This window comes from Chaetomium strumarium (genome assembly GCF_033439665.1).
Source record: "Chaetomium strumarium strain CBS 333.67 chromosome Unknown B0T15scaffold_4, whole genome shotgun sequence".
In the NCBI taxonomy this organism is placed as follows: domain Eukaryota; kingdom Fungi; phylum Ascomycota; class Sordariomycetes; order Sordariales; family Chaetomiaceae; genus Chaetomium; species Chaetomium strumarium.
In genome coordinates, this window is record NW_026944432.1 from 3,667,837 (window position 1) to 3,919,062 (window position 251,226).

Consider the following 251,226-nt stretch of genomic DNA (forward strand, 5'->3'; position numbering starts at 1 on the left):
CTGTAACTGCGGTCGGTATTTGTCGTCAAGGTTCAGGAACCAAGGTAAGTCGATCCTACCAGTGTAATAGAACGACACACAGACCTAGTACCATCCGTTCAACAGCTCTGCAGGCTTTGAGCGCGCCATTAATCTGAAGCACTTCTGATACGATACGTATTTACGAAGTACGGGCCGGAACTGAATACTTTCCAGTCCGATGCGGTCCGTGCAGTCCTCGTCGCATGATGCGGGAGCCACGCTGCCACATACCATAATTGCGTCATCGGCTTGAACGCGCGGCTGCCACAGCTAAGCCACGGCATGACGTCGCAACTAAAACACCATGCCCCTCATTTGCGAGAGTTGGTCCCTGATCTCCACATTGAGCACCATGCCGGGAGGCCTCTACCTTGCGGCACCGTGATGGCTTAAGTTGATTGAGCTTCAGCCAGACTTGAACACAGTTAAAGCCAGCCATACACCCGTGACCCGAGTCAAACAAGCCGCGTGTTGACCTCAGAACTCCCCTACATAATTCACTCATCACCACCACACTCAGCTGTCAGTCTTTTGGGAGCATCAACTGACCAATTCCGCGACCACCAAACAAAGTATATCCCGAGACACAACAAAGCATCGACGATGAGTACAAACGAGAAGCAGCAGCATTCGGCAAACCCGGCCGTCCAGCACGGGCAGCAGTATGTTCCGCCTCCTCCACCAGGCCCTCCGCCCATCCAAACGTCGCAAGCCCCGCCGCCGAAGCATCCCGATGAGACACCCATTCCGGATTACGAGATTCCAGGCTACAATCCCGCGCAACCGCAGTTTGCGCCACCTCCAACGGCGGACGACGAAGACATCTACAACGCGTCGCCGACAGACCAACGTCCGCCCGAATGGGGCCATAGCCATCACCAGCATCACGAGGGCGATAGCGAAGGTGCGAAGAAAAAGTCGAACAGGCTTTCCGCATTCGGCGCGGCATTCAGCAGCAAAGTAGCCGGGCCAGTCAACGCCTTAGCCCACAAGTTCGGCGCCGAGGGCTTCCTGCCCGAGTCGCTTGACAAGGAGTGCGAGAAGGCCGCCAGGATCCTCAGGGGCTTCTGCAGTATGTCCAATCCAACCATCACACCCACACACACACATGTCCAATGCTAATGACTATTCTCAGAGGACGGCATCTACAGCGACACTGTCCCGCCCACTGTCGCTGCCACAACCACAGGCCCCGCAACAACAACGGCCACCGGCGTCCCACCCGGCGAAAAGCCGCCCTCCTCCCCGTCCAACAAAACCAAGAAAGGCCGGGTCCTCCTGACGATCCCCTCCAAAGTCATCGCCCGCGCACAAGGCCTCGCAATCTTCACTGCCGTCCGCCTCGGCTTTCAGGCCACCGGCTCCAGCGGCAGCGGCATCCTGCTCGCTCGGCTCCCCGACGGCAGCTGGTCGCCGCCCAGCGGGATCCAGATCACCAGCATCGGCGCCGGGTTCGTGGCCGGCGTGGACATCTACGACTGCGTGATTGTCATCAACACGCGAGAGGCCCTCGACATGTTCACCAAAACGCGGTTGAGCCTGGGTTCTGACTTGGCAGTAACCGCGGGGCCGTTCGGGGCCGGCGGCGCGCTGGACTGGGGCGTCCCAGCCGGTCAGCGGGACGCGGAGAGAAGGGAACAAGAAAAGGGGAAAGGGAAAGCAGGAGAGCAATACCCGGCAACGACACTGTCCCCGCCCGCACTGTCGGCTGATAACACGCGCTTCCAGACGGGGCCGGTCCCCGAGGAGAAGCAGGGTATGGGCGAGGAAGACGCCAAGGAGAAGGCGAAGAGGGAGAGGCGGCCCAGCCCGTTCCGGGAGGCGATCAAGAGGCCTGTGTACAGCTACGTCAAGTCGAGGGGTCTGTTTGCGGGTGTGCAGATCGACGGAACAGTCATTGCGGAGCGCGAGGGGGCGAATGCCAAGTTCTATGGCCAGGCTGTGCCGGTGGGCAGGATCTTAAAGGGAGAGGTTCCGGCGCGGGGCCCGCCTGGTATGTGGCCTGATGCTGCGAGAGGTTTGTTTGAGGTGTTGAGGGGCGCAGAAGGGTGGAGGGGACAGCAGCAGCAGAGACCCGGTAGTCCCGTGAGTCCCGGCGTCGGCGGCCCCACCGGGACGGGACCCGTTCCGGCCCCTGGTCCCGCGGCCGCGCCGGGACCCGCTCCTAGCTATGGTCCTCCGCCAGGCACCGGCGCTCCTCCCAGCACCTGGGTTCCTCCACCCTCGAGCGGGGTCCCCGGCGTCACAGCCGGGATGCAGAATTTGAATGTCGGGAACAGCAGCGCTGGCGCCGGCCCGTCAACCGGCTCTTCATACCCACCACCTCCGACCGCGGCGGCATCTGCCAAGGCGGCCGAAGCTGCTGCTGAGGCGGCACACTCGGAGCATGCTCCTCCACCTCCGCCGGTGTATTCAGAGGTGCATGGTGACCAGGACCTGCCACCTGCTTACGTCGAGGACGAGAGGTATCCGCATGCGGGGCGGGATAGCAAGACCGGACAGCATTAGGTGGCGCTGTCATGGCAGATCACTTACGATTTTGGCTTCCCATTTTTTTCGGTGCGTTCAATCGCGGTGGAGAGGTATTGAAGTGGTAGTTGATGAAGTGATGATTATGATGTCTTGTTGTGATCATTTCAAGAGCAGAGCCGAAGCGTTATTGAATGAAGGGCTGACATATGACAAGTGACTTACCATTCTCAACCCACAAAGGAACCATGCTCAGTGTAACTCATCCGAAGCAGAACCCATTCGTCGGAATGGGAGGGCATTTTTCTATTGGTGGAGGCGAATGCCCGTCGTACATATTGAGCTCCGGTCGTCGAGTAAGGTACGCTCGGAATCTGTCGTATCGGGGACTTATGGGCCGTTAAGCCTTTGAATGTCAGTCACTCAAGTAGAACAGTCCCGCGTGTTTCGTCTAATACTTAGCGTACGAGGCATAAGGACCGAAAGATGCGGCCTGCTGTTTACCATCCGCTGCCCTTTACAGGCTTATGGGATTCGGAGCAGGGCCCCGGAGCCCGTCAGACGATCAGTATATGACTGTGGCTGACACGAGGATGGGATTGGCCGCATGGATGATCTCCAGCTTTACCGTGTTTTATATTGAGTACCCTGTCCCCGCCCTCTCCGCACAGCTCCCTGTAAAGCAGCGCTCGGTTGGCGGGCCGAGATATACCGTCTAACAAGCACTACAGGCCTAATTAATATGAGGGCCGTCATATCAGCCGGATACCATACCTACATTGGAGCTTTATATCAGTTAGGAATTAGGATCTGGGCTGGGATAGGCACAGACTAGCATATAAAGCCCTGTCTGTTATCCCACCGCATCAGCCCGACGCTATACAGGATGCGTTGTCTCAAGCATACAAGATGTCTCTGGGACGTTCTCTCATCATACTCACGGCCTCGCTGCTGACAGGCCTCCCTGCCGTACAAGCAGCCGAGCAGCACCCCCTGCTGCCAACATGGAAATGCACCACCTCGGGAGGCTGCGTACAGCAAAACACATCGGTCGTGCTCGACCGGGTCGCCAAATACGCCCAGGGCGCCGCCGGCTCCAGGACACTGGCCGACTATGCGGCGATGGGAGTCTCGACGTCGGGCAACGCGCTCACCATGTACCACTACGTCCGGACAAACGGCAACCTCAACCCGGCGTCCCCGCGCGTCTACCTGCTGGGCGAGGACGGCAAGTACGCGATGATGAAGCTGCTCAACCAGGAGCTGACGGTCGACGTGGACTACTCGACGCTCCCCTGCGGCGAGAACGGGGCGCTGTACCTGTCCGAGATGGCGGCGGACGGGCGCGGCAACGCGGCGGCGGGCGACGGGTACTGCGACGCGCAGTGCCAGGGCTACTGCTGCAGCGAGATGGACATCCTCGAGGCCAACGCCATGGCCACGGCCATGACGCCGCACCCGTGCAGGGCAAACACCTGCGACAAGCCCGGCTGCGGCTACAACCCCTACGCCAGCGGCAACCGCAACTTCTGGGGCCCCGGCAAGACCGTCGACACTAGCAAGCCGTTCACGGTTGTCACGCAGTTTGCGGCCAGTGGCGGCCGGCTGACGCAGATCACGCGCAAGTATATCCAGAACGGCCGCGAGATTGCCGGCGGCGGCACGATTACCAGCTGCGGCTCTGAGGGGTCGACCGGCGGCTTCACTGGCATGGGCGAGGCGCTGGATCGCGGGAGTAAGTACTGGTGCTTTCAAAACCTATCCTACTACCAACCTACGATTGTGCATGGGATATTGTAATGGTTAACATCATCTTTTACCATCATAGTGGTGCTGGCCATGAGCATCTGGAACGATGCTGCCCAGCAGATGTCCTGGCTCGACTCCGGCAACAACGGACCCTGCGCCAGCGGCCAGGGAAGCCCGTCCAATATTCAGTCTCAGCACCCGGACACTCATGTCGTGTTTTCTAACATCCGATGGGGAGACATTGGCTCCACGACGAAGGGTTAAGCTACCTACCTAGGTAGTGTTGGGCAGCGCTTCTCCCTTGAACATATGTATTGTATTGTACAATACAACGACGGGGGCACCTGGCTCACACAGTGCGGAAAGCTACTACTGCTGATGGTAAACACATGGCGATTCTAATGGCTAAGAAAACACCCAGCCCCTTATTAACCATGCCAGTGACGTGCCTCCTACCAACCGCGCAGGCTCTTGGTGTGTAATGACTGTTGGTGTTGTTGGTGTATGTGGTTGGTCACAAGCCTGCCCGCCTCAGGGTCAGCGTGATGTCATGTCTCTGTGGCCGTGTCGTGGTCCAACCTTTGAACAGGGGGGAAGAGCGGCGGTCAAAAAACATAGCGGTTGATGCATGTCGGAAGTCGATGTAGGGAGGCTGCTCTACTGGGCTCCTACCAGAGAGTAGACCCAGACTCGGTTTGAGTCGACAGGAGCCAGATTTTTTGACTTCTACCCACTCGCCGTCTCCTTGATCTTGCTCCAGGTAGAAGCGCAGCTTGAACCTTTTGAGCCACTCGTTTGGCGTTACTGCCAGGTCCGGCCAGTGCCATTCCACCCCCGCCTCACAACCGGGCATAAACGCGTCGTACCAGCATAACCTACCACACCCGGTGCCAGTGCGGTATTCATCGGCCGGCGACCCCGCTCCGTCGCCGTGTCGCAGCTCGGCTCGGACTCGGAGCCGGTTACGCGCAAGGCTTTCGTGGAGCCCAGCGTCTGCGGAGTCGATGAGCAGAGCAACCTTGAGTGGCGGGCGTATTATTCTTCCTGCGGCGACTGACGCTAAACCAGACTGTTCACTGACCCAAAACCATGAGTGGGTCGCCATGGCGCAGTGAGACAAGTAGGCGGTAGTCTAGTTGGAGAGTCGAGCTCTGGGATCTTCTGGCCGAGCATGCGCTTGCAGGATGATGATAAGGTTCTTAGAAAGGTAGGCCCGTTTTCCACAACCAAACACTTCCGGATGATAGAATAAACGCCTTATGGGTCGATGAGATGTCTGGAGAAGTTTACTTTTGGAAATTCATGACTCGTTTTGCAAGAGCAGCTAGCTACCCACGAAGGTTCAAGCCGGAATGAGGCAGTCGCGAGGCGGTCCTCCTACCACTTAAGCCGGCCCAACTGCTTGTAAGATTCGCGGCTGTCTAAGAACAAAACAGCAGAAGAGGTACCCAGTCACTTGAAAGCCACTACCGTATTGCTTTAGTCGTGACCTTTTCAACCCGTATGACCACACCTTGCAAAGACGAGCTGACACCCCAAAGTATTGTCCTATAAGAGCTGGGTAAGAGCCTCTGGAGAACGTGATTAGGGTACAGCACTGCTTAAAATATAAGGCTACTACTAGGTGGCCGGACACGTTTCCTAAAGTTCCGTCAGCTACATGAGATGATCTCTTAGTACTTAAGGCGCCATGCTTACCTCTTTATGTTACCGTATCATCGAGCCCTATTTTCTTCGTATTTTACAAAATCACAGACGGTTCACAAAGTGGATCAAGGTTAATACTGGTGACGAAAAAGAAGTTGCAACTCTGATCACGAAGGAAAGCCCAGTCAGTCCACTAGTCCTGCTAGTTGCGTGCCTCCTTCCTCATCTCTGCCAACCCTCTTCCTATATGATGATCATGGTGTTGTGGTGGATGGTTAGTCCTGGGCCTGCCCGCCTCACGCTCAACGTGATATTAGTACCTCAATGTCTCTCTGGGCTTGTCGTAGTCCAGCCTTGCACAGAAGAAAGCCGCTGTCCAGAGTTGGGGGGGATTATGTAGGCCGGAGGGCAATATCAGGAAGTCGTTCTAGCGGAGAACGTGGAATCTGTCTGACTCGGCGGGTCCTGCAGTTCGGGCCACGGTGCCATCTGGTCTGCGCTGCTCCAGGTGGAAGCGCAATATGAAACACCCGGCCTCTTCTACAGAGAGGTCGTTTCATATCCACTTCAGCGAGACCCTCCCTCTTGCCGCTTCGTAGCCGTACTCATAAAGCCTGCCGTACCGTTCACCCACGAGCCATCGTGCGCGGTCAGGGGTTGGGCCGCCGTAAACCGAGAATAGTTCGGCCCGAACTTGGAGATTACCATTGACACATCTCTGGTATACGGCCGGCCAATCTGCTTCCGGGAGCGGGAGGACGTACAAGGTGACTGTAGGTGCCGGTGTCAGGAACCGCCCAACATAGGTGTCGGCAGGAGTTCGAGCTACGTGAAACCACCATCGGGCTTGCCCGGGGGCCGACATGGAGACGGTTGGTAGGGTGGGTGGGGCGTTACACCATGGGCAGGACGCCAGCTTGTCCGTCTAGTGATAGACATTGAATTGCATAGTGCTAACATAGTTCAACACAACTACCTCCGCCCGCTCGAGCATTCCCGCAGCGCCGTTAACTGCCATGATCATGACCAAAAATAAATAGGTAGAACGCCATCTATATGAATGTCCGCAGAACTCCCTCACCCCTGGCCGCTTCGCCAGGCAACCCCGAAAGCGAAACAAAAAGCAATGACCCATCGACTTGAGAGAACCCGACCCGAAGCCTTGATTAAGAAGCAAAACGAAGGAGACCAATCTTCCTGGATCAGTTCTCCGGCAGCCACACCAGTTCGATGATGCCATCCAGGTCGATCATGGGTGTGCCATCAGGGTTCTTCCACCTCCAGTCGTCGTGCTTACACACATAGATCTGGCTCACGCTACCGTCCTCGTTCACGGTGGCGTCCTGGAGATCCCACGAAATCTTCCGTCCCGTCTTGTGCAGTGACGGTCGCTGGGGCCCCATCCTGAAGTCAAGATTCCACCCTTTGTTCTCGGGCGCAGGGTGGAAGGTCGCCTCGAACTGCCCCAGGTCGAAGTCAATACCATTGGGGTAGTAGGCGACGCTGAAACCGTTGGAGATGATGAAATTATCAGCGGTCTGGAAGCGTTGCAGCGTGCAGTCCTCGCCGCAGACGTGCGCCACCTTCGTGTAGTGCCAAGGGTGCGCGATGTGCCAGATGCCGCCGCGGTAGTGGTGCAATGACAGTGGCTTGATGCCTGACTCGTAGAAGCCCGAGGGATCACCGAACAAGTCGAGTTGCCACAGGTCATTGAGCAGGGTGAGCTTCACCTCCGAGTTTTCGTAGATGCACTTTCGTAGGAGGATGTCCCCCTGCGGACCCCAGCCGGTGTTGGCCTCTTGGATCTTTTCCTCCGTCTTGCACGTCTCGTACCTCTCGGTGATGATCTTGGCCATGGGGACGCTCAGGAACACGCCGGCACCGCCAAATGCTTGGGAGCCGTGGCGTTGGATGTTGTTAACGTCCTCCGAGAAGGTGCCGATGTACATGGGGTATTCATGGTCGTATTCAGCGAGTTTATCCGAGAGTGCGTGGAAGGAGGGGAAGAAGGTGTCGTCGTCGCAGACGACAAGCCATTTCTTATTGATGCGGTCCGGATGGTTGTACATCTGCGGTGCAAGGGCCAGGTAGCGAACTGCCATGATCAGGCTGGGATCGGAGCGATAGACGTCCACATCAATGCCGATCTTAGCGAGCTTGTTGTGGGCGTCTGCGAGCTCGTCATCCGAGGCGTCTAGCAGCATTAGCACCAGCTTTCCGCCGTTCGAGTTCCCCTTGCTATCGGTGAGCCAGTAAGACCATTCGTTGATGGGGCTCGTCCGCGGGTCCGTAAACCGCTTGTAGGTGGTGGAGACGCCGAACATGAAGTCGGAGGCGTTGGCTGTCGAGGGGAGAGGTGATTTCGTAACAGGGATCAGGAGGGGCTCCGGGCACTGCTCGCCCTGGTATTGCTTGTTCACGTCCACCACCTTGACGGCATCGACGAGGAAGTCCTGGTCCAGCTTCGTCACGGACTTCCTGGGTATGTCTTGCCGAGTCACTTGGATGTACCGCTTCGCATACTCGAAGGTGTCCTGGAGATGGTAGAGGTCGCGCCACTTCTTGAACCGCTCCATGTCGTAGTCGCAGGTCATGAGGCGGGAAGAGTTGGAGAGTGTTGTCGGCGCCTCCTCTGTCGTGTTGCTACCATCCTGCTCAAGCGGGGCCTCCACCCTCCCTTCCCAAGCCAGCGGTTTCTGCAGTGACATGGCCTCCCTGGCCGATGCGGCCGTCTTGAGCAGCGCCGACCGCACATCCATATCAGACCGAAGGAGTATCCCGCCGATGGCAAACATGAGGAGCGTCAACAGCAGCGCCCTTGCGATGGGATTCCGCATGCTGCAACATCGGTGCGACCTGGTTATTGAGACACCCATAGTCGAGACTGCCACTGACGTCGAGCTGAAAGGTTGGGTGCTGGGTCAGACGGTCTCGAGGAAGCGGCCTTGGCGAGAAAGGGAAAAGCTTCCAATTGTCACTGTTGGCAGTGCCTGCTGACGCACTGCAGTGAAGTTCGAAGCTGGGCGGTGGTGCTAGGACCGTCCGTTGATCAGGTGGTGCCCAAACAGATAGGGAAGGCGCGACAGGCTGATGTGGCACCTCCCCCGGAACGGCGAAGAGGGCAGGCACGTCGTAAGCGGGTAGTGGCGATGGGAACCGATGCCCTGCGTCCACACATCCAAGAATCAACTGCAATGGAGAGACAATGGGGGCCTCAAGTAGTAGTGGGCTGAAGGCAAGCGGAAGAGTTCAAAAAGGACAGCAGCAGTGGCACGGAGCACAGCATGGGCGGGTGTTACAAAGTTGGTGACTTATCCACGGATAGCCCAGGGCGAGGACAGGACACAGCCAGGGTGCATAGACGATCGACAGGGGAAACATGGTTGCTGAGGAACGTGGATATCCAATGAGGCGGGATGGTGAACGCGTACACATCGTGGGTAACGTGTATCGAAGATCCACCAAGACCTAAGCTAAAACGGCCTTTCTTACCTATCATGCTGCACGCACACAGTAAGTGCACGGGAAGCGAATCAGCTCATGGGGTGATTCGGATGGCTTCCAGCGGCACCTTCCGTGTCTCAGGTTGCTTCTATGTAGGAACAGGCCGTGCAGGCCTCAGGCTGCTGCGTCCTGTCCCTGGGTACTTGCAGCGAGAGGTACAATGCATAGCGAGCGGAAGAGATTTTGATAACCTGGAGCAGCAAACAGTCCGACGGCCCGGAGGTTTGCACGTTTGACTGTGGCTACCCGCCCGGGTCGGAGGCGCGCTGCCATGTCACAACCCGGAATGTGATCGGCGGATCTTCAACTGCGTCCCTGATTTCGAGACCGGGCCTCTGTGTCGAGAAAACAGAGATTTGCACGAATAGTCTCCTCCAATTTGCTGGACCGAAACCTCGTCTGGCGGTTGCGAGATCCAGTCACCATGCCGCAGGTTGATTGTTCGCTCGCGGCTGCTCGTCGGATGTGGTTTCATCGAACGGAGGGCGGCCGGACCTCGGGCTTCCATATCCTCGGCCTGGTAGTGTATACACACTATGGCACTTCATTTATCTGTGGCCGTTCGCTGCTTGAGCATTCCAACCTCTGACCCTAGTTCCACCGATGAAGTCATTGGCGGGGTTGCTCTGGAACCCTTCTCCAGCTGTTTCAGATGAGAGGGGCAAATCCCCTGTGTCTTGCAGCAATGGCATTTTCACTCGAGCCCCCACAACTCGGTAGAGTATTAGAAGTGTGTCGGGTGCAGGCCGGTCACAATTTGATCTGATCAAAGTGTCCAGTAAGGTGTCAAGGTTGAGGTGCTGGATGCCGATCTGGATCACGGAGAATCCGATCACACACCACTCAGCAGTTGATATAAATTATACACTACATGTTCTTCGGCTGAAAAGGAGGATGGCGTGGACGGGAAGCTTTTCTCGGTGGGAATATAACACAGACGGGCTAAAGTTACAGAACCCTGACGGAGGACCAAGTTGCCCAATGCCCGTCATGTGATGCGTACGCAATGCGTGGCGCAATTCCCATCGTCATCCACCCAAAGTACCTTCCTGCGGGTACACGCAGGTTGATAGACCGCGGAATCATTCGGTTCCCGCACCTCAGTACCCCGAGCTTGAAATAACACCGATACTAGTACTCGGGGGTTGACTCCGCCGAACAACGATTATGCCCATTTCCGGCTCTCCCATGGCTTTTCACCCAGTACCGCAGCGTCGCCCCATCAAGCGACCACTTGGCCTGCTCTAGAATCACCACGAATCCGGCAGTCATCTTGAGATATAACCAGCAAGGCCTATTCATAACGCCCTAACCTCGCACTTCCACACCTCCCTGCCAGAATCTACACGTCACCAGCTTAGCAACTCCTGCCCATTACCAGCCACGTACTCAGCGCAACTAGTATCCCCTCCTTTGTTGACGCAGACTCAATCAGATACTCTTTATCTCTCAGCCCACTTTGAATTCAGCGCGCGTCGGAGGGGAGGTTGATACTGTGGGGTTCACGGAGACGGTGTACTGATCTAGTCGGAACCTCCCCGAGTTCATCCTAATGTATCTACTAACTATAATCGCGACCAGAACAGGGAACGGATCAAGTACACTGGATGGTCTCTAGTTAACCCGCATTACATATTACTCATACATAAACATAGCACTGCGGACCACCGCCGATCCCGACCGTCGAGACGACGTCCCTGATCTTCAGCGGCGCGGCGTTGACCTCGAGGTCGATGATGTCGTCGAGCGTGCCGTTGCGGCTCGGCGGGGAGTTGTTGACGGTCAGCGTGCCGGCAATGACGTGGGTCCGCCTGGCCGGGTCCAGGTTCTGCCAGATCCACCAGACGCGGTCGATCTGGCCGTGGTGCAGCCAGAAGGCCGGGTCGCCGGGGCTGGTGAAGAGATCGCCGCCCGGGTCGCCGGCGAAGGTGAAGTGGCCGCCCACGTGGACGCCGTAGAAGCCGCGCGGGAAGTCGCCCTGCATGGTGGTCTGGAAGGCGCCGATGTCGCCGCTCTGCACGATCAGGTCGGTCGTGTTCTGCTCGGTCGTCCACCGCGTGCTGACCCAGTCGGTGATGTCGCGCCGCACGCAGCGCGGGTTGTAGGCGAGCAGCGACGGCGCGGGCACGGTGCCAGCCACCTGCAGCGTCGGCGCCACGGGCCCCAGGTTGACCGACATGTTGGCGAACGGGCCCGAGAAGATGCAGCCGCCGCCGCTGCCGGGCGGGATGCAGTTGAGCCCCGTCGGCAGGGCGGGCGTGCAGTTGTGGGCCGCGTAGGCGCCGTTGCCGCTCATGGACGTGTCGCTGCCGTCGAAGATGGGCGAGCGGAGCGGGTCGTTGGCCCAGCGCCCCCAGTTCCAGTACGGCTGCCAGCCCTTGTAGCCGCACTCGTTGCGCAGCGCCTGCTCAAACGTGTGCACGAACCAGCGGTGCCACGACAGGAAGTTGGCCGTGCCGTGGATCGACAGCGTCTGGTTGATGTGCACGGCCACGAAGTCGTCGTACCGCGTCTTGGCCCCCGGAGCCGCCGCCGGATCGTACTTGGACGGCTTCTGCATCAGGCACTTGACCGCCCGGATGTAGTCCTTGCGCTCGGCCTTGCTCAGCGAGCCCCTGTGGCATCGCCACCATTCATTAGCAAGAACTGCGGTGTTGGGGACTCAGGGAGAGGTGGCTGATGTGTGCGAACCATTCCTTGCGCCGTGCAGCCTTGGCTACCGTGCATGTGCCCTTGGGATTTATTGACTTCTGGTAGCGGCTCAGGTTGTCTAGGGCCAAGGCGGCGAGCCGATCCGTGTCCTTGGTGGGCGCCGGACACGGCTTGACGGGCTTGTAGGCTTCCGCGGCCGAGAAGACGGCGAGGAGACCGACGAGGTGCGTGGCCAGATGCATCTCGACCACGGGCTTCCTGAGTGAGACTGCGGACGGTCTGGACGGGGAAGGTTGGGGGCGAAAGAAGCGACAGCAACTGCTGCTTGGGTACAAGATACATATAGCTTCGCCTAACCCACGTGGCGAATCCAAAAGTCTGACATGGTATATATTGGCATTGCAACGCAATCACCGACCATGTTGGTGGAATCGACCCACGGCTCCATGTTACTATCCGACATTTACCTGAGGGCTAGCCGCATGGCCGGACACCTGATCTCGTCCGACAGCTGCCGGCTGCACCCCAGGCCTCTGTTATCGGGCGAGTACCTAACGGAAGCGACAGAGACGAAGGAATAACTGATGGAGTCACTCAATTTTCATAGGGCCTCTGCCGCGGCTCGAAGAGAGATAGGTAGAGTCCAGACCGAAGCGTCGAACGTCAGGGCAAAGCTTCCATATTATTCCGCCCCTCATTAGTCCAGGTAGGTATTCCGGATAACCGAGCCACCATTGATGTCCAGACTCTCGCCCGTCTCACATGCATCGGTCCAACGTCCCGAGCTGGCTTAGTGTATGTCCCTGCATGACCATTGCATTGTCTGTTGGTGGTTGCTGTCGTTCTCTGTGGGGCAGTTGCTCCCAAGGGGCCAAGACCGGGGGATTCGCTGTGCCGTACAGATGCATGCGGATATTGATACGGACCGCATACCGACTTACCGAATGTATGTAGTGTACAGTTTTTGAGGGTCTAGAATCTGGACGCAACGAGGGATCTCAGACGGGGTCACTGGCCAGGCGAACTGCGGAGAAACTGTGTTGATGTGTGTATTTTCATGGGGCTGTGATGCCATGGAATCTGAAGAATCTAAACCTTGTCTTGTTGTACTACTACTAGGATGATACATGGCCATTTTGGGGTACAGTCCGCGCCTATGGAGTACACAGGAGAGATACCCGGAAAGATGTTTTGAGATGAGATTGAGAAGAACAGTGAACGAACAAACAAATAAGTAAGATTCTTCTACACTTTGTTCATTGATGCACTCTTATCCTCACACTATGTAGGTATCCTGGTTGTCATTAGCCTAAATCGTGATGCCCGGTACTGTACACACCCGTCCCGCAATTTGATAGTCCAATGTGCAGCAGTTACCCTCGAAGGAAACACAGGCCGGGATGACAACGAGGGGAACTTTTCTGGAACGGTGGACGGTGTCCGAGTGGATACCATGGTGTTGGACGTTTCCGTGCAACCAACGAAATGAATCTCATGCAGGAGGCTGAGTACAGTTTAGTGTTTTGTGCCCCGCGGTAGCGAGGGAGATACGGATAATAGGTTCGAAATTTGAGCGAAGTCTCTCATCACGGGAAGCCTGTGACTCGTGAGCTTGCCTAGTCCACCGTATTACGTCCGCTACCGTATATCTAGGTTGTTCAATGCAAGGGAAGAATGGCAGACAAATTACATATATCTAGTGCACAGGGCCGTTCATTCTTAGGAGGCCTGTCATTCCTCGGTAACAGACCTACTCCCTTCGGAATCTCTTCCGAGGGGTGGGTTGTTTTCGCTTAGGCTTTACCTATTGGGGGCCTGTGCGAGCAGGCGGCTGTTCCGGAAGATCCCCTAAACAATCCGGGCCGATCCTCCTCCGTCGGGTGCTTACGACGCCCAGCTTCCAGTTCTAGCGTGGCCGCCACTAGCGCGATGCGAATCGGCATCGGATGACCCGGAAGTTGTTCCATGGTAACATCGGCTAGTGGCCGGTCTGCTAGTGGCACGCTAGAACCTTGTCACAGCTAAGGCTAATCTGCCAGCTCTTCATCTGTTTGGGCCTTCGGGACGGCTCCGAAGCGTTCACTTGGTTTTGCGAGTTCGGAGAAAGATGTCTCGTTCCTGAACTGTATTGCCTTATACGGGCAGTACATACCTTACAAAACTTACCTGCTAGTGATGACCACTGTGCTGAAGCATCTCGGCATCATCCGCTGGCATGACTCGGAAGTCGGGAGCATGTAAACTGTACAGCATGTCAAGCAACCCGGAGGCAGTAGTTCTCCCCCATAGACCCCTTGAGGAAGCCTTCACTGACTCCATGCTACCTATTTGGTAGGGAGCAGAAGAATAGTCGGAAGGGAAATTACCCCCAAACGGTCCATACCTTGCTATGGCGATGGCCCGGCGCCCAGGGACACGTGCTGAGTTGCCAATGTGCCCAGCGGGACAACCAACCCGGTTGAATTCGCAGCCGAGTAGGTGGTATGTACAGTAAATGTAAGGTACATATCTTCACACCGGTCAAATAACGCAGGCACGGGCAAGACTCCCACTCTGTTCTCATTCAGCAAGCACGCAATAATGCTCAAGGCACCGGTCTCTACGGTCCACGAGATGCAAAACAAGTGGAAAGTTCCGAAGGACCATAGTACGACGCAGGGTACATGAATATACCATATGGGCTGGCGTCGTTTACACGCTCAAACAGCTACCACGAGCCGTCCGTCCATGTACGTAAAGATTACCTAGGTATCTACTGTGTAGGTAAAGAGCATTTACACAGTAAGAGAGAGGAGAGGGAAAATCCTGTGCGAAAAGCCCAGCGGAAAAGTTCCCGGTGCGAGGGGACGCAGGTCACGCAACGACCCCTGCATGGCCTGCACCCCATCACACACATGCATGTATCGTACCTGCTTCACGTTATTAGCCAACCAGTCGGTACGGGCAGGTAATGTAGTATCACCCGAAGCTCTGCAGAAGCGAAGCAACGGGGAGGGTCTCGGGTCCGTGTCCTTTCTAGCGTTGTCGGCCGTGTCTGCTACCTGAGCTTGGGCACACAAAACCTTTTAGCTAATGCACAATCCGTCCGAGCGACGCTAGTCTGTTGGAGTTTGAGGGAGGGAGGGAAGACTCGGTGAAACACAGCTCGGAGAGATGGCCTACGGCATTTTCAGAGAGATGGATAATAAGGGTCCCTGGCCCGTTCCTTTCTGGTGTTGACTTGGTGGACTGGAACGAACTCCTGCCCATCCATTTCTTCCTCTGTTTCCGCTCGCCTCATACTACTCGTCTACGTGCCATGTAAATCCGGGGAAGCCCCCTTCTGAAGATCCACGGACCTGCGGCCAACCCTGTGCACATCCGGTCGATCCCATGCTTTTTCTTTTCTGTCAACGTCGATCGCTCCCGGCTCCTCACAGCGGCCTTCTTGGCTCTCCACCGTCTCGCAACCTTCGCCATGGCATCGCCGTCGACGGGCGGTATACCACCAGCGCCCACGTACACGGCCGAGTATGCGGCTGAGAGCAATGTGGCAAAACTCATGACGGTCCTTACCCTATTTCAGGCCATCTCTCTTATATTTGTGGCCCTGCGCATCTACTGCCGCGTTCTTCTGGTCAAGTCTCCGGGCACCGATGACATTGTCATGGCACTTGGCTTTGTAAGTGCACGGCGCATGGATATTCAGAGAGAACCACCATACCCCTTACTCTCAGATGATTTATCTGACTTCTTTTAGCTCTTCACAATAGGAGGAGGATGGATACCTCTGGTGATCATGTCATTCCACGGGCTGGGCAAACACGACATCACGGTGCAACTCGACGACCAACTCATTTTCGGCCAGGCGAACTTCTGGCTGTCCATCTTCGCCCTGCTCATCGGCCTGGGACTTGTCAAGGTGGCGATCGGCTTGAACCTGCTCCGGCTGAGCACCAACAAGTGGTACAAGTGGTCGGTCTGGGCAACGATCGCCTTCGTCATCGCCTACACGTTCATGGCCTGCATGACCATGTTTCTACACTGCGACACGGTGGCCGGGAACTGGGACTTCGCGAACGCCCGCGGGTGCTACTCCCTAGATCTCTACGTCAAGTTCGGTCTGATCAACACAAGCTTCAACATCTTCACCGATGTCCTGTTTGCCGTGTTTCCCATTCCCATCATCTGGACACTGCAGATGAAGCGGAAGCTCCGCATCTACCTCGTCGTTATCCTGAGTCTCGGTTACTTGTATGTTTGGTCTCACTATCCCTTCAACCATGTTCTCCCCGGACTGAATTGACCCGTTTCACACAGTGCCGTGGCCATGGGCATCGTCAAGGCCTACTACCAGTTCAACTTCCTCAAAATGACAGACCTAATGTGGGCCATGGACGTCCAGTTCTGGGGCTTGTAAGTCATGGCCTCCCCCTTATTTACCTATGTTTATTACCCCCCTTTTAAAAATGCCATCGGCGAGCTAATCACTGTGACAACCACCAACCACAACAACAGCCTCCAGCTCAACGTAGCCATCATCGCCGCATGCGCCCCGTCTCTCAAGCCCCTCTTCACACGCCTCCTCGGGCTCGGCAGCACCAGGGACTACTACTACAACAACAACACGCCCGGCGTCGGCAGCGGATACGGATCACGGTACGGACGCGGCACGCGCCGGGGTACACGGAGGCTGGGCGACGACGACGAAAACGACGGAACGGGCTCGGGCACACGTACCGGCGGCAACAACAACAACAAGAAGGGCGGCGTGAACGTGGACGAGTTCGAGTTGGAGGAGAACCGGAAGCGGGGGAGCAAGCGTCGCACTGGCATCCAGGGCGGAGGAGATGGCAGCCCGGGCTCGACGAACACTACCTTTTACAAACACTCGGGCGAAGGGTCGGGGTCGGGGTCCGAGGAGAGGATTCTGGGCGTGAACACGCCGTCTCACGCCGTGGCTATGGGGCCCAGCAAGAGCGAGTCTGGTCAGGCGGTCGGTGCTGGCAGGAGTCCGGGGATATTGAAGACGACCGAGGTGCAGGTCTTTGTCAAATAGACAGGATACCCGCGTTTGTACGGTCCCTTACTAATAATGAATCTGACTGGCAGGGCCAGCCACTGCTCTCCATGCGGGACCAGATCCATCATCCCACCGCCCATCCTAGGTAACTATCGCCTTTTTTGAGTCCAAAAGTGCAAAAAGAAAAAAGAAAGTGGTAGCCTCAACTAAACCTCTCAACCCTCGCATTCCGAAAAAAAAAGAAAGAAAAAAAAGAAAAAAAGAAAAAAACACAAAACACGCTCAGATCAACCGGTAGCCCTCTAGCCGCCCGCTCCTCCACGTCTCCCACATCCCCACCGGCCTGGCCGGCCCAACACGCCGCATCACAACCGGGCCTGGCTCAAACCGCACTTTCCTCTTACTTCTGCTCCCTTCCTCACCTTCACCATCACCAGGGCCACTACCCGTAGGGCCCGTGTCTTGACCGATCCGGCCACAGAGAACATCAAAAAACCCCTTTATCATTTCAACTATTACCACCCTGGTCTCGCCAGCAGTGATATCCACCATGACCTTCATCATCATCATGCCCGGCACCTCCCCTTCTCCTTGCCGCCCCCTGAGTTCGGATTGTGACCGGTCTCCCACAGCACTGGTAGTACTACTACTAGTAGTAGGCCCAATCCCGCTACCACTACCACTACCACCGACACTAGACCCAGAACCCCGATTAGAAAAAGGAAAAGGAAACGCAAAAGGAAAAATAACAGTCCGAGTCCGCACCCTCCTCCCCCCCGACTCGGCCGCCTCCACAAAGGCAACAAACTCGTCCACCGACCTCACGCGGCGTGCGGCAGCCTCCCGATCGAGGTGGAACGTCCACATCAGCGGCTTGATCCACGGCTTGCCTCCCCCTCCTTCGCCGTCGTTGTCGTCGTCGTCGTCGTATGTGGCAGAGTAAGGGCGGCACCGGCGGTAGTGGTGGAAGGCGAGGGATTCGGCGCAGTTCTGGCAGGGGAGGTGAAGGAGAGGTTTGTTGTTGCTGCTTTTCTTCGTCTCTTCTCCCTTCCCCTTCTCGCTTTCAACTCTTTTGGTGGGTCGAGCAGGTACTAGTAGTGGTACCTCCTGAGAGGGGAACGGCGCGTTGCGGGGTTGGGGAGTTGCTGCTGTTCTTGCAGCCCCAGAAGAAGAAGAAGAGTGATTGTTGGGTTTGAGACGTTTGCGGCGTGGAAGGTGGGATGCGTCTTGGTTTTCCGGAGGGCTAGGGCGCTTGTTGTTGTTGTTGTTGTTGTTGTTGTTGTTGTTGTTGTTGTTGTTGTTGTTGTTGCTTTTATTGTCAATGGTGGTTGTTTGGATGCTGTTCTCTATGTCCGATTTGGCTTGCGCGATTCGGTCGCCGATGGATTTCAGGAAGAGCTTGTCCGGCATAGCCATCCCAAGCGTCTTCTGGAGTTGAGCGAGACGCTCGGTTCCGTGTTGTAGTGGTGCGCCGTCACGAGCCGTGGCAGCCTCCCTTGCGGTCGGTCTGGCGATGGCGGCGTCTCCAGCCTTCCTCGCCAAGGCTTCCGCGAAGAAGGATGGCGATTGCGGCGCGGTTGGGAGCCCTTGGTAGGCAAGCTGCAGTGTGTCGTCAAACTCCCACCACCATCGATGAGGGTCCGATTGCCCCGAGATATCAGCTTTCGGCTGTGTCGTTCTCCCGTGCACGAGTACCCATTTACAGTACGACGTCAGGTTGTCGAAGAGCTTGACATCCATCCCGATCTCTTCCCGCGAATTAGCCAGGAGATCCTTTACCTCCTTCCTCTGCGCCTCGTTGAGGTTCGACCTGGGCCGCTCAGTCAAGACGCGAAGCAGCACAAGTCCAACAACATCAGACGGGTACTCGTAGAAATGGGGAGCTGCCGTGGGCGGGGCATGATCGGACACAATGATGAATTTCTTGGCCGATATCCTGCCCCCTTCTGGCTGAGCTTGTTTGCCAACTGGGCGGTCGCCCTCGTCAGACGTAACACCAGCAGCCGGCACGCGCTCTGGAGGTGGCGGCGGGCTCCTTAGCCTTCTTCTTGAACCGTTTTCGGTCTGCCGCACCACCTCCTCGTGGATCACACCTTTCTCAGCGTCTTTAACTTCCTGCCACAGGTCACACATCTCCTGTAGCGCGGAGTCACCTCCCAACAAGTGCAGGATCTTGACTATGTTGTCTCGGAACCTGACCCACCGAGCAACCTCGTCCCGGAAGCAGACTTCGCAGTAGACGCTGCCTGGGCGAGCGGGAAATGCGCGTCTCCCGCGTATGGCTATGCTTTGCGGGTCGATGTTCCAGATATCTGGGTTCGCTTCCGCGACAGGCCTTGACGGTCGAGCAGCCGGTGGTAGAGGAGCTGGTACCAGCTCTTTCCGGGGCGTGGAGCGCGTGGGGAATGGGGTATCTTCGGCATCTGAGATGACCGAAGTCTCTGCCGCATCCCCGGGGACAGGTTGTGATGGACGCCGCTTGGCGGGCCGTTTCCGGGGACCTTTGAGAAGCTTTGGCACTCGCGGCATTGGTCCAGGACCGACGGGGATGTAGTCCTTGTCCATTTCCCTGTCATGAGGGTCTGCCTCTTCCTCCCCATCGAGACCCTTATATTCCGCCGTCAACGGTGGTGAAACATCCTGCTCAAGGGACACGGATGCAGAATTTCTTAGCCAAGGGCTCGGGACATGCTGCCGTGAAATGCCTCGAGTAGGCTTTACAGGTAGCTTCCCTTTTCTCGTCGATTTGTCCTTGCCTTCCTGCCCCGATTTCCCGGCCATGGTCTTCCGCTTGCTATCAGGGGTCTGATGCACGGGTTTGTCGGAGATACCGTAATGGTCCCAGCGGAATGGCGGAGTTTTGAGCCGAGTGGTATATGGTCCAGACACAATCTGCTCTTGGTGTTCTTGCGTTATGGGAACGGCTACATCTAGTCCTCCACCGTCAGTTGCCGGAGTATCAGGAGTGCCATAAAAGTCGCTGGCCTTGGGGCGACGGATGCCGGAAGCAGATTTGTTTGCTCGCGGCGGAATGCGACCTGTGGCTGGGGCGCCGGTGGCTGCCGCGTCCGACTTGGCTGCAGGCCCTGCTGATGGCTCCTTTGCTGCCTCTTCATCTTCTTGCTCTTTTTGAGCGTTTCCCTTTCGCTTCCGTATGGGTCCATTGGCGCCCTTTACCGGAGAACGGGGGTTTCCATCAGAGACTTCAGAACCTATCTTCTTCTTGCCTCTGGCGGCGCGCCTGGGTGGTGCTCCTGGACCTAGCACGACCTTTTGGGAAGAGTCGCCCGTAGGTTGAGATTGTTGCGGCTTGGAGTCAGCCATGGGCGGTTGCGAGGGCGGATCAAGTGCAGATTGCCCAGCTGCTGGCGCAGCTCTCGACCTAGTCACTCGTCCGGTATATGCTGGCCGCTTGCTCTCCATTGCGTTGATGTTGGCGGAAGACCTCGCCTTTGCTCTCGACCTTGTTGGCTCGGTACGGGCAAGTCTCGCGGGTTTGGGGATGGCTGAGGGGTGAGAGCGGGGCTCGTCTGATGTCTGCTCCAGATTACTCATGAGCTTTACCGCTGATATCATTGAATGGGGTAAGTTGTACTGGTGGCTGTAAGCGTTTTAATTAGAACAGGATAAGTCGGAGCTGCCATTTTAGGTGCTTTAGTTATGGCTAAGCAGTAGTCTTCTGTCTGGTTTGCCTTTGTGGTATTCTTTGTTTGAAGGATGCGGAGTGGATGGAGGAGGATTGTGCTCGTTTCCGGCCGGTGCCAGTCACGACTAGCGGAACTGGACAAAGGATGTCGACCGAGGCAAGGAGCACCCCGACGCTAATTGTAGACAGCTATTAGAGATGCAGACCAAAGGCCTTGATGACAGCTTGATCACATTTCTGAGATAATACCAGTGATCTGTGCGATTCGAAACATGTCGATAGGGAATTCAAACATGGGATAAAGTAAGGTAATGGTGTCCAGTGCCTTTTGACCCACCCTTGTGCTTTTGCTAACAATGCTGTCATGATGGTTATTAGCTAAGGTGTCACATCGGTGCGGAAGCATGGAGAAAGTCTTGGCAAGGAAAGGGCGTTATTAAGGTTCCGAAGTAGGTATCGAGGTGGTATAAGCAGTATGTAATGTACAAGTACAGAGTATGAGCAGGTGCTCGGTTCCCGCGGTATCCCACACTGTCTAGGTATGCAGCTTCGAAGGCATACCATCTCACGAGCTACCGCCGTTGTCCAAAAGCCTGACAATCGCGTAGCTCGTACCAGCGGCCAGAGCGCCAACAATCAGCGTCTGCGCCGCGCCCCAGAACCCAGCCTTCCGAGTGCGGATCGCAACCCAATTCTTCAGGAATCCAAACACCAGCAAGATCACCACGGTGATAACGACCGACGCCAGCAGCGCCCGTTGCGCACTGTCCATAAAGAAGTAAGGCAGCATCGGGATCAGCCCGCCCACGAAGTAGCTCAGCCCCATGGTGGCCGCCGAGATCCAGGCGCGGCCCACGTCGGGCTCCGGCAGGCGCAGCTCAAAGTCCATCATGAAGCGCACCCAGCGGTCCTTGGACGCGGTGAGCTCCCGGACAAGCGGCTCGGCTGCCGCGTGGGAGACGCCGTAGTCAGCGAGGATGTCGTAGATCTCGGCCCGCTCCAGCTCGGGCATGTTGTCCACTTCCGAACACTCGCGGGCGAATTCCGCGTCCCTGCAAGAAGAGGGTTAATTACTGTCAAGTTGGAGTGGCAGTGTTCCCTTCCACTTGTTAGGGAAGTCGTAACAGTACATACCAATGCTGCCGCTCGGTGTCGGCGGCTAGGTAGGCGCCGAGGCCCATGCTGATCATGCCGCTACAGAGCTCGGCCAGGCCGCCCATGATGACGATCTTGGTGTTGCCGAGGGAGGACAGACCGGCGGTGAGGGCGAACGGGACGGTCAAGCCGTCTGAGAAGCCGATGATGACGTCGCGCATGATGGAGTCGTACTGTCCCATGTGCTTCTCGACATGGGGACGCTCCGGGTCCGGCGCACTGGACGAGAGGCGGTTGGCCATCTTAGGGCGGAGCCGCGTCGGCGATGGTCGGTCCGGCGATTGCAGACCCCGAGACAGAAGCGGCGTAAGATCTGATTGTTGAGCCATGGCCACAGAAGAGCTCAAGAAGGGTGGGTTGGTGAGTGGTTGTGATTGAAGATGGGGAGGGTAAGAGTGAGAAGGATGCGGAACTCAGATTCAGAATTCCGCACCGAGTAACTGTGTTGTTAAGGTTCCGGTCGGTTGGCGGGCTGCGAGGTGCAAAGGTTCTTTCTGTTTTTGAAGATATACCGCCTAAGATCCGCATCGCTTACTCATCGGCATCCCTGATGATGTCGTCGTTGTCTGGTGATGCCGTGCTAATGCTCCCTGTAATGCTCCCTGTGTGGCGGATGGCCTGACACAACAAAACGAGCCAGGCACGAAGGGTTAGGGTCTGCTTGATTGGTACTCCTCCCCTGATCTGCTGCTGAGTATTTCTTTCGCAAAATGCGCCCGGGATGTTACACAGATGTCTCAAAAATAAGCCTTGATATTCCGTGGGTTGTCTTCCCTAAGCTAGGTACGGTAGACGTACCTTATATACACGTGTAAGTCCACTGGCTGGACGATCCACAGCTCGCGTTAATATTTCCTGCCAGAATTACAAGGTTTCGAATTGGCCAATCACACGCTGTGTATTACAAAGCTGGACCGTCAAAGCTGTTAGCTTCTTGTGGTATAGTACTTGAAAGGATTGGTATTCACCGACAGACTCAGAGATGTAGCAATGAATGGTGGTCAGGATTATCACGCATGGCCTGCATTCTGAACTCTTCTTGTTTCAAGACCTTGAAGGTTCTACTGTGCAACAAGAGACACTTACAAGTTACAGTACAAATACATACATGTTACGCTAGTGACAAAACTTAACATTGACGTCATCGAATCCTGTCTCCGGACGTCTGAAGGTGATGTTGAGGATACCAATGCTGATTCACTCTCTCTCACCATGAAAACATGTTAAGACTGTTACTACGCCGCACTGCCAGGATGACGACCGCCACGCTTGCTGCTTCGCAGGGGCAGAGCCTGAGCGAATCTAACAAGGTCCATTTCCCAACCGATCCCAAGCTACCGGGCAAGTGCTTTGAGCCGCGCCAGAATGACCCAACGGGCGACTACACCCCCAATCCGAGCAAATCGCTCCCTTTGGCACCAGCTCGTAAGGCGCTGGTCGACGACATCATCTCGCTCTACGAGATCGGGGCCACGGTGGAGTGCATGCAGAGATACACGCCCGATGCCGTGTACAACGACGAGCTGGGCTACGCGGACGACCGCTACAAGATCGCCGGCCAGTGGTTCGGCCTGCCTTACATCTTCCGCGAAGCCAAGAGCCGCGGCCATGAGGTGGTCACTAACGACAGGGACCTCATCCAGTTCTTGCACGAGGTGGAGTGGCACCCGAAGCTCGTGCCCAAGACCCTGACTCTCAGGTCACTTGTCTCTCTCGCGCTGGACCCGGCTACCGTGGATAGCGAGTTCATCCGCGTCAAGTACCACAAGGATCAGGCCAGTGCAAAGGACTACAGCAACGAAGGGCCAGGGGCGATGCTGAAGAAGTGGCAAGCCGAGGCTACGGCGGCGATGTTAAGCGCCGTGGATTCGAATCTCAAGGCGTTTGAGTCTGACAAGGGGGCGGGCAGCAAGCAAGACGAGCCTTAAGATACGTTCAGCGCAAAGGCAGCTAAAGCTCCTTGGTTCAGCACGGAGATGTAATACACCTTCTTGGAGGGCTATTTCCTTTACACTTCATAATAAAATGCCCAGCTTTGCTTGTTCCTTGTTCAGTCCGAGATCCAATATGCGCACCACGAGGATGGTCCCCGTTTTCTTGAGGATCATGCCACAAGACATTATGGTGCCGTACTCAAGCCGAGTAGGTAGCAAGTGCAGATGAGTAGAGCTATTATTTGCGTCCGGGTAGGTATCTACTAGTACGCCTCTATCATACTGTTTCTAAGTTGACAGCCCCGGGCTTCTCCCCATCTGGGACCGTGACCCCACCCCCAACACTGTCCCGGGCACCGTCCTTGACCGGCCTCTCCTCCGTCGGTCTGACGCCCACATCAGTGGCCGAGAATGCATCGACGGTATTCCTATACCACGGCCAGAAGTTCACCGCCAGCGCATACGACCAGGCCGCCACAAAGAAGCAGAAGGGCACCACCATGGAGAGGCCGGTCCCATGCCGATCCGCCGCGGCGCCCATCAGGGGCGGCACACAAGCGCCACCAAACACGCCGGCCACGATCCACCCGGACCCGCGCTTGGTGTGCCGGCCCAGGCCGCGCATGCCCAGCGCGACAATGGTTGGGAAGCAGATCGACTCGGACAGCATGACGACAAACAGCATGCTCATGCCGGCATCGCCGCGCTGCGTGATGGCCGGCGCCGAGAAGACGATGCACGCGGTCAGGAAGACGAGGAACACCTTGCGCGGCTTGACAAAGTGCATCAGCGCGGCGCCGCCGAAGCGGCCGACGGCGAAGCCGGCCTGTGAGCCGGCGAGGAACTTGCTCCCCAGCGAGGGGGACGTGCCGGCGCGCGTCTCGGTCACGTAGTTGATGAAGTAGCTCGCGATGGCCACCTGCGCGCCCGTGTAGCAGAACTGGGCGAAGGCGGCGTGGAAGAGGCGGTACTGCTTGCGGAAGGGCAGGACGTCAGCGTCGTTGGCGTGCGTCTCGGACGCCTGGAAGGCCATGTCCGCGTCGGTGATCTCGGGGATGACCGAGAGGTAGAAGACGCCGGCCAGCAGGAAGACGAAGCACGCGATGGCCAGGTACACCCACTGCACGTTGCGCAGCGCGGTGATCTCGTCGAAGGTGAAGAACACGTAGGAGCCCAGCACGGGCGCGACCACGGTGCCAATGCCGTTGAAGGCTTGCGCGATGTTGATGCGGATTTCGGAGTACTTAGGAGGACCGCAGACTGTAGAGACGTTTACCTAGGTAGTTAACATCCAAGTCACGATAAGGCGTAAGTAGGTACCATGGAAGGTAACACAAGCGTACCCGTGATGTACGGGTTGGCTGCCGTCTCCAGCGAGCCGAGCCCGTTGCCAATGACGAAGATGCAGACGCAGAAGCCGGCAAACGAGTGGTTAATCACGGCGGGGATGGCGAGCAGCGCCCCGAGTCCGTAGAGAAACAGGCCCCAAATGAAGACGGCGCGGTAACCAAAGCGTCGGAGGATCCATGCTGCGTGGCCGAGTGAGGCAAGAGGATAAGCCCTGAGTTGCCCGGAAGTCAGCTTCGCTTCGCATCCCTCACTCTCAGTTGGGGGGCCCATAAACCCACCCAAAGTAGGCCACCTGCAGGCCCGACGACCGGGCTCGCGTGATGTCCAGCGTGATCTGGAAGTGCTTGTTGAGCGTATCGAGCAGGCCGTAGCTGAAGCCCCAGAGGAAGAAGAGGATGGTGACCAGTGTGAGGGGCCACAGCGACTCTCGAACTGTCAGCTCGGCCGCCTTCGTCCGCTGATCATCGCGCACGCGCAGTGAGCGCCTCTTCCAGAAGTCGCCCATGCTCACACTAACTGTAGGTTCTGGGTATGTTGGGGGTATCTGGTGGGAAGATGGATGGCTTATCGGAGGGAGATAGGTATACGGCTGCATTTATGTCGGACGCATGGTTCATCCGTTGATAAAAGCATCACAGAAGGCGGCCCCGGTCCATGCAACGGTTCTATTCTCGGTGCCATGGCATGCAAGTTCAGGGGGGCAACAACAAGCTCAAGTCGCACGGTGATGCCGAGTCGTGATCTTCTGGGGCTTCTGGAGCCGAAGCTCGGGTCAAGTCTGTCCGATCCCACCAATCACCGCATGATTGTGACTGCCAACGTCGCCTTGGTGGACCGCCCTGTTCGAGTGCTTCCCCCGCAGTGTGTTGGGCATGTTGAAGATGCCTGGCTGCAATCCTAGAACAGGGGTCCTCGCGAGAAAACCTGGGGTTGAACTTAGCGCCGATGGCGGGTCTGGGGTTGTGCCAAGTGATCGGATCGGTGCTACGGCAATCAACGCGGGGAAGGAATCGAAAGGATGGAAGCTAACGAGTTTCAACCACCACGCGGGGTAGGATAATATTACCTACCTCATATGTGTTTCCACGGCGCTTCCTAGCTAAAGCTGGTCCATCCGTGTTGAAATCTTAGTCTTTTCTCAGCACCACCATCCGTGATTCCGTGTTAAGAAGATAGCCGAGCGAAGTATAGTCTGAATATACAGTTCAACCCTTGAATGAATGTTAGCGCCTGACTTGAGCGACCAGGGGTCAGCCCTAGCATTTCAGCCCCTGTCGCTTGTTCCGCGCTAACAATCATTCAGGGGTTGAACTGTAAGCTATGGCATGTTCCCTCGCCTGAAGCCGAGCGCTACAGCCTATGAATGCCTCAACTTGAACTACCAGATATTCAAGCACCTGACCGAGAGACCTTTGCTCGTCTCAAGGTTGCTCCGGTATCTGCGCTTTGTATGACAAGTTAGTAAACACTCGGCCGCCGTGAAGCCACCTAAAAAGGCTCGGCGGGAAATCTTAACCGAGGACGAAGACTGACGACGCTTTTGGCCAGCCACACGAAAATATTTCGCTGGCAACTAACCACCTTGGGTAGATTCTCCGCATCGCGAATACTACACGGCAAATGCGGAGGTCGCTCTGGGTTTTCTCGCATTATCAAGGGTTTCTCAGCCAATTCTAGCCGTTCTAACAGTGATCTGGCGGACTCGAATCTCCTCCAGCTAGGATTCGAACGCATCCCTCCATCCCATCAAGCCACGCTGTTCGAAATATCTTTGGGAGACGAATATTACACCATGCCTATGGTATGTGGTTCTTGTATATCAGTATTTACAGCTATCGCGATAGCTAACTTCAAAAGGGGGACATCGCGGAACGCCGTGAATACAAAGCCATTCCATTCAAGGCTTTTCCGGCAGTAGAGGCGGACAGAAGGATAGGATGGAAACTGCAGAACTCTTTCGGCAGAGGGTTGATCCAGATTGGGGAGCAGAAACTTTCTGCAGAAGTGTTAATGAAAGAGGACTCCAGGCCTGTCCCAGCAGGGCAAACTGTTTTCGTGGGTTCGATGGACGTTAAGCTTTTTTGAAAGCCGCTATATATGCGGCTGAAGACACTAGCTACCCAACATCGAACAAAAAGGAGCAGAGTTTTATGATAGCGTATTTCTATCTTCGTTTGGCGAACTTGCCAGTCTGGTATTCTGTTCGATCTCCGAGTTGCGCCTTATGTTTTGGCTACCTGGTAGTCCAACGGCCTTGTTTTTATGAAACACACCCGAATCCCTAATTAGATATCCCGAAGCTCTAACCACGAATACTAACCTAAGTTACCCATACCAAAGCGCGTCTGTTCGACGCGCCGGAACGGACCTTACTAGCTGGTATCCGGGCTTTGTATTGTGCATGTACTGTACCTAGGAAAATGAAGACCCACTGGACCTCGATACCGTCCACTCAAAATTTAGAAAATATCACTCTTAGCTGAGCGTTTGCCCAGCAATCGACGCGAAAACATGTATGTAGACTTGGATTGTGAAGCTAAGCGACTCTGTGATGCAAAGTGCCCAGTGGGTGCCATCATCCAGATCACATGGAACTTACCTACCATAGATACCGTAGGTAGGTACATGACTTTTACAGTATGCACCTAATGATACCCGAATCTCTGAGAGAGCGGGGTTCCGATTGTTTCTCCGGTTGAAGCTCAAAACACCAACCCACGGAGAACTTCTTCCTCAGGCTCCCGAGTGAGGGCATAATGGCATAAGTTACTTAAGGCACAATACCTTACCTTCCAACTCGTACGAGAACCAGTTGTCGTCAAACCAAACCATCGACCTACCTTGCACTTCCGCAAATCATTCAAAACCATCGCTCCGAATTATCCAATTCACAAAATCCACCAATCCCGAGTCAAAATGCAACTCCCACTCAAGACCGAAGCCTTGGTGGTGAACAAACCCGGGGGCGAGTTCGAAATGACTCCGATTGTCATCCAAGACCTGAGACCAGACGAGCTGTTGGTGGAGATGCGATACTCGGGTGTTTGCCACACGGCAAGTCAAGCCCTGCTATCTTTATTCAGATCAGCAGCCAGCCTAACCAAGCCACATGACTACAGGATTTCTACCTGCAGGAGGGCTCCCTCGGCGCACTCCTCGAATTCCCAGCCATTGCGGGACACGAGGGCGCAGGTATCATCCGTGCAATCGGGTCCCAAGTCACGGACAAATCCCTCCAAGTCGGCGATCCGGTACTGCTCTCCTTCACGGCCTGCGGGGAGTGCGGACACTGCGTGAAAGACAGGAACTTCAGCAGGTGCAGTGCGTTCCCGGCGCTCAACCTGACCGCCACGCCACGCCCGGACAGGAGCAGCCCCGCCAAACTGCTGTTGGACGGCCAGCCGGTACGGAGTCAGTTCTTCGGGCAGTCCTCCTTCTCCCGCTTCTCCGCGGTCCGCGAGAACTGCGTGGTCAAGTGCCCCTACCCGGACGACATGGCGCTCTACGCCCCGATGGGCTGCGGCTATCAGACCGGCGCCGGGACCATCCTCAACGTCCTCAAGCCGAAGCCGGATCAGACGGTAGCGGTCTTCGGGGCCGGAAGCGTGGGGTTCGCGGCCATCATGGCTGCTGCGAGCATCCCGGTCAAGCAGATCATCGCCATCGACATTGTGGAGCAGAAGTTGGCACTCGCGAAGGAGCTTGGGGCCACGCAAACGATCAACTCTTCCAAGCTACAAGGCGGCGGCGTGGTCGCGGCGATCAAGTCCGTGACAGGAGGTCAAGGAGTGGATTTTGCGGTTGACACTACCGGAGTGGCGGCCGTTATCGAGAAGATGCTGATGTGTTTGTCCTTTGGAGGAACGGCGGCGTCGGTGGGTGCGCCGCCGAGGGAAGCGAATATCAACGTGAACCCCGGGGCCTTTTTTGCCGGCATGAACAAATGGGTGACCGTCTCAGAGGGCGACTCACATCCACCAGAGGTCAGGATAAATCCGTCCCTGGTTCTACCTTCCATGCTGGTTTCTGGGTGTTCATGTGCTGACCAGCAACAGTTCATCCCTCAGCTTATCGACCTTCACAGACAAGGGAAGTTTCCGGTGGACAGAATTAGCAAGGTCTATCCAGTGGCTGGGCTCAAGAAGGCTGTCTCGGATATGCATGCCGGAACGGTGAGAGGGAACCTTTGAATGTCTTCACGGAGGTTCTTCGCTAACAGATGCAGGTCATTAAACCGATCATCGAGTTTTGATTCTTGACAGGAAGAGAGCATAGAGCGTAGAATTGGTTAGCAAGCCATCATTTTTTGCCAGGCTGAATGCTTAAGGACTTGGACATATACATTTATATGCTGTATCCCGAGTTCTTCCTCCGCATCTCTCTCATCCCTCCCACCCATTCTCCACAAGTACACGACTACCCTTCTAGCGTGTAACAGTGGCGCTGGGATACTATTAGAGGGCTGTGTGGCCGAATGTAAGGCGGCCTTTCTTGGGAATCATGGGTGCCAAACAGGTGAACCTCAAGGCCGAAACGCCTTGGTTCTATCTTTGGATTTCTAAGTACTACCTACCTCATAGCTTCCCTTGCAGCAGCTGTTCTCTCCAGCGGCTTCCGTTGGCATCGGAAGCGGCCCCGATGCCGTCCTACGGTTCCTGTGTTGGGTCCAGCCGTGGCCCTGACGGCCCGGTCAAGTCATGGGTGTGCCGGATTCGAGCCATAATAACATTGAATTGTTTGTTGGTTGGGCTGCTTCAGGGTCCGAGAGTGGTTCCCAAGCTTAGCAGCCCTCTCCACCGAGAGCGCCGGTGGATTCTGACTCCTGATTCCGAGGCCTAACCCTTGATCCGAGTTCCCAAGCTCAGCAGCCCTCTTCACTGACAGTGCTGGTGGGTTCGAACTTCCAAGTCCGAGGCCTACGTTAACCTTGGCCTGAGACATGCTAGCCTAAGAGATTGGACTGTACCTTACTACAATGGGCCAACGAGGCAGAGTTTGATTACCTTGAAGTAGTAAGAGAACTAGTATAAAAGCCCTGACTTCCCCCTGGGTATTCCCATCTCTCATATCGGCATCAAACATCAACATCAAATATCAACATCCAGCTACATCCTTCCAAATCACGGAGCCGCTTTCCATACAATTCACGCCGCCCTGTCCTTCAAAATGCGCCATTTCGCTCTCATCCTCCTCCCCGCCTTCATTGCCTTGGCTCAAGCTGAACTGCCAAAGGCTAACGAGTACAAGTCCGGCGACTGGTATGTGCAACTAAATCCAATTCTACTTACTATCTCTGATCTCATGACCGGATAATAATTCTCGGGACGAAAACATCGCTGACCATGGGATCTCACGCCGCTTCTGCAGCAACCCGGACAGCCTCAACTTCGGCCATCACTCGTCCTCGCTGAAGGAGGTCACCATGGACGACACTTCCCACTCAGTCTTCCTGGCCGGAGGCGAGTGGGCCGGCTTCTCGCAGAAGGGCTCCGAGGGCTGCTCCGGCGAGCTCCTGGGCACCATGAAGAGCGGTTGCAACAATCTGGATACGGACAAGGCGAAGCGTGTGGCCTGCGTCAAGTTCAATGTCTTTTCGGGCTGAGGACTGCCTCGCTGTGACGGTCTGCTGCCTAGTTTAGCGGGTTCTGTGAATGTGTTGTAAGGGGGAAGAGGATGGTCCAGAAGGGGTGGAAAGTAGAAGGAGAGAAAGTGGTTGCTGCAATATCGGTAGGGCTGGTCTTGTTCCTCATTGCTTGGGATACATTTTACGTGCAGGCTCTTGTACACCTCGGTAGTTTAGAACAGTTCGGGTCATAAAGCTGTGGATTTATAGGAGCGATGTATCACTGAATCATGGGATTTAGCATCATTGGGCTTTAAGGTGCTATTTTCGGCTTTGAATCTCACTGACTTCCCGACTCATGCACCATCTCACGTGAACGTACCGGCAGGAGACTCAGGTCATTTAGATGCCGCTGGGTCTTAGTAAGGTATTGTTCGTATAAGCCGAAGTTCTCTAGGGAACTGCACCCAGTTTCGTAGAGACCAAATGCCTTCCCCTTTCCCCTCCCAATCAAGCATAGACCCCCTGCTGAATCTTCTTAGACAGCTCAGTATCGGGGGTGATGTAAGCGGACAGCGCCAGCCTCCAGCCCACAATGAGGTCAGCGACCATGCGGCCAAAGACGATGGTGCCATGTTCGTTGAGGTGGGTGCGGTCGCCCTGTGCTAGGTTGTACTTGTCGGCGTTGGAGGAGCCGATGGCCTGAATATACTTCCTCGATGCAGCGTTGAGGTCGAGCAGAGTGGCACCGACAGCTGTGGCCGCCTTCTTGGCTGCTTCGGCCACGTTGGCTAGGCTGTCGTCTAGAATGCCACTGGTGAAGGTGCGCCGCGTGAGCGATGTCAAGATGATGGGCGTTCCACCGGCTGACTTGACTTCGTTGGCCATGTTCTGGAGGTTGGTCTGGAACTGCGTTATGCTGACGCCCGAGGTGGATTTCTACATCAGGGCACGAAATCGAACGTCAGTAATAATGTGATCTCGGGGACTGAGGTTCCATTCACGAGACCGCACCTGGTCGTTATGCCCGAACTGGATAGTTACGTAGCAGTCGTACTTGGCCTTGTTGTCGTTAACCAGGCTCAGCACTGTCGTCCAGTTGCGGCCGGCCACAAAGGACGCTGTTGTGGCACCACTGTGTCCCTTGTTCCGTCCCATGGCGCCATTTCGAAGAGTGGCGACGAGACCGTCGCCCCAGCCACCGTTGACGGCCGTGGTGGAATCCCCGGTGAGGAAGAAGGCTGGTGGCTTTGCTTCACTAACGACGAGGAGTGTTGCCGTAGCAAGAGAGACTGCTCCAAAGAGGGCAAGGAGTGAGAACTTCATGGTGACACAGATCGCCAACCGTTTCGGCTTGCATTGTAACGAGCGAGGCCCCGAGCAGCACTGGTAGTTCGGTGCCTTATTATACTGGTGGTATAAGACTAGACGTCTCTCGTACCGGATGGCCACCCTTCGCCAATTCCCGTTCCCTGTAGACTGTAGTCGCTTACACGGACTGTCAGACTTCGGCGGACGTGTAGATCGCACTCGGGTGGGCTGGTAGCGTGGGATGCAGGACCGTGTGTGGGCACAAGTGGTGTCGGAATCGCATAGGTCGACGGTGATTGATGGAATAAAACACCGGCTTTTCATTGTTTCCCTTATCCAGGGTATCCCGTGGATGTAACGTCGGCAGACCCGTGCTTGGCTGGTAATTACGACATATCCCAGTCCAGCCGGTTGCTTGACGACCTATTCTACTCTGTGTTCTCTACTCCGTGGATGCTCATGTCGCCTCCAAGCGCTGCCAACTTCAAAGGGGCACCACCAGGTCAAAAGAAGTCGTACATCTTACTTCGTTAATAAGAGGAAGAAAGGACGGGGGGAAAGAACGAAAGAAAGAAAGAAAGAAGCAAGGAAAGAAAAAAAAGGAAAAGCAAAAGAGAAAGGGATGAGAAGATGGCAGCCGTGCCATTCCATCTAGTGGCGATGCTGGTATACGGGCTATTCTTGCCAGAGGGAGGGGTTTAGGTGTGATCTTTGTTTGTTATTGCGCAGCCAACCGCTCCTGAATACCACCTTCGAACTCAACATGTCTCTCACCCAAGAAACTATTACCACACAACCTCGGCTAGTCATCGCCGTGATTTGGGCTAGATTCATCAGTTGCTGAAGTGATACGGTCTCGGGTCCGAGCTTAATGCAAACAAGGGCTGGTGTCACCTCCGCATACTCTTAGGAAGAAAGCCCTGAACCTTGTTATCGGTTAAGCCGGAGCGTAACGAGGTGTCTTGTTTCGGGGATATCCGCGTCAAATGATCTCTCTGTCGATGTCCGCATCACGGGCCGAACTTGACATTCCGTCAGCTGGCCGTTCACGGAGCAATCTGCATGCATGTCCCCGCGGTATAGCTGAAGCTGCTAACGGCTACCCGCATTATGCCGGGTTCTTTTGTTAGTACACTTCATTGACGAAGTTTGAGCAGATTGATTGCTCAAAACAAACCCTCCCCTTAGGCATACAACAGGGCGAAAGCGGCTAACCCCTTCTGCTCGGTGGGCACCTGCAGACTAGAGCCGTTCATCCCGTGTGCTCCCGGGCGATACAAGGGGAACTTTTGCCGATATTAGTCTTTGTGGACTGGGTCGTGAGTTACCAAACGAGAAGGGCTGTTCGATGGGTCTGTTGCCGAATCTGCAGAGGAAGCCTTTTAAGCACAGGATACTTCGTAGAGCTGATCGAAACTGGATGAGACCAATGCCAGAATGTGGCGAAGATAGCGCTTCATCAGCCCAGGAGGGATGACTTGGAGATACCTCAAACTAAGCAAGAGGATAACAGATGGAAAGAACGACTTGATCAGATAGATGGACTCGATGCCTCCTGGACAAGTTAAACTTAGCGGGACCCTTGGTAAGTTAACTGCATCCCAATCGACTTGCGGGTTGTGATCGCCCGACTTGGACAGCTGATTTAGTTTTTGCTCGCCCGGTAAATCCCGTTTTCCCTGTCACCATTGTGTACTGGGTCGCTAACAGAAATCTAACAGCACCACAGTACGCCTGAACGGTGGCACATCCCTGGGTCAGGACAAGAAATGACTCGCATCATAAGTAGGTTTCGTCGAGCGTTTAACTAGATCTTCTTTAAGCTCTCGAAGACGCTAGATGTATGGTAGCCACGGCATGATATGCCGGAAACTGGAAGAGATTGGAGCAAGATGTGAAAAGAGAGAGAGCCTCCACGATGCCCACAATATTTCCCTGTCCGCCGGGCCAACTAAAGCTTGGAGCAAAATGACACCCAGGCCAAATACTCTGCCACCGGTATCGCACATCTTCTCCTCCTCTTCAGATCTTCAACTCCCCCATAACCGCATGGTACCCCTCCAGAATCTGCCTTCCCCTCTCCTCGCCTCGGGCCTTGATACTCAACTGATACGGCTCCGGTTCAAGGATGACGTGGCTGTTGGTCGCCTGGCTGTCAATCGGCACTTGCTTTCCAGTGCGCGGGCATATCTTCGGCGCCAGAGTAAATCCCCACAAAGTGGCCGCTGCGAACACGAATGTCTCGTCATCGACAATGTTCTGACCCAGGCAGGTGCGGCGGCCCCAACCAAAGCTGTGCATCGCCTGGCCTTCACGGAAGTTGGGATAACGCGAGAGAGGCTCCTGGTAGGTTGGCCAGCCAGGTTCGAGCCAGCGCTCGGGCCGATAGTTGTCGCCGTCGGGGTACTTCGAAGGTACGCGATTGATAGTCCTTGGTCGACGGTTGAGCATCGCAAGTGATCCATGGGGGGTAAAAGGAAAAATACTGAACTTACCATTCACAAGCGAGGATAATAGTCCCCTTCTTGATCTTGACCCCGCGATATTCGTCGTCGCACTCTGCTTGATGAGGGACACCTGACAAATCATGATGAGTCGGAAGCAGTGAGAGAATCAACAAGAGCTCACTCACCCAGCGGCACACCCGATCTCCATCTAACGGTCTCCTTCAAACAGGCCCGGACTGTGGGGAGATGGGCAAAGTCCTGCATAGTCGGCATGCGATCACCGCAGACCCGGTCAATCTCGGCCTGCGCCTTCTGCTGCCACTCCGGGTGCAGCGCCATGGCCATGAGGAAGAACTTGAGCGGCCCGCTGATGGTAACCACACCGACCAGGTTCAGGAAGCCGATCATGCAGCTTGCGAACCCCTCTTGATCCTCCGTCTGGTCGAGACTCTCATTGCCCTCCTTCTTCAGCTGCTCGAAGTACCGGTATGCCCACGTATCATCTGGGAGATCACCCCTCTTCATCCTGTCCTTGGCTAGCCGGAAGTTATTCATCCACCACGCGCGCAGCTCCCGCTCTCGTTTGACTTCGTAATTGTACCACGGATTCACGAGCGCGGGCAGGTGCCACAGCGGCGTCATCGTGTTAGTGATAGGGCCCGACACGCTCATGCAGTGCAGGGTCCGGTCGGCGTTGTCGCCATTGGCGCGACCCTGCGTGGCGTCATCCCAGGCCAAGCGCGACATGACACGGCCACAATACTCGCGCGTGTAGTCGAGAAAGCGAGCCGGGTCGAGTAGTAGCAATCCCAAGTAGCGCTTCATCTCCTTTTCGCAGTGCCCGTAGAAGTGGTGTTTGTACGCTTCCGCCATGGCCGCATGGGTCCACTTTCGTTGCGTCTTCCAGATGTCTGGGACGGTTATCAGCGAATGGTGTCCTGCAGTGCGAGTTGTGGTTCTCTGTCTTACCATGGCGGTCCATCAAGGCCGAGTACACAGGACCCTCCTTATGCCTAATAAGCGACCGGATTTGTGGTCGTCCTGAGTAAATATGACCCCTCTTAACGAGCAACTCCTCGGCGATCTGCTCGTCCGACACGATAATGAACCGTGAGTTTAGCGCTCTGGTGTAGTAGATCGGTCCATACTCGTCTGCCCACTCCTTGAATTTCAACCAGAGAGAAAATCTCGGCAAATCATGGACACGGCCCACGATGGGGAACTGCCGAGGGCCAGGGAACCTGGGTTGGGACTCGAGACTCTTCTGCCATGACAGAACCTGCCTGACGGCAGAGAACAGAAGGCTCGGGATGGCGAGATAGAGCAGAAGGAGCGTAAGGCCTTCCATCTTCAGAGAGAGGGAGCCTGGCGCCCACGAAAAATGGCCTGATGTTCGACGGATGGTCTGATAATGATGATGAGAGAAGTCGGTAGATTGGTAAGGTGTGCTCTTGCCTGAGAAACCTCCACGATACTAATGGAAACCACCCACGGGTCGGACCTGCCCCAATATCATAAATAGGCAAGAGCGGACCACACCTGTCTTAATAGGTCGAGCTGCTCGTTCCGGAACCCGGGGCGAGCCTTGGTTGGACTCAGAGAGAAGCCTTTGCCCAAATAAGCAAAGTTAGGTTGTCATCTGGGAACATGTTGTACAATACATACAGGGTCAAGGACTTCAGAGAGATGGGCAGCACTCTCCGGCCAGCTGGTAGCCATCCTGCAAGCCATGCTCGTCGCCAGGACCTTAGTGTGGCGAGAATCCGGAAGGGCGAGGTCTTCAGGAAGCTACTGAGAGTCTGAGGTTGTCAAAATAGTGGGTATGCGCAAGGTCCCAGGTACCTCCGCATCCCGGTCTGCGGGGTCCCGTCAGAGGAGAAAAGATTGATGTGCTGCTTCATCCTGTTCTTACCATCCATCATGATGTGCGACACGAGAAACGAGTCGTTCGTCGCATTGCCTAGGACATGCGATGTGACCATCCATTGCTGGGGACCCGGGAGCCCTTGTTTGGAGTGAGCAACATGGGTCAAGACGGGGCCGAGCTCCAAACCTCCAACCCGAGGATTCAAGATACAGTAGTTATCAAGCTCACTTTAGGATGGTCCATTTGAGCGGATTAGGATGGTAAGGCTGTCGATTTCATAGTGTGACATTTGTTTAATGCTCTGATTAGGTCCCTTCAGTCCTGTCCAAGATGTTGCCCCCCGACGCCAGCAGGTGAAAGCGAAGCTGCACCGTCCGAATAGCCGTGGCTGAGAGCGGTGCCCTTATTCGACGATATCGTCCCCCAAGCGCGACGCCACCACCGCGTGTCAGAAGCTGCAGTGGTTCTGTCTGACGCTACTGGCCGATATCAGCCGGTACGACAAGAGCGCGGCGGCAGAATGCCGTGACATATCCCGTTTCCGGACAACACATGTCTCACAGCGGTGACGACGAGCGACAACGTACCTCTGTGCAAGGCAGCTTTGGACATTGGGTTGGGGATGTCCGGACCCGGTTGCCTGACGAGCGAATGAAAACCCGCAGTATTTCAGCCCCTCCGGGACATATGGAGGCTTGCGTGACTGGCACTAAGGCTCAAGCCTGCATGTCCAGGATGGACATCCACAACCACGGTCGTGGGATAGACAAACCTCCGGACCAGTATATTCTGCGGGTTGTGTGCTAAGGACATGTTGGGTCGAAGGGCCTGACGAATGAATCGAGGTTGTGAAAGTCGGGATTGGCGATGAGGGTGCCGGGCCCGAGGGGAAACGAGGAGTGCCTCGGTATGAAAGAGCGTCATCTTTTGCGGCCGGTCTAGCCGATCATCAAACAGCAGGCATGCCCCATGGCTCTAGCGAGAAGGACGAGGTGTGAGGTCCTACATACAAACCAGCATTCCGTGTTGGACGGAACACCACAGAGATCCATGGCATGGGTCCCAAATTACTGGCAGTCCAGTGAATCAGGATTGGGGGCTGCAGGTTGTTCAACCTCAGCCTTCATCCATCTTAGGGGCGTCACACTACCAAGAGGGTCCCTGTTGTTAAATCGAATACAAGACAGCAACACAAAGCGTATAAGTTTTTAGCATGCGCTGCTTGCCCTCCCCAGATTGCATGAACAGGATTATCGGACACGAAGACGAGGCTATAGGCATCCAGCGGACAAGACAAGCGGTTTCGATGCTGTGCTCAGACAGTGGGCTCTGATGGCGTAACCAGGCACGCTTGTCAGGACCTCAGAAAGCAATTACCGCAGCAGCAGCAGGGTTATCAGGGCCACACTTGAGCTTCCTTCCCCTGACCGCCCGGTAACGGTCGGCATGCCCAGTCGAAAAGAGCGGGGGCAGTGGTGACACAACAGGGCTTCGGCAGTCGGGACCGAACAGAAGCACCAACCGAGACCCCCTATGTGCGTCCTCGCGAGCATGAATAATGTTGGTTCGTCCGCATTCTTCGAGCTTCCGAGAACGAGCGCTGAGAACAGCGAGAGGCTGGCGGTCAAGTCAACCCGTGGTGTTTTAGCTCCAGGGGCTCTGCTTCTTCGCGCTTTTGAGGGTTGAGGCTTTGGGGAGATGCCACGCCCAAGCTCTTCGAGTAATTGGGCCACTCCGACGCGGGCCAATCGCTGCCGAACAACTCAGACATTTTCTGGCCGGATGTCGGCTTCGGTGGCTGCAAAGCCGGTCCTGGAGCCTGGGTCGCCGCATCAGTCGATGTTTCACGACCGACGGACTAGTCACGGTAGCTCAGGGATTAATGATATTGACGATGTCGGCGACCGCGTCTCGCCTCCGTCCGAGCTGAAACATGCAGCCCGCACAAGGAGGTGATTTGTGCCTAAAGCGTTCAGCCGTCATGAGACTTCAGGGGAGCTTGAAGTTGGCAATGGGCAGTCGATATCTGCTGCGCTGCACTCCGGAAGCTTTTGCTTGTCCGGTCGGTCATTCCTCCCCCGCAGGACTGGAGATGAGTACGGAGTACATTGAGGTCGGCTCTGTCGGATTCACCACCAAAGTTCCAACCTGCTCGGCTTCAATCTGTCGGGGAGCAACAGAGATCCAACGTTAAAGCAAGGTGGACAACGACGATTACGCGGTGGTCGCGGTGCCTGCTTGACGTCGAGAGAGCATTTAAGGCTGGATCGCCTCTCACGATGATCGAAGTAGGGAAGGTGACGGAAATGGGTAGCGCGAAGAGAAAGGGGGTTAATAACATGAAACCAAATGGTAAGCTAATAAACTGACCAAGATCCGCTCAGTAAGAGAAGGGGTTTTGACGCCTGGTATTCAAGGCACTAACTAGAGGCAAGGCAAGCGCTCGAGCCTGCCTTGATCAGCCAAAAAACGCTAACTACAGTATCAGCAGCGATTGTGATGGCATCAGGACCGGACGGAATTCCCGTCACTAAACCCATGAGTGGAACACGCACTATGATTAACCCTCATCTTTTGATTCTTCTCTGCTTTCCCTTCCCTTTCCCTTACTGTTTTAGAATTGATCTGCTTTTCTGATCCCTTATAGCTTAACACTTTCAAGGTGGGATTGTTGTAGGTATGTCCAGTATTGTAGGTGTTGTACACTAGGGAGGTACGATCTTTTATGTCGATGGAGAGTTGGAGCAACCCCCCGCGCGGCCCCACTCCTTGGCTGTGGAGCTCCCTCTGAAACTGCCCCGCCAAACAACCGAACAACAACTTCCCACGGCCCGGCCCGGGTGCCAAATGACATCAGACGCAATAGTTGAGGGTTCGAAACACCACACGATCGGCGCACTACAAGCAACAAGGGCACGAGGTGCATACTTGAGGATGACGACGTGAGTAGGGCGACGAACGTGATAGCATTTCAAGACTGACGATTGTGGCTGCCTGCAGGTCCAATGTCTTGTCGCTTCCGTTTCGGAAGTCGACGCAGATATCGCTCGCGTCGTCGATCCGTCAGTACATCTCCAAGAAGTACGACCAACACCCTGGCATGTTCCGTCACGACCTCGATGTCATCGATTCCCTCCGCCGCGATGCTGTAAACGTGCGCGAACCCCACCCCAGCGGCATCAAGAAGCTTCAAACATACGCGGGCCAGCTAGTGTGGATGAGCGGGAAATTTCCCATAGATGTGAGTGAGGACGCTGCCGATGTTGTCGTAGCGAGGCGCAGACAGCTGACCCGTCCTCGGTACCAACAGATCGGGATCGACTTCACATGGTATCCTGCCCTCGGTTACCACACCGAACATCCCCTTGTCCAAAACAACCTTAAGTACGAACTCATGAACGTCCTGTTCAACCTGGCCGCCCTATATTCCCAGCTAGCCTTTTCGTCGAATCGGAGTTCCACCGAAGGTCTGAAAACGGCAGCGAGCTACTTCTCCCAAGCAGCGGGAGTCCTGAGCCATATGAAGACCGAAGTTCTCCCCGAGCTGCGCATGGCCAACCCGCCTGATGACATGGACGAGGCCACATTGGAGTGTCTGACTCAGTTGCTCCTGGCCCAGAGCCAGGAATGCTTTTGGCAGAAGGCGGTCATGGACGGATACAAGGATGCCTCAATCGCCAAGTTGGCAGCTCGAGTGTCGGATCTCTACAATCTCGCTGGAGAGGCAGCCATGCGCAGCGAGGCCGTCAGCTCCGCCTGGATCCACCACATGAGCGCTAAGCATCACCACTTCGCCGCCGCTGCCCAATATCGCGCTGCTTGCGACTGCTTGGAGAAGAAGAGGTACGGTGAGGAGGTGGCGCGTCTGGCTGATGCTGTGGCATGTGTCAACGAAGGACTGAAAGAGTGCAAAGGAGGCTACATCAACAAGGCTGTCGTCGATGACCTCCAGGGGCTCAAGAGGCGAGTGGAGGAGGACTTGAAGCGAGCCGAGAAGGACAACGATGTCATCTATCTTCGTGAGTCCCATGCCTTTCCGCCTCTTGGCCAGTAATATCATTGACACTTAGCCAGAGATCGTTCCACCAAAATCCGAGTTGAAGATTCTGGAGCGCGCCAACATGGCTGTCGCCAGAGTTCCGCCCCAGGTTGCTAAGCCGTATGAGTATTTTGGCGACCACGCCGAATTCGGTCCCGCGCTGTTCACCAAGCTAGTCCCTTTCTCCGTTCATCTCGCAGTCTCCATTTACGAGGAGCGGCGAGACCGTCTTGTCAGCAACAACATCGTCGCCGAGTTGGAAACATTGACAGATCAGCTTCATGGCGTTTTGTCAAGTCTGAACCTTCCGGGCTCGCTTCAGGCTCTAGAAAAGCCACTAGGGCTCCCAGGCACACTAGTCCAACGCGCCGACGAGATTCGTCAGGCCGACGCCATCAATAGGCTTCAGCGAGGACTCGCAGACATCGAGAAGCTTTGCGCTAGTGATCGGACCATATTTGAAGAAGGCAAGGCGCTGCTGGCTGCTGAAGAGGAAGAGGACAAGAATATGCGGCGGAAACATGGAATACAGCGCTGGACTCGGTCTGAGTCTCGAGCTGAGCCGAGTCCCAATGGCGGAGCCAGGTTGTGGAACCAAGCAGCTGAAATCGAGGGTTACTTCGCATCTAGTACCTCCAGTGATGCGGTGGTGCGCGAGAAGTTTGCTGCGGTCAAGGACACGCTGGCCGTACTCGCGGGACCTGACAGGTCGATTATGGACTACATCCCCAATAGCCGGAAAACCGAGGTTCCCGAGCTGCTGAAGCCAGCAATTGGCCGGCTACGAACGGCCTACAACGACGTCTTACGGCTTGAGTCGAGGAGGAGGAAACGCGTCGAGTCACTCAAAGCCAGAAGTCGCGCCGACGACGTAAAGGGAGATATCCTAGCCGAAGCGGCACGACTCGAGAGGACGTACCCCAACACGGCCATCGTCCCAGCACATTTTGAGGAGTTCTTCGATAAGCGGCTGGACAGGCTGTACGAGTCCGAGCTTGAGATCGTTGACAAGGAACGTGCAGATCAAGAAAAGGCGGTTGCGGACCTTCAGCGAGTCAACCGGGAGTTTGAGGCGCAAAAAAGGAGCATAGGGGAACGAGGGAGCCACGACAGGGAGAAGGCACTGCAGCGATTGGACAACGCCTACTACAAATACAAGGAGATAGTGAGCAACGTCGAGGTTGGCAGAAAGTTCTACAACGACCTCAACCGGATCGTCGAGCAGTTCCGAAACCAGGCGCGCCAGTGGGTCAACGAAAGACGAAAGGAAGCTCGGGCGCTCGAAGAGTGAGTTCATGTTACACCGATGCCTAGTTATGCCAATCCCCTGCTAACATCTCGCAGCGAGATCTCCATGCCTTCTCTCTCCTCCTTATCGCTTAACCCAGCACCCCCATCAGCGTCAACGTCTTATTACGCCCAACCACCGCGACAACAAGAACAACAACAACAACAACAACAAGTTTCTCGACAAAGTGTGCATGCACCACCGCCGCCGGCCGAGGCGCAGATCCAGAGCTGGGCGGATCATGTGCCGCCGCAACAACCCCGGCCAATGCCACCTCCCATCTCCAACAACGCTACTTCCAGTATGCAAGGCGCCTGGAGACCAGACATGGGCATCAGGTTTGCCGGGCAACCTAGTCCTCCTGCCGGGCCTGGAAGTACCAATAGCAATAATGCGCAGGCTGGAACAGGGAGGCAGGGAAGGACATGGGAGCCTAGTGCCGGGATTCGCTTTGGCTAGTTTAGCTCTTGTGATAAAGCTCTTGGTAAATATACGGAATGAGATGGAACTAATTTTGTTCATTTGCGAACAGATTGCTCACACTTTCTCTCCTCTTCCACCCTCTCCTGCCCTTCCGCCTCCTCGCCCCCCTTCGAGGAGAGTTACGAGAGAGATTGAAGCCTAGAGAATGCTAATGGACATTGGGTTAGACGGGAAGAAGGAAAGACAAGGAAAGGATAAGCATTGCTGCTAGTGAAGGGCATTAACAGTGGAATGGCCATTATTCTGTCTCTGAGCTTTTGTTATAGGTAAGTATTCTTAACTTGAGTCTAGGACCATCCCCTCCTGATCTGTGACCGGAGCAGAGCATGCAGGGGTAGTACTGCCGGGGATAATATCTCCGCTCCGCGCTAATAAGGCCGATTATACTATTATGCCCTATCACAACGCCCTACTCAAGGCGATGATGGTTGCTGACACTGTGGACGTTGAATCCATCGCTACAGAGACTTGCCGTCTTCCCTCTTCGTCTTTTCGTTTCCACCTTGAACACCATTCCCGGGAGAGTCGAGAAACGCAACAGGCCACGGTTGTCGTGTGAGCCATGTCGCAACCGGAAGTGAGTGGCGGGGGTTACTATTCATTAGCATTAAAATGACGTTTATTGAGTCGGTCGTATGTAAGCAACTCTGTGGCTATGTTAGGTGGGCTGTTTAGGTATGGACTGCATTCTCGTGCCTCTCTCAAAGGTGTAGCTACATACTTCGTGAACACCACTAAGCTTACTAGCACAAGTTTAATTTGAGGTTGAGAAGATGATTGATTTGCTATTCAACTTCAAGTTTTCAATTTAGATTAAAGGGGTAATTGGGCTTCGGTGTGAGCAGACTGGCTAGGGAGAGGAAGATAGAATAGATAGATACAGGTACAATACATTGTCCGGTATCAATATCTCAACTGCTCAATCACTTCGGGCGAGTTGATGAAAGCACACCTTTCCCTCAGCTTCTGCACGCGCATGGGACCTTTGGAACGTGCTCCGTCAATGGCAGAGAGCCCTTCAGAGGGGCCCCCAGCCCCAAAAATATACACGTCATGCCCACCAGCAGGAAAGGCCTGCTTGAATCCCTGGAAGGTGTCGTGGCCAGGTAGGCTAGGTCGACCCGTGGCAGCAAACGTAGACCAGGACCTCGAGCCCCGCTCCGCCAGTCTGTAATCGTCTGGTGTCGGATGGAACGGTTGGCCGCTGGTGTTATAGTGAGAGAGGTTTCCAAAGATGTAGGCGAATTCGGAGGTGTGCACTGGACCAAAGCCGGTGCGGCCAGCTGCCTCGTCTATGATGGGCTCCAGAATTGTCTGGTTCCAGTCGTACAGGTAAACGTCATTTCCGGCCTTGGCGATGTGTTGTCCGTACCATATCGGCTGGCAGGTCATGATGATGTCCCGGAAGATCCGGGCAGCGCGGAAGAATTCGCTGGAGAGCGTGCTTGTTGCCTCGGCCACGAAGTCGGAGACCGGATAGAGGGACAACAGCTTGTCCACGTTGGAGCTGGTCAGATCAGGAACGTAAGAAGATATGAACTTGCGCGTGTCTTCCGGGGTCTCGATCGTAGGGTCAGTAAAGAAGGTGACGTCGTTTTGGCACCAGCCGATCATGGTGGTGACATTGGCAAAGCGGCCCTGCCGGATAAGTATCGAGGGAGCAGCCGGAAGAAAGTCGCCGTCGACAACAGGAAGCCAGATATCGCCGATGTTGCTAGAAATGACGGATGAGAATGTGGCGAGCGAGGCATTGAGGAGAGTCTCCATATCCAGATTCCTCAGACAAGCCACCGTTTCCTTCGAATGCAGATCGCCGCTTGCGTCACCACAGTCAACGTAGTCCACCACGGCCTGCATAGCATCGATAGTGAAGTTGCCGGTGATTCCGGGTTCGAGTGCCTGGCTTTGACAGATAGCCCGCTGAAAAGGAACCGGCTTGCTGGCGCCATAGGCCATGAGCTGCATGCCCACCGCAAGACCTAGCGGCCACCAACTCAGTCAGGAATGAGGCCCGGAAACTTCGTTGTACAGCTCAACTCACCGCCAGAGGACTGTCCAAATATCGTGATCTTGTGCGGATCACCTCCGAAATGCTCAATGTTGTCGCGAACCCACTCGATGCCGAGTCGCTGGTCTCGGAGGCCGGCGTTTTCGGAGCCTTCAGACTTTAGGGCTTCGGACTGTGCGAACCCAAAGACTTAGATTGAAGTATCGTGATGATTAGTCGGTGCAAATACTGAGGTAGCTGGTAGACAGGGACAAATCGGGATCGCCTTACCACCCAGACGGTAGTTCAGGGCAACATGCACGACCGGCCAGCCGTTGCGCACAGACTCGAGGATCATGCCGTCGGGCAAGATGCTGGGATCGTGGTTATCGCCCGCTATGAAGCTGCCGCCGTGAATGTACACCATCACGGGCAGTCGGTCCGTGGCTCGCGTTTCCCTTGGCCGCGCCAGATTCAGGTTCAGGCAGTCCTCCGAGATGTCGGTGATATTGCCCAGCGAAATGGGCGGTGCCCATTCTCCGAGCTGCTGAGGACATGACGGACCGTAGGCTGTCGCGTTGACGGTGCTCCCACGGTGGGGAACGTGCCGCTTGGGGGGCTTGAATCTGTTTTCGCCGCCCGTGTCCTCGCCGTAGGGAATGCCGAGGAAAACTTCAATTCCGTTACGCTCTAGTCCATCATATGTCACGCCGTTCCTTCTGTCCGTAACGTGCACTTGCGCGTTCGCAGTTGCGGCTCCTGTGCATAAAAGCGCAGAGCTGACGAGATACAACAACTCCATGTTGAATGCGTGAAGTCAGCCATGGTCCAGTCACTTGGGATGGGCCAGACTTCTCTTTAAATAACCGTATGTACATAAGATAGTCACTGCTGTGCAGGACTGCAGGTCTGCAGGATGCCAATTGCAACCCGATCAAGTTGACCGCTGCGCGGCGATGACTAACATTGACACCGTTAAGGTAGCTGACGTGAGGACCACCGTACCATCAGGTATGCTCGCCAAGGATAATATACTAGTACCTGATGGAGAGACGATCGGAACCGCATCCACGACGCCCGACGCATGTTGTTGCACCCGCGTAAAAAAGAGAGGGATAAATCATAGAACCACCTAGTCCTGTGGATAAATCAACAGTCTTCAATTCCGTAGTAATGCCCGAAGCGGTGAGACACCGACACTCTACACTGATTTATTCCCAGCGAGAACCAGAACGGTAAGGCCGGTCTCGGACCAAGTCTGACCGTCTCTTTAGCTCCGAAACATAAGGATACTCGAGCCGGGCAAATGGTCAGCCGGATTCAGCGTGATAGTTAAACGCACCAAACCTCTCTGTTCGAGCTAACGTCAGTTATCCATCTTAGGCAGGTCCTGGCTGGTCGGAGATTGCTGTGTGGGGCACTGCCCCGTCATCCCGCGAGAACAAGCTTTGGGCCCCTGCACGTGTAAGGTCTTGGCGGATGATTGGTACTCGTGTGAAAAGCAATCAAGCCGTTGCCACCGATGAGAAGTTGAGAACTGCTCGGACGCAATGCAACACACAGCATGGACGGCCGGGAGGTTCCCCTTTGCACGATCTGCAAGATGCGTGGGTCAAGCCGGAGCATACCGAGAATCCGGTTGTATAAAATGGTATCCTGCTACCCTTGACGTGTGTTGACAACTTGACTGAGACGTCCGCGGCCACCAAACCCACAACTTACCTTGGGTTGCGCCTTTCACTGCGAGTTGCGATGAGGCCGACCGTTGCCTCGGTCGCAGTGCCGTTCTTGGCCCTTTCAGCCAACCTCGGGGCTGCGGCATCCACTGTCGACACGGCATATCCCTACACCGGCCCCGACGTTCCCGTCGGGGACTGGGTCGACCAAACTGTCAACGGGACTGGGAAGGGTTTCCCGCGGCTAGTTGAGCCTCCGGCGGTGACACCAGCAACGGCGAACCCAACGAACAGCATCAACGTCATCTCCCTGTCGTACCTCCCCAAGGGAATCAACGTCCACTTTCAGACTCCGTTCGGCCTGGGCACAGCTCCGAGTGTCCATTTCGGCACCCGTCCCTCCAGGCTGAACAAGAAGGCCACCGGCACCACTCATACGTACGAATTTAATTTTCGCTCAAGTCAAAAGTGTATGTTTGCGTTCTTCTGACATGAACCATCCAGCTATGACCGCACGCCTCCGTGCTCTGAGGTCGTGGTCACGCAGTGCAGCCAGTTCTTTCACGAGGTCCAACTGCATGACTTGAAACCCGGCACCACGTACTACTACAAGATCCAGGCCGCCAATGGCACAACCGCGTCGGACATACTGAGTTTCAAGACAGCCCGTGCGGCCGGCGACTCGACTCCCTTCACCATGGCCGTGCTGGCCGACATGGGCTATACAAACGCCGGCGGCACGTACAAGCAGCTCCTCCAGGCCGTCGATCAGGATGTGGCCTTCGCCTGGCACGGCGGGGACATTTCCTATGCCGATGATTGGTATTCGGGCATTCTTCCCTGCGAGGACGACTGGCCCGTTTGCTACAACGGTACGTCCACCCGGCTGTCCGGGGATGCGCCCGTCCCCGACGAATACAATGCTCCGCTCCCGGCCGGCGAGGTTGCCAACCAGGGCGGGCCGCACGGAGGTGACATGAGCGTGCTCTACGAGTCCAACTGGGACTTGTGGCAGCAATGGCTCAACAACGTTACTAAGCAAGTGCCCTACATGGTCCTGCCCGGCAACCACGAGGCGTCCTGCGCTGAGTTTGACGGCCCAGGTAACATCTTAACTGCATACCTCAACAATGACGAGAAGAACGCAACGGCGGCTAAGTCGAACCTGACATACTACAGCTGTCCACCGTCCCAGCGGTGTGTTATTCTCCCCCAACAGATCAATGCTGTGGTTGCGCTGACCGCGAAGCTGCTAGCAACTACACCGCCTTCCAGCACCGGTTCCGCATGCCCGGCGCCGAGACGGGGGGCGTCGGGAACTTCTGGTACTCGTTCGATTACGGGCTGGCGCACTTTGTCGCCATCGACGGCGAGACAGACTACGCGGGGAGCCCGGAGCGGCCGTTCGCGCGCGACCTGAAGCCGGGCGAGACTCGCCCAACTGCCGACGAGACCTTCTCGACCGACAGCGGACCCTTCGGCACCGTCGAGAGCAGCTACGACGACAACAAGGCCTACCAGCAGTACAAGTGGCTGGCCGCCGACCTGGCCAAGGTCGACCGCACCAAGACCCCCTGGATCATCGCCATGAGCCACCGGCCCATGTACAGCTCCGAGGTGTCGAGCTACCAGGCCAAGGTCCGCGCCGCCTTCGAGGGCCTGCTGCTCCAGCACGGCGTGGACGCCTACCTGTCGGGCCACATCCACTGGTACGAGCGGCTGTGGCCGCTGGGCGCCAACGGCACCATCGACCGCGCCTCTGTCGTCGACAACCACACCTACCTCGCCAACCCGGGCAGGTCGATGGCCCACATCATCAACGGCATGGCCGGCAACATCGAGAGCCACAGCACGCTGGCCCGGGACAAGATCCTGGACATCTCTGCCGTGGTGGACCAGGAGCATTACGGCTTCATGAAGCTGGCTGTGCACAACGCCACGGCGCTCACCTGGACTTTTGTCCGTGGAGACGGCGGCATTGGGGACGAGCTGACCCTGCTCAAGAAGAAAACGAAGCCTGGTTGCGGGGGGAAGGGCAAATCCCATAGCAAGTAAGGGGCCCGGGACTATGCTACCCGTGGAGTATCAATGCTGCATGGAGCAGCGTGACTGAAAGTTCAATCCTGCCAAAAGGAGCTAGCAAACCATCTAGCACCAGTCCCATAGTGAGATGGTCTTCTGGACGGCCCCCAGCACATCGTGGTAGACGCTTTTGTCGGCAGTAATAATCCCCTAGTGGCTCTTGAGGCCCTCGTCGTGCTTGATCGGGTTACCCTTGAAAGCCGGTCACCCTACCCGGCCCGGACTCGGTGTAGACCAGGGTCGCGCCCACATGGTCCCAGATAGGCCATGTCGAATCATGACCTTCGGACACTGAGTCTATCGCGTGGTCAGGCATAGACCTATTTGGCCGTAGCTTGGACCATTGCCTTGTGAAGCCTCATTAATCAACGCTAGCACAGCGGCCTTCGTGGTCTTCCGACGGGAACAGACGCAGTGGACCACGCAATGACAGACATCACAGTTTTTTGTGTGCTCGGAGCGCGCTACACCGGCTTGAGTCAGGAAGTTCCGAGAGAGGTAGGAGGAACACTATCGGGAGGCGGAGGGTGGTGGCTGGTCACGGTTCACTCCATCCCCGCCTGCTTGGCGGCCCTGGACATCGAAATTATTCTGTATGCAAGTACCAATGTTCCCGAAAATGCCGTGCTTGGAAGCTGGCTCTGTGTGACGTTCATGTGGGTGTCTGTCCACTATGCGACCCTCTATGACGAGTCGTGTTGTCGGTGGCAAACTCGCCTATCTTCTCCACGTTGATTGTATATACGTTGGCCAAATTCCTACCATGTCAGTGCCGCTCCGCCCCTTCCGCTTTTCAGCATGGTATCCCGACGAACAAGAGTCTGATGCAGCTGCTGATCTGAGCTCACCGGAACCCAGGATGCGTATTCATGGCTACCTTCCTGTCCTGCAGGTTAGTTTCAATGGATCTCAGCGCCTTTCCCTTCTAATCAATCTCACACTTTTGGCGTTCCCTGGCAGAAAAGCCAGGCCTATAGAGCTAGCGAGGTCAGTACCAGGACGTCACCAGAGACCGTGAGAGAGGGCGAAGATGCCGACATATGCTCTTAACATAAGATAGGCGGCTAGGAGGCCGCAAAATGATTTGCTAGCCAACTGAAATCAACGTAAGGTAGCACTAACTTAAGATGCCTAAGTGTTTCTTTCATTGTGAGCAGGCGTGTACAATACCTGGTAACTAGGTAACCGATATCATGCCTTTACCTTCACAGTCACCACAATCCCCCACCCGGTCCTGGTTTCCCAAATTCCAAACTCGTTCTCCTTCCGGAAGGTGACTTCCTCAGCACGCACCGTCATCTTGATTGAATCATCCTCATCGCCCGCCCGGGGGCTCGGCAGTGTCGGTGACGCAGGCGAAGGCGCAGCCGGCGACAGAGTCTGCTCCACGTTCTTCTTCCTCCCTCCTCCCAAGCCCAAACGGCCCAACAAGCCCGTCTTCGCCTTCTCCTCCGCTTTCTTCTCCACGACGGCGGCTTGCACATGTTTCCGCTCAAGATTCGCCTCCGGCCTAAGATACGCCGCCAGCCGGCGAGCCATATCCTCGTCGCGGAACCACCACTCGTTCGCTCTGCCGCTGCTGGCAGCAGCATCGCTCGAGTCAAAGCGGCCCCATTCATCAAACCCTGGTTCTCCCTTTCCGCGGGAGGTTGCCCATCCATCACGGCCATCATCATCATCATCATCGTCCCCGTGCTCCCGGCCGTCAGTGCGCCTCCCACCCTTTTCCCCACCGCCCACCTTCCCGACATCCACCCTCCGAACCCTAACCATCTCGCCTTCGCGCCGTCTCTCCACCGCCCCGCTCATCGCCCATCCATCGGGTATGGCTGTCGACGGCACCAGGGTAAGTTCCGCGACGGGGCGGACGCGCGACGCGGAGGTGAGGTCAGTGAGGAAAGATTCAACGTGCGGGATGAGGAGGGTGGTGAGATCGAGGTCGTGCGAGGCTTGGGCGGTGCGAAGCGCCAGCTGTGTGGCGCGCAACCGGGCGGGGAGCGTGCGGAGGTGGGTTGTCAGCGGGGAGGGGAGCGGCAGGCCGGTTGGTGTTGCTGGACTTGTGCTTGCGGTTGCGGCGGTGGTGGTGGCTTCGGTATAGGATGGGGGAAGGTCTTCATTGGATGGCAAACCCATGGTGGGTGATTGGTGATTTGGCTGTGTGATGTCCGTCCGGTGAGAAGGCGTTGTCGTCTGGCTCATCAGTGCTAACGCGCTGCAAGCGCCGGACTGATGATACGCCGATCACCTTTACGGCGCCCGGCTCTGCTCGTGAGGTAGGAACCTAGAGTTTCAATACTAAGCCTGGTTGGATGATCGATTTGGCGTCCCAGATGGTAGTTCTAGTGGAGAGGCGCTGGGTAGGTGTGAAACCATCGATGACCATCACTGTGTTGCCAAACTCAGGTGATATCGCAGCTCGTAAGCCAGACGGGAGCCCCGTAGGCTGTAGGCATCAAGGTGACAGGAATCGGCCTATCTGTGTTGCTAAGGATGACAGACTCCAGGCAAAGTTGAAGCAGCAAGGCGCTGTCTAGACTCCGAGAACAGTCCCAAGCAACGCAGTGTTGCGGCGATGAAAATGGCGTGAAGCTAGACTTTGTTCCTCGCGAGTGGCTTGTGGTTCGCCTTGAGTGATACTGCCGAAAAGCTGAGAACGACCAGGACCCCGCAATCAAATGACTGGCTGATGCGCCTTGCATATAGTAAGAGTTCTTGGTTCAGATCGTGGGGGCTGTGTTCACTGGCTCAAGGCACCCGGTCAAGTTTGTCCCTGTGACGGCCTGCGTCGCTGTCAGATTAGCGGAAGAGTGGGGTCAGTAGCTCCCCCCTGAATTCGTCGGATCCGGAGAGCCGGACCGATCCAAGCATCTCGGAACTTCGGAAGGCATAGAAGGCGTTCTTCACCACAATCATTGTAAGTACTTGCAATCTGTAATCTGCATCCTGCCAGTGTCACTTCCCTATTTGGAACAACTTTGGAAGGTGGCCAGCCGCACATAGCTCAAAATCCATTGACTCCAGCTACCTAACATGCCACGTCGCATTCCTCCACGGCACGCATCTTCTGGGCCACCGATTGCGCCGCATGCCATTCACGTTGAAGCTGTGACGAGCAGATTTGAACAACGTGCGGCAGGAAACTGCCTGTGGCTCGCCCCGTAATGCGAGATACCTATCTAACTTTACCTAATTCGATACCGGACAAACACTGAAACTTACCTCTGGGAAGGTGAGGGGCTAACACGGAAACCGGCACCGAGCTGCCCATTTGTCGTTGGGTGGGGCCAAACTGCTTAGCAAACCTCAAGGTAGGTAGGCTCACTGCAACGTTCTCGGTCACTCGATTGAGACTTGAGAGTCCGCTGCGGTGAAAGTTGAGTGCGGCTCTTCTTTTGACCGTCTCATCCATGACCATAGATCCTTGGCTACCTATCTTAGGTAGATAGCTACCAATCGCTGCTTTTCGCGACATTCGCCGAATGATGGATGCCGCGGTGGGTTAGGCACGAATGGGGTGACTGGCAACTGCACGTTGTGGCCACGATGTGCTCAGCCACGGTCGCGACTGCCCATCCCGACCACAAGGCAGACCCCATTTGCCGAGAACTTCCGTTCTAGCCGTGTCACAGGTCAGATGATGAGCGGCTGAGGCTCTGCTTCTATTGTTTGCATGCAGCCGAGAAATGAGCCAAGTGAGGCTCTGTCGTGGACACTAATGTTATCGCAAAGGGGTTTGTCCATATAACATCAACCCAGGCCCCTGAGAAGACTCCTTTCCATCGAGGTGGGACAGCAGACTACTACGAACCTATTGGCTCGTCCTTTTTCGCATAGTAAAGCGCCTTGTGTATGTCATTACTTTTCGCGCCCGCACATTCAACACTTCTTCCACACCTTGAACACCAAAATGGCCTCCTACAAGATCGCAGCTCCTGATGAGTACCTTGCCATTACTGGCATGGGAGTCAAGAATGGTGAGTTGTTCCGGCAGGACACTCTAGCTGGAGACCAAGCTAATCATTGATTACTCTGTCCAACAGTCAAGATTTGCAAGGCAGCATGGGTTTGGCCGTTCCAGCGGTGCATGCGCTTCAGCGTGCAGCCGCACGACTATGCCATGAACCTGCAGGCCATGACCAAGGAGAAGCTGCAGTTCCTGCTGCCGGTTGTTTTCACAGTTGGCCCCGATGTCAACCAACGCGGTGCCAACACCAGGGCAGGCCACTACGAGCCCGAGCATCACGTTTCCGGCGCCGGTAGTGACGGCACCCCCGCAGGAGACGAGCATGTCCACGACCATCGGCGCGAAGATCGAGGCGATTCCTTGATGAAGTATGCCATGCTGCTCGCCGATTCCGGCGCCAACAAGGGCGCCAACAACCGCCAGTTCCTCGAGAACATCGTCAAGGGGATCATCGAAGGCGAAACCCGTGTCTTGGTTTCGAGCATGACCATGGAAGAAATCTTCACCGAGCGCGAAGTCTTCAAGCGCCGCATCTTCCGCAACATTCAGAGCGAACTAGACCAATTCGGGCTCAAGATCTACAACGCCAACGTTAAGGAGCTCAAGGATGCGCCAAACTCGGTCTACTTCGAGTCCCTCAGCCGCAAGGCCCATGAGGGTGCAACGAATCAGGCTAGAATTGACGTCGCCGAGGCACAGCTCCGCGGCAACGTCGGTGAAGCGCAGCGCAAGGGCGAGCAGGAGCGCGAGATCGCCAAGATCCACGCCGAGACGGCCGTGCAGAAGACGGAACGCGACATCGAGCGCGCGTCCGCCGAGGCGGTACTCGCCACCCGCAAGACCGAGCTCAACCGCGACGTCGAGATTGCGCGCATCTCGGCCACGCGCAAGACCGAGGCCCAGGACGAAGACCTGAAGCGCGAGGTGCAGATCAAGCGCGCCGCCGCCGAGATGGAACGTCTCCGCGCAACCGATGTCGTTAAGGCAACCATCGCTCGCGAGGCCAAGCAGCAGGCGGCGGACGCAAAGGCGTACGAGGTGGAGGCCGACGCGAGGGCCAACTTCGAAAAGCAGAAACAAGAGGCCGAGGCGGGCGTGTACAAGTTGAAGATCGACACGGATGCGGAGGCGTACAAGACCAGACAGGACGCCGAGGCATGGGCCGACGCTGCAGTGAAGAACGCCGAGGGTCTGCTGCAGAAGAAGCTCAAGGAGGCCGAGGGTATCACGGCCATGGCCGACGCCTACGCCAAGATGAGCCAGGCGTTCGGCGGCCCCGCGGGCCTGCTGCAGTACATGATGATCGAGAAGGGCACGTATGTCGAGCTGGCCAAGGCGAATGCCGAGGCCATCCGTGGCCTGCACCCCAAGATCAGCGTGTGGAACACGGGCGCCGAGGCCGGCGTGGAGGGCGCGCAGGGCATGGGCAACCAGAGCAGCGTCGCGACCATGCGTAACATCTACCAGATGCTCCCCCCTCTGATGACCACCATCAACGAGCAGACCGGAATTTCGCTGCCCGAATGGCAGTTTGGCCGCCTCGCGGGACAGATGTCGCAGGTCGAGAGGGGTGAGAAGCCCAATAGGAAGCCTTAGTTGCGCGGAAAGTTCTGGTTCCAGCGCGATGGCTAGGAATTTTGACTGCACTGCAGTCTTTTTACAGATCCTATTTCATTAGTCTACGGTTTGAGTGAGGCTGTTATGCCCCTGGCAACGATCTGTTTCCTATGTTCTGTGCGGATTGAAGACCGCGGAATATGTGTGCTTCAATGGTGGATGGCGTTTAGGGCGGGATTCTATTCATACCCATAGCGATTGGCTTTAACCTCTGTATGATATCTCGCTTAGGCACTTTACGATACCTTCTAGCTAGTCGTCTCCTATGTAGCGAATCATTGGCTTTGCGAATAACCTGGGTTTTCCATGCAAATAGCTGCTTACAATGCCTTGCCTACAGACAGCGCTCGATATCAATCTCGACTTGAAACTTGAAACACCACAAACGATATAGAACACTATAATAGACCATCATGACAACTGTGAGGCATACTCTGTATCAGAAAGCACAAGCCAGACCAAGTTCCCCCATCTCTTCCATCACTATCATGTAAACAAACTTGCCTCTCAGTATCTTTCTCGCCGTGCACATCTAAATTGCACTCATTCCAATCATAGCTAAGTCCCAAATGTTAACACACATTGGCCATCGCGCTTTTCGTCATCGAGGGAAAGGAGAGGAGATAGGAGAACAGAACCGAAAAGAAATGCCGGGAAAGGGGGCAAAAGAAAGGGAAAGGAACAGACCCTATCAACAACAGCCCAATGAACCAAAGAAAGAAGCCTTTCGAGAAGTAAATTTAGAAAGCAGTAAGAAGGAAGAAAACCTTGAAAGGGAAAGAACAGCAAGCGCTGCGGTTGATCCAAAACCAAATCCGGCGGCCATACACTCTCTACCAAGGTCCCTTAGGTAAGGTATGCTTCGGTTGTCGTGCTAGGTAGTAGAGCTGAGAGAGGAGGTGCCATCACCAATGGCCCTTCTTGTCCTTGTGCCGCTTCACATTGTCCTTCCGCGCCGCATATCCGCACTTGGAGCATCGGTCCAGCTCCCTGGGCACTCCCAACTCACGCGCCAGATCGGGATGGTGCGTCCACATGTGGCGGTTGAGGTCCTTGGTTTCGGCTCCGCCCGCGTCGCAGTACTTGCACTTTCGGCGCTTCGAGTGATTGTTTTTATGCTTGCTATTTTGTGATGGGGCGTTTATTGGCGTTAGCCTTTTTGTCACTTGTGGCTCTAGATGGAAAAGACAAAGGGAAAAAAAAAGGGGGGGTTATGGAGGGGAATCCGTACGTCAGGTCGCACTGACGCTCGAAGCCTTTGTTGCATCCGTCTTGGTCGCAGATGAAGGGATAGTCTGCAGCCGTAGCATTGGAAAATGATGAAGATGGTCCAGCCTGCGCGGCGCTGTCATCCGGCGGATGGTAGATGTGGTAGGATGCGCTGTCGAGGTGGTATGGATAGGGATCGGTGGAGGTCTGTTGGGCGCTCATTGGAGATGCCAGTGTGTTATCGGGAAGGTACTGCGGGCCTAAGTCTCCAGCTCCAGGATTTGGAGAGAAGGTTGTGGTCTGATCAAGCCAGGGCGCGGAGTGGTTGATGTTTGGATCAACCTGTGATGAATCCATGGTGAGGTGGGAAAACTGAGAGTCAAGCTCGGCGTCAACGACCGTATTTGGGGCATAAGAGGTGTCCATGTCTCTGTGGTGAGGCAGCTACACGCCTGCGGCAAGACTTGGAACCCCTGAAGCCGGCGGATACAGGTACTGCTGATCTGTGTCTGAGACGCCAACATAGGAGGAGTTGCTGGGGAACGGATCCTCAACTGGGAAGTCAACTACGGGCTGTTGAACGGTTAAGAGCCGCGGGTCGATCGTGCTTTGCTGCGGGTCCCAACCCGTCGTAGCTGGATTGGATGCTGCGGGAACGCGAGAGCCATGTCTGGACTTTCCCCGCGAGGATGCATGCAGAGGCATCTTCGCCGCCGAGATGTGGGTGGAGGTTGGTGGTCTGCTCTGAGCGGCCGGAAGGGGCTTGGTACCCAAGTGGAGGAAGGGTGTGTCAGGACCGTAGCGTAAAGGTAATCGTCAAAAAGGCTATACACACTATTGTGTTAGTGCGTCGCCGTGCTTCGTCAGAAGTCAAGCCCCTTTCTCCAAGAGCTTGCGGTAAGACTTACAGCAACTTTGGTAACCGTGTCACTAGGGTTCAAGACGTGCAAGCTGATCGAGTTGGCCCTGTTGCTGAGTTGACTAAATAGTAAGTCGATATAAGCAAAGGCGGCGTAAGGACTCCGTTCACAATCCATGGCAGGAGGAAGTGATGAAGACCATGGTTTAAATACACAGCTCCTATGAGATTGGCAGCAGGGCATACTTTCAAACTTTGGCGTCCAACACCCAACCTACGGTGATGTTGTGAGCCCCTCGGGGGCATACAGCACGCCAGCTGGATTCCAATCTGCACTGAGGCCGTGAGGCCCACAGCACAAACCAGGAGCACAGGGGGCTGACAGGGCCATCTCTGGGCTCGTCATGGACTCGTGGCCAATTAGGAGCACCATGGACAGGTATGCCTCCTATTGTAGAGGCTTAATGACTCAGCGGAATAGGTATGCCGAGGGGCTTATACTACACCGAAACAGCGCCTGGTTTATGTCCTGCAAGGCTATCCACTTCTTGGAATAGTGGCGACGACGTTTCATAAGCGGTCAAGTTGGAGCCGAATTATGATCTTCAATCGTTTCCATACCTCTGACTTTGGGGCCGTCAATCGGACGAGCATGTAAGCCTCCCTGCCCGCCTTGTGTAACGTGGGGGAGAGATGTGGGCGAAGCCTGTAACACCGGTATGCCTCCGCCAAGGGCCCAAGGCAAAACGCGCACCACCATGTCTACTCCAGGTACTTACGATTACGGGAAAGGCGATAGCTATAAGCTAACACCATCTCTTCAGTCTAACCGTATGTGCGGGTTGCCAGCTTATCGGGCATATCCCCTTGGTTCTCCCCAGCCCCTTAGTCGAAAAGCGTCTAACGCCGCCGCATCGAGCCAGTCTGCTTCAAGGATGCAAGATTGAGGTATCTCCGGACTACCACACGCTAACCTAGGCTGCTAATATGCTCTACAGACAAATTTTCAAAACCAGCTGAGCTCCAACGGTCCGTTTGATCATGAGTATCTACACATGATACACCAAGTTATGAGTCTTCTCTTTCTTCTCCTTCTTCCTCCTCCTCATCCGACTCGGACTCATCCCTCCGAGTCAGCCACGGATATCCGAGCAGTTCATGGGCACATGGCCCCTTCTCGTGGTCCCACTCAAGAAAGCGCCTGAGAAACTGCCAGAAGTCTGCCTTGGCCTCCCCCTGTAGGACCTTTCCTCGGCTTCCAGCGACGTCTCAACAATGGGTTGGCCGTTCTTGAATCGTCCTGGGGTAGCACAGCTGTCAGCAACGAGCTGTGCTGACTATAGCTCAACAGTGGCTATGCGCTCGACCACCTGATTGAAGAGAACAGGAGGGATGGACCTGTTGCTGGGCACGGGCCGGCCGTAAGGAAATGGAGTCCGGGATAGACTATAGAGGGAGTTGGCTGTGCCAGCCTGCAATTCGAAATAAAACTATCTTTGCTGAAAGCTCTGTTTTCTTTTTAGATATGTGTGACTGTTCCTCGACGCCATCGCTCAAACCGCGCTCAAGCCTTGCCGCTGGCGAGTACTGGTAGCATGTGGCGTTTGTCTGTTGGGCGGAAAGCCAAGGCCTTTTGGGTCTATGAATCTATGATACCCGGTCCCGCGGAACAATGACCCATATGGCATAGTCCCAACCTCGGCATGTCCAGGCCCTCATGCTCAGTCATCCCCCGGTGTCCCACCCCTAAGTCCCCAAACTAAGGTACCTAGAATATCCATCTGTCATGCTGCCTCAGTTCGGCCATTGGAAGCTGAAGAGCGAAAGGGCCGGGTCGATCATTCAAACCTGGGATGTTGTGATCAAATCCGATTGAACATCAACTCAGATTGTTATCTCTCTCCTGGTACTCCCCGACAGGAAGACGTGATTACTACCATTCTTCTCACTTCGCCTGCCCCGCCTACTCTTGCTCTTTGACTATAGCGCCGGTGTTGGTGTCTTTACTTGACTCCTTCTTTGCGGCTCTCTCCTTTGCCATCTGTTTCCTGCGCCGTGTAGCTGTGTTAGCCTATTGAATTTATCATAGATACTAGTAAGGGGAAATGGAAACATGAGAGACACACTCTTTCTCTCTAATCCACTTGTCCTCTAGCGCCTTCTCGCGGTCTGAGAGGGGATTTGGGTCCATGACGATGTTTGTGGCTGTGGGGTCGCAGCCGAACCTATTACTCTGCAAGTAGTGTGTGTGATGTGATCACGCTTAAATACGTTTGTGAGGATAACCGAGATGTGACTTCGTGAAAATGAGCACTCGTATATGTCCAAAAACTGAAACTGAAAAAGAATCAGGACAGATGCTCAGATGGCCAAGGGGAACAACGGGAGCGAATGACGTCAGAGCGGGATGTACAGATCAGGGGTTCAACATCGGCGGGAGCGGAACGGCTCATTGCAAACCGATAGCATCAACACCAACTGGGCTTGGTTCTTCGCAGAAGTGCAGCGGGCAAAGAAAGACAGCCTTTGTAGGTTCGCAGAAGTACTCGAACCTTGCCGCTGCTCAGTTCCCGTTTTCCGGCACGGACGGCCGGAACAGAGAGTGCGAGCGTGCAACCCCGCATTCATGTGTCGTGTTCGGCTCACGATGTTCGGCTGAAGATGTGGGGTCTTACCCTCGGAGTGAGTAAATAAATAGACGACAACGGCATCTTGTCCCGGCAACCCACCAGTGAAAGGTCCGCCGTCGATCGCCGGGAAGACGAGCCCGACCTCAGTGTTGTGCCTCCGTAGTCACCGTCGTTCACTTCTCGTTCCGGCCAAACATGGAACGAGCGCTGCGCGTTGCGCGCCGTGTCGAGCGTCTCACTGCCCGTCGTCCCAATCTTCGGCCGTCAAGTCTTGGGCTGCCTCGGCCCTGGCGGCGATACAGCACCCAAATTGCCTCGTGGCCGACATATGGCGTGGCCAGCCAACTCACCCTCGACCGCTCACGCCAGTCAGTCCGCTACAACCACACTGCAGTCGAGACAGGCAGCGAGGCCATCAACCAGAGCCTTGGAGAGGAGATACAACAGCACCGCTCTCCGAAGCACAGCTTTCAAAGCCAGGACGGTCTCGTCAAATGGGACACGAAGATGCTGACGCTGTTACGTCGCGCAGCCGACGACTCACCGATCCCACACTTGACCTTGTCTCTTCTCTGGTTGCGCGATGCATGCCCCTGCACCCACTGCGTCGACCCGGATTCAGGACAGAAGAGCTTTTCAACCACCGATTTGCCCGACTATCCAGCTGTGGAGCACGCAGAGCTGATGGATTCCGGCGAGTTGAAGGTGGTTTGGGCTAATGACCCCCTGAGCGACGCGGGGTCACATACCTCCGTCTTCCCCACGGAAATGGTTCGCAGTTGGCAGGAAAAAGATACTCAGGTGCCGTATAAATCCGCGAGCCAAGGTCCGGAAAGGATCCTCTGGGACCGGGCAGAGTACGAAGCCCTGTTGGCGGACGGGCGGTGCCGCATCAGCTACCAGGACTGGCTTCACAACCATGAAGCTTTCCGGGCTGCTTTCGGCGACCTCAACAAGACAGGGCTGATCTTCGTTACGGGAGTCCCCCAAGAAAAGGGCCAGGTTCAACGCGTCGCGAGCCGGATCGGAGCCCAGCAGTACACCATCTATGGTTGGACCTGGGACGTCAAGTCAAAGCCGCGGGCCGAGAACGTGGCATACACGAGCCAGTTCCTCGGGCTGCACCAGGATCTCATGTACTGGGACCCCATCCCCGAACTCCAGCTGCTTCATTGCCAGTCCAATGACTGCGAGGGCGGCGAGTCGCTCTTCAGCCACGGCGTCCGCGCCGCATACGAGCTGAAGAAAGCCTATCCAGAGCACTATGATGTTCTTACGCGCGTCGAATCCTTCTTCGGTTATCACAAACGAGGCCATAACTTCGCCAGGGCGCACCCCACCATAATAGCAGACAAAAACAACACGATCAGCGAGACCAGATGGTCGCCGCCCTTCCAAGAATCCTTCCGACTCAGGTCCGATGAACAGGGCGACGAGGACCTGCGCAGGTGGAAGGCCGCGGCGGCGCAGTTCAAGGCCATCGCCGAGTCTCCTAGCAACATAGTCGAGATGAAGCTTAAGCCGGGCGACTGCGTTATCTTCAACAACCGGCAGATCCTCCATGGAAGGCGCCAGTTCAGCCAGAGTCAGACGGGCAAGGGCAGCAGATGGCTCGAGGGGACTTACATAGCCCCGGCCGTGTATGAAAGAGCAGTGCGCGGGCTCTTGGGATAGACCTCAGGCTAGGAAGGGTCCGCCGTCGCTTCAAGACCCCAAGGCCAGTCAGTGAAGGGAGCCCAATGGCGGTAGCGCAACCTCCTGACTCATAGAATCAAGGCAAGAGTAGAGCCCGAGCCGTCCAGGTAAATAATACATTGTAGAATGAGCTCTCCGTTTCGCGTCATGTATTCCCCGGGCCAATGAACATTCACCAAAACGGGGTTGGGTCACGTTGACCGGGACCAGCGAATTGCATTTTGTCACCGCAGCATGCTGCTAGCACGCAGTGAAGCTCAGATGCCTGGGAGTAACTCCCGAAAGCTTGCGCCTTCGCGAGGGCCGCGTTTAATTTTTTTTTTTTTGGCGTTTGTACCACTCGTCTACCTTCTTTAAGCAGCAATCGTAACCTCAACCTCGACACCAGCCTCAATGTTGATGATGATCTGCTTGACAATCTCGGTCGGCGCAGTCAGGTCGATGAGGCGCTTGTGGATGCGCATCTCGTACGAGTCCCAGGTCTTGGAACCCTCACCGCAGGGGGTCTTGCGGGTCTGTTTTCGCCAGCGATTCGATTAGTACCCTCCCGTTTCTCGGTGCAATCTACGAACGCCCCAAAAATTGGCGAGCGGCATGGAGGGATAAGGAAGGGGGGGGGGGGGACGTACGGTGATCTTGAGGATCTTGGTGGGCAGGCGGACGGGGCCCTTGACGCGGAGGTCCTTGTTCTTGGCGCGCTCGATCAGTTCCTGACAGACCTTCTCGAGAGCCTGCACCTTGCGCGAGGTCAGGGTGATGCCTGTGGTTTTCCCATCGTCAGCTGTCGTTTTTCCCCAGCGCTGTGTGTGTAGGTGGACGGGCTACGGACGGATCTTGTGGACCTTCGGGGCCTCGCCGAAGTCCTTCTCGGGCTTGTTGTAAGACATCTTGGCGGATTGGTCTTGAGAGTCGAGTTTGTGACTTGTTTGATTGACTGCTTAGAAGGTGCCTTCACGACTCGAACGCGAGGATCGTCGACTGCATGCGATGGTCAGTTTACCGTCTTTGTATTGCTCGTTCAGACTCCCTGCCCTCTGGGCAGGGACTGAGCGACGTTGAGCAGGGTAACATACCGGTTCGGCAAAGTGATGAAGGCTAACAGCGGTTGCGCACGTTGTGGTGGATAGCTCAGGATCGCGAACTTTTTCCCATTTTCAAAGATAATTTGTGAGGTCTCGATGTGGTGGGGCGAGTCTTGGCGAGGGCATGGCTGAGCCACGCAGCTGTGGCGCTTTTCCAGTGCGTTGTGGCGGAGGCCCACTTTGCTGCCAAGCATCCCTGTCAAAACGGGCAATGACACATTCGGTGACCTTCAATTCGGCGTGCATATCTGGAGGCAAACCGAGTCTGGAATGCTGACTGGATTTGAGAGGCAATGACCGTTGTGCTTTTATAGATCATGATTTCCTGAAACACCGAATTCTTGGTTTGTCTTGTTCATGTCCTCTGACTAGAGGCCCTTTCGTTTTTCCTCATCAAGCCAGCATTCAAGGCGTGCAGCTCACTTTGTCCCTGGTGTTTTATCAGCCACTCTTGTTTGTCCTTGCAGCAAACTACCCCTGCCCCTGACCTCAACATCATGGCTTCGTCAACTCTGCCCGCCTTCGCACTCTTCCCTATTGCGGCCTGGAGGGATCAGCTTCTCTCCGATGAATGGGTCGCTTGCCTGAATGCTTGGCTCGCTCTTATCAACAGCCATTTATCGCTATCTGATCCGGAATTCTTGAGCATATCGGCCAAGGACAGCTCTCTTCAAGCTTTTCTCGTCTCTCTTCTTCGGGAGACTGCTCTAGGCGGCGTTGATATCCTGTGGTCATCTTCTTCGGCGAAGAGGCTGCTCAAAGACTGTCTAGCTCTGATTACAAAATTGCTTCAGTCTTCCTCGCCACCTCTTGAGCTTGCTCAGTGGGACTTTCTCGCTGACCTAAGTCGAGTATACGGGAAAAGGAAGGCCGAGGCGCTTTTGGACAGTCTTTCTGCAACCTCAAAAGGGTATCTAGACTCATCTCTGGCTGTGCTCAAAAGGTTCTTGATCAGAAACCTCGATGCCGGACTTAATGGAGGCGATCTTAAAGGCATCGAGGAGCGGTTGGAGAGGGTGAACGACCTGATCCGTGCCTCCCCGGCGGTTGCCGAATTCTTCCTTGCTGGAAGCGACTTCGTCGATGGCCTCATCAGCTGCTACAAGATCACCAACCCTCCGCTGAGGAAGGCCTTAGTTGCGACAACCTACCTCAGCTTAGTCGGCCTGGCGGAGGGACAGAAGCTCTCGGCTCTGACAGACCAGCTCTATTCCCTTAAGGCTGCTGCCGACGCGCACAAAGCAGGGCCTCTCAATGTCAACGATTCTCTTGTCGCCGAGCTTGTGACCTCCACACCCTTGATTCAGCGGCTTGAACGCAAGATCGAGGAAGCCGGCAGCGCTTCGAGTCGGACCAAGTCCGTCCTAGCTGAGCTTGGCGCATTCAAGAAGCCCGGAGGTGGTGTGTCCAAGCCCAAGCGGCTGATCAAGCGCAAGGTCGACAAAGGCAAGGGCCTCGCGGAGTTTGACGAAGCCCAAGCCCAGCAAGAAATCCACGTTCACCATATGAGTCAGATCTCTCAAGTTCAAGATCTGTTCCCAGAGCTCGGCTCGGGCTTTATCTCCAAGCTCCTGGACGAATATGAGGATAACGCCGAGGAAGTCATCGCCCACCTCCTGGACGGTTTCCTCCCTCCTCACCTACAGTCGGCCAACCGCAGCGAAGACCTCTCCCACCACGGCACCCCAACCACCGACGCGAAACCTACCAAAGCCACCCTCCCTCGGCGCAGCTCTCTCAACCCACGTCCCACACCTCCGCAACTAGCCTCAGACACCGAAGACTTCGACCTGCTCACAGCCGACGCCTCGCGCCTGCACATCGGCAAGCGGCCCGGCGACGCGGACACCCTGCTGGCAGACCGCAGCAAAGCCCCCCAAAAAGCGGCAATCCTCTCCGCGCTCGCCGCCTTCGACTCGGACGATGACGAGCGCGACGACACCTACGACGCCGACGACGTCGGCGGGACGGTCGACACCCCGACGGCCGAGGAGGTGCTGCCAGAGGGGACGGAGGCCGCGCTCTTCCGCGCGTGGAAGGCCAGTCCGGGGTTGTTTGCGCGTGACAACGAGACGCGGCGCGGGAAGGAGAGGGCGAGGCTGCGAGACGAGACCGGCATGACGGACGAGGCGGTGGAAGGGTGGGCTGTGATGCTGGGCCGGAATCCCGGGCTGAAGAGGAGGTTGCACGCCAGGTACGGCGAGTTTAGTGGCGAGCAGGTTGAACTGGGGAGGACGTCGTGGCGTGCGGGTGCTGATGAAGGGGGAGACGGGGTTGAGGAGGACGGGATAGATGGTGCGAGCGGTGCGGGTCCTGGGCAGCCAGGCTGGGGTGGTAGGCCGGGCAGGGGGCGGGGTGGTGGAGGAAGAGGAGGGAGAGGCAGAGGCAGAGGTGGTGCCGCAACTGGCCCGCCTGCGGACTCGGAGATTGCGCGGCGGAGGAAAGAGGCAAATAAGGGGAGCCGGGCAAATCATAACCGGCGGGACCAGCGGGCGAGGAAGATGGCCCGTGGTGGATTTGCCGGTTGAGATGGACATCACGGATTATCAAACCACGGTTAGTTTCCGACACATGGTTATTCCCAGATGCTATCAGCCATAAACGCCATCTATATCATCAACCTTCAATTCAAACTGGCAAAGGACCTCCCAGGCGGTGATTGTATGTGGAATGCCCATAAACCGATACATATCCACAAACGCCGAACCATGTCTCCTATAACAAAACCCTCCCGCGCCCTGGCATCAATCTCCTCCCTCCTTTCCAATCCATGGCCTCTACAAATCCCAAGTACAGAATTCTCGTTTCGGCGGAACCTCCGGCATGACCCCCCCAGCAAACTTCCCCGTCTCCACGAAAGCCTTCCACTGCTGCATGACATTCGGATCCTCGTACTTGGCCGGCTCGGCTTCCGTCTCTGCTGTATATGCCGGCGCTCCATTCGGCATCCAGATTCTGACCACGCTCCCGTCAAAGTTACGAATGACGGGGACGGGGTTCGTCCCCGGTTTGAGCTCCTGATAGGTCACCGGTTTGCCCTTGAACATGCGCAGCCGCCCGTCGGGGCCTTTCGAGCTGTATGCGGATATGTCGGGGTGCTGACGGGTGGCGTTCGGGCCATAGGGACTTTGGCCCTGCGAGGCCGAAGCTGCAGATGTAGACGCTGGTGCGCCGAACCCGGCGGTGGACCCTACGGCGTTGGGTTGTTGACCAAATACGCTAGTTGTGGGGGCGTTGTTGGTGCCGGGAGCACCGAAGGGTGAGGTTGTTGCAGGTTGTCCAAAGGGGTTGAGGGGAGCAGCGGCCGTGGAGGGGGCGCCGAAAGGGCCGGTCGCTGGCTGCTGCTGCTGCTGCGGCTGCTGCGGCTGTTGAGGTTGACCAAAGGGGTTCGCCGGAGCTGTTGCTGGTTGCCCGAACGGGTTGGCAGGCGCCGGCTGGCCGAACGGATTGGCAGCAGGTTGAGTAGGCGCGCTTTGGCCAAAAGGGGAGGCAGTAGCTTGGGCCTGCTGTGCTGGCTGGCCAAACGGATTAGCCGGCGGCTGTGTGGTAGCCGCACCGCTGGCTACAGCCCCAAAGGGGCTTGGCCCAGGTGCTGGAGCGCCAAAGGGGTTCGGCTTGGCCCCAAGAGTTGCTGGCTGCCCAAACCCTGACTGTCCGAACACCGGGCCACCCGCAGGTTGCGCCGGCTGCGAGAGCGCTGGCGTTCCAAACGGATTAGGCTTTGAGCCTAGCGCGCTAGTTTGACCAAAGGCTGTGTTTCCGGTTCTACCAAACGCTGATGCCCCCCCAAGTGTTGACGGTTGCCCGAAGGCCGATGCTGCCGGTTGGGCTGGCTGGCCGAAGCCTGTTGACGGCGCACCGAACGGATTTGGTTTTTGCCCGAGTGTTGAAGGCTGCCCGAAAGCGCCAACAGTGGTCGCAGGAGTAGCCGGCGCGCCAAAGGAATTCGCCGGCTGGGGCGGCTTCGGATAAGCGTTCGCCGCGCTCCCGAAAGGACCACCAGAAGCAGCCCCTCCACTTGCACCCTTGCATATATCGATCCGATTCGGATGCTTCTTTTCAGCATCAACGATGAATTGTATCGCTGCGGGGATGTTGGTGAGGGCGTGCTGGATTTGTTGTCTTGCGTTGTGGTAAACTGCCTCAATGTCATTAAGCTGTAACGCGTTAGCAACCGCAACTCCCATTACCCAGCTCTGATGCTTGGCAGCACTTACAGCTGCTTGGGGGTTCCCAGCCGCTTGCCCCATCATGAAGTGCATCCGTATTTCCTCAGGGCTCTGTTCTCGCGGATAGCCACCCCAAAGTTGCTCGGGCGCATCCCTTCCCGGCCCATAACACGACAGGATCCATTGTGGCAGCTCGCTTGACAGGTCTCGTTGGATGGCATCGACAGTCAACCCGGGATATGGCGGGGTATCTGAACGGAGAATCTGTCAGTAATAAGAGATAATTGCAGCAGCGCAACGCCTTACCTGCTGCTCGCCCACCCGAACCCTGATTTGTCTGGCCCCCGAGGGCGCCGAATCGGTTGTAACTTTGTTGGCCGCCTTGAGGATGCTCGAATTTGCAGTTATCTGGGATTTGCGATCAGCTAGGTGTCTTGCGGGCTAGATGCTCCCTTACGCGACGCGACACCACCCTCTACATCGCGATCCAGGATACCGTGACGCAGCAAGCAGAGCGTATCGCGCAAGGGTAGCGAAAACAAGAACAAGGAAATGTAGCTTTCGTACTTCCGTATCTGCAGTAGCCCTGCTGAAAGAATCGACACACCGTCATCTTTGGTGCCTGTCGAGTCGTCGTTGTTTGTTGTTTGGCGGTTGTTTAGATGCGCTTTTCGGTTCGCACAGTGGCCCACCCGGAGAGTGGGCCTCAAGCCGGCACCGCTGAGACCGACCCCGCCGTAGCTCCGACCGGCCCCAATGTCCGTCACCTCTCTCTGTCTTGCCAAAATAAGCGTACACTAAGCTTAGAAGGAAGAAGTTCATTTGGTTGTCATCTTCTTCATCTTTTCTTCACTCTCTTTATCTTCTTCATAGTCTCATTATAGTATAGTTATTCTTTATTGATCTTATCGTTCCCTTGTCTTCTTCAATCGCTTGAATCTTCGTCTTCTCAACCTTCCTCCTTACTTTAGTACTCTTTACTTCCTTACCTTCCTCTTCTTCGTCTTTGTCTTTTTCTTTATGTTCTTCTACCTCTTCTTCTGGCTTCCTCTACTTTTCTGGTTGTTCCATTGCTTGACTTTACTCAATCACCCAGGAGAATGAGGAATTTGGTTAACGGCACTTTTTCGGCCAATGCAAGGTCACAAGACCAGCAACCCCATCCCGTCCACGGGTCCCTTGGTCCTCTGGAGATCAGCCACGTTAAACCGCAGAAACACAGAAAGCCAATCTTCGGCAGCATATAACACTCAATCGGTCCCAGATGCGGGATAATGAAGGATGTAAGACTCCCCATAACAACCTAGCATCTTACGAGGTATTCTAGACTCTACATCGGCCAAGCAGACGTTAATGTACGGAAGTACGCTGTACGGAATACTACCCTTCATACAATCCGTCGTCCTCTATACCAAATACGTGTAATGTACGTATTGGAATCCGTAGAGTACGTATTGTACAATACAATACATGTACAAGTACCCCGGTTTTCGGCATTCACGGGGGTTGCATCAGACAACGGGCCCGCAACCGGTATGAACCAGAGCCGTGCGTCACCGAAGCCGAACCTTTGTTCCGCTCGCATTCCGCACATTCTCATCGCATTTGATGGAGCATTCGTCGTCGGCACTCATTGGCGAGCAAGGACCAAAACAGGAATGTGGACATCCATGTCGCGGCTGCCAGTCCGACGATAAGCTGATAAAGCGCCGTGCCCTCACCATTTATGCCGCGGAAAGCCGAGCTCCTTCCGCCGCACGCTGACGGGAGAGGATCCATGGATAGAATGGAAGTTTCGACATCACTGCCCTGGAAGTCGATTCCTTGACTAATAGGACGGCACTATGCGGTCGGGGCAAGTACCGTCTCCCGTCTTCCCCAGGGCGATCGTGCGTCGCTTACTACGCAGTCATGACCTCTTCAAAAGCGTCCTCTTCCCTTCCCTCCACAGCTTCCCTCCGTGAGTCCACGTTGCGTCGTTCTCCTTGCCGCGATCAGCCGACTTCACGATGGCCGTTAGCGCTGCCCATGTCCAGCTCTGGCTGGGCCTACTAGTGATAGCCAGCATTCTCTACGTAAGTGCTGCCGCTTGGGAGGGACGGTGTAAGCCACACCCCGCGCTGACAATTGACGAAACGCTATAGACAGCATGTCTCGTAGTGTACCGGCTATTCTTCCACCCGTTGGCCAAGTATCCGGGCCCGTTCCTGGCCAAGCTCACGGATGCCTACATGCTCTACTACGCCTGGAGAGGCGACCGTCACCTGGAGTTTTGGCGGATGCACGAGAAGTATGGCAAAGTCGTGCGGTTCGGGCCCAACTCGCTCTCGATCAACTCCAACACGGCTCTGAAGGACATCTATGGCTTCCGGGCCAATGTGCGGAAGGCCGAGTTCTACGACGCCTTTGTGCACCCGGCCCCGAACACGCACAATGCGCGGGATAAGGACCTCCATGCGCGGAAGCGCCGTGTGCTCTCGCACGCCTTCTCGGACGGCGCCATCAAGGAGGTCGAACGCTATATCCTAGCCAACATCAGGACCTTCTGCGAGGCCATTGGCGACTATGGTCGGGCCATCCAGGACAAGAAGGGATGGAGCTCGCCCAAGAACATGTCTGACTGGTGCAACTGGCTGGCGATGGATATCTTGGGCGATCTTTGCTTCGGAAAGGCCTTCCACATGCTCGACCGCCCGGACAACCGTTACGCCGTCGATCTCGTCGGCGTTGCAGCGCAGCGTCATCTCCTGGTATGTGTCTATTCCGAGCGGAGGAATCCTTTATGAGATCGATCGCTAACGGGACCAGTGCGGAACAATGCCCATTATCAATAAACTCAGCCTTGACAAGATCCTCTTCCACAGGATCGCAGCCGGGCGAGCCAAGTACATGGCGTACAGCCGCCAACAACTGACCGAGAGAACGGCGCTGGGGGACGAGACGGACCGGCGGGACTTCTTCTACCACCTCCTCAAGGCGCGTGACCCGGAAACCGGGGAGGGCTTCTCGACTCCCGAACTCTGGGGTGAATCCAACCTTCTGTAAGCATTAGACCCCAGAAGCCTCCCTGCTCGCCGCAGCTCACTAACCCGTATCCCATTAGCATCATTGCAGGCTCAGACACAACCTCCACAGCCATGGCCGCAACTCTCTTCTACCTCGTCCGGCACCCGGCCGCCCTCGCCAAGGTAACAGCCGAAGTCCGCTCCAAGTTCGCCTCGCTCGAGGAGATCCACCAGGGCGCCCAGCTCACGTCGTGCACCTACCTGCGCGCCTGCATCGACGAAGCCATGCGCCTGTCGCCGTCCGTAGGCGGCCTGCTGCCCCGCGAGGTCCTCTCCGGCGGCATGACCATCGACGGCGAAGCCGTCCCCGCAGGCACGATCGTCGGCACGCCGCACTACGCCATCCACCACAACCCGGCCTACTACCCGGATCCGTTTGCGTACCGACCGGAGCGGTGGATCGTCGACAAGGAGGAGCCCTTTAGCGAGGCGCAGGTGGCGCTGGCGCAGAGCGCCTTCTGTCCCTTCTCGATCGGACCCCGCGGGTGCATCGGAAAGGGGCTGGCGTATGTTGAGATGAGCATCACGCTGGCGCGCGTGCTGTTCTTGTATGACGTGCGGAAGGCGGTGGGCGTTGCGGACCCCGGGGAGGGCAAGATCGGCGCGGAATGGGGTCGCGACAAGGTCGGTGAGTTCCAACTCGTGGATACGTTTACGAGTCTGAAGAACGGGCCTATGGTTGAGTTCCGGAGGCGGGAGCTCTGAGGGTGAAGTTCGGGCTGCATGGCGACCAAGGCGTGAATAACTTCATCAGGAGATGATGAGAGATGATGTCAAGGTTAGCAAGAGTATGTTTAAGGTGTACCACTAAGTTGATTCTCTTCCAAGCGTCAAAAGCAAGAGTTGGTATGTGGTTGGATGCTCTTCGCTGTCTCAGGAACACCAGTGGTGCCAATGTCGTCGCCAGTGCTACATTCCGGCGAGCTCGATTCGTGGAGAAAAGCGAGGCGATGCAACTCGGCATCGGCGTCTTGTGAGTAAGGGCGCTACAGGCGTTCTTTCCGGCACTCGGCAAAAGGTCACTGACGAATCCCGGCAGATCGCAAATCCAACCCTAACATCCAGCGGGTGCCAGATCTGGGCATTCATACCGTCCTACGTACCTAGATGTCCATCTCACGACTGTTGCGGCCATAGCACAGGCACATAGTGCCGGATATGCGCCCATCCACGAGCCGCTCGAATCAAGAGGCATTGCTCCCCCTGGCACGCGGTCAGGTCTCAGAGATCGGCCGTTGCCGGAAGTCTCCCCGCTCATGATGAGGTAGCTACTGATAAATAATATTCAGCCGGGGACCGCACAGGTTTTACGGTGACTATGATGCCCACGATTTCAAGCGGGTGCTTGCCTCACGACCAATCCTTCGGACCCCGCAGCGATGAGGCTCTTACTTGCATTTCTAGGTCTTGCCAGCATCGCCGCTGCTGTGCCTAGCCCCCAACTCACCGAAGATGGAGGAGTATCGGGACGCGCCACCTGGCCAAATGGCCCGTTCGTCACGTCCGGCCACTGGATCGTCGACGCATCGGGCAAGAACCTGACCTACGCGGGCACCAACTGGCCGGGCCACGCCGACGTCATGATCCCCGAAGGGCTGCAGTACCAGTCCATCGAGACCATCGTGCAGAAGATCAAGAGCCTCGGCATGAACGCCGTCCGCCTGACCTTTGCCATTCAGATGGTCGACGAGATCTACGCCAACGGCGGCCGGGACATCACGATCCAAAGAGCCTTCGTGCAGGCGCTGGGCCAAGCCAACGGCATAAAGGTTCTCAACCAGGTGCTGGCCAAGAACCCACAGTTCACCCCATCCACAACCCGACTGCAGGTCTTCGACGCCGTAGCCGCCGAGCTCGCCAAGCAGCAGATCTACATCCACCTAGACAACCACATCTCCAAGGGCATGTGGTGCTGCTCGAGCACCGACGGCAACAGCTGGTGGGGGGACACCCACTTCCCGCTAGCCAACTGGACGCGCGGGCTGGCCTACATGGCCGAGCACGGCGGCAAGACCTGGTCCGGTCTCGTGTCCGTCGGCCTGCGCAACGAGCCGCGCGAGCCGACCAACAACCGCACGCTCAGCAGCCAGTCCTACAACTGGCAGGCCTGGCACGACTATATGCGGCAGGGCGCCGCCGCCGTGCACGCCGCCAACCCGGGCTTGTTGATCTTCCTGTCGGGCCTGTCGTTCGACACCTACCTGACCCCCGTCGTGCGGGGCCAAGCCTTGACGCCCGGCACGGCGACTTTTAATCGCGATCAGTTTGCGCCGGGTTTCGCGGACAAGCTCGTGCTGGAGCTGCACAACTACGAGAACAGCATTGGCAGCTGCGCCAGTCTGCAGGGGAACCTCTTGCGGAACGGGTTCGAGGCGCTGCAGGGTGGTAATTCAGTGGCGAATGTGTTCCCCGTGATGATGACCGAGTTTGGGTTCCAGATGGACGCCAGCACATGGCGGGGCGTGTATGCGAGTTGCCTGGCCAGCTTCTTGCCTTCGATCAAGGCCGGGTGGACGATTTGGGTGTTGGCGGGCAGCTATTACATCCGGTCGGGTACTCAAGACTATGACGAGGGCTGGGGCCTGTTGAACCATGACTGGAGTGCGTGGCGCAGTCCGAGTTATGTCGACGGGGCGCTGAAGGCTATGGTGAGGAATACGCTGAGTTGAGGCTGTCCACGACTGGATACAGTATATATAGCAGTAGCGATAGTAGTGCAGTGAGCTGGTGGTCGTCAAGCGTACTTTAGAGAATTTGTTCTGTTCGTTGCTTGTGTCTTGAGGATGTTCCATAAAAATAGTGAGAGGAGAAAGCTCAACATGACGAACGACTGCAAAACACCGTTTTTCTGTGAAAGACAAAGCGGATACCGGTGCTGGCAGGAAAGTGTAGAGTAGTAGCTATCAGAAAATTCCAAACCCAATCGAACTCTGCCACCATGAAGAGAGCAGAGCAGTCACGGGACCCTTCGAAGCCGCGGAGCATTCTTTAGGGTCATTCCGACCAGAAAACCGACATCAAAATAGCAATTAGAGGCACGGCTAGGGAACTGTCAGCGAATATCAACACGGCACCGCGTCGAAACATCACCTACCTAGCGTGAGCACAATGATGTAGCCAAACCCCATACCCTTGACTACGGTCAGTAGCGTCCTCGATCCGGAGCTCTTGGAGTCGGCAATCGGTGATATTTCCTCCTGCTTCGTCCGACACACATCGCCGGGAGAAGACTCGTGCCCGTCCACAAGCCGCAACAACTCCTCCTTGTCCGGCAAGTCCTCCAGTCCCGCGATCCAGCTCCTGAGTGAGCAGACGTATTTCCGTTCCCTCCAGCTCCCTGTAAAGGGGCCGGTCGGATCCCCACGTCTCTCGCCTTCACCTTGTCTAGGGGCATTCCTCGTGGAAGTCCAACCCAACAGGTTACGGTGGGGGTTTCCGTCATAGCCCCTCCTCCGTCTCCGGAATCGTTCCAGAAAGCAAATTCAGCTCTGGTCCCATCTGGCGAGACTGACACGGCAAATCTCGACTCGGCGCCGACTCCGCCCCGCCGCAGAAACCTCTGTACTACCGCGCCGAAGTGCGCGGCCTTCTCTTGACGGGACAACTTCGACTCAGTCTCTAGGGACAGTGCATCATGCTGGAAGAGCCACTCGACGATTAAGTAGTGCTGCCAAACGCTAAGCTCGACGAGGCTATAATGGGGAGAGGCAGGGGTGTTCGTGACGGTGCCGGGATCATCATTGGGGTCGGCAGAAGAGCCGGTGTGGTCGACCGCTTTATCTAGAATCCCGGGCATTGGAAGGAGCCGCGTTCGTGTCTTCGATGTCAAAAACCCCCGGTCGAGCAAAGCATCCAAAATCGACCAGTTGACTTCTTGTTCCGTCCGCTGCCGCCTGAATACTGCGTACGCTAGAAAGATCATTTTAGCAGTGCTGTATCTGGCTGTAGGTTCGTTCGCAATCCACCACGTCGGATACTCGTGATCGGAGAATAGAAACGCACAGTGGTGCAACGCGCTCAGCAGTATACGCCCGCGCAATGCCTTACCAAACCGGGCTTCCGGTTCACTCCCGATGCGAACTATGGCAGTAGCCATGGTACTAGCCGTAATATAGTCAGAGTAGTATTCGGGAGACGAACCCCTTTCCGGCACACAAACTAGTATTTCGGCGTTAAGGTCAGTCCGCGTCTCTAGGTCTGGCCACAATATGCCTGACTGGTCTAGAGCGGTGTCCACAAGGCGCAGAAAGGTGAACGGCGCGTGGTCAAGGCTATGGGCTCGCCGCATCATGACTAACGAGAGCCACACGGAGTCGCGTACTAGACCCATGGAGTGGAAGGACATGAGCCGAAGCTAGGCTAGCGTCAACTGGCGAAGAGCCTCGGCGGCGCTAAAGCCGGCCAAGAAAGATTCCATTTCATCTTTGATTGCCTGGTTGTCGAGGAACTCGGGGATGGACCGGTGAGCGTAGCCGATGGAGCCCGTTGCCGACTCGACAAGCCCCCTGCACCAGCCGTTCACGCGCTTGCGGCTGAGTTTGATGTGCTCCTCATAGGCCATACCATCCAGACCCGTTTCAGCAAAGTCGTCTTGCTCGGCAAACATCTTGTCGACGTTGTACTTGTCGAGAAAGGAACAGGCGAATAATGACACTGGCAGCCTCCAGTGCCTGGACAGGGCCAAGATAGCAAGCGTCTGATAGGCCTTCTTGCGGTCTGGCTTGCTGAGCGACTTAAGTATGTGCTCGTATAGGCCGTCGAGCTCGTCGGGTAACAAATCGACCACCTGCACCAGGGCGGCAAAATCGGCGCCATTCTCCAGTTGGTCTCGCACCTGCTTCACCAATAGGGCCGCCCAAAGGAAAATACCTTCTGCTCTGTCGGTAATAGCCGTGACAAGACTGCGCTTTGCCTCCTGATCCGAGATGTCATCCAGTCTTTCCCAAGCATACGCCTCCATGTCGAACCTCGTAAGTTCGTGAAGCCGGAGCCTCTTATTGTCCGAAAAGTTGTACATGTACATGTTGTCCTCTCTACTCGAGACGCATAACTTCACGTCTCGTGGCGCAGTCGTGGTCCAGCCGGTCAGCAACTTCACCATCTCCTTGTGGTCGTTCTGCGCCGTCTCCTGGTATTCGTCGAGGCCATCGATAAAGAAGCAGAAACAGTGCTTGGCATTTCGACTCGTGTTTCTGACAAGGCGAGCGAAGGCAGTCCGAACGTCTTTCTCTGAGATAGCAAACTCGGTCTGAACCTGCCACGATGCAACCCTAGCTTTGGCCCATAGCTCTGGTAAAACTTCGGGTATCAGCTCAGGACGAGACTCTAAGACGTCGTGAAGGAGAGAGCGGTATAGCCCGTCCAGGGACTTCTGTTTCGATGATCCCGGTCGCCAAAAGAAGTACTTTGCGACCACAAGATCTCGGCCGTCTGTGAAGTGTGAGCACCATGGCTATTTGCAGACAACCGTATGTGTGAGACGGGTGAATGCTTACCGGCCCATTTGATGAGCTCGGCCCGCGTTCTCGGGTGGTCGCCCAAGTATTTCATCAGCGTCGATTTGCCGGATCCCAGTTTCCCGGATATGGAAGACGCCCTCCCCAGAAGAGAGCCAGCTAATGAACCTATCCCTGGCCGCACGCTTCATCTCATCTTCATCCTCCTTGTCAGAGGATGTCTCGTCGAGGTTTGGGCTCTCGGTCCGCAAAGAATCGGCATCCTCTTGACGGGAAGCCTCGCTCGTAGATGCTATGTCTTTATCAGAAGCCGGCTCGCCCTTCTCGGAAGAGTTGTTGACGTCCGCAGAGTACATCATATGGTTCTCGACACAGGATTCATCCGCGTCCTGTTGCGCAACGCCGTCTTCGTCCTCGAAATTGTAGTCGCCGCTTTTGACACTACTTGCATCGCCACCACTACTGCCGTAGCTGCTGCCATCAACACTGCTATCGTGGCTGTCGTGAAAAATCCATCGAAACGTCTTGAGATGCGCCTCTTCCACCATATCAAAGCGGTCATGTATTCCTTCGAACGCCAGACTCTTCGCAATCCGGCTTTGTATGATAGACGAGAAGGCATCCTCCTGCACCTCCACCAGCCGACGGATCTGCTCCTGGGCCTCGGCGCTGATTCCCGCGACCCGGATGCCCTGGCGGAGGTCTTCGACGTTGCTGCGGAGTCGCTCAAGCTTGCCGGCGTCGCTCTTGGCCGCCTCGACCAGGGCGTCTAGGGAAGTCTTGTTGGGGAAGGTCAGATGCAGATCAAGCTGACTGCGGCAGTAGTCCAGACGCTGCTCCAAGTCCGCCCTCTCGTTCTCGTGCACCTTGTTCTTTAGCGCCGACCACAGAGCCTGGCTCTTGGAACCGGCGTCTTTCGGCTTGATTCTCCCCAGAAGGTCGACCAGCATGACCGACAAATCGCGGCATTCGGCAGCCAGCACGCACAGCTCCCTCTCCTTCCCCCGACAGCCGCGAGTCATCGGGTGGGAGTAGGCGAATCGCAAAGCGCTTCATTTCGGCCGCAATGGCCTCGTGGCTCCGGTTCTCTTCCAGGCTGCCATCGAGCGCTTCGTGGATCTGTATAGCGCCTTTGACCAGGCTTGTGCTAAAGGTGATGAAAGCGACAATGCCAGATGCGAGACCGACTGCTGTGACTGGGTCCATGGCGGCTCTTCTCCGCCCGCGCCAGCATGAGTCGGGCTTCGGTGAGATGATGGGAAAGCGAGAACAGGCTTGAGGATGACAAGCGTCGACGGATGGTCGTCCTCGGCTACCCCATCAAGGCTTTTTGCTGGCAGGCTGCCTCCTCGCCTCCTGCGCCAGCCATTGCCTGTTACACAGCATGTACGCCGCCCGCATGCATTTGGGAAACCCGGAAGGGGATTGTCGGGTTGCTCTACACATGGCCGGATAACTACCATGGCTGAGGAGATTGCTGGAAAGGCCTATTTGATACAGGAGTAGTCGTCTAGAAGAGGGAAGAGCACCCATGTGATGATCGTGTGTCAGGTACTGTGAGAGCTTGAAGGGATTGCAGTTAAACCGCCTGCGCTATCGATCGCCCGGAAGTTATTACCTCTTAACAACACAGTGGTAAATTGTTTAAATTGTACGGGACCCGACGGTTGGTGGTTGTCTGGTTGAGGTTGTGCGAGCCAAGTCGGTGCCCACAAAATGCCTCCCTGAATGCCAGGCTTATGGCACCGCCACCATGTGCCCTGCACCTTCCTCACCTTTCTTCAAGCGAGCTTCGCTTCATTGTCTAGATAGACATATCTCGACATTGAGAGGAATATTCTTTAATGAAACAATACCTCCACTATTTACAGCCATCCGTCCCAATTCCCTCTTCCCCCTGACCGCAACCCCCCGGTTGCCTACCAACCCCTCAACCACTGGCCTTGTCCTTGACCGCCCTCCCAATACTCTCATCATCACGGCTCTTTCCCTTGACACCCGGCGTGTGCAGCCCCCCGGTCACGTCCTCGGGCTTGGACCTGCTGCTTTCCTTGCCGAGATCCGCCATCTTCTTGGGGTCCTTGGCCTGCTCTTCGGCTTGCACCTGGTCCTTGTTTTGCATGTGGGGAGACTCCGAGGAGGAATGTCCGTAGCCCGAATTCCCGGAGGCTCTTGTCGAGGAAGAGGTAGAGAAGAGGGAAAGGGGCCGGCAGAAGGTGCGTTGTTGACCAATGGCGGCCTGGGACACAAAGGCCCTCCTCGCGACGGTTTGCCGGGCGAACAGCATGGTGTATTGTACCTGCCGGGGTAATATCAGATCGGATTGGTGTGGATTGGTTTTGCGTGCTAGGAAAGTTGTACAGAGGTGTGGTATGACTGGAAGGGAAAATTGTCATGCTCTGGGTGAAGACGGATGGACTGCCTTTATATAGAGGATCTGCTGTGGTGGGAATTCACTTAAGTGGTGATGTCACTGTTGATCGTCACCCGCGACCAGCGAGGTCCGTCCTTGGCATGCTTTCATCAATCCACCTCTCCCAAGGAATGATACATGTACGGAGTACTCCGTACTTACATCCCTAATTCTGATTAAACGTATGTTTGTAATATCCGGTGTATTCTGGGGAGCTGTGTTTCTAGATCTCCCTGGTAGGAATAGGGGAACTGAACACGAAACAAACTGCAGGGCCGTCGAAGCTGCACTTCACCTTCTACCCCTCGGGCACAGGCTACAGCGAAGGCATATTCCCGGTGTAGTGTTGCTGACGTCTACTCCTCCGTGTTTCGATACGATGCGCTCTTTGACAGAATTACCAAGATTAGATAGCTTTGAATTTGGTTATAGCACCAGCACACAAGGAGAGGAAAATACAGGACCTCGCCACTTTGGTTCCTAATCCAACCAACGGCCCACACCCCGTGCTCTCTCTAGAAGTTAAAGTACCGCGGTTCATCAAAAACATGATAACGATGCCCCCTGACACCCTCACCCCTAAACAGAGCTGGGAAGCGCCAGCCCTCGGGCACCTCATGCTCCGGCACGCGCTTATCCCTTAGGACCTTGGGCGCCGTCCACGCCGACACGCTGTCCTCGTCGGTCGCGGGGACCACGAACTTGGCGACCTGTAGCTCGGTGTCGGTGATGGTGCTGCGGCTGACGCGCGCATAGCCCGTGCGGCGCAGGCCCTTGAACAGGATGTACTCGCACCAGCGGTCCCAGTCGGTCTCGTCCACGTCGTGCATGCCGCTGCGCTCCGACACGTACGTGTTGTAGTTGCCCTCGAGCGGCTTGGTGACCAGGTACGACAGCAGGATGCTGGGGCGGGGAGAGCTACCCATCAGCTTGGCCAGGTACTCGGACTGCAGCCGGCGGTCCTCCGGATCCTCTTCCTGGCCCGAGTGGAAGACGAACACGTCTACTAAGCTGCCGTACACGTCGAGTGTCGCGTGGATGGCGGGCGCCAGCTCGCCGACGGGGCTGGGCAGCAGGTGGTGGGTGGAGTTGAGGATGGGGAACTTGGACAGCAGCGCGGCGCCCCAGGTGTGCTTGTTGGGGCCCGGGCCGTAGTCGACGTACATGCCGAGGTCTTCGGCGAGGAACTGGGTGGTGTCGCGGTTGCCCATGATGATGCGCTGCAGGTCCGACTCAAGAAGGCCGACCACGTCGAGCTCGAGCTCCTTGATCAGATCGCGCATGCGGTACTCGGACGACCACATGTCGTTGTCGAGGGAGAAGTGGATGGTCCAGATGCCGGCGGTGAGAAGCCGGTCATTCGCGTGGTAGGGCTTGTAGTCGTTGGTCGGAAATCGTAGGAAGTTGGCGCAGAGGAAGAGGATGTTGAGAATGCCCAGCGCTCCGACATGGTACTTCCTGTGTCCCGTGTTTGTAGCACGGCGACGGTCGGTACTGCGGCCGGACTTGGCTTGCTGCGAAATTAGATCGAAGATGCCGGCGCCAATCAGGAGCATCATGGTGATCATGATCCAGTCCGTGTGTTCGCGGACGAGAGGGCCGCCGGGTACGAACGCATATGCGACCACCCAGACGTGGAAGAGAACCAGAAAGTTGTAGATGAAAAAGCCGAGACCGAAGGAAATGGCAGGACTCTTCTTCGAAGCCCTTGCAATGAGGGGCACGGATATGGCCATCAAGTAGACCGTGATGGTCAGCGCACCATAGTAGCCAACCCACCGGGGGAAGAGGGTGAGCAGGGCGGCGCCCAAGCAGCCCACACCGTACGCAGTCCACGTGGTGACCAAAGCCGGCCTGAAAGAGCCAATGAGTAGGCCAGCGGTCATGGCGGCGATGGTGTACCAAGCGTGAACATTGGACACAGGGCCCCGGATCGGGTAGCCATCCCAGACCCAGAGGATCATGGTACTGGTGTCGGAAAGCAACGAGTGCAGGCCGAAGAACAGGCCGCCGATGCCGAGTGCAGAAAGCAATGCTGAACCGCTATTGTTTTCAACGTAGCTCCCGCTCTCTAGGGGCGCCCGGCGTGTGAATCTCAAGGCAGCGAGGACACCAAGAACCAGGCCGGTGCCGTTCCAGCCACCGTTCGCGGCATGCATGATGGGCCAGATTGGATTGTTCGTGTGCCATGCGAACTTGGCAACGGATGACATGAGCAAACCGATGGTCCAGGCGAGGACACGAGCCTCCAGCTTGGCGGGCTGGGCCGAGTCCGAGTACAGGGTCGCAGCCCATCCTAGACAACTCATGAAGACACCGAGCCCAACGGTGAAGAGGCGGTAGACGGGATCCTTAACCAGGTACGCCAGGAGACCAGCGAGCGAAAGTAGGTGCGTGAGGCGCTGGTTCTTGATAATCAGGGAGCGCAAAGGTTTGACACCGAGAAGCGCAGGGGCAACTGTTGACATGACAAGGGCCTCGTAGCCAGAGATGCCCATGTGCCAGAGTGGGAAGTCTGAGGAGGAGTTAGGCTGAGTAGGGTCAAGTAGGTGGCTGAATTGTGACTTACACCAGACGACAAGGCCTAAGCTGGTTAAGATGGACCAGAATACGTACTGTGCTGCGTTAGATCGAATTTCCCCCTTTTGAGGGACGGACTTACGCCGTGGTACACATCCGCAGCGATGTCAAGGGCCTCGCCCAGCCGGAATCCAGCAGAGAAGACACCGCCCGTGGCTTTCTCCTTTCTGTTCACACACTCATTAGGCACGTGCTACGGCAAAAACCATAAGGGAAAGGTGGGTACTCACTCCTTCTCGAGAACAGCAGTGGGCACAGACGACGTGTTGGCACTATTGGTCCCAGTTAAGAACAAGAATTCAACATCTCATTGGAGTATGTCGAGTATATACACAACCCCAAGCCCGCAAGCGGACGAAGGAGAAGGTGCTATAGTGGGAGCCATTGGACATACCCCTTGCTTGCGCCCTTGACATCCCTTATGACCACCTCGAATGTGTCAAAGTCTAGAGCCGTTACCGCGTCAAAGCCAACGTCGAGGAGAATCAAAGACCACTCGAAGAAAGCGTAGATTGTGTAGGCTAGCAACGGCATTAGCATTTCCAGATACTATGACGAAACCATTATCCATCTTACCTCCTGGCACACGGTGAACCTTGTGTTGGATAAAGAAGTAGACCAAGGGCACGAGCGTGCCGAAGAAGCCGCCGGCCAGGTATTTCCTGTACTTAATAGCCTTGGCATTCGGGGGGCTCAGGGCGATGCACCCGGTCGTCCAGGGGATCGTAAAGACGATGTACGAGATCATCAGTATATCGTGCCAGTCGTGGTCATCGGTAGAGGTGATGTAGGTCCATCCGCCGCATGTAAGCGTGCGGATGACACCGGAAATCGCGATCGCTTTAGGAAGGGTGCGGCCGGGCTTCGCGGTGAGCAGGTACCACAGCCCGACGAGGGCAAATCTCGGACCTGGTGCGCGCCATCAGTAATGTTGTCGGGGCCGAAGCCGTCGACGGTCAAAGGTTTCGAGCCGAGCGTACCGGAAGTGATGGCAATGAAGATCATGAAGATGGAGCGCTCGGGGTAACGGTCGCCAATGGTGGCGGAGACGGACGGGAACCATTCTTGCGGGTAGCCGTACCATTCGTTCTGGACGATCTTGTGGTAGTGCAGCGCGGAACCAACGATGAGGGCGCTGAGGAAAGCAACTGCGACAGTCAGTCTCTCGATTAGACGGGCTCGCCCTCTGACACCACCAAAACGTACGGTAGGCAACGGCGGTGTGCGACCAGCTCACCCACTGGCCGCCGAAGGACAGCACGACGCCGGCGTCCTTGTCCTTGTAGCGGGACGCCATCGTGCCACGCGAAAGATTTCACTTTCGAGGAGCTTGCTCGAATCGAGTTGCGAACTTCTTCTAAGCGCGCTGGAACATGTCAATTTCCCCAAAGATGCTAATCGCAAGATACCAGAACAAAGGGAAAACAAAACAAAGAGTAAAGAACGTCAAGAAAAAGGCGTCGTTTCACGATCGAAAGGTGAACGAATCTGCTGACGGAGAGCTCGGCGTGCGATTCAGGGTGCCATTCCACATGAAATCCCCCGAATCCCTGTCCGAGACTCCAGGGAGGATTTGGGTGGATCTAGGGGTAGCAAATGACAGGCGGTGAGAAATGGCAAAATGACTGCCCCCACCAAAAAGTCCAGTTCAAGTTCCTGTTCCTACGGAGAGCTGTTACTCTAATGGCAAGCTTCGATTCTTGAACTTGTCCCTCGCGTCCACCTCCATCGAGAACACTCGGTTACCTCTGGAAACAGCCAATCAAAAGTATGGCCGGTGTATCCGACAAAGCGCGCTTTTATCTCGAGCGCGCTGCTCCCGAACTGCGAGAGTTCGAAGAGAAAGGGATCTTCTCCAAGGTCCGTATCTCCCCCATTCCGTCCGCAACCAAACAATAACCAATTGGCCTCCTTGCTAACCACGCATTTTCCAGGATGAAATCCGCACCCTGGTAACCAAGCGCTCCGACTTCGAGCACCTGATTCTCTCGCCGGGCACCAAGCCCTCCGACTTCCTGTCGTACGTGAGCTGGGAGCGGTCGCTGGACCGGCTGCGCGCCAAGCGCTGCCGCAAGCTCAACCTGTCGCGCTCGAGTTCGTCCCACGCCAGCCAGGCCCGCACCTTCGGCATCTTCGAGCGCGCCGTGCTCAAGCACCCGGGCTGCGTGCCGCTGTGGCTGGCCTACCTCGACTTCGCCGCCCAGGCGAAGGCCACCAAGCGCTGGCGGCGCATCGCCACGCGCGCGCTGCGGCTGCACCCGACGAACGCGCAGCTGTGGACAATCGCGGGCCGGCGCGCCGCGCAGGGCGGGGATATGGAGCGCGCGAGGGCGCACTTCCTGCGGGGGTGCCGGTTTTGCACTGGCGACGCCGCGCTTTGGGTGGAGTATGCGCGGTGCGAGATGGAGTGGTTGGCCAAGGTGGAGGCGAAGAAGGCTGGCAAGGGCGTCCGGAAAGGGGTGAATGCCCTGGAAGCCATCAAGGCCACCGAGGCGGTCCAGGAAGGGGATATCATTCGGTTCGATGAGGAGGATGAGGAGAGCGGCGACGAGGGGGAGCTGATGCTGCCTGATCCGGATGCGCAGGGGCAGGGGACAAAGAAGAAGCCCGACGTGTTTGACGAAGAGACGACACGGAAGATGGAGCAAAGCCCGGCGTTGAGTGGCGCTATACCGATGGCGATTTTCGACATCGCGAGGAAGCAGCCGTTCTTCGGGCCTGCGGCGGCCGAGCAGTTCTTCGACGTGTTCGCCGGCTTCAGCAACCTATCCTCACAAGAGAGGATCGTGCAGCATGTTCTGGCCGCGATGGAAGAACTGTTCCCCAACCACCCGTGCACTTGCAGCTGCCAGATTCGGCAGCCGCTCATTGGGGTTAGCATTGTTACTGCTGCGTTCCCCAAGGCGTTGCGGGAGTCACTGGCCAGGCTGAAAGTCGCGTTGGAGGGGACAACGGACAGGAAGGCCCTCGCGCGCAAGACAGTCGTTTGGGTTGACGCCATCTTGGCCACGGAAGGCCTGGATGAAGCTATCAAGACGGTACTGGAACATACGAAGCGGTCATTGGAGTCTCCTAGTTGATGCCCCTGGGACATACATTACGGTTGATACGGCTAATCTTACAATGCTGGCCACCACTTCCTCTCCCAGCTATAGTCATTGCTGGGCTGCTTTCTGCTCGGCTACACCCATTAGGTACTCCCACTCTGCCGCGCTTACCTTGCTGACGCTCAGCCGCGACTGCTTGAGCATCTGCATGTTCTCGAGCGGTTTGCCGGGTCCTCCCATCTCCCGCAGCTCCTTCAGCCCGATCGGGACTGCAAACTTGCTGCGAAACTTGACGTGCACGACGCTCCACTTGGGATCGGACGGCTTTGAGTTGGGGTCGTAGTACGGTGCTTTGGGGTCGTGTGCGGATACTGGCAGCGTTGTCAGAGTGTATGTTGGGTTTAATAGACCTGGAAAGCTCACAGTCGGGTGAGTGCTCCTGGACAATCTCCATGGTTCCCACGATGCCGGGTTCTTTGCAATTAGAATGATAGAAGAATGCCAGGTCGCCCTTCTTCATGGCTCGGAGGTTGTTACGGGCCGCATAAGCGCGGATGCCTGTTTCTTGGTTATTCCATGCTGCCAGCGAATAATGATCTGAAGTTGTTTCTCACCGTCCCACGGCTCTGGCTCTGACTTCGCGGCCAAGTCGTCGATCGAGAACTTGACATCGACCCCGTTCTCAATCCGCGACTCAGGCTCGGCTTTCATCAACCAGTAGTTTCTCTCCCCGCCTGCACCGCCGGAGGCTGAGGCTGTGGTGCCACCGGACGTCTTCGGTTTCTCATCGCTGCCGTTTGCCGTTGTGCCCGTAAGCTGTGCATCTTTGGCTATTTCTTGTTTGTCGCTGGAGATGTCTTCCTTAGGGGACGGCTTCGGTACCCCGGGTTCCTTCTGAGTGTCCTGTTAGAGTTCGCTCGGAGCAATGGGGTTGATGTGCGCAATGCGGGTGAGGTTGATGTGAGGCGTGGGTGTGAAGGCAATATGTAGCATCACGACTACTATATGGGAGGGAGCAATCATTGCTAGTATCACCTTTTCGGCTCCCTTCTTAGCTTTGGGTGTTGGCTTGACGGAGGACTTGACATTGTCTCCAGCTGCTTCCGTTTTTGTTGCAGTAGATATTGCACCCTCTTCAGCTTTCTGGAGTCGCGCGGAGCGTCTTCGTGTGGGCTCCGAGTTCCCTCCCGAGCTCAACTTCCTCTTCGGCATCTTTAAGTGATTCTTCGATGATGCTTCAATTTACATTATTGGCACATCAGCCGTTGTGCGTGCCCAGATGCGATTTCAGTTCGTTTAAGATTTGCAGGGTCGGTGAGGAAGAAGCACAGTGTAAATAGTCATGGTACCTTAATGAACCAGATCACCATCTCACTGCCTTAAGCGATCTCCGGCCCTACGGGTGAGAGCTTCATGGCTATCAGCGCCGTGGGGATCCGTGATGATTCATGTCCATGCACATACAAGTGCGGCAATTCATGTAGATAAATGGGGCTAGGCGTTTTCCGAGTGAACTTCGTATACGTACAGCTCCGTACAGATCCGTACGTACGTAAGGTAAGTTTGGTATACGAGTTAGTGTCTTTGGCCAAGGGAGACTACCTACTAATTAGTTTCTTTCGGCCTGTCTAAGTAGGAAGGGTTTCAACAGTTCCAGTCGTGTAACGCAGACTCAAGGCAATCTGACAGGCTGACAGCACCCGGCCCATACAAGACCGTAATGGGTTTGTTGAAACGGATTGGGCCCGGTCTCAATACCTGAGGCGACTACAAGAAAGGACGGATCAGATTACTTCAAGGGAAGAGAGAATCAAGTAGCACAGCCAGGTTCCATGATAAGTCGGTAGCCGTATTTTGAGACGCCGTCAAGGTATAAATACAACGCCGCCCACCCACCGCTGCCCCGTCACAGCGATATGGCAAAACGCCCATTGCATAATGATCTAGGCCTGTCTATCGTGGCTCTCAAGCCTCCAACTCCGGGCTATCGCGCCCAGGGCACGCGATCCGTGGGGGCGATTGCGGCCCCGAGGCGCCACACCCCGCCAAGTCCGCCTCGATGTCGACGGCGGGATTGTCGGCCTGCTGGTATTGGAGTCTTCAATCTCCTCCGTGTCTTCCTCAGTTTCTACGGCATCCTCGGCTGTAGGCTGCTCCTTCTATCTTGCAACCGCCGCGCTGAGGACCTGCGTCCTGAAGAAACCACCCTTGGTCTTCTCGATGACCTGCTGGTACACTGAGCTTGGCGGGTGGTTCATGACCACGGTGCCCTCCTTGTAATCGATCTTGGCGTCGAGCCTTGTGTCGCGGATGAGGTTAACGATCCACTTCTCGGCCGCATCCGTGTCCAGCCCCAGCCGCGCGCTCAGATCCTTCAGAGAGATGCGCGCGTGAATCTTGCAATAGCTTTCGAAGATCAGGTGCCTAGCCGAGTCGACGAAATCATCGGCGTGCGCCAGCAGGAAGAAGTCGCTGCGGAGGACCTCCTCGGCCAGCACGAGCTGCCGCTGCGCCTCCTCGAAGTCGAAGTCGATGCACAGCGCGTGCACGAACCGCGTGACGGGGTCCTGGTACTCGTACGCCTCCTGCTTCACGATGCGGACAATATCTTTCATCTGCTTCTGGTGCACGCCTGGGTTCCTTGCCCGGCCGCGGTTCGTGATGACGGCCACGGCCAGGTACCGCAAGATCCACGCGCAGTTGGCCTGTATGGTGTTGATGTAACCGGCGCTGAAGAAGAGGTCGAGGATAGGCTCGCGCGCCTTATCGAAGTTGAACAGAGGGAAGAGCGCCCAGTGGATGAGGGCGGTCCGATGTTGCAACTGCGCCAGCGCGTTCTGGGACAACTTGGAGTCGATGATCTCCCGCACCTTCTGCAGCTCCTCCATAGCCGATTCCCAGGTCATAGTGAGAATCTCGCAGGCAAGCCTACCCCACGTCGCGTATGACACCTTGTCGTTGTCGGTCGAGAGAACTCGGAAGCGGTACAGCATCTCGGACGCATCGCTGTAGTTGCCGCAGCTGTACTGTAAATTACCAAGCTCGAAAAGAGCGTCGACCATCTCCATTGTGACCTATCACCCGAGGGCCAGCAGTCAGCACCATCATTCCAAGCGCCGTAGGGGCAAGACAAGGGCCTACATTGTGTTTCCCCTTCAAGAACTCCAGGTTGGCAACCTTGTCGCTCCGCAGGTTATTGACTACATCATCCCGCTCCAAGAGCTCGATAATCTTGCTTGTCTCCTGCTCGTATTTCTGGAGCTGGTTGAACACCTTCTGCTTCTTGTCGGCGAACTCGGCGGGCGGCTCCTTGAGGCCTTCCAATTCACAGTAGAGGTTGGCGACGTAATCGGTCATGTTGGTCTTCTTGAGCAGCGAGTACTTCGCCTGTGTGATTTCGCGCAGCTTGGCCTCATCCTTGACCTCTTCCGTCTCGTTGTCGACTAGCTGACCGGCGTTGAACTCGAGAAGGGGGAAGATCATGTGCCTGTCGAGATGGCGGGCGAGCTTGAGGATCAAGTCGTACTCGGACAGGGCGACGCCGCCGTTGGCGGTCGGTGCGGAAGCCATGGTTGTGTCTATGTAATCGGTATGCGCTAGAGAATATGGTTCGAATAACCGACTTCCTGAGGATGTTTGAGGACGCGGCGCCCAGGAGAGGGAGGAGTCGAGGGTCGGGTATGCAGGGGGAGAGAAACCCGACAATCAAGAGAAAGCGATCCTGTGAATGTTTGGTGGGGTCAAAAATTGGAAAGTTGGTGTTGAGCGTCCGGATGCGGGCAGGCACTTAGGAAGGTGGGTCAAGCGGGACGAGAGACGGGGTCCATTTTCGTGCATGGTGAGGGCGGTGAATAATTCTGCCGCCGCCCGGCGATTTTCGCAGCCGCAACCCGAATCGGGAAAGCCGTCAAAGATTGGGATCCAGAGGACTCGCACGACAACGCAGCTAAGACCCGACACCATACAATCAAAACAATGTTGCGCCCCGCGGTTCTCTTCCGGGCCATAGCTGCCCCTCCGCGGTGGATGCCGCTGCCGCTGCCGCTGCCCCGACAATTCGCGCCATCTCTCATCCTCACCACCTCCAGAAGGTGCCTTGCAACAGAGGCATCATCAACACCACAACCCTCTCTCGAAAGTGCATCCCCGACCTCTACCGCACCCACCAGCGAAGCGCCAACGAAAGCCCCGCCAGTTCCCAACCAAACGAAGAAAGCAACGAAACCAGCCAAACAACAACAACAACAACAACAACAACAACAACAACAACAACGACCAAACCAAAGAAAACCGCCCTTCCACGTCGCCCGCACACCATCAGGCAACCTAGCCGTGTACGAGCTCGCCAAGCGGGGCGGCAACAAGAAGCTGACACTGCTCAAGAAGATCGAGGGGGATCGGGCGGCCCTGCGCGCCGCGCTGGCAGAGGGCCTGAAGATCACAGAGAAGGACGTCAAGCTGAACACGCTGACGGGGCATCTTCGTGTTGAGGTGCGTTGACGGAACTTTCCTAGAGCATGTGTGGGGGCGGACCGCGAGGAGAAAAGAGCGGGAAGAGGGAACAGAGGGGAGGGATGGGGTGAAAAAGGGAGGGGGAGGCGCTTAGGGGAGAAAATAGTTTTGCTAACTTCATGAGACAGGGACATCGCAAGACCGAGATCACCGCGTGGCTGGAGCAGCAGGGGTTTTGAAGGACGTGGAATAAGTGACGGTCCTTTGACGGGAGAGGGTTGTGTGTGGGTAATCAGAGGGGGAGGGAAAACACTATGGGGCATTGGAAGGGGGAACTGTCCTGCCGATATAATGCCTGTCTGGTGCTCTCCGTCGGAGGCCCAACGGCGGAAGTGTACGCTTGGATTGTACCGAACGGCTCGAGCCGAGCTACGGACATAAAAGAGGGAGAGTGCCAGACTAGATGTGTACAAATACAAATTGTATAAAAGTACTGCTGTTAATGCGCCTCCAACGCTATGCTTCTATGTCATCTACCTCATCTTCCTCGTACTACGGTTCACAGCTTTATAGACAAGCGACAACCCAGTGATTCGGCCACATGGTTCATCCGCCAATGCGCGTGCTCAAAGACCCAGTATGAATTCGCCCGCAGTCTACGCAGTCTACGCAGTCTACGCACAGACACTCGCTCGCTACCCAACACCTAACGCCAGCCCATTCGCAACTGTACTTGTACCTGCCTATCCCGAGCGCCCGCAGTCTCCTTAATCCGCCATGCAGGCATAGTCCATCAGATTCGCCAGTACCCCTTCCTTCGCCCACTCCTGCGCTTGCAGCTGTAGCGCAGTAAGCACTCCCTCCTTGGCAGGAAGCACCTCCGGTGGGATGCTGTTCTTTCCGGTGGGGTCGTTGGGGTCCCGCGCCTTCTCGGTCAGCCGCTTGAGAATGCTGACGGCGAGCGAGATCATGTAGACGAGGTCGGGGTCCCGTTTTGGCTGGCCCCTAGGCTGGCCGCCGGCAGTCCTGGCGGCCAGACCCTCAAACTGAGCGCTGAGCTGCCGAGCCAGGAGAAATAGGTTCTGAGCAAAGCCATTGCCAGAGGCAAGCCAGGTGCGCGCAACGCCGCTTTCGAACCCGGGTGCCAAGCCAGCCATGACGTCGGCGGCGAGAAGGCCTTGCATCAGCAGCGGTTTGCGGGCCTCGACGAGCGACGGCAGATTCATGGCCCGGGGCTCCCGTAAATGATCGGGGATCGGCGATATAGCGAGGCCGAACGCTCGAGTGAGAAGTTCGCACGGGGGCGAGGAGTTGACAGCGGCCTCGGCCGCGAAGATGGTCGCGTAGTACGACCTGTTCGGCTCATATCTAGCGAGCAATTTCGCAAGACAGTCCACCGCATGAGGAAGATAAGGGTGCAGAGCCGGATCGTAGAGAGAGAAGAAGAGCCGGTCGTTCGACAATGTCGGGCCTGGTGTAGGAGCAAAGGCAAGTAGGAACTGCAGCAGGCAAAACGCCTGCTCGCGTCCCGGTATCTCAACAGCGCCCGCTATGTTCGACAGGAGAGTCACCAAATCTTTCATCAGATCCAGCGTGTCGATGTGGGTCCTGAGAAGCATCTCGCGTGTGCCGAGATACCTAATCACGACACAAAGGAACTTGATGACAGTGTCGTCCGCGAGGCATGCATGGTTCTCTTCTCGCCAAGACAGGTTCCGCAGAATCGTGGTAATGCAGATGAGCCGCTCCACTGCGCGATCGAGCGTGTATGCATGGGAGCCGAAAGCAGCCACTTTACGCAACGCGAGCCTTTCCACCCGGCTGGCACGAACAATGTCCTCGTACGGAGTGATGGTAATCTCGTTCGATGCTTCCTCGGAATTCTCCACCAAGAGGTCGAGCTGGTCCTCGGCGCACTCGACCAAGGCCTCGACAAGTTCATCGCAATGCCTGAGGTCGATCTGCGGTATGGGGATCGGCTGAGTCGGGCTGACAAAGTGGTAGTCGTTGCAAGTTAGGGATGCCAGAGTGTCGAGGGCCAGCCGAACCTCCCCGTGTATCCCACTCTGGATGCTTTTGGTAAGAGCGTGGATATCGACGTTCCCGAAATCGATCGGCAACGGGACATCGATCTTGGTTCGCTCCAGCTCGTTGCCAATCTTCCAGAGGGCATTCACGTCGAGGCCGCCAAACGTTGTGAACTCCCGCGAACAGGGCATGTACTCTTCCGGATTTGTTGCGAACGGCGCCGGGAACTTCAACGAACTTGCAGCGTCATCCGCTATTCCGTGATTTTCGGGGTGGGCAGAGCCGGGCAGGGACATGGTCCCTGCTTTGCTCTGCGCAGGGGAAGGAAGGTGAAACTCGTCGGCTGTAGGCGTCGGCTGTACGTTCCTTGATAGGTTATTGCGGGAGTGTCCTTGGTTGGGGAGCATTGACTGCTGCCCATGCGGAGGTTGAACAGATGGAAACCCGTTGACGCCCGCTTGCTGCGTCGCTGAGGCTTTGATAGGAGACGGCGTCTGGCCCTGCTGGAGTTGCATTTGTTGTCCGGGGAGCATCATCTGCCCAGGAGGCATTGCTTTTGACGGCGTGCCTTGCTGCATATTCTGTGCGTTCGCCATTGCCCCTTGCTGCTGCTGCTGCTGCTGTTGTTGTTGTTGTTGTTGTTGTTGTTGCAATCGCATCTTCTGCTGCGTGGCCCAGAATTCTTCGTACTTGAGCAGATTCCGCTCGTAGACAGTCCTGAGCTGTTGCGCCACGGCGGGCACCACCTGGTTAGGCGGTGCGAACGCCATCCAATGGGAAACCTGGATCCAGCCATTTGACTGCGTCGCGTTGCGATATCCGCCAAACTTGTTGAAAACAAATTGGAAGAGGTTATACAGTGGGACCGGCCGACCATCAACAACAGGTTGAAGATCAAGGGGCAGACCCTTGGAATTCATGAAGGCCGTCAAGTGCTTCATGAACTGTTCTGGGGGAGGCATCCGCATCATCAGCTGTTGTGAAACTCCTTGCTGCGGTCTCATACCTCCTGCCGGTATCTGCCCGTTCGGGCCGCCTGGTCTGCCGGCCACCATGTTGCGCATTTGCGCCTGTGCTTGTGCCTGAGCCTGAGCCTGGTTCTGGTTCTGGTTCTGGTTCGGCTGCGCTTGGATCATATTCTGGGCACCCATCTGCTGCATTTGCAAGTTCGTCCGCTGAGCTTGTTGCTGTAACTGCATCTGGTACAGAAGCTTTTGCTGCTCCATGGCATTCCGAGGTTGCGCCATCTGCTGTGGGAACATCATGTTGTGCATCTGGCCTGGCATCTGGCTTGGCATCTGGCCTGGTAGTTGCCCTCCTAGTTGTCCTGGCATCTGCCCAGACATCTGTCCTGGACTAGACATCATCTGTCCCCCCATCTGACCTGGTATTTGGCCGGGCATCTGTCCCCCCATCTGCTGCATCTGTTGAGATACTTGGCCCATCTGCAGTGGCATTTGCGTCATTTGCTGTGGCATCATCTGCCCGGCCATTGCGTTCGGGGCAGGCGATGGCCTTGACGGAGACTGCGCGGTGCTAAACTGAGGGTTGAAATTCTGGGGGAAGTTCTGCGGCATGAACTGGTGGGAGCTGTCCGACGGCATAGGGGACGCTTGCGAGAACTGCTGCGCGGCAGGCGAAAACGGGTGTGGGGAGGTAGACGCGACTCGCTGCGGAACGCTTCCCGGCCGCATTTGATTGGCCATGATGGGCGATGGTGTCGCGTTCGACGAGCCATTCGGTTGAAGATGCGGATAGGGCGACGGCTGGCCCGACGATTGTTGCGGCATGCCAGGCTGCTGGAAGCCCGAGAAGGCGGCTTGCTGAGGTGTCTCGGCGCGCGAAGCCGGCAGCATGCCGGGCGCAGGGCGTGGCGACTGGCCCATGCCTTCCTCTCTCGGACGGGGTCGCTTGGAGGGAATGACAGAGTTGGTCTGATACATCGGGTTGGGAAACGACGGTGATGCATTGCGCATGGGGCCTTTGGGCATCACCATTTGCTGGGGGTTCGCGAATTGCGCATTGAAATGGGCAGTACCACCCATGAAGGACGGATCCATCATGGCCCCGGCAACTGCCGAGGGGTCGTTAACGTGAGGGAAGCCGTTGCCATTGTGGTTCGGGACAGCGGAATCGTTGATCCAGGAGCTCATGTCGGTCGGAGGAAGAGGGCGGCAACGGCAATGGTCGCGCCCATCAGGTGAATTCCTTGCAGCGCCGTCAGCGACCACGAGATTCGTGCAGATCAAGTACCATCAACCAAAATAGCGATGAATTAAAGATGGGTAAGGGGGCCGGGAGTGGCTTGTCGCGATGGAGCATTCGCGACGCGCGATTGTGTTGGGGAGCAGTGAGTTAACGCCCGGGGGTCATGGAAGGACGGCTTTCTGGGCTGTGCTCTGCAGGCCGGGGGCTGGGGATCCACTCCCAGCAGAGAGAGCAACAGAAGCCACCAAGGGGCGGAAGCGCCAGGCAAATAAATGCATACCCGGCACCGACACCGATCCGGAGCAGAAGCAACGACGGTTCGGTTCAGTGCACGCTGGCCGGCCACAAGACCGGAACGGGGGAGTGGAGGCGATGTCAAGACGTACAATCAGAAGGCCAGCAGGCCGGTCCCGACGGGAATTGCGAGTCCGCGTGGAGCGAGCCGCGAGAAAATTTCGCAGCACCTTCCCGGCGTCGTCAACGTCCAGCCAACAAACAGAGCTTTGCGCAATCTCGATCGCATCGAGCTAGGAAGCCCAGACACCGATAACCACGAGACCGATAATGTCGGGAAACCGAAGCGGCAGGCCGGGGTGGATAAGGAAGGGCAGGTCTTACCTCACTGCCGACTGCGTAGGGCGGGCGCGTGTTGCTTGGAATTCCCACTGGGCAAGTTTGTGCTCAGCGATCAGGCGGACCATGTTAAGGGGTCTAGCGCAGTGGGTCCAAGCCGCAATCCAGCCAATCGGAAGCATGCTAGCGTGTGACATCTTCAAGCCCGTGGACCTGGCCGGAATCCTGTCTTTTCATCGTCCTTGACTCCCTACAGACGCGAGGAGTCAAAGCATTTATTACGATTCGGTTGACGGTTGTGAACGTCGCTTTGCAAAGACGCTTTTCAACAGCGGACACCCAGGTCGAAGCGTTTGGCAATCTCTCTGGAGTCGCCCAGCGGTAGCCTTGACCACTGCCAGGCGCTGGCCATCAGTCCCGATTAGAGCCAGCCCGATAGGCTAATTCAAGATCACTGGGAGGGGTCGCCTCAGTGATTTTTTGGCTTTTATGTTGCAGACAGAGCTGACATCGGAGGCCGTGATGTCAATGGAAAGTCCCGAGAGTCCAGGCTGCCAGGAGAAAATCCGGCGACATTCATCAGGTAGCTTCACCGCTGGACTCGGAGGATGCCCCGCCACTCGGCTCTGCGTTACCGCGCGACGTGGATACCATAGGTTCCTACACATTTCACCAGTCAGTCGTGTGTCATACCTGCAATTTGAGGATTCAATGCTCAATCGCCCAAGAGCCTTGCCCTTGACGAGATCCCAGGAATTGCTAGGAAACTACAGGCTGGACAGCACTCACATGCCGGACTTCAGACCGAATCCAGATGTAAGACGTTTGTTGAGGGCCCAAGTGTGAGTGTGGGGGAGTGAACCGTCCGGCGGGCGAGCAAGGTGTCGACCGTACTAATGACCTAAATGCCGTCGCTGGTAAAGGGCGGCAAGACTCGACACAGAATGCTTCGTCTCAAATCTTTCTGCTAGCTTTCATCCAGGCTGCCGCGCCTGCGTCTGTTTTGCTGCCATCACTGCGTCACTCTGGAGCACCTCACGTACGGTCGCAATTTGTGGGTGCTGGATTTGGTGGGCAGAGACTTCCGGAGGGATAGTGGCCGCCGATGGGATTGCTCCGCAGGAGAGCACCGCAAACTCCCTCATGAAAATGAAGCAGGGACTGAAGGAAACGAGGGTAAATTGAGTGTACAAGACGAGAAAAATGACGGACGCAAGGGGGCGGTGGGCAGTTGGGCCCTCTTAAGTAGTGACTGGCCTCCAGGAGCATTGTACCATCTACAACCCAGGCACTAACCTTAAATTCTCCGGCCTGCCACCATTGCCATGCATTCGACCAGCCATCAATCAGCCCAGCAAACTCAAACAGCCGGTGCCGCCCGCATGCGTTTTTGTACTCCCGAGACACTTGTCAACCGTGAGCAACCAGCATCGCAAGACGGAGAGGCAGAGTGAATGGCCATTCAATTGCAGTTCCAGGCGTTGAACCATTGAACAGAAACGCAGTCTCCGGAGTTCTGCGTTTCGTCCAGACCCGCTCAACGGCTGGTTCGGGGCCTGTGTTGTGACCGCTGACTGATTGACCGTCCCCCGCAGCCTACCACAGTACTATTCCACGGAGGGCACTGTGCATCTCTCTCCCGCATGTCAGTTCGAGTCGCTATCATCAAGCAGAGTTTCCCACGAAAAAAGTGGCAAACTAATAGCGCAGAGCAAGAATGTGGCCCTATGTGCGGATATGTAAGCCCTCGGATTCCGCCGCTGCTCACCCTTTGATTTTCCGGCTCGGGCCCTCGGCGGAAACCGCTGTGCTCTGCTCGTCGAGACCGATTTGTCGTAGCTCGTAACTCGCGAGATGCACAATGTCCTTGCGTCTTTTAATGAAAATGAAGAAGTCTGGCTGATTGGCTTTGGAGTCTCATCGCAATTCCCCCGCAGCAGCCTCGGTCGTCATCTGAATGAAGATCCTGGTCAGACAGCAGTGACGTTTCCAGGTTGTTGGTGATGTGCCGAGCCACTGCCAGCGAATAGCCAAATGAAACAACGACTTTGAGGCATCCTGCTTCGTATGTCCTGCCATTACACTCAGACATTGATATAATCACTGGCCGTTCCAGCCTTATTAAGATGAATTCCTATCCTCCGTGAGAACAGTCAGCTGACAGGCAGGAGCCCGGTTTGTCTGTCCGCCAAGCCGTGACCCGGTGAAATCCGAACTCAAAACTGTACATAGACGGATCTTCGTTGAGCCTGGCAGAGCAACGCGAGACAGGTCCGGGAGATGCATATCGAATTCATAACAGTACGTCGTCATCGAACTCAGATCCTGAGAACGAGAACACGCAAAAAGTTGATGCAGCCTCTCGAAGCGTAGCACACACGACATACCATAGCGAGATATAGTACCCGATCAGGAGCAGTAGCAGAAGTAGAATCCTGTGCACCTTAGGTGAGATGTAAGCTCCTCATATGCATTCCTTCTAATTATCTGCAGAAGCTGGCAAACAGTCTTTTTCTTCATCAACAGCATAAACACCTAAGGTATTCACCCCTCCCGACCAACCAGCCACGCCCTCCCCTTCAACTCCTCAATAGCGCTATCCGTCAACCACCACGGCGGCTGTCCACCCCACACATCCCGGCCCTTCTGCTCTCGCAGCTGCCCCTCCCCCCTCTCAGAATCATGCAGCACCGCGCCAACGCCAACAGAGACCTTTTTCTTACCCTTTCCCGCGCGAGATTTCCTACCACCCTTCGCACCTTTGCTCTTCCCTTTACTCCCCGTAGCAGCCTCATGCTCCGCATCACCTTGTTTCAAACCACTGGTAGCACCATCGGCGGCAAACATCCCCCTCCGCTCGGCCCACTCAAAAAGCAGTCTCAGCCCCAGCAGCCGATCCCTCGACCACGACCCGACATCTAACCCGGCACGCAAGGCCAACCTCGCATCGACAGCTGTCGTCGACCCTAACCCCTCGCCCACGCCGCCGCCCGAACCGAGCCGGTCAAGCACGACGCTGCGCTCCGCCCGCGTGAGGTTCTTCAGCGCATCGAGATGGAATACCCACCCCAACGCCTCCCCGGCCCGATCCACGCCGCTAGCCTCAGCTATGGCACCGCTGCTGCTCCCAAGGGCGCGCAGCGTCGCGGGGAAGGTACTCTCGTGCGCGGGCCGGCGGCGGAGGTAGACGGTCTGGTGGTGCTTGCGGAAGTCATCCCTGAGCTGCGGGCCCTGGGCGAAGTCGAGGGTCAGGTCCCAGTAGCCGAGGGATGCGGCGTCTGTTTCGACGCGGGCGACGTCATCCAGCGGAGGCAGGAGGCAGGGGGTCTGCCGACGAAGGGTCATGGCCTCCGGGTCGGTTGGGGCGGAGGCCGTTTGGGAGGCCGCTGCGACGGCGGAGGGCGAGCCGGGCTGCAGGTGGATGGTGATGGGGATATTGATCGGTTGGGCGGTGGCGAGATCCTTGGCGACGAGGCAGCGTGGCTCGGTCGCTAAGACCCAGAAGTGGCGGAAGGCTTGCAGATGCGAGCGGTTGTCCCGGACGTTAACTGGGAATAAGGGGTAGAAGGCGACGAGGAGAGCGGCAACAGCGAGGTTGCTCGTGCCAAAGGTCGCGGTGCCACAGCCGAGGAACAGCGCGCCGATGGCAAGGTGGGCGGCGAGATGGCTGCCGTAGGTGGTGTTGGTGTCGTCTCTGCCGTGGAGTGCACGCAGCCGACGGAGCACGGGGATATCCCCAGTCCCTGCCATCACCGTTGCGCAGGAGAGAGCTACTAAGTCCATGCACATGCGCGCATTGTTTCGAGCCAACTCGCTGTCGAAGTTGCTGACAGGAATGCGGACGATGCGCATAAACTGGTCGAGATAATGGATGAGCAAGTCCCGAACCCTGACGTTGGCCGACCCGGCGAAGCGTAGGCCGAGCGCGAAGCACAGCCCAGCAAGGATCGAGAAGAGAGGGAGATCCCGGCTCTGCAACCTATCCACTTTGATGAGTTGGTGCCGTGTTCTGTACTCAGCTGGAAGGCCATCTCGGATCCAGTCAAACGTGGGGTCAACCTCCTTCCAGAGGATGAGATTCTTCGCAACCGTGCGCAAGAGCAGAATGTCAGGCCGAACGTAGTCAAACTGCAGGATCGTGTCCGGGACGTCGATTTTGCGTGCCACAATGTGGTCCTCCGACTTCATGTAAATGAGCGCGATGGCTACCACGGCACCGGGCGCCGACCAGTCGAGGACGTGTACAAGCTCCACCCTCTTCGTAGCTGTGGCCATGGTGAGCAGCTTTTCCGTCAGGTGCATATCCCGCAAGCCCCTCAGGTCGCCTCCTGTGCCGAGGTTGATAAAGCCCAGGGCAAAGCCGGCCGCGAGACGGTAGCTTTCGTCGCGGATGCACTCTTCTCCTTCCTCGCCCTCGCCAACATGCTCAATTTCCGATAGCATGATCTCGCTCATACGCCGGTGTTGGCTGTTGTAGTAAAGCAACCCAATGCCCATGACACCGGTGCTCTGGGTGGCTGTGGAGAGGTTCAGGTCGGCAGCGCCTCGAGGCAACATACGGGTAACGTGGACAGAAAGGAGGCGGGTCATGAGGGCGTCCATGGTGCCGAGATATGACGCTGCTAGGCCAAGTAGCAGGCCGATGGTGGTCATGGTATGCTTGGGCGTCAGGTACTTGAAGGCCACCCATTTCGCGACCGACTTGAGGTGGCCGTTCAGCCCAAGGGCAAGCAGGAAGCCGGCGTGGCGGTTGCTGAGGTCCTGCCCCGGCTTGTTGTACAAGATCCAGGACGTGTCGATGCCCTTGGCCTGCGGCGATATTGCAAGGCCACCGGCGACGCCTTGGTGGAAGAATGCCCAGTTGATCTTCTCCTCGGGGAACAGGCTCTTGTCCACGCTCACCGTGTTGTTAATTGGCCTGACGAGGCACGTAAGATTGAACCCTGGAATCTGGAACTTCTGGGTCAGTAGCGGGTAGCGGAGGCCGAAGTACAGAAGGCCACGGCCCGCGGGGATAGCCAGGGTGCTGGTCGCAATCGTAGTAACCAGCTCTTTCTGTCGCTCTAGGTATTCGGCCTCGGTCCACCCCGGCTTGGAATCCAGCCGAACAACGCGGTTCTTCACGGTCGATAGCAGGCTTTGCGCTTCGTTTAGTCTCCTATCCTCTCTGAACAGCGAGCGAACAACGGCTTGGCGCTCTGCAGCCCCCGTCTCCTCGACATGCTCGTTTAACCCATCGAGATGCTGGCACAGCATGCGGAAATCCCACCTTGCCTCATGAGAAGGCGCCTCGGTGAATATTAGCAGGCGTTCGCGCATGGACACACTGTTGATACTTACGTTGACCTCGCAAGGGAGCGCTTGCCAGGTCTTTCTGGGTTGCAGCAGACCGCTCATGTCCGTGCGGCCGACAAGTGCAAGGAGATCCTCTGGCCATGAGGGCGGAGGGCTTGGCTGACAGATGGAGATAACGTCTTGCAAGGCCGTGAGAATCGCTTCCGGTAGGGTCTCAAGGACCTGAGGGGTAAAGCCACACTCGTGCATGGCCACCACTGCTTCATAGCGGTTGTTCGATGAACCAAGACGCGCGAAGAATTTCTCAAACATCACGGTGCGAGGCATGAGGCTAACCCAGAGTTGCTCCCGCACCCTCCCTCCGAGCGGATCGCGAGCCGAAGCCGCATACAGGTCGGATAATGTAGGAAACTCGGCGCCGCGGCCGGTGGCAAGGTGCCCCTGAATCCAACTCAAGACGCAGTAATCAGACGGAGGCTCGGCCAGCCCGGTCACGACAAACGGAACTAAATCAACGGTCAGCGTCCCAATGCGATCCTCGGAAGCTAGACTGGACGTACCCAAGTCCTGTGCTGAAGTTGGCTCTGCCTGCGCGCCCAACGCATAGACAGTCTCGTACCGTTGCCAGCCGAGCCACTTCGAGAGTTGGAAGAGGATTGCTTTCAGATCGCTTTGTCCCGGCGACGTGTCCTCCGACGACATAACATCGAGCTTCTGTTCCTCGATGAGGAGGTGCAGGGCGAGGAATATGCTCCAGGCCGCCATATCACGAGGATTGCCGATCCTGCTTAGGGCCGTTGGCAGGTATCCTTCGAAGCCAAACGCCGACAACCCGCCTGCGGAAGCCATCCACCCCTTCGCGAGGCCGACGTGGAAGGGAATGAAAGCACCTGAGGGCCAGCCCTCCTCATTACGGGTATTCGACGCGTCAGCGACACCGTCGAGCAGCCACTGCCACGCCTTGCCGCGCATCCATGCAGGGCAGGCCGACGAGTTCGGGGCTTCGCGCAGTTGCATCATCTCCCACTTACTCTTCGCGGCCGGCCTTATGGTCTCGGTGACAAGCGTCCGCAGAGAGGTCTCACTGTTGTGCCCGAGAACCAGGAAGCTTGATAAGAGCAGAATCACCACGGCCGACCATTCCATGTCGGCAATTGGATGCTCGAGCCCTCGCAGCTGCATCTCTTGGAGCCATTGCATGACATGCCACCACCCAGCTACCAATCTATCCGCGTATGAAGCGTGGAGGACACTTCGACAGATGTCGAGGATCTTGCGCACCTGTGGTGCCGTGGGCTGTAGCTGGATTCTGACCCGATGGTATCTCCCTTCTCTGTCTCGAAGATCAACCACGCCGCGGGAGCTAGAGTGGCATAGTGACTCTATCTGAGTCCCGGTCAAGTCAAAGCCAGCAGGTGGGTGTCCCCGAACTGTAGTGCCGGTTCTGTAGCTACCCGGATACTCGAGACTGCTTGGCCTCTCGACGTACAGCACGGGCAGGTTTACTGTAGTGACCTTTCCCCATGGGGATTGCAAGCTGAGTCCCCTGTCACCGCTCCTGTCTTCTGACATTATCATGATGGTTTCGTATCCATCGGAAATCTTACACGAGTCAACAACACTCTGGACCCTCCTAGGCTCGCTAGGGATGATGTTGAAGTCGTCCAGAATTGACGAATTCTTGGACTTAATGTTGGGCGGCGTCCGCCCTTCAGTCTGTTCAATGTGAAGGCTTAGAAGTTGTAGTCTCTTATCGACGGGGTCTTGGATAGCGACCAAAAGCAGCGGTCGGCCCTGGTCATCGGCCGCGGTTGGCGGGCCGGCGAGGATGAACACTTTGGCCTGGGTTCTGGCGGGTTTGCTGGACAGTGAGTATCGAACATTGGTGGTGTCCATGCTAACGCTCTGGACTTTTGTGAGCAGCATCTCGTGGGCGAGACCGTCAAAGTCATGGTCGTCGAGGCCCATGTTATGGAATCCTTCGAAGTCACCCCCGGCACGCAGCTCTTCTAGTAGGTTGTCAACTGGTGGCTCGGACAGGTGGTTGACGCTACGATTGAAGTTGAAAGGTCCACCAAAGCTCGGTCCGCCATAGCCGCTGCTCAAACGGGGCCGCTGGCTGCCGTGAGACTCAGCCCGTCTCCCCCCATGGCCAGGATGGATTGGTTGCTCGGCGAACGTCGCTCTGTCTTGAGAGGCGGACAGGTCGGCCCGGGCTAGCAGCGAGCTCACTCGTCGCGACTGTCTGCGGGTGGCATCATTGCCCTTCTCCGGATCCAGGGAGCTCAGTGCCTTTTCGAGCGCCTTGTCTTTATCCTCCGCCTTGGCGCCTTTTCTTGTCTTCTTAACCGGAAGAGGTGCTCCAAAGCTCTCTCTTACCGATGGATGAACGGGCGTCGCCGCGCCGCTTGCCAGGCCTGGTGCCATGGAACTCCGCCTCCGGGATGGCTTAGGCTTTCTCTTTTTCTGTGCTCCCAAGAACGGATCTTCATTTTGGAGGTAGCCAAGCCGCCAGATGGTGTATGTGTTTGCTTCGCGGTTGACTGTGACTGCGATGGTGAGCTCGCTTGATCCTGCTCCTCCAGAACGTGGTACCTTGACGGCCTCGATGTGCAGTATCTCTTCAGAAGGATTGAGAAAGCAGGGTCCAGTGGAGGCTTTCCGGCCTTTCCCGGTTCTTGGCCTTTCGGCCTCGGTCACTACCAATCCAAGCTCAAGCAGCGGATCCGTCAGACAAACCAGACGGGGCCAGTGGCTGTCATTTGCCTCGATGGGATGCTGCCACATATTCTGCAAGGTCAGGCTCTGGCGTAACGGCAGCACTTTCAAGTTACCCAGCCCTTCGGTGGAGAATTCGGTGACGCTCCGATCGTGATTCCGCTGGGGCGGTTGGGAGATGAACGAGGCAGGAGGCACTTTCGGGAACCTTAGCGACACTGACGCCCCGTCAACTCGCGGTTTGCGCTGAATTACCACACCGCGAGGGCCTGCACAGGCCGACTCGACCTCAAATGGCATGTGGACTACATGGCTGGTTCCCGAAAGGAAGTATATGTGCGCTTGTGACTTGAGGAAGACGACCAGCGCTCTGGACAGCGCAGCCCTGTCAGAAGTGCTCTTAGGGCGCCCCTCAGCGGGCGAACCGACGTCCGGACCATCGGCGGAGAATGGGAAGTAAGCCAGGAGCGCTTGCGTGACGGATTCCCTCTCCGGGTCGAACTTGAAGCTCTTTCTGAATATGCCCCCTCGCGACCAAATCACGCAGTCGCGGGTGGTAAGAAGCTCGTCTTCGTACTCGCGGCCGTCCTCCTTGCTGACTATGACCTCCCAAGTGTAAGAGCTCGTGGGCGGATTCGGGGGCAAGATTCCCTCCTCAATCGCATGTCGCAGTCCAATGGGTTGTTGCAGGCCAAGAGACTTGACTGAAGCCATCGCTGGACGCCTATACCGAAAATCGACCAGGGGGTGTCAGCGAAGAATCGGTCGGGGCCATGTCGCTCAGAGCCGGACGTTGCAGAATTGACGACGAAGCCTGGGCCACAGCGAACAAAGAGGTTGCGTTTGGCACCTTAAGCACTGCATTTACTGCATTTGGGAACGAAACCATTGCATCGGTGGAAGGCGCGTCCACGGCATGTTTGATCGCGGATCCATGGATGCTGTTGCCCCGCCGATCGTGGGGCAGACCCAACCTGGAAAGTCGATTGGCTGGAGCTTGCCGCGCCCCTGCACCTTTGGAGTTGTTAGTGACTCCGGCGTGGTTAGCCTGAGCTCTGACGTAGCTCTCACCAAACAAACCACCCGGCCTTGGGCTCAAGCTTCGGAAGCCGCAACTGTCTGCAGCAACATTGGACCTGAAAGCTCGGTTTTTGTGCAACCCGGTGAATCCGCGCCACACCTCAATACGCCATGAAGGTGTCTCTGTCGTCCGCATCAACATGACGGAAAGTTCGCCACGACCCGGCGACGACGAAACACACAATGCGACGACCGAACAGAGCTCCAACACCGAACCTCTGACTGACCGAGGCATCAGAGGCACCAGCACGACAGAATCAGAGTCTCCCAATTGCGACAGGACTGGCTCGGGCGACCGCGAGGACAAGGACAATGCATCTGAGGTAACGGTAGAGGGGCCTAGCAGAGGAGTAGGGAATGGCGGTGACGATGATGGAGAGGAGGACGGGGATGAGGAACAAGACGAAATGGACGATGAGGAGGAGGACGACGAAGAAGAAGAAGACGAAGAGCCGAAGCTGAAGTACGCACGGCTAACCCAGCATCTTGGCCCTGTCTACCGGAATGGCGATGCGACAAGTGCATTTCTTGTCGCAGGGGACAAGATGGTCCGGATACCCCAACACTCCATGCTTTTCTTGGTCCTCCGCACCTACTGACCTGACTCACAGATTGTCGGGACTCACAATGGCAACATCGTCAGTCACGCCCCGCTGCTCCTGTCATGTCTCCCACTAACCTTGCTTATGTGCTACAGCATGTCGTCGAGCTACCCGCGTTCCAATCGTTACGTGTGTACCACGCGCATTCCGCGTCCGTAACTTCCGTCTCGATATCTCCGTTTTCTCCTCCCTTGCCCAGTGCCGCCATGCCCGAGGCTGCCGTGAAATCAGTTCCAAACAGTCCCCTACGGCCGGCGACCAGCACCTCCGAGAGCCATGCATCCCCAGCTGCTGCCTCCCGGAGGCCCAAGGAGCAGCACGTCGTACCAAACACGCCGTCGAACAATATCCACATCGCAACATCGTCGATGGATGGCAATATTTGTGTGCAGTCACTGGTCGATGTCAAGGATGTCTCGCTGCGGAACTTTGCCCGCCCCGTGCAGGCAGTCGCTCTCTCGCCGGAGTACAAGAACGATAGGATGTACTTGTCCGGCGGACTGGCAGGCCAGCTCATACTGACCGTCGGTGCGCCAACTGGGCGGAGCACGGCCATGACCACTGGAGCCACGGCGCAAGCTGCCGGCTGGTTGGGCAGCATGGTTGGGGCAGGCAGCGGTAAGGACACCGTTTTACACTCGGGCGAGGGTACCATCAACACGATCAAGTGGTCTTTGTCGGGAAGATACGTGGCCTGGCTAAACGAGCACGGCATCAAGATCATGCGCACTAAGCTCCATCTCGAGCATGCCGACGCTGAGGACGCGTGGCAGCGTATCGGCCATATCGACAGGCCACAGACGAGTGAGTGGGAGACGATGGCCAGCGTGTGGAAGGGCAGGGCCGAGTGGATAGATGAGCAAGCGGTGGAGCCGGACGAGACCAGCGGGGATCATCGTGAGGGTGTGTTCTCCCCTGCAGCTGAGAGTCTTAAACAACAGCAGATTAGGGGCAGCAAGAAGATCGAGCGGCTGCTCGTGGGGTGGGGAGGCACTATCTGGATCATCCACGTTCATCCAGGCGGTATTGGCACAGGAAAGAATGCCGGGGAGAGGTCCGCTGGACGGGCAGAAATTGTAAAAATGTAGGTGACCGGAATCTCTCTCTGTTCTCTGGCTCGTCGCTGACCCTCTAGACTTCGCATGGATTGCATCATTTCCGGCATTTCGTTATATACCCAGAACCTGTTACTGGTTCTCGCGTACTGCTTACCCGAGGAGGAGGAGGAAGAGGAAGACGAGGGCACGCAACCATCGGGGGTTCACAGACAGACCTTATCCGAGAGCTCTATCGGGAGCGGCGGCCCCCGAGGAGGCATTCCGCGCAAGCAAAATGCCCAGCCACCTGAGTTGCGGCTCATTGACCTGTCATCGCAAGCGGAGGTGGACAAGGACGGATTGAGCATCAGCCGCTTTGAGAGGTTGTCGTCCAATGACTATCACCTGGGTATCCTGCCCGCCCGCAATGCTGCTGCCGCGGCTTCCTCTCGCGGTGCGCTGGAGACACTCGCGGGACTAGGCACTGATGTGCTCAACGCTGCGCTCAACCCTATGTCCCTGTTCAGCTCCGCGGCGAGCGTCATGAGCAAAGGCAGTGACGGGGCGTCCGGGGCGAATGTCACCCCGGCTACGGGGCGATCTGGACGCATTTCGGTACATCCGCATCTCCTCAAACCCGGGATCAAGATCTTCATCCATAGCCCCTACGACTGTGTGCTGTCAACGAGGCGAGATCTGAGCGACCATCTGGCGTGGCTGTTAGACCACCAGCAGTACCAGCAAGCATGGGAGTTGGTTGACCAGCATCCCGAGATCATGTCCACAGCTCCCGATGTCAGTCCCGCTTCCCCACAACAGACCCAGAGCACCGACGACTTCTACGATGACACAGCGTCGGCCGCCGAGGGCATGCGGTCCTTCTACTCTTCTGCGGAGAAGGAAAAGCGACGGATTGGCGAGCTCTGGATACAGGACCTCGTTGAGGCCGGCGACTGGACAAGGGCGGGACAGATTTGTGGAAAGGTCCTCGGCACGCCTGACCGATGGGAGAAATGGGTGTGGACGTTCGCCGGGGCGAAGAAGTTTGATGAGGTTGCCAATTACATACCCACCGAACGCACACGGCCGCCGTTGAAGGGGACTATTTACGAGGTCATGCTCGGGCATTATATCCAAACGAACAAGCCCCGGTTCCGGGAGCTGTTGGAGCGATGGTCGCCGGATCTCTATGATGCGGGTGCGATCACCGCGGCCCTGGAGGATCAGCTCAAATTCCGGGATGTGCGCGAAGACAGCGTTGAGGACGGCGAAGTCGGGCGAGACTGGCGCATTGTCATGGAGAGCCTGGCCAAGTTGCACGAGGCCAACGGCAGGAATCGCGAGGCGCTGAAATGCCACATCCGGCTCCAAGACGCCGATTCGGCGATGCGCTTGATCAAGGAGGGCCACCTCGCGGATGCGGTAGCGGACGACATCCCGAGCTTCATTGGCTTGCGCGTGCCGCAAGATCGCGTTGGGAAGATGAGCCACGCTGAGCTGGAGGAGGCCACGGCGGAGGCCATCTCTCTACTCGTAGACGAGGCCCAGCACGGCCTAGTGAGGCCCGAGGTTGTCATTACGCAGCTGCAGGAGAAGAAGCTGGATGCCTACACCTTCTTCTACCTTCGGGGTCTGTGGCGCGGAGAGGGCATGCACGAGCATTCGGGCGAGTCGCACGCCCGCCTCGTTACCGATAGTCAAACGCTAGTGGATCAATTTGCCGACCTCACTGTGCACCTCTTCGCCGTCTACGACCAGTCCCTGCTCATGGACTTCCTCAAGACTTCAACCGCGTACGCGTTCGAGAAGGTATATCTCCTCGCCCCCTCGTTCCCGAGTTGATACCATTTCCTCTGGTACTAACCCGCATCCCCCTTCCTATTCCCTAGGCCGCCCAAGAATGCGAAGCCCTGAACTACATCCCGGAGCTCGTCTACCTGTACTCTAAGACCGGGCAGACAAAACGCGCGCTCTACCTTATCATCGACCGCCTCGCCGACGTCAGCCGCGCCATCGCCTTCGCCAAGGAGCAGGACGACCCGGACCTGTGGGAGGACCTGCTGGCCTACAGCATGGACAAGCCGCGCTTCATCCGCGCGCTGCTCGAGGAGGTCGGCACCGCCATCAACCCCATCACGCTGGTGCGGCGCATCCCCGAGGGCCTGGAGATCGAGGGCTTGCGCGAGGGGCTGAAGCATATCATGAAGGAGCACGAGATCCAGTACAGCATCTGCGAGGGCGTGGCGCGGGTGTTGCGCAGCGAGGTCGCGGCCGCGCAGGGACTTTTGCGGGCGGGCCAGAGAAAGGGGGTCAAGTTCGAGGTCGTTGCTCCTCCTCCTCCTCCCCCTCACGCGGATGGTGGACCGCGCGGGGATGCTGCTGCCGCGGCCGAGAAGGCGAACGGGGACGCGACGAAGCCGTCACTGCCACCGCGCCCCACCACCACCACCAAGGCGAGGAAGTGGACGCCTGGACACTGCGCCGAGTGTCTCGAGCCGTTTGTCGAGTGGGAGGACGACACGCTGGTGGGGTTCGCGTGCGGACACGTCTTCCACCTGGCCCATCTGCTCCAGAGACTGCACCCCGGCCAGAAGCAGGAGGCCGACGATGCGCTGCTCAACGGGCTTGATGCCGACCAGAGGTTCCTGTCGTCGGCGCATCTCATTGGGGCCAAGGTCACACATGCCAGGCTGCTCAGGGATCGCATTGCTGGGGGGTGTCCGGTTTGCGTGGCGCGGGAGGAGGACATGTAGCGGCGGAGAGGCGCCCCTTTTGGGACGCGGTGGTCGAGATTTGGCATAGGTATTCTGGGGCGCAGCCGCTGTACATATTGGCGTGTACATAACTTAGTGGAAGGGGGCCTGGTTCCTGACCTACAACAATAACAGAGAGGTGTCCGAACACTCCTCAGCTCGGGCTGCCGTCATGAGTCGCACCATCGAGCCTCCACCTCAACAACATCACCATTACCAAGGGCGTGTGGCTCAGTTGGTAGAGCGTTCGCTTAGCATACTGTCTTGTATGCGAAAGGTCCTGGGTTCGATTCCCAGCTCGTCCAAAACAGCCCCCACATGGGGTTATCAGGTGTTATTTTTGCCCCTGAGTTGGCCTGTTTATCACATTCAACTTAGGTTTCTCGTTTTTGGTGACTCTCCGGGGGGTTGCACTGCATAACGTTACAGGAAGCTCGCGGCTCTTCTGTTTCTCCCGAGTTGCCGCGTTGCTGGGGTCTGCGACCAACCACTATGGTCCTTGATTTGTAAGACTCGTCAAAAGGAACCGATAATTTTGTGTTTCCTGACGAATCCACTATCCATCCCACTCCACATGTCCACTTCCCTAGCTGGCACCTTTTCCCGACTTTCGTCCCGCTGGCAGTGGAATGTTCGAGAAAATGGGAGTTGCAGTAGACCGGTTCCTGAGACGTGCCCATTGGAGGGTGCCGTGGTGGTCATGAAGTGCCGTTGAAAGGACTGGGAGGTGGAGTCCGACGGTCTAGAGAAAGCCCGCTTTTTGAGTTTGAAGGGATGTTGGAAGGAGGGGTCTGTTGCTACTCTAGTGTCGCGATGGCCCAAGGATGTTCACTCTAGATCTTGCAAAGAGGAGAGGGGGCTAGGGGGGATGCGGCCCATTTAAGGGCGGCGGTTTACCCCCAGAATGCTTTCTTGTAGATGTTGTCATCTCCTCTCCTGAGCACGCAATCGAACCAACTCTCTCTTTCACTCCTACTCAACAACATCCTTACACATCTACCTACCCTACCGTTCATTCACCATGGCTCCGTTCGGCAAGATCTACAGCTACCCCAACAATCCCAGGGTCCAGCGGGTAAGAAGACTTCACCCCCCCCCCCCTCTCCCCTTCTAATAACCCACCTATATTTTTCGATGCCTTCTAATATTACTACGCAGGTGCAAGCCCTCGCGGCCATGAACGGGCTCGAGGTGGAGACGGTGGCCGACTTCCAGATGGGCGTGACCAACCAGACGCCCGAGTTCCTTGCCAAGTTCCCGCTGGGCAAGGTCCCGGCCTTCGAGTCGGCCGACGGCACCTTCTTCCTGACGGAGAGCCAGGCGATCGCGCGGTACGTGGCCGAGAGCGGGCCGCGGGCCGACGAGCTGCTGGGGCGCGACCCCCGGGAGCGCGCGCTGATCGAGCAGTGGGCCTGCTTCGCCGAGCAGGAGCTCGTGGGCAACATGCTGCCGGCCGTGCTGATGTGCGTGGCCAAGTTCTGGCCCTTCGACCAGGCCGCCTACGACCGCAGCCTGAGCGTGCTGGAGCGCGCCGTCAAGCGCGTCGACGTGGCGCTGCAGGGCGGCGCGCCGGGCAAGAAGTTCCTCGTCGGCGACCGCCTCACCTTCGCCGACGTCATGGTCGTCGGCGCGCTGCACATCGCCGCCAAGTATGTCGTCGACGCCGACATGCGCAAGGAGGCCCCCGCCGTGGAGCCGTACGTGCGCGCCGTGCTGGAGGTGCCCGAGATGAAGCAGTACTTTGGCGAGCTGGAGCTGTGCGAGACCCGTGTTGGCAAGCCGGAGTGATATCGGATCGGTCGGATGGATGGTTGCTCAAAATATACCCCCCCTTTCTGAATATACACTTGAATAGACTTTTGGGATAGCCGGCGGGGAAAGAGAAATGCATTAGCTACTGGTTTGTTAGACTATGTCGAATTCGAGATGAGTAGTAATGACCAGGTACTTGAAGTCCCTGGAATGTTCTCTCTCGTGATATAAGAGGAAGCCATCCAACAATAACACCATGGCTTATTATTATTAGCGGCCGGTAAGCAGCGCAATTGTGAATACTGTCATTATCGAACCAACCGGCGAAGGCGTCAGTTCGATGAGCCTTGCATTCTGATCTGGGACTCAAGTCTCGATACGAGAAGATGAGAACTCACTAGCGGTAACGAGAATATCACTTTCTTTCAATGCTTGTTCATGTTTCATTGTCTCATAGCAATCATCTAGGTGATACAAGTAATATTGTATAAGTCGCATCTCGCGAGTCCCAGTAGACAATTGCCCGCAAAATCTAAAGCCGAACATTCCCAAAACGCCATCCCCATCATACAAGTATACTCCATGCGCACTGCTTAGTTGGAGATCTTGGAGCTGACTTTCTTGCTATTGTTCCCAACTCCTGTTAGCATCTCCTTCTCTCCCAATTTACCCACTGGCCCCTGCCGTAGGTAAGAGGGTGCACATACCCAGTAGCCTTCTCGAAGGCACCACGGGCACCGTCGGTGATCTTCTCGGCGGTGTCGGGGTTGACGTGTCCGAACTTCTTGGCGCCGGCATCAAAGGCCTTGTCGCCCATGTCGTTGTGCTGGCCGGCGTTGGAAGCGCCCATGGCGCCCGGGTTGTTGCCAAGAGCAGAGCCGCCCGCGGGGTTGGTGATGTTGTTCATGTTTGATGGAAGGGTGTTGTGGATGGTCTAAAATTGTGTCGGTTGAAATGGGCGAGTGTGATAGTTTTGCAAGTTGGTGGTTTGATGTTGCACAGTGATGTGGTGATGCTGAGTGAGGTGACTAGGCGCAGGGTATTATATACACCTGGCAGCCGCAATTACATCAGCTTGTGTCACTGAATGAACACCAATTGTGTCTCCATCAATGCGCCTTTCAAGCAAGGCACCAAGTCGTGTCGTTGATCGGCAGGACCCTGCTTGGCAGCGGCACCTTTACCTACGTCATCGCGACGGTTGCGGTGTTTCGTGTTGCAGCCATTGCTGCTGGCAGCGACGGCACTCAGCTTGAGACCAGCTTAAACTTGGCCCACTGATCTGAATAGGTAGACAAGGTAAGGTGTCGGGAAAAAGCCAATACACAAACCACTATTGCCGATCGCCAAAAGGTTGAACCCACATCGGAGTCGACGCCTCCCCTCGCTCCTGTTGTTCAACGTTGCGTGAGGCCAGTCTGCATTGTTCGGGATGGCAATGGCAGAATAGACCTCACCGATCCTCAAACTGCCATCACTGGTGAAACGTGTAACCAAGTTCAAATTGTCAAAAGAGCAAGTTCTGGACTTTCAAGGTAGAAAAGGAGCAGCAACTACGTAACACCTGTGCTGCATATGAAGACCCTCTCCGGTTCCCTGCAGTAATCATTGATAGGTGGTCGACTCAATCGACTAACCAATCAACACGGGATAATAGTATAGTGGTCAGTACTTCTCGTTGTGGTCAACGACCAACTTCCGAGAGGACCCAGGTTCGATTCCTGGTTATCCCATTTTTTGCTCTCAGGAACTTGCATACTTGCTTACTGTGGTCGCGTGCATAAAGAAAACCCCCTAGTCAAGTACCTGTGGGTCACAACACTCGACGCGTTTTGACCAATCAGCTGAACTTATCGAGCCCCCTATTTTTTCGACAGCCATCTCGTTCTCGTTAAACGCACTTAACGCAGTCATCGCAGTTGACGCACTCAACGTAGTCAATGCAGTCAACACAATCTAGCAATACAATGGCACGGCCATAAGAGTCAAGTAGTACGAAACAGTTGACTACCGAACAAGGCCAACATGTTCGAGTCTTATATTTCGATATAGCCAAAAGCTAAGGTAAGATCTATTATATCACTGGCTATATTAAGGCCCAGATCCGGACTATAATTCGCGCTCCTAATGCAACTGCCTACCGGAGTACTAGCTGGCCTCGGACATTAACGCCAGAGTAAGAAGAAGAGCTTATTTAGTTTGTTTGTTCTAGCAAAAAGACTCGTCGAATAGGCTTCCTCGAACTCTCGGCTATTATCTTCGCTAGGGTCTTCGGCATTTGGGTGATTAAGCATGCCCTTTATCGACTCGGCTTCCGCCGGTGAATTGCTCGTAAGAAGCCACCAATTACTGAACGAACCTGGCAACTCTGTTTAGCTTGGGTGCAAGAGCATGAACATTGGACCCTTGAACAATGGGCAAAGATCCTTTGGACCGATGAGACTTGGGTTACTAGCGGGCCATATCGGAAGCAATATATTACCCGGCGGTAAGGCAAAGAGTGGGATCCTACTTGCATTATGGAAAAGCATTAACGTAAAGAAGGGTAAATGTTCTAGGGTTGCTTCTTTGGCTTGGGTAAAGGCCCTGGACTCTTTTGGGAAAAGGACTAGGGGAAGATCAACGTTAAGACGTACCGCGTACGAACTGTCCCTATTATTTATGGCTGGATATAGATATATAAGGCATAGCTTGGTAAAGATCTAATCTTGATATAAGATAGTGCTTTAGGGCATATAGCTATAGAGACGAAGGAGGATCTTAGGGAGAGAGGCATTGTTATAATAGAGTGGCCACCTTTCTTACCAGACTTGAACCAAATCGAGTCCTATTGGAATTGGATGAAGGACTGGATTGAAGACCGGTAACGTATCTTATCAGCGAGCCGATCATATCAGCGAGCCGATCAATTTCCACCACACCAAAACATCTATCCTCAATTATAATACACTAACACTAGAAACCAACTATAATTACATCAGAAACAGCTGAATCAGACCCTTCTGCAACCTCCTGGCACGTACGTATATTATAGCCAGGCTTGCCGCACATACTATAGCACCGAACCTTCGTATGACCCCCCCCTGTACTACCACCGTCCGGCTGCGTTTCTTGTACCACCTCCCCAACCACGGCCTTCTGGTCTAGTAGATCCTTTGCATCCTGTACTGCAAGTGATCCTCCAAGCTGCATGCGTGTTCTTTTGGCTCTCCGGCGCTTGCTTAGTGCCTCGTTGGCCTTACGGAGCGAAGAGACCTCTGACCAAAGGAGGGCCACCTGGTGTATTATAGCTATCGTACCCTTAGAAAGTTGATCCATAGCACCTAATATTAAAGTTGGAGAGCTGTTTTGATGGTTGGCAATGCGAGTCTTGATAAGTGTTGACTGCGATTTGGCTTCTCGGGGGTTGTATGGTGTCTGGAAGACCCAAGATTGTACAGTGCTAGGTCGTAAGGTTGGAGGTGTCGGTATACGAAGCTTTACGTCTAGCGTAGAAAGGACCCTCTCTGGATTGTATGGTACTAGGCCAGCCCCTGTAAAGCCACCCTGTATGTTCTTCTCCGTTATGGAAGTAAAGAAGGCCTCGCGAAAGCCGTAGAGGAACTCGAGCTTGCTGATGTAGTTGATATGCGCGCGTATTAAGTCCTTAATCTGGCGACCGTATGACTGTTTCAACGGCCTAAAGCAGCCAACATCGAGTGGCTGGAGCTTATGGGAGGAATGCGGAGGCATGCAGAGCGTGATGATGTTATTCTCCTGGCAGTAGAGCTCGAATTCGGTAGAGTGGTGGCTTTTGTGGCTGTCGAGGATCAACAACCGCTTTTTGCCCTTTGTACGAGGTGCTATATAGAAGTCGAAGTGCTTGATCCAATCTAGGTCTGCTATATTGGTAGTCCAGCCGTTGTCGGTAGTTATAATGCGCCAGTTTGCTGGGAGGTTACACTCGGTATACCAGTTGGCGAGATGGTATTGCGCGGCCAAGATGATAAAGGGCGGGATAGCCCAGCCAAGTGTATTGACTCCCTGGATCACCGTTGCCCATTCGCGGTTACTAGGCTGGGCTAGTTTTGCCCTACTACGGCCATCCGAGGTCGTAATTACTATGCCCGGGCAGATCATACCCATTATAAACCCGGTCTCGTCAAAGTTATAGATATCATTATCCACGATACTATACTTGGCCTTAGTGTTTCGTACAAGCGTAAACTACTCCCTAATAATTCTTGGATCCTCGCACTTAGCCCTCTGGTAATTGTATCGATAGGCATAACGCGTATAGAGCTCTGGCTGGCGTTTAACAAACCGATGTGCCTAGAGCTTGCCAATAGGGGGCGCACTGCGTTCGCGTAGCAGATGATTGGCTATATCTTCCACCCTACTTAGTCTAGGTGGGAATACGCGTGCAGATAGCTCAATCATATACTGAACTATCGCCTTCTCTTCTAGATTGGTGAGCTTATGCGAGTTGGCTGGAAGATCGCGTTGTGTAAGCCGGCCAGTAGATCGGTCATGGAGGGTTGTATAGGGTACGTCGTAGAGCTTAGCTGCGGCTCGGAGGCTTAGTTTTTTGTTGTTTTGACAAGCTTCAAGCGCTAGGATTACCCTGGCTTCTTTTGAAGGAGAACGCATGTTAGGTTGTAGAGAAAATTGATGTTGGGTGTGAAAATGACGCGTTGCGGCAAAAAGTGATCGGCTCGCTGATATGATCGGCTCGCTGATAAGATACGTTATGTGTCATGAATTAACTAACGGCAGGCTATAGGGTAGACGGCCGTATGTGGGGACGCGAGGACGTCCCGAGCCAATCATTTGGACAATCAGGCGGACCAGTCAGAGACAGGCAAAGATGCTAAGGTGCCAATATCGCTGAGCACTCTGCAGGACATAAGTGATCAGAGTGATCAGGGGCATATTACGATGAGCACCCCGGTGCTCATCCAAATCAAAGCACTGAGCACTCGAGGAGAAAGCTAGTATATAGTCACTCGTTCTGGAGGACTCTGGGAGTTCTCCAGTGAGCAATACAAACAGTAGAGTAGCCCTACCCTACTGTGCAGACATTGCAACTTGCATTGTTGTGAACCTTTTGGCTTCACCGAGACCTACAGTCCGACCAGCAGATACCTTCGACCAGCGAACCCTTTCAGAGGCAGGACTGCCTGTGGTTTCGTCACAGTATGGCCTTGAAGAAAGACCCTCGTATGACAAGCTTCGCGAATATATTAAGGAGGCTTGGGAGGCATTGCCGGACGACTACTTGAAGCAGCTGTTGGCCTCAATGCCAGAGCGCTACAAAGCTGTTATTGCAGCCAACGGGATGCATACAAAATACTAGCTAGTGGTTTGGTATATTTAGTATAGAAATAAGCGGGTATCATTGCCTGAATCAGCGAGGGTACCCCGCATGGAGGTTTTTATTACCCATCATACCACAGTAATAGCCTTAACTACCCTACACCATATGAGTTCTCCCGATCTGTCACCTCTCTCCTATGTTTAGAAACTTGGTATGCTCACATCATCTGTCTTTAAACGTGAGGCACGTTTGTCTCGGATGAAGAGATTCAGGTGTCGTATTTCCGAGGTAATGATTTATAATGCATGTCAGATCAGCAGGCCAGGTGGGATAAATCCGCGAGACGTCGTCACCATACTGTGGTACGGAGCAAAAGTTATTGCCCCTGCTCAGGTACCGACCAGGGCTGGCGGATTTTGCTGCCAGCTGCTGTCAGACCCGTGTCTGTCGACGGTCCACCAATAATAAGCCCTGTCGGTACGTGCGCATTGGGCACTAACTTTCCCATCCCACCACAGTACGCAAACATAGCTGACGCGAAGCACATGCAAACATCAGACGTGTGCCAAAATAGGACGTAATGAACTAGCATTTGGCTTATGATGGACAAAATATGATCCGTGGCACCGCGTTGTCCTCTTAGGCGCTGATTAACTCCGGCTCGGTCGAGTTCGAGGCTTGTATGCGTTGCGCAAGCTATTATCGCAGCATCACGAAGTGGGCTGATTCAGCTCATGGAATGCCTTCCTTCCTACGGGTTTACTGTAAGCCCGACTAGCATTTGTCGAAGACCTCACGGTGGTCGTTGAATCGGTATAAACTATAAAGGGCGCCATGATGCACGACCTGGTCATGAACTTTCCCAGGCTTCGCAGCGCAATCCTAAATTCTCCTGACTTGTTCTACTGATCGACAGATCCCTTCATCACAATCATAACCATGTCTTTCAAGACAATTGCCGTTGTTGGTGTACGTGGCCGACATCTCTCTTGATCGAATGCCTGCATCCAGTAACATGTGATTTCCCCTTAGGCCGCGGGCAGCGTGGGCAAACCAGTTGTCCAGGCTCTGGTGGCGGCGGGCTTCAAGGTCACGGCCGTCGCGCGAGAATCGTCCACGTCGACCTACCCCGACGGCGTCGAGGTCCGCAAGGCTGACCTCAAATCAGTCGAGGCCTTAACCAAGGCATTTGCCGGCCAGGATGTCGTGATCATGACGCCGCCGACCACCGAGTCGGGCAACCAGGCTCCCTACATCGACGCGGCCGTGGCCGCCGGCGTCAAGCGCTTCATCCCGTCCGAATGGGGCCACAACACGCGCCCAGGCAAGCTGAGCGGCCCCATGGCGGAAATGATGAGCGACAAAACCAGGGCGGTCGACTACCTGATCGAGAAGGCAAAGCAGCACCCGGGGTTCACTTGGACCGGCATCGCGACAAGGATGTTTCTTGACTGGGTGAGCCCCTTTTGTTTGATTTACTAACTTCCCCCCAACCCCATCATTTTTAGCACTAGGTCAATGATATCATTTAAATATATAAACAAAAATGCTGATATTCGACCCCCTCAGTGCCTGGCCAACTACAACATCTTCGGCATCGACTTCCCCGCGAAGACAGCCATGATCGTCGACTCGGGCAACGCGCGCGTGGCCACGTCCAGTCTGCCCTTCGTGGCGGAGTCGGTCGTCGCAGTGCTGCAGCGCGCGGACCAAACGGCCAACCGGTACGTCGAGGTGGTCGAGCACCACGTCACGCAGAACCAGCTGGTGCGCCTCATCGAGGACGAGGCCGGCATCAAGCTGGCCGTGACCCACACCAACGGCCAGGAGCTCGCCCGCATCCGGGACGAGAAGAGGGCCCGGGGCGATTGGACCGCTTTCATTGAGGAGCTGCAGCGGTACAGCCTTTCCGATGGGGTGGATCATTCCGTGAAGGAGGAGGAGACGGCGAATGCTGAGCTGGGTTTGCAGGCTAGGGATGTGAGGGAGATTATTAGGGAGTTTATCAAGTCGCAGAGCGCTTGATGTTCTTTGATTCGGGTACCCCCTTTTTTTTTTCCCTTTTTTTTTTTTTTGGTTTCGGGAGAGTGGGAGTATAGTCGGGTTATTGTTCTTCTTGTTGCGTAAGGTTATTGATATGGGTCTCAGTTAAGAATTAGACAGAAACTATATACGTTACAATGGTGGCGCTAGGATGTATACCGATGGTGAATCCCTCAGCGTGAGATAGAGAGTCGTGGTGGACTCACCACTGGATCAATGCTTTTCTCCCCCCTTGCGTATCATTTGATAGGCGTATCATTTGGTGAGAATGGGTAGCCGATGATGACCTTTCAAAACGAGGAGACGAGTAAGAAGGTCTGAGACGCATGGATGCTAGAGTTGCTCCGTCTTACACTCCACGCCCCGTGGTGACTCGTGTTTATCCATGGCTCTGCGCAACGAGCGTCGAGCTCAATGATTGACAAGCTCTGGCACACGCCGAAATTATAATCTGGTACCAAGAGACTGGACAAGCTGAAGGGTTGGTTGTATCCCGCTTTCAGTGGATGCCCTCGTGCGAGTCGGGTCGCTCATCGAATCACATCAATGATGGCTTGATGTATGCGGGCTGATCCAAGGTCACCTGCCGTCCTAGTTTTGACGCTACGGCACGGGTGCCAAGCAACAACTTCGTATTCGCCTGCCGTAGGACACCTGTTGGCCAAATCAGCCAACGTCCTGCATGGCTAGATTTTGGAGCCGGTGATGTCTGCATCGTCAGAAGGCCTACCATGAGGGTTCGATTCCGGGCTTGGAAGCGTATACGCACGGTCGGATACGCGAATGAAGGTAGCTCAGTGGCAGGGCAGGTATAAAATGGGCAAGAGCTGCACCGGGATCGAAGCTCGATTCGGAGAGTGCGACTGTCTATAGCAACGGACACCACGATCGCAACAAACCCAACTTGTCACCGAGATCAAGAAACCGCAGTGATGAAGTATCTCGCCGCCCTCACATCCGCCCTAGGGCTCCTCCTGACCAGCGCCTCCGCCATCCCCCTAGAGGAGCGCGACGTCCAAACGGTCCACCTCAGCTTTCACGGCGGCCCAGTCCAGTACGACATGGCCTTTCCCGCCGACGGCAACATCTACCCAACCAGTAAGCCTTTCCTCCTCTTATTCTCACCCTTTCTTTCTCTTTGATATCCCATCTGAGTCCTGACAATGCCCTTTTTAGACAACGACTTCTCCATCAACATAATCGACGCCCCAGATTACAACGCCTTCTCCCAGTGCCAATTCCACACCCAGGGCGAGGCCACCTTCGCCAGCAGCATCTCGCCGACCGGCGCCAACCAGATCATGGTCGGCCCGCCGCAGCCCATCACTGGCGTCAGCTGCCAGGGCATGTGTGTGCCGACGTACGGAGACTGCTACATCAATGGGCAGTGGGTCGGGCCGTGCTGCTCCGGATTCTGCGCTGCGAATAAGTGCCGGCCTTGGGTTAATCCTTGGTGAAATTATAGGGAAGGGGTACTCCGTATGGAGGAAAGGGATGAGTGAGGGTGTGGTGGGCTCCAACAGTGAAGGATGATTGATATAAGGTACTGTCGGGTAATAATCTGGAGGGAATACTCAGGTTTATTTGATGAAGGCCTCTATTCCATTGCGCAGTTAGAATACAAGCAATACAACCTGCCTGCTTCTTTGGCCGCCCTTTTCCCTTCGGCAGCGATTGCCACGCCATCAAGTCTTTTTAGAAAGGAGGAGTCAATAGACCTCTGAAGTGCTGTATATCTGATGTTCATGGGTGGCCTCTATAGCGGGCAGCCTTCTGGTTGTCGTTGAGCATCTTGCTGTCCGGCAGCCTCATCTCCTCGAGAAAGCCCTCACTGTGCCGCCTTATGCGTCCAATGAGACCACGGAACGTGACGTCGAATGATCTCCCCATGACCTCAGCGAGGAAGGTGAGGCGTGCGTGAGCTTGTGGCAGGGGCCAACACTAAGTGTAAATCTCTCCATGTCAACACACAGCAACACCACTCGAAGTAGAGCGGATATACTTACATACCTCATCTCATCCCAGTGCCAGGTCTCAGTCTACCTAGCTCCGGACAACCATCCATCAATATCAGAGCATTTGTGGGCTAGGCTCTGATGAGTCTGATCCCTCTTCTGGCACGTGGAGTTTCGAGCAATGGTTCAATGTGGGCAGGGATGAGTTCTGCAGCTAGGTCCACTACAAACTGCTGCCCAATATCTCTAGATTTCGAATGTCATAAGATGTGTGCTGGCATTGAACCGAATAGACCTGGAACTCAGCATGTGTTTGCTATCATGACTCGGGTTAAGTGGGTGGGTGCTTCCAGTATAAGATCGCAGGGTATCTGCCTTGTGTTTGAAATGAACGTGCATGTGCGTGGTATATGTGCTCTTGCTTTTCAAACTGCTCCGTTGCCTTTAGTCTTTTGGCAGATGGGCACGTATTCAAACCCAGTAATACGAATCCACAGTTCAATCCTAGATCAGTCTTTGCCAATCCGTGCTCGCCTGCCGCTTGTACTTAGCGCTCTCCGCGGCGCGGCATCGCGATTTACGCGAAGCCAAGGTAGCTCACGGAAAGCTAGGACGCAAGAGGCTTCTGCGTGTACACGGTTTTGCTAGATACGCCGTCAGAAGCACTTCCCACAGCAGTGGCAGCGCGGTTGAGCGCGCGGGGGAAGCACTTACAGCGGATAGTACGCGTGGTACGTCGGGTTCTTGATCGCTTGTCGCACTTTGGCCAGCATGACCGTGACCTCCTCGGGGCGCCAGCCCAGGACCTGAGTGCACAAGTAGGTCGCAAACCCCTCGAGGCCCTGCTCTAGGCTCAGCTTGTTGAACAGGCCGACCTCCTTCCATCTCGGGTCGGCCGGCCAGCCGCCGATGGGCAGCCGGACCGAGTCGAAGTGCAGCGTGCCTGTGAAGCCCGCATCCTGCAGCCACTTGTCCCAGTGATTCGTCACTTCGAACGTCCGGCCCATCTTCTCGCCGGCCTCGCGGAAGATCCGGCCCCAATCGTGCCACACGCAATCGTCTGGGAGGGGGCCGTCGTTGCCTGCGATAGGCAGCGCGAACTCTTGTTGCTCGAGCCAGCCGCCCGGCTTGAGACAGCGGAGACACTCGCGGTACAAGCGCCCCCAATCCTGAACGCAGCCAACCAGACCGCGGATGTGGATGTAGTCGAACATATTGTCGGGGTACGTCCAGGCTAACTCGCAGTTATCCAACTCAAACTTGCAGTTGGGCGGCACCCAGGACGGCTGGATAGGCGATAGGTCTGTCCCGATTACTTCTGCCGAAGGGTGTTCATCTGCAAAGTCGCTGCTCGGAGCCTGTTTAGAGAGTCGCTCCCGTCTCGTATCGTTGGTTACCCTAGGAAACACAGCAACTCACATAGCCCAGATGCCCGTCCCCGTTCCCACGTCCAGTACCTTCTGCGGGTTCTCGAGAGGCGCGAGAAATAGCTTGTTGTCGAAGGCGACGTACATCATGTGGTGGCTGTTATTTGCACCGTCGTCAGCTGCCAATCGGTAAACCATGTCGTGCGTGATTGCAGGCTCTCCGCGCATACGCCATATCCAGGCCCTCATTTTGCCTGTCGTCATTTGGTCCCCTTGCATACGACGACCTATGTCAGTTTCAATTCGAAAAGCTCGGCTTAGCAGTATAAGGTTCCGTACCAGTATTCGGCCCCCTCGTAGTTTTGATATGTCCGGCCATGCAACCTGCGATACGCCAGGATAGTCGAGTTGATAGACGCAGTAGAACTCAGGTTATCCTCGCTGAAGACGGAATCATTGTCAGAAGCGGAGATGTCGGGCTCAAGCTGTTATTTTCCAGATATGTTGAGCGGTTTGTACTTTGTAGTCCGCTGGCACTTGTGAGGCTTGGTCATAGTCTCACTCACATCTGCGCGGAGCTGTTCTTCTCCCGGGACGCTGGGGCTATCTGCGGCCGGAGGCGACGGTGATTTTGAAGGTGACTTTCCCTTTGGGGACGCTTTCGATTTGCCCTCCATGGCGAGGATTTCCGTCGTTGGACGACAGCGGGGGAGTTCGAGATGCGCGAGAGGGGTAGGTGCCAGCCTGCCAGTTCGGAATTTGGAAGGAGCGTCGGCGTGCCTCGTCTTTGAGCATCGCGCCAGAACCCCTGCGACCTGCCACTAGCGAAGGCCCCAAACTGTCTAACTTATCCTAATGGAGCTTAGCGTGGGGCTCGGTACCAACGTCACCTCACGTCTGCGATTGCGGTAACCTCCCGAGTCCTCTTGCTCCCGAGTCCTGTCACCTTCAGGTCAGTCCGGCCAAACGTCGTACGCAGAACCTCATCCTCAAATTCTTCAATTTTCCCTTCTTTAGGTTGGCTTTAGCTCTGTTTGCTCTAGTTGTACATGCTAAGTACCTATCTAGGTGATAAATCCTCGGTACGACTTGAAGCCTGCGAACAACCGGTGCCAGAACACAGGCCAAAGGACCTTGCAATTCAATCGAAAGAACAACTGAAACAGAACAGGAAGGATGAGTCCTAAACGCAGATGCTGTGATAGTAGAAGGTCGAAAAATTGGATGTATACGACCGGTAGATCAAATAAGAACGCCGGGACGTCGAGCCATCTCCTCCTGTGCCGCCGCCTTCGCCGCCGCGTCCGCTAACCCATTAAACCGTCGCGGCACCACCCAGAACGAGACCTCACAGCCTGCCCTCGCATACTCTCCGAGCGCAGTGCTCAACCTCTCCAACAGGTCCCTGTTCGCCACGGGCTTCCCTGCCGCCATCAGCCATGCTCGCCCGGCCCACAGCGGCATCAACCGCGTCGCACAGTTCGCCACGTAGGTCGAATCCGTGACAACCACGATCCGCTCCCAACCTTCGCCCATCCATGGGCGAAACTCCAGGAAGCCAACCACGGCACGGATCTCGGCGCGGTTCGCCGTCGCGGGGATTTCCCAGCCGTCCGGGCCGACACTTTCCAAGGGGAAGCGGAAGGTGCCCGGCGTGGAGCAAGGCGCCAGCGAGCCGTTGCGGTTGATGACGAAGGCGCAACCGCCCATTGCGCGCGGCTTCCATTGGTGGTAACAGGAGCCATCGGTGAAGACAGCCATGGTCTTCAGGGGGGACACATGGGGCACGTGGCGGCGGCGGATGCAGAAGCGATCAATGAACCGGCTGGACGATACGCCGTTGACACGCCTGAGCGGAAAGACGTCGTACGGGTCCGAGTTTGCGGATGGTGGGTGGAACACACTGCCTGTCCATATGCCATTGTGCCCCTTGTCCATGGCGCGGCAGGCATGCCGGACGTCGGAGGGGGATGGAACCGGGCGTATTACGGGCACCCATCCTTTGTTAAAATATCGTGATGCAATAGCCTTCATTTTGTCGAGTTTCGCGGTCAAGGGAGGCTGAGGGTTGAGTAATCTGAAGTTGCCTTGTGTTTTGAGGACCATGCGGCAGGGCAGATCCTCCCTGTCTGAGTCGTAATCCATTGTGAAGTCTTTCCCTGGGTCTTTTTGATCCTTGATTTTGTTTGACAGTGTGAATCCCTTCAATTGCGGATGGATTTGTGAGTGTGTCGTTGGGAGTCTGATCATCTGATGAGGTGAATGGCGGGAGGGTAGTTGGGTAACGCCTTGCCACTTTACTGTGTGCAAGTACTAGTACGGTGCTAATAACACTTGCGTTGGCCACCATCTCTCAAGCAAGCCAACTCCTCGCTGCCAAAACGGCCAAATCCGGCTCCCAGCCAAGGCGATTCCGGAGGCCTAGCAAGTACCTTACCGTACTGCAGCAGATAAGACGGACATGTTAACCAAAGGTTAGCTTAATTCTATCTGCTCACTAACGTAAGTGTATAGCGAAAGTTACATGCATGCGAAAGTTACACTAAACTATACCCCCTTAACTTTATCTATATTAATTCCACCCAACCAGCTCAAAACGAACGAAACTACTCGGAATCGTCTTCCTCGGACGTTTCAACAACTATCTGACAGGTACGCGCATTATGGCCAGGCTCGCCGCAGTTGCCACAATGCCGCGCGCATGTCTTAACCCTTGGCTTCCGACTACTACCCGCCTGCGTTTCCTCCTTAATCTATACCTCAACGTCTCTCTAGCCCTATAGATCCTATGCATCCTATACAGAAAGTGATCCTCCTTGTCGGAGCCGTTGTTTTTTGACCCTTCGGCGCTTGCTTAGTGCCTCATTTGCTGCTCGGAGGCTCTAGTTCTCTGCCCTTAACAATGCCAACTGATGCATGACCTTGGACGTCCCTTTAGCAAATATATCAACCACCCTTAAAATCTCAGTTGGAGAGCTATTTTAATGCCGGGCAATTCGATTCTTGATAAGGGTAGACTATAAGGAGGCTTCGATTAGGTTGTTCGGGGTCTTAGAAACCTAGGTATAGGCACTACTAGGCGGCGAGTTTAAGGGCGTTAGCGTCTTTAGATAGATATCGAGCTATAAGATTACTTTCTCAGGATTAAAAGGAGTAATTCTAGCATCTCGAAAACCTCCTTGAATGTTTTCAAGAGTTATAGCGGCTTAGAAAGCGGCATAGAATATAGGAAAGAAGTCCTCCTTAGTAATATAGGTTATACTTGCCTATATTATCCCCTTGATCTGCTTGCCGTATGCTATCTTAAGTAGGCTAAAATACCTAATATCGAGCAGCTAAAGAATATAAGACAAGTAGGGAGGTATATAGAAGGTGATAATATTATTCTTCTTGCAATAGAGCTCGAAATCGGTCGAGTAGTAGCTATTATAGCTGTCGAGGACTAGAAGGTAATAAACCCCAGCTGTTCGAGCTTTAGTATACTTGTCGAAGTACTAAATCTATTCTAGGCCTCTCTCGTTAGTTGTCCAACCGTTTTTGGATATTGCAATGATCTAGTCCTTCGGCAATAGGCTATTCTTATACCAAGAGGAGAGATAATATTTGCCCTTAACAATAATAAATAGTAGGATCGCCTAGCTAGTTGTATTGACACCCTAGATTACTATTGCCTACTTACGATTGCTAGGCTGCTTCGACTTTGCCCTGCTATGCCGTTCGGAGCTTGTAACAACTATTGCTGTTGAGATAATACCTATCTGAAACCTAGTCTTATCGAAATTATAGATATCGGCCTCCTAGATGCCGTATTTCGCGATTATATTCCATATAAGCGCAAACCAACCGCAAATAATCTCTAGATCTTTATATTAGGCCCTTTAATAGTTGTATTTCCAATTGAAACGTATAGTAAGCTCTAGGTGCTATTTGACAAAGGTTGAAGCCCAACGTATTCTAATATATCCTGCGTCGTATTTGGCAAGCAGCCGATTGGCTATATCTTCTATACCAGACAAGCGGGGAGGAAATCCTTTAGAATCCAGGTCGAGGATATATTGAACAATGACAGCCTCCTCTAAATCGGTCAATTTCCGCGAGTTGGCTGGAATATCGTATCGTGACTGCTGACCGCGCCGACGGCGGCTGAGCTTCATTGGGTCTATAGAAAAGATCCGAGCTGTAGCTCTAAGACTTAATTTCGGATCATTCTCTAGAGCCTGGAGGGCTAAGATAACTTGGCTTTCGTCGTTTTTCTGAGGCATGTTAGGTTGTGGAGGAAGTGGGTGTAGAAGTGAGATGTCGCGTTGGTATGGTTTAGTGTAACTTTCGCATGTATGTAACTTTCGCTATACACCTACGTTAACATTATCCTATGAAGATGTAAGTTATCTTAACTGCAACTTGCCCGGCCGCCTTATGCTTCGCAGGCGCACTTGATGACAGCTTAGAACAGCTAAAGCTCGGACGCGGACCGTGCGGTTACTCTGTGGATGATGCAAATGCTCGATGATGTTCACAGACCATGTGAGGAGTGTTCCAGTGAGATGAACATGCATGCTGTTCTCACGGGCAGAACCGAGAGGGAAGAACAGGCAAATTGCGCACTCTCTAAGCTGTGGATGCGGAGCTGCGGAGCAAGTTCGCCACAACTCCTGCGCTACTTATGCTCGGACGACACTGTGCTGAGGTAGGTGACCGTATTGGCACTATTCCGCTAGGACTGAGGAGCCTGAGCACTGATGAGCTTGGACTAGTCGGCACTGGACTTAAAAAGTTAGAGAACATGGAAAAGCTCCTGTTTTCAGAACATGACGCTTATACCGGACCTTAAGACAGAGCTGTCGTCATCTCATCTGAGGCAGCAAGTGGCCCGGGCATCAGCTGGTACTCGTTTCCTTCTCCACCGCAGACTTGCTCCATCTTTCTTTGTAAAATGACCCAGTCCTGACTGTCTATTGAATGAAGATTCATCTGCGGCCAACCCGCAAGCTTGCTCGTGTATCTACTATCCCAGCGGGATGCATCATGAGCTGTAGCGACAGGGCCGTCCAGGTCAATTCTGCTAGCAACTCAAAGTTAGATCTATCTTCTATGACGAAGCTGGACACACACGGTCGGTGGGGCGGGTCCTTCGTCCGATGTTCCAACGTGTGAATTAGTACGGTAGTATAAGTTCTCTGCTCGCTCGCCGGTTGCTGTCCGCTGCGTTCTTCAACTTTCTCTCTTCCACACATTTTTTTGGCCTGTTCGTGCATCCAGGGTTCTGCAGCCACATTTGTCAAGATGGTTCGGACTATCGGAAACCTTTACTTCATCGCCGCCATCGCGGTCATCGGTGGCGCGCTTTTTGGTTTCGATATCTCATCAATGTCGGCAATTATCTCCACCCAGCCTTACCTGTGCCAATTCAATCAGCGAGGCATAGATGCTGAGGGTCGGTGCCTGGGTCCGACCGACTCGACTCAAGGCGGCATCACGGCTGCCATGCCCGGCGGCTCCCTCCTTGGAGCCCTGCTCTCCGGCTACCTTTCCGACAAGGTCGGTCGGAAGGGAACCATCCAGATTGGATCAGTTTTTTGGTTAGTGACATGGCACCTCTTTCTCTCATTATCTCATTCCCGGCCATTTCTGTGCCACCGACCTTTCTACCCATGCACGTCGCTTTCCACCTCCGATGCATGCATTGCATGGTAATCAGGCCGGCTGCCGTCGTCTGCCACAAGTCGCAGTACACAGGCTCTGCCGCTATATGGTTGTAACTGTACCTGACTGACGGGACGAAAGGATCATCGGCTCGATTATCGCGTGTGCGTCAGTTAATATTCCCATGCTCGTCGTCGGCCGCCTCATCAACGGCTTTTCCGTCGGCATCTGCTCCGCCCAAGTTCCTGTCTACATCTCGGAACTCGCCCCGCCAACCATCCGTGGCCGGCTCGTGAGCTGCCAACAGTGGGCCATTACCTGGGGCATCCTGATTATGTACTTCATCTGTTACGGGTGCTCGTTTATCGACGGGACCGCCGCTTTCCGGCTTCCCTGGGGCTTGCAGATGATCCCTGCAGTGATGCTCGCCCTGGGGTTGTTCTCTCTGCCGGAGTCACCGCGCTGGCTCTTGAAGAAGGGCTGGGAGGCAAATGCCCTCAACGTCCTTACTCTTGTTCACGGCAAAGGCAACCCTGACTCCCCCTTTGTCCGCCAGGAGCTCGTTGAGATCCACGCGGCCATCAACGAAGAGCGCGACAATGCTGATGCCAGCTGGCGCGAGCTGATTGCCCCCGGCATGATCAACCGCACGGCCATCGGCGTGTTCACTCAGATCTGGTCCCAGCTCACGGGCATGAACGTGATGATGTACTACATTACGTACGTCTTCACCATGGCAAACCTCGCAAACTCTGGGGCCCATGGCGTCCTCCTCCCCAGCGGCATCCAGTTCGTAGTCAATGTGGCGATGACCGTCCCGGCTCTGCTCTGGATGGACCGCTGGGGCCGCCGCCCGACCCTCCTCACGGGCTCGACGCTGATGTGCACCATGCTGGCCATCAACGCGGCCCTGTTTGCCGTCTATTCGCGCCCTGCGCGCCCCGGTGAGTTTACGTCGACCGCTGAGTCCATGGCCATCTCGGGCGCCCCGGCTAAGGCCGTCATCGCGGCGACATACATGTTTGTCGCCTCCTTTGCCTCCACCTGGGGCCCTGTCTCGTGGACCTACCCGCCGGAGCTGTTCCCGCTGCGCGTGCGCGGCAAGGCCGTCGCCGTCGCCACCGCGGCCAATTGGACCTTCAATTTCGCGCTGGCCTACTTTGTCCCGCCCGCCTTTGCGAACATCACGTGGAGGGTCTACGTCGTGTTTGCCGTCTTCTGCGCGGCCATGACCGTCCACGTGTTCATGCTGTTCCCCGAGACGGCCAACAAGACGCTGGAGGAGGTCGAGGGCATTTTTGATGACTCGAAACCCGGTGGTAAGTACTCTCCCCTTCCCGGTCTTTCTTCCCCTGCTTCCGCTCGTCCAGTTTGTTTCCGGAATTTTGCTGACAAAGGCCCCGTGATTCAACTGTAGCGATCAAATACATTGGAACGCCAGCCTGGAAGACCAAGAATAACCGTAGGCGCATGGTCCAGGGGGAGCGCGGCGCTTGCGGCGACGCGGAGCGGACCGCGCAGCATCCGGACAGCGCGCCCGCCGGGGAGGAACCGGAGCGAACCGGAGCGGAACCTGAGTTCGCCGAAATCCGGCCCGCGCGCACAACCGTGTCAGTCACGGCCGAGAATAAGGATTATGACCCAATGAGAGACCTTTATACTCGAGGCCTTGGTCCCGTTTATTTCCCGGGGTATTGGTGAGTCACCATAGCGATTGGTTGGCGGTCGACTTGGTTGATTTCGTAACATATATGTAGGCGGCGTTAGTTGGGCCCTAACCTTCAGGAGTACCAAGGAGATTGGATTGGCGTTCTAGGGAGATATCTACTGGAGTGGTGTTTGGGGAGGTACTGGCTTGGTGTTTAGGGGGCATTGGTTCTTTAGACCCAAAGGGTCATGATTTCTTATTGCAAACCTCCGATGTATTCTGGACAGGTATTGGGCTTGTGTTGTATTTTATGTATTTGTACATGTAACTCCTTGATAGCATCTGTCGAGTGTGATAGCAAGGATCTCATTTTAGTTACATGCTCACCAACTCTCACTGCTGGCAATTCTGCCACCCAAAGAGGATTGTCTCCCATGGAAACCTTGCTTGATCGAGTCCCTTTTAGTGCTGTCGGGCCGTCGGGTAATATGGGCAAACACGTTTCCATAGACTTTTTTGTCGTGGCACAGCCACCAAATGAGTATTGACATTGGTGCAGAGGTCTGACCACTGCTAACCTTCATATCATGCTGCTCACCGATTGTGTTGAGATGAGCTGACGCCCGTAAGGCCAGAGTGAACCTGAGGCCAAATCTAGTGTAGGTCGGATGGATAACACGCTAACAAGGCTGACGCTGACTCGGAGTTTAAGGTGACCCGCTCATCACGTGCTTTCGCTCCTCGACGCGTCTCTTCGCTTCCGCTTTGACCCACACACAACCTAGAAAGCCACGAGTCGCAAACAACTTCCCACGAATGTGAAAAAGATTAAGCGGTATTTCCAGCGAAGAACGATCGTCAACAAGCTCCGTACTACTTTTGGCTATGTCGCCCACAGCAAAGCCTCCATCTTCGCCGGCTGGAGCGAAGCGCCCTGCGTCCGACAGCGACCGCGGCATCTCCCCGCCCCCGCCCAAACGCAAGGCCCAGGCTGCCATCTCCAGTACGGGATATGGCTGACTTCTTCTACTGATCGCCTCCGCTTACCAATGAAACAGAGAGCGCGGTCGCGAATTTTTTCACCCCGACATCCCAGAAGGCGAAAGAACGGACGACGTGGACAGAGAGGAGTCCTGAAGACAACTCCCGTGCAACATTGCTCGTCGCGAAGTACGTCTCGGAGAATGACGAGCCCGGCGCGGCGGAGGCGACTCGGTCAAAACGGCGGAAGATAGCCGCATTCGACCTCGTACATACCACGCTCCCCACGCTGTGTGTTTCGGTAGCTCACGTCGCATCCAGGACTCAACCCTGATCACGACTGCGTCGGGGAAGCGCTTCTCCGACGGTGTCGGCGATTGGAAGTGGTGGCATCACTCAGTTCCCGGCCGTCTTTGGAACCTATATCATGAGGAAGGGTAAGCACTGCGGTCACACCCGCTGCGCCCGGCTGTATGCTCATGGTCTTCAGGTATCAAGTGGTTATCTTCACCAACCAGGGAGGATTGGATCTCCACCCCGACAAATCAAAAGGGCCAAAGATGGCGAAGTACAGGGTCACCGCGTTCAAACAGAAATGTAACGCCGTACTCAGTCAGCTCGATATACCGATGACCTTGTATGCTGCGACGGCGAAAGACATCTACCGCAAACCGCGTCCTGGGATGTGGATGGAGATGAAGCGCGATTACGAGTTGACCGACTCTGATATCGACCACGAGAACAGTGTATTCGTTGGCGACGCCGGCGGCCGTGTCGCTGAGCTGAAGGGCGGTCGCAGCGCCGCTCCAAAAGACTTCAGCTGCTCCGATCGGAACCTCGCCCACAACGTTGGCATCAAGTATCAAACCCCGGAAGAGTTCTTTCTCGGAGAGGAGCCGCGCGACTTCTCGAGAGATTTTGACCTGGCCAACTTTCCTTTCGTCGAGGAGGAAGGAGACGATGGCCTGCGCCTCGAGAAGGCGAACGACAAGGACCTCATACTTTTCGTCGGTCCACCAGGGGCCGGCAAGAGCACCTTCTACTGGAAGTACTTGAAACCGTTAGGATACGAGAGAGTCAATCAGGATACTTTGAAAAGGTTCGTTTCATGCTCTGCCTGCCTACTGGACAAGTCTGACTTTGGGCAGCAAGGACAAATGTTTCAAGGCTGCAGCCGATTTCCTCCGGAAAGGAGACTCCGTGGTTGTCGGTGGGTGATGTCCTCGCTCTACTTACTGGAGCCCCCTGCCCGCGCTAATATGGCGAAGACAACACAAATCCCGATGCCGATACTCGTTCACAATGGGTGGCCCTTGCACGCAAACACAACGTGCCGATCCGATGTCTCTGGTTCAGAACCCCGCTGCAGTTGTGCGAACACAACGATGCTGTGCGATCTCTGAACAAGAAGGTACATAGTCCCCTTCACAGCTTCCGGCTTTTGGATGCGTCTCTTACTCCGTGTTTTGACAGCTGAATCCCGAAGGCCGCCAGGGCCTCCCGAAACTTGCCTTCAGCGGGTTTGCGTCGCGCTTCAAGGAGCCAAAGGTCGAGGAAGGGTTTCAGGACGTCATCCCTATACAGTTCAAGTTCAGAGGGACGAGGGATGATTACGACATCTGGGGCCGGTACTGGCTCTGAGAAGTGGCGATAACCGTGCCAGCAATTGTTCTAAACTGAGGCCTTGCCTCCTTTTACGCAGTTTAAGCCATACCAGGTATCGGTGATCGAGGGTCGGCCGTAGGGGAACGGTTGATGCCTCCGGGCGATCCATTGAATGCTGGTAGGCGGTACAATACCCCACGGCCCACGAGGGGCCGATCCTGGAAACCCCCCCATTGATTACAGTACTCTGACAGTCCGGCCCGATATCTCGGTTCCGCCGATCCAGTGGCTGGCACCCTGCAGCGGCACGCTGTGAAGGACGCACCTCGCGTTCACATGTCGACCACATGGGATGGTTCCCAAGACTGCAGAAAAGACGTGAGCTTTTTAGGGTTCCATTGAGATCCCGTTTCCGCACCTCAGCAGGGGCCCGGCTTGACCAGGTATGAAATACACCCGACAGTACCTCGCATGCCTGGCTATGGGTGGTCGCGTGAGCGCCTGAGCATCCCGATGTTGCTAAGCATTTCCAAAACACCATGCCATTGGACAAGACGTAGGACGTATGTACAGTATTGTATTGTACCTACATACCTGTACATTCATGACCTTACATACACTGTTACTCGCACATCGACACTCCCCTGTGTTGATCGTGGTGTTGCGACACGGTGTGTCTTAGGCCTTGGTCACCAAGTGAACTCGCCACTTGGCGATGCTCTTGATAGCTCTGCCATGTAGGTCTGTACAATACAGTACCTAGCAGTGGCTAGGTAATTTCAGGTCACATGCTCCTACTGTCTGCGCCGTTATCAGCGTAGTACCTTGGCAGTTATCATCCCACAAAACGAACCGTGGGTATCTCCTCCGTACACAAGGGACTTTTCCGTCCCGCGCATCTCGAACCGAATCGGAGTCGACCGCTAATCTGGCCCCCGGGGACCTTCCCACCTTGTACCCATCTCCGGAATCTGCTCCGGGGAAGCAGACAATCCGGGGTTAGTTGAAAGACTGTATAACCCTCCGGGGTTACAAAGGTTAAATTTTAAGCCCGCCAACCAGCTTAAAATTTAACCTTTGTAACCCCGGAGGGTTGTATGTAATAAGAACCCCAGATCATGTCGGGTGATTGCACCTTGCTGGGATGGAAAGTGCTGTGGTAGGTATGTATCTGTTCCGTAAGTTACACGAATTCTTACACCGAGTGACCGAATCCGAAATCGAAGGATTCTCGGCTTTTGCGGGGTGCATGGTCCCATCCGTGAAGCCTTCCCAGAAATGGCAGGTGGGATGTCGGTGGATGGGGAAACTTATCGCACAAAATTTTCCTTGAAAACTCAACGATTCAGCGGTCCGGCAACAAGGGATTCAATGAAATCGATGGCCTAGAAACTATGAAGCCCTGACACAAGTTTGGGAATGTCGATGTGCACTTATTCCGTCCCGTCTGTTCTGGCGGCCTCAGAGGCGCCGCATACGTTGAGCAGATCACGCTGACGTCATCCCATGTCTTTGAGAGACTTTCATGGTGTTCTTTTCTCCTCGCCACACAGGGAAGATAAGCACGTGATAAGATAGCACGTACTGTATGATACCAAGCGAAAGAAGAAGGTGGCATCTGTCCGCCAACGACCGGTGATCCCGTAGTGCACTGTACACGCTTCGGTGGCCAAGCACGGCAAGGCCAGCTGGGCGGACCCCTTCTCTTCGCCTCCAGCGCGGCCCTGGACGCCATCATTGGCCAATTCACTCGCAGTCACGCGTCAGCCCCGGTTGGAGAGCAGCCGAGGGAAGCCTTGGCTGGCTTGCGCTGCCCAACGTCTCGACTCCGACCAGCAACAGACCCGCTGAAAGTACACAGTAACACCGAACGGAAATCCTTCCCTATCATGCGTCGTCGTGTGCCCGCTGGCCCAACCATATCTCTGTCCGTCAGTTTTTCACCCACAGTGCCACACCCCCGATTGCCTCCCAAATTTCCCCACCTGCCCGGTCTGCTCGGCGGGCAGTCCCGAGGATGAGGCTCAGGCGGCATGCCAGGCATGCCCTGTCATCTTATCTTCCATGCGGCGCCTTCATTCGTCTTATCTGGAGAGCGTTGCCCTAGGGATCCGCAGTATTAAAGTTGCACACCTTTCGCAGTCGCGCAACTCTTTGCTTCCACTAGCAGGCGCGCCTGGTTTGCTCACCCGCCTCTCTCTGTCCAGCCATGGCTTCCCCCGAACCGCGTGCCCACGTCGCGGGGCAAGACAGCATCGAAGTCAGTGCTCCAACGCACCAGCAGCAGATGGAAAAGCAGCACAGCGCCGGCAGCAGCGCGGTCGGTGCGGACATGGACAAGAACGCCGTGCCACCGGTCGAGCAATATGCCGTCGACTCGGAGAAGCAGAGCGAAAAGGTTGGCTCGCTGCAAGCCAAGTCGGAATCCGAACGGGAGAGAGGGGCCCTGGAGGCCTTCTGGCACCGGCATTGGAAGATACTGGCGGAACTTGTCGCGTTTATGCTGTTCACCGCGTCCGTGTCCCCACCCCGGCACTCGCTCAGTGCTGCTTTGCTTTGTGTGAAGCGTCCAAACTGATGCCAGCCGCTGCAGATGGTGGATCTACGGCCTCGTCTTCTACCGCCACACCGAAGGGAAAGGGTGGCTGATTCCGACTCTGATCTACATCGCCATTCTCCTGCGGATCTTCTTCCTCCACGTCCCTGCGTCGCTGGTCATGCGCCCAGTGCGCTGGGTCTGGGGTAACACCGCCGGCAGGGCCTACCACGCGACTCCGGCAAAGCTGCACAAGCCCATTGCTGCTCTCGTGACCTTTGCCGTCTTTCTGATCGGAAGCTTCGTGCCGGAGGAGTCCGGAGACAACACGCGGGCGAACCGTGCCATCTCCATCTTCGGCTTCATCGTCATGCTGTTCCTTCTCACGGTCACGTCCCGCGACTGGAGGCGCATCCCCTGGCACACGGTCATCGGCGGCATGCTGACGCAGTTCGTCATTGCCGTCTTCGTGCTGCGCACCAAGGCCGGGTTCGACATCTTCAAGTTCATCTCCGATATGGCGCGCCAGCTGCTAGGTTTTGCTGGCCAGGGTCTCGCCTTCTTGACCGACGACGAGTTTGTCAAGAAGACCTGGTTTCTGACGGGTGTTATCCCCGCCATCATCTTCTTCATTGCGCTCGTCCAGATGCTTTACTACGTTGGATTCCTGCAGTGGTTCATCGCCAAATTTGCCGTCTTCTTCTTCTGGAGCCTGCATGTGTCGGGTGCCGAGGCAATCGTCGCGGCTGCTACTCCTTTCATCGGCCAAGGCGAGTCCGCGATGCTGATCCGCCCCTTCATGGACTACTTGACCATGGCCGAAATCCACCAGATCATGACGTGCGGCTTTGCGACCATTGCCGGCTCCGTGCTGGTGGCGTACATCGGCATGGGCCTCAACGCGCAGGCCCTGGTGTCGAGCTGCATCATGTCGATCCCCGCGACTCTGGCTGTCTCCAAAATGCGCTATCCCGAGACCGAGACGCCCATGACCGCGGGTAAGGTCGAAGTGCCCAAGAACGAGGAAGACGAAAAGACGGTCAATGCACTCCACGCCTTCACCAATGGCTCCTGGCTCGGTCTGAAGATCGGTGCTACCATTGTGGCCATGCTACTCACCATCATCGCCTTTGTCGGCTTGGTCAATGGCTTGCTCAGTTGGTGGGGCGGTTACTGGGGCATGCCCGACGACACCCCTCTTACACTGGAGCTCATTCTCGGGTACCTCCTGTATCCCGTCGCATGGTTGCTGGGCGTGCCGAATGCCGATCTTCGGCCGGTGGGCGAGCTCATTGGTAAGAAGGTCATCATCAACGAGTTCGCCGCCTTCAAGGCCCTCACTAGCGAGGCACGCTACTTGGCCATGAACCCCCGCTCAAAGCTGATTGCCACCTATGCCTGCTGCGTAAGCCCTCTCACTCCTGGCTATCATGCTACTTCCTCAAACGATGATCCTCTGACACAATTCGCAAACAGGGCTTCGGCAACATCGGCTCGCTGGGTATCCAGATTGGCGTGCTCTCGCAGATTTCGCCCCGACGCTCCGGTGACGTCGTCAAGGTTTCCATCTCTTCTTTCTTCTGCGGCGTCCTGTCCACCTTGACGTCGGCCAGCATTGCTGGCATGCTGTACATGGAGGGTATGATGTAGGTTAGATAAAAAGGGTAACATCTTTGGGTAGTCGACCTAATATATAGTCATCGTATCACGTGGTCTCGAGTTCCGGCAGTCCCAAAAGAGGGAGCATCCAGCGACATGTGTTTGTTCGTGCCATCCCACCCCCATCACGCTAGTAAGGAGTCGACAGATGAACTCGCAGGTGTTGTGGGTCTCTACAAAGATTCTAGCTATATGCTCAGCCAGAGTGCAAACCTAAAGTACCTGGCTCAGATGAGTGATACCGTGGATAATGCAATATGCGGTCCATATACACTGACATGTAGTTGGATTTCTCGAAGTCAGGTATGATATCTATCTTTCTAGACATAGTGAGTCTTCTTTTCTTTTGTTTTCTTTTTTTTTTGTTTTACTTTCCTTTTGTTTCTTTTCTTTTCTTTTGTTTTCTTTTCTTTTTCTTTTCTTTTCTTTTCTTTTTCCTTTTTTTTTCTTGCTTATGCCCCTTACGATGTATGACAATTAACTGAGGTAGGTACTGAGAGTGCGGCCCATATCCTGTTCTAGCTGAGAACGGAACACCCCAAACCCTATCGATTGATTAGTAGTAGGTATTCAGAATTAGAAGAGGAAGTCGGAAAAGTAACTAAAGTGTCTTTAAGACTGGTATCCTCCGTCTTTCCAACAGTCGAACACATTATCAGAAAGAGCATCCTTTCGAGTCAACGTCGCCCAATCTTTGTTTGATCCGATTCTTGACTTTAGTAGCCCCCGCTCATACCCCGGCGGCAAGGAACTTGAAGTACTACAATGCAACATGATGAATTCGAGGACAAGGTGCGCTCATGGTCATACTCTTTCCTTGAGATAAGCAAACTCGATGTCTGAATACAAACAACTGGCCCAAACATTATCTGTCCTATCTGACGCCGTCCCAGACCCCCACAAATAACATATGTAGAAAGCTGACATAAAGAGAAAACCGGGGACAAGAGAAGTTGGGTGGTATATATCTCCGCACCATGCATCAAAGAAGTGAAACTCCCGAGCTCCAGTTCCCCACTCATGGCCTGCCCGCCCTCAATCCCCAAAACTCATCCAACTCCAGGTCCCAACCGCACCCCCCAGGATCAACATGGTCAATATAGCAGCGCCGGCGCGATCACCCGTCGTGATGGGCTCCAGCGGCTCCGACACGCCCCTACTGCGGCTTCCGGCGTTTGGGTCGCCCTTGCTGATGCCGGTCTCGTTGGTGGCCGGGGCGGGGGCGTTGTCGATGAGCAGGCTCGACACGGCGGCCAACACATTCATGGCCTCGCCGGCGCCGCTGGTCTTGTCGACGGCCGGGTCGACGTAGACGCCGCCGGACCAGTAGAAGCCGCAGCGGCGACCCGTCTCGCCGCCGGTGCACTGGCGGACGGCGGCCTCGGTCGACGTGCGCAGCACGGGCAGGATGGTGTCGCGCGTGTAGGGGGCCACCTTGGTCACGACCGACAGCCAGCGGTGCACGTAGCCCTTGAAGCTCAGCATGTCGGCGGTGCAGGCGCCCTGGCGGCCCTCGCACGGCAGCTCGAAGGCGATGCCATCCGGGAAGAAGTCGCGCAGGATGCCGTCCAGCAGGTTGTCGACGCGGTCCTTCCACACCTGGCTGCCGTTGGTGTAGTTGTACATGAAGGCCGAGCCGTGCAGCAGCAGCGCCGCGTTGTAGCTGAACTGAGCCTTGTTGATGTCGGTGCAATTGTGCTCGACGTGCCCGCCGTCGTACACCTTCCAGTCCTTGTGGTCGATGTACTGCACGTCCCACAGCCACTGGAACGTCTTGTCGGCCCACTTGGCATACGTGTCGTTGCGCGTGTAGCGCGCCAGCCGCGCGCCGAGGTTGAAGAAGCACGCGTTGGCGATCGTGTTCTTGTAGTTGTAGCCCGCGTTCGTCGGCGGCACCTGCCACCGCAGCCCGCCGTTGCACGTCTCGTCATGCCGGTCGGGCGCCGCCTGCGTGTGGAAGACGGCCTGCGCGAGCGCGAGCCACTGCGGCTTGTCTTCTGGCGGGTTCGGGAACTTGTTCTCGGCCGCGAGCATGGCCGACATGCCCCAGAATCCCTGGTCGTCGTTGCCCAGCGACGCGGTGTGGTTCGGCGGCATGTAGTCGGCGTTCGGCCCGACCTGGTGCAGCATTCCCTCCGAGATGACGTGATTGTAGCTTGTGTCGCCCGTCAAGAACCAGTAGTCGACGTACGTGCCCATCATGGCTCCTCCTTCCCACCAGTAGTAGTCGCCCTTGTGTTCTGTCGGCGGCCCTGGTAGAATGCCCGGGATTTCACCGGTCTGGTTGCCTTTGTACTGAAGCATCAAATCGTATGCCAGGCCCCGTGCCGACTCGCGAATCTCGTCTGTTAGGATTTTTGCGGGTTAGTCTGCCGTCCAACCACCGCCCTCTCCCACTGGCTTCCAAGCAGGCTCGAGAAGTATGTACCTGGCGTGCCTATCTTGTAAGGCGTCTCTGCATGCGCGATCTGGAGCAAACAGCTTGCCGTGACGGCCGCTGCGAGCCATCGCCCCGGACTTCCTGATGGCGATAATCGCACCATCTTTCTCCCCCGCTGTCCCCTTCGAATCAACTGGCGCTAAACGAACGGGCCGATCAACGCCCCAGCTGTGATCAATAACAAATGCTCAAACCGGCCCGAAAAGTCGGCGAGGCCGCCGTCGTGTAAAAAATCGATGTCTGCGTCGCGAAAGTGAAGGGAAGCGAGTGTCGTCTACCTAGGTCCAAACGAGTGAAGCGTTCGCCAGCACCATGGAGAACGGTGACGGTAACGAAGAAAGGAGGGAAAACATGCTTTCGTTGAGGGTGGATTGGCCATGACACGAAAGGGGCTGTTTCTCGTTCTTTCATGGCCTCTTGGTATTCTCTTGGTATTCTCGGCGGGCGCTTGGCTTTCTGGGCATCGGACGGCGGTGCAGGTCCTCGGCGCTGGCTTGGCTGGCTTTGCCGGTCCGTTGCGAGGATCTAGCAAACATCTGACTGGCCGGCCGGAGCGCCTCAGCAGTCATGCCATCTTGGCGACGGAAAGCCAGGAAATGATCAATGCGATCGGTTGGGAGTCGTTGGCGCAGCGATCGGTGCCGCGTGGCATGGAATGCAGACTGATCTCGTCACGCCGGACAACACACAAAGTTGTCGGCATCCGCATCCAAGAGGGAAATTTGAGCTGAACTGCATAGGAATGTATTGTACAGTATATCGACCGAGAGGATGTTGAGCTCGTACAACAGAGGTCGTTGGTTTAAAATTCAAGTCGAGTTCTCTCCGGCAATTGTTGAAGGCCTCGATTTATTTAAGGATTCGAAGCCCCACCAAATCGACAAGGGCCGGGATGGGACCTTCCCGGGGGGTCTCCGCGCTCTCCAGTCTCCGCGCGGATGGGTGCAACTTCAACTTCATACCTTACCTAAGAATACGGGGTCAGCAGAGTCATCGTCCCCCTTGACACCGAAACAGTAACCGGCTGCTCGTATCCGTATCCATATAATACGATTAAGATGCCATATCATTCAGTGACGGAACCGAGCATCTCTGATTCTGAACAGCCAACCCCGATTCCCGCTCGTCACCACCAACTAGTGTCACACGGCAAAACGACATCGTTGCCTGCAAACGCCGACTAGGGGTCCCTTAAATACCGTGTGATAACTAGCGAGTAGCGACTTGCACGTTGCACCGACGCTTGCACAAAGAACTCGTCCACTGCTAACTTACACCTGGCACGCACTCGGTAGCATCCGCCGACGCGCGCCTTCGCCTTGCTAAGGACGAGAAGCTGGTCGCTGCGACCCGTCGGCGAGCCGATTCCACACAGTATCAGTAGACCGCGACGGAAGGAATGTCTTTGCCTGGCCCTGGGTCAGTTCGTCTTGAGCTCTCCTGCGGACAGGCGGATCGAGTGTTTTGCCGTCGACAAAAGAAGAGCCTGCGGACGGGACAGAGTTGATACGGGTGCGCTCTGCCTGAATCATAGTAGAAGGAGCGTCTGTCGGCTCGGGCCTTGTAGTGTCTGAGGATCTGTGACTTGACTGTCTGTGATGCTGCTGATTATTACCTTATCCAGGTAAGGTATTGTACAGTGCCTTCTCTGTGCGGTCAAGTCCTGCAAAAAGCAGTTATAGAAGGATAGTTCTCCTACCTATTTGCTGAGGGGCACAGCTCGCAGAGCTCATGTATCTGATCGCACAGTACTTTCCGGGAATCTTGGCTGAAACTGGGGGAAGCTGTCTTGGATACTAAGATTGAACGGTGGTTCCGGGTGTTCCACAGTCCCCTTCTGCCATCTGGTCAGACCATCTCAAATTGGACCGGTCGTGCTCGAGATACATGACACATTTTGAGTCCTAGAAAGCCTCTGTGTTTTTCTAAGGTCATCAAAGCTAATCAAGTCTCAACGCTCGCCCAATGGTCACGAATTGCTACCTGGGCGGCCAACAGGTCCGGCGACGTATGGAAGACGCTCATCTATCTTTCCGCCGTCTTAAATAGAGAACTCGGACTGCGACGCAGCAACTGCAGAATGATCTCCTACGTAAGCAGCACACCACCAAACCCTCAGCCGAGCTCAGTTATTTGCCGTCTTGTCGTTATAATAATGGATCTGGCAAGAAACACCTCGGTCAGCCTCATTCGAGCGAGCGGCAGCACACAAATAACACAGTAATACAGTTAAAGATATCAGAAGATGCTGAAGGCAAACAAAAGAGGAGAGGGGGGGAAAGAAGAAAAAAAAGAAACCCCACCGTCTGGTCCGCGCATCCGGCCGGCGTCTGGTAGCCGTACGCTCCTGTGTTGATAAAAAGCGCCTGGTTGGCGCACACCAGCCAGGCGGCCACGTTCTGGCGCTTGATGCTGGGCACAGACCAGGTGAGGGTGTCGCCCTGCCACGCGAAGGTGCCGAACGGGTTGCGGGTGGTGTTGAAGAAGGTGGCCAGGGTGCGCGGCGGCGGGCTGGCCTTGTCGGCGGGCTCCTCGACCCACAGGTACAGCGGCGGGCTGGATACCTTGTTGACCAGCTGCCCGTCCTCGACGTTGAACTGCCCTGCCGTGGTGTGCGAGTCCAGGATGGCCGTCCCGGCCACGTTGGCCGGCTTGGTCTGCAGGTACTTGTGGTAGTTGGGCGGCACCACCGCGCGGATCCAGTATGCGCCCGGCTGCAGCGTCGTGGGCGACGGCGTCGACACCGGACCGTCGTCGGCTGCCGCCATCGGCGAGGAGAGGGCCGCGCCTGCGAAGAGCGCTGTGATCAGACCGGTCTTCATTGTGTGCTTTCTCCCTTACTTTGCCGGGAGGGTGTTTTATGATAGGTTCTTGCTTCTTCGTTGACAGCTGACGGGCATTGAGCGAGGAGAGAGGCTTGATCAGGGTTATATAGCGGTCTTGCAAACGTCAATGTAATGGCCACTGCCGCCTAAAGGGTGCCCCAGCAGCGCTGCAGAGTGAGCGCAGACCATGTGAGCTTCGGAGCTGGAGGATATGTTCCCGGGTTAAGAGGTGGTTGGATTGTCAATCTATTTTGATGCCTAGAAATCTGCCACCCGGGTTGATATCTCGAATGCTGCGGGAACTCAGGTTCCGGTCTACTTAAAAGGAACGTTAGGAAACGAGCTTTTGCGGATCGCGTTTCCGCCAGTTGCATGTCTCGGCTTAAGATTGGGTTTCAGGTAGAGGTTGGGCCCCTGTCGGCCATTGGTGACCGGATAAATGACAGAAAAGGGACTGTTGTTAGGATATCAACGCGTCCAGTCGTTAGGGTTACTTCCATGGAATTAGTTCAGCATGGAAGCAGACTATAAGTTTTGTTATAATTACGCGAGCTATTAGTATGTCAGTGATATCGAGGAATCCAATACTACTTATATCTCACCTCACTCATTGTAGTCTCCTCTGCGCCGTAGACTGCGAGTTGACGCCCCTTTCCCTCAGTTGTCGTCGACATGCATCATCCGAGGTACTCTCTTCACTTGATTGTCTGTTCTGCCTCGTAGTGCTCCCTCTCCACATTATTTCCGCCTGCTACACTACTACCTGTCACCTCATTCAGCACCGTTTTCTTGCGTACAACCCACTAGGACCGGACCAGGAACATCTCAGGGGGCCACCTGGAGCTTGGGGAAGGTTCGGACGGCGCTTGGCCCGATACTTTAGTCCTGAACAGTCAGGATAATGGCGCGGATGAGATGGGTGTGGTGGTTCACGAGCATGAACGCAACATCAGGGGCCGCTCAACCAGGATACAAACGAAATGTGTCTATCACCCATTATCGTGTCATCCCATGTAGCGTTGGCGCGTAGACAGGCTCGGCGGCACGCAAGAGGCCACAGTTCAACACAGCAACAAGACGATCTGCAGGTGTTGGTATAAGAAGTAAGAGAATCATCACGGCCGGGGTATGACAGCGGACACGTCTCTCGGCCCTGGGCCGATCTAGTCCGCAGAAACAACCATGTTAGAGATCATCGAACGGGGATCCAAAACGGTCATGGAAGCTTATCATAGCGGTCTGGAGCTCGACAGGATGTGGAAAGATATGCAAGCAGAATAAGTTGGTACCGAGGCGTCGGAAGGATTAATGTACATGGCGCAGTGGTTACGGTGTTACCTCTACACAGTCACATTCAAGTCGCCACATAACACCGGCCAGCGTACAATTTACAGTATCAGTCCGCAGCTCAAAGTCCAGCATATACCTGAGTGTCCTTCCACTTCCGGCCGAGCGGTAGCACATCGGCAGATCGACATGGGACGGGAGCCGGGGAAGCTCACGAGTCGGAATGCCTGCAACCCCCGCATTGTGTCCGATTGTCTCGCAGACAGAAGCAATCCTGTTCGGATGCAACGTTGAACATAGCCGGAAAAGGAATGTCTCACTGCACTGCACTGCACGACGGCGAAGGACGAGGATCTTAGTGGTTTATGGACGGCCGACGGGACATGTTCTGGACCTTAGCAGGCGCCGTGTCATTTCTCTATAGACTCCCCCCTCTCTTTGCACATTACAATGACTTGTGGTGGCATGTCCCACCTACCCTGCCCGTAACCGCCCATTGCCCCAAGCATCACCCAGAAACACAACACACACAGCACACGATGGCGAGAAAGGCGGAAGCCACCGACCAAGTCGAGACGGTGCTGGAACCGGCGGCGCCGGGTTACGATGCGGAAAAGACGCACCGGCGCATCGGGGACGAGATCCCGCACCGGCTGCTGGAGGAGCTGGCGCCCAACGGCGAGGGCGAGTACATCCGCGACAGGGTCAACAACATGACGGAGGAGGAGGCGCTGGCCATCGTCGCGGAGTCGTACCGCTTCCACGCCGACGACTGGAACTTCCCGACCGAGATGCGCGAGCGCATGCGCCGGCTGCTCGAGGAAGGGCCCAAGCGGTACGGCGAGTGCTACGACCGTGACCTGCGCGTCGACGCCGTCATGCTGAAGTACTCGTCCCCCTACCCGGGTGTCCGCGCCGTGGCCGAGATCGTCGATGATACGGATGTCCCCATCGAGACGGCGCGGGCCTATTTTCTGGGCATCGCCTGGGCCGTTGTCGGGACCTTCATGTCTACCTTCTTTAATAGCAGGTTCCCGGGGATCAGTGAGTTCTCTTTTCTCTTTGATTTCTTCGTGAGTATGAGAGTCTCTGACAACCCCGCTCCACATGCAAGGCCTCAGCGGGTCTGTGATCCAGATCCTACTGTATCCCTGTGGCAGGGTGCTCGAGCGGCTGCTGCCGGACTGGGGCGTCACGCTGTTCGGCGTGCGCCACTCGCTCAACCCGGGGCCCTGGACGTTCAAGGAGCAGATGTTTGCGACCATCACGTACAACATCGCCATTTACACGACCAACTCGTACGGCATGGTGGGGCGCCGCTTCTTCCTTGCTAGTAGATCCATTCATTTTATCTAGTACTAGTGGGTATACTAAATAAAGCCCTCGCAGATTCTGGTCCAGAAGATGGACGTCTACTACGGCCTGGACTTCGTCACCTTCGGCTACCAGCTGATGCTGACCCTCTTTGTCCAACTGATGGGCATGGGCTTTGCGGGCTACCTGCGGCGGTTCAGCGTGTAAGCCATACTAACCTTGCCGTATCTTGCTTCAAGGTTCTAATTTTCCGTCTGACTCTTTTACTACTCTAAAGCTACCCGGTCAAGGCGCTGTGGCCGACGATCCTGCCGACCATCGCCATGAACCGGGCCCTGACGCGCCCGGAACCAAAAGAAAACATCTACGGCTGGACCATCTCGCGGTACAGGTTCTTCTACGTCTGCACCGTCTCCATGTTCATCTACTACTGGCTGCCGGGCTACCTGTTCACGGCGCTCTCGACCTTCAACTGGATGACGTGGATCGCGCCCGAGAACCTGACGCTCGCCATCCTGACGGGCTCGTCGCTCGGCCTGGGATTGTTCAACCCGGTGACGACGTTCGACTGGAACGTGGCGACCAGCTCGTACGCGGCGCTGGCCCAGCCCTTCTTCGCCACGTGCACCATGTGGTGCGGCGCCGTGCTGGGCGGCGCCGTGATCCTGGCCATCTACTACGCCAACGTCAGCCACACGGCCTACCTGCCCATCAACTCGTCGTCGGCCTTCGCCAACGACGGCACCCCCTACCACGTGCAGAGGGTCGTCGTCGGCCACAACCGGCTCGACGAGGCCCGGTACCAGGCCTACTCGCCGCCCTTCTACTCGGCCGGCTACATCCTGACCGTCGGCGCCAACTTCGCCTTCTACCCGGTCTACTTCCTGTACATCATGGTCAACCAGTGGGCCACCGTCGGGCAGGCCTACGCCGACTTCTGGAGGGGGCTCCGCCACGGCCGCGGCAACTACGAGGGCGCCGCCAGCATGAGGGACGTGCACTCCCGCCTGATGGCCCGCTACCCGGAGGTGCCCGACTGGTGGTTCCTGCTGATCCTCGCGCTGGCCGTCGCCGTGGCCTGCGCCTTCCTCTCCCTCTACCCGCTCGACACCCCGATCTGGCTGGTCTTCCTGATGATCGGCATCAACCTGGTCTTTGCCGTGCCTTTGTCCTTCCTGTCCGCCACGACGGGCACCAACCTCGGCCTCGGCTCGCTCATCCAGGTCCTGACGGGCTACCTGCTCCCAGGAAACCCCAACGCCTTTCTCTTCGCCCAGACCCTCGGCTCGTGGGCCCTGGCCGGCTACGGGGATAACTATGTGCAGGACCAGAAGATGGCGCACTACGTCAAGATCGCGCCGCGGGCCGTGTTCCGCAGCCAGATCGGCACCATCGTGGTGACCTGCTTCGTGGCGGTGGCGACGCAGAATTTCATCATGGGGAGTGTGGTGGGGTTGTGTACGCCGGACCAGCCCAGCCGGTTCACCTGTGCCAACGACGGCGCGCCGCTGTATGCCAGCTCGCTGATGTGGGGCCTGCTGGGGTCGGAGCGCATGTTTGGCGCCATGTACCCGATGTTCAAGTGGTGCTTTCTGATCGGCACGGGGATCGCGCTCGTGTTTCTCGTCGGGCAGGGGCTGGGGCCCAAGTACCTCCCCGGCGTGAGGGAGAGGCTCAGGGGTCGGCTGTCCGAGAGGACGTTTGCGCTGCTGGATAAGACCGTGTTCCCCTTGGTGGCGTCGCTGCTGTGGCTGAACCCCGTGCTGGTGATTCAGGGGGTGCAGCACTGGGCGCCGTCGAACCTGTCGTACAAGACGCCCGGGTTTATCCTGTCCTTCGTCTTCATGTACTGGCTGCCGCGGCACCGGTTGGCGTGGTGGGAGAAGTACAACTATCTCCTTTCCTCCGCGCTTACGGCGGGGGTTGCAATCTCAGCGCTCATAATGTTCTTCGCCGTCGGGTACAACCCGGTCAAGCTGGACTGGTGGGGGAACCGGGTCAGCTCGGCGGGCATGGATGGGAGGAGCGTGGGCATCCTGCCCATTCCGGAGAGGGGATATTTCGGTCCGGAAAAGGGGAGCTTCCCTTAGTCGGGCAGAAGCCCGGAAAGGGGAGTGACCGGAGCTTTACCGAGACGGTCATCTAGCTGAACGCTAACAATGGCCCTGATCCCCGTCATCGGCCGACTTTCGGCCACGCCTTGTCCATGTCGAGACTGGAAATGTAAGGTGGAAAGCAGTGAAACAGCAGACCGCGATTGCGAGCATTCCCCGGTCCGGGACGGTGCTCGATGGTGTGGTAGACGAGGTTGCTGGCGCCCGACGCGGCCCGGGAGAAGTAGTAGTGCTGATCCACGGCCGCAGCCACACCCCGACACCCTGTTCTGGCGCAAGAACATCATCCAGCCCGATATTAATCCAAAAGAAAAGACCTGGAACACGGCGCTTCGCTTCGCCTATTAGCTCGACTTGTGAGAGGGAATTTCTTTCGTTCCCTCAGGCCAAGGATACTAGGTACTCTCATACTAGGTACGCAGTCCTAGTCAGCGTCGATATCCCAGTTGCTGATGTGCATATATGCAGAGCTTTTTCCTTGCCTCGTAAGGATGACTAAGTGCTTTACCGTCTGAGGTGCTATGTCACCCTCGTTGTGAAAGGAGCGCCATTTCTCGCCTGCCCTTCATTGGCTTTGCCGGCAAACAAGGCGTTCGATGTGCCACCTCACGAGGTTCCTGTCACAAAGCGGGGTTGACACCAGTTTGCTCAGAGGTTATTCTCAGGGTTCAACGGCCTCCCGCACCATCCGCACCTTTGGCTGTTGGGCTTTGCAAATGGCCTCGTCAAGATCAATTATCGACCTTCTGTTCTTCTGAAACCTGCGAACCCTGTGCATCCCAATGCCTTGTCCTTTTCGACACCGGACACCTTCCTCCGAACAACTCGCAAACACACATGTCGCAGTAGCGTTTTCTAGTTATGGCAGACAATCACAACGGTCTGTATGACAAGGTCCTAGATCTCATTCTTCAGGGCCTCATAGGGTCGGCTAAGGGGAAGGGCGTAGTCGCCAACCTTGTCACCCAGGACGACGACAGCGCGGTCTACGTCGTGGCGCTGGTCGCCTTGCCTGTACCCGAGGACCAGGCCATGGACAGACATCTCATTCATCTGGACAAGAAGACTAGCAATGTACTCAGCCTGAAACCCGTCTCGATCGAACCCGACGAGATGAAGCAACTCTTGCGTGACAACAAGCTGGGCACGCTCAAGACCTACCAGCGCCTCAGCAACGGGGCCTACGGCACCACCTACAAGGTCACCGTCGAGGAACCCGACAGGCCGCAACTCATCGTCCAGCTGCGATTCCGCGGCAACGTTGCCTCGATGAACGCGCTGCAGTACTACATCCGTGCCAGGGCGTCACGGGAGCTTCCTGTTCCCAGGACATTTCCCGCCACTGCGTTCGATCGTCGCAGCGATGGGTTGCAACTCCAGGTCACCGGGTTTGGTCCCGGCGCCAAGGCGGACGGCATCTGCAAACAATGACGACCCTTGAGGACAGAATTCCCATAGTCCGCCAAATGCCCGCGCCTTTGCCGCTCTGTGGGAACTGCCAGTCGCGAGAATAAATAGTGCAGTTTTTGGAGAGGCCGTTATCTCCTTATTACCCAGCGACTCATCAGACGACGGCTTGTTGTCTATCACGGTCGGGCCCGAGAAACAGGACGGCGTCGAGGGCCCATTCGATTCCGTGTCTAGCTTTTTGAGAGCTTGGATCCTGCATCGCTTCGAGAAGCTGGAAGCCCAACATGGAATCGACGAGTACAAGGCCCTGCTGTTGCCTTCCATTCGCAACTTTGTACAGTGCAAACTGGACTCTCAGCTCCCGAAAGGGCTGGATAAGACCCCTGTGGTCCTGATGCACACCGATCTCGGCCTGCACAACGTGCTGGTATCCGAGAGCTCTCCGTATGAGTTTACCGCCGTCATTGACTGGGAGTTCGTCTCGTGTCTTCCCTTCCTCTGCGCCGTTCCGCGGCTGATTGAGCCGATGTTTCGGGAAGGCTTAGGGCACGATGAGAAGGGGGCGCTTCTAGAAGAGGCAATTCAGCCGCTGAGGGAGGCTTTCTTGAACGAGATAAAAGAGGTTATGGCTTCTGTGGAAGGACAGACGTTCTTGGAGTGGTACGAGTTCGGATTGTACATGAAGCCGAATGCGTACATGAAGTTTGGCGCGTCGCCGGAGGAAAGGATGGCTTCGTGGGAGAATATTTCGGTTGTCGAAAGGTTTTTGAACAGATGGGGACAGGAAGGGCCAAGTCTATAAAGTATCTATCCTTTAGCCATTGCTCGAAATCTTTAGTTGTTTGCGTGTTAAGCTTGGACAGATTATGAATTGCGATGGTATATTTGGAAGTAGAAGCCACATAGGAGTCGGACCAACCTATTTAGCAGCTTGCTAGATCTAAATTCATCATCCCCTAGTTATAGTTATAATTTACCCTTTTTACTTTTTTATTTATTTATTCTTTTTTTATTTTTCTTTATTTTTATTATTTTCTTTTTACTTCTTTATCTTTTTATTTCTCTTATGTCTTTTATTTTTATCGTTTTTAACTAACGTAAGTATATAGCGAAAGTTACATGCATGCGAAAGTTATACTAAACCATACCCCCTTAACTTTATCTATATTAATGCCACCCAACCAGCTCAAAACGAACGAAACTACTTGGAATCGTCTTCCTCGGACGTTTCAACAACTATCTGACAGGTACGCGCATTGTGGCCAGGCTCGCCGCAGTTGCCACAATGCCGCGCGCGTGTTTCAACCCTCGGCTTCCGACCACTACCCGCCTGCGTTTCCTCCTTAATCTGTACCTCAACGTCTCTCTAGCCCTATAGATCCTATGCATCCTATACAGAAAGTGATCCTCCTTGTCGGAGCCGTTGTTTTTTGACCCTTTGGCGCTTGCTTAGTGCCTTATTTGCTACTCGGAGGCTCTAGTTCTCTGCCCTTAACAATGCCAACTGATATATGACCTTGGACGTCCCTTTAGCAAATATATCAACCGCCCTTAAAATCTTAGTTAGAGAGCTATTTTGATGCCAGGCAATTCGATTCTTGATAAGGGTAGACTATAAGAAGGCTTCGATTAGGTTGTTCGGGGTCTTGGAAACCTAGGCGTAGGTACTACTAGGCGGCGAGTTTAAGGGCGTTAGTATCTTTAAACGGATATCGAGCTATAAGATTACTTTCTTGGGATTAAAAGGAGCAATTCTAGTACCTCAAAAACCTCCTTAAATATTTTCAGGAGTTATAGCGGCTTAGAAAGCGGCATAGAACGTAGGAAAGAAGTCCTCCTTAGTAATATAGGTTATACTTGCCTATATTATCCCCTTGATCTGCTTGCTATATACTATCTTAAGTAGGCTAAAATATCTAATATCGAGCGGCTAAAGAATATAAGACGAGTAGGGAGGTATATAGAGGGTGATAATATTATTCTCCTTGCAATAGAGCTTGAAATCGGTCGAGTAGTAGCTATTATAGCCGTCGAGGACTAGGAGGCAATAAACCCTAGCTATTCGAGCTTTAGTATACTTGTTAAAGTACTAAATCCATTCTAGGCCTCTTTCGTTGGTTGTCTAACTGTTTTTGGATGTTATAATGACCTAGTCCTTCGGCAATAGGCTATTCTTATACTAAGAGGAAAGATAATATTTGCCCTTGATGATAATAAACGGTAGGATCGCCTAGCCAGTTGTATTGACACCCTAGATTACCGTTGCCTATTTGCGATTGCTAGGCTACTTCGACTTTGCCCTGCTATACCGTTTAGAGCTTATAATAACTATTGCCGTTAAGATAATACCTATCTGAAACCTAGTCTTATCGAAGTTATAGATGTTGGCCTCCTAGATACTGTACTTTGCAATTGTATTCCGTATAAGCGCAAACTAACCGCGAATAATCTCTGGATCTTTATATTAGGCCCTCTAGTAGTTATATTTCCGATTAAAACGCATAGTAAGCTCTAGGTGCCGTTTAACAAAGGTTAAAGCCCAATATATTCCGATGTAAGCCTAAGTAACTTCTTTCTTTTCCACTTGATCGCCGCTTGCCCGCAAGGGCGGCAAACTCTTCGAAACATATACCATTCTAACCGCCTCGACGAGCTCTATCTAACGGTATTGGTTGCACTTGCGCGGCCGTCCTTGCGCGGCCGCAACAGGCCGTTGAAGTAGCCGTTGTGTTGCGGGCACCCGACCGTCAGGCAAGATTTTTCCCTACGCACAGACCAACCGGTTATTCCCGGACCACCTACCCTACTGGACCCGGTTACTCCCGAACGGCCCACCCTATCAACGATCCCCCACACTCCTCTACGCTACCCACCCTATAGGCCCCCACAGGCCCCATCCTACCAGGAAGAGCTGAAAATGAACGACGTTCCGGATCCGGCACCTGACATTGAGATGGGGGAAACCTCCCCTGACCCCCTAGGGCTACATGCAAGCCAACATGCAAGCCAGAAGACCCTACCTACTATAACCAAGCCGGCCAGAACAACCAAGTCTACTAGCCATCTACATACATATGAGCACATTACTAGGCTTGTCAACGACCTACTTGCCCTGGTCCCCGAGGATAGGGGCAAGGCCCGGGCACTTGCAATGGAGATTCAACGAGCTTACCAACAAGCCTACCAGCAAGCCATCACACCGCCCCCCCAGGCTAAGGCTACGGCTACAGCGTTGAACCTACCTACCCTACGGAAGGTAGTAGCCGAAGAGGTGCGAGCGGCACTAAGGGAAACTAAACCAGGGGAGGCCCAGGCTACTCGAACCTGGGCTGACATAGTTCGGGAACCCCCACAAGCCACTATAGCCCAGCCAGCCAAGGTTATCCCAGCCAAGCAGAACTGCGAGGTCCTTGTTCGCGGGGGCCATCTATCACCTGACCTAGCCAAGAGGACCCCTCTAGAAATCATTCAAGCCGTTAATGGGGCCTCTAGCCGACAAGGGGCTATTGCAGCCCGGAAACTACCTAGCGGAGATACAGTAGTTACCTTCAACAACCCAGATACCAAGCAATGGCACTCTACCAACCACGACTGGATTCAACGGGCCTTCGGAAGCCAGGCAAAGGAAGCCCGACGGACCTATGGAGTGGTAGTCAAGGGTCTACGGAAGGCTGACCTCCAGGGGGCTACAGAGGCTAGTTTTCAAGAAGAGGCTAGGCTACAGGCAGTGGAAAAGATCATCTTCCAGTACCCCCATAACCCAGACTTCACTAGGGTCCCTGTAGTTATAGCCTTTACTAGCCAGGAGGAGGCTAAAAAGGCCTGTGATCTAGGGGTCCTATACCGGGCTCAGCTCTTTAGCTGCGAGCCATACTGGGCTCCGCTACGGCCAACGCAGTGCTTTAAGTGCTGGAAGTGGGGCCATATAGCCCGCTACTGCAGAAAGGACCCCCTTTGCCCCCGTTGCGGCGCTGGAACCCATGGGCATAGTGGTAAGGAAGGCGAAGAGCAATGCCCTACCTATACTACAGGCCAGTTTAGATGCCCAGCCTGCGGGGGTCGCCACTCGGCCAGGGACAAGCAGTGCCCAGAACGGCTCCGAGTACGGGCTATAGCTAAGGAGGCCTACCAACACAGGCCCAGAACCTTCGAATCAACTACTTCCAAGCTACAACAACTAACCTTCGACCTCGACTTTACTCGAACAACCCACCCTACAACCGCAACTACAACCCCTATCTTTGGCTCCCTCTCTCTAAGCCACGACGACCAAGATATAGGCCCTTCTAGAAAATGACCACGGGGCAGGCCAACAAAGGCCCAACAAGATCCCAAGCAGCTCCGACTATCCATCTCCCAGCCTACTAGCCAGGCTATAAGCCAGGCTACAAACCAAGCTACAAACCAGAACGACCCAACTAGCCAGCCAACCAACCACCTAGCCAGCCAGCCAGCCGACCACCTAGCCAGCCAACCCTCTAGTACTACATGGTAGTTACCATACTACAATGGAATACCGGAGGCATCAAGCAACCACTAGAAATCTTAGTAGAGGAGGCCAAGTTCGACGTCCTAGCTATACAGGACCCGTGGATCAACCACCAAACTAAGTCTACCTACTGCCCTCGACGTAGCCAGTACCACCTAGTCCATCAACCTAGTGGTCGGGCGGCTATACTGGTTAAGAAGACAATTGACCTTAGCCAATGGGACTATGGGGTAGCTGAACATTGGTGCTGGGTTCGGTTCGCAGGCTATGAAGGTAGCCAGGGGGTCGAAGTCTGGTCGGTCTATAACCCCCCGGCAATCAAGACAATACCGGCCACTCTTTTGCAACAATACCCCCGACCCTCTAGCCAAATAATACTTACAGGGGACTTCAACCTTCAACACCCAGCCTGGGACTACTACGAACGCTACGATAACAAAGCCAACAACCTGCTCCAGTTAGCCACCTCTTGGGACCTTAGGCTAGTAACCCCTAAGGGCACTATAACTAGGGAACCACAGGGTAGGCAACGGGGGCGCCCATCGACTATCGACCTAATCTGGGCCTCTACAGACCTTGCCTGCTCCTACTACGGTATTAAGGAAAGAGGAGATTCCGACCACTACCCCCAAGTAGTGGAGGTCCACCTCGAACACCCCCCTACAGCCCCACCCCCCCCTGGTTGGTCCTGGAAAAAGATGGATAAAAAGAGGGTAAAGGCCGAAGCAGCCCTCTTACCAGGCCTCTGCAGGCTAGATAACCCTGGCCCGCAGGGCCTACAGAGCCGTACCCAGTCAGTAGAAGGCCTAGATAAGGCATTCGACTGGCTTGTCGAAGAACTTACAAGGATTGCCAACGCTAGCACCCCCCGAAGGAAGCCTAACAATGGATTTCAAGCCCCCTGGTGGACGAACGAGGTGCAACAAAAGGTCCAGGGGGCCTGGGAGGCCGAACGTACGGCTAAAGCCGCATCTACGGCCTATAACAAGGCCCAGCTAAACCAGAGACTCCGGGACCTTTCAAGGGCTATACGACAGGCTAGAACAAGGACCTGGAGGTCTACCCTACAGGAAGCCAGTCATAACGAATCACTCCTTTGGAGCCTAGAACGGTGGGCTCGTTGCAAGAGCTTCCAGCCTACTAGCCCCCCTAGGCTCCCGGCCATCAACGGCTATACCACCCATACCCAGAAGGCCCAGGCCCTAGCCAACCGTTTCTTTCCAAGCCCGCCAGCCGACCTCTCTAACATCCAAGATCCCACCTTTTCCCAGCCGTGGGAACCGAAGATCCCAATAAGCCAGGTGGTTAGTGCTAGGGACATACAAGATGCCATTGCCCGGGCCGCTCCCTGGAAGGCCCCAGGTAACGACTACCTCCCTATAGGCCTATTGAAGGCCTGTGGTAGGCCGTTGTACAGGATCCTCGCACTACTCACTCAGAGATGCCTCGAACTACAATGGGTGCCGGCCAGGCTAAAGGAGGCTATAGCTATAGTGCTCCCAAAGCCTGGTAAAACCCCAGCTGACTATCTTACCCCCGGAGGCTATAGGCCTATTTCGCTCCTTCCTACCATTGGCAAGGTAGTGGAAATAGTGGTTACCAAAAGAATCACAGAGGCAGTCGAAGCCTATGGCCTATTACCCGACGAGCAGATGGGTAACCGGGAATATAGGTCAACAGACCTAGCCATTCGGCTTGTGGTAGCCCAGATCCAAGAGGCCTGGAGACAACGCGCTACGGCTTCCCTATTGCAGTTAGATCTCACAGGGGCCTTCGACCGGGTAAATCATACCCGGTTACTGGCTACAGTTCGGGACCTCGGGCTCCCGCAGTGGCTTGTAGGTTGGCTACGGTCGTGGCTAACGGGCCGGAAGGCCACACTCCTATTCGACGGCCAACTTGCCCCGGAAATCGACATCCGAGCTGGAGTGCCACAAGGATCACCACTATCACCAATCCTCTTTATACTATATATAGCCTCGCTATATAAAGTACTAAAGGAAAAGCACCCTCTGGTCAGCTTAGTGGGATTCGCAGACGACACCAACATCCTAGCCTTTGGAAGGGACCCCTATATCAACTGCCGGCAACTAGAACAAGCCTGGGCTACATGCCTACAGTGGGCTAGATCCTACGGAATGGAATTCAATGGGGCCAAGTCAGAGCTGATCCACTTCAACAAAGGCCGTAAACAGTGGTCTGAACCACTACGACTAGCCAAACCAGGCCACCCTTATGACCATACTATGGTTAAACCAACGGCTTCAGCCCGGTTCCTAGGGGTCTGGCTCGACTGGAGGCTTTCTTGGAAGGCCCACGGAGCCAGCATAGCTACCAAGCTAAGAACCCAAGACTTTACCCTATCAAGGATAGCAGCCAAGACCTGGGGCCCGGGGCTAATCAAGGCCAGAGAGGTCTATACCAAGTGCATTCGTAGCGCAATAGCCTATGGGGCATCCAGCTTCCACAAGCCTACAACACTCAACGGCTCACCACAAGGCCTAGCCAGAGACCTAGCAAAGGCCCAGAACCGAAGCCTACGCATCGTAGCCGGGGCCTATAAGACTACCCCTATACGGAATCTCGAGACGGAAACTTGGATCCCTCCCCTAGACCTCTACCTTAACAAGAGGCTGGCCGACTTCGAAGGCCGGCTCAACGAGCCTACCCTACAGGCCGGGCTAGGCCCAGAGGCCCCGAGACGCCCACCAAAGGAAATCATCCAAGGGGCTTGCAATAGGCTCCAACGAAGGTTCCGGAGGCTACGGGGCCGGCCCTGGAGCCCAGAAAAGCCAACAGACGTCGAAAAGGCCTCGGCTGTAGTGGCCGAATGGAACGCCCAGGCTAAAGCCTTGGGCCCACCATTGGCCAAGACCCAGGATGACTGGGCATTATTAAGAGCTTGGGAGGCCAGGTGGAAAACCCAGGTCCAGGGACAGCTAACCAGGCTAGCCGACGAAGGCCTACCAACAGTTCTCTTCACAAACCAAGGCCTACGGAAACACCAAGGCCTTACAAAGGCCAAGAGCTCCCTACTAGTACAGGCCCGTACGGAGGCTATAGGCCTACGGGACTTTCTTTTTAAACAAAAGGCCCGCAACCAGCCTACCCCCTATTGCGAATGCGGGGAAGCCAGAGAGACAGTAGAGCATCTTGTGATTTGGTGCTCTATACCACCTATACCAAGAACTTAGCCTAGGCAACTAATACGCACCCACCGGGACCTTAGCCTTGTTTTACAGGGCCTAGGCTACCGGAACCGAAGACTTCTGAAGAAGGTACTGGGTTGGCTAATGGACTCGGGCCGGCTAGGGGAATATAGGCTCGCTCGGAACCTCGATGAGGAACTGGAAGCTAGAGAGCCCGGCTAGCCACATCCGTGGCCACGGCTTAGCCGGGCTAGCACCCTACTAGCCATTGGCCCAAGGCCTTCCCAAGGCCTTTTTCTTTACTTGCAGCAGCGTGTATCACTGGAACTATGTCTTTCCTATTACTTCCGACAAAGGTTTTCACCCGGCCTAAACGGCACGGTTTTTCCTTTGTATATAGCAATAGAGGGTCCGGCGCGCCTTGTAAATAGCTAGGCATAGCGGAGTAGGAGAATATATATATATATTCCGATGTATCCTACGTTATATTCGGCAAGCAGCCGATCGGCTATATCTTCTATATTAGATAAGCAGGGAGGAAATCCTTTAGAATCTAGGTCGAGGATATATTGAACAATAATAGCCTCCTCTAAATCGGTCAATTTCCGCGAGTTGGCTGGAATATCGTGTTGTGACTGCTGACCGCGCCGACGGCGGCTGAGCTTCATTAGGTCTATAGAAAAGATCCGAGCTGTAGCTCTAAGACTTAATTTCGGATCATTCTCTAGAGCCTGGAGGGCTAAGATAACTTGGCTTTCGTCGTTTTTCTGAGGCATATTAGGTTGTAGAGGAAGTGGGTGTAGAAGTGAGATGTCGCGTTGGTATGGTTTAGTGTAACTTTCGCATGTATGTAACTTTCGCTATATACCTACGTTATCTTTTTTATTTTTTTTATCTTTTTTATTTTTTATTCCTTATTAATAAACCAGCATGACCAGGTGGTAACCCTAACCCTCATAGCAGGAGCTGGTTCGCATGCTCTCTCATCATTCATGGGCTTCAGGTGGCACCGGTGCCACCTGCCAACCCTGGAAATACACCACGCGCCCGCCAACATCGACGTCATCAAGCACGAGTGCCAGGCAACTCTCATCGTGATAGTATCCCCTGCTGAAACGCAGATCTCAGACTCAAGCAAAAGCGAAAGCCTAGCCCACACCCCAAATGGCGCGCATTTCAGAAGCAGTCAAACAGGACCATGCGCTCATCAAGAACGCCTTTCACCAACTCAGAAATGCCGACCCTGAGGCCCGCAAGCCCGAGGAATTCATCTGGGCGTTGGACCGATACCTGATCGTCGAGGACCTTGTTGTGGCTCCGGCTCTCGAAAACCACATCGCCCAAGGCGGCGAGCGGCACCGGCGGTTGTCCGATGACTTCGACAGTGTGAGTTCTAAATTCTAATCTTGCAAACGGTCTCTTTTGCGCAGAGAGTGCCTGACTAATAAACAAACGTTAAATCATTTTAGATGAATGCGAAGCTTCGGCACATGCAGCAGTTCAGTCCGACCGAGGCCAGCTTCGACTCGTCGCTCAGCGCGATCTGGGTCGACCTCGAGCCTCACATTCGGGAGGAGGATACCAGTGGCGGCGACCTGGGCTTGTTGGAGGAGAGCCTGTCTCGGAGGGAGTCGGAGGCGCTGGCGAAGAAGTACGAGGATATCAAGGAGCTGCTGCAGCGGCCCTACGGCAAGGACGGCGTGCCCGACGGCAGGACCCTGTCGGCCATTCTGGAGATGCCGCGCCAGGAGCTGATGGTCAAGCTTGGGATTTCGGGGCAATGAAGGACTGAGGGTTAGGTTCACACTCTGCGGCAAGGAAGCTCACGTGTGAAGGATTCGTCCGGGGCAGGAATCAGAGGCTGTTCATTTGGGAGGAAACGATGAGCGGCAGCATGAGAATCTACTTCATCTTTGGCTCACACCAAGAAAGTACGAGCTCGAAGCACATCCGCGGAGGTCGCTGATGGAATTTAGATTGCCCGGGAGGTGACTTCACAGCGGTTTGTTATCTGTCCGATACCCCTACTCGTTATATCCAACCGCGCCTCCAGTCCAGAGTATGATAGTCCCACTGTTCAACATCCCTTCCGCTGATTTCAACCTGCGCAAGCTGTTCCACCGACCATCACCGCAGCGATGCATCTCAAGAGTTGCATCGACAATGCTTGCCCCGCTATTTGTCCTTGATGGTGCTGACGCAACAATAGCGCGGATCACCCCTTCTCCGCAAATGCCCTCCCATATGTGGGCTAAGTGGTCAGCACATCAAGAAAGAAGTGAAGAAATAAAGCCAATGAAATAGTCAAGAACTTCACTTTGATTTGATCACCCATACGAAGAGTTCGAGTTCTGTCACCGTGATGGAGTCTAGCCCGACTAGAACCGAGCCCGCTCAACCACGGGTGCCACCTTCAGCCATCAACGCGGACTATGACCTGTCAACGCCTATCGACCTGGACGGTGTCGGGCTGCGGCAGAAGCTGCCATCGTACGGCGATGCGCACTTCTCGCTCTTCATGCGCAAGCTGTTCATCAAGGCCCTGGGCTACAGCGAAGACGCGCTTTCCCGGCCGATCGTGGGAATCGTCAACACCTACTCGAGCTTCAACCCCTGCCATGGCAACATTCCGCAGCTCCTCGACGCGGTCAAAAGGGGCGTCCAGCTGAGCGGCGGCCTTGCCATCGACTTCCCCACGATCAGTCTGCACGAGTCCTTTACTGCGCCCACGAGCATGTATCTCCGCAATCTGATGAGCATGGACACCGAGGAGATGATTCGAGCACAGCCGGTCGACGCGGTTGTCCTGATAGGAGGTCAATACTCACTAATACGCTGCCCTCGATATCAATAATCGACTCTAGTTTCTAAACACTTCACAGGCTGCGATAAGACAACACCGGCTCAGCTGATGGGCGGCATTTCCGCCAATAAGCCCATCATCCATCTCGTTACGGGCCCCATGATGCCCGGCAGTTTCCAAGGCGTGAGGGTTGGCGCTTGCACGGACTGCAGGAGCAACTGGGCCAAGTTCCGGGCCGGCGCCATGGATATTGAAGACATCTCGGCCCTCAACGAGGAACTAGCCCCCACCGCGGGGACCTGCGGCGTGATGGGCACCGCCAGTACCATGGCGTGCCTCCTTGTCGCGCTCGGTATGATGCCCATCCACGGCGCCACCGCCCCGGCCGTATCGTCGGCCCGCCTGCGCATCGCCGAAGCCACGGGGACGCACGCGGTGCAGCTCGCCCGGCAGAAGCAGCGGCTGCAGCCCCAAGCCATCCTCACGCGCGAGTCCTTCCTCAACGCCATCACCGTGCTCCAAGCCGTCGGCGGGTCCACCAACGCGCTCGTCCACCTGATGGCCATCGTCAACCGCCACCCGGCCCTGGCCGGCACCATCACCCCAGCCACCATCGACGCCATCGGCCGCACCACCCCGCTCCTGCTGGACCTGAAGCCCTCGGGCGACGGCTACATGACCGACTTCCACGCCGCGGGCGGCATGCCCGCGCTGCTGCACCATCTGCGCCCTCTGCTCCACCTCGACGCACGCACCGTGACAGGCCGCACCCTAGGCGAGGAACTCGCCTCCGCCACCGCCTCCACCCTCCAGTCCTTGTACGTAGACAGCCCCTCATCATCAACAAAGCGCATCATCCGCCCCTTAACCGACCCGGTCTACCCCTCGTCCGCACTCGTCGTCTTCACGAGGGGCAACCTCTCCCCCGGCGGCGCAGCCGTGCTCAAAGCGTCCGCCTCCAAGGACAGACGACTCCTCCACCACAGGGGGAAGGCAGTGGTCTTCGACGGCCCGGCTGACCTAGCGCACCGGATCGACGACCCGGCCCTGGACGTGGACAGGGACAGTGTCCTCGTCTTGAGGGGTATCGGACCGGTGGGACGCAATGAAGAAGAAGAAAAAGGAGGAGGAGGAGGCCCTAGTGGTATGCCCGAGGCCGGGCTCATCCCCATTCCGCGGAAGCTGGCTGCGCAGGGGGTGACGGATATGCTGAGGATCTCGGACGGGCGGATGAGTGGTACGGCGGGGGGCACTGTTGTGCTGCATGTCTCGCCTGAGGGGGCTGATCCGGGTTCGGTGTTGGGGGTGGTAAGGGATGGGGATGTGGTGGTGTGTGATGTGGAGCAGAGGTTGTTGAGCGTGGAGCTGGAGGAGGAGGTGATAAAGGCCAGGATGGAGGAGCGGAGGCGGGAGATGGAACTGAAGGAGGAGGGGAAGGAGGAGGGTTGGGCTGCGAGGGAGAGGATGAGAGGGTATAGGGGGTTGTATGTGAGGGAGGTCAACCAGGCGGAGCATGGGGTGGATTTCACGTTCTTGACTGCTGCTGGGCCAGGGGCGAATGGAAAGGGTATGGTAGGCTAGGACCAAACCAGTGCAGGAATGGCAATCGACTGTAGTCAAAGTTGAGCGTGCCTCTTTGTTACATCTAGTGCTATACCAGTATTCAATAATGCTGTCACCTATGGTTAATACCAAGACAAAGGGGCCGAGCAAGCAGGTGGAGACGTTCCTCCCGGCTACAGTTTCCCTAAATTAAGGTAAGGTAGTGTTGTCAATTATTGTTTACCCTTCTAGTTCCTTGCCTTTCTATATTTCCTTCCAGATGAGATGGCCTTTTGCGACTATGATACGAGGTCCTACGGGACTATGGCCCATGTAAAACCCTGAATCGAAAGGAGAAGGGGGGACAAGGAAGATAGGGAAAGGAAGAAGGGAGAAAGAGAACTAGTCTAGTAGAGTGATAGTACTGGGGTTATATATAGGTGGATCATCCAACATAGTCCCATGGTCATCATCCTGCAAAGCCCCATGGTACTGTGCATCACGGATCCCGAAGGCCATCTCTTCTAATTGCTATTTGGCGAACTACAACGCCGACAGTTCCTTACCCGATCAATATCAACCTCTTTTCTCCACCCCACTTCCTGCGATTTCTTTCTTGATCCTCTCCTATCTGTTAGTCAAGGCGAACATCTCCTTGACTGCCTGCTTAAAAGACAGCTAGCAATAAAAATTGGAAGGCCATACTGTAGTTCCCGCTCGCCGCGATCTGAGCCGAGCGCCTAGGTAGAAAAGTGGTGAGAAAGGTGAGCCTTGTATACCCACATAAGATGTCGAGGGCATAGAAATTCAGGGACGGATCAAGCTATTGCCACTCGAGCATGATGCATACATTAATCACGAGGTCGAAAACTTGGTCGGATTGTTGGAGGATGACAACGCAGAGATCACCACTGTTGGAGGTCTCGTGGTCCTGTGTGCATTACAATCTGAAGACAAACCCAGGACTAGATTCGAGGTTCTTGGGGTCCTGCAACTTGGCTCGGGATACAACCACCCGAAATCCGGCTTGGTGTCAGGTCTAGCGAGTGTAGTACGATGGGGCGGGTTTTTGACACCGCTGATATTGCTGGGCTTCTAGGGCTAACCAGGACGGAAGCGTAATCACTAAACGAACTACTTACGCATAAGGTAGCTAAGGCCCATCTGGACTTGGGGCGTGTCAAAGAGGGCCGGATGAAAAAGCCCGTATTGCATTGAATCTACTACTGGATTACGTAGTAGTTGGCAAAGTCCCATGTACCGAGCCTCCTCCCCGAGTAATGCATTACACTAGGAAATACCGGAGATCGCTGGATCTAGACTGGGACGGATATCCTAGACGAGCTGCGATCATCAAGTCCGGTTTGACGACCAGGGCAGACCGTCGGACTCGGAGACCTCATCCGCCCACCCGAGCTGTGAAGGTTGTTGCACAAGAAGTCAGGGACCGTTGCAACCGGCACATTCGCCAGGGACTGGCAGACTGCGTATTATCCCATCGTCTCCCGCGCCTGGTCCATGGCGGGCCGTAGCCTGCGGTTAGGAACCCAAGTAAAAGCATCACAGCGGATTACGTGGCCCGAACCGACATGAAGAAGTTGGATCGGTCAGCGTGAGCGATGAGATCCGGCAATTCGTTCGGCGTCTTTGCCGGCTTGGGAGAGAGAGTGTGTTGGGTGGCCCGTCAGCAGAGGGTCGCGATGACACGGCCCGGATCGATGGACGGTACGTGGTCCGGAGGACCGGCAGCGATCGGAGCGTCAGACGGTATGCGTCATGACAGTGTAAGTTGGGATCCAGTTTGGGTCAAAAATTTCTTGCTGCCGCCACCGGACTGGAGCCTTTTCGATGTAACGCCGGGCTGTCAAAGACGGAAAGTCTGGGCCGCATCGGACATTGATGTCTGGGCCCGCCCACCATCATGGACATGGAATCTCGGAAGCAGCCAACCCAAGAGGAAAAAAAGTGCCACTAGTCCGTTCAGGTACGGGAGCGATCTCGTTGGCCACAAGCCCACACACACGCGCCATTTCACACCAAGAAAAGACCGTTTCTTTCAGCCCAGAGGGGAGCCGAGCTCCGCGGCGGGCCCGTCCCGACAATGCCGCAGCCAGGCCAGCGAATCCGGTCCCAGGGCGCCCCTCCTCGAGGAAAGGCTAATGCAAGGGACGAGAAGTGACAATGGAACGCTCTTTCCTGACCGGCTACCACATGGCAGCATGTCAATCGTCCCCAAGAACGGCTGGGCAAAGCCGCTAACGTTAGTAGTTTGGCAGCGGACATGTGCTTCGATATATGGCGCAAAGTGCGGCCGCCGGTCTGCCGGGAGATTGTGAACGAACGAGCCAACGTCATCCTGACAGCATTCAAAAAAAAAATGTGCACCTTCTCAACAGCGCCCTGGCGGGGGAAGACTGCAGCTCCCGTCGTCGCCTTCCCGATATTATGTGGTTCGGAACCGAGGACGCGACGAATTGGACACCACATCATCATCATAGTGACTCGGGCATGAGTTGCGTGGTGCTAACCGAACGGACTGCTTTTCTCTGGGAGCCGGACGGGACATATTGGGCAAAGCCCAATGGCTCGGGCGCGCTTTATCACAAGCTGCACAAAATGCACTCTTCCACCGCGTCGGCCCCTCGCGGAGTCGCGGCTGAACTGTCAAACCACCCCGCGCGCGGAGAAGGGAGGTGGGAGTTTGTTGTGGGTGGTTGAGAAGAGACGTCGTGGCACGGCGCAACGGCAACACAGGATGTGTGTGACAGTTTAGTTTCGTGGGGAGGATGGGGTGTCGCCACGCTGTCAATGGCGTCTGCCAGACTCGTTCCCGTTCCTAGTGTCATCTTAGTAAAATATCCATTTGGCAATATGGTTAGGTGTGGGCATCCCCGACTTCCCCGGGCAGCGCACTCCTGTTGTGCAGCATTGGAGGGGGGAAGGGACGGAGGAGAGATGCGCTCGGCAAACCGTGGTGGCCGAGATGGTCAATTGTCCACTCCAACAGCCATGGGACACAACATCATACTCGCTTTAGCCCATGTTCAGGAGATCCGCCAACCGAGGCTGAGTACAGGGTCCGGTGAGGGGAGCACAACGTTGCGTCGTGCAAGAGAGCTACGCTCTTCAGCACGGCCTTCGATCATCGAGTCCGGGCTATGGAACCCCCCTTTGTCCCTTGCACATCGAGTGGCGCGGTCCGAGTGACGTTCGACTCACGTTCAACAGCCGTAGAATAGTACAGAGGAGGGTGACGCATTCGACGACGGCCGTGCCAAATCAAGAGAGCGCCTGCACTAGTAGACAAACCGCGGTTTGACTTTGAAGGGGAGACGTGTGGCAGAGGTCACAGCATACAGATGTCGAATGACGGCCGGTGACATAGGCGTCGAGCATACCTCGTCTGATGTCCACGCACAGAGGCTGACAAAGGAGTCGTGCTACGCACGTCGTGGAAGGCACTCCGTACGCTCCAGGACAGAGCGCATGTGCAAGATGCTTAGCAAATCAGCAATAGTGGGGTGCCCGAGTTGCCCTCCCAAGACGGTCACTGAGGGAAAGGGGTTGGTTGCTGACAGAAAAAATTGGGTTGACTCCAATAGGTAAGGTAGATGCGAGCGAAGCCTAGGTGCCTAGTGACAGTGATTTAGCCGTAGCCAATTGCTCAGCATCCTCTGGTCCCAATCCAAGAGCATAGTAAATTGTAGAGATGAAGTCTGTCTTCCGAATCCGGCCCGCATTCTCATGCTGTAGTTTTTCTGAGCCTTTTTTTGGGGCTGTCCGGACCATGAGAGTGGGGCGATTGGTTCCTAACTTCCTCCACAGCTCCTGCCTCTGCGTCATCGCTGACTCCAATTTTGCACCGGGTCAATGCCGGCGAGCTCCCATTCCACTTCTTCCACTTTGCCAGTCTGACGACGGCGGTCTCTCATCAATTGTCAGATGTCGTGCTTTTAACTCAACAATCCATGGAATTGCATCGAAGGCTGTTCGTAGGATTTTAAGACCCACCGGAGGAATCCTCGATTCCTTCAGCTGGCAACTGTCATTGTCCGAGTCATGCTCCAGGGACCAGTTCGTCTCATCAATGAACCGCGCCGTCGGAACCTTCGCTTGCACCTGTATCCCACCGATGCTCGTCTCTCTTGCTGATTCATTATCTAATGCTGTATACCATTCTTATTATGATATTGAGTACCTAGTAGACCACCCGTCTTCCATTTTCAACCTGACAGGAGCCTGGCTCATTTGTTTTTCGAGTCTTGCGGTCCGGCCAAGTTCCGCTGTTCAATAGTTGCTTAAAGTGCACGGACCGGCTCACATAGATCTTGGCCGGCCGCCCGGACCGGGAAGGGTTGGGCGGGTGGCTCTGGTTTCTCGCCCCACCACGCAAGCCCGGGCGAGGGAACCACACCACCTCGCTCTGAATTCTGGCCAACCCCAAGCTAACACACAGCATCACCTCACATAACGGCTGGTATATTGCCGGCGAGCCATTCATATGCCTCAATCACGGCTGCACCCCATGAACCCGCAAACACCAAAGAGGGTGCTCCCCCACAAGCCGCGGCCGTGGTCGCAGCAGTCGTCGAGTGTCGCATTCACGTGGTTCTGGCCCTGCGGACCCTGCTAGCGTTGGTTAGTTACTGGAACCTCGCCAGCTGTTGCTTGATTCTCGAACCGGGCGGGCTCCATTGGCCCGCCCGCGCGCGCGCTACGGTTGCCCGACTGCCTCGCGGCGCAGTTTTTCCTGGCCGCTCGGCCACTCGCAAGGAAAGGCGGAGCTTCTGTCAGGCCTGCAACTCCTCAGCAGCAATTGATTGGGTGATGGAGGCTCCGGCTCCGGCGTCCCAGATCCTCGTCGAGGTCGCTGGCCCAGAGGCCAACCACTCGCCCGCCCATCCAACTCCCAACCCCACGCCAACCGCTCCAGATAGATGCTAGCACGGCTAGATGGGAGCAGACAACTGCCCGATTACACGTGGTGCCAGTGGCAGTACCACCGGTACTTGGTGTGCCGGGCTTCGACAGTCCACGTCCGTCGTGCCCTCTGAGTCTCTGACTGACGACCTGTCCGCGAGACCTCCAAGAGGACGCAACATTACGACTCGACGACGTAGAAGCATCCCGGCCGCACGCTGCCCGACCGCGCAGCCTGGAGATCCGGACAAGCCTCATTCGTCGTGAAGAGCCCCGTGAGACACACCAAGTGTGCAGTACGAGAAACACGGGGGTGAGGAGAACACCCCGTGCGACTGTCTTGTCTCGAGAGCTGAGATCACGCGGGATTCATATAACCCACGAAGCTCTCGAGCTCGGGGAAAAACTTGTTGTTCTTGCATCTGCCGCGCTTCGTTTGGCGGCTAGGTGCGACAAAGTTGGCCAGCGCCAACTTCGTCATGCTGCAATCATTCGCTTGAACCAAGTTCAACTGCCGCCCCCCCTCCAACGCTGACTGCTCTGAGAGCTTGACCCTTGCCGCTGGCCGCCACCATCTGCGCCAGGCTGGGCTTCCGAGCGGCCCCGCAAAAACAGTTACCAACGCACAACTCGGCCAGACCAGAACCCGATTCTCCCAACCCCTGTCGGTGCCACACGTCCCCAGCAATCATCCAGTGAGTGGTCGCGTTGGAAGTGGCTCCTCTTGTTGCTTGTTGTGAACTTGTGTCTGGACCCAGCAACAAATTGTGCGCCTCTCCATCACCCCCATTCTCACGTCCAAGCCGCCTGATCGCAACCTCCCAACAACACCACCATCACAACAACCGCTTCTTCCACCACGCGTCGTCAACAATCCGGCCCCCAATCCTCTCCGGAAGCTCGTGGCGAAGTCCCCTGATGCTCATAAGCCTTCGATGTCGTCCGGTTTGAAGCCATTGCTGCTTCCGCAGCTCGTGGAAGAAAGGAAGAAGCTGGAGCTACACCAGGACAGCCTGGGAGAGTCCACATCGTTGTACTACAACTACAACTCTTCTTCGTCCGACCTCACTTCACCTTCACCCATCACGTCGACCTTCTCGCGCACGAACCACCTCAGGTCATCCGGCTCTTCGTCGTCGCTCGAATTCGCCGATAGCCCAGCATCACCGGCGCAGTCGCTGCACGCGAGCAGGCCAAGCAAATCGCAGCTGCCGGATGTCCAAGAAGAAGAGAGGGAGGAAGAGGAACCTACGACTCCACCCAGGCATGATAACGACCATGAGCTCGGGTTCCAGGATTATTGCTTGTGTAGGTGCTGTTGGAGTCAACGCTCCGCCTCCTTTCCGCTGACGCTTGGACCAGGCGATGTCCCCTGCTCTCACCACACCGACGCCGTCCAAAGCACGTCCATGTATCCCTACATGACATCCGATTTCGACTACGACCTGGGCTTTCTCAGTGACGGCGACTTCAACTCAAGCCCAAGGCAAAAGAAGCGACGCCATGGATCGGATGCTGGTTTCTCGAGCTGGAGCACCAGACTAGGCTCGCGGCTACCGAGCCTGTCCCGCTGGCGGTCCGCATCCGCCACCCGGCGTCGAGACCTGGCCTTCTCTCCGGCGTCCGACCCTTCTCTTTCCGAGCCCCGCCCGAGCTTCTCCCTTGGCCGTTCCAGCAGATCGTCGTCCATGTCGCGCCAAGTCTACGGAGCGTCAGACCGCGCCCAAGACTCTGTGCCCGCCACGCCTGCGCTCTCCTTCTACGAAAGCTCCGAGAGCGTTGTACTGCCGCCACCCGTCGACGTTACGGCCGCGTTTCTAGGCAAAGAGGTAGAACGCGATCGTGCGGCCGCGAGGACGCCGCTATTACCGCCTCTCCTGACTGAGGCTGCTGCTGCCACCCAGCCTCACTCCCTTCAGGCATCACCACTGCAATCTCCATCCATGGTTCCGTCTCCCGTCCCTGAATTGTCATCGGTTGCCAGTAAACCGTACGCAACACCGCCCCTCAGCACCAAGCCCTCTGTTTCCTCCCTCAGGCGCGGGACGATCTCCAGCACCTTCAGCGATGCCCCGTCACCGATCCCTTGTTTCTTCGACCACCAGGACTCCTGGTCGGACCGCCTCGGCCATGCGAACTTCACAATCGAGCCCAAGCCCTACGTACCAGAGATGGCGGATCTCGCGACGCTCCAGGCCTTCCACGCCGACTGGAACCTCGCCCGGACCAACTACGCCAAGCACCTCGTGCGCACTGGGGAGCACTACGGGTCAACTTCTAAGACGTACGCCTTGACGGAAGCTAAGTGGGCTGAAATCGAGCGCGAGTGGCAGCGGAACCAGGACGACCTCGTCGAGCGGGTGAGCCAGCAGTGCAAAGACGATCCCGATGTCGTCTCGCAGCTGCGGCGCACGGCCGAGGAAAAACTGCCGCCCTGCATCCCCCGCAACCTCGACGATGGGAAGTTCCCGGAGCTCGGGGACGTTGAGATCGTCGGGCCGATGGTGCGCGAGGCGGTCATGGTCCGCGAGGGCCAAGCAGATGAGAAGCGGACCGGCGCCTCCGTCTGGCTCAAGAACCTTGCTGGGAAGGTCGGCCTACGCAAATGAGCTGTCTTCCTCCCAAGCTGCAGCCCCGACCTACTACCTACTATGTACGGAAGGACTTTGGAGGTCCTGCAACACGACTGAATGATACTGATAGACACGCCCACGATTCTAATGATGAGGCTGCAGGGGGGATTCCTTTTCCTCAGTTTTATTCTGTACCGCTATTTCCTGTTGATTTTTTGCATCTCAAAAATCTAAGATACCCCATCGGTTACCGTCATTCCTTTTATAAGCTGGACGAGCGATTCTGAGTATCCCTCTGTTCCTTAACCGCCTCCAATTGCGGCCATGGCGAGTGACAGCAGTAATTGTTGTGTTTTTTTCTTGCAATTCTAGTGTCTAAACCTTAACTGTACCTCACTGTACAAAGAGAGAAAGAGGGGAGTTGTATTTGAGCTGGTTGGAGCGGGCATTGCGCGGTTAGCGAAAAAGAAGGAAACGTAGGTCCTCTAAGTCTCTCTCCAGGCAAATCATGAGCGCTCGAAATAGACGGAAAACAAATGGGAGTTCAGATCATTTCATTGGAGGGGGTTCCTACCACACAGAAACAAACAGAAATTTATGTAATAGTGCTAATCTATGGTTTGATCGGTCTGAGCAAGTGCGTTTGCGTGACACGTTTGCGGGGAATGTATGTATGTACCAGGTAGCCAAGGACAAACGAGACCCTGCTGTCTGCAGTGCCTTGCTATATCGTTACACAACCTCTCGCCCCCTAGCCGCCTTTGTACTGTACCCGATCTGCCGATACGGACGACGCGGGGGCCTTGGGAGGGCAGGCCGGGGTCAAAAGTTCGTGTTCCGGGGCATAAGGTACCTAAGGCACACTGCCCCTGCAACCACGGCCGCTTACTCTTGCCCTTCGCGCGCCTCTGTGACGTGCAATCCTTTTTAACCGTGCACGCTGGTTCAGTTTCGCCGCTGGCCCGCTTATATGCATTGTATTACCTACTTATGTATCTCTTGTAAGTTCGGATACATAGACCTACCTTCTTCCGCTTACCTGACGGCCACCGTTTCCCACCTAGTACTAAGTACTAGTAGTAGCAAGACAGACGGTTCTGGAGTAAGCAATGAAGTCAACAAACTATCATCCGTGGTGCTTTTCCCTAGGTGAGGATGGTTTAAATGCCTACCTAACTTAATACTATACCTTCTATCAACTCTAGACATGGTAGTCATGGGAGTAAATGTCTAAAACGGCAGGTTTCGTGCCCACATACCAGTTCTTAAAGTATCATATTGTTTCCAATCTCCGTTCTCACCTGGACTGTAGTAGTGTGGTCCAACATCGCCTTATGATCATTAGTTCTACGGACGACAAACTTCCACCAACACGTTAAAGAACCTCCTTCTAGCCACCTCAACCAAACGCGATGGCGGACGGGCTTCCCAACCGCGTCCAACTCCGGCTATCAAGGTCCCCCGCATTTGTCTAGATTCCTTGATCACATCATCAAAGTTCCAACACACACTGCTTGCATTTTCCCTACTCCTCCGGAGTCCCACGATGTCAAACACCAAAATGTAGGTACCAAATCGATAACGAGACCCGCGCGGCCTTGCGGACCAAACCCGGCGTACGGTTTTCTTCTCCGCGCCAAGCTGAAGCCCGGCGCAGTCTCGGCCACTCTTCGGATGTCATCCCTTGGGTACAGAGCCTGGCAGAAGAGGTCACCAGGGGGCCGTGTGCGGAAGCAGCAGTCGGGCAGCACCGACAACTTACTCATTTCGCTACATAAGCCAACGTGCTCCGGCTGTAGAGCCACCGGCCGTACGCGTTCATCTGCTACGACCTCTTCTTCCACGAATGCGACGAGCAAGAGTACGGAGCTAGTTCTCGAGCCCCCTGGCAGCCTGATCCACTAGATTGTCAAGCGGGAGGAACAGCTGCCATGTTATTAGGAGCAAGAAGCTAGATGACATTGTAGCAAGCCGGCACAAGCATGTGCAGGACTGTGATCATGGCCCGCGGGCCATATTTTGCGGATATCCGCTGTCCGCCCCTGTATATCGATGGGAGGCGGGTCGAGTGGTCGAAGGATGGGACGCCCGATCCTGACGAGCCGGACTGGTAGCGGCCCGGGTGGTGGGTAGAGTTGGGGCCGGAGGAGGATGAGTTGAAGGGAGAGAGAGGGGAGGAGTCACCTCGTAAAAGACTGGTGAGAGAGGGCAAGGGGCTATTATTTCTACGAGCAAGTGGAAGAGCGTGCATTTTATCGGGTGGTCAATTTCTATGGCCCAAGGATAGAGTGCGAGGTCAGGTTAGCTACGATGTCCTCCCCAAATGTCTTCAACAACGAATACGAATGTACCTGAGATATGTGCACGTCCGGTCCATCCTTCTGATGGCTAGCGGTCAAGTCTGCCATCATCCTGGCTCTTGCCTCCCTCACCTTGAAACATGAGCCGCTACCCGAGACCACCCCCCGATCTCTCACGATTCTTCACAGATGATGCCCCATTTCCCCGCAACTGTCCAAGTGATACACCGCTAGTGGTTTCCCGCGGATATCTAAAACACGTGGCGTCCAACAGGGTCTGGTTCCGCATGCGCACCATGGCCCGGCTGCCCCGGCTGGCAGCAGCAGCAGCAGCCAGCCCTTGCTTCGCCCCTCACATGCATGTATTGTACATGTACACTACATAAAACGGCTCACCATTCTGAGTCTAATCGGGCTGCCAATGTACTGCTGCTGATTAAGGTAATCAGTATCGCTCGGGCTCTTTGCTGGTAGCACCCCTGGTGGCATGGCAATTATTTGGCGATGGTAGCATATGGCGGTATAAGGCGAGGTGAGGTTCGTTCTAACCGGGCCATTCTATACTGACCAACTATAGTACGTCATATTTGGGATTTTTGTACCCTCGTGAGCCGTGAAAGAGTTGAGGTGGATGGTATGGTGTCCCGTTTAATTGCCACTTGCGGTGGTGTGGCATCTGTGAGCCAATTCAAGATGCCACCATAAGGTAGGAAAGAAGTTGTGACGTGAGGGGATGAGTAAAGAATTGATTTTCGTTTAAAGGATGAGGCTCTGAAGATGGCAGAATACGGACATCTGAGGTTCGTTTCACTCTATTCGAATTAATTATATACTTTCTCCTACCTACTGCTCCGTATCGCAGACGAAGTGGTGTATGGCTAATAACGTTCTGGGTTCGTTTGGGACTGCATTCTGTGCACTCAAAGGTTGAGAGGCTTTTGGGTGCACTTAGATCTGGAGCACTTGTAACTACGAATCCAGAAGCGCTAATGACTTTTGCCTCTCTAGTTGAAGAGGCCCGACGTGTACAGTGCCGGTTGGATAATAAGGGTCCAAGGCTAGATGTCGGTCTCGCACATTGTAAACTAGTATCATTAAGAATGCAGTGAGAGACACGTGCCTCCTCTCAGAACACCAGTCACGGTTGCTATTTTGGCACTCGCCCGTAATCGTGCAGCCATTTGGTCGACCGTGTTGAGGAGCTACGCTGTGCCGAGACGAAGCTAAAGAGAGTGTTATTACTCCAGTGGGCGTCTACTGGTCGCCGAAGAGGATCTACAGTTCGTGTTCACATGCGAAAGAATGATGTAATGGAGTGAGGAGATGTCTGCTTCCGGTCTACGATCGTGTACTGCATCCGGCATTGTGGGACACCATCGTCACTCATACTAGGGCTGATTTCTGCTTTGGGAAATCGAATAATGACAGATGACAACACAGGAAGCTCGACATTGCCAATGAGGTCACAGATGATGGTCGTAAAAGTCGGCCCGCGAGGGAACAAAGAGACGGGCAATGGCATTTTAAGATCAGACCGGTCTGACCCTGAGCGAGGATCTTCTCCCAAACACCCACCTCAGCATTCTTGAAGCAACACAGCTTGGGACACCCTCCAAATACCGACGCATAATTGGACCACCACCTGTGAGACCATCAGCAGTTTCGATCGATATTCAAACACCCACCATGGGCGTCGTCTCGAAAGGGGTGCAGGTGGCCCTGCGCATCTTCCAGCTCATCTGCTCCGTCATCGTGCTGGGCATCCTCGCTCGCTTCGTCCACCGGGTGTCCGCGGCCGGAGGTTCGCATGATGGCCGAGTCATCTACGGCCTCGTCGTCGCATCCATCAGCACCCTCTTTGCCCTAGTCTTCATCGTCCCCTTGCTATACTCATTCCTGGTGTTCCCGTTCGACTTCGCCCTCTTCGTTATGTGGCTGGTTCTCTTCTGCCTGCTCATCACGGTAAGGAGCTTATTAGGACATAGCACGGAACTCAAGCTGACTCTTCACCTAGCGGAGCGGTACGTCCGTGTGCAGCTCCAGCTGGTTCTGCAACTACTGGGGATACTACTGGGGCGGCTTCTGGAGAAATCCTTTTTTCAATGGCAACACGAGCGCCGGATGCGGCCACTGGCGAACGTCGCTGGCATTTTCCTTCATGGCGATGGTTGCATTCCTCGTCACTTCCATCTTGGTGAGACTTTCACATTTTTCCCCGCCTACACACTGTCGGATGTCGGTCTAACTTGGGATGACGATAGGGAGCCTGGGTTGTGTCGAGACATTGGACCAAGAGACGGAGGGAGCGCCGCGCCGGGACTTCAGCGTAAGTTCTGCCTACTGTTACTGGGTCACGTACCGTACGAGTTTCAATGTCTGACAATCTCCCTCCAGCACCACGGGAACGCCCACGACTTCGCAGATTGGGGGTCACGCACCCGCTCATGGCACGGGTGCTGGAGCTGCCCCTGGGACAGCCCACGCGACGCAAGGAACCACTCACACCGGTACATACGTGTGAGTGCATGGGCTTTCCAAAAGGTATCCATGTCCAGGTGAAGCTTGGAGACGGAGCTGTTCCGTGGAGAATATCTCTTCTCTCTCTTGCTCTCGTGCAGCAAGGAAGGAATTCAATCTTGGTTGGCTGGGTAAAGGAAGGATAAGTGCCTTATTGTTCTCAGAGCCGGGATCTTAATAGCGGACAGCGGGAGTAATCTTACTTCTTAATACCCATGACTCTTTCAATCCGGATAGGGCCTTCTTGACCTACGCTTCAAGGAGTTCGTGTCGTAATCCTTCGTCGAGCCGTTGGGGGAATAAGGTAAGTGGAGCTGAGCTCGCGGCAGGCAGTTTGGATCCCGGCTTGTGCCCCGCACTAGACCCATTCGAGAGCTCTACCCCTGTTGCCAATCTCAGGGCCCAAGATAGCCCCGCCAAAAGGAGGGAACCAAGTATTCTGGGCGTTGACCGCTCTGATCTTTTGAACCCTCCCAACCCAACAGTGTCCCGCCAGATACCCGCCCTTCTTTCTTTTCTTTCCTTTTCTCAAGCAAATACGAAAGATGGCTGAAAAGGTGTATCGCGCCAGCACCACGGCGCCGGTGAATATCGCTGTGGTCAAGTGCGGATCCCTACCCGAACCCCACACCTCCTGCCAGCGCTCTCGATACTGGAATGGAAACTGATCGCTGCCTGACCACAGGTACTGGGGCAAGCGCGATGCCAAGCTCAACCTGCCGACGAACAGCTCGCTGTCGGTGACGCTCTCGCAGGCCGACCTCCGCACGCTGACGACGGCCTCCTGCTCGGCCTCGTACCCGGCGACGGAGGGCGACTCCCTCCTGCTCAACGGCGAGCAGTCCGACGTCTCGGGCGCGCGCACACAAGCCTGCTTCCGCGAGCTGCGCGCCCGCCGCACCGCCCTCGAAGCCGCCGACCCGTCGCTGCCCAAGCTCTCGACCATGCCGCTACGCATCGTGTCCGAAAACAACTTCCCCACGGCCGCGGGCCTGGCGTCGTCGGCGGCCGGCTTCGCCGCGCTGGTGCGGGCCATCGCGAATCTCTACGAGCTGCCCGCGTCGCCGGCCGAGCTGAGCCTGATCGCGCGGCAGGGGTCCGGGTCGGCCTGCCGCAGCCTGTTTGGCGGGTACGTGGCGTGGCGCATGGGCAGCGCGGCCGACGGCAGCGACTCGATGGCCGAGCAGGTCGCCGAGGCCGCGCACTGGCCCGACATGCGCGCGCTGATTCTCGTGGTGTCGGCCGCCAAGAAGGGCGTCAGCTCGACCTCGGGCATGCAGCAGACCGTTGCCACGTCGGGCCTGTTCCAGGAGCGTATTGCTCGCGTCGTGCCGCAGAATATGGCCGCCATGGAGAAGGCCATCCGCGAGCGGGACTTTGCGGCCTTTGCTGAGGTCACCATGCGCGACTCCAACTCGTTCCACGCGACCTGTGCCGATACGTACCCGCCCATCTTCTACATGAACGATGTCTCGCGGGCGGCGATCCGTGCGGTCGAGCAGATCAATGCGGCGGCGGGGAGGACAGTGGCTGCCTACACGTTTGATGCGGGCCCGAACGCGGTTATCTACTACCTGGAGAAGGACACCGAGGCGGTCGTGGGGACCTTCTACCAGGTGTTGGGCGGAGCGGTCGATGGCTGGAAGGATGCGGTCATCAAGGGCCTTAAGCCGACATTGTCCGTGGACGAAGGGGTCGTTGGCTTGCTGAAGGGTGGTGTCAGCCGGGTGATTTTGACCGGGGTGGGTGAGGGACCCCTCAAAACGGAGGAGTATCTAGTTGCCGAAGACGGAAAACCGGTGAGGAGATGAGCTGGCCGGTTGCGCTCAGGGAGGGTGCTCGAGGCGAGACTGGAATGGTATGTGATTGACTGGGTCCGAAAACGATTTAATACACGAGTAAAATATTATTCGACTAGTAGGAATAGAGCCAGTGGTAATCTGATGCATCGGGTTTATGATGAATCAAGCAACTGAGAACCATGGCATCAAGCTCACCGGTTTCAGCTTCGAGGTCTAGGTCGAGCCGCTGAAGCTGGGGCCTATAACCGTCGGAACCGCTGAAGCTACCCCAGATTCAGCCCGTTCAGGGGAGTTGGGGCGGCACGCGACGGCCCCTGGCGGCGCCAAGCCGAGTGGGACCCCGGCCCGTTCAAGCCTCCAAGGAACATCGGGATCGCCATTGTGATTGCGTTAATCCAAACAACAATCGGTAACCTGACCTTAGCGAAGAAGCCGGCACAGATCCTTTTCATCATCGCCAACTATTTCTGCTCGCCAATTCGACGTCCTGCTCCCCCGAGCATGCAACTGCCGGCGCCGCCATGAGCCGCAGCTTCTACGACATCGACCCGGCGGGGGAGGTGCTCTGCACGTACACTGACAGCGGCGAGACGACGAAGCTCAAATCCGTGGGTTTGACGGGTCTCCTTTGCATTTTTTCCTGTCGCATGACCCGAACAGTCCCACTGACGGACTTGATTTCCCCCCCTCTTCGCAGGAGAAAACCGAAGTGCCCCTCCCGAAAGCAATCCTCTACGCCTTCCTCCCCGCGGGCTACCCGCACACGGTAACCGACGACTACCTGGCCTACCAGACCTACGACTCACTCCAAGCCTTCGCGTCATCCATCACATCCCTGCTCGCCAACCGCGCCGTCCTCGAGGGGCTGGGCGTGGGAGACTCGTCGTCCTCGCCCACGGGCGCTTTGATCCTCAAGATCACGGGCGACACCATCTCGCGCGTGGCCACGATCCTTTTTGCGCACCGCATGGGCCAGGCCATCGAGCCCGAGTGCAAGTTCTATCGGTTCCTGGCCGATATCTTCAACGACAGCGCCCAGTTCCTGGATTTGCTCACGCCCGCGCTGCCCTACCTCCCGAAGCTGGGCGTGATCGTCTCGGCGGGGGTTCTGCGGTCGTTATGTGGCGTGGCGGCGAACGCGAGCAAAGCCAGCCTGTCGGCGCACTTCGCGCTGACGGGCAACCTGGCGGAGCTGAATGCGAAAGAGGCGTCGCAGGAGACGGTGGTCAGCTTGCTGGGCATGCTGGCGGGTTCGCTGGTGGTGAGGCTGGTGGAGGATAAGCAGGTGGTGTGGATGCTGATGATGTTCCTGGCCGGCGTGCACCTGACCATGAACTACCGCGCCGTGCGCAGCGTCAAGATGCGCTCGCTGAGCCGCCAGCGCGCAACCATTGTGTTCCGGGAGTGGCTCGAGCATGGGACGGTGCTGACGCCCGCGCAGGTCGCAGCGCGGGAGAGTATCCTGCGGAAAGGGCGCGGGAACTTGGAGAGCAAGAGCGGGGAGTACACTGGGTTTTGCGACTTTGCGACGTACGGTGAGCTCAAGGGGTGGAATCCAAGGGGTTACCATCGGTATGATTTCGAGACGAAGGCGTATTTCATGGCGATATGGCATCACGGCGGCTACTTTTACATGCGGATTGCTCTCAAGGAGGGGACGAGGAACCCGCTCTCGGCCTGGTTTGACGCGGTCAACCATGCCTACCACTTCGACTCGGCTCTGAAGGACGGTTTGGAGAGCCATTACGAAAACGAGATGCCGCTGGGCTATGTGTCGGAGGAGCAGAAGGAGAGCATATTTGCCGCGTTGACCGCGGCGGGGTGGGATTTGGAAACGAACGCGCTCGAGACAAGGCTACCTATCAGGGTGAGGGTAGGCGACGGTTGGAAAGGTCCGTCCTACATCGCTGCTGCTCTTGTGCAAGCTGATACTGATATTCTTCTAGGGCTGCATCTGTCCGAGAAGGATCCAATACGGCATCACAGCCACCAGGTGCCTAAGAAGGACTAGACATGACGTGCAATGCGCGCTCTAGAGGTTCATAGAACAGCGTTTATTTGCTTGAAGGACACGGAAACGGACAGGCGGGATACGGTTTCTTTTTGGAAGGCTGGCTGGCTTGGTTTGGGTGCTGCAAACGGAAACACACTGGGGCGGGATACATGTTTTTATCGAGATACCACGCAGACGACGACGAATCTGCCCTTTGCTTGGTAGGTAGTTCGGCCCCTCTTATTGCTTAGCTTTGCGTCTTTTATTCCGCCCTTATCATAATACATTTGACCAGAGATCACCCCCTTCGGCATGGAGATTCTCCTAGTGGGTTGAGTAGTATTATACATCACCGAATACAGTTATGGTATTCTACATGGTTGGGACTCCGTTTTCACAGCTCGAGCATTCATCTCTCATTCTTATGCCAGCCCAGCGGCCCGCATCGCCCGCATTTTCACTCCTTCCCACGTATTCAGCTTGGGCCGGACATCCAAGTAGAAATTGAGCTTGCCAGCCCCGGCACCATCACTTCTCCCAGAGTAAAAGTCAATGATATACTCAACCTTGGTCCCACACCGGTCAACAACCCAGTCGTGCCGATCAAACGGCGCCGTATACCCCAGCAGCGTGTTGATGCGCGCCTTGGGGCTCAAGGTGGCGCTGCCCAGCCCGACGAAGCTGTGCAGCCGCGGCATGCCGCACCCGCCCTTGACCACGGGCGCCACGTAGGGCGCCTCCCACTTGAGGATCTCGGCCCACGCCCGCTCATTGACCGCGTTGTGGATCGGCACCACGGTTTTCATGTCCGCCGCCGCCGCGTCAAACCCTTTGCGCTTCATCGCCTCGAAGAATTGTTTTTCCGACGGGTACACCCAGTGCCCGCTTGTCGAGGCGCCTGTTTCTTGCTCGTGGTTGACGGGGCAGGCCGAGGGCCCTGGGTCGGAGGAGCGCGGGATGCTGGAGACGACCCGGTCTTCGCCGAGTTGTGGATGCGCTCGTGGTGCTGTGCGCGCTGTGGAGGGAGAGTCCGGTTGTTCGGATTGGGACGGTCGGGAGAAGGAGGGGAGCCGTAGCCAGGACGACCAGGACGATGTGGACTGTTGCGCGGACGCTGATATTGGAGTTGCCGCTTGAGCAGTCTGTGTCGTGGTAGGTGTTGCTGTCGCCCCCTGCGCAGCGCGCGCTTCTTTTGCTCTTTGGGCTTGCTGTAGCCATATCTCGCGAGTCTTGTGGTCGACCGGGCATTTTGCCTCCTCCCCGTCTTGCGCCTGCCCCTGCGCGTCCGACCCGAATCCCCTCATGTTGCTAGTGCTTCCTGCCGCGGCCTCAACTCCGCTCTGTCCCCGAATCGTCGCTTCCTTGCTCGCGACCAACACTGTATCCAGTAAGTCCGTGTTCATTATGCGCGCATTGTTTCTCCGTCACTGCTTGCGTTGGGTCCGTCGTGGTCTGTTCAAGTCAGATCCATCGATAAGACCAGTCGGTAAATTTAAAGTCTGGGCAGCTGTCGAGAGCAATGGTACCCACCGGGTTACGGCCGGAGCCACCTGGCACGGCTCCATGACCATGTATTGAAACGGGTCTGAAATCGGCTGTAACCTTCCTCTAATCAGGCGCCGGCCCTGAACAACGTAAAGTACGCCCAAGCGATATATAGCGGTCAATACAAGTTCGTCCATAACTGCGGTCGATCAGCGGTCATGCCCAGGCGACCCAGCACGATGGCGATCAGCCCGCCCGTGCTGGTACCGCTGATCAGGTCGGAAGTAGTCGCAAGGCTTCGGCGGGGCGCCGGGGTCGACGACAAGCCATGAGCCTGTGCAGTATCATGAGTGACGACAAGCCGCGCGCGCCGCCGCCGTCGAGGGCGAGCAGGCGAACTTGCGAAGTGCACCGGCAGGCATGGTTGCTTAGATGGGGCACCGCGGCGAGTCAAGATGAGTTGCACTAAAGCCAATGTCCTATTGGTAGTTGCGCACTTCCAAGGTTCCTCAGGGCCCAAGCTCGCCTGACAAGAACCATAAGGTCCTCTGGCTGGAAAGGGACGGAGATATCCATGACTTTGGCAGTAGGCACAATTGAGGGACCTCAGTCGACCGGTTACAAGAAGAGTGGAGAAGGGAAGACATGGGAGAACATGAAGCAGCGTTAGGGTAACATGAGCTGGGAGTTGGTGAGTGCATTGTCGAAAGAACACCGAGCTGACCACCTCAACTCTGATGAAGGTTGATGAAGCTTTGGGCGGCCCAAGCTCCTGGCCACGTATGCGGCTGCTGGAAGCTCAGTCTTCTGTGTCGTGTCCTTCCTCGAGTCCCGTATGCGTCTGCGCTCTCGGGAAATATGAAGTCGCATGCAAAGCATTGGATGATTTGAGTTCCGATCCCTTTGAGTGTCGTCGCCGAAACATACGCACTTGACGAAGCCAGCACTTCGTGTGATATGCTCGGCGGTATTCGGACCCCCGAGAGTGAGCTTGCCCATGTGCGACAGTTTGCTGTGCCGAGGTTGACAACGCCTCGACCTCGTCTTATATAGATGTCACACGAAGCGTCCGACAATGCCGGGGTAGGTACTATAGACGGAGACTACCATGCCCGCCGCCGGTGCGGGGTGCAGGGGTACGTACGGGTTACTGTATGGCGCTGTATGTTCAATACATACAAGCGCCCCAGTTTGACGTTGCAGAAACTCCATGGGCACCGAATTTACTCGCTGGAGGCCCAGCGAGTTAGTGTATTGTTGAGAATTCTGCCGAATCACCTCATGCAGCTTTGGGCATCACGCCCATGTGCAGATGGCGGGGGATACCAGAGATAAGGGTGGGTCACGACGTGGAGATATTACCAATTGCCCTCGACACCTAGAAATGATCGACTTGGGAAGCAGCAGCATCAACTCTCATGCATCCGACGAACCAGTGCGGCAACAATTGACTACCATGTTCTTGTTTCCCAAAGAGCCTAAGGTACCTAAGTTGACGGATCCTTTGCTTCCCGTCATGCACGGTCGCTTGTAGTGGCGCGGGAAGAAACGGGTGTCGGGAAACCGGGAAGCGAAAGATCGGATGGGAGGGATGGAGGGATGCAATGCACCGAGCTGGTGGGGCCACTGGTGCGGGCGGCATCGGCGAAAGTGCGCCCGGGGCATGGAGCACCATCACCTGATTGGTCGAACCGTTCAGATGGCTCGTGGCGGCTTACCCTCGCAGCACTGATTTCGGAGCTTGGCTTGTGAAAACCCCCAGATTTCGACCACACCCATCCCAACTTCCTTCCTTGAACTCGTCATCCCACTTCAAATTCGCAGTTCTCCTCCCTCGACCTGTCCTTCACGCCGTTCTTGTCAGCACCCACCGGTTCTGCTTGCTGCGCCCCAAGATCTTGCTAGGACAGCAGTCGTCGCGAGGAGAAGAAAAATTCCGAGTCTCAAAAAGATAACACCTCCGTCAAACCTGCCACTCGACCAGCCCGCTTCATACATTCTCTCGTCAACAACCGCCACATTACGACCATGTTCGCCACCAGAGTCCTTCGTCAGGCTGCTCAGCACGCCGAGCGCACTCCTTCCATCAGATTCATTGGCAAGCGCACCATTCCTGGTATGTCTGATGTCTCCGAAATGCAGGTCCATAGTTTCGGCCATGTAAAGGCTGACATGAGCATCTTGGCAGCATCCGTTGACCACTCCCCGCAACCGCATCCGGCGTCACCTACCCACTCGCTTCCGCCGTCTTTCAAGAGCGAGTCCTCGCACTCGTCATTCAGCGCATACCGGGACCATGCCCAGCAGTTCGGTCCTCTTCGCAAGACCATCAAAGCCGATGGGGGCATTGGCAGCGCAGCCGGCGCGCAACTCGGCCCCGTCGCCCCGCCCCAAGGGGTCTTCTTCGACCGCAACGATCTCCCTGCGCGCTTCCACCGCCAGCCTCTGACCGCTGCCGAGATTGAGGCTATCGAGACCGGGGGCGCTGCACTCTTTGCTTGAGCGCCACACGTTCCATACGCATAAGCACATCCAACCTAAAAGAAGACCGAACCGCATGCTAGGGTGCATTCTGTGTCATATCCCACGATTTATGGGTGTCACGACTTTGGATGAGTTCCCCGTATCATACGATATGAGCACCCACACATACACGCCTGAGGTTGCAATGTACAACAGCGACGGCGCGATACGATTAGGCGCATAAAAAGGTCCAGCGGGCAGATACGACCGAGTCGCTGGCTTGTATGAGGACGGAGCCGGCCGCCACCAGCAGCCGGGGCTTTTCTTTTGTCATATACCCGCCCTGGGTAGTGCAGGGTTCTGATGCAACACCTGGGCCTGTCTGTGATATCAGGGGTGAGATGAACTGGGTTCATGAGGTGTATTCCAGGGGCTCCTCGCCGAGCGACTGGCGAGGGAAGAATCTAGACTCAACATAGATAGGTCTGTTCATGGAAACACACGTTTTCACTTATTCAAGCCCATTCCCTCTTGCATACTTAAGTTGTGTGATCGTCAGTTGCCAGGGAAGATATGGATGGCTTCGGCAACCATGAAGACATGGCCCCGGCCTTCAGACGGCAGCTCGATCGTCATGAGACAACGGTGGCCGTGGAATGCGAGGGGTCACACAGATTGAATTGCTTGCTTGAAGGGCCCTGAGTCCCTGGGACCTCTAATCCTTTATGTACATATGGACTAGAATTGTCTATGATCGAGTCAATCCGAGATATCTTATAAACTGTTCTTTCTCAGAACGCCATAGTCACCGTTCAATCTCACTGATGCCCCTGGATTCCGCACGTATCGTGGTTGATTGACCATCCATTACTTGAACAAGCTGCCGAGAAACCAGACCTTACGTTGTCAAGTGTGAAAAGCCCTAGAACGCCGAGCACGGTTTATCACATTGAAGCAATACTATACTGAAGCCGAGCTGGAGTAAATAACGGAATTCAATAGGAATTCAGTTGATGACTACACTTGAATCAGCAGCCCAAGAAATTATCCCTCCATCCTCTCCAACCCAAAGAGTGAGAGGATGCAGGCATGATTGAATTCAAATTACAAGCAGTGTATAACCCCCGCAGCATGTCCTGCGTTGCGGGCAGGCTAAATGATCTTGCGAGTCCCGTCCCGTCTCATTACTGTACTTCCAGCAAGTTGGGTTGTATTGCATGAGTCTGCGAGGTCCTAACACGAATCACCTCGCATATTGCTGACGACTACCACCGTCTCCCGCACGGCCGAACCCCGAGCGTTATAGCATTGAGCAAAATGCTTCCGCATATCCGTCGCATCCGGGGAGGTTGCGTGTATGGCTCGCTTGGTAGAAGTTGGGTTTTGGGGCAGGTGTGTTCGCCGTATACTCTGAGCTGCCTCAACTTATGTCAGCCAAGATATATAACATGCACTGTACTCTGTATCAAATTTAAAGCAATAAATTAAGCTCAGGGAGGCGTCGAGGTATCTTCAGACTACGCCTGGAACGCTTGAACCTCGGGAGATGGCCTTTGGTTGTAGTAGTGACCAGATGATATATGGATGTCCCGATGTCGGTTGGTTGAGGTAGTCCAAGCCTTTCGATCTCAAACCGTTCTATCTGGATCGTTGGAAGCGTACATGTCGAAACTGGTGATGCATGGGCTGAGCTGTCCGAGTGGCAGAAGGAAGAAGGGGAGAAAGAATGCTTGGTTATCTACTTTACTGACTTATAGTCTTACAGATCCTTGTAACAAGTTTTCATATCTATAGATAGATATTAGATGTTTCAAGCATTCATCTTACAACTACGGTGTAACAAGCTCCTGCAGCAGCGCATTACAGAGCTGTCCAGCTCACTTGAGTGACCTGACTCAGGATGGGTGTTAAAGCGGTGTGTAGCAACGACATCAATTGCTCACGTTATCGTGTTATTTGCTCGGCGCCGAGGTGCCAAGGTCGTTCTTCATGATCCGAGTCCCACTTCGCTTCTTTGTCCAGCCTCATTTTTGTCATGATGACAACATGATCTCCAGGAAGGCAGGCAACAGCTTCTCGGCACGAACGCGTAGTTATTCCAGTCCGTTGGCTGTGTTCGACTAGTGTGCAGTATTCAAGAGAGCTATGGTATTACACACTGTAGGTACTTAGGTATTGTACAATGCAAGCGTGTAATATACACTACTGTGGGATGATCACCCGTAGCTCAATTACACGGTTGTTTGATAGCTCAAATCAAGATACCAGGGTACTGTATGCACGCACGTGGGGGGAGGTGCATGATGGCGGGTTTGGCGTTTGACAGAGTAGCAGACAGCTTGCAATAAGCAAACAACTTAAAGATGGACATAACTTGGAAAACAGAACCCTGGAACGCACAGAATTGACGTGGCATATCGAAAGGGTGCAATAGGCAGGATTCCGCTGCAAGGAGACTCGCAGATGCGGATAACCAAAACAAAAACCGATGCCTGTGGCGGGCGGAAGAGGAGCAAGCAGCAGGTGATCATGTGGTCCGGTCCTTGCTTCTCGGGAGACACAAAGCGCCAAGAGCGCCGGGGAGAGACAAGCCATCAACCGGTCGGGCCACTGAGAGCTCAGCTACGCACCAGGTAGGATTCGCGTTCAGGGATCACGAAGAGGCAGTGATTGGGTGACGTGCCTGCCACAAGCCTGCCCACGCAACTTGGCGGCGCCCGGCACTCATTCCTTCCCGGGAGGATAAGTTGACTGTGACTTTGCGTTCCCTCACTGGACCAAGTCCGCTTGCGGTAACAATGGCTAGATGAAGAAGGGGGAGAGATGGAACAGAAAGTAGTCAATGTAAGATCAGGGCAGAGAGGGAGATTTGAAGACCATATAGGAAATGAGCCGGCAGTAGAAACTCGCATCGAGCCATAAAGAAACGCAGAGATAACTTCAAGTGGCTTTGTTCCCTGATACACACACTCTCGAGACACTCTATCCCTGTAAGTACCCTACACAAGTTCTGTAGGAATTAGTCCAACTATCTGTCACCACAGTCCTTTTATATGCCCCGTCCCTCCGGTTCTTGTCCGCCGTTGGCCAAAGGTAACCCCCCACCCCGCTCCGGCGCCGCCGTGTGATCGAATACGTGGGCTGCGGCGCTCGGCGGTCGGATACCCTGGACCGATCCAAGGGATGCCAACGCTCGGTACACGTACATGGGCACCTTCATAAGCCCTGGCTCGTCTTCCCCGGCTTCTGGAACTTTTCCTCTTTTTTTCTTCTTCCTTCTCTTCCTTTGCGTAACCATCGCTGGGCTTGCAACGGCGACGCTCTACATTGAATGGGGACAGAGAACGACCAGGACGTCGAGGGGCAGACGGAGCCTCCTATATGTGGCTCCAAGAGTTCCGTTGTTAAAGTAGCGTGCATTCCGATTACTACTGCATCCTCCACTCTCGCGGGGACGTCAACCGGCCCTGATGCTAAAACCGATGCCGCCGATGCCCATGCCGATGCCGATGCCGATGGTACCGATGCCACCGATGCCACTGTAGGCCGGGGTTCTGTCGCCAGCACCGTTGACACGGACGGCGTGTTCAAGCCGGAATCGGCCCATACGCTCTCTGTGCCCCATGTCTGCGCGCTGCTCGAGACTCATGCTGAGTAAAGACCCTTTTTTACTCTCTTTTTGATTTATTTACTTCTTTCCTCCCCGCCTGCATCTTGATTCTTGACTCCCCCAACCCTCGGTGACAATTCGCTCACTTCTCAGTAATGGCATCGACAATTCCGAGGCGGGCCGTCGCCTGCAGCAGCATGGCCCTAACACGGTTGAGGGAGCTAAGGGGCTTTCCGTGTGGACGATTCTCCTGAGGCAAGTGTCCAACAGCCTGACTCTTGTAAGTGGTTCTTTTCATGTCTGCTGCTACTACTTCTTACAATCCAGATACTCATTAGTGGCAGGTCCTCGTTATCACGATGGTGCTCTCCTTCGCCATCGATGATCACATCGAAGGCGGCGTGATTGCCGCCGTCATTCTGCTCAACATCGTTGTCGGGTGAGTGCGAACATCGTACCTTATACCTTCTAGGCTGTATCCTCACGCGCTCCCCCAGATTCTTCCAAGACTTCCGCGCAGAGCAGACCATCCAGGCACTCTATGCGCTCTCGGCGCCGACGTGCAAGGTCATCCGCGGCGGGCAGGTCGACACGATCAAGGCCGAGTTGCTGGTGCCGGGGGACCTGGTCAAGCTCAACGTGGGCGACATCGTGCCGGCCGACCTGCGGCTGACGCACAGCATCAACCTGTCGACGGACGAGGCGCTGCTCACGGGCGAGTCGGTGCCCGTGAGCAAGCACGCCGAGGTGGTCCTCAAGGAGCAGGACGTGCCGCTGGGCGACCGCACCAACATGGTCTACTCGGCGAGCACCGTCTCGCGGGGGCGGGCCACGGGCATCGTCGTGGCGACGGGCATGGCCACCGAGGTCGGCAAGATCGCGGGCTTGCTGCGGAGGAGCCGCGACAGCAACACCACGGCCGATAGTGGTGGTGATAACAATACTAATAATACAGAGCCGACGCTTGCCAGAAAGGCCTGGCTGAAGATCCGCGTGCTGCTCGGGCTGGACGGCACGCCGATGCAGGTGGCGCTGAGCAAGTTCGCGCTGCTGCTGTTCGCGCTGGCCATCCTGCTGGCCGTCATCGTGTTCTCGGTAAGCCGGTGGCGCGTCACGGACGGGGTGCTGATCTACGGCATCTGCGTGGCCGTGGCGGTGATCCCGGAGTCGCTGATCGCGGTGCTCACCATTGCCACGGCGCTCGGCACGCGGTCCATGGCCAAGGGCAACGTCGTGATCCGCAAGCTGGCCGCGCTCGAGGCCGTCGGCGGCGTCACCAACATCTGCTCCGACAAGACGGGCACGCTGACGCAGGGCAAGATGGTGGCCAAGCGCGTGTGGCTGGCCGACGGCACCGACGTGGCCATCCAGGACACCACGCATCCCTTCGACCCGACGAGCGGAAGCGTCCGCGTGGACGGCGAGGTGTTGTTCCCGCCTCAGTCCGCCGCGGCGGCGGCTGAGAAGGCCGTGGCCCGGCTGAGGCCGTTTCTCGAGACGGTCGCCCTGTGCAACAACTCGGTAATTACCGTCACCCCCACGCAAGAAGCCGATCATGCCTCGCCGGTCTACACCGCCGTGGGCGAGCCCACCGAGATCGCGCTGCAGGTGCTGGCCATGCGCTTTGGCATGGGCAAGCCGGAGGTGGTGGCGGACGGACGGCGCCAGTTCCTGGCCGAGTTCCCCTTCGACTCGTGCTACAAGCGCATGACGGTCGTCTACGGCAGCAGCACGGACGAGACGGGGGGCGGCGGCGCGTCGGCCTACACCAAGGGCGCGCTCGAGGCCATGCTTCCGCTGATGGACGTCTCGGACGAGCAAAGGGCGGTCATCGTGGCCAAGGCCGAGTCGCTGGCCGCCGAGGGTCTGCGCGTGCTCTGCGTGGCCAACAAAAGGGCCGCCGTCGTCGACGCTCATGCCACTAGCGGCTTTGCCTCCTCCCACGACAACGACAACGGCGGCGCAGAAAAGAAGAATCTGGCTGGCAACTCGGTCGATCCGGATCCGCGGGCCGTTGTCGAGAGCCAGCTGACCTTCCTCGGGCTTGCGGGACTGTACGACCCGCCGCGGCTCGAGTCGGCGGCGGCAGTGCGGCGGTGCCAGGAGGCCGGCATCACGGTGCACATGCTGACGGGCGACCACGTCAAGACGGCGACGGCCATCGCGCACGAGATCGGCATCCTCCCGACGACGCCGCCCCCGGCCCCGGACGGCGACATCATGGTGGCCAGCGCCTTCGACGCGCTCAGCGACGCCCAGATCGATGCGCTGCCGCGGCTGCCGCTGGTGCTGGCGCGCTGCAGCCCGACGACCAAGGTGCGCATGGTCGAGGCCATGCACCGCCGGAAGGCCTTTTGCGTCATGACGGGCGACGGCGTCAACGACTCGCCCGCGCTGAAGAAGTCGGACGTGGGCATTGCCATGGGCTTGACCGGCAGCGACGTCGCCAAGGAGGCGGCGGACATGGTGCTGATCGATGATAATTTTGCGTCGATTGTCACGGCGATCGAGGAGGGGCGGAGGCTGTTCGACAATATCCAAAAGGTCTTTTTTCTTTTCTTTTTTTTTTTTTTCTTTTCTTCCCTCCCAACAAGTTAGTAACTAACCCCGACAGTTCCTCCTCCACCTCCTCGTCTCCAACATAGCGCAAGTCTTCCTCCTCCTCCTGGGCCTCTCCTTCCGCGACCCCTCGGGCCTCTCCATCTTCCCGCTATCCCCCCTCGAAATCCTCTGGGCCAACCTCGTCACCTCCTCCTTCCTCGCCCTCGGCCTGGGCATCGAAGCCGCGCAGCCCGACATCATGCAGCGCCCGCCCCGTCCCGTGGCCTCGTCCTCGTCGTCGTCCTCGTCGTCGTATGGGCCCTTCACGCGCGAGCTGCTCACCGACAAGTTCGTGTATGGCACCGCCATGGGCGGCCTCTGCCTGGCCGCCTTCACGTCGGTCGCCTACGGCGTCGGCGACGGCCTGCACGGGCACGACTGCAACGAGGCCTACTCGGCCGCCTGCGACGTGGCGTTCCGCGCGCGGGCGGCTACTTTTGCCACTCTGACCTTCTTGCTGCTGGTTACCGCATGGGAGGCCAAGCATTTCACACGGTCGCTGTTTGCCATGTACCCCCGGGAGCAAGATGACACTAAACAGGGGGGAATTTGGTGGTTGTCGGTGGTAGGGACGGTGTGGGAGAATAAGTTCCTCTTTGGCGCCGTCACGGCCGGGTTTGTCATTGCCTTCCCTGTGATTTACATCCCCGTGGTCAACAGGGTGGTGTTCAAGCACGAGGCCATCACCTGGGAGTGGGGGATCGTGGCGGCGTGTGTGGTGGTGTACACGGCCATTGTGGAGGCGTGGAAGGCGGTCAAGAGGAGGTTTGGCTTGGGCGCTGCTGCTGCGGGGATTGGGAAGGGGAGGATGGAGGGGGAGGTTTGACGGGGTATCATACCTTTCTTCCTACCTGACCTTAGTGAGAAGGAAAGGGGTGTGCCGTGGATTGGGGCGCTATCACTCGTTTACACAACGGCGCAAGGATTGGCCAATGATCGGTTGGATCACTGGGATGGATGGTTTCAGGGATTGATGCGAAGATTGTCTGTCCGGTGGATTGGCCCGTTTTCTTCTTCCACTCGTTACTACTACGAACCTGGTTTAAGTGCTGAGTTGCCTATTTCTCTCCTTATATCAGGCAATCAAGTGCAGTACTGAGCTTTCTACCCTGATTCATCCATCGCTGTGGCCTAGACCGACCTCTGGCCTAGGATATCAGACTGAACCTGCCGCTTTCATTCCGGGTTCCATAGACTCGGCAAAGTGACCTACCTGATCTCAGCAACGAGGAACAAGATCGCTAGCCAGAATTAAGACGACGTGACAACGAAAGAAAAGACATTGAAGATCTTGTCAGCTGCGGTTTACCTAACTAAACCAGCTCAATGTCTTCTAGCACAAGCCCGTCCGCCTCCACCGCCTCGCCATGCATGATGCCGTGGACATAGCTCTCACCAACGAGCCGCAGCCTCTTCGCTCCATCGCACCGACCCCCAAACTCCCGCAGGACGAACGGCCCAGCCGCCCCGGGCAAGATACACACCACATCCCCCACGGCGGCCGAAGCGGGCCCGAGACCGAGGTACCCCTTCTCGGTGCAAAACAGCCTCCGCTTCCCATACCTCCGTCGAAACGAATTCGCGAACCCGGCGTCCGCCGGCAGGACCAACCGCCTCTCGGCCCCGTCCTTCACCCTCATGACATAGCTCGGCGCCTCCGAAAACCGCTCCAGCTCCTCCCAGCCCGGCGTGTCCGCCCCTCCTCCTTCCTCCGTCACAGCCAGCGCCTGCAGCTTGACAAGCGTGTACACCAACCACCCACACTCGGGGCCTGCAAAGCGCCCCTTCGCTTTTTCCCGCAACTCTGCCATCGACTCGACCTTATCCCATCCTAACACATTACTCCAAGCCTCCCGCGCCCAGGTGAGCGCTTCGCCAATCGAAGCGGCGCACTCGTCGGCCACCAGCTCCCCCTCTCCTCCACTGCTGTGACGAGACTCTGTCTCCTCCTGCTCCAGCTCAGCCCGCACCATCACCATCGCACACAGCAACTCTTTAAATAGTGCCGCGAACCGCGCCGGCGCGGGCGAGATGGTGTCTGTCTGGTCCTGGTCGGCACAGAGCGTGCGCCAGAGGACCTCGGTGCGCTTCTGGGGTGGGTTTGTGTGGGGGTAAGGGGTCTGGAGGAGGAGGGTCAGGTCCAGCCAGGAGGGGTCGAGGAGCATGGCGCTGTTTACTACGGATGGGTTTCGGGGGGCGGCGAGGGTGGTTATCCTGTCGAAGAGGTGGGCTTTTAAATGGAGGGTGGACCAACTAGCTGAGTTTGAATTTGAATTTGAGTTTAGAAGTGAGAAAGTGAAGAGGGGGAGGCTGCCAGCAGCGGAGAACGGCCCGGCGTTGCACATCATGTTGAAATAGGGCAGGCTGTAGTCCGGGACCCAGGACGGGTGGGCGCGGATCTTCCTCACCGAGGCATCTTGCACACACGACAAGATTTTCAAGGAGTTGCTCTGCGCGATGATGCGCTTCGTCGCCAGGGCGAACGCCTGCTCCGGCGCGGCCTGGTAGTCGATGGGCCATGCTGCTGCGCGGACGACGGCCGGGTCTTCTTCTTGGACCAGGCCCAGGATGCCGTAGATCTTGTCGTGCGGGACCGTCGACGTGAAGATCCACGTGTCGTAGACCAGGTTCTCGAGGGTAAAGCGCCAGGCTTCTTCTTCTGGATTATCGTTGTTGTTGTTGTTGTTGTTCTTTGACCGGTGGTAGTGCTCCCGCCAGTCGGCCAGGCGCAGGACGTTGTGCTCGAGCGGCACGGCGATCTCGTGCGCCTGCAGGAACATGGTGCTCGGGCTCCAGCCCAGCACGGCACAGCGCGCCGCGACGTTGCGTGCCGCCGCGACCAGGTCGGCCCAGGCGATGGCGTGCCGCCCGCACAGCAGCACCAGGCTGCGCGAGAGGACCGTCTCCTGGATGATCCACACGCGCGAAAACCACTGCCGCTTGAGCAGCGCCGCCACGCTGCACCAGTCCATCCAGCTGGTGTAGGGCAGGCCGCTCTTGGCGTACACCTCGGGATCCTGCCGTCGGAAGGGGCTCGCTCCGCTGGCGGCGAAGACGTCGCGGGGATAGGCGGCCACCCTGGCGATGGTGGCGGCGGCCGCCTGCGTGTACTGGTCCGCTCGTCCGAGCCAGACGACCGTGTGCGCGGCCGCTTTGTAGATCTGATCCATGATCCGGACCTGTGCCGCCCGCTCGGCCATGTCGTTCTGGTTGATGCATATGGCGTCGATCCAGATGCACAGCTTGCCGTCTGTCGGGAGGAGAGGTGGCTGTGACTGTGAGTTCGGACTGCTCAGAAGCTGTCGGAGCTCGCGGAGGATGTCGAGCAGGTTTCGTTGCACCTCGAGCACCTGCCCGTCGCACAGGATTGGCGTCTTCTGCGAGACGCTGTACTCCTCGTTCACGGCATTGAAGTGCTCGGTGAAGTCGACACCGTTTGCATGGGGGTTGCCCCAGGTGTACGACAGGGCGTAGAAGAACGGCTCATCTGCCAAGTCGACGGTTCGCAACGAGACGTGGAGCGTCTCCTCCTCGTCCAGGATATTCAGTACCCTGATGCATGTCGGCGTCGGCAGTGGCTGGTATCGGTAGGGTGCATTGCATGGCTCCATGTTTGAGCCTCAATCCGAGGTTATGTCTTTCTGGTTTTCTGGGATACGTTTCTGCTCAAACGGTGGGCTCGATAGACATGCATTACTAGTAGCTTTCGGAGGAATAACTCTCCGCTCTTCCCACTACAGGGCGTAAGCTTAGGACTCTCTCACAGCGCCTAACGCATCCTATGGAGATTACCGTATCCTTGTCTAAATAGGTTCACAAGATGAGTTTGTAACACCGCTGTATTGCGTCTTCCTTTCCAGTACCACGACTTAGTAATACCTGGTACTAGTAGGTGCTCTCAGCTAGGTTCGACATGATATGAGTTATTACGAACACTTGATTCATAGAACAACAGAGAGCTTGCCATCTGCCCCGTCTTCCTGTCACGGCATTTTGAGAGAACTGCAATGAAGCAAGACCTAAGACCTACCTGCTCTGCCGTCCTCTATTCAGCTATGAGCATCTATCCACATTAATTGTGGCTTTCATGGAGCCATACGGGATGTATTGAGGCACAGCACTCTCTTGCTGCCCGTCTCTTACTCCCCCGACGGACCAACTAGAACCGTGCCCGTCGGCTGCGGCGAGCCAAAGTCAGGGGTGCCATCCGCGCGCCAGTTGACCTTCTGAGCGGCCGTATACCTGTTGCCGTCGCAAGCGCCCGACTGGATCCACGTCGCATGATACACATTCCAGACTTCCTTGCCGTCGGGGCTGGTGAAGAATCTGTTGAAAAATAAAACCATTAGCTTTTCCCCGATCATAATTCATTCATATGCTTAGTCTCATCGTCTCAGCGAGATTCCATCCACTCACGCGTTGTGTCCAGGGCCATAGTTCCGGTTCGCAGAGCTGAAGTACGGGCCCGTCTTAGTCCAGCTGCTGCTGCTAGTCGGGTCGCCACCATTATACGTCAGCAGCCCGAGCTGGTAGCTGCTCGTCCAGCAGAAGCTTGCGCTGTAGGCCAGGAAGACGCGCCCGTTGTGGTACAGCGGCGCGGCGCCCTCGTTCACCGCCGGCGGGCTGCCGACCCGCTCCCAGGCGTTGGTCGGCCGCGAGAGCACGCTGCGGGAGCCGATCGACGTGGGCGAGGTCATGGGCGCGATGCAGAGCGACTGCACGTCCGGCTCCGGGAAGCACGACCAGACGAAGTAGTTCTGGTTCGACACGCGGAGCACGCTGCCGTCAATGCCCCAGTCGTTGGTCAGCTGCCAGCGTAGGACCAGCTAGTGCTCCAGGGCGAGGAGCCACCTGAATGAAAGCATTTGTGAGGATTCCTCCTCGAGATTTTGGGGGAACATATAAGGTATTTCCTACCTTTCAAAACGTGCGGGCGCTGTCCATCCAAGTTGTTGCCATTGCCTGCGGTATAGTAGATGTACCACGTGTTGTCAATCTTGTGGATCTCGGGTGCCCAGACATTGCAGCACCTGGCAGAGTTGGTGTCGGTCCAGACAACCTTGGTCTCGCCGTTCTTCAGGCCTTCCAGCGTCTTCGCCCTGGTGAGCTGCAAGTTGGTCCACGTCGTGGTCATCAGGTAGTAGTATCCATCTGCGTAGACCATGAAAGGGTCGGACCCATTCGTCTTCTTCAGAGGGTTGGTGAGGGACGCGGCCGAGCCCAGACTCAGAAGGCCCGTAAGAGCGCCTATGATGGAAGCGATTCTCATGTTGCCGGTTTGAGAGGAGATCCGGGAACACAACGACGGAAGCAGTCCGCTTGGACCCGGCCAGCGACGTTCCCTTCACCAACTCCCATCATCTTTAAGAGAAGGTTCAAGCCAAGATGGTGCTTAGCATCTACATGCCACGCATGGTACGGAATAACGGCACACTCCGTGGAATCGGAGAAACTCGACTAGGGGAGGAGCAGGCCTCCGAGGCTGGAGCGGAGCCAAGATGCGGAGCCAGGCGCCCGAAGTCTCCCTTTCGCCGTGGTGAAACCCGAATCGCGTTAAATGCACCCCCAGAAAAACAAGCACGTTCGGGCTTCGCCTAGATCTTTCATTGGCGCGCATCGCCACCGGGCTACGCAACCAGTTCAGGTGCCGGAGCTGGAGTGCCGGTAGGGCGATCTGGGGTTGCATTGAGGAATAAGTCGTCGATACATCAAATGGACTCCCAAGACGTCCAAGACTTGACAGTTCATAGTGTACCATGAAACGTCACCCACACTGGCGCTGAGTCCCCCACTGGGCGGAAAAACTGCGACATTCTCAGCCCTCGCAGGTGGAAGAATAGTGTGTAGGGCGATAACATGGCACCCCTGTTTCCGGTAGATGGCACCTTGCGATGCTTGGCGTCCACGGCCCACGGTGTGTAGGCCCACAAGGGACGGAACCCGAAAACAGAAGCGAAGCCCCTTCTTAATCTGTGTTCTGAAGGGGTGATACGAGTTAGGGCTGTAGAATTATAAGCGAGGAGCATATATAAGACTGTTGGATTACAGCACTCCCGATGGCTCGGATCGACGCCCGCCAACGCCTGCTAAATCTTTTGCGGATCAGAGCTAGTTAGGTAGTTACCTGCGGCTGTCATCATGGCCCGGCTTCTCGACTTATTCTTCGGCCTTGGAGCAGCCCTGCTCCCCAGCTTGGCGTCCGCCTACGCCCTGCCGGAGGCCTGCAGCGGAGTCTGCACCAACAGCCACGACCCGTCCATCATCCGCCGCGCCGATGGCACCTACTTCCGCTTCTCGACCGGCGGCAAGATTGCCGTCCACACGGCGCCGGCGCTGACGGGGCCGTGGACCTACCGGGGCGCAGCGCTGCCGAGCGGGTCGTCCATCAACCTGCCGGGCAACCAGGACCTCTGGGTAAAGCTGTCCGTTTTGTTAAAAGAATGAACAATAATAGAACATACCTTGATTGCTGACAAGAAAACAACTAGGCCCCCGACGTCGCCAAGGTGGGCGACTACTACTACCTGTACTACTCGGTCAGCACCTTCGGGTCGCAGAACTCGGCCATCGGCGTGGCGCGCTCGACCAGCCTGGACGTCGGCAGCTGGACCGACCTGGGCGCGACAGGGGTAGCTTCGGACTCGAGCAAGCCCTACAACGCGATCGACGGCAACCTGGTGCAAGACGGGGACGGCAGCTACTTCCTGACCTTCGGCAGCTTCTGGCAGGACATCCACCGCGTGCGCATGACGCCGATCAAGGCCAACGGCGCCGCGTACCAGGTCGCCTACGACGCCCAGGACACGGCGATCGAGGGGCCCTTTGTGTTCAAGCACGGCTCGTACTACTACCTGTTCTTCTCCAAGGGCCAGTGCTGCGGCTTCGACAAGAACAGGCCCGCCGCCGGCAAGGAGTACCGCATCCTGGTCTGCCGCGGCACCTCCGCCGTCGGGCCCTTCACCGACAGGGACGGCAAGTCGTGCCGCTCCGGCGGCGGGACCGTCGTGCTGCAGTCGCACGACTGGGTCTATGGCCCCGGTGGCCAGGGCGTGTACCAGGACCCTACCCACGGACCGGTCAGTATAGATAGCCTAGAGATTTCCCGCCTTTCTGCCCCTGGTATTATGTGTGTATCGTGGACTGGCCATGACTGACTCTGTTTGCACCGTTTTAGGTCCTGTACTACCACTACGTCGACACCCGTGTCGGCTTCGCGGACGGCCAGAAGCGCTTCGGCTGGAACAAGATCAATTTCTCCAGCGGCTGGCCCGTCGTCTGAACTGGGCATACCCTTGATCAGGGTACTCGTTGAGTGCATTGGTGGATCGACTTGGGAAGGACTTTCGCTTCTTGTAAATTCGTTGCCTTGCCAGACTGATCGCTTCGGAAGCGGAGCACAGGTGATGGCGATATTGGTCCGTACATAATGCTTCATGCCAAACACATGGGCTTTGCCTCTGCCGTTGTAAGCAGATCTTGGACCCGGTGCCACTAGCATCTTTTTCTCCAGCGCGCCCCCTTTTGTGGTGAGCTTTCGGCTTGGCCACGACCGAGGATTTATTGTGGTCGTTTTGATCCATGGTCTTGCCTTGATTAGGAGATTCGCGCATAGCGAGATGAATTGAGGGGCGGAACTTGAAATCGCCTATGCTTCAGTGGCCGTGTCTAGCACAGGATGATGATCGCGTCGTGTTTGGTGTCCAGTAGCAGCCGGCCAGCAGTTGGCGTTGTTCGTATGTACCGTACTGTAGTTCTTCAACAAGCGCTAATAATGTAAATCTGAAAACCAGCCATGTATTTTCTCTCCTCTGTCATCTTCCGTTCTTTCCGTTCCTTCTTTCCTCCATCTCTTCTTCGCTTCTTCTCGTTCTTTTGTTTCCCTTTCCCCCACGGGTCCCGCCTTTCTCTTTCGGTCTGGTTATCATTGCTGTACTCCCAGCTGCTTTACGGTCGGAGCAAGCTTTGTTATGTTTTAAGCATGGGATACACGGACCAGGCTGTTGAGGATGAAAATCAAAGTGTCAGGTGATCACATGTTGAGTTTTTGAACTTATTTAGCACTCACCCACCAATCCGTCAAGGTTCTCGACGCGCTACCGCAATTCCCCAGTAAGGCAGCCCCGCATTGATAACGTTAGCGTTGATAGGAATTGGAAGAGAGGCTGAAGCTCGCCTCAAATCGCCCCGAAATTTTTCAAGTCGAGGCAGACGCGCGCACCAACCCGTAGTCTAACGCGATCGCGATCGAAAATGCAATCCGTCATTCGGCCCAATGCTTGGGTGGCCCTCAAACTCCCGTCAGGCAGCACCAAGGTCCTCCAGATTACTCCTAATACGTAAGTTTTGTCCGGTTCATGCAGACACAAGTCGCAATCCTTCCCGGCACATGTTGACACCCCGGCCAGGACAATATCGCTAGGAAAATACGGCTCGTTCCCCGCAAACTTGATCATCGGACGTCCCTATCATCTCACCTTCGAGCTACAAGACAAGTTACTAGACGAGAACTTCTCGCGTCTCCGGGTCGTCCCCACGTCAGAGCTCTATGCCGAAGTGTTCGCCGACGAGGCAGCAGCCGAATGCGCCACGCCCGCCACGGGCGCAAACGACGCCGTGATCTCCGCGACCGACGGGGAGGAGTTTAGCCTGGTCGACGAGAAGGGGAACGTCGTTGCGCGTTCAAATCGCGAGATCATCGACGACAGCGCCCGCCAGACCTTGACACAGGAGGAGATCGAGGAGCTGAAGCGGGAGGGCAACAATGCCGGCAAGGACGTCATCGCGAAGCTGCTTCTTTCGCATACAGCGCTCGACCAGAAGACGAGCTTCAGCCTGGCCAAGTACAAGCTGCTCAAGACCAAGAAATACATACGGAGGTTTCAGGTCCTACCTATCGATGTTGCAAACCTTGCGCAGTGGCAATTGGAGGAGAGGGATGCTAGCAAGATCATGGACATGAGGGCAGAGATGATCGGGCTCGTCGGATGCTGGGGCAATGTCCATTACGGTGGCGATGATGTCTTGCTCGAGGATCCGAATGCCACCGTTGCCCAAGGGGACGAGGCCTGTGTGCCTGTAGACGAGGGTCTGCTGAGGGGGAGGTGGCTTGTGGTGGACGACACATGCGGCTTGTTGGTTGCGGCAATGGCCGAGAGAATGGGCGTGCTCTACCCAAACGAGGACGCAGAGACGGAGGGGAAGACGGAGGGACAGGACAAGGATGCAGCGGAGCAGACCTCTGCTATTCCTGAACAGACGGAGGAGACCAACGTTGACCAGACGGAGGCCGGGAAGACGACTCAGGAGCGCGATGACACTGAAATGACGGACGTACAGGCGGCGCCTACGAAGCCCGAGGCGGAGAAGAAACCGAAACAACAAAAGACCCGTCCCTCCGACTTTGCAATCCCTTACTCCCAAACCAACACCATTACAGCCATCCACGGGGCCAGCCAGCCCAACCTCTCACTCCTGAACTACTGGGGCTTCGACATCACCTCTCCCAACCATCCTCCGCACCCGTTACTCAACCACCTCCTTACTCTCACCTGGCTGCAGCTCCTAAAACCGGAGCTCGATTTGGCATACTCCACCCCGCCACTCACCGCGTCACCAGAGACTCTCGCATCATGGAAGCCAAGTCGCCGAGGAAATTTTCACCGCAAGCGGAGGAGATACGCCCGCATCCGTCACATCGTCGACAGCACCCGGGCAGGGAACTTTTCCGGCCTCGTCTGCGCAAGCACCATGGATCCAATCAGTATCCTGCGACACACTCTCCCCTTGCTCGCCGGCGGCGCGCCCGTGGCCATCTACTCACCATCAGTGGAGGCGCTGGCAGCTGCGGCCGATTGCTTCAGCGTGCCGCGGCGCACGGCCTGGGTGAGTGGGAGTGTCCCTGAAATCGAGGGTCTTTCCACCGAGGAGCTAGAGCATTGGCCGGGCAACGAGCAGTTTCCGCTCAACCCTACCTTGCTCCAGGGCGTGTCCATCCAGACGAGCCGCGCCCGTCGCTGGCAGGTCCTGCCGGGCAGGACACACCCGCTCATGACGGAGCGAGGAGGGGCTGATGGGTATGTGCTTACGGCCTGGAGAGCAAAGCCGGCGGAGGGGAAGATTGCGGCGAAAGGAAAGTTCAAGCGTCGGAAGGTCGAGTCTGACGCCGCGACCCCCGCGTCGGCGTGAAATCCAGGAACAGGAAAATCGGCAATAGCTTTGGGCATCTGTATTACACCATGGCATTGGCGTCACTAGATACCATTGTACAAGTAAGATTGTTGTTGTGATGGACGGCTTTCGCCTTGGGCTTGCTGTCTCTGGCGCTCTATCATGGTCCGCCTCGTGGCAACAAACCGGTCCCTGGTCGATACTAGGCTCCCGAGCCTCATAGCCCCTTGCCCATAAACTTCCTCTTCGTAAAGCTCAACCACCACTTGCTCGGTTTGGCGTCACCCTCGTCGTATACCCGCGCCAGTAGCCTCGTCGCCAACTCCTGTCTGACCTGGGACATGTACTGCCGGAGGATCTCTGCGTCTTGCCTGTCGCGGGGCGGCTCATACATCTGCGGTAGCAAAACCGCCGTCAGTTCTCCAGTCAACCACAAGGCGGACGTCCGCCGCATCACAGGAAGAATCCGTACCTGGTTCAAAGGCCACGCCGGGTCCCCGGGAATCGCGAAATTCACGTCCAGCGCCAGGTTCATCACGTCCTTGGTCGCCTCCCGCAGACTCGCGTTCGGCCGGATCTTGGCCAGACAGTCCGACACGAACCAGATGCCGTACACGAGCAGCCGGTCGGCGGGGCCCTGGATCTCGAAGTTGCGGAAGAAGGTGTTGGCGCGGAACAGCGCGAGCACCTCGTCTAGGATGTCGTAGCTCTCCGAGCTCGGGTCGGGCGACTCGTTCGCGGGCAGCGGCGGGTCCGGGAAGGGCAGCGGGTACACAGGGCCCCGGACCTTGGTGCGCAAGGGAAACAGCGGGAAGTTGCCTACCAGCCGCGGGGCCGGTTCGGCGGCGTTGAAGACCGAGTTGTACGCCTGGTGATCCCCGAGCCCGGAGGTTAGCAAATTGCGTCTGGCCCCGAAAGGCGAAATCAAATAAATTAAATGGCCCTCCAGTTGGGACGTCAAGACTCACCGGCATCGTGGGCAACAGGGGTGCCTGGCGGGAGCTCCTTACTACTACTGGGGAATGAGCAGCAAGGTCCGATCGGGTCGGTGTGTTCGGATTCAGGAGCTCAATTGCAGCCTTGCGGGGTCGCTTGAGCGTCGCAAACACATGCTCAATCAACCCTGACGTCGGCCGTTGCGGTTGGAGTGTGGCCCGCGTGGCTGAGGGATCTTGGCATCGGGAACCTCCGTGGTGCGTCATCCACAGGCAGCCACACTATTCAGAAAACACAAGGGTGGCACGGGTGGGTATCGGCGGCTTATTTGTGATACCCAGATGAGTAACATGGTTCGTTGGCTTACGGCGGCTAAGGATGGTCGGGGTCTCATGACGCCAACCTGTCAGAGGGCAAAACACTCCCTGCGCTCCTTCAGCTCAGATGGAGAGACTGAGGAGAAAAGGACCAGTTGTCTCGCTCCTGTGGAATCACCAGTTATTAACGTTAGGTACTGGCGGTGTCCGATAAAGGACTGCAAACGGTGCCAACAAAGGCAATGTGGGCTCTGTGACATGTGGCTGGTTAATAAGGCACAGAGTCCCAGAAACTCGAGGACACGTCGGTGCCTAGCCGGATTTGGGCAGCTGTCACGGGACTTCGTGTACTAGCGCGTTGGGGAACCTGCCAAGAATGGATCGAGTTTGTTGGTGGCGCATCGCCTCACCGCAGGGCGGGAATCAGGGCAAACCATGAGGGCAATGAGGGGTCCGGCCATTCCCCCTTCCGGTCGCGCTCCTTCAAAAACCCGCACATTCCTGCCCAGCCGCTTCCGGGCTTCCATTGTCAGCGAAACTGAACGACGATTTGACTGAATCTCTATTGTTTTTCAGGATTCAACGTATTGTGCACCTCGATATCCATTTTGGTGCATTCAACCAGAAACCTACTATTTATTCATTTAACGACAGAGATTTCTTGTCGCGATTCTGCGATATCTGTGTCTGCGGGGCGGAATCGCGACAAGCGGGTGCAATCCACCACCCCTGGCAAGGCGACCGACAACAGCCTTCCTCTTCGATGCTCACAATTGAGTAAGTCGCGATCGCGTGCGCGTTTGGGCACTCGATTTCGAGAGCCCCTCCCAAGGACCCCCTGCTAATGCGCAGCCTCGCTACATCCTCAGATCCTTGTTCAACAGCAGCTTTCTCGGTCAGCTGCGCGCCCTAGTTCACATGTCGACCTCACCCGACCGGCCCAGTGCCAGTGCGCCGGAGCGCGCTCAGCCCGGCAACGGCGACAATCAAAATCGGCCCGCGTCGCAACGAAGGCGACCATGCAGGCGCATTACACGGCCCGAGCCGGGCTCGCTGTATGACATTCTGCACGACCACGCTGGCACCGCGCTCCATGTCGCGCCCATCTGCTGGACCGATTTCCATTCCGAGCTGCTTGGCGCGCACTTCACCGAGCGTCCCGCCATCGTCAAGCCCCTCCCGAACATCATCTCTAACGCGCGACTCGACCCCTCCAAGATGGCGCAGATACTGACGTACGAGTTGCACACCCTCGTTCGGCAGGACGCGACGCCAGCCAGGGCCTTTTGCAAGAATCGCGCCATCAAGTCCATCATGTCGACGCTCTTCCCTACAACCCTATCGCGCCCAAAAACCGGCGCTGAACTGAACCTCTACTTCGGTCACCGCGTCTTTCGGAAAATGGTCCGCATTCCCTGCATCTGGAAGAGTCCCAACAGCGTCGACACCTCCTTTGATTCCTGCCCGACACTGCCCTCATCCTCATTCGCGCAGATGCCGAAAGATGGTCGTGACTCCGGCATGCCAATGCTGGCGTATATCAGCAAGTCGCAGCTCGCCTCCGTCCGCAAGAACCTGTACGGCGTGCTTCGCGGGTCGAAGTACGGCGCAAACGAGCCAGTGACCAGGCTCAATGAACTCCGGTCCAAAATGCTACTGCCATCAAACCCCGACCACGACCCTTACATTGTCGCGATCCTGCTATCAATGGCGCAGGCGCACTTCTACCGGGAGTCCTCATCGCGGTCGTCGTCGCAGTCCTCGCAGCGTGGACGGAAGACAATCCGCATCCCGCCGCCCTCGTTCCGCGACATCCAAGTGCAGGTCATTACGCACGACGAAGGCAACAACAGCAGTCCCAATTTCGTTGTCTACACTGCAACTGTGACGGCTACCTTCCTAGACCGCTTTATGTTCCCGCACAAAGCGCCAGCGCCTCAAGACAACGAGGACAGTGCGACTGGAATCGAGATCACGTACACGCCGGTCAGCTTCTGGCCTATCCTCGGCCTGAAGGAACGGCTTTCCAAGGCTCTCGGACGGGAAATCGCGGGCGACTCGATCTATGACGACCCGGACTACATCGGCCTCTGGGACCCGCTCGTGGAACCGGAGATCACGCCGACCTACCACCCGGTGAGCCTCAAGCGGAGACGCGGAGGGCAAAGGGAGCCGCTGTCGCAAATATCGAACAGCAGTTTTGAGGAGGAAGAGGCCAGTTTTTCAGAGGACCGGCCAGTGCTCAGTCCTGCGACTAAGAGAAGAAGAACAGCACGGCGGCCGGTCAATACTCTGGAAGTATGTTGACGAAAAGCGTAGATCGATCTTTCTCGGACGGGATTGGGTTACCCTCTCTGGTTGCAGCGACGGGACGATGCATGGGTTTGGCATGAGCGCATGACGGGACAGGCTACGGAAATTATGGGATGGAATGAGACAATACCCTTGGCAAGGTTCAATCGGTTAGAGGTGTTTAGGGGATAAGGTCAAAGCGTCACGGTAACCATCTGGTACCCAGGATGGGACTGCATGGTCAGGAATGGCGACAGTCATCATGATGCATTGCATATGGCATACGGTGCTGGATAGGGTTGGTTGCTCTTAGGCATGGCGGCCAGCAATGGCTCACCCGGTTTTGCGGGTTCTCTTCACTTTTGATATGCAGGTATCCTAAATTATCACGGCTTTATTAACCCCACCGTCGTCTGTGTCCCTCGGGCTATTAGAGAACGTCACCTGACATCCAATCTGAACGTCCGGAGCTCATGAGTGAACAAAGTATGTGTATGAGCCTCCAGAGAATGGGAGACAGACTGCAAAATGGTACCCCATAGTGGATTGCACCTCTCTAATCTAGGAGCGTTTCTGAACCTTGGATTTTACTACATTGGTCATTCTGGATTGGGAGGGCAGATAGTCCAATTTAGAAAGGATGGACAGTGACACTGGTTCGCAGCTGACAAGCGGCACAAGCGGCAAGCGACAGGCCGATCGATATCCGTTGTCATCAAGTCGGAGGTTGTGTTATGCGGCTGAGGAAGGGAATTGGAGGTATGGATGGATCATTGGACTGTAAGAAGAAGAAGAGATGAAGTGAGTAGCTGAAGACTGCGTCATGGAGCTGAGACACGGCGGGTCAGCCGACAAATTATGATGGGATGATGGATCTGTGGACGCAATGCGGGCGGCGGTTCTCCCTGTTGGGAGGGGAGGAGGGGCAGGGGGCCAATTCACTACCTAGTTCACTAGCATGGATTAGCTTACATAGAAGTTGGAAGGGAGAACACAAGAATTACCGTATTAGGCATCATCACATGCATCTGCTTTCTCACATGTTGGGGCGGCGTCAGAAGGTTGTAAGCCGGACGACGTCGAGGATGGGTTACCCGGAGGCCAGAAGCAACTGTCTCTCGATATCCGATCTGCTACCGGCACGGATAGAGAAATCGACTGCGGCCGAAGTCATGCCGATTGACATGCAATTCCTATAGGCTGCTGTATTCTGATTATACTGTACCATGATACAGTCTTGGGTTACTTAGGCGGCTTGTTATTGCTACAAAATGCAACCCCGAATGTGGCGGCAGGGATCGCCTCTCAGCAACCATGATCGATTCATGTGCTTATTACTATCATACATCGTAAACAACTTACAGATCACTGAACATACTCGGTGTCCATCCCGCGCCATGTTCGCCACGCGGAACATGTCTTCGTTCGTTACCCCCACGTCCTTGTGAGTCGTGACGGACCAAGATTGCATACCCTGAAGAAAAGGCGCCAAGAACAACACTTCCAGAGTCTTCGTGAAAATCTTACAAGCATCGTTGTGAAATGCCATGTGCGGCAGGTCAGCACAGATCCCGTTCTCGCCGACCTTGATAGCTAGAAGATACTGCACAGGTCATAACTAGGTCATAGCCGAGAAGGTCACAGTTTGGCACAACAACAGTGTTGTCCGTCCTCAACGACTTTGGCCTTCATAATGCCACGGCCCAGTCGCTCTGATCCACTAGGCAGCTACCAGAGGCAACGGGGTGTTACTGCAAAAAACGCGCAGCTTTGATGTCGCAGATCTTTAGGATTTGACCAATGGCATCTCTGTAACCTCCAGCAAAGTAGATTATGTATCTGCAATGGCACGCCTTTCAGCTAGATACCATCTCCCCTCCCGCGTTACATACATACCTATACTCAACCGCTCCGAGGTAGCATTACCCCGAGTATCTCAGCCGCTGGACGGCAGCTTGTGCACAGCATTCCATGGCAGAGTGTGCAGGCTCTAGTCGGAAAACTTTCGCCATGACATAACAACCAGTAACTACAGGTATTAAAGCAAACTCATGGTCACCGATGGGTAGGTCGCGGATCTTGCCCAGCCAGGTTGTTTTGCATCGCACTGCTAAACCTTGAGAATGGCAGCTCTTTTTCTCATAGTGCTGGTACTGCTCGGCATGCCTGTGCTTGTGGTCTTATACCGGATGTTCCGCGACAAACTGTCTGGAATTCCAGGGCCCAAGTTGGCGGCCGCGACGAACATCCACTAAGCCTTGCGATATATTATTGGGAGGTGGGAAGAGTCCGAATACCAAATCAAGCTGCACAAGAAATATGGTGAGTATTGGTCTCTTAGAGCATTCCCCCCTTGGGGTGCAACATCTCACATCGCTGTGCAGGCCCCATTGTTCGTTACGGTCCCAACACGGTCATCGTGAACCTCCCGCATGAACTGCCAACCGTCTATCACCGCCGAGCCGACAAGTCTGACTGGTACAGTGTGAGGTTTGGATTTCCATCAGTCCTGACTACACTGCACCACGCAGATCATATTCTTGCCAGGAGGCGCATTGCGCAAGCTGCTTGTCCAATGCCCTTGGCCCCTATGGTGTGAACGACATTCAAGTAGCTGAGACGCAAGTAGTACTCAATGACGGCAATCAAACCGTTCGAGGAGAACATCGACGAGCGGATCAAGGAATGGCAGACAGAACTCGAGTCCAGGTTTTGCGCGGCAGACGGCACCCAGGCCCTCAAATTCCACGAAGCCATCAACTTCCTTGCGTACAATATCGGTTGGTAGTACATGACAGTCATACAAAGCACAGTACTCCGTCTAACCACACTGGCAGTGACAGAAATTGCTTTCGGCGAGCCCCTGGGCTTCGTCAGAAAATGGTCGGACCACCATGGGCTTATCAACTCCTACGAAGGGAGCATCTCCAGAGCGCTAGGGCGACTGCCATTTCCAGAGGATGCTGCTGTAAGGGAGGCTCTAAGCAGGAATTGAGAGTGCATGGCAAGCAGTCTACCTCCCGCACTTTCTGACCTTGGTCGCATTTATTTTGAAATTATATCTCGTTACGGCTCGTGATCCATTATCATATTGCTATCTGTACCCCGCTGAGCCCTCTGGAAGCTCATATGCCGGACGAATGCCCTCTCCCCAAGGCAGCTCCGCCGGCGGCGCCCACGCTTCTGCAACTGCATACTCAGATGGCTTGCTATAATACGCATCGTGGGGTTCGGCCACTGTTCCCTTATTCTTGGGCGGCGCTTGCTCCATCCCCCCCCTTCTCCAGCACCACACCAAGATGGCCGAGACGATGAGCGCGGCCGCCCCAATCCCAATGCCGACCCCCAACCCGATCTTGGCTGCATCACTCAGGCCACCCCCAGCTGAGTCCTCCCCGCCCGTCTGAGTCCCTTCCTTCCCACCCGCTGTAGTGCCTGTCGTTGTTCCTACCGTCACCGTTACTGTTCCGCATTCCGTCCCAAGTCAGCGGACGGACGTGCTAGAGATCTTGTGGGAGCAATGCCTACCTGTGGTCGTGGAGCCAGTTTCACTCGGCGAACTGGAACTGGAGCTCGAACCTGAACTTGTACTCATCGTTGTCACGACCGCCGGTGGTGTCTGCACAGCCAGGGCATTCCCTACACTCGCCGCGGGCAACGAAAAAACGGCCGTCTGCGTCCGACAGCAACGCGTGCTCTCGCCTGCCGACTCGCAGCAGTACGCCCCGGGCTTGGCGTATCCCTGGCCAACACACTCCCACACCTGCACTCCGTCTGTGCCAAAGTCGTATGCGGACGAATTGGTGGCTGTGTCCTGGTCTGGAAAACCCACTTGTCAGCCCTAGTACCAGCCGACCTAGCGGTAACCACCAAAGCTCTTCGCTGCCTGAACTTCCTCCCCGTGACCTAGTCGCGAAGCAAAACACTGAACTGGAAATCTTGGATGCAATTCAAGCAGAGAACGTACTAATTCGACACCGCTGCGGACAGACGGCGCTCCGCCAGCTCTTATCCGTGCATGTCCCCCGTGCGTAGCTGATCCCCTGGTTGGGACCCGTCTCAGGGTTGGCGCACAGCCCCGAAGAGAGACAGGCGGCGCGTGACGGGCAGCACATGCTCACCTCGGCGGACGGGTCGCATGGCACATCGCTGCTGCTTTCCCTACCGTTGGGAAAGTAGCACTGAGATGCGCCGCGAGCGGTCGTTGTGAGGGTGGTGAGGAGGACGGCGACCGCAGTGGTGACAAAGTGGATGCTTAGTATTGGTATCATTGTACTTTATAGTGATCCCCGTTGGCTGCTGTGGCTTGGCTGGCTGGGTTGGATATTAGTCGCTATGCAAAGTGTGATCCGTCAGTATGCCGGGGAAAGGTTGAACAGCCTCTCTGGGGGAATGCCGGAGGGGAATGGGAATCGTTGAAAAGGGAACAGTGTGCAAGTTGTCTCAACAAACCCGAATTATACGCAGTGAGCCTGCGACGCTGAAGGGGCCAGTGACCTGGAACCAACACGCCATACATCAACCTATGATCTACCATCACCCAATCCCCTGCGAAGCTAAGCGCCCGCCAAGCGCCGGGTGCAGATCGCATTAATGATCACAGTGATCTAGCCCCGCTGAGTCCCTTACACACGATGCATTACCAAACACTCTCACATCCATGCTTCTGATTCTCTCCAATCTGAGATGTCTTGCACATTGTGACTGCGCTATTGATAATATTACATTGAACACCTCTACTGATCTGCTTGTATCATATGAGTAGTAGTAACTACCTCCCTGAGGTCCGTATACGCAACCGGAAAGAAAAATAATATGCCTCGTATTGTATATACAACTAGACTGTCCCAGCGTGTCATATTCTAAGAGTACTACTTCTACGGGGGTGCAACAAGAGATGTTGTCGTGCTCTCGGTAGCGACTCCAGCGAAGCAAAAGGGAGAAGAACTCTGAGGATTGTGATTGACAAGTGGAGAGGAAAAAGCATTTGGGTACAAACGCTGAGCTGGTTAAGGGGTAGTGTGTTCATTTGCAGCTGAGATGCAATGATAACAACCCGGATGCGATACTACCACAGCAGCGTGGCCGGTATATTCATTTTGATAGCCGATGATGATGCAGATACCGGGTATTGTGACACCTCAAAGCTTCGGATATTGTGTCAAAACAGAAGGCTTTCTCAGCTCGAGACGCCATGCACTTGCTGCCCAACTACTACCGACCCAATGAGATTCGGAACGAATTTTGGGGGTTTGGGACGAGACATCATAAAAAGGTCCCCGGCCCGCACCCCGGCAAGCGAGGGCAGTCAGACACCAAGAGAACAAAGAGTGAAGGGACCGAACAGACTGCGACACCCTCTTCGCACAAGAACTTTTGAAGAGCGCCACGTGTTGGTTTGGAACAGAATAATGGCTATCTATGCAGGACTTGAGCTTCAAAATTGCGGCTTCGAGTGAAGTTTAGCAAATGCAAACCCCGACATTGCAGGAATTGGCGTAAGTCGAGGGCTACTTACCTGATGGCCCGGCTTGAACCAGTACTAGTAGATGTTGTCACTGACATGTTGTCATGAGGTAGATCATCCTTTCGTTCCTCGTAACAAGCTGGAGTGGGGGAGGGGCCCTCGGCTCTCTCCTAGGTGAATCCGCGGCGCAGTCGGCGTTGCTGTGATGCAGCTAGTCGAATCGATATACGCAACTCCCCTGACCCGAATCTGATCATGTCATCATTACAGTTCATGCCTTTTCGGCGTCAAGCCTTTACATTTACACTCAGGGTTCTATTTGAGATATCAATCTGCTTTGCCACTGCCCGTCACCGTGCGAGCGTAGAAACTGAACTCACTAGAACGTTGTAGTAGAAAGTGAAGTCTGAGGAATGTGCAAGGGTCGGCATTGGAACCTCGAGGATGAATGCGAACACGAAGAGTAATTTGTTACTTACGATGAAGTCTGTACAAACGTGGACATGAGCGGGCGCGGTGTTAGGCTGACCGACGATTACGACGGAACTTCGTGGGCTCAGCTCAGCTGTCTCAGTCATCATCACATGCGCCTGCTTCCCACATTGACAAGAGAAAGGAGGAGGGTTGCAAGCCGAACGAAGAGGGGTTAATGCATCTGGGTGTATTAATAAAGGGAGTAGCTTTAATTACGTGGTGTTGGGCTGACCGGCGAGGATAGTCTTGCGAAGACTAAAAGCGCCAAGGTACACACTAGATCTGGTTTGCGAGGCTAGATGACATTACGAGCATCGGACAACTCGATGGACCCGAGAGGGGGCGAGAGATTGTGTAAGATCCGGTAGCGGGAGCAGCCGTCTGCCGATCCCTCCGGTAAGATACTGAGCTACACCGGAGTTCGTGCATGTGTATGTATTTGTATTGTACATTCCATTACTCGTAGTGAGCTGTGAACCATCAAAATCAAAGTCTAGTAAAGGATGAATAATATGCTTAGTTTCGCCGGTAACCGGTGTGTGGTGTATGGAAAGCTTCCGGCGACTGACCACTGCTTCAAAAGGTGAGACCCCCGAGTCCTCCTGACTCTATGCTCGAGAGTTGAGGTAGAGTCGAGAGAACTGAGAACATGAGCCTCCGAGGATCGAATAGACCATCGAGCTACCTCCTACTACGCGGTCGACATGTATTCTTTTACTCTTTGAGGTGTTTTAAAAGATATAGCCCTTATGAGAGAGCTATCTTAACTTTTCCCTGTCTCTTTGCGAGTTTGTACGACCGACAATGGCGTCGGGTCTCTGACCGAAATAGGAAGTAGGTCGCGACTTCCCCGCAAAGACCATCTGCACCCCACACAGCGGCAAACTCGGGGCGGTGGAGCTGGCTCCCCACGTTTTCTTCGACAGGGCCAAACTCTACCTCGACTCACCAACAAAGTTCCTCCCGCTTCCATCGGATTTTGTGCAAATTGGCCGCCATGTTACAGCAGCGCACATCAATACGGATACGGCAGGCATCACTGCATAGAAATATGTGCGTCACTTCGGCAATCGCGCCCTTCTGACGTAAGACTGCATGCGACTGAAGCGTGACTCTCCAACGCGCCTGCTCATAACTGAATTTTCCCTACGCAAGCTCTATCTCTTAAGGGAATTAAAGCACCCCCGTTCTGCCTGTGTAGCGGTTGTAGCGGCTGTAGCCAACCGGTGATGATCATCCAGTCACCGCTCCGTGATGCTGCGGGGCAGCCGTCGACTGCGGCCGTTGACCGCCGACGACCCTGCCAATCAGGGCAACAAACCACACTAATGCACGCGTGCTCTGCCGCCGACGGTTTTGCCGAGGCCCTGTCTAGCGCCAGGCACAAAACCGCCTTCTCACATGCTCCCTTTGTACGATGAGAACGGCACAGTTGGCACAGTCACAGTTTGTTTCTGAACGAACCACATTCAGCTGGGCGGGGTATACTTACAGTCCATGTATGGATGTACGACGTGACACGGGCAGTGCGACATAGGCTCAGCCTGTCACTGGCCGTCGAGAGCACCCGCGCCGCCGATCCGAGGATACCGGAGGCAGGGAGCGATCATGGATCCCACGCGCCCTCTTCCCCACGGGGTAAATCTGACTTGGAATCTTGGAATGGAGCCCGCCAAGGACATGCCCAGCTGGATGGCACCGCGAGACTTGAAGACACCGCACCGGCGCTTCGCTCGGTCCTCGGACGCTTGCCGATCCTGTCCATAGCTCCATGGCGCCGTGTGGTCAGCTGGACCGACGCGGAGCCCGCGTGCCGTGGTCCAGCCGCCCCAGTCCGCATCCCACCAACACTGAGACGTGTTTGGTGGTGTAGTGTATACAGGTAACCATCCTCCGAGAACGTCCCGCCCACAGTGAGGGGAAAGCATCGGAGCTAAAAAGCTCATGCGAACCATCATGAGTTGCCGAAATGCTATATTAGGCCTCTCCTCCGCCCCTTCCTCGATGGCAGCTTCGAGAGTCAGGTAGGGAACGTCGACCCGTCGTTCCTTCTCCCCATTCTGCTTCGGTTCGACGCAGACCCTCACAGACAGCCATGAAGGGGATCACTGCCCTCTTCACCGCCGCACTTCTCGGCCGGGCGGCCGCAGCACCTCCAGAGCCGCCGACGAACGTGATGGAGAAGCGGGCTGCCCCGACCGTCACTATCTCGTCGGGCACCATCGTCGGAGCCAGCCGGGTGGGCACCGAAGCCTTCAATGGCATCCCCTTTGCCCAGCCGCCCGTCGGACCGCTGAGGCTCAAACCTCCGGTCAAGCTCAACTCCTCTCTCGGCGTGTTCGACGCCTCAGGAATCGCACCGGCGTGCCCGCAGTTCGTGGCCGATTCAGACTCGAATAACTTCCTGGACCAGGTTATAGACACTGTCGTCAACCTTCCCTTCTTCCAAAAGGCCCTCAAGGTCAGCGAGGACTGCCTGACTATCAGCGTCATCCGCCCCACGGGCACCAAGGCAGGGGACAAGCTCCCCGTGCTGTTCTGGATCTTCGGCGGTGGCTTCGAGGTGAGTGCTGTGGCCGTTCTTATTTGATATCCCGCTGTTGACATGGCCCTGTGTAGCTTGGCTGGAGCTCCATGTACGATGGTGGCCCGCTCGTGACCAATGCCGTCAAGATGGGCAAGCCGTACATTTTCGTCGCGGTCAGCTACCGAGTGGGCGGATTCGGATTCATGCCCGGAAAGGAGATCCTGGCCGACGGTGCTGCCAACGCCGGCCTCCTCGACCAGCGCATGGGTCTCGAGTGGGTGGCTGACAACATTGCCGCATTCGGCGGCGACCCGGACAAGGTGACCATCTGGGGTGAGTCTGCCGGTGCCATTTCGGTCTTTGACCAGATGGCGCTCTACGACGGCGACAACACGTACAGGGGCAAGCCCCTGTTCCGCGGAGCCATCATGAACTCGGGGAGCCTTGTCCCGGCGGACCCTGTCGACTGTCCCAAGGGGCAGATAGTCTACGACGCCGTTGTCGCGAAGGCCGGCTGTGCAGCGTCCAAGGACACGCTCGCCTGCCTCCGCGCGCTCCCCTACGACAAGTTCCTCGCCGCCGCAACCTCGGTGCCCGGTATTCTGTCCTATAGCTCGGTTGCCCTCTCGTACATGCCCCGACCAGACGGCAAGGTGCTCACCCAGAGCCCTGATCTCCTGGTCAAGGCGGGCAAGTACGCGGCGGTCCCGATGATCATCGGAGATCAGGAGGACGAAGGCACGCTCTTCGCGCTGTTCCAACCCAACGTCACCACCAGCGCCGATATCGTCGACTACCTCGGCACCCTCTTCTTCACGAGTGCCAGCAAGACGCAGCTCGAAGGGCTCGTCGACACCTATTCGCCCTGGGTCTGGGACGGCTCGCCCTTCGGCACAGGCATTCTTAACGAGATATACCCGGGCTTCAAGCGGCTGGCCGCGATACTGGGTGACCTTGTCTTCACCCTCACCCGGCGCGTGTTCCTCGACGCGGCGGTCGTCGCCAACCCCAGCGTCCCTGCGTGGTCCTACCTCGCCAGCTACAACTTCGGCACGCCCATCATGGGCACCTTCCACGGCAGCGACATCCTCCAGGTGTTCTACGGCATCCTGCCCAACTATGCGTCCAAGTCCATCCAGAGCTACTATGCCAACTTTATCTACAACCTCGATCCCAATAATGCGGCCGGCGGCACCAGCAGCAAGAGCAAGGTCGCTGAGAACTGGCCAAAATGGACGAGCGCGCAGCGCAGGCTGGTCCAGTTCTTTGCGGATAGCACGGGGTATCTGACGGATGACTTCCGGGACGAGTCAGCGAAGTATATTGCTGAGCATGCAGGTAATTTTTATGTCTGAGGGGAACAGTGAAGGGTTAATGTATATACATAGGGGTTGGATCTGTACATACCTTACGTAGGACCTTGCCTAGGGCAGATGATGACTGATGAGGGCTTGTGATGACTCGGAGTTATGAATGGACGCCTTAGGGTGTGATGATACCATGATGGGGTATGAAGGATTATGCAGTTTTTATGGTGTTACCTTAGTGATTGTTTGATATTTTCACTCTGGGTGCCTGTCTTAATACCTGTGAACTGTCACGAAACGTTCTCTATGGGTCGCGAATAGTAGTAGTATGTAGCGTTATTACCATCTCATCGCAACAGAGACTTTCGGCGATCAATACACTAGTAGCAGAACAGGAACGCGAACCGACAGAGACCCGACTAGCTTCAACGAGTAGTACTCTATCGTGAGTCCCCAACAGCGCTTCCCGAGGCAGTCACATTCCCCCTTGGCCTCTCACGAATTTCCCGTTTTGTGTTCGCTGGCACACTGTTGGCATTATGGTTCTGAATCCGATCCATTTCCATCGGATGCTGCTTCTGCTGCTGCTCCTGGGCCCGTTCTTACCCCTTCCTGAGGCCCGCTACCGAGGGGTGCGAAGGCAGGTCTGTAGCTTCCGATACTTTCTTGTAACTCGATGCTTTCTCCTTTTCTTCTGTCATGGACTCGGACAACAGTATGGACTCGATATCAGAGCCTCTGTCGGAGATCCAACGATGGGGTTTCTCCATATGCTTCTTCCGGTTAGATTCCCGCGTCGACCAATAAGGACAAGGTTCGAACAAGCACCGAAAGGCTCGAGGTGGTTGTGGGCCAAGATACCACGCTGCACTGCCAGTCTCCACGTGTGGCTCGGCCTGGGATGCCATCTCTGCTTTGGGTGTCGGCGACGGTTTGTTGGTGCGGCTACTGCTAGTAGTAGTAGCCTCCTCATCGGATAGGTCCTCCCGATATCGGTTGAGAAACCATCGAGAGGACATAATCGGCTCGTCCTCGCTATCGACCGCCTCGACATCAAGCCCCTCGGGTTCCGCGTTTGCCGGCAGAATCATCAACGTGACCTCCTCGAGGTGCTGAGCAAAATGAGACACCTTGGCACTGTGACGTACACAAAGGCGCTGTTGACATAGTGGACATGTTAGCTCGTGTCCGGCTTTGCCGAAGCCACGTTCTTGCTCGAGGTGATTCATCCACGCCATCTTGTGCGGGAACGGAGCCCTGCTGTCACTGCAGCTGACGACCACGCAGACGTAGGGCTGCAGGTCGGAGAAAACATGGGCCATGCAGGGGCACATGGTGGTTAGCAGAAAGATCAACATGGAAAGCGTTGTCGGCGAAATACATAATAGTGATATATTATATAGGGATCCATACTTCCAAGCCTTTGACATGTAGCGATACGTCGCCGGCAACTCGAATTGACATGTGCAACCACACACTGAACACTCAAACGGTTTGCCTTGTCGTCCTGCGGCGGGGATTGGCGGAATCTTGATCGAGATGCCGTTTGTACCATGGTACGAGAACATGGTTTCGGCGTAGTTGGCCGTGGAAAGTGAGTTCCCTAGACCCGAGTCGTGGAACGCCGACTCTATAACCGTCTCCGGAGGCACTGATGCGGAGTCAGCTTCCAGGACTGGTTTCTGTGAGCTACTAGTACTAGTAGTAGCGTCCTGCGTGTTCTTCTCCTTCGCAGTATACAGTCTCTGGGCCCTTTCCCAGTTCGCCTGGCCGAGAATCTGGGCAAAGGCGGGATCGGCGTCTGGGTAACGATGGCGTATTCGAGATGTCAGGAACTCGACGGGATTCCAGCCTGTCTGCTGGGGCGGAGCGGCAGCTTCCTCTCTGTCGGACCAGTGACTTTTGTCTAGGAAGGGCTCCCTGAATCTCGGTCCTAGCGCCACAAGACACTGGATGTCTGTTTTCAGGCCCTCGATCATCTGGATAATGTCTTGAGAGGACGTAGAGCCCGTCCCGAACGACTCGCTGTCGTCGCTATCGTCGCTATCCGACTCTGCGTGGTCATTGTCACGAATGGCATGCGTCGCGTCCTTAACGAGGTCTTTCGTCAGGGCTGCTTGCTTTCTTAATTTGGCTCGACAGGTATTATCAAGCGAGATTATATACGACATCTCAGGAGGAAGTCCTAGGGAGGCAAGCTTGAGTCGGATAGTCCCATGGACAGTGTAACGATGGCAGCGCCAGACTCAGCACTAGTATTTGCTAGAGTAGAGCAAATGCTGGCCAGCAGGCGAACCGTCAAGCGCCGGAGTCTCCTGGAGTCGACAAGAGCGACATCTAGGCCACCAGATGCCAAGCCATACCCGTCACACCACAGTTTGAGGCAGCTGTACTCGCGTTCCAGTGCGCGAATCACTGGGCCGTGGGCGCCGGGCCGCACGGGCGGCACGGCCGCTAGAAGTTGACTGAACAACTTCAAGGCAGCGGCGCTGAGACGCGCAAGCCAATGTTACTCCTCGTGCAGGAAAGACGAAGATTCTGGGTCACCGTCATGGGATAGCGCATATCGCCACTCGTCGACCATTGCTGCTGGCACAGCTTCGGGTGGGCTTGGACTACGAGTGAACGGCGGGTAGCCGGAGCATATCTTCTTGGAACGCAAACAGTTTGCGCACGCAGGCCGCTGCTCGTCACATTTGATTCTCGTCTGCTTAATAGTACTATAGTAGTAGTATCTCGACGTCAGCGCAGCCACACATAATTCGAGGTGTACCCTTCAAGAGTACACTCGGATGGGGTGAAGAGCATCCTTACTTGCAGTTGCTCCACCCGGATTTGGCCTTTGGCTTGGCTGCCCTCTGCCGATCTTTTCGCGGAGCATCGCCGGCAGCATCTGAGCTACGCTCCATGATGCTATGTTAGATGTGTTGTGGTTGAAGCAACGGTCCAGCTCCGAGTACGAGTGAGGTTTGTTTCCGATGGATGCTCACAGCTCAACGGCGCCAACTTAAGGAGGATGCGGGGTGAAGATGCCTACCTGCAACGTTTGGCTTGGGAGTTGGGACTCAGCCCAACCTCCTCACTCGTGCAGGCATGAGGCGGTGCAGAGGCTATGCAGCAGGGCCGTCGCAGAAGGGCTGGTAGCACAAGAGCGCCACTAAGAAGAAAGGTGAGCCAAGGAAGAATTTGGGCTAGCACTATCAGAGCCGGGCTCTCTCGCTCCCTGGTTTCTGCCATCCTTTAGTATTCACGTCTGCTCCAGATCGGACGCTGGGAGCTCTTGGACACACAGGACCTGGTCACCATCCGCAAGGCCGCTGCAAGGCCCTCGAGAATGGGCCCAGATATGATGATCTGACCGCCAGGTGTCTGTGGTGCGACTTTGGCTTCGGGGCGGACCTGAACAAGCCGCAGTTGCAGAAGGCGATCTATAAGGATGTCATTCACGAGCTGGAGAAGATGGTGGATCTGCTTGAACGGGCGTATTCGTGATTAGTACTAGTACAATATGTCTCAATGTGCACACAGATACGTACTGTTAATAAGGTCAACGTTGAGGTGGAGGGTCAAAGGCTAGAGCCTCCAGGTTCTTCATTACCAAGGGATAGTTCAGCGGATGGATTCGGTGTGTATGAATCATGATTTCCCAGTTCTCTCTAGGTCTAGGACGGCGAGGTTAACGGAACGACGGAGACAAATACGCCACAGGCGACTCTGTCCCACAGTCAGGGGAATAAGCAATGCAGAAATACATCCACGGAGTCACTGGCTATAATGGACTCTCAAGCTCCGCGATTCAGATAGCAATCATGGCAGACTCATGAACAGCTCAAGAAGTTTTGGGTATATCGGCGTCCTAGGAATGGGTGTCAGCATAGCTCAACTACCGTATGTAGTACTAGACATCGAAGCAACTCACCCAAGACCGGTAACAGGGTCCCATCCTTCGTTGACCTGGAATCCGTCTCCGCCACATCCCGGATTTGAGCCTGTAGTGATGTCGGTAAACACCTCGGGGTGTTCATACTGTGTACAGTACATCAGCACGACTCAACCCATGAACAGAACAGAACGGTACTAGTATGGACTCACCAACACCTGGTGCACAAACCCGACCGTGCTCTTGCCCGCGGCCAGCCGCTCCTCGTTGATGAGCGTCAAGATCGACGCCCATATCGGCGCCGCCACGGACGTGCCGTGCATGCGGTTCGGATGCCCCCTGAGCACGACCCGAAAGTTCTCACCAATAGCACTCACATCGGGATAGCCCCTCCCGGCCTTGTTGAACAACTTGCCCTGCCCCGGCGACGCCGTCGTCGCAGCGCCTGCATCCCCCACGCCATCCAACCCGGGCCCCAACAACCACGACGCATCCGAATATCCCAGATCCGACACATTCGCCCGCTCCAGGTATCCCAGCACATGTCCATCCTGCCACTCGGGCCTAGCAAAAACATTCGAGAAGCCACCGCCCGACGCAAACCTCTCGGCGGCAACCTCCACCAGCGTCTTGCCATCGCCCACCTCGGGCTCCACCAACGCCGTCGCCCCAACACTGAGCACATACGGACAATTCGCCATGACCCGCGGCGTATACACCGCGCGATCCTTCCCCAGACAGCCCGCGCGCGGATCCAACCGCCCACCGCCAACGCCATAGTCACCGGAGGATTCGACCACGGTAACGCCCTGCAGCGCAAGCTTCATCACCTCCAGACACTGCCGCCGCATATAACCCGCCGGCCAGGAGGCTTCGGTGCCCGAGTACGAGACGGAGATGACGTTGGTCGGGCGGTGGACGCCACACATCAGGGCGCCGGGGTAGCCGCCGAGAAGCGGGGTTGCGTTGGGGTTGGGGTACTCCGGATCGCGGCAGGCGGGCGTGCGGCAGTTGCCTGTGTGGTTGAAGGCCGAGAGGGTGCAGTATGATTCGTCGAGGGCGTCGAAGAAGGTGTTGAAGAAGCCCGGGTATTGGGTGTCGGGCTGCAGCTGGTTCTGCTGGTACCACTCGTCGTCGGTCTGGAAGAGGATTGACATCTGTGGCCAGATCAGCGGGATGGCGACCTCGAAGTCTAAGTCGGCTTCGTCGCCTGCGAGGGACCGGTTGTTGGTTGGGCCGAGGGCGCCGTTGATGGACTTAAGCTTGGGATGTGTGCCGCGAGGGACCCAACTACAGTATGGCTATCAGTCTATCTGTTTGGGAAATTGATTAGAGGCTTCTTACGGGGCAATGTATTTCCAGTAGGTGTCCAGGTCCTCCTGGTGGTAATGCTGGTTGAGCCCCTGGAAGATGCCGAGCTCGTTTCCTCGAGTGGCTTTGGTGCCGTTAGGGATCTGATATTGGGCTGTCAGGGTCAGCAATCAGCATGAATTTGGCCCATGGTAAAATCTCAGATGTGAACTTACCCCTAATGCAGTGCGGCGTGATCTCGTCACTGCAGGGCCCAGTCACACGAAACCGGCTGCCATCCTCACCGGGATCGACCGGAGGCTTGCCCGGCTTACACTTTCCCTTGCTCTTCCCCTTCCCCTTCCCTTTCCCTTTGCCCCCTTTCTGCCGCCTTCCGGGTACATCTTCGGTAATGGCTCGCCGGTGATGCACCCGCTTCATGATCTTGTCGTCATAGCTCCCGGCCGTTAGCTTGATCCCAGGCGTGATGTAGTCGATATGGTGTGTGACGCTATGGGGAACGTGGTATCTTCGTGAAGAAGTCAGGAAATATATCATCGGCAAGCCGTACTTATTGAACCGAACTTACTGAGAACAAGCGATATTGCGCGCTCCTGTTTCGGCATGCTCGAAAACGTGGTATTTCGTGAGCAGCAACTCCTCGACCTCGCGGACAGGAGCATCAAATTGGATCCACTGTCTCGAAAAGCCAGCAGGCCTCGAATGTCAGTCCCGGTTCCCATTTTACTTTCCCGGTCTCTCATGGAAAGTGCTCGTTTTACCTGTTTGTTCGCCGACTGCGAGAGTCTCTGCTCGTGGATCCCCCTTGAGACGAGCCACTGCTTAACATTCTCAACCGAGCGGTTGCCTGGTGCAAACAGGTCGATCACCTCGCTCCTTGTAAGATGCTTCCCATAGTTCGGAGACTTGGGGTTGGATCTGGCGACTGCGTGAGCGCACATTCATGTTGTTGCCGACCCCCTGAGACTCCCTGACTTACATGTCCATGAGCAATTCGTGCCCCTTATCCACGTTCGATTGCCTCAACCCGACCCGCACGGGGAGCATCCACTCGGCACTCGCAGGCTCCCGCTTGACCCATCCGGCGAGATGGACAGGCTTATGCCTTTCATGGATAACGTTTGATGCCGGCATGCCCTTTGATGCGCCGTCTCTGGGGGCTGTCGGACCCCCTAGAACTGGGAATATGAGCCCACAGAGGGACAGGCTCGCGACAATGAAGGCATTCTGGATCTGCATCTTGGTGGTAATACTTGTAGCTACAAAGGCCGCGGACGACGGGATCGGGTGCTCTCGGACATCTTAGTACCCAGCAATATCTAGGACACGGAAGGCTTAGACGAGAGACCACGGTGGCGACTCAAGGTGAACTTGGTATTGACAGGACCCGCCGTGAGCTATTTTGGTGTCTTTGAGACCACCTTGGCACGGTGATTTGAGGGTCTAGACTGGCACGATGCTCTTAGTGCATGGTACCGTTCACCGGGTAAAATGCTACCTTTATTACGGTACCGGGTCCAGAACCCAGGTCGAGAGAACGCTGCAGGGCATGTGTTCGGAATTAGCCCGTTGTTGATTAGCTGAGCCCCGAGCCGGAAAGGGAAGAGGACTGAAGGTTCCGATGGTATCCTCGTTCAGCCATGGGCTGTTTATTCGGGTCAGAAGGGCTGCATGGAGGAGGCCAGAGAATGGGTCGTCCCGATAGCATCCCGTAGCAGCAACACACGGGAGAGGTCAGATACCAAGCTCTTATGTTGGTAAGATGAAAAAGGAGATCTGCCACTCACAGCAACTACTTGAACAAGCATCATTCCAGTGCACATAGATTGAACCAGATCCATGAGACTACAACCCGAGAGTGTAACAGAAATACAGCAGTATCATCACATCCATGTCCTTCCCAATCCATACCTAACCTCAATGGCTCTCCCCCTCGACAACAGTCTTCGCATGAAACCTCGCAAGCCACGACCTCGCCGTCGCCAGCCTAATCCTCTTCCCCCAAATCATAAACACCACCACCATCAGATTATTCACCACCAGGATCGGCATAAACGCGCCCACAATAATAGTCAGATACCCATGCTTCAGAATCCAATTCAGCACCTCCAGACCAAACCCAAAACTGATCGCCTGCTTGCCCAGGTTCATGACAATCAGCTGCTCCGACAGGTTCGCATTATGCGAGTCGACCGCATACGCCAGCGTCACGGTGAAATACCAGTACCCGGCCCACTGGGTCAGCGCAATCGCCACAAAGTAGCATATCCAATGCAAATCCCTCTCGGCGGCCACACCAAAAAGCACCTGCCCGGCCGGCGCAGCCAGCAGCGCGGGGAACAGAACCCCCAACCTCATCTCGGCCTCGCGGATCCCACCATTCCGTTTTGTCAGCCGCGCAGCCAGGATGTCGCTCGCGGGGAGGAAGGGCACGGCGAGCGCGAAGCCGACCAGTGTTGCCAGCGCCGACAGGCCGGAGCTGGTCTGTGGCCAGTTGTAGGGCGGCGCCACGATCTTGAGCGGGAAGACGAAGTTGAAGGAGAAGCCGCACAGGCCGATGAAGATGCCGTACGTGGTGATCACCCAGAAGGTCGAGGGGATGAGGAGGTAGGTGATGGCGCGCAGCGGCATGAGGACGTAGGCCGACCAGGGCTTGTGGTCGATTGCGCTTCGGGTGAAGGGGCGCAGTTGCTGGAAGAAGGTCTTGCGTGGTGGGTAGGTGCTGGCGGTGATGGCGCTGGTGGTGGAGGAGAGTTCGTGGTGTGAGACGGTGGTTGGTTCTTCTTCTTCGGCTTTATCTTCATGTTCGGGGATATCTGAAGATGTCATGGCCGTGCCGCTGTTCGACGGCGGGAGGGACTCGCGGAAGTACATGGTTTCCTCGACGAAGAAGAAAGCGAGGATGAGGAGGGCCCCGGCAAAGGCGAACTCGACGTAGAAGAAGAGGTGCCACGAGAGGCCCGCGGCCAGCATGAAGCCCGAGAACATCGGGCCGGTCGCGCCGAGACACAGCGCGATGGTGTACCAGCCGAGCTTCTTGCCGCGCTCGTGGAGAAAGAAGATGTCGTTGACCAGCTGCACCGGCAGCGCCTCGCACACACCAGATCCGAATCCGTGCACGATGCGAGCGCCCATGAGGCCGGAGTACGTGGTCGCTTCGGCAGCTCCGATGACACCGGCCGCGTACAGGACCAGGGCCAGGAGCATGACGGGGCGGCGGCCGATCTTGCGGTACAGCGGAATCAGAACGATGCTTCCGAAGCCGAAGACCAGGTTCGGGTAGTTGACGAGTCCCGCGGCGGTGTTCTGGTCGACGCCAAACTCGGCCGCCCACAGGCCGATGTACGTGGCCGGGCCCAGCAGCGCCGAGTTCCCCAGGAAGGAGAAGGCGCAGCAGCAGAACATGATCATGTGCTTCTTCCATCTCGGCCACTGCAGCGGGTCGTTCGGGTCCGGCGACGGCACCGGGTACAGCGCTTGGCCGTAGTGCGTTTCCTCGCCCTCCTGCGCTTGCAGATTGACTGTCCCGGGGACGTCATCCTCGCGCGCGTGGCTGGTGATGGGTTGGGTCAGCGGGTGCTCCTCCTTGCAGTAGGATGTTCAGAAGGATGCGTCTCACCTGCGAACGTCGTGCCTTACAGCCATCTTGGATCTTGTCAGGATGGGCTTGAGACAGGAAAGGGAAGCGTCTCAGGGGAGGTAGCAGAAGAGAGATAACGAGATGAGTTCTCTGCCAAGATTGCAGGGTGTTGGAGCCTGTGTGACCCGCATGCACGTTGGAGGAGACTGTCTCCTAGAGTCCCACCTGGATCCGGGATTGCATATTGTATCTATATGTATCCCACTGATGTTGATGGGTGAAGGGGCCGTAGTGCGCCAAACTTGAATGCGAAAGGCCGCCAAGGTAAAGGTTCCCAATCGCTAGTTCCCCCAGGTTGGCTAGCCGTATCTAGTAGATACTATCTACTGCAAATTTCGGTACTTGGTTCAGGGTTACCCTGACTTAACGGTTCAAGGCCAGGGAGGCCATGGGTGAACGAACCGCTCTTGAACTGGCAGTGTGCGCTAATGGTGCTGCAGTTGGCTGCTTGGTGGACTGCTAGCAGAAGAAATATGCCGAAGATGCATGATACATGTCCTGCTACGAGTTAAAATGCAGGATGCGGAATGTCACTGTCGGGGTCAGCAATGATAGACGTCTTCCCCAACTTCCCCTCATTCTAATGGAAAAAAACCCTGGTTCGATTTCGAGGCACTGCGATCCAATGCCGCAGGAGGTGAGCGCAGATACACCAGTTTCGGGTGATATGCCGATCCAATAAGGCGGACGTCGTGAATCGCATATTAACCATACGGCCTCATGAGCATACATTTCGACGCTTGGGATTGTGTTACGTAGGTAGGTAGGTACCTTACCTATAATTAATATGAACTGCAGGCGTCCTCATTGACCCTTGCGGTAGGGGGATCTGTACTGCTGTTAGTTGGGCTTAGAAGAGGAACAAATGTCCTTAGCTCCCTTCCCACAACAGTTGATGAGGGGAACGTTGAATGGTTTCTCATGAGGTCCACATGAGGACCAGAAGCCAGATTGAAGCTCGCCTCTCGGCATAGGTTGTTCAGGGCCAAGGGATCGACAACCAGCCCGGACCTCATGTACCATTCGACTAGTAGAAGGCTAGAAGCTCGGATGCGAGACGGACGCACTTCGACCTGTGTTACCCCAACAGCTCAATGAGGTTTCGGCAGCTACTAGAAATGCCGACGTGGGAAGCAAGCGAGGGGAATGTGCCCCCTGTGACAGACCTCTTTGCCTCGGGCTGAGAGGCGCATGAAAAGAGGATGGACGTGGAGGTACAAGTATAGCTGGGAATCTAGACACTTCTATAACACATGGCTCTGGATTGGCTTCGAATCCTTACTTCATAGTAACCACCACCTCACTTTTAAGCTCACCGTTTATTCCACACTGCTTTTGACCGTGGAGTTTACAAGCCCATTCTTGTCAAGGGCCTTGACTCACGGCAATGTTCTCACCTGCAGCGTACCTGGCCTTCTCCAGCTTGACAACGCCGTACAACAAACACGAATCTCAGTCGAACATAGACCTGAGATAAGAGATGGAGCAGGATCCATTTGACTGGTAACTTGAAGTTGCTAACCTTGGATCTTCTCGTTATCGCCTCCTCATCCTCCTTCTCCTTCTTCTTCCATTGTGTCTTCGTCCTCATACTTGAACCTCATTGCTCTCTTCCTCTTTATTCCTTGTTCCGTATGAGTTCCCCCTGGTGGTGATCCAACTCTATGAATCGCTGGTGTTTGCATCTTCTGACCTTTCGATGCTTGTGGGCCGACCAGGCCTTCCATGGCCTGGTGCCAAGGCCCGCCAAGGCCTTAGTTTGCGGGGTAAACAAGGGGAATCGAAGCGATGCAACCCCTGGCCGTTGCGCTCTCCTAACAGGGCAACTTTACTGCAAGCAGTCGGACCACCAGCGCATGAGCGCCGACAACCGAGGCTGACTCTTTTCTAATTGTCGGACGTGCTTGCTGGGTAGCAGGTATTCTATGATCCAGCCACTCATCTTGACAATGATAGTGTACCTGATGGTTTGATCCCAAAATTCTGAATGTCAACCTTTCTCCCTGTCGAATTCGTGGCTGACCCGCACCAAAAAGCAGTCTCCTTCCCGTTGCCGTTGAATTCCCGTCACAAACAAACGCCCCCCGCACCCCACGAAACCTCGAACTTCTCGGTCCAACAACAAACAGAATGGCACCCGACACAACAGACACAAAGCCCGTGATCATCGTCGGGGCCGGCCTCGCGGGGCTGGTGGCAGCCTTCGAGCTCTCGCAACAAAACGTGCCCACGATAATCCTCGACCAGGAGAGCGCCGCCAACCTGGGCGGACAGGCCTTCTGGTCGCTGGGCGGGCTGTTCTGCGTCGACTCGGCCGAGCAGCGGCGCATGGGCATCCAGGACTCGCGCGAGCTGGCGATGCGCGACTGGTTCGGGTCGGCGCGCTTCGACCGCGACAAGGAAGACTACTGGCCGCGGAAGTGGGCCGAGGCGTTTGTCAACTTCGCCACGGACGAGATGGAGAACTACGTGAAGGCCCGCGGCCTCGGCTTCATCTTCAACGTCCCCTGGGCCGAGCGCGGTGCCGGGTGCGCCGACGGCCATGGTAACTCGGTGCCCAGGTTCCATGTGACCTGGGGGACCGGGCCGGAGGTGGTGCGCGTCTTTGCCGAGCCCGTCAAGGAGGCTGAGAAGAAGGGTATTGTGGAGTTCCGGCACCGGCATATGGTCGACGAGCTGATCGTGGACGAGAAGACGGGGCGCGCCGTGGGTGTCAGGGGGCGGGTGCTGGAGCCGGACGACTCTCCGAGGGGAGTCAAGTCGTCGAGGACGGTTGTCGGAGAGTTTGAGCTTTTCGGGTCTGCCGTGCTGGTGTCGTCTGGTGGCATTGGCGGCAACATCGACAAGGTCAAGTCGGTTTGGCCAGTCGATCGGCTGGGCAGCGTGCCGAAGAACTTTGTCGTTGGCGTGCCAGCCCACGTCGACGGGCGCATGATCGACATCGCCGAGACAGCCGGCGCCAACGTCATCAACCGCGACCGGATGTGGCACTACACCGAGGGCCTTGCGAACTGGGACCCCATCTGGCCCGGCCATGGCATCCGCGTCCTGCCGGGGCCCTCATCGCTCTGGATCGACGCCACGGGCAAGCGACTGCCCCCTTTCCTCTACCCGGGCTGCGACACCTTGGCCACGCTAAAACACATCTGCAGCACGGGGTACGACTACACGTGGTTCATCACGGATTACAGCATAATAGCGCGCGAATTCGCCCTGTCAGGATCCGAGCAGAACCCGGACTTGACGGGCAAATCGTACTGGCAATTCCTATGGCAGCGCATCTTCAGCTCCCACCCCACCGTCCCCGTGCAGCGCTTCGTCGAGCACGGCGCCGACTTTGTGGTGCGCGACAACCTGGAGGATCTCGTGCGGGGCATGAACGAGCTGGCTGCCAAGATGCCGGGGGCGCCGCAGCTGGACTACGCGCAGGTCAAGGAAGTGGTGGAGACGCGCGACGGCCAGTTCGTCCACTCGTACTCCAAGGACGCGCAGGCCATGCTGGTGCACAACGCGCGCACCTACTGGCCCGACAAGCGCAGCCGCATCGCGCCGCCGCACCGCCTGCTCGACGTCGACAAGCACGGCCCGCTGATCGCGGTGCGCATGAACCTGCTGACGCGCAAGACGCTGGGCGGCATCGAGACGAACCTCGACAGCAATGTCATGCGCGCCGACGGCACGCCGTTCCCTGGTCTGTATGCCGCGGGCGAGGCGGCCGGGTTTGGCGGCGGCGGGGTGCACGGGTACAACTCGCTGGAGGGCACCTTTCTCGGGGGGTGTATCTTCTCGGGGAGGGCGGCGGGGCGCGCGATGGCGAGGGAGTGGTTGGCTGATAAGGGGACGGCGTGACTGTTCTCCTCGAGAGTGAGGGTGTTAAGGGGCGTTGATGGCTACCTACCTACTCTGCTTGGACCTTTCTACGATACCTATAGCCAAAACAACTGTTGGTACCCGGTATCGCTTCGCATATCATTCCGCATCCATCTAGCAATTAACGGCTTTCTCCTTGGGCTAGTCGAACACCTTCCCCGGGTTCATCACCCACTTCGGATCCACCGCCCGTTTCACCCTCCTCATCACATCAATCGTCTCCTCCCCCAACTCATCCCTAAGACAGTCCTTCTTACCAATCCCAATCGCATGCTCTCCACTAACGGTCCCCTCCATCTCGAGCGCCAGCCGCATCATGGCGTGCACGCACTCCCCGACCTTCTCTGTCTGCTCCGCGTCTTTCGGATCGTACATCATGGCAACGTGGAAATTCCCGTCCCCTACATGCCCGATCACGGACGCGAAGATGCCCAACCGCCCGCATTCTCGCTGGGACCACTCGACGATCTCGGCCAGCCGCGAGATCGGCACCGCCACGTCGGTCGACCACATCTCGTACCCGCGGGGTCGCATGCTGGTCATGGTGAAGAGCGACTCCTTGCGCGCGGCCCACAGGTCGGCTTCTTCCTGTTTGGTGCGGGCGAATACGACTTGTGTACTACTACTCTGTTGTTCAAGTTGTTGTTGGATGAGGGCGGTCGTGCGCGCAATGTCGCTCTGCAAGTTCTCGACCGTCGCGCCCGAGAATTTGAGGAAGAGGGTTGGTTGCTCGGCCCAGCGGCGTTTGCGCACCGTCGGGCTGCCGTGGGTGTTGAGGATGGCCATCTGCCGCTCGTCCATGATCTCCAGCGCTGCGAGCGGGATGCCGGAGCGGATGAGCGTCGTTGCCGCCGCCGCCGCCGCGTGGATCGAGGGAAACGGCACGACGGCTACGCTGGTGTGCTGGGGGATGGGCGCGAGTTTTAGGGTGATTTCTGTCACCATCCCCAGCGTCCCCTCGGCGCCGACGAAGAGGGACGTGAGGTTGTAGCCCGCCGAGGTCTTGCGTGGCCGGCGGCGCGTCTTGATCACGGTGCCGTCGGCCAGCACGACGGTCAGGTTGAGCACCCAGTCCTTCATGGTGCCGTAGCGGAAGGCGTTGGTGCCGGAGCAGTTGGTCGACACCATGCCGCCGACCGTGGCTGTCGGCGACGGGTCCATGGGCGCGAACAGGCCGCTGCTGGCGATGTGGCCGTTCAGGTCGACCCAGTTGACGCCCGGCTGCACCACCACGTCCAGGTCGTCCGGGTGGAAGGCCACGATCTGGTCCATGAAGGAAAAGTCGACGCAGATGCCCGAGTGCGGCTGCGAGAAGTTGCCCTCGACGCTCGACCCGGCGCCGAACGGCACCATCGGCACGCTGCGCCGGTTGCAGATGCGCGCGATGGCCGACACGTCCTCGGTCGACCTGGGGTAGACGACCGCCACGGCGCGCTCGGGGGAGTTGGACGTCGACCAGTCGGAGTGGCCGTGGTGCTCGAGCACGTCGGCGTCGTAGCTGACCGAGTCCTGGCCCAGCACCTGGGCGATCTCTTCGGCGGCGTGCACCATCTCGGCGCGGTTGGCGTACGTTGGCGTAGTGTTGCCATCCGGTTTTGGGTTGGCATTCTCGCCACTGGTCCTCATGCAGAGGACGCCGGCGCCGAACCCGACGATGCCCATGGCCGTCCCCACAGCTATTGCTGCCCTCCAACCCGTGCTGGAAGTTCCTGGTGAAAGGTTGCCCGCGTTGTCAATGTGGTGAGAGGGTCCGCCTGTTGACGCTCTGGCCGGCTGATATGAGAACCAACGACGCGATCCCAACCGCGGCCCCTGTCGGCGAAGGCTCTGCGGGAACCCCGACACAAGTTGGTGTCTCTTCATGTTACCAACGATGCAGGTCCCAATCTCCACGTGGACCATCCACGACCTCCTTCGAAAATACACGCTTAAACCCCCGGGAAAGTAGACCACAAGACGCGCCCAGCTGCTATCGCATGCATCTCTGCGGCACACCCGAGGTATCCACGGGTATTTAAAGCCGCTGCCCATGGGGAATCTGGGGGTGGGGAGGCCGAGCCAAGCCCCCCGGCTTATTTCCCCGGCTAGAATCGTATCTACACAGTAAATACATACCAAGGGGAATGGAGCGCGCTCACCAGCGGAGCTCTTCCGCAAAGTTTCCCTGGAGTCCCGTCGCCGTCAAAACCGCTCATATCCGGTCCTGGGGGTTGGTGGATTGGCAAGTGGCAACAACTTGAAGGCCAAAGGACCCTGAATGTTCCTGCCAAACTTGTTCGGCATCTGCAGACGTTGGACCCACACTTCGTTATTAGCGCGTGTTTATTCGAGGGAACCCGACCCATCCGCTATCGTGCATTCTGCATTCTTCTAAAACACACATGGAGACATGCAACATCACCAGCGTCCGTTAACACAGGCATTTTACTGATTTATCAGTCACGCACATTTCACCCCTCTTAATGGCATCTCATTTGCCCGCGGCAATGGCGCCACCAGCCACAGATAAGGAACGCCTCAGTAAAGCGTGGGAAGATCTTGGAGCGGTGAACGAGAAGCTTCGACTCATCCAGCTTGAGTGCGACCGCTTGATGGACATGGACCTGTATTCCCAGGAAGGTCCAAACTCATGGGGTCAGGCAGTCCGGGAGGGCTTCATCACGCTCACCGAAGACGAGCGAAAGCAAGACGAGCTGGACGGCGACACTCTAGTCTTGATCTACGGTCGCGAATACAAGAAGAGAGGCGTCCTGATCGACGAACTCGAAGTTTCGCGAAGCGATCTCAGGCGCCTGATCAACGAACTGTCACGCCCGTATCTGAGGAGACTGAACATCCTCAATCTTCCCGACGAGCTTCTGCTCGAGATTTTCGAGTACCTGGAACTTCTCGATGTCATTGAACCAGTCGCCCCGCCCCTCATCCGTCGTCGGGGGAATGAAATTAAGAACACTCGCCTGGTATGTCGACGATTTTGCCAGTTAAGCTCGTCACTTCACCTGCGAGTCGTGCGCGTCAGCTTCACCGAAGCATCGCTTGCGCGCTTGGAGGAGATCTCTCGGCATCCCACAATCTCGAAGGGCGTCCGTACCGTGAAAGTCGACCTCCGTTTCTACAACGAGGACCTCAAGGACTTTAACACATTCATCGACTACCATGAGCAGGAACTTGGGGAGGAGATCAACTTAGGGGGGCGCGTCCTTCGGGTCGTGGCGCAAATGCCGGAAGAGGAAGCCTCGGAGATGATCAAAAAAAGGACATGCCATCGTCGATACGCTGCGTATGGCTCTTGATGGCGTCGTCGGACGCTCAGAGGTCGACGAACGTCACATAGCATTCATAGAGGAGACTCATAGGGAGTACGTTGCGCGCCTGAAGGAGCAGCAATCGCTGATACGCAAGGGGAACTTCCCTCGGGCGCTTGCTTCCGCGATCGCGAGAATGCCGGGAGCGCGAGATATGGCCTTCAAGGATTCTCTCTTTGACGTGAGAGATAGACTCATGATGCCTGGGAGCGAGGTGAGCTGGGATCAGCTACGTCGTCGTATGCTCCAGCCGATGAGCGGTGGACATGCGATGAAACACCGCCTCGAGCGTCCTGACTATCAATGCGTCGTCGATTTGATAGAATCTGTCCGGCTCGCTGGCGTATCCCTCAGCGGTATCGACATCTCCCTTTGGCCGCCTCTGCACAAGATGCCGCGGATACCCAGCGACTTCCGAGCCAGCTTCGTAGCTGGTATGCAGCAGTTGAAGCAATTCCGTTTCTGCTACCATGGCTACCCCGTCGTTCAGGAAGAAGACAATCTCCACGACTTTTTATCCGCTTTCGTGGGAACTTCAAGCCTGCAAAAGCTGGACTTGGATATCGGGCCGGTGCCTATATATGGCCCATCGCCGAGCATAGACTTGGACAGAATACTGGGACCTGGGCCTCGACACAACCTGAAAGACTTCAGTCTTCACTACGTCGCCATCGATCTCTCCAAGCTGCTACTCATCCTCAAACGGTTGCCCGACTCAGTTTACCATCTTGGCTTAGATTCTATCGAACTCCGCAGTGGTACCTGGGAAGAGGCCTTGGAACGGCTTCAGGAGAAGAAGCCCCGTACTATGAGCCTTCGGTCGCCGTACGGTGCGGAGACCTTCAGCATGCCACAGCCAGACTATGAAACAATATTCTCCACTGAGTACTATGACAAACGCACCGTAACGGAGAATTACATCACCGGCCATTTTTCATTGAATCCATTCCAGGCGCTTCAGAATGGTTACCTCTAGTCTTACTATCCAGAGGACGGCTTCGCCAACGAAGCGCCACCTGTATGAGCATGTGCCCTCCGGCGACAGTCAGTCGGCGGCAACCGCGGTGAGGAATGAAGGGAACGACGTCGCGCGTTGACACAGTGCATTGCGGATAGCGCGCACGGACAGTTGGGTGGACAGATGGAGGTTTCGCTGTCGGGTATGGTTGCAACGTCTTAGGTAGATGTAGCAATTACTCCTACCAGTGTCTCACTGCACATCTCAGCGTAGTACTTGACTGTAGTCACCTCTGTGGTGGTACGGGCGTAGGCAAGTCATATTTAGAAGGTCGTATACTACCCCCAGGGCCCAGAGTTCTACAGGTGTATCTTCATCCCGGATGTGTAGCACTGCAGCGGCGCCTTCTTAGCCTTCATCCCGATGTCTCGCTACCCGGCTGCCGATGGGCGAGATCGTGTTTTCGGACCGGGAGACAAAGCGCAACGGTCGCTGGGAGAACTGCAGGTTTCAGCGGCTTTTAGTTTTGAGCGTCTCATAAAACACGAAACTCGTCCAGATAATTTAACCTCCCGAGTAATTCCTAGTGTTTGTTGGTGGTGTTTACAATCCCGATTTTCGGTGCCCAATCCTGAAATCTCAACGCATTCAAGAGGGTTCCTTACTATTGCCCGAAAGCTTTGTTGTTTTGTCGGGTTGTTCCAGGCCGTGACATGACAGGCCTATCCGAGAATGGGTTTCCCTTCATCTCTGGTTTCGGTGCACATGTAATCCGTACGGATTACACAATATGTTTGGCGAAGGAGGCGGAGATTTGAACAGGCCGCTGCCGGAAGATTGGAGTTGCCGGGTGGAGTTCGGCTCTCGGGTCTTCACCGAAGAAATCCTTCGGCGCCGGGCCGGGCCACCCTGGCCTCCGCGAGGAGTGCCGAGTCATGCAGCGCTAGAAATCGGATGAACATGTTCCTACTCTCAAATAGAACCCACGAAGCGATGATGCCGTGTGATATCCCACTCATCAATAATCATAATGATTCTCTGTGTGTTTTGTTGTCGAGTCTCGGCCAAGCGGAAGCAGGCCGCCGACAACCCAAGCTGCCGACAACCCAGGCTGCGTCATAATGTAGCAGCGCTGAAGCCAAGGGAGCCGAGCATAAAGCAACACCAGAACCATGGACCGGGCATCTGGCCCGAAAAAGATAAAGCTGCCGCGGCCCCGGGTTTTGGCAGTTGGCCCGGTTCCAGGTTCTCCATGGGGGCCATGACACGAGCTTCGCGGGGATGGCCTGGGGTCGGCGGCTGACTGATGTCAGAAGCGTGCCACTCATGGTCAGTCCTCTGTGCGAAAGCTTGCTGCTGAAGCTTGAAATCTCGGGGCAATGTGGAGGTGCGCTGGGGTGGTAATCGGCCCGGCGCAACGCAGGCCAAGCCGGGTTGCGGGGCCCCAGGTTTTTGTTTTCAACGAGCCCAGGCCAGAAACTCGAAGGGTGAAAAGGTTGGACGAGGAAGGACCAACGGTGGTGCAGCCGTCGGCATCAAACCATGGAAACTACCGAACAGGCTGAAGAAGGGCCAGAAGCGCGCCTATCATGTTCTTGGATGGCACATGCTGTGCCCCTTCGGTTCGGTCTGCCGATCCTCCCCCTACCAAGTAAGGCCGCTGCATCGTGGTGTCTTGCGCGGGTGATTGGTGGGATCCGGATCGCGGAGACCCCAGAACCCCAGAACGACCAGCCCGCAAACAAGCGGTCCCATGGGGCATCTCCACGCCATGTAACGTCCCGGGGGGTGCAGTTGAGCACCCGGAGGGTTCACGTCCTTGCCGAGGTGGTTGCCGGATTGCAGGATGCGGTTGGCAGCAAATAAATAGCCCCAAGAGCTCACAGACCTCGCGCTCAGGATGGAGGTGCATTGCGTCTTCGCAGGAACTCTCGCAGTTCGCAGGCCGACGTTGAAGACGAAGAAGATCTGGTTCGCGGGTGCATTGAGGGCCTACCGCACTCACCACCACAAATTAACATTCGGGGTGCTCCACGAGCCGCCGTGTAACACCACTTTTGTTCACCGCCCTGGAGTTGGGATGAAATTCGGACCGACTGTTCGACTGTCTTGAAGCAGTTGCTACACTTTGCGGGTGGAAAGAAACTTGAACCCTCTCCCCAAAGCCATCACCGACTTCCTGCAATTTCTCAGAACTCTTCATCTTTCATCATCTTGCAACCCGAAGTTTTCGATATCCTTACTTCTTCCTTCGCAACAATCATCAAGAGCTACTCGCTTGGGAATCGGGCAAGATGAAGCTCCCGACGATCTACAATGTCCAGCTGGTCGCCATCATCGCGACCCTGGGTGGCATGCTGTGGGTTTTCTTTTCAATCATGCCTCACCTACCTTATCCCAATCTCCATGTTGCAGTGACTGACTTTCTGCTGTTTTTCAGGTTCGGCTTTGACATTTCGTCCATGTCCGCCATCGTTGTGACCGACCAGTACATTGAATACTTCAACAACCCGGCGAATGTGATCCAAGGTGCCATCGGTTCTGCTCTGGCCGCCGGCTCCGTGGTCGGTTCTGCCATCGCCGGCCCGCTCTCTGACAAGATCGGCCGCCGCGACTCCATCATGTTTGCCTGCCTCTTCTGGCTGATCGGAACCTCCGTCCAAGTCGCGTGCCAGAACGTCGGCACACTCATCGCCGGGCGCGTGCTCAACGGCTTCACGGTAGGCATCACGTCGTCGCAGGTGCCCGTGTACCTGGCCGAGATCGCCAAGGCCGAGAAGCGCGGCTCGCTCGTCATCATCCAGCAGCTGGCCATCGAGTTCGGCATTCTGATCATGTACTTCATCGGCTACGGCTGCGCGTCCATCGAGGGCCCGGCGTCGTTCCGCACCGCGTGGGGCACGCAGTTCATCCCCTGCTTCTTCCTGATCCTGGGCCTGCCCTTCCTGCCGCGGTCGCCGCGCTGGCTCGCCAAGGTCGGCCGCGACCAGGAGGCCATCCAGACGCTGGCCAGCATCCAGGCCGGCGGCAACATCGACGATCCGCTGGTCATTGCCGAGTGGGAGGAGATCCAGACCGTCATGCTCGCCGAGCGCGAGGCCGGCCAGGGCTGGAGGAAGTTCTTCCAGCGCGGCATGTGGAAGCGGACGCTGGCGGGCATGTCGGTCCAGGCGTGGCAGCAACTCGCCGGCGCCAACGTCATCGTCTACTACCTGACCTACATCGCCAGCATGGCCGGCCTGACGGGCGACGTGGCCATGGTCACGTCGGGCATCCAGTACGCCGTCTTCATCATCTTCACGGGCGTCATGTGGCTGTTCATCGACAAGACGGGCCGGCGCACGCTGCTGATCTGGGGCGCGCTGGGCATGGGCTTCTGCCACTTCGTGGTGGGCGGCGTCATGGGCGCGCACTCGCGCTACGTGCCCGGCGGCGTCGGCAACCCGCCCAACCACAACATCGTCATCGCCGTCACACCGGGCGCGCCCGCCAACACGGTCATGACCTTCTCGTACCTGCTGATCGTCGTCTACGCCCTGACCTTGGCCCCGGTCTGCTGGATCTACGCCGCCGAGGTGTGGTCGCTCGGCACGCGCGCCACGGGCATGTCCATGGCCGCGCTGAGCAACTGGGTCTTCAACTTCGCCCTGGGCATGTTCACCCCGCCGGCCTTCGTCAACATCACTTGGAAGATCTTCATCATCTTCGGCGTGCTCTGCGTCGCCGCCGCCGCCTGGTTCTTCGTGCTGTGCCCGGAGACGTGCGGCAAGACGCTCGAGGAGATCGAGCTGCTCTTCTCGCCCGACGGCCCGCACCCGTGGAACACCAAGAAGGGCGACTCGCGCCTAGTGGCCGAGATTGAGGCCGTGGCCGCGAGGCAGAGGAAGGGAGATGAGGCCGGCGTGCAGCCGGAGCCTGTTGTCGAGGCCTCGGAGAAGGTTTAGGAGGAGGTGCGGGATGCGACAGACCTTTTTCTCTTTTGTATTCACATCACATGAGACATGAGGTGGTGTTTTCGGAGTTGATGCGGGAGCCTCAGGATAGATGAACCGGATGATGGGGAATCTGAGCTCTTTTTACTGACGAACCCCTCAGTCACGAGACATCGTGTGTGTGCCTGCGTGACCTGATGAGCCCCTGAGTTGCATGCTCCCAGCGTCGCCAAATCTGTGATTCAACGCCAAGAAAACTCCCGGCATTTTAGTGTATGTCGTGGAATAAGAGGAAAAGGCGAGGTTGTATGTACGCCGAAATATTGAGCAGCAATGCGAAGGCAGCGCATCCCCCCCCTTTGTCGTCTCAGCAACCCCTTCACTGAATTATAACTGCCTTGCCCGAACACTCCACAAACTGCACCCGGTTGAACTGCGGCCACCGTGGGCCCTCTTCCTTATCACCCTACTCCGGCTTCTGCCCATACACAATCCATCTGGACGCAAAGCACCACAGTCAGCGAAAGTTCCCTCTCCCAAACCAGCATAGCTTCAATAAACTCACATCGGCCAGTACGCATGTATATCACGGTTCTTGAAGTCCTTGCGAACATCCATCAGCAGCAGCTCGACCTCCTCGACCGACCAGCCCAGCACCGTAGTGAAGATCATCAAGCTCAGGGCCTGCAGGGCGGCCGTCATGTTGGTGAGGTTCCAGGCGCCGATCTCCTTGTGCTTCTTGTCCTTGGGCCACGTGTTTGTCGGCCACTTGTACTCGACCTGCACGACGTTCTGGTACCCGGCCTCTACGAGCTGCCGCTTGTACTCCAGCGCGCTGTTCAGCGGCGCGCCCAGCTTCTGCGTCGCCTCGAGCAGCAGGGTGTTCCACCGCTGCATGGGCGTCTCGTCCGTCAGCGTGCCGTCGTCGCAGCTCAGCGGGCTGATGATGTCGCAGATTTCGATGTAGCCGCCTGGCTTTAGGTGTCTATAGGGTTGTGGTGAGTGATGGAGGAAGGCAAGGGGGGGCAAGCAGAGCCACTGAGCGGAAGACGAAGCTTACTGATATGCCTGCCTAAAGAACTTGGGCCAGTCTTTGATTGACCCTGTCAGGAAGCGCGCATAGACGAAGTCGAAGGGGTGGACGAAGTTCCATTCCTCCTCAAGATCGTCGACGAAGAACTCGACATTTGGTGGGACACTAGCGTGTATTAGCCCCAACCCTTTTTTGTGTACTGTGCTACCTCGCACTACACTAGCCGCGGGTGCACTCACAATGCAGGTTGGATGGGGCTGAGATCAACTCCCACGACCTGGCGAATCGTCAGTTCCGTTTCATCCCGCAAATCGCGTATGATACATACAGCCGCCTCGGGGTACTCATCGGCTGGAAAGCAGTCAGCACTTTCCATCTAGGGTTGGTGAGACTGGAAGTGGTTGCTCAACAAACACACCAAAGTCTATGGCCCAGCAGCCGGTTCCGCATCCGGCGTCAAGCACCCGGGAAACTGGCCGTTCCTTCACACCCGGGCAGGTGAACAATTGGTTGTCCTGCGTCAGTATGAGGAGGTTGTGCTGGAGGTCTACATTCCGGTAAGTAGCCGGGGGGTAGTAGTAATGTCATAGCCATGTCTTACCGAGCCGGTCATTTTCTCTCTATGGTCATTTCTGTTAGCAATCACCCCACCTCAACAGCCATGACTCAGAGGGAGCTCGTACGTCGTCGTTTGGGAGGAAGTATGCTGCGTGACATCAGCCTTCACTCTTGTGTTCACAGAGAAGCTCGGCAAAGGCACCTACGCTTGTACTCGCCGTTTGACTGGTAGGCATGGTAGGTGCGGCCATTCTGCTCCCGGTATTTGTAGATGAACGATGCGAGCGATGTCGTATCACTGACGTCGCCGCCCTGTCATCGCACCAGTAAGCGCCGTGGTCTACTAAAGAATGGAAAATACACTACTTGTGGTCATACCGGCCCGAACGCAGAGTCGGTATCATCACGGTCAGAGCTAGCCTGTGGGTTACGAAATCAGTATGTATCGCCCTGGCCAGTTTCCGACCCTTGCGCCACCCACATCAACCTCCAGAACTCCGGTGTTAGCGGGCGGCGCTGGAGGACTCGCTGCGGTATTCGGGCTTGCGGCCGCAGGTGGCGATGCCGCGGGCGACCCCCGGCCTGGGGTCGGAGATTTGGCCGGCGATTTGGCGGCGCTATCTCCCATGGCGGCGAAAATGGTAGCCGAACCGAGGGAATGGGTTTGCGATCTTCACGGGCGGCCGAAAATCCGTCTTTCTTTACTCAAGGTTCTTTTGTCGGGATAGGAAATCAACGGAGAGGGGAAGATGCGGAACAACGGAAATCCTTGGATCGGCGGGGTTGCTCCGCCGATTTGAAGCACGGAAAGATGTGGGGGATTCTTCTGGTGTGACCGTTGGCTTTGACTACCCGCACAATGCAAGACAAATGCAAGAAGCAGGGTCCGGCCCGGCGGCTTCACCTCCGCGGGCTGAGCCTGCCAATGACGGGATGGAATTGGAGTTCGGATGCGCACAGGAGTCGCGATTGACTCGGGAGTCGGAGTTATGTACCAACCATCTCAAGCCCCGGATGAGGTAGTATTATTCAATGGAGGAGCAGCTAAACTTGGCGTGGCGACGGGCATTGCAGATGCAGATATGTGAAGTTGCTTCCATGTTCTCCATATTCCCGCGATGCCTCTTTCACTAAGGTAGGTAGGCTGGCTGAGTGCATGCAATTGGCAAGGTGAGAGAGCTGTAAATAATGGTAGCATTGCATGGGAACTTTGTGCCGCCTTTCCGCGTACCTAGGTTTGTACATACAAGTACCTCCTGTTGCGTCCTAGTCTTCCACTTCCACCGTACTAATATGGACTTCCGTGTAGAGTAGAGTCACAATGAATTGCGATTTGCACTGCAGAGCTTGTAGCAAACTGCGATTTTGACGGCCGGTCTCGTTTGTCTCCGTTGCAGCTTGCGACAACGTCGTACCCGTCCTGTAGCGTCGGCTCGGGCCGGTGAGCTGTTTTAGCTTCCGCGGAGCGCCAGCGGAGACCGTTTTGCTTTTGGCAGCTTAGCTCCTCCACAACCTTGCTTGGGTAGGGGTAAAAGTCGAGGAAAAGTGCAAATAGGACTATAAACCAATACTACGCAATATCGATCCAGGCAACTTATAGGAGCCTAGGGGGTCACGTCCGGAGACAGTGTGTAGACGGAGTAGGTACCGTCTCATTTGTCTTTAATCGCCGGGTTCGGGTCGGTTACCCGCGCGCCCCATACGCCCCGCTACAACACAGTCACAGCTCCCTTTGAACTGCCGAGCGTAAACAGCGGCCTCGGGATGTCCAGATAATGGGGTTTGTTGCATTTGCCTTTTGGGGTGTCAGTGGTATATGCAGAAGGTATCCGGACTTGGGGGGGGGGGGGGGACTCGATGGGTACACCGCAGAGCGCAGTTTCTATTAACCTAAGGCAGTGCACCTGTCCCTAACATATATCGCCGGCCCAGTGGGTCAGCAGCACCTGGACGCCGAGGCTATGGTCAACAACCCTAACCCCAACTAGCCGTCTCGACAGGGGTAAGGCGGCGAGGGCGGTCATCAATTTTGTGGCAGATGATTGACTCGGCTTGACTTCATTGCGATCATTCGACCCTATAAAAGCCAGGCCGATTGCAATCGCATATGCGATATCGGTGAGTGTATTCGTGCTTACCGCGTGCGTTGGATGTTGGGGCTCATGCATGGCACTTCGGTTGAGGTCGAGAGTCGAGAGACTGCGCCCCACCACGCCACAAGCACTATCACAGACGCACCTAATGTCCTTGCATGTGAAGGTGCGACCACGTGGTCGCGGTTGTCAAGAAGCACGACCGATGGAAAACGCAGGATAGCAGGACTTGCTGGCACCAGTCGTCGGTGGATTGCGTGTCCCGCGTCATGTCGGGCACGATTGATCCGTTCCCTTCGCCTCCGGACCTGACTCGCCAGGTGAGACGAAGCTGAAACAAAGCGCGTCAACCAACAAAGGCACGGGCTTTGATGGGGACAATGGTCTTACTCGTACTACGACTTTATAAGTGCCATTGCTTCCCGCATTTGTTTCGGGCATCTTTGTTCAGCATTCTCAGGCGAGTGATTCTGGACTTAACTTTTGATGTATCACTCCAAGTTCAAGTGATATCCACATCCCTTAGGTTGATCCATTATCAATAACATCCGGCTTCATTAATAGACAGCACCTTGACGACTAGGTATTTTCCATTTTTACATTTCAAAACCCCCTACCATGGACAGCAGATCTTTGCACTCTCGCCTGCGTGAACTTGTTAAGGTGTGTAGTACTTGTACCTATGGCAAACCATCCTACTAGTGCGCCGCCTCACTGACCGATAATGATCTCCGTGCAGTTCCTCGGCACGGTCAAGGGCGACCTGGCCAACGTAACCGGCCCGCCGTCGCTGCTGGCACCCTGCTCCGTCGTCGAAGTAGGCCACTGCTGGGCGGAACGGCCCGCGGTCTTCGCGGCCCCGGCCCTCGAGCCCAGCCCGGAAAAGCGCGCCCTCCTCGTGCTCCGCTGGTTCCTAATGGCACTGCGCAGCCAGCTCTACATCGGCGTGGACCATTACCCGACCCCTACTACTAGTACTAGTACTACCTCTACCGACGGCACCACAACCTCATCATCATCGCCGCCCAGCCAAACCAAATCCATCCGCAAACCGCTCAACGCCTTCCTAGGCGAGCTCTTCCTCGCGCGGTGGGCCGACGCGGAGCGCAAGTGCACGATCGACCTGGTGGCCGAGCAGGTGTCGCACCACCCGCCCATCACGGCCATGCACGTGGCCGACCGGGCGCACGGCGTGCGCGCCGACGGCTACGCCCGCGTCGAGATGACCTTCAACGGCAGCGTCAACATCCGCCAGGTCGGGCACGCCACGCTGCATGTCGACAGGTACGACGAGGACCATCTCGTGCCGCTCCCCGACGTGAAAGTGCGCGGGTTCTTGTCGGGTTGTCTGTACCCCGAGATCGCGGGCACGTATCAGCTTGTTTCGAGCGCCGGGTTTGTCACCGAGTGCCGGTTCTGGGGGGAAGGGCTGATTCGCGGGAAGCGGAACTCGTTCGAGGCAAGGGTGTATCGTCGGGAGGATAAGAGGAGGAAGGAGCCGCTGTTTGAGGTTGCCGGGTGTTGGAGCGAGGGGTGGACGGTGCGGGATTGCAGCAGTGACGAGGTGCTGGAGGTCGTGGACCTGGATGCGCCCGAGAACGAGCCCGTGCCGATGGACATTGCGCCGCTGGAGGCGCAGGACCCGTGGGAGTCGCGGCGGGCGTGGGCCGGCGTGCTGCATGGCCTGCGGGTTGGGGACATGAGGACAGTGGTGGCCGAGAAGACCAAGGTCGAGCAGGCGCAGCGGCAGATGAGGGCAAGCGAGGCAAGGCGCGGGGTGGCGTGGGAGCCGCTGCTGTTTCGGTCCGTGCCGGGAGAGAGCCATGAGGTGTTCCACCGGCTGTCCGAGGGCATGGGATGGCAGCTGCATCACGACAGGACCAAGGGCGTGTGGAAGATCAATGACGGGCGGGTGAAGACCTTGGAACGGCCGTTCCGAGCGGGCGCTACACCGTTCGGGTACTGATGGATGGCGGGATTGTTGGCATGCTCTCTTTACAAGTATACATAGCGTTGGCGTTGTGGCACATGGTTTGATCCTATAACGGTATTTTGGATCTGCATGTTTGGGATTAGATTGGCATTTGGCAGATCGGCACCTCAATAGACGTGTTATTGATGACCTACTCTCACTTCTGCTAGTACTAGTAGTTCTCCCAATATGCGAACGCCTACTATGCCATCCACCGTTGGAGCGCCGCGTTCTGGCTCGGCGGCACACGGGCCCTGATAATGTCAGGCATAATAACCGGATCGTCCCTGTCCGTGTCCGGGTGCACCTCCAGCCGCCACGAGCCAGCGGCGGTATCGGCGCCACCCCCGCGCTTCGCCCTCTCAATGGCCGCCGGAAGATCGATAATCTCGCCTCTGCCTGCGCCCGTGTAAAGGTCGTCGTTGTTGTCGTCCTCCGTCGCAGTCGCCGCTGTCGTCGTAGTCACCTGCGAAAACCCCGTCGCGGCCCGGCCCAACCGCTGCGGAAGCCCGACGGCAGCGACCGTCTGGTTGGCCAGATCGGCGCCGGCCGAAGCCATGGCGCTGGCGATCCCGTGGCCCGTCGGGGCTTTCTTCTTTTTAGTACTATTTGTTGTAGTGGTGGTGGCCTTCTCCGCGTGCTGCCAGTGCCACGTCCACTGGATCCGTCGCACCCGCCTCTCCTCGTCATCCTCAAGGTCCTCAAAGTAATACGGCGCTCTATCACCGATGCGCTGCTCGAGATCCGACTTGTTTTTTCTCCTAGACTTCTCCCTCCGGCCGCGGAAGAAGCGCACGGCGCGGCGCACCGGCCAGGCGAGAGGGCGCAGGCGCCGTCCGAGGGCGGCGACGAGCGAGTCCGGGACCTGGCGGATGGCGGCACCCAGCGGGAGGGTCAGCAGGCCGAACAGCAGGCACCAGCCCCACTGCGCGCCCGTCAGCGGCGCCGTCTGGAAGGCGTTGCCGCCCTTGAAGATGATGACAATCTGGCCGGCGAGCGTCAGGAGCTGGACGCCGATGAACCACGGGTTGCGGTGCACGCCGGCAAGGATGTTGAGGTCGTTGTCCGTCCGTCGGCAGCTGGATAAGGAATCATCATTATTATCCTTGAACAGCAATATGAGGGAGACGGGTTAGCGGCCGCCGGGGGAGGGCAAGACTTACTTCAGCTGGTTAAAGAGTTGCATCATCATGTACGTGTTGAAGACAAGCGTGTGGTGCTGCACGTCCCGCACGCCTTCGTCCGCGCCAGAAGCCGTGAAAACGCCGCGGCCGGCGTAGTGCAGGGAGAAGATCACGGCCAGCTGGTAGATGGACTGGCCGAGGATCATCTTCCACATGGTGGCGTCGATGATCTGGGCGTTTCGTGGCTCGGGTCGCCGCTTCAAGAGATCCGGCGTCGGGGAGTCGGTTGCGAGGGCGGCAGCCGCGAAGATATCCATGATCAGATTCAGCCACAGGAGCTGGATGACGGCAAAGATGGAGGCATCGACGTCGTCGACCAGGGTAGAGACGATGGTCAAGATGGCTGCCGTAATGTTAATGGTAAACTGGAACTGGATGAACTTCTTGGCCGCGTTGTTGACCGTCCTCCCCCATGCCAGCGCCTTGACAATGCTCGCAAAGTTATCGTCCATAAGAATGATGGAGCTGGCTTCCTTCGCGATCTCGGTCCCGCTAACACCCATGGCAAACCCGACATCGGCTGCCTTCAGGGCGAAGGCATCGTTGGTGCCGTCGCCCGTCACGGCCACTGTCTCGCCGAGCCGCTTGAGATGGCGGACCAGCCTCTCCTTGTCGGCGGGGCTCGACCGCGCAAGCACCTGCAGGCGAGGAAGCACGAGGCCCAGCTGCTGCGAGGTGAGTTTCCGGAAAGTGGGGCCGTCCATGGCGATGCCGCCTGCCGTGTAGATGCCGCATTCCTGGGAGATGGCCCGCGCCGTCTCGAAGGCGTCCCCGGTCACCATCCGGACAAAGACGCCGGCGTCCTGGCACTTGCGGACCGAGTCGGGCACTTCGGGCCGGAGCGGGTCACGGATGGCCAGGATGCCGGCCAGCGTCAGGTGCTGCGAGAGACCTTCGAAGTCCACCCTGCCGGCTTCGACGCCCACGCCCGTCTGGGAGGTCAGAGTCCCGTCGTCGTCGTCGGCGGTCGTGTCCGTGGCCGGGGGCCAGACGTCGAAGTCTTGGTACGCGAGCGCGACCGTTCTCAGCATTTGGCCCGAGAGCTCGTGCGCAAACGACGACAGGTCGCTGCCTATCTGTTCCGTGAGTACCTCCGAGGCCAAGCCCTCCTCGGGCGCGCTGAGGACCGTCGAGCACTTGGCAAGGATGACCTCGGGCGCTCCCTTGACCAGCATGCGGTGCTTGCCTCCTGCTCCGGTCTTGATGAGCGCGGCCATCCACTTCCGGACGGGGTTGAACGGGAAAAGCTCCACCACCTCGGCGTTCTCTCTCTCTTCCGCGAGCGGTCCCATGGCGAGATGGTCGCGGCCAAACTTCAGCAGCGCGCTTTCCGTGCTGGACCCGATGAAGTCCGACGTCCCCGGCCCGCCCTGCTCAAACGCCGTCGAGTTCAGGGCCACGCTTTGTTTCAGCAGCTCCACGACGTCGGCCGAGAGCGTGGTGCCAGAGAGGTTAGCCCCTGTAACCATCGGTGTCGGCCCTTCTTTTTCGAATTCGGACTGCCTCTTGTCGTCGGTAACTGGCGGCGAAACCCGCGGCTCCTGCTGCTTCTCCCGGCCAAGCGGTTTGCCAATGACGCCGGACACCACCGACATCACGTTCTGGGTCAGCGTTCCCGTCTTGTCGGAGCAAATGGTGGTGGCGTTGCCCATGGTCTCGCACGACCGGAGCAGGCGCACCAGGTTGTTGTCCTTCAGCATCCGGGTGGTAGCGAAGGCCAGCGCGACCGCCACGGCAAGTGACAGCCCCTCGGGCACCCCGATGACGACGACCGTCACCGAGAGCATGAAGATGTCCAGGAAGGATTCGCCCTTGTCCTCGGGGGTTCCGACAAAATACCGCAGCCGGACGAGCCAGCGGATGAGCAGGATGGTAAAGAAGAGCGAGCCGACGACGAACCCGGCGATGATGATGTACTTTGCCAGGCGGCCGAGCTTGCGCTGCAGAGGCGTCTCCTCGACGTCGTTGTGGAGGCTCATCTGGATCCGGCCGTACACGGAATTTGTGCCGACGGCGGTGACGAGATAGGTGCCCACGCCGTGCACGACTCGAGTGCCGCTCATGATGAAGCAGTCACTGTGCCCGCCGGCCTCGGCCACGGGCTCGGCCACGGCCTCGCGAACGGGAATCTTGGCCACCAATTCGGATTCGCCCGAGAGCGGAGACTCGTCGCACTGCACGCCGAACCCGTCGACAAGGACGCCATCTGCCGGCACGACATCCCCAGCTTCCTGTACCGGTACACATTACACCCCACGTCAGCACTGTTTTTTCTTTCTTTCCGCGTGCTGCGAGACTCCAAAGTGGGTTTAAGTACTACTACATACCAGCCTTACGAGATCGCCCACCAAGATGTCAAAGACGGAGATGACGGTGTTCCTCCCGGACCTCACGACGGCGACATCTCTCTCGTCCTTCTTCTCGTTGAGCTTCAAGAACCTCCTGTTCCGCAGCTTGTCGTTGATGGCCTGGCCGAACACGATGACGAGGATCGCCACGGCAATGGTCACGCCCTCGATCCACTCGAGCTTGCCCCCACCGTCGCCGCCCTCGCCGTCGTCGGTGACGGCCTCGTAGATGCCGAGCGCCAGGGAGACCACGTTGGACGCCGTCAGCAGGAAGATAAGCTTGTCGTTGAAGGCCAGCCACGCGAGCTGCAGCAGCGAGCGCTGCTTGGGCTTGGGCAGCCGGTTCTCGCCATACACCTTCCGACGGTCCGAGTGATCTCCGTCCAGGCTGAGGCCGGCCTTGGCGTCGCTGCGTATTGCGTGCGCCAGTTCGGCCTGGCCGCCCAGCGCCCGGAGGGCAGCAATGCTGCGCGCCTCGTTGAGTCGCCGGAGCTGGTCTGCCGACATGGGAAATTGGCGCCGAGGATCGCCGGCTCTGGATCGCTGGGCGGCCAGGCCGGCTTGTTGGAAGCGGATCCGGAATAGCTCTTCATTGCCTTCAACGACACTTTTATTAGGCGCCGCATCCTGCGCAGACTTGGACTTGTCCTTTGGAGGGAGGGCATCGCCACTGCTACTACTAGTAGTAGTAATCGCGTCCTTGTGCGGCGACGCGGCCATTACCAGTCATAGAATTTGCAAAGCGCAAGATGGAGAGAGCAGAACAGAAGTGGGCGGAACTTGGAAGGAAGAAGCGGTCTACTCTACTCTTATGTATTTCAGAAGTAATTTTTATGCCAAGATACCTGTCTCCAGATATACTAGGTATCAGCTAATCCGATTATTGGTATCCGGCGCCCACCTTTCTTTACCTTGCGTAAATCACTGGCAACCTGGGATTGTAAGTTTGTAACGGGCTGGGCTCGGTCAAGGTTCAAGACACAAGAACCTCGGCAACCCTCGGCGATTCTCACATACACACAGACAGGTACCACAGTATGTACAGTACAGACAATCCGCAACTGAGGCAGTGCGCGACACAGGTGATCTAGCAGGTTGCGCCAAGTACAGCAGCTGGTTCAACTTTGTTGAGCTAAGGTCTGGTTCTAGCGCCACGGCGAGTGTTGTTAGACCTTGGACTCCACTTCTTGGGCCCACCTGGCAGTTCTTGGATTCGACTTGGCATCTTGGCGCCTAGGTGCAACAGCCCTACATAGCCGTGATAGCCTGGAAGTTACGGGTATTCGGCACAGGGAATGACAGAACTTGGAAGACAGCTTGGAAAGGGTAACGGAGAGAGTGTGTAAATACAGGTATATGCTGGCTCAGATAACCGAAACCTCATCTCCTGAAAGGTTCAGCATGGTTGGCCGCAGACGAAATTTCAAGTTTAAACTCGACATGCCCATGAATACCACTACTGACCTAGGTAGGCTTTACCGCGGGAGGCTTCATAGAGTGGCTCCGCGGAGAACAACTTAACTAAGGTAGGGAGGGACGAGGAAGTTGGCTTTAGTCGGCGTTGTCGTATCTTCCATCCATAGCTGTTCCAGCTCCGCGTTAGGTGTAGATGGCATGGAATCGCTGTCCGGGGTTTCCGGTGGTCTTTCACGTTCTTTCTTCCTCAGGGTTTCGATCGCTTGGTGTAGCTGATCCCGCGGGACGTATATACACTTATCATCCAACTCTTTTAACAGACGTGGAAGAATTCAGGCAGGGATGTCTTGTGTCAACAATCTGGTCGTAATCGGCGAAACGAGACAAACCCGACCTGTAGGCAAGAATGACCCAGAGAAAGATGCCGGAGGCCTTGTGCACGATATCTCCGAAGAGCATCGTCGCCTCGCATGGGTGTCAACTGATAAATCTCTGCATGTGTCCGTGACCACCGATAGTGTCGTGCACATAGATCCTGATGTCTCGTCGAGTAAGATACTGCAGCCGAAGCTTCGGACGATCCCCAAAGGCGGCGATACACTCTGGGATGCTTCTGCTCGAGACTATGGCTTTGATGTTTAAAGCTATGCTGAGGCTAATAGTTATGAACTCGAGAGCCGCCCCCGGAACTCGTCCAGCCCGTTAATGAAGAGATAGACTTACCGAGCTCCGACGACTTCGAGGCGATCACCAGAAATGCACGTCTCATCTCGAATAGTGACGGCAGACTAACTTCGTCCTCAGTCTGTTCAGCTACTTTTATATTCCCTCAAGTGCCTCTGGGATAAGGGCCCGGTGACGAGATAGGACTTGGGACGAGAGGGACCTGCAGAGACCGTCTTGAGGATTTTGTTCCGGAGCGGGTCGTGCGTACTACGTACATGTATGAGTCGTACGGACAACTCATTAGCGGGTAACAACTTTTGGTCATAGTCTCTTACACTCTTCATTGTGGTACCAGAACGTACCTTGCTCCTCAGTGGCACCAGTGGTGAAACAATAGCCGCTGAATTCCACAGTACTTGTGCCTCAACGGCAACAAAAGCGGCTGAAGAGTACTACTAAGTACATGACCTTCTCTTCTATTCGAATTAATGATAAGTCCATCTAAATACTTAGAACGATCTGTCTCTACCGTTGTCCCCTTCCATCACACGCTGCGTTGCGTAACCCCTATCTCCCTACCACCGCTCAAGCCGAGGGCACAGGAGAAGGCGGCACGCCGCCGGTGGGCATGTCACCCGAAGGCGCAGTGCCGTTCGTAGTACCATTGCCGCCGCCAGGGCCACCACCCATACCACCACCACCACTACCCATCCCCCCACTCATGGCATGGCCGCCATCGGCATCAATGTACGCCGCCACGCTGTAGTAGTCGTCGGCCGAGTAATCCGCGCTCGCGTTGATACCAATTTGGATCCAGGCAAAGAGACCATCGGTGATATCCTCGCCGAGGTACACAAAGTGTGGGAAGGGATCGTAGTTGGCGTCGGCCTGCACGATGCTCCACATGTCGTCGGCGTTGCTGGTGACGGACTGCGCGTTGGTGTTGTACGGGTAGACGGCCTCGACGGCCGAGCGCAGGGCCTCGGGCCAGAACAGCTGGCCGATGTGGGCCACGGGGGCGTGCCACACGGAGATGGTGCCGTTGGGCATGACGGTGGCGTTGGTATGGGCCAGCAGGTGGGTGTGGGTGGCGCGGCCGTCGTAGTGGCCCGGGAAGATGGTCTCGAACTGGGCGACGCCGTCGTGGTCGGTCAGCTGGATGCCGCGCAGGTACGTCGAGTTGTAGCCGTCGGCCGCGTAGTTGCCCGACGTGCTGATGCCCGAGTAGACGCCAGTGGCGTTGCAGTTCCAGAGGTCCACCGCCACCGTCGGCACCGGCTCGCACGTGTTGACGTCGACGTACTGCACCTCGAGGAACAGGTCGACGCCGTCCGAGTACTGCGCTTCCTTGACGTTGCTGCGGAGGTACTCGCCCACGATGTAGTACGGTCCGTCCGTGACCTCCGGAGCGAGGATGCAGGAAGTGTTGGCGTCGAAGACGGTCTCGAGTGCGGTGAACATATTGTTGGCAGACACGCCCGTCATGTTGTGGTTGATCTCTTCCCAGACCTCGAGGGCTTCGAGGTCGCGTCGATACTTCTTGGGAGCTGCCTCGTGTTAGTCGTCTCATCTCACATTCGCTCCTTGATACGGAAACACTGTTACGACATACGAGTCTTGATGCTCTTCTTCTCCCGGAGCGTCTTGACGACCTCCGCGCGGCGCTGGATGGACCGTTGCTTCAGAGCACGGGCAGCTTCGGTGTTGGCGCAAGAGCCGAGCAATCGTGCGGCCACTCTGGCAGCGTGATCCCGAGCAACGATCTCACGCTTCATCTGGTGCGCATCGTGGGATTCGCCGGGATGGGCGGTGGCGGACGCGGCAAGAAGAGCTACCGCGAGCTTGGAAATGCCGACCATTGTGCCAGAGTGATGTAGCGAGAGATAAACTTGGTGTACAAGTAATAAAGCATGGCAGATGTTCAGAGTTGATGAGTCAGAAAACCCAGTACTCGGGACACAGAGCTGCCTCTTTATACTAGCACTCTCGTCCCTCGTTTCCTACCGCTCCCCTGGGCTTGGTGAGGCTTCGGCATTTGACGGCGATCGCTCCATAGCGAGCCACGGAGTCGTGGCTTGGTTCTTGCTCAGGAAGGTTCGGACATCACCGTCCCCGGTGAAGGGTTGGACGCGGCCGTGATTACAAGGTCGCCCATTGGCGGGACGGGATGTGGGCGGCTCCGGCGAGGATCGCCCCTGAAGGCTCGGATGGAGCCCCGGAGCGGGTGACGACGACCGCTGACGATTTTAACAGATCGACACTACATCGTTTTCATTGAGATTTTCACCAATCTGCGAAGAGTGGCTAGGTGTCATGTTTACTCCGCAAGATTGGCAGCATATACCATTGGACTGCCGTTGCGGCGAGGCATGGGTTAGGGGACGGTGATGGACCCTGGCCATCGCGGGCGACGTCGTCATCCGAGATCCACACCGTCTACGCGTACAACGGGCGAACTTCTACCTTCGTCTTCAGCCGCAGCGACGGTAGCACGTATCCAACCGTTCAACGTCATCCATCAACTCTCTGGTGTAAACCCCTTCGATTCCCAATTTTCCATAGTCTAAAAAATCCAGAGGCAAACCTGCCCTGCATCCGGGACCACAGCCACTAATGACAGCCCAAGTATTCGTAAGCTCTACGGACCCGGTTTTCTCAAGCTCTACATCATTGAACTGCAAGCAAGCACACCGGCCGAGCCTGTCATGACACAGACACGCGGCCCGAGGCAGATGACAGGTTGCCCGGAAGATGCCGTACCGTTGTCATCTCATACATCCATAGGGGTCTCATGTCGCCCTCTATCAGCCACAAGGCAGAATCTTCTTCCATGGACACACTCACATTTACTACCCCTGGGTCGTCCCAACACCGTTTTACCACTCTATGATCGAAACCACGCATTTTTAGCTTCGTCGGAACTCAGCAGTTGCCGCCTGACCCTGAGCAGGACTGAGTAAGGGTTTCATTGTTCCGACTTGGTCAGTCTATCTTTTATGAACAAGTTCTACATAATGTCAAGATGAACGCTGTAAATCTGCTCGACTCAAAATGGCTGCCCTCCCTAAGGCTATAAGATTCGCACAGTATACAACGGCGATGTACTTACACTCGAGCCAGCAGCGGTTGGCGACGTGTTTTTGCCGTGGCATCCAGTGGCTACTGAGAATTTTGCGACACAAGCCCAGTAAATTAAGCGAAGCGTTTCTTCCTCGCTTCCATCCTTTGTTTTAAACACTCTTCCTATTGATAACAGACTAGTGCGTGTACTGGTAACATGAGGTTAAAAGGGGGTGGGTTCCCCCGCTCCTATTGGTGACCTCGTCATACACGAGATGCCACTGTCTGCGGCTAATAAAGCCGGCTTCAGTGTGTATCACGTGCGATAGTACCTACGCAAAAAGGTTGTGGAGGAGCGGGTCCTCGTCAGTCAGCCGCAGCAATAGGAAAGAAGGTACTACCAACGCTCCCTTTATGATGGCACAGGCAGACCTTTGCAGCTACTGCGACAAGATACCCTTTTCGGAATTTGCAGCCGGAACGCGAGACGACCGTCGGAGGGTGGACAAGTCGGACAATACGTATTGCTTGGGAGCTGCGTCTCGCATCCTCCAGAGCGATTGTCCGTTTTGCCTGTTAGCATGTGAGGCAACGCTGCTGTACAGAAACCTCAACTCGTCGCGCCTTCCCCTGTCCCCCGGCCGAGATGTTGAAGTGGTCTGGGCTCCTCGAACCGTTACGCGGACAAGAGGCGGGTTCGTCATCACGGGTCAGGAGGACGTCTGGCTGGCCTTTGGGTCAGATTCATGTTCCTCCGCCTCCGGTGCAAGCCCACCGCACTCGTACCTCCTCCCAAAACTCCCCGTTGAGCTCGATGTGTCGAGGGTGGCTGGATGGATCGACCACTGCACATCTCACCACATCTGTGTCTTATTTCCGCATACGATGATGTTTGGCGAGGCCTTCCCCGGATTGCGCTTCCTACGATTCATCGACACGATCCGGGGTTGCATCGTCCAGAAGACCGAACCCGTCCAGTACGCGGTGCTCAGCTACGTCTGGGGCTCCTACCCGACCTTCCGACTTACCAAGGCAAATCTGGACAAACTCATGGTGCCCGGTGCCCTTCTCGAGTTCCCTAGACGGCTGCCCAGGACGCTCCAGGATGCGATTCTCTTGGCCAAAAGACTAAACATCCGCTTCCTCTGGGTCGACGCGCTGTGCTTGCTGCAAAATAGCTCGGACGATCTCGAAAAGGGCGTTAACGTCATGGATCAGATCTACGAGCGAGCATGGATTAGCATTGTGGCGGCAAATGGCCACGACTCCAATGCCGGCCTTCCCGGCGTGCAGCCGGGGGAGCGAGCGGGACGAGTTCTTGTCAAGCAGGTAAAGCAGGGGGTCTCCATGGGGGTCTACGTGGGCACGGAGCTCCAATTGCAGAGGAGTGTATATGAAACCAGGGCATGGACGTTCGTGGCCCCGGCATTCGTTGACGTTTAGCTCCCTTTCCTCTTCTTTCCCTTTATGTCACCTTCGACCGGCCCAAAGTGTTCTCGTAGGGAACCTCAAGAACGCCGAGGCTAAAGATATATGCTACCGCACAGGTTCCAAGAGCACGTTCTATCTCGACGAATCCTATATTTCTTCCCCGACTCGGTCGTTTTCCGCTGCCGCGAAAGTGAGTTCCTCGAAGTCTGCGCCGACGACCCCACGCTCGGACGGCAGGAAGCCAGCCTGACATCCATGCTCGCCGATGCCATCATTACCACCGACGGTCCGGCGCATCAGTACGAAGTTTTCCTCCTCTACTACACCCGCCGCGCCCTGACAAACGACGCCGACGCCCTCCGCGCCATGGCGGGCATCCTGCGCCGCCTCTCCCACAAGCTCCGGTGCCGCATGCTGCAGGGCCTTCCCACCAGCCAGTTCGACAGGTATGTTCTGCTACGCGGCCCGGCGGCTGGCCGTCGACGTGGGTTTCCGAGTTACTCGTGGGCCGGGTGGCGGGACTCGCTTGGGTTCTTGCGTATCGGAACCATTGATACACGCGGCTGGCTACGCGACCAGACGTGGATTGTCTGGTATAAGGGGAGTCCCGCCGGGGTGGTAAGCCCTGTTTGGGATCCCGCGGAGAATCTGGAATTGTTCCCAGAGAGCGGTGGTACGGATACAGAGGGTTACGGACGGCGAAGCCCGTTTAAGTGTCCCGTTCCGGGGTCTCCGGACATCGCGGACCATGCCCACTCTGGACCTGGGCCCCGGCCCTGTCGACACTACCGAAACAAGTCAGGCCGGCGCCGAGCCGCCACGGCTGTATCCATACCACCTATTGCAGTTCTGGACTATAGTCATCTACGTCAAGCTACAGAACATTGATGTCTTTTGGCCGCGAGGAGACCTTATTGGCACGGATGGGCGTCGGTGTGGAAGGTTAGGATTAGACGGGTTTCATGAAACAACATTTTTCGAGTCCGAGCGACCGTTCGAGGTCATTCTCCTCTCGGAGTCGCAAGGCGATGAGGACGAGGTGCACTGGACGGTGCGGCCGAGAGAGTGGAAGGCCTACCACGTCATGGTCATTGAGTGGCATGGTGGGGTTGCTGAGCGGCGAGGCTTGGGGACCGTGCTCAAATCGGCTGTCCATCGAAGCTTCAGCCCTGGACCTGTCTGGAAGGAGGTGATTATGGGGTGAGAGGGCTGAACACAAGTAGGAACTGCAGGTGCAAGCATGATTTCCTTCTATTGGCGGTGCAGGTCCGTCACTTCGAGCATCAGCACACCTCCAAACTGCCGGATGCAGGCTCTCGGCCCGGTAATTGGAGCCGACGTAGCAGTGCGGGGCCTCATCTTCCGCCCCTTCCCCAGCGGAAACTTTACGGGCGAGGAATAGCCCGAGGGCCGAGCGCAATGGGAAAGCTTGATCGAGAACATAAACAATAGTACCTGAGAAATCACAAATCTGACTAGCTTAGCGACGACTACATCTTAAAGACGGGATACCCAGTCGGAAACGGGAAACTCGGGGGTGAGTACTCTGATACTGCCATTTCCAGGGCCAGAGTACGAACTACTAGTACTAGTAGTAACTGACGTTACTGATGGGCCGCAGCTATCCCATTTGGAGCACCTGGCTCTGAGAAACCGCTTCTGAACATCGACTCATTATGGTCAGGAGGCCCGTTTGAGAACTCCGTGAGCACCGATCTCTCGGCAGCATGGTACGCACAGGAATGGCAGTTCATTAACCGCTGTCCCTAGAGCTACCGGGGCGGCAACACTATAACCTCGAAGAGCAGCTTCCTACGTGAGATCCGTAGCGAGATCTTCAAGAATGGGATTGGAGGTACACCTCTTTCGCGTGTCAAATACCGTATGATTGCTTATCAACATTTTGACAACTCCCAGACGTATCACCCCTGTTGGGTCCAGGGGACAACTACGGTTCCTACCGTGTTATGGGCAACCTCAGTGTCGCCTTTGATGGAGTGGCCAACTACACGGTCTATAATCGCTCGCTCGATCTGACTACTGGAGTCCACACTACAGTCTCCCAGACAGGCCAGTCCAGCTCTTCGACATTCGGTGTTCTGCTCCTATCCGGACCAAGTCTGCGTATACCACCTCAGCTCGAGCACAGCTTTGCCGGCTGTTTCTGTTCACTTGAGAACCTGCTAGTTCCATCTTCACCATTGCAGCTGTCCTGCGGGAAGAGCTCTTCTCGGTTGACCGGCTACACCTAGGCTGCCCCCCCCTCCCCCCCCCGAGGGCATGAAGTACGAAGCCATCGTAGCGGTGGCAGGCGGACAGAGCAGTGTCATATCTGCAAAGTGTTTGGGGAATGTATTAAGAGTTTCCCCTGCGCCGCATGACAGATCCTTGACGCTCGTCATCTCCGCGGCGACCGACTACGACCAGAAGAGAGGAAATGCGGCCAACGGCTTTGATTTCAGGGGAGACGACCCCGGACCGCACGTCGAACGAGCGTCGTCCAGGGCAGCAAAGAAAACATATTAGCAACTCCTTACGGCGGATCTTCGAGACTACTCCTCCCTCCAAGGCGCCTTCTCCCTAGACCTCCCCGACGCGAAGGGATCTGTCGGAGTAGAGACATCAGCACTTTTATCGAGCTACTACCGCTCGGGCAGCGGCGATCCTTACTTGGAAGCTCTGCTCTTTGACTACTCGCGGCACCTGCTCATCTCTTCGTCCCGACGGAATTCGCTGCCGGCAAACCTGCAGGGACGCTGGGCGGAGGGGCTACAGGCTGCGTGGAGCGGCGACTACCACGCGAACATCAACTTGCAGATGAACTACTGGGCGGCCGACCAGACAAGTCTCGCAGAGCCCCAGATGGCTCTGTGGAACTATATGGCCGATACATGGGCTCCGAGGGGCACCGAGACAGCCCAGTTACTGTACAATGCGTCGGGCTTTGTGGTGCATAACGAGTTGAACATCTTCGGTTTCACTGCCATGAAGGAGGGCGCGTCATGGCCAAACTGTGAGTTCGCTACCTTACCCATATGCTTACATCTCCTGGCGCTTGGCTGAAGCACCTCTAAAGAGCCTGCGGCCGCAGCCTGGATGATGCAGCACGTCTGGGATAACTTCGACTACACACAGGACGAGGGCTGGTTCAAGAAGCAGGGGTGCTACCTCGCTGCCGTCCTTCGCTCCGTTTCTCAGACACTCTCAGATTCCCGCGGCGTCAAGAACACATTCACAGGGCCCTTTTCCCATAAAAGATACATCTTGCTTCTCTCGTCCCACCCCTTGGCATCCTCGGCCAGCTTGATGTCGAAAGCCCATACGACCCTGGCGAGGATCAGGCGCATCTCGGCGTATGCGAGGCTAGTTGGAAGCGAAAATGAAACTGAGTCAGCCGAGCATAAAATAATGGAAAACGAAGGTTAGGAACGACATGCGTACTTCTTCCCGATACAATTCCGCGGCCCGTAGGAGAAGGGCTGACGCGCCTCCTTCGTATCGCCCGCGAAGCGCGGATCGCCAAGCCAGCGCTCGGGGACGAAGTCATCAGGCCGTGTGAACCAGGCCGGGTTATGGCACATGGGCCACTGCCAGTTTTCGACAACGGTCTGCCGTGGAGTCAGACAGTAGATCTTTATATCTCTCCGCTCGTCAGATGATATTCTCGACTTACACCGCCAGGCACAAACCGGCCCAGAATCACATCGCCGTCTTTGTGGATCTTCCGCGGCTGTCCGCCGGGCGCGGGCGGATACATGCGCAGCGCCTCGTCCAGCACGGCCAGCATATACGTCAGATTCTGGACGCTGAGGAGGTCGATCTCGTCCTCCCGTGCAAACGTGGACCTGACCTCGGCGGTCAGACGGGCCAATGCACGAGGGTTCATGCCCAAGTAGTACGTTGCCGCCGACAGCGCCGTGGCCGTCGTCTCCGACCCGGCTGTGATGAGGAGGGACGCATTGCCTACCAGTTCCTGGAAGGTCAATTCCTTCGCATCACCTCGCCGCTTTGTCATTGCGTCGAGGAAGTCCGGACGATCGGTGTCTATGGCAAGTCTGTTCCGCACCCTTTCCTCCGACAGTGCTCGATGTTGGGCAAACTTGGACATGACCTCCTTCGGCACCAGAAGTCTCTTCAGTAGCGGTGCGATGGCCGGATACCGGTTCAAGTTGATGGACCAAGCAAGGTCCTTGACGCTGGAGAAGATCATGGCAACCCAAGGGTGGTACGTCGAGCCTTCCAGGCAGCTAAAGGGCTCGCCAAAAGCCAGATCGCCGATGATATCGAACGTGGCGAAGTTGAACCACTTCACCACGTCCACCGACCGCGTTCCGCCGGCGCACTCTTCATGCAGCCGCCGGATCATGAGGTCGACATACTTCTGAATGATGGGCTGCTGCTCAGCGATCGCTTGGGCGGAAAAGCCGTGAGCCATCGCCCGCCGCATCCGGGTGTGGTTGTCACGATCCGCGCCGAAGACCGAGTCGACGTTGGCGCCAACATGAACCGGATCCTTGGGGTGCTCGACCCTGCCCCCTTTACGGTGACCCCGGATCTCCTTTAGGGCATCCGGGTGGCTGTAGGACAAGAAGTCCGGGGCCACCCGTACGACAGGACCGTACGTCTTGTGAAGCTCGAGGATGCGATGGTGCATGTCGCCGCTCAGGAAGCCGCGGGTGTAGGGAATGCGCGACATAGCCCAGAGTGTCGGCCCTGGGTATGAGCGCAGGGGGTGGAGAAAGACATTGTACGCCGCTGTCCAGATTAGATAGCCGAGACACTGGGCAAAACTCGTTGTCAGTAGCTCGAGAATACTAGAAGCCACATTGGACTATGCGTTTGGAATGGGTGCTTTACCAGGGCTAACACAATAGAGACCGATACCAGCGCAAGTCGAGCCACAGACGCACATGCATCGTAAGGGGATACGGTTTCCATGTCTCCAGTCGAGCACCGGGGGGGGTTGCCTGTTTGGCTTCTCGGTGAGGGGTCAGGGGATGCCGCAGATGAACGTTGGGAATGCAGCGAACATCGAATGGATAAGTTTCGATGTGTTGGATGATATCGGGTGCTAATAGTTTTGTACTTTTATAAGCCCCTGGAACGATCATCCTTTGGCTGTTCACCATCACCGTCAGAACCGGCACTTCTGAGTCGCATTTGAATGACCCCGCGCCATCGCGGATTGGCATGTCGGATGTGACGCGAGATCACTACTAGTGACCAAAGTCACATCGGAATATCTTAGCAGATTCGAGAACGTCGGCGAGCGGTAACATCGGGTCTCGTGTTTCCTTAGAGGATGTAACCCGTTGATCACTAGTAGACTCCAGTACTTGTACTGTGGTATGATGGGTAATAAAAACCTCCATGCGGGGTACCCTCGCTGATTCAGGCAATGATACCCGCTTATTTCTACACTAAATATACCAAACCACTAGCTAGTATTTTGTATGCATCCCGTTGGCTGCAATAACAGCTTTGCAGCGCTCTGGCATTGAGGCCAACAGCTGCTTCAAGTAGTCGTCCGGCAATGCCTCCCAAGCCTCCTTAACATATTCGCGAAGCTTGTCATACGAGGGCCTTTCTTCAAGGCCATACCGGTCTTCAATCCAGTCCTTCATCCAATTCCAACAGGACTCGATTGGGTTCAAGTCTGGTGAGAAAGGTGGCCACTCCATCATAACAATGCCTCTCTCCCTGAGATCCTCCTTCGTCTCTGCAGCTATATGCCCTGGAGCACTATCTTGCATCAAGATTAGATCTTCACCAAGCTGTGCCTTATACATCTGTATCCAGCCATGAATGACAGGGACAGTTCGTGCGCGGTACGTCTCAGCGTTGATCTTCCCCTAGTCCTTTTCCCAAAAGAGTCCAGGGCCTTTACCCAAGCTAGAGAAGCAACCCCAGAACATCTAGCCTCCTTTACGTTGATGCTTTTCTACAATGCAAGTAGGATCCTACTCTTCGCCTTGCCGCCGGGTAACATATTGCTTCCGATGTGGCCCGCCAGTAACCCAAGTCTCATCGGTCCAAAGGATCTTTGCCCATTGTTCAAGGGTCCAATGTTCATGCTCTTGCGCCCAAGCTAAACGGAGTTGCCGGGTTCGTTCGGTAATCGGTGGCTTCTTACGAGCAACTCGCCGGCGGAAGCCGAGTCGATAAAGGGCATGCTTGATCACCTAAACGCCGAAGACCCCAGCGAAGATGATAGCCGAGAGTTCGAGGAAGCCTATTCGACGAGTCTTTTTGCTGGAACAAACAAACTGAATAAGCTCTTCTTCTTGCTCTGGCGTTAATGTCCGAGGCCGGCCAATACTCCGGTAGGCAGTTGTATCAGGAGCGCGAATCGCAGTCCGGATCTGGGCCTTAGTATAGCCAGTGATACGATGGATCTCAGCTTGGCTTTTGGCTGCATCGAAGTATAAGACTCGAACGCGTTGGCGTTGTTCGGTAGTCAACTGTTTCGTACCACTTGACCCTTGTGGCCGTGCCATTGTATTGCTGGATTGCGTTGACTGCGTTGACTACGTTGAGTGCGTCAACTGCGATGATTGCGTTGAGTGCGTTTAACGAGAAACGAGATGGCTGTCGAAAAAACAGGGGGCTCGATAAGTTCAGCTGATTGGTCAAAACGCGTCGAGTGTTGTGACCCACAGGTACTTGACTAGGGGGTTTTCTTTATGCACGCGACCACAGTAGTAGTATACCTTCTTCCACTACCCCCCACGGAATCCTACTTCGCTCCGCCAACTCCTCCTAAGAACGAGGTACCCCATCTCCCGAATTAAACGCATCACCCTGCTTTGCCATTCTGACACGCGGGTAGTACATCGGTGCTGGAATCATCCAAGGCAATAAGCGGCTTGATCTCCTCTCGTCAGAGCGGGATTTGAAAGCAAATGTCACCCCCTCCGCATTGCTGCAACCCCTCGCGTCGCGAGCTCGGGACACGACAAATCCGACGATCCTCAGACTTGCTTGGAGGGGCATGCAACCAGTTATCTGGTTGTAAGGTCGCCAACTCACTATTGGCTTCGGCAGAGTCACCACATATTAGGCCGGTGGTGATTCGGCACTCGTCTCGCGGAAACCCGCGAACCCAAGAGCGGGAAGTTGTTGTAGACAGGATACCTAGTATGACGGTCGATCCGCGAGAGATGTCCAAAATCATTATCCCAGATCACCATTACCAGGCCAATCCAGGGCAACCTTCCTCGTCTCAAACAGCACGCAAAGTCCACGGCCGGGCGATTGCTGGGAACGTATAAAATATAGATAGCGGTGATAATCTTTATTGTTCGTTTATCACCTGTATCAGAGCGATAAATCACGGTCCGATAAGCCATGCACTAGATGCCTTTGGAGCCAAGGTGTGAAGATGTATATTACATCCAACATTCGATCTGCGACTACCGTGCTACAAAGGAAGGGTTGGGAATGGTCTAGTCCGGATGTCCGAACCCCCTGTTCTACCTCAAGACTTCGGCTTCAGAGGCAGCACCGGCCACTCATAGTTTCTCCTAAAGGTCGACTCGAACGACCACGTACCAGGTCCAACCACCGTCTCCCACCTCTCCCCCTCACCCAGCACCGGCAAGACAACCTCCACCGTCGTTCCATACGGCGCCGACACCCTCAACCGCATCACTTCCGTCTTGTCCTCTCCACCACCGTTCTCATCCACAGGAACCGTATTCCACTCACAAGAAACCGTCCCCTGTGGCGTAACATGCGTCGCCGCCGCCCGCGTAAACTCAGCGCCAACCGCGGGCGCAACCCGACACCTCGTCCACCCCGGCTCCAACCTCTTCAGCCCCGCCACGCGCTCATACAAGAACTTGGCCACCGCCCCAAAGGCATAGTGATTAAACGAGGTCATCTCGCCCGGGTTGATGCGCCCGTCCGGTAACATGCTGTCCCATCTCTCCCACACGGTCGTGGCGCCCATCGTGACGGGGTACAGCCACGAGGGGCACCCCGTCTCCAGCAGCGCGGCATACGCAACCTGCAGATGGCCCGTGGCCGCGAGCGCTTCACAAAGAAAAGGGGTCCCCGCGAAGCCGGTGCCGATGCGGAAGTTGTTCTTGCGCACAAGCTCGGCGAGCCGGGCCCCCGCGCGCGCGAACTGTGCAGGGTGTTGTTGTTGTTGCAGGATGTTGAGGCTGATGGCCAGCGCGTAGGCGGCTTGCGTGTCGGAGACGATGCGGCCGTTGGGAGTGACGTATTCGGCGTGGAACTCGGCGCGGGCCGACGCGGCTTCGGTGCGGAAGTGGGTTGCCTCGGGGGCGCGACCGAGCAGGGCTGAAATCTCGGATATTATGTCTAGGCTCTGGATGAGGAACATGTTGGCCACCATCTTGGCGTCGGTGGCGGATTTCCAGGGCTGGTCTGGTGGTGCGGCGGGGTCGAGCCAGTCCTGGATGAGGAGTAGAAGGGCGGGATGTTAGTCACGGTGAACACTGTCCGTGTTGGATATGAGTACACTCACCCCCAGCTGAAAGGGACTCGGATCCCACAGGTGTGTTGCGCCCGTCTTGTTCCGCGGCAGCACTCTCATCCACTCCAGCATGCTGCCGTACTGCTGCGCCAGGATGCTCAAGTCGCCCGTCTCTTGGTACAGGTTCCAGGGAGCCAGGATCGTCACATCATGCCAAATGGCGCATGGGACCCTCCTACACCATACGGGATCTGGGAGGGTAGCGTTGGGGCTAACCATGGGCGGAACGCCTCCAAGCACGCCTTGGTCATGGTCGACATCGATAAGCCAGTTCTTGAGGATGTTGAAGCAGTCGTAGACCAGCACGGCCGTGGGCGCAAAGAGGGCGAGATCCCCGGTCCACCCCTGTCCACCAATGGTCAGCCATCCATTACGGGAATGGAAATACTAGCACTAAGGAGAGTAAATTAGACATACCAGCCGCTCGTCACGCTGAGGGCAGTCGGTGGGGACTGAGAGGAAGTTCCCTCTCATGCTCCACCGCACGTTCTGATACAGCTTGTTTAAAAGCGGCTCCGAACAATCGAACGAACCGGCGCTCTTCATGTCGGTATGGCATACCACGGCCTCGGTCGACGCCAGCAGATCAAGGTCATCCCCAGGCCAGCCGTCCACTTGCGTATACCGGAATCCGTGGAAGGTAAATCGTGGCTCGTACTGCTCTTCCTCGGCCCCTTTGAGCACATACTCGTCTATTGCCTTACAAAGTCTCAACGGGCGGGTACCCAACTCTCCGTTCTCCAGAACCTCGGCGTGGGACAATGTAATCTTGTGACCGCGCGGCCCGCGGATCCTCTTGAGCCGGACATAACCCACCAGGTTCTGGCCAAAGTCGACAAGGGTTTTGCCCAAAGGTGAGGTGATCTTCTTCACGGGCTGAACCGTCTCGGTACGCCGCACAGGCTCGGAAAACCCGGAGGTTAGTTTGACAGACTCAGGTAGCGGGGCAAGAACTTGAGCGGGTTCCCAAGTAGTAGTACTAGTAGTAGATGACGTCGTGTCGGCTCCCGCGGATGACCAGGACGGCACCTCCAACGTGGCGTCGTACTTCTCCCCGTCGTAGATCTCGGCCAACCGAATAGGCCCCCGTGTCACCATCCAGGAGGCATCCGTGCATATTGTTTCCGTTCGGCCGTCCGCGTCGGAGTAGGTGATCTCGAGCTGCGCCAGCAGAGCCGGATGCGGACCCCAGATGTTTCGATGGCCTCCTTCAAATCCTATCCGACCGCAAAACCAGCCCTCGGCGACGCGAACACCCAAGCAGTTGGTGCCGGACGAGAGAGCGGAGGTGATGTCGTAGGTCTGGTACTGCAGCCTGCCGTCGTACGCCGTCCAGCCCGGAGCGAGGAAGTAGTCGCCAATGCGACGGCCGTTTACCTCGGCCTCGTACAGCCCCTGGGCTGTGATGTAGAGCCGCGCCCTAGCCACCGGGGTGCTCACCGGAAACGTCTTTCTGTACAGGTGCTCGGCCTCCGCACCCACTGCGGAGCGGGCCCAAGGCGCAGTGATGCGCTGGCAGATCCAGTCGGCCCGGTTGAGCAAGCCGACTTCGAGACGAGCTGGCTCGCTCCAGTCCGTGGACACGCCATCTTCGCCCCACGCCCTCACGCGGATAGATATCCGCTGTCGGGACTGTAGGCCTGTGTCGAATGCCCAGGGGATGAGGATATTGCGAGGCGATGTGTGTGCGATAGTTGACGAGAGTGTGTGTTCCTCCCGTTCTTCCGAGAGTTCGACCTCGTATCCCTGCTGCTTCCAACCGGGCGGGGCAGTGATGTACCTCCAGGACAGTCGCGGTTTGGTCTCGTGGACGCCCAGCGCATTCAGTGTGCGGTAGTGCTCGAAGTGGACGTCTACCACTGTTGCCATGCCCGCGATTTGCTAGGAAAGGGAAAGAGGAGGGATTCGAGGAGAAAGTGAGGGGGGTTACTGTCGTTCAAGGTTGGTGGCGTCTACTGGGACAGAGTTGCCTAATGTGAAAGAACATCCAGAGGCATGGACAGACAGGGAGTTCTAACATTAATGAATGGAATGATGAGCCGAAGAGAGAGCTCCC

The 251,226-nt window shown here is 56.3% G+C and overlaps 85 protein-coding genes and 2 non-coding genes across 87 annotated transcripts in view; 47 read left to right on the plus strand and 40 right to left on the minus strand.

Moving 5' to 3' along the window:
* Nucleotides 1–289: 289 nt before the first annotated feature.
* On the plus strand, nt 290–2,614 carry B0T15DRAFT_219685 (uncharacterized protein). Its single transcript, XM_062862796.1, has 2 exons — nt 290–1,093; nt 1,157–2,614. The coding sequence occupies exons 1-2, from the start codon at nt 625–627 to the stop codon at nt 2,527–2,529; spliced, it is 1,842 nt and encodes a 613-aa protein (XP_062721945.1). The 5' UTR covers nt 290–624; the 3' UTR covers nt 2,530–2,614.
* A 494-nt stretch (nt 2,615–3,108) lies between these two features.
* B0T15DRAFT_219687 (glycoside hydrolase family 7 protein) lies at nt 3,109–4,601 on the plus strand. Its single transcript, XM_062862797.1, has 2 exons — nt 3,109–4,225; nt 4,319–4,601. The coding sequence occupies exons 1-2, from the start codon at nt 3,400–3,402 to the stop codon at nt 4,501–4,503; spliced, it is 1,011 nt and encodes a 336-aa protein (XP_062721946.1). The 5' UTR covers nt 3,109–3,399; the 3' UTR covers nt 4,504–4,601.
* A 2,184-nt stretch (nt 4,602–6,785) lies between these two features.
* On the minus strand, nt 6,786–8,971 carry B0T15DRAFT_219740 (glycosyltransferase family 31 protein). The gene has a single exon (XM_062862798.1). It carries the CDS (start codon nt 8,760–8,762, stop codon nt 7,089–7,091), a length of 1,674 nt encoding a protein of 557 aa, XP_062721947.1. The 5' UTR covers nt 8,763–8,971; the 3' UTR covers nt 6,786–7,088.
* Nucleotides 8,972–10,860: 1,889 nt separating this feature from the next.
* Nucleotides 10,861–12,494, minus strand: B0T15DRAFT_219749 (uncharacterized protein). Its single transcript, XM_062862799.1, has 2 exons — nt 12,082–12,494; nt 10,861–12,005 (listed from the first exon to the last, which is right to left on the minus strand). The coding sequence occupies exons 1-2, from the start codon at nt 12,282–12,284 to the stop codon at nt 11,030–11,032; spliced, it is 1,179 nt and encodes a 392-aa protein (XP_062721948.1). The 5' UTR covers nt 12,285–12,494; the 3' UTR covers nt 10,861–11,029.
* Nucleotides 12,495–15,395: 2,901 nt separating this feature from the next.
* B0T15DRAFT_219798 (uncharacterized protein) lies at nt 15,396–17,203 on the plus strand. The gene is made up of 4 exons (XM_062862800.1): nt 15,396–15,703; nt 15,782–16,275; nt 16,342–16,437; nt 16,540–17,203. The coding sequence occupies exons 1-4, from the start codon at nt 15,500–15,502 to the stop codon at nt 17,078–17,080; spliced, it is 1,335 nt and encodes a 444-aa protein (XP_062721949.1). The 5' UTR covers nt 15,396–15,499; the 3' UTR covers nt 17,081–17,203.
* A 123-nt stretch (nt 17,204–17,326) lies between these two features.
* On the minus strand, nt 17,327–19,825 carry B0T15DRAFT_396248 (uncharacterized protein; the record flags this gene model as incomplete). The annotated part of the gene is made up of 3 exons (XM_062864826.1): nt 17,327–17,738; nt 17,826–18,068; nt 18,165–19,825. The coding sequence occupies 3 exons, from the start codon at nt 19,823–19,825 to the stop codon at nt 17,327–17,329; spliced, it is 2,316 nt and encodes a 771-aa protein (XP_062721950.1).
* A 1,003-nt stretch (nt 19,826–20,828) lies between these two features.
* On the minus strand, nt 20,829–22,639 carry B0T15DRAFT_534583 (VIT family-domain-containing protein). The gene is made up of 3 exons (XM_062869447.1): nt 21,825–22,639; nt 21,028–21,742; nt 20,829–20,865 (listed from the first exon to the last, which is right to left on the minus strand). The coding sequence occupies exons 1-2, from the start codon at nt 22,172–22,174 to the stop codon at nt 21,256–21,258; spliced, it is 837 nt and encodes a 278-aa protein (XP_062721951.1). The 5' UTR covers nt 22,175–22,639; the 3' UTR covers nt 20,829–20,865; nt 21,028–21,255.
* A 208-nt stretch (nt 22,640–22,847) lies between these two features.
* On the plus strand, nt 22,848–23,886 carry B0T15DRAFT_534584 (uncharacterized protein). The gene has a single exon (XM_062869448.1). The coding sequence runs from the start codon at nt 23,066–23,068 to the stop codon at nt 23,771–23,773; it is 708 nt and encodes a 235-aa protein (XP_062721952.1). The 5' UTR covers nt 22,848–23,065; the 3' UTR covers nt 23,774–23,886.
* A 107-nt stretch (nt 23,887–23,993) lies between these two features.
* B0T15DRAFT_534586 (major facilitator superfamily domain-containing protein) lies at nt 23,994–26,111 on the minus strand. Its single transcript, XM_062869449.1, has 3 exons — nt 25,408–26,111; nt 25,123–25,340; nt 23,994–25,039 (listed from the first exon to the last, which is right to left on the minus strand). Exons 1-3 carry the CDS (start codon nt 25,722–25,724, stop codon nt 24,057–24,059), a joined length of 1,518 nt encoding a protein of 505 aa, XP_062721953.1. The 5' UTR covers nt 25,725–26,111; the 3' UTR covers nt 23,994–24,056.
* Nucleotides 26,112–27,966: 1,855 nt separating this feature from the next.
* B0T15DRAFT_219914 (chaperonin 10-like protein) lies at nt 27,967–29,505 on the plus strand. The gene is made up of 4 exons (XM_062862801.1): nt 27,967–28,183; nt 28,249–29,112; nt 29,185–29,301; nt 29,355–29,505. The coding sequence occupies exons 1-4, from the start codon at nt 28,046–28,048 to the stop codon at nt 29,379–29,381; spliced, it is 1,146 nt and encodes a 381-aa protein (XP_062721954.1). The 5' UTR covers nt 27,967–28,045; the 3' UTR covers nt 29,382–29,505.
* Nucleotides 29,506–30,295: 790 nt separating this feature from the next.
* On the plus strand, nt 30,296–30,731 carry B0T15DRAFT_575366 (uncharacterized protein; the record flags this gene model as incomplete). Its single annotated transcript, XM_062870989.1, has 2 exons — nt 30,296–30,387; nt 30,497–30,731. 2 exons carry the CDS (start codon nt 30,296–30,298, stop codon nt 30,729–30,731), a joined length of 327 nt encoding a protein of 108 aa, XP_062721955.1.
* A 253-nt stretch (nt 30,732–30,984) lies between these two features.
* Nucleotides 30,985–32,290, minus strand: B0T15DRAFT_435696 (SGNH hydrolase-type esterase domain-containing protein). Its single transcript, XM_062865821.1, has 2 exons — nt 31,707–32,290; nt 30,985–31,631 (listed from the first exon to the last, which is right to left on the minus strand). Exons 1-2 carry the CDS (start codon nt 32,016–32,018, stop codon nt 31,203–31,205), a joined length of 741 nt encoding a protein of 246 aa, XP_062721956.1. The 5' UTR covers nt 32,019–32,290; the 3' UTR covers nt 30,985–31,202.
* A 1,735-nt stretch (nt 32,291–34,025) lies between these two features.
* B0T15DRAFT_397653 (cytochrome P450) lies at nt 34,026–35,798 on the minus strand (the record flags this gene model as incomplete). The annotated part of the gene is made up of 4 exons (XM_062864916.1): nt 34,026–34,434; nt 34,499–34,580; nt 34,636–35,361; nt 35,420–35,798. 4 exons carry the CDS (start codon nt 35,796–35,798, stop codon nt 34,026–34,028), a joined length of 1,596 nt encoding a protein of 531 aa, XP_062721957.1.
* Nucleotides 35,799–39,251: 3,453 nt separating this feature from the next.
* B0T15DRAFT_494290 (BRO1-like domain-containing protein) lies at nt 39,252–42,103 on the plus strand (the record flags this gene model as incomplete). Its single annotated transcript, XM_062867002.1, has 5 exons — nt 39,252–39,259; nt 39,318–39,558; nt 39,628–40,336; nt 40,392–41,643; nt 41,701–42,103. The coding sequence occupies 5 exons, from the start codon at nt 39,252–39,254 to the stop codon at nt 42,101–42,103; spliced, it is 2,613 nt and encodes an 870-aa protein (XP_062721958.1).
* Nucleotides 42,104–42,873: 770 nt separating this feature from the next.
* Nucleotides 42,874–45,208, minus strand: B0T15DRAFT_534604 (Alpha/Beta hydrolase protein). Its single transcript, XM_062869450.1, has 3 exons — nt 44,406–45,208; nt 44,169–44,324; nt 42,874–44,106 (listed from the first exon to the last, which is right to left on the minus strand). The coding sequence occupies exons 1-3, from the start codon at nt 44,914–44,916 to the stop codon at nt 43,031–43,033; spliced, it is 1,743 nt and encodes a 580-aa protein (XP_062721959.1). The 5' UTR covers nt 44,917–45,208; the 3' UTR covers nt 42,874–43,030.
* Nucleotides 45,209–45,866: 658 nt separating this feature from the next.
* Nucleotides 45,867–47,845, plus strand: B0T15DRAFT_397251 (Metallo-dependent phosphatase-like protein; the record flags this gene model as incomplete). The annotated part of the gene is made up of 3 exons (XM_062864889.1): nt 45,867–46,228; nt 46,295–46,987; nt 47,047–47,845. The coding sequence occupies 3 exons, from the start codon at nt 45,867–45,869 to the stop codon at nt 47,843–47,845; spliced, it is 1,854 nt and encodes a 617-aa protein (XP_062721960.1).
* Nucleotides 47,846–49,063: 1,218 nt separating this feature from the next.
* B0T15DRAFT_494293 (uncharacterized protein) lies at nt 49,064–50,005 on the minus strand (the record flags this gene model as incomplete). Its single annotated transcript, XM_062867003.1, has 1 exon — nt 49,064–50,005. The coding sequence occupies one exon, from the start codon at nt 50,003–50,005 to the stop codon at nt 49,064–49,066; it is 942 nt and encodes a 313-aa protein (XP_062721961.1).
* Nucleotides 50,006–51,779: 1,774 nt separating this feature from the next.
* B0T15DRAFT_396238 (uncharacterized protein) lies at nt 51,780–53,432 on the plus strand (the record flags this gene model as incomplete). The annotated part of the gene is made up of 2 exons (XM_062864824.1): nt 51,780–51,846; nt 51,913–53,432. 2 exons carry the CDS (start codon nt 51,780–51,782, stop codon nt 53,430–53,432), a joined length of 1,587 nt encoding a protein of 528 aa, XP_062721962.1.
* Nucleotides 53,433–54,332: 900 nt separating this feature from the next.
* On the minus strand, nt 54,333–55,302 carry B0T15DRAFT_220830 (uncharacterized protein). Its single transcript, XM_062862809.1, has 2 exons — nt 54,685–55,302; nt 54,333–54,575 (listed from the first exon to the last, which is right to left on the minus strand). The coding sequence occupies exons 1-2, from the start codon at nt 55,086–55,088 to the stop codon at nt 54,359–54,361; spliced, it is 621 nt and encodes a 206-aa protein (XP_062721963.1). The 5' UTR covers nt 55,089–55,302; the 3' UTR covers nt 54,333–54,358.
* A 2,182-nt stretch (nt 55,303–57,484) lies between these two features.
* On the minus strand, nt 57,485–57,712 carry B0T15DRAFT_494296 (uncharacterized protein; the record flags this gene model as incomplete). The annotated part of the gene is made up of 2 exons (XM_062867004.1): nt 57,485–57,569; nt 57,648–57,712. The coding sequence occupies 2 exons, from the start codon at nt 57,710–57,712 to the stop codon at nt 57,485–57,487; spliced, it is 150 nt and encodes a 49-aa protein (XP_062721964.1).
* A 551-nt stretch (nt 57,713–58,263) lies between these two features.
* On the plus strand, nt 58,264–60,161 carry B0T15DRAFT_220934 (uncharacterized protein). Its single transcript, XM_062862810.1, has one exon. The coding sequence runs from the start codon at nt 58,347–58,349 to the stop codon at nt 59,823–59,825; it is 1,479 nt and encodes a 492-aa protein (XP_062721965.1). The 5' UTR covers nt 58,264–58,346; the 3' UTR covers nt 59,826–60,161.
* B0T15DRAFT_220242 (ribosomal protein S10 domain-containing protein) lies at nt 59,991–60,819 on the minus strand. The gene is made up of 3 exons (XM_062862805.1): nt 60,676–60,819; nt 60,476–60,606; nt 59,991–60,361 (listed from the first exon to the last, which is right to left on the minus strand). Exons 1-3 carry the CDS (start codon nt 60,731–60,733, stop codon nt 60,200–60,202), a joined length of 351 nt encoding a protein of 116 aa, XP_062721966.1. The 5' UTR covers nt 60,734–60,819; the 3' UTR covers nt 59,991–60,199.
* Nucleotides 60,820–61,130: 311 nt separating this feature from the next.
* On the plus strand, nt 61,131–63,538 carry B0T15DRAFT_575375 (uncharacterized protein). Its single transcript, XM_062870990.1, has one exon. It carries the CDS (start codon nt 61,426–61,428, stop codon nt 63,454–63,456), a length of 2,031 nt encoding a protein of 676 aa, XP_062721967.1. The 5' UTR covers nt 61,131–61,425; the 3' UTR covers nt 63,457–63,538.
* B0T15DRAFT_534614 (uncharacterized protein) lies at nt 63,539–65,860 on the minus strand. The gene is made up of 4 exons (XM_062869451.1): nt 65,665–65,860; nt 65,404–65,505; nt 65,146–65,348; nt 63,539–65,085 (listed from the first exon to the last, which is right to left on the minus strand). Exons 1-4 carry the CDS (start codon nt 65,708–65,710, stop codon nt 63,706–63,708), a joined length of 1,731 nt encoding a protein of 576 aa, XP_062721968.1. The 5' UTR covers nt 65,711–65,860; the 3' UTR covers nt 63,539–63,705.
* A 1,090-nt stretch (nt 65,861–66,950) lies between these two features.
* B0T15DRAFT_220941 (cytochrome P450-like protein) lies at nt 66,951–69,237 on the plus strand. The gene is made up of 5 exons (XM_062862811.1): nt 66,951–67,172; nt 67,242–67,847; nt 67,906–68,138; nt 68,201–69,135; nt 69,202–69,237. Exons 1-4 carry the CDS (start codon nt 67,107–67,109, stop codon nt 68,865–68,867), a joined length of 1,572 nt encoding a protein of 523 aa, XP_062721969.1. The 5' UTR covers nt 66,951–67,106; the 3' UTR covers nt 68,868–69,135; nt 69,202–69,237.
* Nucleotides 69,238–71,250, plus strand: B0T15DRAFT_220651 (glycoside hydrolase superfamily). The gene has a single exon (XM_062862807.1). The coding sequence runs from the start codon at nt 69,542–69,544 to the stop codon at nt 70,829–70,831; it is 1,290 nt and encodes a 429-aa protein (XP_062721970.1). The 5' UTR covers nt 69,238–69,541; the 3' UTR covers nt 70,832–71,250.
* Nucleotides 71,042–72,593, minus strand: B0T15DRAFT_220123 (uncharacterized protein). The gene is made up of 2 exons (XM_062862804.1): nt 71,257–72,593; nt 71,042–71,203 (listed from the first exon to the last, which is right to left on the minus strand). Exon 1 carries the CDS (start codon nt 72,505–72,507, stop codon nt 71,305–71,307), a length of 1,203 nt encoding a protein of 400 aa, XP_062721971.1. The 5' UTR covers nt 72,508–72,593; the 3' UTR covers nt 71,042–71,203; nt 71,257–71,304.
* B0T15DRAFT_485616 (uncharacterized protein) lies at nt 72,517–74,824 on the minus strand (the record flags this gene model as incomplete). Its single annotated transcript, XM_062866300.1, has 5 exons — nt 72,517–73,451; nt 73,482–73,583; nt 73,658–73,777; nt 74,064–74,490; nt 74,606–74,824. The coding sequence occupies 5 exons, from the start codon at nt 74,822–74,824 to the stop codon at nt 72,517–72,519; spliced, it is 1,803 nt and encodes a 600-aa protein (XP_062721972.1).
* A 181-nt stretch (nt 74,825–75,005) lies between these two features.
* Nucleotides 75,006–76,072, plus strand: B0T15DRAFT_221056 (uncharacterized protein). Its single transcript, XM_062862812.1, has one exon. The coding sequence runs from the start codon at nt 75,372–75,374 to the stop codon at nt 75,927–75,929; it is 558 nt and encodes a 185-aa protein (XP_062721973.1). The 5' UTR covers nt 75,006–75,371; the 3' UTR covers nt 75,930–76,072.
* Nucleotides 76,073–76,530: 458 nt separating this feature from the next.
* On the minus strand, nt 76,531–80,285 carry B0T15DRAFT_220118 (Frag1/DRAM/Sfk1 family-domain-containing protein). Its single transcript, XM_062862803.1, has 8 exons — nt 79,818–80,285; nt 79,592–79,759; nt 79,188–79,520; nt 79,006–79,132; nt 78,842–78,883; nt 78,694–78,778; nt 78,601–78,646; nt 76,531–78,546 (listed from the first exon to the last, which is right to left on the minus strand). The coding sequence occupies exons 1-8, from the start codon at nt 79,906–79,908 to the stop codon at nt 76,547–76,549; spliced, it is 2,892 nt and encodes a 963-aa protein (XP_062721974.1). The 5' UTR covers nt 79,909–80,285; the 3' UTR covers nt 76,531–76,546.
* A 1-nt stretch (nt 80,286) lies between these two features.
* On the plus strand, nt 80,287–81,933 carry B0T15DRAFT_220472 (U3 small nucleolar RNA-associated protein 6-domain-containing protein). The gene is made up of 2 exons (XM_062862806.1): nt 80,287–80,471; nt 80,546–81,933. The coding sequence occupies exons 1-2, from the start codon at nt 80,382–80,384 to the stop codon at nt 81,689–81,691; spliced, it is 1,236 nt and encodes a 411-aa protein (XP_062721975.1). The 5' UTR covers nt 80,287–80,381; the 3' UTR covers nt 81,692–81,933.
* B0T15DRAFT_397774 (PUA-like domain-containing protein) lies at nt 81,767–82,372 on the minus strand (the record flags this gene model as incomplete). Its single annotated transcript, XM_062864922.1, has 3 exons — nt 81,767–82,029; nt 82,082–82,216; nt 82,273–82,372. Coding segments are annotated over 3 exons (498 nt in total), but the record flags the coding sequence as incomplete, so codon positions are not given.
* Nucleotides 82,373–83,817: 1,445 nt separating this feature from the next.
* On the minus strand, nt 83,818–85,228 carry B0T15DRAFT_396734 (eIF3 subunit 6 N terminal domain-containing protein; the record flags this gene model as incomplete). Its single annotated transcript, XM_062864856.1, has 2 exons — nt 83,818–84,732; nt 84,800–85,228. The coding sequence occupies 2 exons, from the start codon at nt 85,226–85,228 to the stop codon at nt 83,818–83,820; spliced, it is 1,344 nt and encodes a 447-aa protein (XP_062721977.1).
* A 405-nt stretch (nt 85,229–85,633) lies between these two features.
* Nucleotides 85,634–86,349, plus strand: B0T15DRAFT_512036 (mitochondrial large subunit ribosomal protein-domain-containing protein; the record flags this gene model as incomplete). The annotated part of the gene is made up of 3 exons (XM_062867954.1): nt 85,634–85,749; nt 85,828–86,149; nt 86,299–86,349. 3 exons carry the CDS (start codon nt 85,634–85,636, stop codon nt 86,347–86,349), a joined length of 489 nt encoding a protein of 162 aa, XP_062721978.1.
* A 500-nt stretch (nt 86,350–86,849) lies between these two features.
* B0T15DRAFT_221213 (uncharacterized protein) lies at nt 86,850–90,455 on the minus strand. Its single transcript, XM_062862814.1, has one exon. The coding sequence runs from the start codon at nt 90,289–90,291 to the stop codon at nt 86,878–86,880; it is 3,414 nt and encodes a 1,137-aa protein (XP_062721979.1). The 5' UTR covers nt 90,292–90,455; the 3' UTR covers nt 86,850–86,877.
* A 3,008-nt stretch (nt 90,456–93,463) lies between these two features.
* On the minus strand, nt 93,464–99,646 carry B0T15DRAFT_396174 (uncharacterized protein; the record flags this gene model as incomplete). Its single annotated transcript, XM_062864818.1, has 2 exons — nt 93,464–96,720; nt 96,775–99,646. 2 exons carry the CDS (start codon nt 99,644–99,646, stop codon nt 93,464–93,466), a joined length of 6,129 nt encoding a protein of 2,042 aa, XP_062721980.1.
* A 334-nt stretch (nt 99,647–99,980) lies between these two features.
* B0T15DRAFT_534655 (uncharacterized protein) lies at nt 99,981–104,698 on the plus strand. The gene is made up of 5 exons (XM_062869452.1): nt 99,981–100,560; nt 100,624–100,650; nt 100,710–101,698; nt 101,750–103,460; nt 103,541–104,698. Exons 1-5 carry the CDS (start codon nt 100,153–100,155, stop codon nt 104,402–104,404), a joined length of 3,999 nt encoding a protein of 1,332 aa, XP_062721981.1. The 5' UTR covers nt 99,981–100,152; the 3' UTR covers nt 104,405–104,698.
* B0T15DRAFT_t130 lies at nt 104,625–104,709 on the plus strand. Its single transcript has one exon. It is a non-coding gene; the product is annotated as a tRNA-Ala (tRNA).
* Nucleotides 104,710–105,425: 716 nt separating this feature from the next.
* On the plus strand, nt 105,426–106,192 carry B0T15DRAFT_494313 (glutathione S-transferase-like protein; the record flags this gene model as incomplete). Its single annotated transcript, XM_062867005.1, has 2 exons — nt 105,426–105,479; nt 105,563–106,192. 2 exons carry the CDS (start codon nt 105,426–105,428, stop codon nt 106,190–106,192), a joined length of 684 nt encoding a protein of 227 aa, XP_062721982.1.
* Nucleotides 106,193–106,749: 557 nt separating this feature from the next.
* On the minus strand, nt 106,750–107,063 carry B0T15DRAFT_494314 (uncharacterized protein; the record flags this gene model as incomplete). The annotated part of the gene is made up of 2 exons (XM_062867006.1): nt 106,750–106,780; nt 106,864–107,063. 2 exons carry the CDS (start codon nt 107,061–107,063, stop codon nt 106,750–106,752), a joined length of 231 nt encoding a protein of 76 aa, XP_062721983.1.
* A 740-nt stretch (nt 107,064–107,803) lies between these two features.
* Nucleotides 107,804–107,889, plus strand: B0T15DRAFT_t131. The gene has a single exon. It is a non-coding gene; the product is annotated as a tRNA-His (tRNA).
* A 4,376-nt stretch (nt 107,890–112,265) lies between these two features.
* On the plus strand, nt 112,266–113,527 carry B0T15DRAFT_417409 (isoflavone reductase). Its single transcript, XM_062865489.1, has 3 exons — nt 112,266–112,421; nt 112,485–112,907; nt 113,022–113,527. Exons 1-3 carry the CDS (start codon nt 112,392–112,394, stop codon nt 113,475–113,477), a joined length of 909 nt encoding a protein of 302 aa, XP_062721984.1. The 5' UTR covers nt 112,266–112,391; the 3' UTR covers nt 113,478–113,527.
* A 595-nt stretch (nt 113,528–114,122) lies between these two features.
* B0T15DRAFT_557025 (uncharacterized protein) lies at nt 114,123–114,952 on the plus strand (the record flags this gene model as incomplete). The annotated part of the gene is made up of 2 exons (XM_062870433.1): nt 114,123–114,593; nt 114,672–114,952. The coding sequence occupies exons 1-2, from the start codon at nt 114,428–114,430 to the stop codon at nt 114,950–114,952; spliced, it is 447 nt and encodes a 148-aa protein (XP_062721985.1). The 5' UTR covers nt 114,123–114,427.
* A 1,105-nt stretch (nt 114,953–116,057) lies between these two features.
* On the minus strand, nt 116,058–117,494 carry B0T15DRAFT_494317 (S-adenosyl-L-methionine-dependent methyltransferase; the record flags this gene model as incomplete). Its single annotated transcript, XM_062867007.1, has 6 exons — nt 116,058–116,094; nt 116,165–116,797; nt 116,870–116,974; nt 117,048–117,104; nt 117,157–117,302; nt 117,384–117,494. The coding sequence occupies 6 exons, from the start codon at nt 117,492–117,494 to the stop codon at nt 116,058–116,060; spliced, it is 1,089 nt and encodes a 362-aa protein (XP_062721986.1).
* A 147-nt stretch (nt 117,495–117,641) lies between these two features.
* B0T15DRAFT_534678 (ribonuclease H-like domain-containing protein) lies at nt 117,642–119,064 on the minus strand. The gene is made up of 2 exons (XM_062869453.1): nt 117,886–119,064; nt 117,642–117,834 (listed from the first exon to the last, which is right to left on the minus strand). The coding sequence occupies exon 1, from the start codon at nt 118,960–118,962 to the stop codon at nt 118,060–118,062; it is 903 nt and encodes a 300-aa protein (XP_062721987.1). The 5' UTR covers nt 118,963–119,064; the 3' UTR covers nt 117,642–117,834; nt 117,886–118,059.
* A 2,987-nt stretch (nt 119,065–122,051) lies between these two features.
* On the plus strand, nt 122,052–124,259 carry B0T15DRAFT_221718 (general substrate transporter). Its single transcript, XM_062862817.1, has 3 exons — nt 122,052–122,396; nt 122,602–123,779; nt 123,878–124,259. The coding sequence occupies exons 1-3, from the start codon at nt 122,101–122,103 to the stop codon at nt 124,159–124,161; spliced, it is 1,758 nt and encodes a 585-aa protein (XP_062721988.1). The 5' UTR covers nt 122,052–122,100; the 3' UTR covers nt 124,162–124,259.
* A 37-nt stretch (nt 124,260–124,296) lies between these two features.
* Nucleotides 124,297–124,831, plus strand: B0T15DRAFT_221683 (uncharacterized protein). Its single transcript, XM_062862816.1, has 2 exons — nt 124,297–124,767; nt 124,821–124,831. The coding sequence occupies exon 1, from the start codon at nt 124,357–124,359 to the stop codon at nt 124,654–124,656; it is 300 nt and encodes a 99-aa protein (XP_062721989.1). The 5' UTR covers nt 124,297–124,356; the 3' UTR covers nt 124,657–124,767; nt 124,821–124,831.
* Nucleotides 124,832–124,868: 37 nt separating this feature from the next.
* On the plus strand, nt 124,869–126,948 carry B0T15DRAFT_221677 (polynucleotide kinase 3 phosphatase-domain-containing protein). The gene is made up of 7 exons (XM_062862815.1): nt 124,869–125,111; nt 125,167–125,357; nt 125,411–125,526; nt 125,580–126,188; nt 126,238–126,299; nt 126,358–126,500; nt 126,563–126,948. Exons 1-7 carry the CDS (start codon nt 124,994–124,996, stop codon nt 126,728–126,730), a joined length of 1,407 nt encoding a protein of 468 aa, XP_062721990.1. The 5' UTR covers nt 124,869–124,993; the 3' UTR covers nt 126,731–126,948.
* A 1,955-nt stretch (nt 126,949–128,903) lies between these two features.
* B0T15DRAFT_494321 (Na+ dependent nucleoside transporter C-terminus-domain-containing protein) lies at nt 128,904–131,106 on the plus strand (the record flags this gene model as incomplete). Its single annotated transcript, XM_062867008.1, has 4 exons — nt 128,904–129,208; nt 129,288–130,635; nt 130,707–130,876; nt 131,094–131,106. The coding sequence occupies 4 exons, from the start codon at nt 128,904–128,906 to the stop codon at nt 131,104–131,106; spliced, it is 1,836 nt and encodes a 611-aa protein (XP_062721991.1).
* An 818-nt stretch (nt 131,107–131,924) lies between these two features.
* Nucleotides 131,925–133,432, minus strand: B0T15DRAFT_396175 (glycoside hydrolase family 76 protein; the record flags this gene model as incomplete). Its single annotated transcript, XM_062864819.1, has 2 exons — nt 131,925–133,234; nt 133,318–133,432. The coding sequence occupies 2 exons, from the start codon at nt 133,430–133,432 to the stop codon at nt 131,925–131,927; spliced, it is 1,425 nt and encodes a 474-aa protein (XP_062721992.1).
* A 1,658-nt stretch (nt 133,433–135,090) lies between these two features.
* Nucleotides 135,091–136,515, minus strand: B0T15DRAFT_534697 (uncharacterized protein). Its single transcript, XM_062869454.1, has one exon. It carries the CDS (start codon nt 136,149–136,151, stop codon nt 135,516–135,518), a length of 636 nt encoding a protein of 211 aa, XP_062721993.1. The 5' UTR covers nt 136,152–136,515; the 3' UTR covers nt 135,091–135,515.
* A 1,465-nt stretch (nt 136,516–137,980) lies between these two features.
* Nucleotides 137,981–140,845, plus strand: B0T15DRAFT_396680 (OPT oligopeptide transporter protein-domain-containing protein; the record flags this gene model as incomplete). Its single annotated transcript, XM_062864854.1, has 4 exons — nt 137,981–138,485; nt 138,556–138,749; nt 138,831–138,958; nt 139,033–140,845. 4 exons carry the CDS (start codon nt 137,981–137,983, stop codon nt 140,843–140,845), a joined length of 2,640 nt encoding a protein of 879 aa, XP_062721994.1.
* An 885-nt stretch (nt 140,846–141,730) lies between these two features.
* Nucleotides 141,731–143,081, plus strand: B0T15DRAFT_494324 (uncharacterized protein; the record flags this gene model as incomplete). Its single annotated transcript, XM_062867009.1, has 2 exons — nt 141,731–142,257; nt 142,328–143,081. 2 exons carry the CDS (start codon nt 141,731–141,733, stop codon nt 143,079–143,081), a joined length of 1,281 nt encoding a protein of 426 aa, XP_062721995.1.
* A 7,864-nt stretch (nt 143,082–150,945) lies between these two features.
* Nucleotides 150,946–152,024, plus strand: B0T15DRAFT_417435 (uncharacterized protein). Its single transcript, XM_062865490.1, has 2 exons — nt 150,946–151,303; nt 151,387–152,024. Exons 1-2 carry the CDS (start codon nt 151,082–151,084, stop codon nt 151,699–151,701), a joined length of 537 nt encoding a protein of 178 aa, XP_062721996.1. The 5' UTR covers nt 150,946–151,081; the 3' UTR covers nt 151,702–152,024.
* Nucleotide 152,025: 1 nt separating this feature from the next.
* Nucleotides 152,026–155,253, plus strand: B0T15DRAFT_575396 (dihydroxy-acid/6-phosphogluconate dehydratase). The gene is made up of 5 exons (XM_062870991.1): nt 152,026–152,733; nt 152,800–154,028; nt 154,068–154,287; nt 154,417–154,477; nt 154,703–155,253. The coding sequence occupies exons 1-5, from the start codon at nt 152,280–152,282 to the stop codon at nt 154,788–154,790; spliced, it is 2,052 nt and encodes a 683-aa protein (XP_062721997.1). The 5' UTR covers nt 152,026–152,279; the 3' UTR covers nt 154,791–155,253.
* A 4,864-nt stretch (nt 155,254–160,117) lies between these two features.
* B0T15DRAFT_398164 (uncharacterized protein) lies at nt 160,118–161,791 on the plus strand (the record flags this gene model as incomplete). The annotated part of the gene is made up of 2 exons (XM_062864940.1): nt 160,118–160,490; nt 160,545–161,791. The coding sequence occupies 2 exons, from the start codon at nt 160,118–160,120 to the stop codon at nt 161,789–161,791; spliced, it is 1,620 nt and encodes a 539-aa protein (XP_062721998.1).
* Nucleotides 161,792–165,553: 3,762 nt separating this feature from the next.
* Nucleotides 165,554–166,912, plus strand: B0T15DRAFT_221934 (uncharacterized protein). Its single transcript, XM_062862818.1, has 4 exons — nt 165,554–166,017; nt 166,070–166,249; nt 166,317–166,381; nt 166,450–166,912. The coding sequence occupies exons 1-4, from the start codon at nt 165,742–165,744 to the stop codon at nt 166,574–166,576; spliced, it is 648 nt and encodes a 215-aa protein (XP_062721999.1). The 5' UTR covers nt 165,554–165,741; the 3' UTR covers nt 166,577–166,912.
* On the plus strand, nt 166,848–168,435 carry B0T15DRAFT_221939 (GHMP kinase). Its single transcript, XM_062862819.1, has 2 exons — nt 166,848–167,176; nt 167,258–168,435. Exons 1-2 carry the CDS (start codon nt 167,118–167,120, stop codon nt 168,381–168,383), a joined length of 1,185 nt encoding a protein of 394 aa, XP_062722000.1. The 5' UTR covers nt 166,848–167,117; the 3' UTR covers nt 168,384–168,435.
* Nucleotides 168,436–168,741: 306 nt separating this feature from the next.
* Nucleotides 168,742–170,587, plus strand: B0T15DRAFT_221972 (vitamin B6 photo-protection and homoeostasis-domain-containing protein). The gene is made up of 3 exons (XM_062862820.1): nt 168,742–168,982; nt 169,072–170,266; nt 170,321–170,587. Exons 1-3 carry the CDS (start codon nt 168,896–168,898, stop codon nt 170,383–170,385), a joined length of 1,347 nt encoding a protein of 448 aa, XP_062722001.1. The 5' UTR covers nt 168,742–168,895; the 3' UTR covers nt 170,386–170,587.
* On the minus strand, nt 170,588–172,144 carry B0T15DRAFT_221973 (cytochrome c/c1 heme-lyase). The gene has a single exon (XM_062862821.1). It carries the CDS (start codon nt 171,768–171,770, stop codon nt 170,790–170,792), a length of 981 nt encoding a protein of 326 aa, XP_062722002.1. The 5' UTR covers nt 171,771–172,144; the 3' UTR covers nt 170,588–170,789.
* A 1,736-nt stretch (nt 172,145–173,880) lies between these two features.
* On the plus strand, nt 173,881–174,354 carry B0T15DRAFT_494332 (uncharacterized protein; the record flags this gene model as incomplete). Its single annotated transcript, XM_062867010.1, has 2 exons — nt 173,881–173,968; nt 174,041–174,354. 2 exons carry the CDS (start codon nt 173,881–173,883, stop codon nt 174,352–174,354), a joined length of 402 nt encoding a protein of 133 aa, XP_062722003.1.
* A 3,116-nt stretch (nt 174,355–177,470) lies between these two features.
* B0T15DRAFT_575400 (P-type ATPase-like protein) lies at nt 177,471–181,352 on the plus strand (the record flags this gene model as incomplete). Its single annotated transcript, XM_062870992.1, has 5 exons — nt 177,471–177,969; nt 178,079–178,205; nt 178,270–178,364; nt 178,423–180,469; nt 180,540–181,352. The coding sequence occupies exons 1-5, from the start codon at nt 177,647–177,649 to the stop codon at nt 181,350–181,352; spliced, it is 3,405 nt and encodes a 1,134-aa protein (XP_062722004.1). The 5' UTR covers nt 177,471–177,646.
* Nucleotides 181,353–181,483: 131 nt separating this feature from the next.
* Nucleotides 181,484–184,208, minus strand: B0T15DRAFT_557081 (heterokaryon incompatibility protein-domain-containing protein). The gene has a single exon (XM_062870434.1). It carries the CDS (start codon nt 184,135–184,137, stop codon nt 181,840–181,842), a length of 2,298 nt encoding a protein of 765 aa, XP_062722005.1. The 5' UTR covers nt 184,138–184,208; the 3' UTR covers nt 181,484–181,839.
* Nucleotides 184,209–184,554: 346 nt separating this feature from the next.
* On the minus strand, nt 184,555–185,795 carry B0T15DRAFT_557085 (arabinofuranosidase; the record flags this gene model as incomplete). Its single annotated transcript, XM_062870435.1, has 3 exons — nt 184,555–184,852; nt 184,943–185,352; nt 185,454–185,795. The coding sequence occupies 3 exons, from the start codon at nt 185,793–185,795 to the stop codon at nt 184,666–184,668; spliced, it is 939 nt and encodes a 312-aa protein (XP_062722006.1). The 3' UTR covers nt 184,555–184,665.
* Nucleotides 185,796–186,466: 671 nt separating this feature from the next.
* Nucleotides 186,467–188,171, plus strand: B0T15DRAFT_222131 (glycoside hydrolase family 43 protein). Its single transcript, XM_062862822.1, has 3 exons — nt 186,467–186,940; nt 187,015–187,602; nt 187,701–188,171. Exons 1-3 carry the CDS (start codon nt 186,665–186,667, stop codon nt 187,803–187,805), a joined length of 969 nt encoding a protein of 322 aa, XP_062722007.1. The 5' UTR covers nt 186,467–186,664; the 3' UTR covers nt 187,806–188,171.
* Nucleotides 188,172–188,666: 495 nt separating this feature from the next.
* On the plus strand, nt 188,667–190,895 carry B0T15DRAFT_222133 (Gcd10p family-domain-containing protein). The gene is made up of 2 exons (XM_062862823.1): nt 188,667–188,862; nt 188,932–190,895. Exons 1-2 carry the CDS (start codon nt 188,777–188,779, stop codon nt 190,709–190,711), a joined length of 1,866 nt encoding a protein of 621 aa, XP_062722008.1. The 5' UTR covers nt 188,667–188,776; the 3' UTR covers nt 190,712–190,895.
* Nucleotides 190,896–190,910: 15 nt separating this feature from the next.
* B0T15DRAFT_485646 (actin-related protein 2/3 complex subunit 3) lies at nt 190,911–191,667 on the minus strand (the record flags this gene model as incomplete). The annotated part of the gene is made up of 3 exons (XM_062866301.1): nt 190,911–191,087; nt 191,166–191,561; nt 191,662–191,667. 3 exons carry the CDS (start codon nt 191,665–191,667, stop codon nt 190,911–190,913), a joined length of 579 nt encoding a protein of 192 aa, XP_062722009.1.
* Nucleotides 191,668–192,323: 656 nt separating this feature from the next.
* B0T15DRAFT_222135 (uncharacterized protein) lies at nt 192,324–194,576 on the plus strand. Its single transcript, XM_062862824.1, has 2 exons — nt 192,324–192,723; nt 192,816–194,576. Exons 1-2 carry the CDS (start codon nt 192,710–192,712, stop codon nt 194,251–194,253), a joined length of 1,452 nt encoding a protein of 483 aa, XP_062722010.1. The 5' UTR covers nt 192,324–192,709; the 3' UTR covers nt 194,254–194,576.
* A 1,785-nt stretch (nt 194,577–196,361) lies between these two features.
* Nucleotides 196,362–197,269, plus strand: B0T15DRAFT_557099 (uncharacterized protein; the record flags this gene model as incomplete). Its single annotated transcript, XM_062870436.1, has 5 exons — nt 196,362–196,444; nt 196,517–196,560; nt 196,623–196,723; nt 196,868–197,018; nt 197,076–197,269. 5 exons carry the CDS (start codon nt 196,362–196,364, stop codon nt 197,231–197,233), a joined length of 537 nt encoding a protein of 178 aa, XP_062722011.1. The 3' UTR covers nt 197,234–197,269.
* A 27-nt stretch (nt 197,270–197,296) lies between these two features.
* Nucleotides 197,297–198,653, minus strand: B0T15DRAFT_534742 (uncharacterized protein). The gene is made up of 3 exons (XM_062869455.1): nt 198,206–198,653; nt 197,767–198,057; nt 197,297–197,700 (listed from the first exon to the last, which is right to left on the minus strand). Exons 1-3 carry the CDS (start codon nt 198,507–198,509, stop codon nt 197,333–197,335), a joined length of 963 nt encoding a protein of 320 aa, XP_062722012.1. The 5' UTR covers nt 198,510–198,653; the 3' UTR covers nt 197,297–197,332.
* Nucleotides 198,654–202,150: 3,497 nt separating this feature from the next.
* B0T15DRAFT_222313 (Alpha/Beta hydrolase protein) lies at nt 202,151–204,348 on the plus strand. The gene is made up of 2 exons (XM_062862826.1): nt 202,151–202,742; nt 202,799–204,348. Exons 1-2 carry the CDS (start codon nt 202,275–202,277, stop codon nt 204,059–204,061), a joined length of 1,731 nt encoding a protein of 576 aa, XP_062722013.1. The 5' UTR covers nt 202,151–202,274; the 3' UTR covers nt 204,062–204,348.
* A 267-nt stretch (nt 204,349–204,615) lies between these two features.
* Nucleotides 204,616–206,505, minus strand: B0T15DRAFT_503202 (uncharacterized protein; the record flags this gene model as incomplete). Its single annotated transcript, XM_062867463.1, has 2 exons — nt 205,505–206,505; nt 204,616–205,150 (listed from the first exon to the last, which is right to left on the minus strand). Exons 1-2 carry the CDS (start codon nt 206,182–206,184, stop codon nt 204,616–204,618), a joined length of 1,215 nt encoding a protein of 404 aa, XP_062722014.1. The 5' UTR covers nt 206,185–206,505.
* On the minus strand, nt 206,496–207,105 carry B0T15DRAFT_534749 (uncharacterized protein). The gene is made up of 2 exons (XM_062869456.1): nt 206,828–207,105; nt 206,496–206,733 (listed from the first exon to the last, which is right to left on the minus strand). Exons 1-2 carry the CDS (start codon nt 206,920–206,922, stop codon nt 206,523–206,525), a joined length of 306 nt encoding a protein of 101 aa, XP_062722015.1. The 5' UTR covers nt 206,923–207,105; the 3' UTR covers nt 206,496–206,522.
* A 444-nt stretch (nt 207,106–207,549) lies between these two features.
* Nucleotides 207,550–210,640, minus strand: B0T15DRAFT_534750 (peptidase S8/S53 domain-containing protein). Its single transcript, XM_062869457.1, has 8 exons — nt 210,184–210,640; nt 209,966–210,122; nt 209,773–209,879; nt 209,420–209,712; nt 209,238–209,358; nt 208,106–209,183; nt 207,933–208,039; nt 207,550–207,869 (listed from the first exon to the last, which is right to left on the minus strand). Exons 1-8 carry the CDS (start codon nt 210,441–210,443, stop codon nt 207,821–207,823), a joined length of 2,172 nt encoding a protein of 723 aa, XP_062722016.1. The 5' UTR covers nt 210,444–210,640; the 3' UTR covers nt 207,550–207,820.
* A 435-nt stretch (nt 210,641–211,075) lies between these two features.
* Nucleotides 211,076–213,097, minus strand: B0T15DRAFT_222389 (major facilitator superfamily domain-containing protein). The gene is made up of 2 exons (XM_062862829.1): nt 212,824–213,097; nt 211,076–212,757 (listed from the first exon to the last, which is right to left on the minus strand). Exons 1-2 carry the CDS (start codon nt 212,847–212,849, stop codon nt 211,122–211,124), a joined length of 1,662 nt encoding a protein of 553 aa, XP_062722017.1. The 5' UTR covers nt 212,850–213,097; the 3' UTR covers nt 211,076–211,121.
* Nucleotides 213,098–214,426: 1,329 nt separating this feature from the next.
* B0T15DRAFT_222339 (uncharacterized protein) lies at nt 214,427–214,885 on the plus strand. The gene is made up of 2 exons (XM_062862827.1): nt 214,427–214,811; nt 214,884–214,885. Exon 1 carries the CDS (start codon nt 214,509–214,511, stop codon nt 214,722–214,724), a length of 216 nt encoding a protein of 71 aa, XP_062722018.1. The 5' UTR covers nt 214,427–214,508; the 3' UTR covers nt 214,725–214,811; nt 214,884–214,885.
* B0T15DRAFT_222349 (FAD binding domain-containing protein) lies at nt 214,850–216,774 on the plus strand. Its single transcript, XM_062862828.1, has one exon. It carries the CDS (start codon nt 214,975–214,977, stop codon nt 216,691–216,693), a length of 1,719 nt encoding a protein of 572 aa, XP_062722019.1. The 5' UTR covers nt 214,850–214,974; the 3' UTR covers nt 216,694–216,774.
* An 81-nt stretch (nt 216,775–216,855) lies between these two features.
* On the minus strand, nt 216,856–218,265 carry B0T15DRAFT_396272 (uncharacterized protein; the record flags this gene model as incomplete). The annotated part of the gene is made up of 1 exon (XM_062864827.1): nt 216,856–218,265. One exon carries the CDS (start codon nt 218,263–218,265, stop codon nt 216,856–216,858), a length of 1,410 nt encoding a protein of 469 aa, XP_062722020.1.
* A 779-nt stretch (nt 218,266–219,044) lies between these two features.
* Nucleotides 219,045–220,995, plus strand: B0T15DRAFT_557105 (uncharacterized protein; the record flags this gene model as incomplete). The annotated part of the gene is made up of 2 exons (XM_062870438.1): nt 219,045–219,994; nt 220,071–220,995. Exons 1-2 carry the CDS (start codon nt 219,177–219,179, stop codon nt 220,993–220,995), a joined length of 1,743 nt encoding a protein of 580 aa, XP_062722021.1. The 5' UTR covers nt 219,045–219,176.
* Nucleotides 220,996–223,102: 2,107 nt separating this feature from the next.
* B0T15DRAFT_222619 (general substrate transporter) lies at nt 223,103–225,205 on the plus strand. Its single transcript, XM_062862830.1, has 2 exons — nt 223,103–223,336; nt 223,418–225,205. Exons 1-2 carry the CDS (start codon nt 223,272–223,274, stop codon nt 224,919–224,921), a joined length of 1,569 nt encoding a protein of 522 aa, XP_062722022.1. The 5' UTR covers nt 223,103–223,271; the 3' UTR covers nt 224,922–225,205.
* Nucleotides 225,066–227,328, minus strand: B0T15DRAFT_534779 (S-adenosyl-L-methionine-dependent methyltransferase). Its single transcript, XM_062869458.1, has 11 exons — nt 226,982–227,328; nt 226,879–226,920; nt 226,707–226,812; nt 226,626–226,648; nt 226,544–226,562; nt 226,361–226,489; nt 226,271–226,293; nt 226,182–226,219; nt 225,970–226,107; nt 225,475–225,894; nt 225,066–225,406 (listed from the first exon to the last, which is right to left on the minus strand). The coding sequence occupies exons 1-11, from the start codon at nt 227,126–227,128 to the stop codon at nt 225,376–225,378; spliced, it is 1,116 nt and encodes a 371-aa protein (XP_062722023.1). The 5' UTR covers nt 227,129–227,328; the 3' UTR covers nt 225,066–225,375.
* Nucleotides 227,329–229,058: 1,730 nt separating this feature from the next.
* Nucleotides 229,059–230,663, plus strand: B0T15DRAFT_222716 (uncharacterized protein). Its single transcript, XM_062862831.1, has 2 exons — nt 229,059–229,256; nt 229,333–230,663. Exons 1-2 carry the CDS (start codon nt 229,212–229,214, stop codon nt 230,557–230,559), a joined length of 1,272 nt encoding a protein of 423 aa, XP_062722024.1. The 5' UTR covers nt 229,059–229,211; the 3' UTR covers nt 230,560–230,663.
* A 104-nt stretch (nt 230,664–230,767) lies between these two features.
* B0T15DRAFT_494351 (calcium-translocating P-type ATPase) lies at nt 230,768–234,604 on the minus strand (the record flags this gene model as incomplete). The annotated part of the gene is made up of 3 exons (XM_062867011.1): nt 230,768–231,644; nt 231,729–233,980; nt 234,077–234,604. 3 exons carry the CDS (start codon nt 234,602–234,604, stop codon nt 230,768–230,770), a joined length of 3,657 nt encoding a protein of 1,218 aa, XP_062722025.1.
* A 2,160-nt stretch (nt 234,605–236,764) lies between these two features.
* On the minus strand, nt 236,765–238,038 carry B0T15DRAFT_512074 (Intradiol ring-cleavage dioxygenase; the record flags this gene model as incomplete). Its single annotated transcript, XM_062867955.1, has 2 exons — nt 236,765–237,726; nt 237,792–238,038. 2 exons carry the CDS (start codon nt 238,036–238,038, stop codon nt 236,765–236,767), a joined length of 1,209 nt encoding a protein of 402 aa, XP_062722026.1.
* A 1,618-nt stretch (nt 238,039–239,656) lies between these two features.
* Nucleotides 239,657–241,874, plus strand: B0T15DRAFT_398393 (heterokaryon incompatibility protein-domain-containing protein; the record flags this gene model as incomplete). The annotated part of the gene is made up of 3 exons (XM_062864953.1): nt 239,657–240,651; nt 240,787–241,326; nt 241,385–241,874. 3 exons carry the CDS (start codon nt 239,657–239,659, stop codon nt 241,872–241,874), a joined length of 2,025 nt encoding a protein of 674 aa, XP_062722027.1.
* A 1,990-nt stretch (nt 241,875–243,864) lies between these two features.
* B0T15DRAFT_485659 (cytochrome P450) lies at nt 243,865–245,862 on the minus strand (the record flags this gene model as incomplete). Its single annotated transcript, XM_062866302.1, has 4 exons — nt 243,865–244,033; nt 244,112–244,278; nt 244,344–245,450; nt 245,797–245,862. 4 exons carry the CDS (start codon nt 245,860–245,862, stop codon nt 243,865–243,867), a joined length of 1,509 nt encoding a protein of 502 aa, XP_062722028.1.
* Nucleotides 245,863–248,044: 2,182 nt separating this feature from the next.
* Nucleotides 248,045–251,226, minus strand: part of B0T15DRAFT_222915 (bacterial alpha-L-rhamnosidase-domain-containing protein) — a 3,223-nt gene continuing 41 nt past the window's right edge. The window contains exons 1-3 of the mRNA XM_062862832.1: nt 249,588–251,226; nt 249,162–249,515; nt 248,045–249,089 (exon numbers count right to left, since the gene is read on the minus strand). The exon at nt 249,588–251,226 is cut by the window's right edge and continues 41 nt beyond it. Of these exons, the coding sequence (XP_062722029.1) occupies nt 248,148–249,089; nt 249,162–249,515; nt 249,588–251,039 (2,748 nt within the window). The 5' untranslated portion in view covers nt 251,040–251,226 and the 3' untranslated portion in view covers nt 248,045–248,147. The remainder of the gene's footprint in view (nt 249,090–249,161; nt 249,516–249,587) is intronic.

Excerpts from the sequence above, each read along its gene's own strand:
- B0T15DRAFT_557081 (XM_062870434.1), bottom strand. The coding sequence starts at position 184,137 with ATGGAGCCATGCAATGCACCCTACCGATACCAGCCACTGCCGACGCCG.
- B0T15DRAFT_417409 (XM_062865489.1), top strand. The coding sequence starts at position 112,392 with ATGTCTTTCAAGACAATTGCCGTTGTTGGT. Across the intron at positions 112,422-112,484 it reads AGACAATTGCCGTTGTTGGT|GCCGCGGGCAGCGTGGGCAA; the intron begins GTACGTGGCCGA and ends ATTTCCCCTTAG. Across the intron at positions 112,908-113,021 it reads CAAGGATGTTTCTTGACTGG|TGCCTGGCCAACTACAACAT; the intron begins GTGAGCCCCTTT and ends CGACCCCCTCAG.
- B0T15DRAFT_221973 (XM_062862821.1), bottom strand. The coding sequence starts at position 171,770 with ATGAACACGGACTTACTGGATACAGTGTTGGTCGCGAGCAAGGAAGCG.
- B0T15DRAFT_219687 (XM_062862797.1), top strand. The coding sequence starts at position 3,400 with ATGTCTCTGGGACGTTCTCTCATCATACTCACGGCCTCGCTGCTGACA. Across the intron at positions 4,226-4,318 it reads CGAGGCGCTGGATCGCGGGA|TGGTGCTGGCCATGAGCATC; the intron begins GTAAGTACTGGT and ends TTACCATCATAG.
- B0T15DRAFT_221683 (XM_062862816.1), top strand. The coding sequence starts at position 124,357 with ATGATTTCTTATTGCAAACCTCCGATGTATTCTGGACAGGTATTGGGC.
- B0T15DRAFT_534749 (XM_062869456.1), bottom strand. The coding sequence starts at position 206,922 with ATGGAGCGTAGCTCAGATGCTGCCGGCGATGCTCCGCGAAAAGATCGG. Across the intron at positions 206,734-206,827 it reads TCCGGGTGGAGCAACTGCAA|TACTATTAAGCAGACGAGAA; the intron begins GTAAGGATGCTC and ends CTACTACTATAG.
- B0T15DRAFT_534779 (XM_062869458.1), bottom strand. The coding sequence starts at position 227,128 with ATGGGAGATAGCGCCGCCAAATCGCCGGCCAAATCTCCGACCCCAGGC. Across the intron at positions 226,921-226,981 it reads CCGGAGTTCTGGAGGTTGAT|GCTAGCTCTGACCGTGATGA; the intron begins GTGGGTGGCGCA and ends CGTAACCCACAG. Across the intron at positions 226,108-226,181 it reads AGCCCCATCCAACCTGCATT|TGTCCCACCAAATGTCGAGT; the intron begins GTGAGTGCACCC and ends AATACACGCTAG.
- B0T15DRAFT_534678 (XM_062869453.1), bottom strand. The coding sequence starts at position 118,962 with ATGGATTACGACTCAGACAGGGAGGATCTGCCCTGCCGCATGGTCCTC.
- B0T15DRAFT_222313 (XM_062862826.1), top strand. The coding sequence starts at position 202,275 with ATGAAGGGGATCACTGCCCTCTTCACCGCCGCACTTCTCGGCCGGGCG. Across the intron at positions 202,743-202,798 it reads TCTTCGGCGGTGGCTTCGAG|CTTGGCTGGAGCTCCATGTA; the intron begins GTGAGTGCTGTG and ends GGCCCTGTGTAG.
- B0T15DRAFT_417435 (XM_062865490.1), top strand. The coding sequence starts at position 151,082 with ATGGCGCGCATTTCAGAAGCAGTCAAACAGGACCATGCGCTCATCAAG. Across the intron at positions 151,304-151,386 it reads TGTCCGATGACTTCGACAGT|ATGAATGCGAAGCTTCGGCA; the intron begins GTGAGTTCTAAA and ends AAATCATTTTAG.
- B0T15DRAFT_222619 (XM_062862830.1), top strand. The coding sequence starts at position 223,272 with ATGAAGCTCCCGACGATCTACAATGTCCAGCTGGTCGCCATCATCGCG. Across the intron at positions 223,337-223,417 it reads GCGACCCTGGGTGGCATGCT|GTTCGGCTTTGACATTTCGT; the intron begins GTGGGTTTTCTT and ends GCTGTTTTTCAG.
- B0T15DRAFT_534586 (XM_062869449.1), bottom strand. The coding sequence starts at position 25,724 with ATGCAGCCGTATACCTATCTCCCTCCGATAAGCCATCCATCTTCCCAC. Across the intron at positions 25,341-25,407 it reads CTGCAGGTGGCCTACTTTGG|GGCTTATCCTCTTGCCTCAC; the intron begins GTGGGTTTATGG and ends CGGGCAACTCAG. Across the intron at positions 25,040-25,122 it reads AGCCAACCCGTACATCACGG|TCTGCGGTCCTCCTAAGTAC; the intron begins GTACGCTTGTGT and ends ACGTCTCTACAG.
- B0T15DRAFT_221718 (XM_062862817.1), top strand. The coding sequence starts at position 122,101 with ATGGTTCGGACTATCGGAAACCTTTACTTCATCGCCGCCATCGCGGTC. Across the intron at positions 122,397-122,601 it reads CAGATTGGATCAGTTTTTTG|GATCATCGGCTCGATTATCG; the intron begins GTTAGTGACATG and ends ACGGGACGAAAG. Across the intron at positions 123,780-123,877 it reads TGATGACTCGAAACCCGGTG|CGATCAAATACATTGGAACG; the intron begins GTAAGTACTCTC and ends ATTCAACTGTAG.
- B0T15DRAFT_221972 (XM_062862820.1), top strand. The coding sequence starts at position 168,896 with ATGAGCCGCAGCTTCTACGACATCGACCCGGCGGGGGAGGTGCTCTGC. Across the intron at positions 168,983-169,071 it reads AGACGACGAAGCTCAAATCC|GAGAAAACCGAAGTGCCCCT; the intron begins GTGGGTTTGACG and ends CCCTCTTCGCAG. Across the intron at positions 170,267-170,320 it reads GGTAGGCGACGGTTGGAAAG|GGCTGCATCTGTCCGAGAAG; the intron begins GTCCGTCCTACA and ends ATATTCTTCTAG.
- B0T15DRAFT_222131 (XM_062862822.1), top strand. The coding sequence starts at position 186,665 with ATGGCCCGGCTTCTCGACTTATTCTTCGGCCTTGGAGCAGCCCTGCTC. Across the intron at positions 186,941-187,014 it reads CGGGCAACCAGGACCTCTGG|GCCCCCGACGTCGCCAAGGT; the intron begins GTAAAGCTGTCC and ends GAAAACAACTAG. Across the intron at positions 187,603-187,700 it reads AGGACCCTACCCACGGACCG|GTCCTGTACTACCACTACGT; the intron begins GTCAGTATAGAT and ends GCACCGTTTTAG.
- B0T15DRAFT_534697 (XM_062869454.1), bottom strand. The coding sequence starts at position 136,151 with ATGAAGACCGGTCTGATCACAGCGCTCTTCGCAGGCGCGGCCCTCTCC.
- B0T15DRAFT_221213 (XM_062862814.1), bottom strand. The coding sequence starts at position 90,291 with ATGAGCTCCTGGATCAACGATTCCGCTGTCCCGAACCACAATGGCAAC.
- B0T15DRAFT_221677 (XM_062862815.1), top strand. The coding sequence starts at position 124,994 with ATGTCGCCCACAGCAAAGCCTCCATCTTCGCCGGCTGGAGCGAAGCGC. Across the intron at positions 125,527-125,579 it reads AACCTATATCATGAGGAAGG|GTATCAAGTGGTTATCTTCA; the intron begins GTAAGCACTGCG and ends CATGGTCTTCAG. Across the intron at positions 126,189-126,237 it reads AATCAGGATACTTTGAAAAG|CAAGGACAAATGTTTCAAGG; the intron begins GTTCGTTTCATG and ends GACTTTGGGCAG.
- B0T15DRAFT_222349 (XM_062862828.1), top strand. The coding sequence starts at position 214,975 with ATGGCACCCGACACAACAGACACAAAGCCCGTGATCATCGTCGGGGCC.
- B0T15DRAFT_534655 (XM_062869452.1), top strand. The coding sequence starts at position 100,153 with ATGACGGAAAGTTCGCCACGACCCGGCGACGACGAAACACACAATGCG. Across the intron at positions 100,651-100,709 it reads GGACTCACAATGGCAACATC|CATGTCGTCGAGCTACCCGC; the intron begins GTCAGTCACGCC and ends TATGTGCTACAG. Across the intron at positions 103,461-103,540 it reads CCGCGTACGCGTTCGAGAAG|GCCGCCCAAGAATGCGAAGC; the intron begins GTATATCTCCTC and ends CCTATTCCCTAG.
- B0T15DRAFT_221056 (XM_062862812.1), top strand. The coding sequence starts at position 75,372 with ATGTGCCCTGCACCTTCCTCACCTTTCTTCAAGCGAGCTTCGCTTCAT.
- B0T15DRAFT_219749 (XM_062862799.1), bottom strand. The coding sequence starts at position 12,284 with ATGCATCTGGCCACGCACCTCGTCGGTCTCCTCGCCGTCTTCTCGGCC. Across the intron at positions 12,006-12,081 it reads GCTGCACGGCGCAAGGAATG|GGGCTCGCTGAGCAAGGCCG; the intron begins GTTCGCACACAT and ends GCGATGCCACAG.
- B0T15DRAFT_534583 (XM_062869447.1), bottom strand. The coding sequence starts at position 22,174 with ATGGCTCAACAATCAGATCTTACGCCGCTTCTGTCTCGGGGTCTGCAA. Across the intron at positions 21,743-21,824 it reads GACACCGAGCGGCAGCATTG|GGACGCGGAATTCGCCCGCG; the intron begins GTATGTACTGTT and ends CTCTTCTTGCAG.
- B0T15DRAFT_222133 (XM_062862823.1), top strand. The coding sequence starts at position 188,777 with ATGCAATCCGTCATTCGGCCCAATGCTTGGGTGGCCCTCAAACTCCCG. Across the intron at positions 188,863-188,931 it reads CTCCAGATTACTCCTAATAC|GACAATATCGCTAGGAAAAT; the intron begins GTAAGTTTTGTC and ends CACCCCGGCCAG.
- B0T15DRAFT_221939 (XM_062862819.1), top strand. The coding sequence starts at position 167,118 with ATGGCTGAAAAGGTGTATCGCGCCAGCACCACGGCGCCGGTGAATATC. Across the intron at positions 167,177-167,257 it reads GTGAATATCGCTGTGGTCAA|GTACTGGGGCAAGCGCGATG; the intron begins GTGCGGATCCCT and ends GCCTGACCACAG.
- B0T15DRAFT_219798 (XM_062862800.1), top strand. The coding sequence starts at position 15,500 with ATGGCATCGCCGTCGACGGGCGGTATACCACCAGCGCCCACGTACACG. Across the intron at positions 15,704-15,781 it reads TTGTCATGGCACTTGGCTTT|CTCTTCACAATAGGAGGAGG; the intron begins GTAAGTGCACGG and ends GACTTCTTTTAG. Across the intron at positions 16,276-16,341 it reads ATCCTGAGTCTCGGTTACTT|TGCCGTGGCCATGGGCATCG; the intron begins GTATGTTTGGTC and ends CGTTTCACACAG.
- B0T15DRAFT_220941 (XM_062862811.1), top strand. The coding sequence starts at position 67,107 with ATGGCCGTTAGCGCTGCCCATGTCCAGCTCTGGCTGGGCCTACTAGTG. Across the intron at positions 67,848-67,905 it reads CAGCGCAGCGTCATCTCCTG|TGCGGAACAATGCCCATTAT; the intron begins GTATGTGTCTAT and ends TAACGGGACCAG. Across the intron at positions 68,139-68,200 it reads TGGGGTGAATCCAACCTTCT|CATCATTGCAGGCTCAGACA; the intron begins GTAAGCATTAGA and ends GTATCCCATTAG.
- B0T15DRAFT_220118 (XM_062862803.1), bottom strand. The coding sequence starts at position 79,908 with ATGGCGTCCCGCTACAAGGACAAGGACGCCGGCGTCGTGCTGTCCTTC. Across the intron at positions 79,133-79,187 it reads GGTTCACCGTGTGCCAGGAG|CCTACACAATCTACGCTTTC; the intron begins GTAAGATGGATA and ends TGCCGTTGCTAG. Across the intron at positions 78,884-79,005 it reads GTCAAGGGCGCAAGCAAGGG|TGCCAACACGTCGTCTGTGC; the intron begins GTATGTCCAATG and ends TGGGACCAATAG.
- B0T15DRAFT_219740 (XM_062862798.1), bottom strand. The coding sequence starts at position 8,762 with ATGGGTGTCTCAATAACCAGGTCGCACCGATGTTGCAGCATGCGGAAT.
- B0T15DRAFT_534614 (XM_062869451.1), bottom strand. The coding sequence starts at position 65,710 with ATGACGGTGTGTCGATTCTTTCAGCAGGGCTACTGCAGATACGGAA. Across the intron at positions 65,349-65,403 it reads TTCGGGTGGGCGAGCAGCAG|ATACCCCGCCATATCCCGGG; the intron begins GTAAGGCGTTGC and ends TTCTCCGTTCAG. Across the intron at positions 65,086-65,145 it reads CTGGGAACCCCCAAGCAGCT|CTTAATGACATTGAGGCAGT; the intron begins GTAAGTGCTGCC and ends AACGCGTTACAG.
- B0T15DRAFT_220472 (XM_062862806.1), top strand. The coding sequence starts at position 80,382 with ATGGCCGGTGTATCCGACAAAGCGCGCTTTTATCTCGAGCGCGCTGCT. Across the intron at positions 80,472-80,545 it reads AGAAAGGGATCTTCTCCAAG|GATGAAATCCGCACCCTGGT; the intron begins GTCCGTATCTCC and ends CGCATTTTCCAG.
- B0T15DRAFT_220242 (XM_062862805.1), bottom strand. The coding sequence starts at position 60,733 with ATGTCTTACAACAAGCCCGAGAAGGACTTCGGCGAGGCCCCGAAGGTC. Across the intron at positions 60,607-60,675 it reads CCCGAAGGTCCACAAGATCC|GCATCACCCTGACCTCGCGC; the intron begins GTCCGTAGCCCG and ends GGAAAACCACAG. Across the intron at positions 60,362-60,475 it reads CCAAGATCCTCAAGATCACC|ACCCGCAAGACCCCCTGCGG; the intron begins GTACGTCCCCCC and ends TGGCGAAAACAG.
- B0T15DRAFT_219685 (XM_062862796.1), top strand. The coding sequence starts at position 625 with ATGAGTACAAACGAGAAGCAGCAGCATTCGGCAAACCCGGCCGTCCAG. Across the intron at positions 1,094-1,156 it reads GATCCTCAGGGGCTTCTGCA|AGGACGGCATCTACAGCGAC; the intron begins GTATGTCCAATC and ends GACTATTCTCAG.
- B0T15DRAFT_222716 (XM_062862831.1), top strand. The coding sequence starts at position 229,212 with ATGGACAGCAGATCTTTGCACTCTCGCCTGCGTGAACTTGTTAAG. Across the intron at positions 229,257-229,332 it reads GCCTGCGTGAACTTGTTAAG|TTCCTCGGCACGGTCAAGGG; the intron begins GTGTGTAGTACT and ends ATCTCCGTGCAG.
- B0T15DRAFT_534584 (XM_062869448.1), top strand. The coding sequence starts at position 23,066 with ATGTTAAGACTGTTACTACGCCGCACTGCCAGGATGACGACCGCCACG.
- B0T15DRAFT_220934 (XM_062862810.1), top strand. The coding sequence starts at position 58,347 with ATGGAACGAGCGCTGCGCGTTGCGCGCCGTGTCGAGCGTCTCACTGCC.
- B0T15DRAFT_222339 (XM_062862827.1), top strand. The coding sequence starts at position 214,509 with ATGAATCGCTGGTGTTTGCATCTTCTGACCTTTCGATGCTTGTGGGCC.
- B0T15DRAFT_222389 (XM_062862829.1), bottom strand. The coding sequence starts at position 212,849 with ATGGCTGTAAGGCACGACGTTCGCAG. Across the intron at positions 212,758-212,823 it reads GTAAGGCACGACGTTCGCAG|CCACGCGCGCGAGGATGACG; the intron begins GTGAGACGCATC and ends ACCCATCACCAG.
- B0T15DRAFT_575396 (XM_062870991.1), top strand. The coding sequence starts at position 152,280 with ATGGAGTCTAGCCCGACTAGAACCGAGCCCGCTCAACCACGGGTGCCA. Across the intron at positions 154,029-154,067 it reads CGGGTTCGGTGTTGGGGGTG|AGGTTGTTGAGCGTGGAGCT; the intron begins GTAAGGGATGGG and ends GATGTGGAGCAG. Across the intron at positions 154,478-154,702 it reads TACAGTTTCCCTAAATTAAG|GTGGATCATCCAACATAGTC; the intron begins GTAAGGTAGTGT and ends GGTTATATATAG.
- B0T15DRAFT_534742 (XM_062869455.1), bottom strand. The coding sequence starts at position 198,509 with ATGATACCAATACTAAGCATCCACTTTGTCACCACTGCGGTCGCCGTC. Across the intron at positions 198,058-198,205 it reads TCCGCAGCGGTGTCGAATTA|ACCAGGACACAGCCACCAAT; the intron begins GTACGTTCTCTG and ends TGGGTTTTCCAG. Across the intron at positions 197,701-197,766 it reads AACTGGCTCCACGACCACAG|TAACGGTGACGGTAGGAACA; the intron begins GTAGGCATTGCT and ends AATGCGGAACAG.
- B0T15DRAFT_219914 (XM_062862801.1), top strand. The coding sequence starts at position 28,046 with ATGCAACTCCCACTCAAGACCGAAGCCTTGGTGGTGAACAAACCCGGG. Across the intron at positions 29,113-29,184 it reads GCGACTCACATCCACCAGAG|TTCATCCCTCAGCTTATCGA; the intron begins GTCAGGATAAAT and ends GACCAGCAACAG. Across the intron at positions 29,302-29,354 it reads CGGATATGCATGCCGGAACG|GTCATTAAACCGATCATCGA; the intron begins GTGAGAGGGAAC and ends TAACAGATGCAG.
- B0T15DRAFT_220651 (XM_062862807.1), top strand. The coding sequence starts at position 69,542 with ATGAGGCTCTTACTTGCATTTCTAGGTCTTGCCAGCATCGCCGCTGCT.
- B0T15DRAFT_220123 (XM_062862804.1), bottom strand. The coding sequence starts at position 72,507 with ATGTCCTTCCACTCCATGGGTCTAGTACGCGACTCCGTGTGGCTCTCG.
- B0T15DRAFT_534750 (XM_062869457.1), bottom strand. The coding sequence starts at position 210,443 with ATGCAGATCCAGAATGCCTTCATTGTCGCGAGCCTGTCCCTCTGTGGG. Across the intron at positions 208,040-208,105 it reads GGTTTGTGCACCAGGTGTTG|TATGAACACCCCGAGGTGTT; the intron begins GTGAGTCCATAC and ends TACTGTACACAG. Across the intron at positions 207,870-207,932 it reads GACCCTGTTACCGGTCTTGG|GACGCCGATATACCCAAAAC; the intron begins GTGAGTTGCTTC and ends ACCCATTCCTAG.
- B0T15DRAFT_534604 (XM_062869450.1), bottom strand. The coding sequence starts at position 44,916 with ATGGAGTTGTTGTATCTCGTCAGCTCTGCGCTTTTATGCACAGGAGCC. Across the intron at positions 44,325-44,405 it reads CCTGAACTACCGTCTGGGTG|TCTTTGGGTTCGCACAGTCC; the intron begins GTAAGGCGATCC and ends CTTCAATCTAAG. Across the intron at positions 44,107-44,168 it reads ATTTGGACAGTCCTCTGGCG|GTCTTGCGGTGGGCATGCAG; the intron begins GTGAGTTGAGCT and ends GGTGGCCGCTAG.
- B0T15DRAFT_575375 (XM_062870990.1), top strand. The coding sequence starts at position 61,426 with ATGGCTTCGTCAACTCTGCCCGCCTTCGCACTCTTCCCTATTGCGGCC.
- B0T15DRAFT_221934 (XM_062862818.1), top strand. The coding sequence starts at position 165,742 with ATGGGCGTCGTCTCGAAAGGGGTGCAGGTGGCCCTGCGCATCTTCCAG. Across the intron at positions 166,018-166,069 it reads TCTTCTGCCTGCTCATCACG|CGGAGCGGTACGTCCGTGTG; the intron begins GTAAGGAGCTTA and ends CTCTTCACCTAG. Across the intron at positions 166,382-166,449 it reads CGCCGCGCCGGGACTTCAGC|CACCACGGGAACGCCCACGA; the intron begins GTAAGTTCTGCC and ends ATCTCCCTCCAG.
- B0T15DRAFT_220830 (XM_062862809.1), bottom strand. The coding sequence starts at position 55,088 with ATGGACACCTCTTATGCCCCAAATACGGTCGTTGACGCCGAGCTTGAC. Across the intron at positions 54,576-54,684 it reads GAGCGTCAGTGCGACCTGAC|CAAGCATAAAAACAATCACT; the intron begins GTACGGATTCCC and ends ATCACAAAATAG.
- B0T15DRAFT_435696 (XM_062865821.1), bottom strand. The coding sequence starts at position 32,018 with ATGAAGTTCTCACTCCTTGCCCTCTTTGGAGCAGTCTCTCTTGCTACG. Across the intron at positions 31,632-31,706 it reads AGTTCGGGCATAACGACCAG|AAATCCACCTCGGGCGTCAG; the intron begins GTGCGGTCTCGT and ends GCCCTGATGTAG.